The 288358-nt window shown below is 41.2% G+C and overlaps 3 protein-coding genes across 3 annotated transcripts; 1 reads left to right on the forward strand and 2 right to left on the reverse strand.

Annotated features, from left to right (window-relative positions):
* Positions 1-13396: 13396 nt before the first annotated feature.
* MRPL13 (mitochondrial ribosomal protein L13) lies at positions 13397-38316 on the reverse strand. The gene is made up of 8 exons (XM_064507834.1): positions 38235-38316; positions 37702-37825; positions 37260-37312; positions 33704-33797; positions 32028-32088; positions 23506-23592; positions 21457-21578; positions 13397-19037 (listed from the first exon to the last, which is right to left on the reverse strand). The coding sequence occupies exons 2-8, from the start codon at positions 37821-37823 to the stop codon at positions 18920-18922; spliced, it is 657 nt and encodes a 218-aa protein (XP_064363904.1). The 5' UTR covers positions 37824-37825; positions 38235-38316; the 3' UTR covers positions 13397-18919.
* On the forward strand, positions 38245-70578 carry MTBP (MDM2 binding protein). Its single transcript, XM_026110074.2, has 22 exons — positions 38245-38443; positions 39098-39178; positions 40766-40839; positions 40937-41082; positions 41567-41625; positions 42469-42613; positions 44180-44294; positions 44969-45097; positions 45970-46064; positions 46840-46912; positions 49669-49786; positions 51016-51189; positions 52380-52493; positions 53867-54031; positions 55361-55454; positions 56839-56994; positions 60084-60179; positions 63691-63957; positions 65235-65481; positions 66828-66941; positions 68481-68546; positions 70064-70578. Exons 1-22 carry the CDS (start codon positions 38260-38262, stop codon positions 70097-70099), a joined length of 2748 nt encoding a protein of 915 aa, XP_025965859.2. The 5' UTR covers positions 38245-38259; the 3' UTR covers positions 70100-70578.
* A 3176-nt stretch (positions 70579-73754) lies between these two features.
* SNTB1 (syntrophin beta 1) lies at positions 73755-194095 on the reverse strand. Its single transcript, XM_026110109.2, has 7 exons — positions 193478-194095; positions 132591-132807; positions 117458-117665; positions 88779-88918; positions 80691-80887; positions 78114-78304; positions 73755-76751 (listed from the first exon to the last, which is right to left on the reverse strand). The coding sequence occupies exons 1-7, from the start codon at positions 193995-193997 to the stop codon at positions 76659-76661; spliced, it is 1566 nt and encodes a 521-aa protein (XP_025965894.2). The 5' UTR covers positions 193998-194095; the 3' UTR covers positions 73755-76658.
* Positions 194096-288358: the final 94263 nt, after the last annotated feature.

Here is a 288358-nt window from a genome sequence, read left to right on the forward strand (position 1 = left end):
TGTGGGACTAGGAAGAGCAGCACAGAAAGAAAGGGAGGTAGGGAAGATAGTGTAGATGTACTCAAACTCTACCTAACAGGGAAGTCATTGGTATTATTTGCTCCACACTTCAAATGAACAGTAACAGCGTGAAATCACAGTGAAACGATATTCAAATCAGGCAGTAAGATAAATATGTACTTAAAGGATGTCTGTCCAGTGAATTAAACAAATGAAGGGATTGCTCAGAGGTAATAAAGTAGCGGTACTAGTTACAAATTTATAGATTAATTTATGTACTAAGGTACAAACTTTAATTGATTTTATTAATTGCTTTAAATTTGTATTCATAATGACATTTACTGGCAATTCCTAGTCAGAATGCTTCATCCATCCTTGCTCGCATGTTAACATCCTGCATATATCTTGGTAATAAAAAGTAACCGTTAGGTGGGCGCTATCACATTATAAAAATATTATTCAGAATTTGTGTATTTGCCAAAAAAAGTAAGACACAGAAGCATAAGGTCAACATTTTCTCCAAAATTCAGTCACTGTAACTCAGATTTTTCCACATAGCCTAATAAGTTGCTGATTGTGAAGCATTTAACACAGGATGAACAGCTGAAGCCACCCAGATCTTACCTATAAAATTTATACTGTGTCTTCATGAAAAAAGAGGGTCTATTTTAATCTTTTGCTTTAAAAAAATACCCTTCTTAGCTAACTACATTTGGTTACTGAGAATTAAGTCTGCAAACTCAGTGGAGACGAACCTTTCCTGGGATAAGCCCATGTGAATGCCAGAGAACTACCTGATGTTAAAAACAGGATATAAATAAGGCAATGTTTTTCTTCCTATACTATGCTTGTACAAAATAGATACAGAAAATGCTCAAGTTTTCCCCAGCAAACAATGTAAAATTTGGAAGATAACACATCAGTGTTTTCTACAACATAGACAATAAGAAGTGCTTTAATTTATTTACACAACAGTTCTGGCTGTAGGATTATCTGTGCATAAAAACAGTAACAGACTTCAAGGAAGTAATTTGCAAAAGTAAAATAAATTTTAAGACTTATTTTGCATCATTCAGCACTTAAGCTCAGTTTCATTGTTTTATTTTCATAAGGACAAAGTTGCTGCTCCGTTCTTTAATACAAGTAAGGAAGGCACGTTCTTCAGACTTGAATCAAAATCACATTTTAGTTTAAAAGGGGGTGGAGGGAAGGAAGAGCATCTCCATGTAAGCTGCATTTCCTGACTACTATGTCAAGGAATTCTTTAATGAATTCTGTATCATGTTGGGTTATCATCAGACCTATTCCTGAAAGAGGAAGAGCCAATTTTAAAAAAAAAATACACTGCATAGTTTCCAAAGTGTACTATCTTCAAAAGTTATACCTGGATGAAGTTCTTTTGTTTGTCTACATTTTAAGGCAGAGAGATTGTTCTGAATATCAACTCTCCTTCTTACAATTGTGTAACATCTCCGTACCAAGAATGAACTAGCATATATATTTAATACTTAATACCATTCAGCAGCCAGAAAGTAGAGAACAGCCAACCCTGATGTTGTCATCCAGTGCACTAGAGGTTTAAGACTAACAACAGTCTGGAAAACAGTAAGACCTTAAAAAAGAAAAAGCAGTTCTGTTTCTGTTCATTATTTGAATTCCTTAAGAAACTATGTAATGGAAGTATATCTTTCCCACCAACATGATCTGTTGTGTGGATGCAGTCAGGTTATGGAAGAAGGTTATGGAAGGCTGAAGATGAAGTCAAGCATGACCATGCCTGAGTACTGTATCTTGTAGAGTTCATAGCCATGGTATGTCTGCTTTGCTTGAATTTGTTAGTACAATTAGTCTATTTAGCCTGTTGTTTAGGAACACTCTGGAAAACACTTCAGCTAAAATTCCATACAGCGGTGCTTTTGAGAAATGTCCTTGCTCTCCTCTGGAAGAGCCAGATTGTTCTCAGTGTAGCAGACAACATCTCGCCTCTGAAAGTCATGCTTTCCTTGCGGCTTTGCGGTATTCCAGCAATATGTTTGCATGGGGACACCGAAACGTCAATCTTTCAGCATCTGAGAAACTCCAAACGCTGCAGAATGCTGCAATCTCCCTCCCCCTAACGGATCTGAAAGCATAAATCTGTTTTCCCTTTGGCTTCATTTTCAGTGTTGCAAACCCAGGGCATACTGAATCTAAAAGAAGGCGAAACCTTCAGAATGAAAACACACGGTCAGTGACCAAATATTTGCCTAGTTATAAGAAATGTGCTAAAGTATAGGCAAAGCATGTTATGCAGAAAAATGGTTTCTAGAGGAAGAAGTCATCCAAAGATTGCAAGATGAACTCCTACAGGACCTAAAAAATCCCCACCAGAAATCTCACCACCTTCTGATTCCTCCAAGGTCCATTTTTTGATAATATTTTCCTTATATCTAAGAGGACTACAGGACGCGTGAAAATGAATATGAACTGCCTTCTCTGAGAAGCAGCACTGGTTTTAACACAATCTGCCTCTGGAAGAAGTTTGCTATTCTCATCACTATAATAATTTAAGCAGGTGTATTCATTGAAAAAGATATGGAAACTGCAGGTCTGCACAGATGTGCGTTCAGCAAAAACTCAGCATTACTTTCACATGTTTTATCATGGTATATACTATCCAGATTCTAGAAAAGGCTTTCAGAACTGCACAAGATTTCTTCCACAGAAGTACAAAACAGCTCAAGTCACTTGTTTTTGATGTTCTCTAAAGAGAAAACGAGTACTTCATAAACAGTTCCCTTTCTTTGACCTGGAATTTGCACTTTCTCATTCATCAGACTGTCATTCAGCATCTGTTTTATCAGAATACTAAATCAGATAATTGACAGTCTGCTGTTCACGGGGCCTCTGTGACCATAATTATTCACTACTCTTACTGCATGAAATTCAAGTTTTGCAACTTTTAGAGTGAAATGCTTTCATTTCAATAAACAATGTAGCGTTTCCATGAGATGTAAACATTCATAAAAATTGTATCAATTCTGTAATAATAATAATAAAAGAATTTTAATTAATGAACGCCAGATCATACAATATACAGTAGAGGTGTATTAATAATGCAACACCCATTCTTAGCTGTTTCAGTTATGACAATTTTTACAGTCTTTCCCCATAAAGTTTGCTAATACCTGTCAAAAACATTCCATATAGAAGAGATGACTCAGAAACTTCCAAGTTAGAGGAATTCTTCTTCAAGAAGGGCAGACATTCCTGAGAATAATTTTTCTTCTTTTATTGTTACTTCCTTCGATAATCTTTAGGTCTAGAAAAAAAAAAGATAGTGCTTCTTTAGGAAAGTACACAGAATAGAATGCTTTTGCTTTAAGAATGCCGTAACAGCCATAGATACTGTTATTTCCTTATTCTGGTGCTTGACATTTTTGTGCTGCTGAATATTTTCTGGATAAAATCAAGTCTATTAACACGTCCTAAGAATTTACAAACATCATGACTAGTTGCTCAAGGTGTTTCTCATGGACCACTCCTACTTTCCTAAGCGAAACAAAAAGCCTCTTTAAATGAATGCAGTCTTACAATGACTTTAAACACTATTATTAATTCTTCTCCACTTCTTAAAAATAAATAATCTCTGTATAAAATAGCAGGTTTTAAGTTAACAGTATAGTCCACCACAGTGTTACTAGAATAATGAAACCTGATGACAGAAAAATAAAAAAAAAGAAAACAAGATACCCCTACTTTAATTTTTAAAGGTTCTGCAATCCCTTCTTCTTGGATCACAAATGTGGAAAATATTCGGACAACACACTGCGCTGTCTGTAATCCTCTGAAATTTTCTATAAAGTGTATGTCACACTTTCTGCCTACCATACATCCCCTGGCTGTAGAGACCACATTGTCCCTGAACCTACGAGGCATAAGATCAGAGCAGATGACACTTTATAAGAATGCTCAGTTCTGGGGCAAGCTGCAAACTTATGTCCCTAACAAATCCTGGAGAAAAGTTAGGCCTCTGCCCAGTCACTTAAAAAAAAAAAGAAAAAAAAAAACCCAAAACCAGAACAGTGCAGGCTGATGGTCTCCGAGGCCTGGAACGCACTGGGTGCACGTGGCATGTGCACAGCGTGAGCTAGCTGCTCTGCACAACACACTGCATGCCCAGCCATACTATTTGCCCTAATACAACCTATTATAAATACAGAAGCATTTTATTCTTGGCTCTTCTGATTGCTTGTCTCACATACAAATTAGAAAAGGTAATGCGAACTGTGTCTTTCGTTACAATTGAACCAGAGATGTAACCACAAGGATTTTGTAAACATGTAACAGTATAAGAAAATCAGGGCGTTGTATTTTCTGTGAAGCTGAATGAAAACCCAAGACTGGAATATAGCAAAAGCTGCAATCTGCAATAGTAAACCAAGTTAAAGTTATGATGTTGCTAAGTTTTATTATTAATTTTGTTAATCAAGGCAAATTAAAAGCAGATAGCAATAGAAGTAGGGAGTTCACTATGGAGACAGAGAGTTCAGATGACTGCGGAGAAGGCATGCAAAAATCTCTTAATACCTAATTAGATATTAACATGGTAGGTTGCGGATCTAGCATTTTTCAACTCATCATACTGCAAAGTCAAGTCATTCACGTCATTCTACAAGTCTGTAGATTCTTATGCCAAAACAACTCTGGAATTCAATTTGGGTTATTTTAAGTGTATCATCTAAAATTTTATGATTATGTGAAGTTTAAAGAGAAAAAAGGAACTTTAAAGACAAGCTAGCATTCAGATTGTAATGAATTACACAACTTCTCTGTTTTCCCTTGAAGTGGTACATTCTGTTTTAACTCTTGAACTTGTATCTTTTTGACATGAAACAAGAATTTTAAGTACCGCACATGGACAAGGAAGTGCTTAAACCAAATGACATTGTTTACATACTTGTAACAGACTCAAACATACTCCACATTTGCTGCCTCTTATGCACTAGAAAGACAAGTCATGTTTCCTAGAGTCCGTGCTTGAAGTCCTCAGAAATACTCCACATTTTGTTACTCAGATTTCATTCTTACGTACCAGAATATATATTTCAAAATATTACACTGTCAGTGGTGCATTAGGAGAGAGTGGAATTTCAAAAAATTCTCAGCAGTGACTTAGTAAAAGTTTTATTACTGCATCCATCCTAAACAGGTAGACCATGGTCAAGGATTCTGAATATTACATTTTATAAACACAGATGTCTTGCAGCTCATATGTATTACTCCTTTTTGTAAGCCAATTTATCTTCTTTCACATTGCTCAGCAAAGCATTCCACATTTTTCTTTAAATGGCACATTTAAAACTTCAGTCCAGGCTTAGACTGCTGCAGAGGTGATGGTCTCACAGTACTTTTCTCTGGGGTTGAAATCCAATTAATTTATTTTTATTTTTTGCTGCATCCAATCTGCATTTCAACCTTAGTGCTCATCTTAAAGTTAAATGCGTAAGACACTGGACTCTCAGTTTGCAGTCTTATGAAGTTAATGAAGCTTAAAAGCAGAATTTTCTATGCTGAAATGCTTGTGTGAACAAATATAAAAGTTTTTAAAGCCTTTTCTAATGTCACAGTAGGCTTTTATGCCTACTGGTACTCAGCTTTTGGAGGCCACAATCTCTGCTTTTAAAGATTCCTTAGCATTAGGAAAGCTAAGCCTTGAAAAATACTGCCTTTGGCAATAAATATTTTGTCAGAGGAAGAATATGGACCTACAAAAACCTTGTCCATTCCGAGAGAATTATGAACGACTTGTGAGCACCAGCGGAGAACTGCCCATTGATAAACCACATAAATCCATGCAGGAGTGGTGGTCTTAGCTGGCAGGGCTTTCGCACGTCCTCAGCAAAGCACTGAAATTATTATGCATTTGGAACAAATAAAATTATAGCTCCTGGCAGAGATGGTTTGGAAATTCACCCAAAGGCAAGGCTTCACATAGCTTCACCTCTGTTTTTGTCCTAAAGTAACATTCTTGAAAAAAATTCTGCTGTGTATTAACAGCAGACTTCAAGAAGCAGGGGATAGAGAGGGCAGAATGAGAGAACCAGCATCTCTGAAATCAGTGCTGAAAGGCAAAGTATAATGGGTTCACCAAAAATATGCAACATAAATCTGTACAGCAGATGTCTGCCACCAAAACATGTTTGTCCCACTAACATTTTATACTGCACATAAAAAGCATTTGAAGAGACAGTCCAGTAAGTAAGATCTAGGAAAAACAGCTAGCAAATTAAATTTGCTGTTTAATGTCCAGTTATGCCATTCTTCCCAGACCTCTCTCTTAACAAATACTTTGTAGGTGAGTAAAAGAAACTGGAGAGCTGGCCACAAGCAGCACGTTCTGATTACAGATTTTAAATCTCTCACTTTCGGACAGGATTTTTCCATACTTGCAGCTGATAAAAGAGGAATACAGTTGATGTGAAATTCTGACAGCCCATAGTTAATTCCCACAGAACCGTACCAAACAGGTAGACAAGCACATATGTGCAGTTCATTGCATCAGTTTTTGCTATGGAAAATGAAACACTCTTAGTGATCCCCACCGTACCTGCTAGCACTTTCTTCTTCCCAAAACTCTACAGAATTAAGGTAAACTGCCACTTCATGCAGATGCCAGCCCTACGTTCTTGAACACACAAGAAATCAGATGGACCAAGACGGTTTGCCTATTTACAGCATCACCTCCTTTGTTCTGTACCCCACTCTGAGGAAAAAAAGAACAAAACCAAACCAAACCATAGGACATCTGCTAATGGCTATCTCTAGTGGCACGATTAGCCCTCGTTCAGTCTATTCCATCATCTGATTTCTCTTACACATATATCTGAGCATAGCGCTTTGTAAACCGATACCCTGTAAAGTCTCTCTACCCAGATTACTCAGTTTATTTTTAAGAGAATTTGACCAATGATGGCTGCTACAGCTAATAGTTTCAGCAAGTGTTAATCCATTCTACAGAGAAACAGTGCAATTAAATATCAAGAGTCAATGTGCAGGAATAAGAACTTTTCTGAAAATGTATGTGTCAGTGTGTAACAAAATAAGGCAAATATTTACCTCCTTAAAGCATGAAAATGCACCTATAAATTGTTTTTTTTGCTTCCACCATAATTCTCCCATCAGAGAAGCTCCATCACTGACAGCAGTAATACTACTGCTGTGTATATTATATTATAAAACATACAGTTTGAAAAAAAGCATAATGCCATGTATTTTCTAACTCAGTCACTGGACTGTGGTCCTATAACACATCTTTAATATCTGTACAAAGCAGGATGAAACTTTGGGTAGTATTTACACAGGAAAACAAGTATATTCAGGGTATCAGAGAGAACAGAATTGATAGCAGATTAACAAGACTGAACCCTTACTATTATCTTCAAAGTGGAAAATGAGATGATGAAGAAAATCTTCACCCCCAAAACCTCTAAAATATTACATTGTTCTCTCAAACAGGTGTCAGGATTAGAAAACAGAAGTTCTTACCTTCATGATCTGCATATTTATTTCTTATTCAAGGTGTCTACAGATTCAGAATAAAATATTATTAGAAAACGTTGGCGAGTCTTCTGAGTACTCTGACACTTGGTGAAGCCAATTCTGCTGGGTCTACTAGTACAAGCTATTCCCAGCATGCTAGTTAGTGAGATCATATAGAAAGGGAATTGTGAACTATCTGTGGCCCGTGAAGACCCTATACACAGTCTGCAGAGTGACATACTCTGCAAAGCAGAGCAGAGAGGAATGAGATAACTGGTTTAGAAAATTAAGACAGGTTTGGTTCATATCTTAAAGATAAAGGGCCTGAACTTGCTGTAAGGCTTTGTAAATCCAGATATTCTTTCCATATCTGTTACTTGAATGTAATGGAAATCTTGGGCTAACTGTGGACTGTACATAAAGGATAAAAACGCCACCTACGAATAGACTGTTAAAGGCTAAATCTACAACACTAACAATAAAACATTCAAAATGTTGGCGGAATTAAGAAGCAAAGGAAATGAGTTATTTAAACTTTCATAAATAATGTGCTATACTTACAGGATTCTGAAGACATCCTGTATGTCAAGGTAACTTTTAGTGATTAAAAATGAGAGCAATTAGTGACATCTCACTGAAACACGAATCTGACTTATTCTCTCTCAAGATTAGAGCTATTCAGATGTACTAGCAAACTGATACTCAAAAGATGAGTTGGAGATGCTACTTCAGAAGTGCAGATGCTTCAGATACCATTCATTTTAAAACATACTGATTTTGGTCTGTTCTAACGCAATGAGGCAACTTACAAAATGTAAAATGCGTGAAAAAATGTGAAATTCGGATAGACATTGAAGAAAGAATTCACAATGGCAAATTAGCTTAAGGAGGTAAGTCTCTTCAAGCCATCTCTAAAGACAAAGACGACAGGCAGGGCTTCCCCAGAGTACCTTAGGTGAAGATCCATTTTATTTATTCCAAAGTGAGCTTGAACTTCTTTAAGACTGCAGTTTGGTGACCACATACTTTAGGAGAAGAAAAACTTAAGCAGCTTCCCTAACAACTCCCATCAACCCCAAAGCACACCAGTTTCTGCAGCTGCATAAAAAAAAAGGTTGTCTTTAATCTAGGTTGGTTTCCTGATTCTCTTTATTCCATTGTTACACAAATGAACTAGCGAAAGGCAGGAAAAGCGATGGAAGATGCTTAAAACCAGCCTTTTTGCCAGAAGAAATGCTCATCAAACTATGACCTCAGTCTCTGAATATCTCAGATCACAACTGCAAATTAACAATCCAAACACACTGATTACTTACGGCTATGATGAGAACCACCCTCAGCAATATTCAATATTCTTCTTCAATATAAGGTGAAATGTGGTCTTTACTGTAAAGTATTTTCTCCTGCCAAAGCAGACAGAAAAGACACAGACCTGTTCCAAATGTTAGATGTATTCAACTTTCAACTCCTAGAGAGAATATTTATTTTCATCAAGTCTGAACAGACTTGCAACACAGTTCCATCTTTATTAAATTCTTGTCAGCACATTCCAGCAAAAATGTTTCCCCTTGCCTAGCAGCGTTTTGTGGAGCAAAAACATCCTCCGGGGGAGAAGAAAAAACAAAAACAAAAGGGGGATGTTATTCTGTTTGTGAAGACCAGATCTAAATACTCACCAGTATGTGCTATAGTGGAACTGTCTAAATCTCAAAATAAATAAGCCAACTTCACAGTTTCATTTCTATTTGAGGGACAGTTTAAGACAGTCACTACAACAGACAGTTGAAAAGCAACATTTCTTACCTCAAATAAATAATAAAGCTCCAGTGTAATATATGACATTATTTGAAGATTGAAATGCTGTAAAGGACTGTGAAATAACTGCTTTATATACTCAGTGGATTTTTTTTTTAAAGAATTTTTTAGAAATATTTTCTCTTCATTTTAATAACTCAGAATACTTCTTCAAAACTATATATTTTAACTCACTTTACTGTTTCTTAGAACTTCTAAAGGCAGTGGAATTCCCTATAATGATATAATATATAATAGATTTTGCTCTTCCTTCTTCTCCCCAAAGAACAAGTTACATGCCTGCGAGTGTTTTCAGCCAAACTGCTGCTAAAATACCATTTGGAAACATGACAGTCTCTTCTTTCAAGAAAAAATTTCTTCTAAGAAAAATTATACAAGAACAAATTTAATTGAGTTGCTAAAGTCATTTGTGTGATGGCAAGAATGTATTCATGATTGCTAACTGTTTTTAAAGCTGCTTCTGCTAAGGAATAAGACTGTCAATACTGCAGAAGTAGCCTGTCAATACCTGCTCCTAACTCGGCAATGCACACCTGGTTTGAAAGCTTTGAAGATCTCAAACTGCGTTTTTCTCTACACCTGCAGGCAATTATCTCAACATTGGAGAAGGTGACCCAGAGAGACAAGAGTTCCCTGCACTCTCTGCAGCCTCACCACCGATAAGAAAGACTGTTCAGAAGGGATTTAGCCGTGCATCAGCTCTGTAAAAGGTCAGTGCCTTTAAGCTAACTAATTAATGCTGTACACAAATAAACTGACACAAAGATGAAAAAAATTCCAGATGTATTAAAAATCCTCTAAAAGTTAATAAACATCCTGTATTAAAGGTGCATCCATCTCTTTCCCATTCACAGTCTGTGCAATGTTCCACATCACTTGTAACTTGAAAAATTTAATGTCTGGTAGGATTCCCATTTTTATGGGTTATCTATCAAAAATAAACTAGCAATCTTATAACTCACAGTTATCAAAATGTTCTAAGATTAACTTATGCCAGAACATTTTAGGTCTCTAGTGGCTGCAATGAGAGATTTTTTCCATTGATTCTTGTTAGTTCTTTTTCTAATGTATCTCCTTCCTGTAGAAAAGTGGTGAGTTCCCTAAACAGCTGAGGGAGCTATCCTTCAGGATGGCTGCATGCAGTTTTACAGAAGCTCTGCAGGACTTTTCTATTCCTACAGATTTCAAGACTTTTAAATTACAGCAAGGCTAAAATCTCTCCAAACTTGTGTGTTCTTTTCAGATTTTCAACCAAAGAAATGTAGTTAAATTAGACTACTTCTAAATTATTTAAAAAATAATTAAGTGGTTAACCAGTGCTATCCACTGGCTCATAAACGTGTCTTTTAAGTGGGTTTATAAACAACGTGGTTTCTAACATAACATGACAGATGAAGACCAATTAGTGGAAAGATCCTGTGGACAGATCATGCCACTTAACATCCAGTCAGTCTTTGATCCAGTTACTGTGAGATAGTAAACACATTAACTCTGTATTAGTATAATGCTCTTCTCTGCATTTAAGAAAATCATAGTTACAGGAATGTGGCCTTATTGCTAACTGATGACAGCAGACTGCATACACAAGGGAACTCCACAGCCTGTCTTTCATGTCCACTTAATAATACAATACTGTATACGTGTTTTTAACCTTCTGCAGTATTAAAAGGTTCCAATTAATTTGTTTTTGTACAAAACTGCTACACAATATATGTGGAATTGAAGTTGTCGTCTATTTAGGCTTTTTTTTTTTTTAAGATTAACTTGTGAGTATAAACATAAAACTTTAATTATCTTAAGATTCATTTTTATAGACAATCTTACATGACAGACTTTGATACTGAATCAAAGTGTACTGAAAACTCCAAAACAAAAGGAATACATGTGTTATTTTTAGGTACACTTGGTAAGTTGAGCCAAAGTCAGTAGCTGTTAGTAAGTGCTAATGGGGATTTCTGAACACATTTCATTTGTTTGACTAACCACACTAGTAAATCAAAAACCAAGAATCAGACATGGCTATCATTCTCCATAAGACCGAATTAGGTGGTTACACTCAAATATAAACTTAATTTGGGGCTGAGGGGACATGAATTGTTTTTCTACTGAAGATATACCTACAGTCCCGGAGTAGTTCTAGGCCTCTGGCAAAATAATCAGTGAAAACAGCTAATGATATTTAAACTATCATTAAACTCCCAATAACCACCACCTTGGCCTGTTCTAAACTGTGAACTTTTTGCTCTGTTTGGATGCAAAAGAACCTCTTTCATAGTGGTATAGCTCTCATGCAGACAAGTACCTTGGCTAGAAAGCATTTCTGCAAGTAAGCTTACTTTGCTTGGAGAACTGGTATAAACCACAGTAACAGAAGTAACAAAAGATGGCTCTGCTATGCCAGCACACCTATCAGAATGAACCTTTTCTTGTATACACAAAGCTTAAGATAAATCTTTTGTGGTCCTCAACTACAGCTCAGGCTTTTCCTATGTAAAGATTTCACCTGTTTTAATAAAGTGTCCATAAATCAATTTATTTAAAACAGTGCAAATATGCATTTAAGTATTCTTAGTGAGGTTTAAGAATGGCTCATTACAATGTCACAAAATCTGGTTGCAATTCCAGCATGATTCCTAAATGACTTAAAAGTTAGTGCCAAGTCCAGATTTTGACCTGGATTATATGAATTTCATTTATAAGCTTATTTAGGTTAAATCAATACAATGTATATGTAAACAGGATCTTAGCAAGATGATGTTTTTGCAAGTAGATGGGTTTTCCTTTAGATGACATCTTAAAAATGAAACATAGTCTACTAAAACACATAGGGCCATATAAAGAATAGCACTGTTCACTTGGCTTTGTCCAAAGAATTACAATATTCATCAAATAAACAGAGAAGCTGGCAGAGGAACGGTGAAATGCCTTCCAGACAAATCACTGTAACCACCAAAACTAAAAAAAAAAGCAAATGTAACTAGACATTTATAGAAGGTTCATCAAAAAAACTAACTTTATTTTCATTGGAGCAAGTAGTTCAACAGTGTCACACACTAACACTCTTACATTGCTCGTCAGGTTCCCATTAAGGTAGTTAGTACTTTCTCGCATATGAGATCAACAGATTTTTTCAGGAGGGAGGAGAAAGTAGCTTTAGACCTTTCTTTCTGAGAGCCTCTTCAGCCAGCTGAAGTCACAGCACCCAGTTACCCATTTGTTAAATCTTTTGCCTTCAACAATACCTTTAGCTACAATGTAAGCTACCCCCGTTAAAGAGTATGAGAATCACTTCACTGGTGTGTTTTTATGCTAGAGAAGAGGCAATAATTCATTTTTAATAGGCTAAATGATTTAAACATAATTTGTCAGATTTTTAACACTATTAAGCCACTGACTCTTCTAGTTTAGTATCCAGTTGCTGTCTGTGGTTAAAGCCGAATGTTGCAGAGGAGAGCAGTTTTCTTCTTAAGTACTTAACTGTGCAGCTTTTTATCCATGGGAATTTAGATCCAGCTCTGGCAGCCTGGAATATGAGACTCAGTTAGTTTCAGTCTTCTGTTAAGCTAAATTCTGCACAAAATCATGGCATATTTTTATGTCCCTACTATATATATAAAAAAAAGATACCAATGACAGTTCCTAAATTGTAATAGGAGTTAATGATTTCCAGTTAGTTACTGGAATTCCTATTGAGAACCAAAAAAAGTCAGAGAAAATGAACTTCCAGAGAGATTCCTCAAAGAGTATGTTGGAACAGGACTGTGTTATATTGGCAGCATATCTTTTTCTCTGTCTCTCCAACTTCTGTTTTTAGGAAAAAGTAAGACTGTCTTTCAAAAAAAGTTTGTGTTGGCCATCTCTTCTCTGCATACTGACACATACCAACCCTGCTTTGTGAGAGGAGCAAAGAGCACAAGCTGGAGAGGCAGTATTTATTTCTATTACAGAAATAACCCAAGGTAAGAGCCAACACACTACTGTTTGAGGTGCTCTACGTACACAGTTCAAAAACCAAAAAAAACCCCAGACATACCCTGCAACTACACAGGAACTAAAGAAATGACTGGAGGAATATGTTTATTTCAGTGCAGAATTTTTAAACACTCATAAACAAACTTGAGATGGTCCTTAACAAGTAGCTCAAGACCCCACCATCTTTGGCTGAGATCTTCACAGCTTTCTTTGAGATTCTTCAGATAGCTGGAGTAATGGTTTCTGATTTTTCATTTATATCTCATACTTTCCTTGCAGAACAGAAAGCATTTTACGGGCTTCACATCAACTGCAAGTGTCCTTTTGTGTTGGCTTCCTGTAGCATTGTCTGAGGAAATCAGCAGATCAAGATCTCCATGAAGTAAAACTGCCCGTCACTGTTGCCCCCAACAGGGTACCGAAGTACCCCGTCGCTCAGCATATGGGGGACAGACAGTGCCACAGCTGAGACTTTGCTTGTCGTAACTGGGACTGTGCTCAGCTGAAACAAAATTCTGTCTTCAGACTAGGCTCTGCCACCCCCTGCCTCAAAGCAAGAGGTAGAGAAGGGGGCTAGAAAATCAGGGAAGTTGCTCAGAATAAATAAACATTAAAAAGGTGTTTGGTTTTCTTAAATCAAATTTCAGAGTTTACAATACATAAAGTTTTAAAAATACCAGGAGCGTTTAATGACTTTTTTTTCCCCAGGAAGACAAGTGGGAGACTGTCTGCCCTACAGAGAGGCCCATGGAGAGTTCCTGTTAGGCCTGGCAGTAGAACAGGCACTCCGTATACACACCAGCAACAAACTCGGGGCACTCCTAGAAATCAGACTCTTGCTTTATTTCCTTATGGGAAACTCTCAGGAAAGTAGCCATCTAACTGGAATACCACAGAGTTGTCTTTCTATATATTTGGTAACATTCTGATTTAAGTAATTTTAAACTACACCTTCAAAAACAATTTCCTGTCTTTAAAAGTTCACTATCTAAAAACAGTGAGAGAGACAACTTTCAGATAGTAGGTAATGGGAAAATTTAAGCTCATGTAAATCTGATGTATCCCTGCTTTTAGAAGACAGGTACACAAACAGAATTGTCCTTTTAAGTCATATCTGCCTGGAGAATTCAACGACGGTTTCTGTTTAAAGCTCTCTTTAAAAACATTCAGTCTGAAACCTTGAAAAAACTTAAAATAACAGATTCATTCACAGTAAGAAGCCACAAATCAAACTCAGTCAAAGGAGCAAGTTTTTGATTTTTCCTCCCCTCTTTGTCAAGCAGAGTAGTCAACAGGCTCAAAACTTAGCGGAGGATAGAGAATGTCACATAAGTCAGAATGACTTATTGAAACGACATGAAGAAAGAGTGAGTTTACAGTCTTTCTGTATCCTTCATTTACTGTAGGGACTACTCATCGCTTGGAAGCTACCTATGGGCCCTGCAGAAACTCACAGTCCAAAAGGCATGCAACAGTAAATATACAGCCCTTCGATACCCCAAATGCAGTTCACATGCAGGATACAGAGACAAGAAAAGGGTACTCATTTCAGTGCCATATGTTCTCACCCAGACCTTTAAGGCTCCAGTACAGGGTAATGAATAACAGCCACAGGAAAAAATAAATAGACCTAACACTATTGAGAACGTATGCTTTTGGGTTTTCAAACATGGTTTATTAAAATTTTCATCTGTTTGTTTACTTTCATCATATATAAAGAACCATAGTATAGTTTAGGTTGGAAGGGACCACATCTGCTCCAACTCCCCCAAACTCAAAGCAGGACTATCTCCAGCATTAGATCAGGTTGCTCAAGGACTTGTCTGGTCAAGTTCTGAATACCTCCGAGGCTGGAGGCATCAGGCCTCTATGACCTCTTTGGGCAACTGTCAACTAAAAAAGCCTAAAATGATTGGGAACTGGACAGAAAGTCAGTTTTGCATTTGGAGATACACATATGTTCCTGCAATATTTGGATTTCAAGACCTACTGGGGCTTGAGAATATTTGCTAAAAAACAGCTGATGTTTCCTTCACATTTAAAATGTTTTCAGACAAAAATCTGAGGTTAGATGGTTGAGGTTTTTGGTACATTACAAATTGTAAAGAATATTAGATTTATACAATCATATTTTAACTAGCTTCTTTTCAGTTTGTTGAACAAAGCTGCCTACAGTATTTTATCCCATTTTAGACTCATTTTTAAAAGAACCTTTTTCTCTATAAACATTAAAGTATATGTAAATGCTTAAATCTTTCTTGCTTCTATTGTCTCTCAAAGCAATAATACAAACACTACCTCTTCCATGGGCTCACACACACTAATAAAGTTCAGAGCACAGCAGAGTCTATTATAGCTGTGTATTCCTACTGCCTTTCTTTTAGTGCCTGTCTATTATCAGGCGTTCCAGCTGGCACTCTACTCTGAGAACAGTGACCACTACAATTCACTTTAAATCCCTTTTTATAGGCTTCTTCTGTGTTCTACTTATCAAATCAGAAAGTTATTTTACAAATTTGCTCAATTCCATATCTTTTATTTCACAACTAATCTGCTCTATTCCTGTCCCTGTAACATTGTGAATGTTGCAGAATCACTGAAATATATTAAATTCCCTCTGTCAGGAAAAAGGAAAAAGCATTACTTTTTTCTCATTACTTCAAATTGGAAACTCTGCCCAGCATCAAGAAGTGAGCTGAAGGTTAAATTAAAACTCATCTAGCTGACACTAGTATCTGACATCCAAAGTAGTCTGGAGGCAGGCTAAGACAAGAAGCTAAGATTGCAACACTGACTACGGTGATGAGCCCTGCGGCTAGCGGAGGGATGGCAGATAATCATTCTCATTCTTAATCTCTGTATGAGAACTTACCAATTCCTGAGAGCAGAAAAGAAAGTAGGACTATAATCCAATAGTTGTATAAAGCGAAGGTATGGCTGCAGCGTTAGGAATGTACTCTTGCTTTCAAAACAGGTCCCTGCTAGAGTAGGTGATTGAAAGGAAACTTCTGGCCCAGTCTCTCCACTCAGAGCCCTAAAGTTCTCTCAAATTTCCCTGTGTTTCTCCCTGTCCCACCTATAGCCCACTAACTCTAGCCATCATTTGTCTTCTAATGCTCTTTTGTTGCACAGCAAACTTACATTCACCCACAAGTCCAGCTATTCCCTGCTTCTTCTCACCAGAACATGCACCTGAGTTACCCACTCATCCCACAGAGGAAACACTACTGTCTTCTCAGTTCAAAGCACCCAAATCTGCTGCAGCTGCAGGGCTTCTAAGGCAGCAGCAGGTGTGGCAGTCAACCAGCCAGGTAAGCCTTTGTGTCTCTCTTGTGTAAAGCACTCCCCAACCTCTCTAACTGGCAGGGATTTAAAACAAACAGACAAACAAAAAAACCCCAACTGCACACAGATAGCACTTTTCAAACATCTATCAGGACAACCCTGCAGAGCAGAGAAATAGGAAAAAAGGGGTACATGTTTACTCGATTCTCTGGATTCCTTCTGAGTGAATGCCTCCAGCAAATGAGGAAGGCAATTCTGGCTTCAAGAGAGTCTTCTTATTTGCAGATTTTCCCAAGAATCAACATGCTCAAGTCATCTTCTCAATGCTAACATGAAGCTATTAGGAGATTTACATTGACAGCAATGACTAAATTAGATGGCATCAAGGTTTACTTATCCTCTACCATATAGGACTATCTGTCAACACAATTAAGGTGGCCCAGCACTAAGAAGATGAACTCCAGCAAGACTACAGCACCGCGGGAGGACAAAGGAAAGCGTTTCCAAATCTGGCAATGCAGCACCATTCCCTCTGACAGCAGTGACACTCTCAGTTAGCTAGTTCAAGTTAACTGCCAGATTCCTGTTCAATAGGAACAGTTCAGCTGTTTCATGTAACAATCTTCATGAGTGTTGGTACTTAAGACTGTTATGTGAGAGTATAATACAGCATGTGAAGTTTATCAACTTTACTCTAACGCACTGTACAATTCTGGTCATTTGTGCAGAGGTCAAATTAATCTCACAGGAACTGCAGGCAAAAGAATCTCAGCATTTTCCACTCCATCTAGCAGAGGGGATAATCTTGCCTTTTTAAAAAACAAAATAGCAATCTGTATATCTGGAAAAAGCCAAAACCAATCTGCTTGTTTCCACCCTAAAGAGAGGGTGAGAAAACAGATGGTTGCTACTAGTCTTGTTTAACGCATTACAGGACTTAGCTCCATTACAACTGTGGCTACACTAATGTGCCTCAGATTATATTTCACTTCTGCACAGACTTTATGTTAGAATCATCAAGGCTCAGGAGCCTAAGGACACCTGATTTTTGAAGTAGTGTTTAAAGTATTACCCGCATTCATGATAACACAGGAGGAGTGTGGCACAACACAAATAATTTCAGAAATCCTGTTCTTTTTATGCTGTTAATGTCCTTCCCCTGTTTTAGAACAAAGGCTAAGGCAACTCACATTAAGCAAGCACTATCACAACCGAGCATCTAGTTTGATACCTAAACAAACATGCTCTTTTTCTTTTTTGCACACTCCTTATAAGTGTCCTCCATACAACATTCACCAGATGTTTAAACTTTCTTTACCAAAAATACATTAAATTCTAAATACCAAAAGTGACCCAAAGAGGACAAGTCATCTGTATTGATCATCTAGAAGGCTCCAGACCAAAACTGTGGTCTGCTTGCTTAATACTTAACAACTATTTGTGTTTGACACTTAAAGGAAGCACAGTATTAAAAAATCAATACATTTCAAATTTTATCATCAAAGGGCTGCTGAAAACTTTCTAGACTGATGAGCAACTATTCATTTATTTAATAAACACATGTAAGATCTGCCATTCTAGGTCACATCAAAGTTCTGTCAGCGCAGTAACAGATTCACAGGGGGAAAAAAATACAAGAAATAGGATAAATTCACAGTACTATTTAGGACTTCCTGAGCCAGCAGTCACATTTAGAAAATCATATTTAATAGCCATTTATAGACCTACACTTCCTTTTTTGGAATCCACTTAAATGTTTATTCAGCACCTGTACGTTGACTGCCAGACAAGGAAAACATCCAAGGGATGTAGTCAACCCTCATGTTAACACATGCTTCACTAAGTTTAATTACTGAAAGCAGAGGAAAAATATTCCATAAATGAAAGGCTTCATACCCCATCTTTAATATTCAGCATCAATGCAATTCAGTATGAATACTGTGTGTGTGGATGTGCAAGCATAAATATGTATTATATATATCTACTCAGGTTTTTTACTTAACTCTGACATTTGTCTAGCCTAACTTTTGCCTTCTATTACAAGGATTTGCAAGCAAAAGCTGACTAACATTAAGAAATTTCACTAAAAATTGTGTTTCTGTTAAACATGTGACAGAAACAAAGGAATGTTGCTCAATTTTCCCCTGAAAGGAATACAAATCTTATAAATACATGTGAAACAGATACAGACATCTGTAATATTTATTATTGGGATTTCTTAATTGCATCTGTCTGGCTTAAGCAGTGAGAGCTGTTGGTATATAAAAGGAACTGTGTGTGCACCTTTGTTTTGAATTACAAGTAAATCCTGTAGAGGACCGGTTCTCTACATGCAGTTTTGTCTCGACACTGCTGCTGCTGCAAAGCCGCTGCTGCCAAGGTGTGTCGGGCAATGCTGTGCTGGTGCCCCCGGGAGCCGTCCGCGAGGTAACAACCTCGTGCATCTGCAGGAGGTAAAAAGGGCGCGAAAAGGGCAGAAGGTCGTCTCTAGGGCATGAACGGCACGTACTCGTTTGCCATCTGCGCATGAGCAGGAGACCCCCAGATGCCCCAGCCCGTTTCTGGAAGGTTCCGAGAGGGCGGACTGCGCATGACAGTTAATCTGCATGGAAAGTGAGGAAGCACCTCCCGGAGGTGGGGCAAGAACCTATAAAAACTGCAGACGGCGTGAATAGAGGGGGGGCTTGCTTGCGACGACTGAGGAACTGGAGCGGAGTCAGTGGAACCAGACGGGAGCTTCCTGCCGCTGCCCCCCCCCGCCACCGAGACTCCCAAGAGAAGAGGACCAACGGGACACCGCTGGATCCACGGGTGGTGATATCTATCTTTCTCTCTCTCTCTGTCTTCTCCTTTTCCTCTTTTTTCCCTAAACGTGTGATGCGGGACGTGTCTAGTTAGTTGATTCCTTAATAAATCTTAAAACTGGTTGGCTGGTGTCGTTTCACCTTAATTCAGTCCAAGGGCATCACAAGCTTGGTCGTTTGGCCCCAAGGGGAGGGAGGTCGTCCTGAACTGACTCCCTTCGGGCCGCGACAAATCCTTCTTAAGCATCCATTTATGTTATCCTATTACAGGTTTCCCTTTGGAAAAGTTCCATCTCTTGTCAACCGATCTCTGCAGCCCATGAGGGGTAAAGCACTATCTGTATGTGCTTTATATTACAGAAAATACACACTATATTTTAAAATGTTTCACTTAAAAAAAACAAAAAACCTTTAACATAAATTTTAGCCAAAAAAGCATCAGGCCTCTTTTTAAAGTATTTTAACAGTATTGGCCATGCACTAAGATGATTTGCTTTGCTTATTTGCTTATAGACCATTTCAGAATATTTTTCTAGTGTGAAATTCCCCTTCACTTCATTAATTAAAATTTTATTTTGTTCCTCCAGATAAACTTTACCTTCCTACTTAAAACACCAGTCCCCTTTTCTTTGTATTTAAAGTCTTCCTTTGTTTGAAAGAGTTACTGGTTTCTGAATTGTACAATGTTTTCTCTCTACTGTACATGGCTTGCTACTATCTAGTCTTTACTAAATCTAAACCTCATAATTGCTACAGATCCCTCTCCAATACTGTTCTAGAATCAGCCAGACATGAAAATCTACACTGAACCTATTAAATACTCATATTAAAATACAAAGGGTTCAATTCCGCAAAAGTTCTACTTTTAAGTCCTACTGATCTTAACAAGATCAAATGATCATTCACCTATCAAGGCACCTGAGAGACTGCATCTTAAGCAGACTCATGAGATAAGGTACTACCATTTCAGCAGCTGACCTCTGCCCACATACAGCCGATGTCTGGTTCAATGGGACTATTCAAAAGGATGAGATACTACTTGAGGCTCATACCAGGACAATTCTCTAGGATTACTGTACAAATAAATATGCAGGAACACTTCTTTTTTTTTTTTTTTTTTTAAAAAGGACAAAGAGAAGCAGGAATTCAATCACCTTTTAAAAACTACTGTAGCAATAGAAATACCAGAAACCTAATTGAAGATAGAATGCTTGTGAATTAGAAGACATTAATAGCTTTCTGGAACAGCAAATCATTTGTACTTACTTAGATAACTGAACATATTATTCAAGACCATCAAGTTGGTATCTGTATTAACCTATTTACAGCTTTGCTCACTTCCTTACTGGTTACATTTCTTCTGGAATTTGACTAGAATATTCAGGGAAAGGGGAATATTTTCACATTCATTTCTGTTGTCTACCATAATGAGATCCTAAACACGACTCTCAGATGAAGACAGGAAAATTACACTAGTACTAATCAGAAAATGACATGAATGCCCACTAACAGGTTGACTCAGTGTTTCATTTGGTGGCATAAGAAAAAAAAAACACAACAAAACAAAAGATTATGGAACTGATTTTGCATATTGAAAAGAAAGTACTTATCAAAATAAACATGTGGTGTGTTCCCTGCGAAAGAGCCATTCTCCAAGATCTGAATTGGCAGAACTCTTTCCCACTTTTTTAGAAAATCGAAAGATGACTCTTTTATATGAATCATTTCCTCACAAAACCATGTGGGGTTTCCTTTGGCTATAGCAGACAATTACATAATATAGAGCATATATTCATAGCTCAAAGAGAGTGACTGAGTAAGCATTTGCTTGACTACACTTTGACAAAGCAAAGTTGAAAATATTATTTTCAGGAGCTTTTCAGAAGCAAGAACAAAGTGGCAACCACCCCCTTCTAATATGCTCATTCTTTGCTTCCTCCTTCCAAAAAAACATAACTTGAAGAGATAAATCATTACTTTTTTTCTTACTCATATTGTTAGAGGCCAATACATCATGTATTCAGTCAAGTTTCCTTTTTTAAAGATCTAAGATACTCACGGAGTCCAAACCATTGGAAAGGCAGCAATTTCTTCTGGCGTATATTCATCTAACCTCTTAGGGACTGCGCGTGGCTGAGGAAGCTCCTCCACCAGATTTTTCTGTATATCTTCTGGGATAACCTAAGGTAGGTGAAGCACAGTTTTAGCTATCTGATTGTTAAAAAAATAAATCTTTTACACAGAACAAAAACACTAAAGAAAAAACATTAAATAAGTATTAATTTATATACACGCCACGTTTTTCACATAAAATCAGTCACATTCTGCACTAAATGATTCAACTTACTTAACACACTTGGCGCTAACAACTTCAGTACAACTAGTTTCACTGGCATTTGAAGACACATAATATAGTAGGTCCTCAAAATAAACACCTGTAAAATATTTTTAAAAACCTTTCTTCAATCCTTACCTACAATTTTATGTATCAAAATTTATGATTTATGATTCATGATTCTCAGAAGAACTGAGGAGCAGATGGGTACTAATGTAAAAAAGCTAACAGCCATAAAAATACAACCAAATTCAAGTTGATTATATATTTTGAAGCTTCCAGAAAAATGGAGAAAAAACTAAATTTTCACATTGAAGATCTCACATTTCATAACTCTTTTTAGGAGACAGTTAAAAGAATCCTGTTACACACTCCTTGAAGTTCAAGCCTGGACATACACACCAATGTGTTGCCAAGTAATTCAGGACAACAACGATGGTATTGATAAGGTGGAAGCAGAGAGGCTTAAGAGAAATGAGATCCAGACCATTTGTATCAGATGCTGCATCACAGTCATCACTACTTTGAAAACAGTGCTTCTAAAAATAAGAGTTAATAGATTATTAGTCACAAGAACTTATTGTACTGTGTAGCGGCTCACAAATGTAGTAAGAAGAAAATCAAGTAAGTTCTTTTGTAAAAGAAACAGGAAAAAAAGTGATAGGATTACAAAGCATTAAAACTGGAGAGAAAAGATTTTGACTGCCTTATGCAGCTAACAAAAACTGAACCCTACCTTTACCAATCAATCATTTATTTTTGTTATATAAAACGTATACAATTGAAATCTATTTTTTATTTTAATCTTTTTCAAAGATCAGAAGGAAACAAGTGTTTGCTTTGTGCTAAGAATCTCAGAATCAGCATTTATCTATTAAAGGACACTGACAAGAACAAAAATGCCATTTCACATTTCACATAGAAGAACCATATCTGCTTTTTGGTTTTTATTTTGAGAGGATGAGGAACAAGAATCAAAGTATAATCAATTTCTAAGGTTCTTCTCAAAAACAGTAATTAGCATGTTCATAATAAAGATGCAGTTCACTGCTTGAGCTAAAATACCTCATAAAATAGGGTGTAAAGCTCTTCAAGCTCCGTACAGGAAACAACAGTGCCTTATAAAGCACATGTATACAATCTTCTGTTCCCCTGCCCTAAGTACAAACACCTTTCTTTTGCCCCCATTCATTTGTTACAAAATGTCAATTCTAAGACTGTTTTGTGCTGCCTTCCCCCCAGAATGTCCCAAAAGTCTTAAAAATACCTTTGTTGGGGAAGATGGGGCTCAAATCCCCACCTGCATAAAGGCATTAGGCTTCAGAATTTGCTAAATTTTTTGTCTCTTGGAAAAGCATGCTTGGGGAAGCTGCAACAGTCAAAGTTTTCCATTACTTTCTGTGCTTTTAGAAACGAGACATAACCTGTGAAATCTTCATTCTGTGGCTTTTAGTAGACACGAATCTTCCATTACAACTATCACTGCAGAGTATGCAAAACAATCTGTCCACCAAATTTTATTGACACTATTGCACTTTTCACACTAAATGTTCAACCTAAATACAAAAGACTAATTCTCACAGATGTCACACTTTCGGGATTAATAAAAAATTATGAACGTATAATATGTATTTACATATATAAATAAAATGGAGCCTGATTTTTTTTTTAATTCATCTACCTTTTTATGACAAGAGATTTGCTACTGCTAACATCCCGCTCTTCACCTCCAAAGCAAACAGGAATGAAAACTGTGCAAAACCACTGACTTACATCATCTGGGAACAGGTGCAACCTCTGCATCAAAGTTCTTCTCTGAAGGTTTTTTGGAAGCATTCTATAAATAGTCAGTTTAACAATCTGAGGAAAGAGAAAATGGTAACAAAAAAATATATGAGAAAGGCCAGAAACAACAGGTAAAAGATAAGAAATGTTTCCCTTTGCCCATTCCACTAGACTCCAAATCTCTTCTTAGTCGACTTCTTCCATATTGAAGAACCTTGGTACCACATTTAGAAGATGCTCTAGACATACTGTTCTGAGTGAGGGAACACTTTCTCTCAACAAGATCAGTCATACAAAAAAATGTCAGCTTAGAAACTTATAAGTTATATTTAGCATTGTGGATGATTAAATATGATCATTAGACTTGCCAAAATATTGGTAAGTTTGTAGCAACTCCATGATGCTAGTACCATATTACATGTTTATAGATATGTTATTGAGAAAAAAAATTACACTGTAACAAAGTCACCAAGCATTCTCTGCATCTATTTTAACACTGTAACTTGTGTTTGATGTTTCTATGTAATTAATGTATCATATCTTAAGCAAAGCTGACATACCAAGACACTGCATCAAGAACACACTACATGTAATTATAATTTATTCCCTTGAATGATCCCACTTTTGAGCATCAGCAGTAACAAAGTCACCAAGCATTCTCTGCATCTATTTTAACACTGTAACTTGTGTTTGATGTTTCTATGTAATTAATGTATCATATCTTATGCAAAGCTGACATACCAAGACATTGCATCAAGAACACACTACATGTAATTATAATTTATTCCCTTGAATGATCCCACTTTTGAGCATCAGCAGTGAATAGAATCTGTACATCTACGATACATGATGCTTATAGAAAAGCAACACAGTTCAGCATGATTTGTTTTGGATCCTGGTATAGATATCTGCACTTTAAATAAGAAACGCAGTGCTATGGACTTCATCCATAAGGGGAACATTTTTTGATATAAAACAAGGTGCACAGACTGTAGGAGACAAAAAGGGTTTCTATGAAGGACAGCAAGTCTTTTAGGGGTAGATCTACATGTAATTTGTAAGTAGAAGCAAGACTGCTCTGCCCATGCTCCAAGCCAGCCAGACACAAGCCAGCTCCGAATCAGCAACTGCGTAACCGTGCTTAGTGCAATGTTAAGTTGAAGCCAGTGAGCCATGCTGAAATGCAGTACATTAAACACAAATGTACCACATCTGGATATTTTGGAAAGCATATTGAACAAAGTTGCTTTAATAAAGTTAAATAAAGTTGCATTTATAAAATTAAACCAATTAAACCAAAATTTTTAGAAACATTCTCTAACGTTCAGTTCCCAGCTGGAAACATGCACTCTTTAACATCTGAAAGACAGAATGGTTAAGTGTTTGAAATTCATGAGAAGCGCAGGTTCTTGAACCTGCGAACATTACTACTTGGACTCTCAAGCTAGCAAACATTTGGATAGTTTGGTCTCAAAAGTTTCCACTTTGCCATTCATAGGCTTGAGAGAGAACTTACTAAGACAACATTGTTGTCTGTTATCCTCATAAGTATTTGCTATATGCCATGAGATACTCTGAAGGCATTACAGAAGTCTCAAAATAATGAAGATTTTCAAATGTTACACAGCCAGTACTACAGATTTGTAGAAAAATATAATAAATCAAGATGATAGAAACAAGTGAGGCAGAGTAATCACTAGTGCTGACATCATCTCTTTAAAAAAAAATTAGTTTTTTTTTTAAAGGATAAAAATGAGCCACGCTTGCACAGCAAACTACATTTTATTTAGTTCCTTATATCATGTGCTTAGATAAAGGCAAAATCAGATTCAAATGAACCTTCACTGATTTACCTGACTGAATACTGATGATCAAGTGAGATACAGTAACAAAATAAGAATACACCTGGACATTAACAACAGCTCATGCGAACAGCCCTTTTCCCATTAGCTCATTTTCCTTTCTTACCTTATTTTCCTCTCTTCAGTATTTTTCTTTATAGACATTGAATATACAAAATAGATCTAAAACTGACTTCATAAAATATTGCCAACTATAAGGATTTATTTGTCTGAAAATTACTTCTAACTTTAGGTTGTGATAGAATCAGTGTTAAATCCGTAGATTAATAAGTTGTACGTACACTGGGTCAAACACCTGACCTACGAGCTATGGAAACACAGAGCTCATTTGTTAACGATTTTACTCCAATAGAAAAAGTGACTTTACTTCAGTGAACTTTGTTAAATATTCAAATTCTTCAAAGAACAGATGTTTGTGCCAGATTTTTCATTTTCCTCCGCAGCATTAAGCACAGACAGTTGTTGGAATGGGTCAATGAACTAGATGAACTGCCGGTCTATTTGGGTTGCAGCTCTTTCTGCCTGCTGAAGCTGATCTGATTTTTTTAGTCCCGTTACAAAGAGAACAATTCTTTTGCAAAAAGGTGCCTATTAAAAAGTCATACTAGAAAAGAATGAGTGATTTATAGGTACAAGTTAAACAATGAAGAAATACTTTCTACACTGCATATCTGACAACTTCAGGGGACCAGAGGCTAACATGAAAGCAGGATTTGGAGAATGAAACATAGGTAATTAGACATTCAATACCAGTACCTGTAATTAGGTATGCTTAGTTCAGTAAGCACAAGCAAAGGTTTGCTTCAGGCTCTCTGCCAACTTCCATGCCACTGAGAGGCTGATTTGGCCTCCCGCCCTCTCCTTCCGTACACAAGAGTTGCATTACTGCAAGGTCTGTGTGAGCAGAAAAATCACCTTCATGTGAAACAGACACTATTCTGCACTGCCAGACAGGGGGTTCGGGCATGCACGATCCCGGTGCCAGCAACTCACAGCAGGGGCAAGAGACAGGGAGCAAAGATCCAAACTGACTTCATAAATCCTTTACACTCACTGGTCAACACACCTAATCTGCAGCAGAACATCATTTCTTTGCTGGAATCAGTCAAAGGCTGATTTACCCCTCCTTCCCCGCAAGCTTATTCACTTTGGTCAAGAAGAAGAAGAAGAAGAAGAAGAAAATAAAGAAGATAAACTATCATTTGAGATTTTTAAAAAGCCAAATAGGTATGTTGCTAAGTAAGCTCGAACATGAATTTACAAGGCCCTGCTACTCTGTACTTTTAATACTGAGCAACTCAAGGTAGTTTACTCCAAAGCACATAACAGAAGGCCACGTGGGGAGCCAGGGCAGAGAAGATAGTGCTGGAAAATCTCAAGCTTCCTTCGTTGCAATGTTGCCCTCAAAGATCTTGCTGTGAGCCAAAGCAGCCCCAAATGCTGCTCCAGAAAGGACGGCGCTTACATCCAGCTCCTTGCCCCTAACTTTGCCTACAGTCAAAATCTCATGCTGTTTTATGACAAGTCAAAGCTGATAAAGGACAGGCTTAACTGATGTTGTACGGGCTGCTTTTGCTATTCTAGTAAGCTAGCCTAACATAAAAGGCAGCATCAACAAGCAGTATTTATAGGTTGTTAAGTTAGCTACAATAGTGCTCTCCTGTTACCTGAACCTGGTTGAGCATTACTTAAAATAAAGAAATCCTAAAGAGAAATACTGTATACAGTACTGTTCTTTTCACTAAAGTTATGTAAGGATACATAAACCTTCACCATTCTGCCTTTGACAGTTATGTGAGTCATACAGCAGAAATGAATGCATTTAATATTGCCATAGGAATAATTTGATCATAGGTGAATTAAACTTTCATTGCATGCCATTTTGCTTTTCACTACTGTTCAGCACTTAAAAACTTAAAAGTATAATGCATTCTTTGAATGAATATCAGTGCCTTGCAAATCCAGGCCCCAAATAAATGGAGTAAGACTTTTTTAAGCAAAATAATTTATCCACTAGGAAGCAACAGATCAAGCTAGCTCTAAGTCTTACTCAGAGCACTAAGAAATTTTAAGAAACCAGATTCCATAACAATATTCTCACCTCCATGCCATACTAACTTCTGTGCTCCTACTAATCTGGACTTTGAAGTTTTATTCTACTTAATTAAAAAACATTCCCTATCCCACAGTCATAAAAGAAAACTCTATGTGGTGTTTTATTAACAGACCTTTAGTACGTGCATATTATTCTACCAACTATCCCTTGCTTTCCCTGGTGGAAAGAAAAGAGGCTTTCAGATATCAACAGCAAGATTTAGCCATGTTTTCCGTCCAAGTTTTTCTTCAAAGGTCACTATTCGGCTGCTATAATGGCAAGTCAGTACATGCAAGTGGTTGCTAAAGAGCATTCAAAAGCAGAATCAGAATGTTTTAAGCTCCTTCGTATCAGTGCCAGCAGCTGAACAACACTGACACCCCCAGAGGCTTCCTCGAGGCCTATTTCCATTGATTTACCCTGCCTTGCTTAATAACCTTACTTAGCAGGTAGCATTCATTCTGAATAGTTATTGTCCATTATTTCTTTGTCAGAGGCAATACAGCCCCTGCGTACTGCAAAAGCCAGTCATCTTACTGAGTATTTGGTATCAGCCAAATCCGCATTTTTTTTTACTCTCTCAAACCTCCAACTGTTAAAAGTATATAGTCTTCCCACATCAAGCATTTAGAAGACTAATTTTGAAAATATTGGTATCACGCCTGTCAGCATTTATCCAGCTAAACAAGACTTCTGCAGATATGTTTAAAAAGAAAAAAGAAAAGAAAAAGAGAACCCCAAACTCCTGTGCATTCCAAACACCTGCATCTCAAATAAAAAGGTTTAACTGTTTCCTTTATTTTTGAAAGGCTCTCTCTTGGAAAAGAAAACACACCCAACTTTTCAAACAGATTTTTCTTAGCAGCCTACGATGAAAATTAATGCTGTTCCTAAAGGAGTAGTGGTAGCATACAGAGTATTAGAATTGTATAAACCTGAAAAACAGAGATACTGTTTCAAACTACAGCGACAAGCTGTTATCAAGCTGCACCTGAAGAACATATTAAATACCTTCCTCTGTGGGCCATCCAAGAATTTACACTAAATCTAAGTAGAGAAAGAAAAGGCTGGAGCATGAGAAAAGCTATTTTTTCTCCATTAAACACTTCTTGAAAAAGTCTGGCCAAGTCCAGTAGAAGAGAGCCATTCTCTGCTATTCTCCAGAGTAACAGAAAACCGAAAACATCAGAAATTTTAGACACATACATGCACATGCAGGAAATCAAAGGTTCTGAAGGTAAAAATGTGCTAACTTGTTTACTTTTAAAATCTTTTTGGCAGTGTGCTGTAGCTTCTACCTTTCCACGAACACAAAACTTTCCAAAGAGCTCTGAAAAAAGCAGCACAACGAATGTGGAACTACACATACTATATAAAATATCAACTGTGCAGCAACTATGTATGCAACTATGCATTTTGTATCCACTGTCCCACATGAACATGAAAGATAATTAAAAGAGGAAATAATAATAAAATTTTGTCTAGCTCACAGGAAACAAAATTATACACCTGAGATTAAATACCTGCAATATGTATACTTTCTTCTGAATTGAAAAGAATAATGAGAAAAGAAGTCAACCATTGCAAAAAGTTGCCCGGAGAGGTTGTCCTTAGAAGGTTTCAAGGCCAGACCGGGTAATGGCTTGAACAACTTGGTCTGACCCAGGAGCTGATCCTGCTTTGAGCAGGATGTTGGACTAGACACCTCCTGAGGCCCCCTCCAACCTGAATCATCCTATGATCCTACACAAAACAGTGCATGTGCTTTCAAAATTTAGCACATATCCTTATTGAACGCTAACTACTATCTGCAAGGAAAACAAAATTCCAAAGTTAGTAAAATAAATAGGTTGAAGTCCAACTACATAAAGTGAAATCATCAGATCATCATCCACCTCTATCTTGGTACCTTTTGAAGGAACTTGGAAAGATCAAGGATGATCATACAACTATATTGCAGTAAATAGGTCTAAATTCTGACAACTGTAGTTATGACTTTCAGCCCTGCATGCAAATGTATACCATATTACTTTGCATCAAATTACTCATTATAACCCACTGTTTTAATTAGCTGTGTGCCAGCTTTTCCTAAAACAAGTCTATGTGTATCCTAGAAACCACATTTAAACAAAATTGTAATGAAAAAATATTTATATTTGGATTTGTGTTTGAATTTAGACGGATGTAATTAAAGATAATGCTAAACAGCATTAGAGTAATACTGTATGTGCACATGGAGAATCTGTAAGTTTAAATCTATTCCTTACATAAACTGGAAGTTGTCATATCCGTTGCAAACTCCACACAAGTTTACAGCTGGTTTTATGTCAACATCCTTTTCTTTGCAAGTAGCCTCTTCCATTAATTTAATGACTTAATTTCTATAACATCACTACTTCCAAAAATAATGTTGACTCACCTAGTGAAGCACTATCAAGACAAACTAGCAGGAGATTACAGGAATTAGGGCAGAGGAAAAGTACTAGCCTCCAGAATGAAAACAATGCTTTACAGAAGTAAGATTTTGATTCCTGAAAAAGATACATTCTGTTTCCTACAACCTACCTAATTCCACTGGCTTCACAGAAATTGGATTTAATCTAGTTTTAAAAAGTCCATTTTAGATTTAGAAAAGGAAAATAAACTGGTATATAAAGCCTCTACAATAACTATGCATCATTTAGATCATATTTTGAGGATCCAAATGCTACTTAGACTAAGCACTGGCCTTCTTCACAGCAATCCTTCTTCTGTACCAACTTTAATAGTTAGTTCTGAAAATGAGCTTAATAAAAACACCATCATAATTTCCATCTTTATCACATCTCAGTGTATGTCACACTGGAACAGTTCAACTAGTAAACAAATGTTTCTAGCCATAATATCAATGGCAAGTCAAAAACTGTAACAGCTATATACACAGTCATGCCAAATCCACCACTATTATTTATAGTATGACACAAAATATGTATCAGATACCCTTACGAGAGGGACATCCAAACACTTTATCTTGAATAGAATGAAAGAGTTAATTGCTGAGGGCTCTTCAGAATTCTGTTTAAAAAAGTTTCTTGCTAAGTTAAACCAAGTCCTGAGCCACATCACCATTTGCTGAGTCTGTCCAACATGTTTTAACTATTGGCAATGCATTTAATCCTTCTCTGTTTCCAGAAAAATTCATCTACGAGTCTGGCAAGAAAAAAAGTATTTCAGAATGAATGCCAAAAGGTAATTTATAGAACATCCAATTCTCAGGGCCTACCAAACAAGTTGTGTTACACTGCCTCCCAGTGTATAGCTTCTAGCTGAAGAACAAATGAAAAAGGTTGAAGACTCCATTTTAGACATGGAACTACTGGTAATTCCAAAACAGAATTACAACTATGCTAGAGCCTGCTCTCAAAAGCACTTCAGTTGTTTTGAAAATTTCCACAAAGAAATATTGAACCATGAGACTTCATCTCACCACTTCATTTTTTAATAAAAAATAATTACTAAACTAAAACAAACAAAAAACCCAAGCAAATCATTTTGCAGAGTCTGCTTTTTTATTCTGTACTTGTACAATGTCTTGTAAAAAACAATTTTGGAATAAAGTGGGATTTCCATATCACAGATAAAACATCGTTGATAAAAAAACAAGAATTTTGCAGCAGATATAAATTCTCTAGGAAAAGAAGGAAACATTTTTAGTATTCCATATATAAGATGACCTAAGACAAAGCATCTGAAAGTCAAAAGCAAACATACATATCTTAACTTCAGTGGGCTTCATATCATATTCCAAAACACTGGCATGTACAGAACTCAATCCTCCAATGCTGAGGATTGAAAAGCCTAGCAGAAGTAAGGGAAAATAAGACCTTTGCAGAATTTTGTATTGGTGTAAGTCAACATTTCAAAAAAGGGGGAAAAAAAACTTCTTCTCTAGTGCCCTATTTTTTAATCAGTAATAAACACATCAACACGGCTAATACTGTCTAACACAGACAGTTACTAAAGACGCTTAAGTTCAATGTAATCACCATTTCAGTTTGCTCATAGACCCTGAATACACAGCGTCACAGAGAAGATTAAACAGAACATCTAAAAAACCCAAAAAACTTACAGTTGAAATTTACTGGTAGAAAGAGGCAGGTGTATTTCCTCACATTTTCAAGATCAGCTTTATTCCTGCTAGCTTTTAAGAAAGCAGTAGGGTCGCTAAGCGGAAGTACAGCTTAGCTAAGTCTAACTTGGGTTGGTTAATTTATAAGAAAGGTCAGACCTCTGAAATGAAAAGCAAGTCAATCAGACAACAAAAGTGAGTGAAGGAAATGAATCTGATTTGCCCATTTGGACAGCATGGAAGAATCAAGAAAGTGCACGTGCTACAATCTAACCTCAAAACATACTGCTTACAAATACACTGTCACAAGCCAAGACAGCTGTTGGTAGGATGTTTGTAAGTTAGCTTTAGACGTGCTGGTAATCGCATTCCTTTTGTTTAGGAGAACTAACCAAATGGAAACAAACCAAACTACAAATGAGGGGGAAGAAGGAGAAACACTTACAGCAGTTGGATCCTTCATATGGAGCTGAGTTGCTGTCACTTGTTTGAAACCACCAGGATATCTAGAAGAGCAAAACAAACATACAGAATTAAGACTATATGCTCAAGCATGATGTTAACACAAATATAACTGTATCTTAAAAAACAGCTTTATTATGTGTCTTATTATAAGCCTTCAAAAAAGAATGTTTTCATGAAGCCAACAACTACTTTATATTAGAAGCAGTCTATTCTGCCAAGTATCTAAGTTTGGAACCATTTATCACTATTTGTTGTTCTTTATTCATTCACTTGAGTACTGAAGGATTATTATTCACAGGCAGATGGATGTGTTGTTAAATACACCATGTCAGATGCAGAATACAATGGGAGTAAGATGTATAAAACTTCAAAATGTTCAAGATGATTAGCTCCCAATCAGACTGGGGCTGATGTACATGAGATAATCATTTTGAATACTACTTATTATTTTCTTAATATTTTAGCCACGCCTTACCATGATTTGGCATATCTACAGTAATAAAACATAACTTCATGTAAATAAAAGCGTAGTGGAAGGTGTCTATCTTTCTAAAGTCTTTGTGATTTGATGAAATTGTGCTAATTCACATTTAAATACATACTTTAGATGATACAGTGGTGCAAGAGATTACATAGATGTCAGGTAAAGCTGGCTTTAATTTCAATTTAATTACATTATTAGGAACCAACCTATGTGAATGCAAATAAGCCCATTAAAACATCTGTTAAAACATCTCCACATAGGGAGCTACACAGACTTACATACTTATCTTAGCTGCACAATTCCTTTCACTTATTCAAAACCAATCTATCTACTTACACTAGTGCTTTTCACAAAATACTTGTATGCAAGTTTCAAGTAGTCACAGGGGTAAGGGAGGAAGGAATAAAAATCTGTTAATTTCCACCAACTTTGAAGAAGAACTTTTCAGCAATTCTACAAAAGCTTCAGGACTGAAATATCAGTACTAGCAAAATTAGCTCTCTCAACACCGCTTATTCATTTCCCAACTGCATACATTTTAACTCTTAGAGATTAATTTAACTCTTAGAGATTAATTATCTAGTGTTATCACTGTATGAAATAGGAGCAACTGCTTTTATTTGAGTTAACTGATCACTGCAATATAGTCTGTAATTGATTATTCCAATTCCAGCTATAAGCAAGTTATGTCTGTCAGAATATTGTATTATACAATATTATTACAATATTATATACATCCAAATGTATTAAATTTATTTTTTACTAACTTACTAACTCTCATTTCATACTAACTTTAGGAGAAATTTAAATCTCTGAGATCCAACCCTATCAACACTAAGTACACGTTAGTTTTTCTTTTTCTTTTCTTTTTTTCTGTCCTCTGATTCAAGAATATGTCAGTTTTGACACTCACTCCATTAACTCCCTCCATTAACTCACTCCGTTGCTCTGACTTCTCACGAGTCTGATTATTTCCCTAACAATATACACTGCAAAGAAAGGTTTGCATCCTTTTTGAATATCTTAATACACACAAACACAAAACAAAACATGTAAGGAGCTATTCCTTTTGACTCAACATGCTACAAAAGACATTAACTATTAAGAAAACAGAAGATGAATTTTAGTGCTAACTCATTGGAATGTTCATTAAAAAGCGATTTAACACTTACCCAGTATGTGAAGAGTATACTTTCTGTTCCCATTTGTTACCAGAAAAGGCAATATGCCTTGTATTTATTATGACAACATGATCTCCACAGTCACCTACAAGATAGAAATTAGTGGAAAATATTAAGAGAACCAGAGGAGTAATTAACAAAAATAATAGCTGTAAAATGCGCAATACAGAAATAACAGCACATACATACATACTTCATAACGCTTAAGTGGAAAGATTGAGCCTTCTGAGTCACTCCATCCAAAATTATACTTAAATACCAACTTCATTATTATTTTTCTTAGGACTCTCAAGTTAGAAGGAAGGTGAAGCAGGTAAAAATATCATTAGACTAGATAATTAAACCATTGCAATTATTCCCATAAGATCTGTAAGTCTGGCTTACAGGCAAGTGTATTATTTTATTCAACACATTATGTTGCATATGCACCTATACTTCAAAAATTCAGTATAAAAAAAAGTAAAGGTCAATTCTACACATATTTAATGTTGTTGTTTAATTTTGGCTTTCTTATAAAACAATAACAATGTTTATCAGAAGACTGAATATTCTGGGTAAGTAAAATAATCCTACCAAATAATCACAGCCTAGGTCTAAATATAAATAGGAAACAAAGATTTCAAGTTAACTGTTAGGCAAAAACATTCTCACCAGAGTCAAGCAACAGTGAGTGTTACAGGAGATACAGATATGTTCAAGATTTTTCCTGTTTTATCAGCAACTTTCACATCAATAGTTTTTTAAATGCAGAATCTGCATTTTAACAGCAATACCTTGCCAGTAGTAGTTACTTCAACAGACCTCCTTTACTAAAAAAATACTTATACAAACTTTACTATCTCAAAAATATCTTTGGAAAAAAGATGTAGTTTTTCATTTTAAAAGTAATCATCTTGATCTTTTACATAAGCTACAGCCACTCATTCAATCAAATAAGTGGAAGAAGATTTGTCCAAAGTTCATTCCCACATGCAGTACCATATTAAAAACTATGCAAGTATTTGAAGAGGCTTTATCGATGAAAGCATTTTTGAATAACTGATAAACAAACCAGCTACACTAAAATGCACTTAAAACTAGGCATGCACTTTTTATAACTGCCTGTAATTCATCAGTGCAACTTTCACATACTGTTTAAGTTTTCTACCCTTTCACAATCTTGTGTTCCTTTACAGCCCTACTCCCGACTACAGTTACGCTGCAAGCACAGCAGCACAGCTTCAATTTGTCTTTTGTGACGCAGCCATTCATCACGGGCAGATCACTTCTAAAAAGAAGTTTGTGTATAAACGAATTTGATAGGGAGCTGAGATCTGATTAGACTTTGCGCATTTTTTGGTTTCTTCTTTAGTTCGGAAGATGACAGAACAGGTGAATCTAAAGTAACTCTTGCCAACAGTTCTCCACTCAAATAAATACTGAATTAACAATTCTGTACACTGACAGACCAGTTATGATCAATAAAGAGCCAACAGAAAGATTAACTGGGATACATGCACCCTATGTGAATAGTGAGTGCAACCTGTTCTCTTTAAAGTAGATCAAGTTTACGTATACCTCAGGTCTCCTTTGAAATTTCAAGTTAATATATTATTCTCCACTTGTTTTTAAAACAGTGTTGCTCCCACCACCTCAGGAATGGCTGTACTCAATAAGAAGAAAGTAAAAAAAACTTACTGTATGCAAAAACACAGTCAAATTGCATCCTATTTTTGAAAAACATTCAAAAAATCATGCAAGAAAACTCTTCTTTCAGAGTATTTTCACACCATAATATTGAATTATTCTTTTATAAAGTATACTTTCTCAAAAAATACACAAAAACAAGGCCAGTACATCTTATTATGCTACATATTATTTGTTACATATAGCACGTTTTGTACCTCCTCAGGTGAAACACTATGTAAGCCACTACAGTAATTCCATTCTATATCAAGAAAAATAATTTTGAAAGTGAAGGTTTATAAATTTTCAGTAATTCTTATCTCACAGTAAAAAACACATGATTCAGGTACATACATTTTAATCAAGGACTAAATTCTGATCGAAGGCAGGCACCACACTGTCAAATGCTGACAACCTACATGCCAAATTTTTCATTTTAAAGGAAGTCTTAGCTTATAATGCCTGGAAGAAAAGTTAACATTCCAAACTAGAGTGACACCTGCACTAGATCTGGCTTGTAGAACACTTCATCCAGCCTAGTCTTCTCCTTCAAGGATGCAGAGATCAGTCATTTAAGCAGCAAATACTGCCCAAACAACGTAACAGGTTCATCTGTGCTTACTGACAATGCAATATAAGGAACCAGGCTGTCCATATTTTGGCAAATCTGGCTCACCTAGCTACTATTTCTGATTCTGTATTGTCAAGCTGCTCAAAAACATAGGATGCAAGGGAAAGAGTCAAGGTGGAGAGAAGGAATCATGCAGAAGAAATCTGAAAGTCTAGGTCCAAACCCCACAAATGACAAGCTGCATCACCTTATTTAAGCCATACGGTTCAGCAGCATCTAAAAGCGTGATACTTCAGAGAACAATGGAAGACTACCCTTAAAACAGAAGGTAAATGTAATCAAATTTCTTTCCTTCCCTACCCATAGCTTAAGTTTAGTTCCCCATACTTTTCAAAACAATAAGTGAAATAATGGTTTTGTAGAATAATCATGTCCTTGTACCTAATTAAAAAAAAAAATCTGTGTTATTCCATCTAAGGAACTGTTCTTTCATAGATATTAAAATATTTCTTGCTAGTTTGAAATAACCTGTTGAATACATCAACCGCAAATTCACATATACTCTACTCTCTTACAGAGTACAAACTGTCTCTTAATAGTAGCAGTCTGTCAACATCAATACTGGATATTAATCTCTACTTTCATATTTCATAAGTACACTAAATAGGTATAATGCATTTGGTACTGATTTATGGAATGCTTTAGACCAAATAGAGTCATCCTTGAAATAACTTTCCAGGATTTTATAATTTAAAGAATATAAAAGCAAATGATGAAAGATCTTCTCCAGAGGACAATAAAAAACATTTCCTCCCACTGTCTGCTTTAATTTTTAAACAGCCTTAGTCTCCAGTGACATCTTGTGGATAAAAAACATTTTGCGGAAGTAGAATTTGTGTTTTTAAATAATCTTGAGAACACTACGTATAATACCTTTTATTTTGAAATTCAGAAAAAGACTAATTTTATGATGTACATTCTACATGTAGGAGCTGAAGTTTAATGCTTCACTTCTGTTTCAGTAACATCTCTTCAAAAGTTTGCATGAGCATTACAGCGAATATTATACCATCAATTTTAGTATTTTGAGTAAGGATCACTTTTTTACTACTTATCACAGTGTGGAAGACACTATGGTAGCACAAATAATACACAAGATCAAAGACAAAGTCTTTACTGTGGAATCTTCTAATTAGGAGATAACCAAAACAAACTTTTCATTTAAACAGAAAGATATCTTTCAACAACGATCACATCTACCATTTGGAAATCACATACAGGTCCCAGGCTTCTCAAGAATACAGGACTTACCTGCACCTTCTGCAGAATTAAGAGTCGCTCCAAGATTCTGTGGTGTTTTGCAGCTATACATTGAAAAGTGTTATTCAGGACCTTTAAACAAGACTCACACCATCGTTTTGTTATGTGTGCTGAAAGCTAAATCTTTATGTTTACAATAAATGAAAAGAAACACATTTCAAGCTTTTAAGAAAATGGGAGCACAACGGCACTGTAATACAATTATTAAGAGGAAATAAATAAGTAAATAAACAAAAATAAGCTTTATATGGGTTGGCCAAAACGGTAACATAAGGCTGTGGAGAGGAATAAAGGCCAAAGGCGAGAGGGAAAACGGAGACTTCTACAAAGGCTTGAAAAATGTAACCTTATAAATCAGGCTTGATTTTAAAACCGAAATCGAAAGAAGCAGAGGAAGGAAAGCAGGATTGCTTCTGCCTACGGCCATACTCACTGAGCGCGTGATAGATGGGCTTGTGCCTGCCTTCGAGCCTCACCGCGGTCACAGCCGCGATCTTCCCTGGCGGCTGCATCTTCGCGTCCAGGAGGTACCAGGCCCGGGCGAAGGTCGCCCATTGCTGAGGGGAACGAGACGCTGGCTTAACGAACGCGCTACCATAAATAAATGCCCGAGCAGATCAACGCGTCTTTGGCATTTCAAGATACAATAAATACTCGATCACACCCTCTCTGAATAAATTCGCAAGGGAAAAGGCTATTATGTATTGTGATTGATATATTTATTGCATCACACTAAGTTATAAGTGCTTATAACAGTGATAATAACAGTATGAAGCTAACAACTCTGGGCATTTGGGGGGGGGGGGCAGAAACGGAGCCCTCCTGCCGCCGGCCTGCATCATGCCCCCGCCCCCCTCCGCGAGGGGCACAGCCCGCCCTCGAGCCCCGCCGCGCACCGCGGGGGCACCGCGCCGCGCCGGGCCCGCTCCCGCTGGCTGCGCCCCGAGGCGGCAGGGCCGCGCTCACCTGGGCCGCCTTGGTGAAGCTGGCCATGGCGGCCCGCGCCGGTGGAGGAAGCGCCCCCGGCAGCGGGAAGCGGAAGCGCCGCGCCGTGAGGGGCGGTGCGAGGGCAGCGGCGCGGGCGGTTGGAGCGGCGACCGCCATGGACCGCTACGTGCTGCTGCTGCGCTGGGAGGAGCGCCGGGCCGGCGGCGCGGCGGCTGCGCCCGCAGCAGGTACCGCCGCGGGCGGGGGGTACACGGCGGCGGCCGCCACCGCCGCGCCATCGCCCCTCCGCGAGGCCGGGGGGGGCGTTGGGCCGCGCCGAAAACGGCCGCGAGCGAAGCGCCGCGCGGTGAGAAAGGGCTGCGCGTTAAGGCCGGGGACACCGCCGCCTCGGGGGGCGCGGGGCGTCGCGGCCCGAGTCACTGGGGCTTAATCCGGGGGGCTGGTGCCTTCGGCTCAGAGACACCGCGGCCTGTTTGACGAGGGCTTTTGTTTTTTAAGGTTACTGGTCTAGGACCCGCACTCAGATCATGCTGGCTCCGCTTTAGCTTTTTCTTGATTTCTACCGTATTAAAGCCATTTTCTGTCAGAGTAAGGGCCTCTAATGACTTAAACCCTCAAAAATTCAGTATTTCTGTGTCTTACTGCAACATTGACATTGGCTGTGTGGAACATTCCAGAGACGTGCGAGAGTTTAACTAGGTTCTTTGAAGCTTTGCCGCTTGGGCCTCCTGAGAAATCCGTAGTTGACATAGATGTTTACATCGATGTTTTGATTAAAACTGAACTTGTAATATTAAACTGCAGTTTACACTCCATATGCAAGAAACCAAGATTTTACTTTTGTAATGGAGTAGACTGAAGAAACGCTTTTTTTCTTTCAGGTGCGACTGCTGCGAACATTTATGATCTCCTGAAAGAAAACTGTAGCTCATCTGTAAATGCAGATGCAAGCACGTTCCCAGGTAAGTATAGCAGCGTGCAGTAGTGTGAGACAAACATCATTGAGGTCTTGTCCTAGGCAAATTTTTACATCTGGATGAAATAAGTCAAAAACTTGAAGTAACTGGCAGTTTCTGCAGTATGGCTAAACCTGCAGGCGGGGCTGCTGTCGCTACTTCTGTTTTTATAGAGAACTGACTTACCTTCAAGAACCGAATGGTTAGGAAATGGTTAAGTGTATTGGACACCAGAAATGAAAGTAAAGCTACTGAGAGGTTGGCTTTCTGACAAATTTCAATACACTTTTACACCAAGTAAGAGTAGAAAAGGGCTTGCTACCCATGTGGGAGTTGATATTTTCATGCCCAAGTTTTTTGTTGCTCCTGTGATTTCATCCCAGATTCATAATTATATTTTGTGTCTAAGCTTATTTCAGTGAAGACAACATTTGTCTATTGAGTAAGCATTCAAAAGCCTCATTAATGAACATTTATTAAATATTTTTATCTTCTTAGAAGAGATTTCCAAAGACCTGCTTTGGTGCATTTATTTGTTTTTTTTAATAATTGTAGTATTTTCTTAGTTTGAAAATTAACTCATTAGTTCCTCACTTGGTTTGGATGTCTAGTGTTGGGCTATTAATGGTCACCTCACTGTCACAGCTGTCATCTAATCGTGATCCCTGTGAGGAAACCAATGACTTCATTAAGGCGGGAATGTTGTGGTTTTTTCTACTTCTGTGCTTTTATTTCACAAAAATGTTGAGAAGGCATCAGACAGCATCTCAATTTGTGAACTGTGTTAACCATATTTCTGAAAGTTGTGGTTCAGTTCAGGTATCCTGCAGCTTCTGGAAGTGAAGAGCATTATTGCTCAAAGTGGAGTAAAGATCAAAAACTTTCTTACCTATTAACAAAGAGGTTCATTAATAGTTAGACACTTAGCTAGAACTTAATATACTTCGACCTTAATTATGATGTCAAAAGAAAGTAGATCTTACGTCATTGTGGCACATTAAAAACTTTGAAAAATATGTAAGATGCAAATGTGGTATTCTGGTGTTGATCGTTCAAGTTCAATCCGTTCAGATCAGGAATTCTGTGAAAGTTTAGCTGAATTCTAGGATTTTCAGTCCTAGCTGACGTTTGTATAGGTAATCTTTTTTTGTGCATGTTTTCATCCTCTGTTCCGAACCATTCAGTTTAGCTTGATATGAATGGAAATGGCAGTGGTCTTAAATGGGAAATCTACTGTGCGCTTGCTTCTTTTGTTGACTTTCTATAACCAATTTAGGCAATAGTAGGCATAACCATGTAACATAGCTAGGTATTTAATTTAAAAAGTGGTTGAGATTATCAAAAATAAACTGTGACAATACCATCTATGGTCATTCCTCCTTACGAGTTTCATTAATAAGGAAAAAATCTGGAGTTTTTCTGAAAATCCATATACAGTTTGACTGAGTTTCCTCAATTTCTTGTTGGCACAGTGCAGTAAGATCACCACTAAAATGATTCATTGGAATTCTTTCAACAGAGACAGTAATTATAATAGGAAGAATAGATTGCAGCGGATTTTTTATTTTAAGTAATTGTTTGCTCTCTTTTTAGCATGTTCTGTTGCTGGTATTCCAGGTGGAAAGAAATGGTATTTTGCAAGTCATGTTATATGTGGTTATTATCAGGTAAGCAAGATTTTTCAGAATTTAAGTTCCTCAGCTCTCTGTCTGTCTCTAATGCAAGTTAATACTGTGATAATCAAAACTCTTTTTGCTTGGTTAGTTCTGCAGTCCTGACTGGGAGGAAATAAATTTTGACACACAGGAAAATGAAGACTCACTCCAGACAAGTGTTGATGAATGTCTGGGAGCTATACAGAATTTTGAGGAAGACGACAACAACAGCAGAGAGTCACTGTCTACGGCGGAGTATGCATATTATTATTTTCACTGCAAGTACAGTGATTTGACATTTAACAATAAAAGCCCAAGGAAATCAGGAAAATTTAACAAGCACAAGTTATTACCAAAGCAATAGTTAACTGTGAACAGTCCCCTTCTACCACCAAAAAATAATTCTGATCTGTTTTATGTTGCTTTAATTTTCTTAGCTATAGGTGATTTTTATAGAATAACAAAAGCTTCCTAGCTGCTGACGGTTGTATATACAAAAAAGAAGCTTCCTGCTAAGAAAAAGCAGACTGTCTTGACTCTTATTTCTGGTTTTATTGCACTCTCTTCGGAGGTCATTTAGCTTAGTTCTGCCTCAGTAAAATAGGAGACAAGTGTATCTCGTTGCCTAGGTGTTATGTTTGTGCAGAATTTTAAAGATGTGAAGTATTTACATCAGGTAGTGTTTATTGCTTGTTTCTAAATTACTTTTTTTTTCAATCATGTTGCTCTTCATTTTCAGTATCTATGATGAAGCTGCAGAAAGTCTGCATCAGTTAGCTGATAAACTGCCTGCCCCAGGTAAGCTCTTTTAAAATGAAGGACTAATCTCTTTTAGAGTTTATATTTGTGTTGTTAGTTATTACTCAGACAACTCAGTTGGTAAAATCATAGTCAAATGGAAGAAAATTCAGAAGACATTAGTTTGCCCTTTGAATCCACTTGTACGCCACTCTTAAAAGTGGTTTATTAAGGAACTTAAGTATGATTGGCTTGGCTTTGTCTTGTGGAGTTTACTGTTCATGGTTTTGGAAGGTTATGTTCCCAAAGAGATTAACACAGTTAGCTGCTTAAATAATTTTTCAATCTGAAATGGCACCAAAGTAGTAAGAGACAGTAAGCAGTATGAAACTCAACATGCAACTATAGAAAGTGAGAGCCAAGAAGCTATGAAGGAGCGTAGATTTATTGGAATCACGTTGCATGAATTAAGAGATTCATATCAACTTGTACGTTAAGGAACACATAAGGTTGAGGTGGGATAGTAAAAGAGCTGGGCATGAGAGACATACGTAGTTCAGAGGTGTTAAAAGGAGGAAAATGACATAGTGTAGTTGCCCTGGACATAGAATAGAGGACTTTGATCTGTCAAACACTGTGTTCAGTGACAGAAAAAAAGGTGTAGAACTGCTGTAAGTGAGAGAATGGCAAAAAATGTAGCTCTATTTTGTGTTAATTTAAGAGGAACAGCTAGAATTGAGCTAAAATGCATTAAAAGTGTTTTGAGTATTTCCTGAATTACTTAAGGTTGATCTTTCAGCACATTTCAGTCACCTATAATCAGCACTTTCTGTGGAACATTTCTGTCTTTAAATGAATGAATTGTTTACTGAATAGTAGTAATTTGAGTCTATGTTTTCACAGGCAGAGCAATGGTTGATGTAATACTGCATGCTGTTGAACGAGATGTACCCAAGTTAAAAGACTGTTTACCTGTCATTGGTGCACTGAAACACCTGAGAGAGTGGCACGCTGCACAAATCACCATTGCAGCGAATGACTCTAAAGGGTATGCTGTTCGTTTAGGTGTACAGACAAACTCACATTTTATGTTAGTCTATGTTAGTGTTTTAAAATAAGACACTTTGGTGTCTTTAGTGCTTGACAGGTATTCTTTGCAAATATGTATATTTGTTCTCTCTTTCTTTGAGTGGAGGAATTACTCATGTCCGTTTATTGTAAGTACATGAGCTAAACAAAGGGGTAGGCAAAAAAAGCAAGCCCTCTGAAATATCTGTTTCTATGAGAGCAAAAGGTGAAATATTTTATCCTTACTTCACTTTCCATTAGTATAACTTCACTAGTGGCTTCAGTGTGCATACTGTGTTCTGAAGATCTGGTGTATTATACAACACAATAACTCATATTGGTTCTAGTTTTCCAATTTTTATAAAATTAATGTCTAACTCTACCTGTTTTACCTTTTTTTTTTCCTTTAGTATTACATTAAAAAAAAAGTGACTGACTTTTGCCCCTTCTTCAAAGATAGAGTATAAATGCTGTTACTTCCCATATGCTTTTGAAGAGGTTTAACCCTAGAAAAATTAATTAAACTTGAAATTAAGTCCAGTAACAGCTAATTTCTTAGAGAAAAATCCCTGCTGTCCTCTTCTGATTGATATATGTTGGCTTTGATATGTCTCATGCTGTCCTCTTCTGATTGATATATGTTGGCTTTGATATGTCTCAATGGAAGCCACAGTTCTTATTTTCTTTTTTCCTGTGGAGAAAATTATTTTTTAATGTAATAATTTTGTAGGTGTATTTAATAACTTGGCAAAGTCTCCTCTATTCCTCTCCACCGCCCAAAGTCAAGTCTGCTTCATGGAATATATGTTTAAGCTTAATCACAAGTTAACAAAACTGATTAAAATGAAAAAGTCTAATGCTTAGTCCTTGGATGGAATTGGCAATGTCGTGTAATACTTACTAAGGTTTACAGAGAAAATAAACTGACTGCAGTGACTTTTATCATTAAAAAAAGTACCTTTTTCACCTCAGTGCTTATTGATATCTTCCTGTGCAGCCAACTTTTGACTGAATAAATTCTGCTGCTGTTATTTGTGTAAAAATGAAGCCTTGTGGGCATTCACTTTCTTTGAAAGTTCTCTCACTTTCTCTTCGTGTTCTCTCAGAAAATGGATGGCCAGTAGTAGAATATGCAGATACGACTTGTTCTGTCTCTGTCTGTAATATTTGCACTGCAGTCATGTCTCTACTTACAAGGCTAACTTCAAACCAACTAGATGGCTTAGTACTAGCTGCCTAGCTTTGCTCCAGCTACTAGCATCCGATCTTACTGTGGTATGCCTGCAGCTTGCCAGTGCCTGTGTTATTTGGTGTCTGACAAAGTTCTTTGCTGTCATTTTCAGGGAGGATATGAACAACTTCCTTTACGAAGCCTGAACCAGCAATTCTATCATATTTTGTACTTTGTGAAATGTAAAGATATATGTGTCTGTCTAAACATACACAAGACTAGTCAGTGCTAAGTAGCAATAAGTATTTTCAGAGTGCACTGCGTGTTAATTTGTAATGTTAAACTCAGATTAATTCTTCCTTATTTTTATGACAGATGGCAAAAAATAGCAGACTATCTGTCGGCAGACTTTGCATCTTCAGATAATCTCAGGAATATTATTGATTTAAAAGAACTCTGGAGGGGAAAGATTCAGATATGGGAAAGAAAGGTAAAATAACTACTTTTACTTAACATACATAGACTTTTAAAGAGTTACTGTATTTGAAGCATTTTATGCTTTTAGCCAAATTTCTTTTTGACAGCCTCTTTCTGAAAGGTAATATTTTTTATATATCTGGTGAAATATTTCTGAGAAGCAGTGGGGGGAAGGGAGAACAACTAGTGTTTTAGCAGGATGAAAGAACAAATGAAATCAAGGTATCTGGATTTGAATTTCAGAAATTCAGGCACCTTCCTCTGAAATACTTGCCTTAACTTTTTGTTCAAAATCAGATTTCCCTATCTGCCACAGATCATTATAATGCAAGTTTTTAAGTCATTGTTACAAGCACATGTCTAATGTTTTTCACAGTGACAAAGCTTTCAGTCTTTCCAGAAACATGTTTATGCTTTCAGTATTTAAGTCTTGGATATAGTGCTTGGTTCCTAAACCTCATATTTTTACCTAATTTTACAGATCTGCTAAAATCAACTGTAATAGTAATTGTTAATAATACCTGTAACTGGCTGAAGAGAAATATTTTTTCTTATGTAAATTTTCACTCTTCATCCCCTAGTTACAGTAGTGAATTGAACATAGTAATGATAAATAATGTCAGAAGCATTCTTGTTAGCACCACATTTTATATCTGTTTCTTTTCACTATGTTACCTTTTTTTCCAGTTTGGATCAGAAGTCAGGTTTCCAGATTTCTGCATGAAGGGTATTTCAGCAAAGCCATTTAGCACTTCACATTTAAATTCTTGCTTTGCTGCCAAGAAAGAGCCAAGGAATACTGATGCTTTGGCAGAGGTAAGTCTTATTCTTGATGTCTCTTTGAGCTACTATAATACACCTGATTTGCCTTTCTGAGAAAATTAATGATTAGAGGAACCTTAACTGGAATAGAAAATCAACCATAAAAGTAATGCTTACATAACTGAGGAAGACTTTAGGAAGTCTTTACTATACATTGAGGAAGACTTCTTTTGTTCATGTGTAGACAAAACAGGTCCTTAAAATTTGATATTTAATAAATTTAATTAAAATTTATTTTATATATAAAATTTGTTCTTAAGAATGTTATATCAAAATGTCTTTAAACTTGAAGTCAAAAATTTGCACAATCTTTGCATTGGAAATATATAATTTATATATGAATTCTAAATTTACCTGAACTTTTCTAGTTAATTTTAGAAGAACATTATTCAAAAATTGCTAATGCTGTTTTATCTTTTCCACCGGAAGTAGATCTTTCGTGAAAACTACAGAATTGTAATTGTTGATGAAAACAAAAATCCATGTTATCAAAACTGACATCAGTTAAGAGTATATTATTTCCATTGTTAGAATAAGTATGTTTTGGATTGCATTTGGCTGGTCCGGGCAGGATTGTTCCCCTCTCCCCCCCTTTGAATTAGGATAAGGATTAGTCTGACGCAGCTTGTTTCATGCACATGGTTGGCATTCTGAGAAGTCAGTCTTATTAAATAGACTTGCATACCTTCCCTATATTTTTCCAAGACTATATTTAATATAGTACTGTGAAATCTTCCCCTCATGTTCCTTTATACCTCTTTCGGATATACTTGCAGGAGTAGTACTTCCAACAAAACACTTGAACAAGTTTTACTGAGATAACATCATATATAGTGTTACCACTTACCAGTTTGATCTTTTTGCAGGTTTTTCATTACTATGGTCCTGCGTTAGAATTTTTGCAGATGGTGGTGCTTTCTGATCTCCCCTCCTATTTCATATCAGATCTAGAATTTGAGCTGTATCCTTTCTTAAGTATCTAATGATAATGGTCCCCAGCAGAAAGCAAACAGTCAGGAGATAGCCAGGCAGATAACACTGAAGGAGTACCAAGAAGTCATTTAATTCCAGCTTGCTAAAATGAAGCCATACAATATTTGTTTACAGCTAGATTTTGTATGTTGACATTTAAATTACACTAACAGTAGCCAGCTATTTTTGTTTGTATTGCACATATACTTGATCTAATGTTGGATAGATTATTTGTGGGGAAAAAAATAGAGAAATAATTATACTGATGCTTTAAGTTTAAAAAATAATACAGACCTTACTCGTATTAGTGTATATAGTGTGAATCAGAGCAGAGAAACATTTTTCCACAAATAATGTTTTTACTACCTAGAAGCAAAATCTGCAACAGGGTATGTCAGAAAAATTTTGTCTTCAGAGTTGTGTGTACTGCAGAGGTCTGAAGGTGTATTCATATTGGTTTGAATCTATGTTTCTCTGGTACTAGTCTTGGTGTGACAATTGGTAGCTAGGCTGTATGAGCCTCCCAGTATTTTTATATCAGATTGTCTGTTGATTGTCTATATAAAAGGTGTCAGCAATATTGTATTTCATCATATAAAATTTCCAAAATAAGTGTACCACTTTGTCTGGAAAGGTAGGTTTAGTATGTTTTATGGTACTTGAGTGTTACACATTAGATACTTGCAGTCCTTATTTAAAACATGATTTATAAAACATACATACAATTCTTCCTGAAGATGAGGTTCCTTAACTGTTCTGTTCAGGAGCCTGGCAAGAAAGAATATCAAGAAGTCATCTATGTTGCTTCTTGACCAGCTTTCTTCTCTCTCTGGGAAGGTATGATACCTTTTTTATTTGAACTTATCAGAAAAATGAACACTTGTGTATTGCTCGTAAGAGATACAGGAATAATATTTTAATACCTAATCTCTGAGGAAGTTCCTTTAATATTTAGTTCTAAAGCAAATTCTGGTTTTAATGGTGCGTGGTCCTGACAATTGTTAGGTCCTAATAGTTTGTAAATCTGCTGAGCTTTTTCTTTACCTTAATGAAGTTTTGATCTCCTAAAATATCTTGTTACTTTGAATCCTATCCTGATAGATATTTTGGTAGTTTTCATAATTCAGGCGTTTCTTTAGCGAAAGGCAGGACTGTATTCAGGTTATAAAATTTATCTTGGTAGCCTGAAATGGAGAGCTTTTTTACTGTGCTTCCATTCTGATGTGGTATGTTCAAGTGGTTTAGTAGTCTTTTGCTTTGTGGTTTGATCCAGTGGCTAATTTATGTTAAACTTGATGTTAAACTTTTAAAAAGTTATTTAAGTTGAATTTGAATTTTTCTTGTTTTAAATTCCAGATGTTGGCTGTTCTTAGGCCTCCCCATTTCATGGGGAAAAAGAGCCTATGGGCATTTGGTATCTTTTCCATAAGTTTTTTCTTTCAATCTATCAATGTTATTGTCATAGCCTGATGTGAGACCTTTGGTTTGTTTCCATATTAAAAGATGAGGGATCATGAACCTTTCTACACTATCAGATGTTATTTAAAACCTGGGTAAAGCTTTGGTATCCCAGTCTGTCTTGTATATCGTTTTGATCTGTATCATCGTCACACAACGTTTGAAAGAAACTTTCCGTCGACTGGTTCCTTTTTACGCCCCTCCAGCTGTTAGCAGATTTGCATCACAGACACTCTGGCTTCTGTCAGTTGTAGCTAGACTATTTTTGACTGCAGAAACAAATGTCACTGTCTGAAAAAAAAAATGGAATTTTTAAAAAGTCATTCCTTTTTAACTGTCTCACTCTGTGTTTGTTTGTTTGTTTGTTTGTTTGTTTGTTTGTTTGTTTGTTTGTTTGTTTGTTTGTTTTAATCCCCAAAGCTGTTTAAGGGTCTGTGGTTCCTTAGGTAGATATCACATTTATAACATAATAACATTTAAAGGCAGATAATATAAATGAGGACAATTCATCTTAACGTGATTTTCTTTTTTGGTTGTACTGCTACTTTTTACCCTGCTATGACAAAACCTTGTTACTTGCTGTTCTCCTGACAGTGTCCTAGAAGGATGGTGGTGTCTTTTGCTAAATGTTATGCTAAATAGCCCCTTTCTATCCCCAAAATACAAAAGAGCTGGTGATTCACCTGTGAGGATGGCCTCTGTGCCCAGCCAAACTTTTCCATCTGCAATCTAAGCATCAGCTGGTAAATACAGCTGTTGCCTTTACAGTATGTGTCAGTGTCCAGTTAAAAGCACCTTGAACAGTTCTGTCTTTGTAGCCTGATGCCTTTTTAGTTTTTGTCAGTCTGCAATTGCAAATGATTGGTCAATTTCTTTTTGTAATTGACAATATTAGGTTTTTCCTTAGGATGAGCACTCCTAATCTTGTATTTTGGATAAAAGAGTACTTTGAAACACCTGCAAGCCTATCTTTCTTTTCTTGGATTGATAGCGTGATTATTTATAGCTTCAATATTAGTCTGAAAATGTTTTTTTCCCTGAGTGTTTAGGGCAATGCAGGCATGTTTATGAAAGTTTTCTGATGTTTATAAATAAATCTGTGCCAATCAAAACAGAGCCTGCAATGTGGAAACAATGATATAATTACAGTGAATAGCTAAGGTTCTTTTAGCGTAGAATTAGAACACCATTTTTCAGCCATATGTTTAAAACTGAGGTTCCAGTCTTCAGCTTGTTATTTTTTTCCTCCATCCCCCCCGCCCCCCCGCCAAACTCCATTCTCTGTTATGCCTAACCAAAAAAGAAGCCACACCAAAAATGTCTTCTGGAATAGTTTTATATTTGTCTAAAGCTCCCATAATTTTCATTTATTTGTCTAAAGCTCCCATAATTTTCATTTTAAAAGAGGATATTGAACATTGGTTATGTATCTTCTACAATGTAAGAAATCGTATTTCTACTTGTAGGAAAAAAAAAAGACAGAACAATTAAAACACATTTGCAGGTCACTTCTTAGAGTCTGCACATGTTGAATTGAATATGTTTTCAAAATAGAAATTTCTCCTAAAGATTTGTTTGGTCTATTGGAAACATTATACATTTGTAGTCTTTTCTAATAGCTGTAAAAACAGTGTGTTATAACCTGAGATTGAAATACATATGTATCTTTTTATTATTAATAATTATTGGTCTGAAATTTAAATATGAGCATAAACATAGTCCAGTATTGGATTTTTTGAGGAGGATAATATATGGGGGGGAAAAAATAGATGTTTTTCAAAAGAATGCAGCGTAGCTGCTTCCAGCTATTTTTTGAATTATCTTTTCATTCTGGGTGCTACTCTACAGAGGTATTTTTAGCCAGATTGTTACGAGATTTGTAACACAGACCTTTTTATGTGTGAAATTCAGCAATTAATTCTCTCTCTACTGGAGCAAAAACAAACACAGCTTTCACAGTGTCTGTGTCAACTGATGTTTCATCTCAATTGATATGAATGAAAAAAGTGTTGAGTAAAGATGTTTGTGTTTAATTGAAATACATTTGAAATAATGCCTAATCAGGAGCTCAAAAAATGAAATGTAGAGTAGGTTTCAGTAATATTGCATGTATTGTATTTGTTCTCATTATTTAGGTGGGAGCTTTATTTGCATTGCCATGTAATGTAAGCAATGTACTGATCCCATCCCCTGCCCAACTGAGTACAAAGAAATGGAAGGAATATATGGCTAGAAAACCTAAGATCATTACTGGTACGTAAGAAGACAATGACTGCAGGTGTATTTTATTCTGATTATATATTTTATGTAAATTCAGAGGATTTTTCTTTTTAATGAAATCAGGCAGTGATTGCAGTTTTCATTAGGACAGAAGGTTTTGGTGAATGCATTTCCAGCTATGCAGACATGTTTCAGAGAAAAATTGAAAATACTATAGTCAAATTATATGATAGTCATGGTTAAGATGTAGGGAAATGATGCAGCTCTTTTAAACAATCTCTATATGCTGTCCTTCAGCTGAAGATCTAGCCTCCACATAGCTTTCTAAATCAATTGTACAATCAGTGAACAAAGGTAGCTGCTTCTGCAGGTGGAAAACCAGTCTGCTTCACTTTGCTTTCCTTCTCTCTTAAGCATTTCCAAAGGTTCTTGCATTTGCATTTGATTTCTACCTCTTCCACAGCGGATACAAAACATCACGAAATGCTACATGCCTCCATTCCCCTGAGAACCATTGTACTTACCTTGTGATTGAAAATAGGCGGCTTCTTTTTCCTTATGGGCATATGGTAACAGCAGCCAAGTCCTCTTAGCTAGTGTACTAATAGTTAGAATTTTTATTCAGGATGTGAGAGAACAGAATCAGTGCAGACTGAAGGAGATTGGATTGGATGGAGTTTCATAGTCATCCAGTGTTTTAGGTCAGAATATACTGCCCTGAAAGTGGAGACACTGCACGAGTAGTAACTGTGAAGTTCATAGGGACAGGCAAACATCAGGCTAGGAGGAGCTTGGTGACAGCCCATTGCTTACCTAGGACAGGAAAAGACATAGGATTCTCCCTTATGTGATTTTTGTTGTTTATGCAGTGGTTTCTGAATATATAATTTATGTAGGTTCCAAGGAGCAGTACCTTCTCCTCTTGGTAGCCAAAGATAGTATTTGTAACACATAGATAGATGAGGATTACTGGCAAAGACTGGTGGTTTTGGAGGTCTGGGGAGAGGCAATAAATTGAGAGGAATTACAAAGAGCTGTGTAATTGAGGGCAAGAAGCTTAATGGTGTGGAGTGGGTGCTGAAAGTAGATAGATTCAAAATGATCTATGCATGTTTGGAGGTGGCAGATCAGACAGCTTATGATTATGGAGATGGTGACAGTACTAGCATTTCCACTGTACTGGAGAAGTACTCCTGATATATAACTTATTTTAAAGATGTTTTTCTGAAGGTGTTTCACAGTTGTCTCCTGATATTTGTAAGTTCCAGAAGTTGAACTGAAAGGAGAATCTTGCCGATATTATTTCTTGCTACAAGGCAATGGCTCTGGAGGATGTAAAGCAACCTTGATTCATTCAGCTAGTCAGATCAATGGAGTGGCTGCTCTCGCTGCAGTAAATGGGAGGCTAAAGACAAATGCAGGAGAAACAGAATCAAGTAAGACTTTATTTATTTAAAAGTAGCTGAAGGCAGGTAAATGCTACTAAAATTTATATATGCATTTTATTTATATTAATCTATGTTAAAAGGGAGAGAACGAGGAGGAACATTACATTTTGATGTATATCTTTGTATTGTTTCCACAATATTTTTTCAAGACTCTTGAATTTTTTAACATTGATAGAAATATTAATAAGAGCCAATACCTTTACACAATTTACTACTGTATCTTTTAAAACAAATTCTTAAATTTATAGTCAGTCATTTCTCAAAACTATCAGTAGGCAAGGCAAATGTTTTATTATACAGGGAAATCCAAGTAATAGTTATGCAAATCAAAAAATCAAATCTGTGAAGAGTTAAAATTAAAAATATATATATTATTGTTGCAAAGACTGACCAGCCAAAGCCTAAAATCTAATTGATTATCTGTTGACAAATCTATTTCATTGAAGATCTGAAGTAAAAACCTCAATGTAAGCAAACAAGTGGAATTTTATGACTGTGTTTTGAGTTACCTGGTAGATGCCCATATTACTATGGAGTGGTTAGGGTAAGAGCTAGCAGCTGATCATCTGCTCTGCTAGATAAGAGCATATATGTAGACAGTTACCATAGAGTAATTGTCCTGTTAAAAGTACATGTACTAGCTAACTCTACTAATTCATGTATTTCCTCTCAATAACACTGACAAAGAAAAAGAGCACAATGACCTGCATACTCTCATTTCTGTTTTATCAAAATAAATCCATGTGGGATATGACTGACTGCTTACTATTTTACCTGATTAAAATTCCATTAGTAGGTTGTCAGAAGACTGAAAGTCCTAGGTAGTACGTTGGGAGAGAATTTTTCTTTCCTGCTATCAAGCTGGTGATAATTTTACCTTCTTCGAATGTTAGTCATGTTAACTATTATCATATATTGGTTTTGTATGCAAATTCAAAACTAACAGCTAAACTGGTATATCATCTGTTCCAAGTTATCCCCTTGATGTCTTAATTTAATTGTAATTTATTCTTTAAGATTTGCCGTATGTTAAATTTTAGTTGTTTAATACAAAATTTGTATGTTTGCTGTTTTGGTGTCTTCTTGAAATCTGCTTTTTAAGAAATAAGATGAATGACCTGGTACCGCTGCAGACCTATGAGAAACTCTTGTTAACAGATTTTTCCTCATCTCTACAGGCTTTTGTATTGCAGACTTCATTGAGTCTCTTCCACATTTCTGTGGAGAGCAGATTGTACAGAGAGAAAAGAAACTGTCTCATATCCAAGTGCTTGCCTTGAAGGAATATCTCAGTAAGTAATGGAGAAAACACTAGGAGTTCTCAAACTGATATTAAAAGGAGTCTTCATTTCAAATTGAATGTGACGGGTCACCTTACAAAACACAGATGTCAAACTAGTCACAAACTAGTCAGTTTGTGAAGAAAGAAGTGGAGTTTTAAAAAAGAAACTTTTTGCAATACATCTGTGATGACATGTCAGATAATAACTTTTAAATACTGAGGAAAAGAGATACTGAGCTTTAGTTTAAGTTGATGAGTCTTTTTTCTGTTACAGTAGTGTACTGACGGCTTGAGCATAGTTTCAGAATAATTATTCTGTGGTAGTTAACTTTTTCTCTGCTTTGTGATTTTTTTTTTCTTTTTTTATGGTTTGTTTTTCAAACCCACTGCTGGATGCGCCTTCCAAAAATATAAGAAATCCATCCTTTTGTTCTTCCATGCAAAAATCTTAAACAGCAGAGGGCATGTATGCATCATAAATTTGTTGTTTCTGTAAATGGATGTATCATCTTAGAGAATGACCTTTCAGTCAGATTTATAGATTTTCATGACTTTGCAAAGAGTTTGGACAGTGGTCATGCTGGATTTTTCAGTCCAAGTCTATTGCTCAAATTAACTGAATTAAAGTGAAAATTACCTCTGAGAGACTGGCTGGATTATTGAAAATGGCATACTATAAAGCTAATTTAGGTGACTTATCATTAACAGAATACCATCTTAATGAGAACAAGTTTTGTGCTCATTGTCTTTTCCATTATTTTTTCCCTCATCACATTGCCTTAACTTAGTCATTCTCAGATTCCCACATGCTTTAACCCTGAACTTGGGGCTGACTTAGGGCTTATGTTTTACTTTCAGTTATGGTTGGGTCACCCAGTTTCATTAGGATAAAGACTGAATAGGAGCAGCTGGGGTTTGATAAATCATACCAGAATCATATGATATAAAATCATATCAGAATTGCCTGACCGTTGATGTTCTGACCACAAAGCCTGGAACACACAGTCGGGTATCCTGGAGCCACACTCTCGTAATGGCAGGAGAAATAGTTATGCTGGGTGAGAGTATCCTATAGCAGACTCTGTAGAGTGGAGCCTTTCATATTCAGGCTCAGCATGTCCAGATGTTTATCTTTGGGAGACTGAAACCTGGAAGTACCCAGAAGTACAGATTTAAAAAAAAGACTTTAAAGATGTGATTCGTATGTAATTTCAGCCATTCTTACTGCTATATGTTTTTACTTGCCTGTGAAATAACCACCAACATCTTGCTCAAGGATACCGTAGTAAGTGTCAGGTTAACTTGTTTTTCTTTAAGGAGCTTCCAGTTATTCTTAACAGATGCAATAGCTTTTCTTTCTTTTTTTCCTCTTTCCTTTTATAGAGAGAAAGAAATTGACCAAGCAGCCTCCAGTTATTTCTACTGATGAGCTCAAAAACTTGTTAGTACTTACAAGAGAAAGTTTTTTGGAACTGTGCAACACTAGTCTTTCTAAACCTGTTCTACAGAAAGTTGTCAATAAAACTAGGTCATACACAGTGACTTCTGGTAAGTATCTTTATTTAAAAAACTCACTAATTAAGATCTTTCTTGATGTATTTTCATACCTGTTGTCAATTCTTTACTTAAAGAATTGACCCAGACAAAAGAAGGGAAGATACTGGAAGAAAAATAAATAGCTTTCTAGGCTTTTTTGCAAGCTGAAATTGCCCTTGGCATTAACTATTGGCTTTCTTTTTTCCTGACAAAAGAATTGATACTCAGAACACTTAGGATCACAGCATAAGGCAGATTTACCTATGGTGTTATTGTTTTCTTCTGTGGGTTATCAACTTTCTATTATAGGTATATAAACACTTCAGGAAAGCATGCATCCTTTTTTTTTTCCCCTCCACTCCCCTGTATTTCAAGAGAAATGTTAGTATTCTTCTCATCTTTGTTGCTTTTATGTCCATTTGCTGTATGTCCAGTTTTCATGAGTTAACTCCTGTAAAGTTCGTGTGCATATATCTAGGATCATAGTTCCTTGTATTATGGCAACACAGCTGTTGGGTGGAATCTCCTGTATCCACCATTGGGAAAGCTGTGACACGTTGGTGGCCTCATCTGGTTGAACACCCAGTCTGTCTCCCAGCCAGAGAGACAGTCTTGCTCCAAATATTTAGGTCTGTAGAACACCCGGTAATGCCAGTACATCATATTGAGTGACAATTTTAATTCATAAAGTTATGCTACATGGGATAAGGTTTCAAAATCTCTTAACATTCAGCAGAACAAGGTGGTTTGTATTTGCATCATTCATCAAATTGCACTGCTAACGTGATGCACCTATTTTTAGTTTTTGTGTTGCTCCCCCCCCTGCCCCGTACAGGCATTAGTCTTCTTTTCCTCCATCCTCCCCCCGCCAGCATTCATTTCAATATGATGCATTGCAGCACAGTGGCTGATAGGGTTGCACTTAGCATTTTGGAAATGACTATCATGTCTCTCCTGGCACTTCTTACCACTACAGTGTGGTACCAGTGTATGTGAGCACAGTACAATAATGGTTGTTTATCTTTGCAATACCCTTTTCACCGTAGTTATTTTAGCATTCTTTTGCTAGTATCCACTCTCCCTTCCTTTGCTTTTGGAGTACTTGTAAACTATAGTTCATTACTTTAATTCTCTAGTGGTTTTCATCACTCTAGCAGTGCCAAATGTGCTTTTGTGGATGTCTACATGGTAGAACACACTTCTGTGGAGCTCTAAAAGTCTTGAGAGACAAAAATCTGTGGTTGGTAGTATAAATTGCTTTGCGTTTACAGACAGATTATCTTCTGCTGCTTGCGAGCAAACAATAATACTTTTGCTTTCACTGTGGGTATTTTCTTGCAGAATCTGATTTAATGGAGCCAAATCCATTGGAGTGGCCAGAAAGACATGTTCTTCAGAATTTGGAAAACTTTGAAAAAATTAAACAAAAAATGAGGTAATGGTTAAATACTGTAGGCTTTCTAAGTTATGGGCATTAAGCATTACTCTAGAGGAACTGTGTGTTTTGATAGACATTTTGTAAACTGTTTGTTTCAGAGGAAATGTTGCATAAGACTGATGCTAAGTTTCTGTTGGACTATCAATTTCTAAGGGTATTTTGGGGTAATTTCCTGGTATTTAGGTTAATACTGTTTTGAATTGCATTGACAAAACACAAGTGAAAGTTAGCTTTGGAACTGTCTTACTTTAGGCTATATTAAAGAAGAAATGGCACTTCTAGGCTTCAGCCATACTAGAAAAACATGTAAAAGCTTTTCTCTTCCAACACACCCAATGGCACAAATGATAAGGACAGTAAAGGAGTTTTGTCAGCATGTGCAATGTGGTTATGATCTCTTTGTAGTTCCTAAATAGTCAGGACTGATATAAAGTCTCATATAATTTTAAAGGAGATGGATCTATTGGAGTCACGTTTGAAATGTATATTTGGTTTTGTTTTTCCTTCAGTGCTGTTTCTGTGAAACCTGTAGGCTTTTGTGTCACTTAAGACAGCCTTTTGGTTTCAACATAACTCTCACTTTGTGTAAGATATTAGTGATCTGTTCTGGATCTTAACATATCTGATGACTGAGTTTTAAAGCCAAATGCCCAACTTCTCTCCCTCTTTCTCTCTCTCTCTATGATTTCCATCCCATGTCTGTCTTTCCAATACCACAGTTGCCATGGCCTAGATTGGAGTTCTGCTTCTCACAAATTCTCACATTAGATCTCTTCTTTTTCATGCCTTTTTTTCCAATAGTATTGACTTTTTCATAAAGAGGTAAAGTTTTTCCTTCTAACTTTTGAAAAGCTCCCAAAAGAACCTTTCTATTTCAAAGTCAGTTAATACATTTCATCCTATTCCGAACTGGTAACCTTCTGCTTATCCTGAATTGGAATCCAGCGTGGTGCTTAGTAGTAGAGGAGACAAAACTTTGCTGTGTTTGATTGAAGACACTAGAATATAGAGTGGAGAACTGCATACAGTGGCGGTTTTATGGTTCCTTTGCTGCATATTGCAAGATTTTATGGGAATTAATTTTTGATCTTAGAAGTCCATAAATGGAAAAATGATGAATAATGTAGTTCCCATGTTGTATTTCGTAACTGAGGTATAAAATGATAAAATTACTTTCTTCAGTGGGCTGGTAGAGAATTTACATCTAATATATTTAATCATCAGGTTTCATGTAAATGTTCTCAAGCAACAATCTTGTTCATTTTACTTTGGAAGTAAGATATGTTTAATTGCTGTGGACTAGCAGTGATTCTTTTTGTATGCAACAAAATTACTTCATTAAAAAAAAAATAATTTTCCTATTTTTTTTTCTTTTTTCCAGAGTTTCTATGTTTCCACATTCATCTGAGCAGTTACTGGGACATAAAGATGGCCAGAAGGAGTCACTGACATTGCTTGATGCTAAAGAGTTGCTGAAATACTTCACACCAGAAGGGTTACCAGTTGGTGATCTTCAGCCATTACAAATTCCCAAACGGTAAGATTTCAGCATATTGAAAACACTACAGGCTATACTCAGAACTGATGTACAAGATTGCAAATAATGACTGAATGAGAGTCTCAGAATCGCCTAATTGGATTGGAATTTGCAACTAGTAACACCCTTGCATCTCATGCCTGCCAGTGAAATCAACCCTTACAGTCTTTATCTTAGCCCAGTTGGTCTTGCTATTTAGCTCTTTCAGAGATTTGTCTTTAAAGACAGGATGATATTTTTGAGTACTCTTTGAGGAGAGTATGCATTTAAACAACCAAATAAATGCCTGATTTGCAAAAGTGTGGAATAGGCTTTTGCCATGACTGTGCTTTGAACTGCTGCCAGTATACGTGTCTGTTTACAGAGGATTGTTTCTAGTATAGTAGAATTTATTCTGGCAGAACTTCAGTTTTATTGGTGTGATGCATTTCAGTGCAAGGGAGGTTAGGTGAGAACCTAGTGCTTTGTGCTTTATCTGTGTTTGACTCATGTTGTACTGGCCCAGCATTTCTAGCAACATTCTTAACTGGTAAAGTGCCCCTTGAAGGAAACTTGCCTACTCTGACTACATTGCAAGAATCATCCTTAGAGTGTCTGCTGGTAAATGTTATTGTATTAACCACTGCATTTTCAGCAGCAAGATTGATGTAAGAAGTTAATGGGCTAGTTTTCAGGTTCTGAACTTTTTTGTTTGTTTTTTGAAGTCAGGCCCACTTGTACAGCAGAGTCAGGTGGCATGTGTAGAAGCAGAAACTGTAGTGTTTATGGAATGTGCTAGTAGGTAAGCTTGAAAGTCTTTGCAGTCATTAGCGTTATATTTGTTCTTGACCTTTTTAATGTTAAATAATGGAATTTATAAGGGAATTGGTAGATTAGGGCAGATGGTCCTTCTTTGAGCTTCATTATATGTAGTAAAGTAAGAGGACTTGTGAGAGCGAAAGGGTCTGTAGGATTTAGGTGATTTCTAAAAAATACTTGCAGAACTTTTGAAACTAACTTCAAGATGTTCTGCAGACAATCCAAGCAGGGTAGAAAATTTACAGTAAAGATTGAGCGTCTTCTATAGAGTTGTTAGTTAATTGGTGCCAATACCTTAGGATTATGGCTGTAATATTAAAATATTTTTATTCCAATTAGCTGTGTGAGAAAGAAGTCAGTAATTTGCTCACTACAAGCATTCTCTTAATCCCTGATTTTTTGGAAAGCTGCGGAGAAGCTGACTGTGTAGAGTATTTTGATTCTCTTGAATGGTTTGCTTTGAACTATAGCCCAGTGAAGCCTGAATTTGAAGAGGTTTTGTCCCAGTTTGCTTGGATTTTACCAATTATTATTAGAAAGAATGGTGGTGAAACCTTCGACTTGAAGAAGATTTGAAGTAACAAGAATCTCTCTTAATCCTATAAGAGATCTTGGATAGCTAAGGAAAGTATAAAGGTATTAAAATGATGAAGCACACCAGACGTTTTTGCTCAAAGGCTGAAAGGTCTGCCAGTGACTTACCTTGATAGTATGTATCTGGCTTGATCCAAGCAAGAATATTGAAATTGTTAATATAATAAATATAAGAAATTGATTGGCTAAGGACTCCATTTTATCTGATGCCCTAAACTACCAAGGCAGCATTCCTTAAACTTAATCTGGAGAATAATTACTTTTAACTGAGAAGGGTCCCAAACTGATGCTGGTTGCAAAGGTGAGAGTTGCTGGATTTTGCTGTTTTGTTCTGGACTTGCAGAACCTGATCCAGTTCTACACATTCTCAGACCAACGTCATTGAATTTGATAAGGGCTTGGCTCAGGCTTTGTGCCACTAGTTCTCAGGTTTGCAAAATGAAAGTGCCAACTTTCTCAACGGGAAGGATACCCCAAAACTTGGAGCTCCAGTTGATGAATATGCCTGCATTTATAGCCTTTCTAGACAGCTAGATTGGTATCTGGGAGATAGTGAACCATTTCCTTTCTGACGTACCCCATGGCTTCTTACTGTTACATCCAAGAGTACTCTGTACTCTTAGCTGCTCACCTTCCCTGGTAGGCTTTATCAGTAGATTCTCTAGGATGATCAGTAACTTTGCATATTATGTGTTCAAATGCAGTGACTATAGACCCAAGGATTTTTCCTGACTAACAGGAGGAAAAAAGAAGTTTGATATGAGACTGCTGAATTAAAGTAGTTTTCACTTGAGCTTAAATAGAGGTTTGATAAATTAGAGTTTTTTCTGTCAGTCTTTTTAACAAGCCATCTTGCTATATTCAGTACTGCATCTTTCCAGGAGGTTTTTCCCAAGTGATGCAGTGGTAATGGTGCAGAGGCAGCTATATGTGAAATGGCAAAACCTGGAACCATGTGCAAGTTCCAGATACAGCTGCATACTGCTGTATCTTTTGCCTTCATCTCCTCCTTGCTTTAGAGGTAATTAGGATGTGAGTATTCAGGGTACACTAGGCTCTGGCGGCTAATTCTGTCTGTCTTGTTATCACTTATTCTGTTGAAATACTTTCAAATATATGATTTAATTGCAAAGAGTTGCTAACTGGAGTTCAAATATCACAGGATGCAAGTGGTTAGTTTTGATACCTGTGAAAGGCAGTTGTTAGGCCAGGCAGCAACTTGAAGATGAAAGGAAAGACTTCACAGAAGAGTTGAGGTTGGAAGGGACCTCTGGCGATCATCTAGTCCAACTGCATTATTCAAGCAGGGTCAAATTTCACTGATAATAGGATTGGGAGATGGGAGGTCAATTCCTGGTTCCTCTCAGTTCACTCTACTACTCAGATGCCCAGCTGTGAAGTGGGTAATAGTTGCCTGGCTTTATTTAAATTATTTGGAATTTGACTGCTAACCTGGTTGAAACCTCTAAGAGCTTCTGGAATAATAATAGCTCAGTAGATAATAGTTAGGTTGAACTTAAATTCTTACTTAAGTGAAGATTTAATTTCCCATTGATACTGTACCCCAGGGGCTTTGTGAGCTGCAAGACATGCTGTTTTGGTATTCCTATGTCAAGACATTTGTTTTTGATTTATGGAAGTATAATTCACCCAGATTGCAACTATTTAAAAGCATGTTGGGTTTTTTTTTCTTTTAGCGAAAACGTTTTCCATCTGACACCAGAGCTTACTCCTCGGAAGCTCAGAGGTTTGCCTTTTGAAAAAGCAGCTGGATGCCATTATCATGGAGTTGAGTAAGTTCTATGCCTTCTTTTCCCAAAAGTATTTTCAGCTTCCAGTGAAGTTATAAGCAGAAACATTTAAAGCAATATGAATGTTATTAATGGAAAACGTTATGTACCCATTTCATTCATTGGAATAATTTTGCACATGCCTTCTCTCCCTTTCTTAACTTGATTTTCTTCATTGATTTAAATTGCCGCACTCCTGCCTTGATGGTAATAATCTCCCACCAACCTTTAGTAAGCTGTACTGCTATAGCTATACTCAGTGTCTCTGAATTTCATTTGGAATTGGGAGTGGCAAGGGGGAAATGACTCATTAGTACTTACCACTGGAGCAGTACATGAGTAAACTACATACGTTGTTTCTACTTCGATATTAAGTTGTAAGCACTTTCAGACTAACAGTCATGAGGTGTATGAAACCTGCTCTGGAGATACTTCTACGTATAGGGAACCTGAACCCAGCGCTGGTACACAGGTGTCAGCTTTAAGGATCTGCAGGAGAATCAATATTATTAGGACTGTGTTTGGTTCCAGACAGCCAGTGTTAGTTATCGAAGGTTCAGGTGGACATTCATTATATAATGTCTAAAAATCCTCTTTGAGGAGAAGGGGAAAAGGACGTACTCAAATACTTGTGTAGATATTTCAGCATAACTCTTCTGTGTGCACAGACTCTTCGTCTTAACATGGTACACTAGCCACTCAGAAAATTAGTGGATACCACATGTATGCAGTTTGGTCTTCGTGCAGTTTTCTGCCTCCTTCTAAAACTATGTTTTCAGATTACTAAGATGTGACCAGTGATACTACTGGCGTATTTCTGTGAGCTTCACAAATAATTTGGTTAAGCCTGTGTTAGAACTCTGTTAAATTCAGCCATGTTCTCTAAGCAAATGAAGCAGTTGTGCTGTCAATTCAGCTGTTTCCTTCCTTTCTCCAGTAGCAACTTCTGAGTCTGTTAGCCTTTTTAGATTAACCTTAACAAAGGGCGCCAACACGCAACTGGGTAGATAGAAGAAATGCAGTTTTGTTCTCCCAGTGGTAGGCAGAAAGCTCTTGGCCATCGTCTCTCGATATACGATAGCCTGCTCACTTGTTTGCAGGGGAGCTGGTGATAGACAGCATGCATGGGGGTTCAGATTAGGCACAGATGCTGCCTCTTATCATCCCCAAAAAAGGCAAGTAGATACCACAGGGAAGCCTGAGTATTGTGGAGGGGAGGGAAGCCCTGGCATGTTGATGTGACAAGGGAAATGTGCTGGGAATAAGCAGGGAGGGAGGCAGAAGAGTGAGATGGTGGGAACTGGAGATACAGTGAGAGGGAGGAACCCAGAGTTGTTGAACTGGAGGATATTATGGTGGGCGTATCATAGGGAGCATGTGGTCTTTGGGAGCAGCTGGTTTTTGTACCATGCAGTGGTGATTTGCTTCCATCTGGATAACTCCTGTATTTATATTTGGAATTAAAGTCTTGCCAACAAAACAGGAGTAAGTTATGATTAAATCAAACTTCTGGGGTAATGAACCTGTGCCAAACATTTGGACCTTGAGTTGCAAAGAGCAAGCAATTGCAGTTAAAGCAGAGTGAGTAACAGGATGGTTTCACTTCTAAAGATAAAAACATTTTCATCTTTGTAGGGAATATGATTACTTAGGGGACTGAGAATTTAAATAAGGAAAATTAAGTACCTTGAAATTTGTAAGTTAGGAGAATTTAGTCTTATCAGATAATGAATTTATTTCTAGTGGAAAGTCTTAATCAGCTGTAGAAATGGATTCTGCAGTCTGTTAAAAGTGAATTTCTCTCTGAATATGGAGATACTCTGAAGAAAGTGGAGAAAATAGATCTAGCAATTTAATGAAATACCGTGTTAGTAGACAGAAAGAATATGTCCAGAGTTCCCAAGAGTAGGTAACATTGGTAAGTTGTTTGGAGGGTGGGCTGAAAGAAGTCTCATACTGCATGTTCAGAATGCTTGCCGAAAAATGGATGGAGTAATACTGGATAATGCTTTTGACCTTTCCTGCAGTAGAGGTAATTTAAGTGACTGGGCAATGAAACACTGGGCTCTCACAAGGAATCTTGGAATTTATTTACACAACAAAAAAGTTAATGTGCATGTTGTATTGTTTTAATCTCACGATCATGCTTCACTGCGTTATCACTGTTCTTTTGATCTTCTTAACTCTGAATACAAAATTATTACATAAAAATGTGAATTTGCTTGCCTTTTTTTTTTAAAAAAAAGAAAAATTGTAATCATAGATTCATTTGCAGCTCCACCAGATTTAATGTAGTGTCCTTTTTTGACTTGGTCGATTTAAGCCACTTAATCCTTGTAATTGATAGGGAGCTAAAAAGTTACTGAAGCTTGTGCTTGTTCAGTGCATACTCTTGTATGTTTAGCATTTAAAAAAAATAGGACTTCCTCATATAGCGGTGCTTATCTTGGACGAGTTTGAAGTATGCATTTCCAAAGAGTGCAGTTAGTGAAGAATCTGTACTAAACAGTAATTAGAATGCTTACCATGCCCTATTTTCCTTGTACTTACATTTACTCAATGTAATCTCATGGCAACCTAGTTTTTGGCACAGCCTGGTTCTTCCTAAAATTATGTCAATATCATTGCATTTTGGGATTCCTGAAGTACTTGTACCTGTTACTTTTTTGACTAGGAAAATTACTTTCTTCCTTTCAGTAAATGCAGATGACTTAGCTTCCAGGTGTACATTACATAGATCCATATGGTGAAGTGAGAGTAGAAATAAACATACAGAGGATAGAGTAGATGCAGAGAAGTCTTTGTTAAGTCTCAGATTTCTTTCAAGTATGTTGGATGTCTCCTAGGAAAAATATGAGGCATATAGCATAATCACACTGTCATATTATGGAGCATTATTTTATATATAATATCTTGTATTTTCTGGGTCTCAAAAGTTTGATGGATGCTTGCAGAGTCTGAGATCTGAAGATAATGAATCCACAGTGCTTTGGGTTCTTTATATGTTTGGGTTCGGAATTGTTCTCCTAACTGTTTTATTAGACTGTCACACTGTTTAGCAATTAACTGAGAGTAACATTTGTAAAGTGTGGATGAAATGTGAAAAGCTTTCAACAAAATATAAAATAAAGGGCTTGGTAATGCAAGTGTAACATAGGGGTGATTATAAGGAGCAAAAAAATCCATTGTTAGCATCCTAGTCCATGTGTATTGTTCAAAGAAAACAGTCTGTTAATGTCCCTGAAAATTTTTATTTGTGACAGCACAGGGTAAAGACTTAAAAATATTTAGTATATAATTTATCTTATATGTTGGAGTTGCACTTGAATGTAGCCAAATCAGTCAGGTGTGGGTTAATTTATTGGGCAATATTTAAGGTATCTTTCAGAACAATACATCAGTTCAAACAAAAAAGTTTTGGAGATTACACCATAGTCAAAAATAAGCTGTTCCATTTTTCTGATTGCAATAAATCAGACTTCTCTCACAGACTTCTCACAAATTTCAATTGTAGGTACTGTCTAGATAACAGAAAAGCTTTAGAGAGAGATGTGGGATATGCTGAACTTCAAACTCGCCTTATTCGATATGAAACTCAGACTACTTGCACCAAGGAGTGCTGCCCTGTACCAGTTGTCCTGAGCCCTCTGCCATCTCCTGCAGTCCTGTCAGAGCCTGGAAGTGTCCCTGATGGAGAGTCTTTACAAAGCGAATTCAGAACAGAGGCATCAAGGCTAAAATGCAGATCAAAAGACTTGGATTGTTTTTATCCCAAGAAGAGGTAATGCACTGAATAAAATAAAACTTTAGTGTGAAATATTTCCGTAGTCTCTTGTGAAATGCATCTTTCCTTTTATCCTGAAATCTTCTTAGGCAAAGCTGTCTAGACAAATGTTCTAGTTGTTTAATTCTCTTCTGTAAGTTCATTTTTTTCTCTAGTGTGACCTCCCATTGATAGCATTAGATTAATCAAAGCCATGCCACACAGACACCTTTTATTTAAGAGATTTGGGGTTGTATTTTGCGAAAAGTGTTTCTTGCCTTTGACAGAATGACAGATAGCCTTATCTAGGACTGAAACTGTCAGAGCTGTTCCAAAACTAATACTAGAGGTTTAGAAAGCTGAGTACTGTACAAACAGAATAGTTGAATTCCTAATCCAAGGACTTCTGGTATAAAATGACCCAGCAAAATCCAGACTCCTTCAGTTGTCAGAGCTATTTATTTCTTTTCTGAAAAACTAATTTTTAAAACCTCCCTTTGTACCATATCCTCACTATCGGGATGCAAACTCTTTGCATCAGTAAAAAATAACTGCCATAAAATATACGAATATTACCTCTAAATGCACTTACTGTGGTAGTACTTTGTTTTCCCTTCTCTCCTGATGTTTGGTAGGTACCCTTTGCAATCTAATCACTGGTCTGCCACAGAAAACCTTTCTAGCAGGGATATTATTCTGGGAATATCCTTATCTTTTGGAACTTACTGAATAGTTAGAAGATGTGATTGTGTTTAGCACTTCATACAACTGATATTTCAGAATTACTAACACTCTTGCTGTTAAAGGATCAAATAATGCAAGGTTTCAGTAGCATTTCAACTTTCAAGTTCCCTTGGATAAAGATTAAAAAAAATTGTGGCGTTCCTGTAGGGCCGAAAGAAATTGAGTAGTTTCAGGAAGTTGTGTCTTAATCCCGAGCTAGGGAAAAGCCAAGCTTGCTGGCCTCCAATCTAGGGAAATCTCCATATGCAAAATTAGTCCTTCTTCCAAAGAGTTTCTCTTCTTAGTTGTCTAATTTATTCAATTTGTTTCTAGAGTATTTTAATCAGAGATACAATGGATTTAAGTGTCAGAGACCAAATCCAGCTGTGAAGTGTTCTCCCAATAGGAAGAAAGTTGCATTAATAGAATACTATCTGCCATTTTCAGATTCTATTTGTTTGCAAGAATGTAGAATACTTAATATGCTTAGCAGTTATGTAGCAGTCTCTATAGCAGAAGCAAAGAACTAATACAAAATCTATTTTTTTTTTCTTTTACTTTTTTTCCTCCAGGCTAACCAAATCTGAGAGCACAGACTCTCTCCTTTCTCAGGCAAGTGGTGGTAGTGGAAATCACTATCCAGTTGCAGCAACAAGGAAGCGCTCAGAAAGATCAGTTTCTTTAGCTTCAGTGCCATTGAAACAGTCCGGTCAACCCCACAAAGTAGCCACAAAGACTGGCTCAGCAAGTCAAATAAATGCGACAGAAGCTGAGACTTCAAAGCCAGCTAAGGAATCGAGATCTCAGAAACATACAAGGGTAAAGATTTATTTTGTTTGCTTCATACTCAGAAAGTGTCTGTTTAACTTCTTTTCCATGTGTGAATTGACTTTTTTTTTTTTTAAAAAACCAAAATGAGGACTGTATGTTCTCTATGCGTTATTAAATTTCATTCTGTTCGCTTCTGCGAGTGAGTCCTGAAGGCATCGAGGAGACTTTTCCAAAAGTAGGAATTGAAAAAGCATATAAGAAATAATTATATGGTGCCCAGGGAAGTTAGGCTGAGAGAGATAACAAATAGGAATAAAAAGGGCAGGAAGAAATATTAATGAGTAGGAGTTACAAAATGTAGAAAATTAATATAAAACCTAAAGACATCAAAGAAACATCTATGCCGGAAAGACAAAGACATCACAGAAGAGCAGGACTATTTTGCGAATGAAAAGATATTCCAGTAGTTGTATATGTCCATTAATAGAACATTTGAATACTTTGATGCAGTAATGTTTAATTAATAGCTGTTTTTATGTCTAGAAGGAGGATAATGTCTTTAATTTTGTTGCCAGTCACAGGTGTCATTATAATGTTTTGGAAAAACTTAAGTGTTGTATTGGATGGTCTGAAATGAAGTTTTTCAGGTTGTTGCCTGCCTGCTGTGAGGGCTTTTGACAATTTTGCTTTGTATCCCAAGGAAAAATTGCAAAATTTGAGAGCCTTGTAAGCAAGCAGCTGAAGGAGATATGTTTAGAATTTCCCAGAAAGTATAGAAGGGTCATTTTCCTGTAAATGATATTCATGTATATTTGCACATGTGAGAAGTCGGGATGGTCTAAATAAGCGTAAAGTGGTGAGAATCATTCACATCTACGGCAAAGTTCAAGCATCTCTGATATGAAGAATGTCAGAGTAAAGTGTTTCATCTAATTCTAGTGTCTGGATTTCTTTTTTTAATATGGATGTATCAAACAGGAAAATATCAATATGAAGGAAAGTAGCATATATGGTGTTTTGGGAAAGAGAAAGCCCAAGACATTGCAGAAATTTTTCTGTCTTCAAAGCTCCGCGTGAATAATCACTGGTCTTCTGCATTGCTGTGACTTCTAAGCATTTTCTTAATTTTTGAGATGAAGGAAGTAAAAATAGATTGTAAAATAACTCTGCCCAAATTTGTCCAGTGGATTAATGGCAGAGGCACAGAGACAAGATCGAACTTCAGGATTTTTTTTTCCCCTCAGTCCTCTCAATGTATTGTAACTCCCATCTTCTCCCATACCACTTATTGTAGGGTAAAGATAAAGAAAACAAATGTGGCTTTGTTTTTCTTAGACAGTTTTTCATGCCAGTAATTGAGATCAACTTTTGAGTGTATTTCTGTTGTTTCCAAGATGCTGAAGGAGGTGGTGGCCAAAACTCTCGAAAAACATGGAATTGCAGAGGATCACAAGTGCTTTGCATCATGCAGCCAGCGTCTGTTTGAGATATCCAAGTTCTACCTAAAGGTAACCAGAAGACATGCTCTTGCAGTTGTTTATATGCTTAATTAAGTGAATCCATTGGTCAGTATAACTGGAGATTGACTATAGGATGACTTGGTTATGCTAGTGTTTCCTAGTTACGTGTTAGTAACATGTTTAGAAATAGAATGCCTGGAAAAATTTTGGACTTGTAATCAAATGCAGAAGCTATTTTTAGAGGGTATTTGGTTTGGTTGGTTTTGATTTTAAACCTAATAAAGCTGTGGTCTTCTATGTGAGGTAACATGTTAAAGCAGTGGTCTGTTAGGTGAGGTCATGCCTATGCTGTATTGCTCTCTTAGCTGCTGTAGTTACCTGGCAGCACCGTGTGGAATTGTATCAGCCTCCTTTTTAGGAGATGAGGAACAATTCTTTGAGCAATACCTAAGAGACTTCGTAAGTCAGTATTTGAGCCCAGGTTACTTAGCCTGGGCCAAAATTGAATAAAAATGTTGTATGGGAGTTTAACAAGCTATTGCTCAGGAGGTGAGCTGCTGTTTCTGTTCATTTGCATGCATTTAGCCTACCACAATTTGTGAACTAACTCAGTTCAGCTTGAACTTCAGTAAAGGTGATTTAAGTTAAAGGAAGTTGCTCTGCAATTGAAGAGGACTGAAAGCTCACACAGACAATTACGGCAGCTTTCTGAGGAGCAGCAACTTCTAAAATAATTAGGACTCAACTGTTCAGTCATTCTGTGAGCACTTCTAAAATCTCCCTGAAATATGCCCTGGAGGAAAATCTCCTAATCCAAAAACAAAAAAACCTGTGTAGGGGCTGAGAGTGATTAGGGGAAGTCAGATGGCTTCCTGGATCCGTTGCAACTGGGAGAGCACAAGGAGGAGTGCTGCAGTGATCTTGTCTTGCAGCCTCAAATCTGCAAGAGCTCTTTGACTCCTTATCTGTGCAGCATGCTTCAGAAGTATGGTATGGTAGCTATCATTTTCCTTTGGAGACAAGTAGCAAACGAATGTCCTTAGTTTTCCTTTCTCTTTATGTAATGTTTTTACATGCTTAATTAGTTTATTAGAGTGGATTAGGCTGGGAAAATTGGACTCTGGAACAGAAAGCAATTCTAGGTTTTTCCTTTCTGCTTTTTTTTTTCTCTCTCCAAGTTCTTCTCTCTATTCTTTGCTTGAATTCTGTCTTGCAGTGTAAGGGCCCAGCGGATTTCCATGCTTACATAGCATTAAGATTTCAGTCAAGACCATAAGAATTTTGAAGGTTATTTGAAGAAAGTGAGGGGAGGGAAGCCTTTCTGGAAGTGTGCGAAAGGTTAGGAAAAGTGGCTCAATCCCACTGTTGAATACTAGGCTTGAACTGCTTTTAGGAAGGATGAAGCACAATTAGAGTGGATTTAGTTTATTTCTTTAAAACAAAATCAAAAATGAAATAAATCTAGTTCTGCGTTTCTATGAAAGATGATAAAAGGATATGTACCCCCAGGTAACTAGTGCTTTTATCATCCAACTAGAGTGAGTGTATGAGCATCCTAATCTCTGTGGTTTTGTGCTTTGTATTCAGGATCTGAAAACTTCTAGAGGACTTCTGGATGAAATGAAGAAAACGGCAAATAACAATGCTAAACAGGTAACACTGATTTGAAAGATGTTCCTATAACTAGCTGAAGCTAAAGGCATGTGCTGCTACTTGGTGTAAGATGGTTTGGTCCACAGCTTTAAGAGATGAACAGAAACATTCCTTTGGCTGTGGTCATGTTTCACTTCTGTGATCTCTCAAAAACTCTCTCTCAATCAATCATCCCATAGCAAAACTTCCATTTGCAAATGCTGATGTTTTAGAAAGCATTCTAGTTACAGCTGGCAATGTGACGTGACACAATGAGAGATGTAAATGAAGAAAATAAACTTTTCCACATCACTGAAAAAATGTATATGAGATTATTCTTTGAGAGAATCTGGACCATTTGGGAATTCTTCTTTCATGTTCAAGGAAATGACATTTCTGTTCAAAAGTCAGGAAGCAACAAAGGATTTATAAAAGGAAATGCATTTCTTCAAAGAAGCAGTGTAAAATCTAGTAATTTTAAGCTTGGGAATATCTGTAACCAAAAGCCAGAAGAGAGATCAAGTGAGCTTATTTCTGTACAGGCAGGACTTTGGTGAACGTTAGTGTAGAGGAAATACCAGGAGTAATAAGTACTCCTGTCCTCCAGAAATTAAGCAACTCTGCTTTAAATTCTGGAAAACACACTGAAGTAACTGCATGATGAGAAGAGGTTTTTTTGATTTTTACAGTATAGTCTTTGAAGTTATAAATTAAATGCAAGGATTTGAACTGGTCTATTTAAATAAAAATCCTTCAAACTCTTGAGGAAAAGTGCTAGATCCCTACTCATGTTGTTCTATCAGAGTAGTATTTATTGTGTTCGGCGCCATGTTCCCCTGTGGGCTGATTCCTACAGATCATAAGGATTCAAAAAGGATAGGTTTTGAGGTTTGGTGTTGAACTAGGGTGTTGGTGTGCCGTTTCTCCCCACCATCTTTGACTGTGAAGACCAGCTGGTAGCTTTATGTATGAACATTACTGCTGTTGGCAAAGGGATATTAAAACTGAGGATCTTCAGAGTTGGCCAACTCTCTCTGTATTAGAGAATACTTTGAAAAGTACCTGGTGAAAAATCTACTTGCCTTGCACTCATCAATGTTCTGAACAACCAGGCAGTTTGGGGAACAGCAGTAACAATGGTGGCAGATACAACACTGTGAAAACAATCCTATCCCTTACGACTTAAAGATTTTTTTTTTTTTTTGATTGAAACGCTAGCTTTCTAGCATTGTGTGTGTACCTTGCTGCTAGTACATGGAGAGTGGGGTGAAGTAGCTCAAATCAAGGGATCTAAAAATGCCTTTTTCTGAAGACAAGGCATTCTGTAGGATTAGATACAATTCTCTGGTAGCACTGCATCTGCTGTTCGTTCATTAACACACTTTCTCTTTCTTCTTTCGAATGGATTACCTTTTAATTCCTGGCAGAGTAAAGGCTACACAGATCAAGAAGGAATTGCTGAAGTACATTACATGGTCTTAATTTCCTTCCAGAACAGGAGCTAGGTGGATAATTCATTTTCTTGTTTATTTTTCTAGGTGATTGAGTGGGTTTTGGAGAAGACTGGCAATTAGAGATATTCAGCCAATGCTATTCACAGCTTCCTGGAAACTTCAGAAACTTCCCATTGTATGAAAAACACTATACTGGATGACAGACAAGCAGGCGCGTGCGCGCGCGCGCATACACACACACACACACACACACACACACACACACGCACACTCTTCAAGGGTTTTGGTTAGAGTAATTGTGTAGATTTAAATCTCAAGTGAAGTAGCATGTTTTGAGTCGTCATACTGAAAGCTTTTAATTTAAAACACAAATGAAAATAGTTTTTTATATACATATTTATTATGTTTAATTGTTGAATACAGCTTGATCTGATTTTTGATAAAACTTTGTACTTTTTTTAACAAGGATTTGTTACTGACATGAGTAAAAAAGATTGTATTTAATTGTAATGACAGGCTATTTTACCTTTTTGCACAAAAAGACCTCTATTCTATTTAGAATTACTTGCTGTTTTATAAATAAACTGAATAAAACTGTTTACAGTGTGGACCTTTTGTAGTGTAAATGACAGGAGTCCCTATTTGTTCTGCAGGTGAATACAAATAGAATTGAAGTCACAACTATCTTTCCATGTCATAATACATGAATAAAATAAGCATGTCTTTTGAAACCTGATGCAACCTCCTATTAAAGGAAGGATGATTATGTGAAGAGGAGTGATAAGCTGAATTTCTGGCATAATTTCATGTGTTCTCTTTGTAACACTCCTTAGAAACAGTTCTGCAGAGGGGGAATAATCAAAATGATAGTAGTAATGATAATTGTGAGAGCTGCGAAACAGCGGGCACATTGTGGTTAAATGTACTAGAGAGAAGTAAATTACTAAATTCAGGCTCAATTTGGCTAAGACTTGGGGGTGTACGTGTTTTGTACTGGTACAGTTATTTAAATTTGTATTATGTTGGAGAGGAGGGGTTCCTGCCAAAGCAAACACATTTTTACAGCTTTCAATGTAGATTCCTTATACCTCAGATAAACTAGCAGGATTAAAATTGATAGGGTCACAGTGTTACTGGCTTGCTATATACTCCTGGAAGGAAAATGAATTAAGCAATACTAATATAAGCAACACTTAAATCAATATGATAAAACTATACTTGAACTAAACCACGTGTAGATCAGACTTTCTTAATACTGTTGAATCTGCTTATCCTCTAAGGAGTCTTTATGACTTCGTTCTTTGCCAAATTCTACTATTGTGTAAAGACAAGCTCTAAGGAGTGTGGTGTTTGTGGGTCTTATTTCTTTTTTTTTAATCCAACAGGATCTTGCATTTAACTCATGTATTCATTTTTTCCAATGTATGTTGTTCTGCTTAAATCTAGATGACCTTTTTTATATGTGGGTGTGTGCTCGTTTTAACTGTGCTCCGAGCTATGTGGCTGCTTTACTGTGACAGTGAGCGCTAGCTAGTACAACGTTCATCTCAGCTGACTAGTCTGCAGTCAGCTCAGGACAAACACAACTTCTTGGAGCTGGATTACATTTAAATAATTATTTAGTAAGTGGATGCACAAAATTGCTCCCATGTATTTGTGTGCATGGCTTATATTTCTTTCTTAAAGTAAGCTACTGAAAGCTGCATTTCGTATTTAAGTGTGGGGATATATTTAAATCCGACCCATATTTACCTTACTGCAGAAGGTTTGGTTGCTTATTTTCGTGTTTATACAAGTCAGGATGCAAGTCATATTCACCAATATACATCTATAGTCCATCCCCAATCCATTTTATGGTCTTAGTATATGAGATTGGCGTGAGACAAAACTGATGTCATGGATATGTGGTAATATGATTACTTCATCTAGTGATATTCACAGTGCAATTACTGTAATACTCCCCTACAAGAAAATTTAACTTGGGTGCAGGCACTTTTCTGAATTCACAGACTCGCCAGTTCCTCCCTGGGAGTTGTTTTCCAGTGCCTATGATTATTTCCATAAGCACAGAAATTGTGATAAAGGAAACAAATTGAGAAGCTATCTCGTATGTGAAAAAGTCACTGATGGGTTTACAGAGGGTGTAATCTTTGTTACTTTAATATTTATGTTTTTTACTCATGCTTCTCACTAAACACTTACATTGAACATGCTGACAGTTGCTTGAAAATTTGCTAATTATCTGCTGTTAAATCATGAAGTCACCTTTGAATTCATGAGTATCCATTTTACACATGAATCCTAATTACTTTATAGAGTGGTTTTTGTTTCCTTCTGGCAAAAATAGCCACGGTAAGCAATTACAAAGTAGTCTATTTATGAGTAAGAAAAATAAGAAACTTAGAACTTAATGCTAGTAATAATCTGGAGCACGTGTGTGTTGAGGCCCCAATTCTGCTTCTAGTGAAATCAAAGGCAAAGTGCCAATTAACTTTTAAGCACTGGTAAGAGGACATTAAGTCTGCAGACTGAAATTAGATCAAACTCCACTTAAACCCAGCTGTGCCTAGTCATGTGAAAAGCTGGATGACATGTGCTTCCATATGCTGTGGAAGGAGGAATACTTACCTCTTCAAAAAAAGAAAATACTTGTTTGTTTGGCAAAGACAAACTTCTAATGATGTTCATGACAACAATTTACCTGGTAGCACCTGAAGAGTTGCATTCAAATTTATAAAGTACCTTTAGAGAAATGGTAGTTCCAGAGATGTTTTTAGGGAAGTGCATAGGTCTTGCCCTGCTCCTCCTATTAAAATAAATAGACTTTCCCTTCTTTGTGGGAACTAGGACAAAGGAACCAGCAGATACGGTGGTTTTTGTTTGTTGTTTTTAATACATACATACTGTAATTCTTAAAGTGTGGACTCTTACAAAACGTCACTATGTTTCCCTGAACACATCAGATCAGCTTTATTTTATGTTTTAACAAACAGCTCATATCACACTTTTCCAGCAACATGTATGTTCCAATATGTATCCAAATCTTCCTGAAGGTGAAGCTTCTATACAGACCTTCTGATCAGAATGCTCAGCTTACAGGCAGCGTCTTGTGAAGAGTGAAACTCTCAAATCACACCTTGGTAGGATTTCCATGGTCTGCTACACCTCAGGTAAGAGTGAACAAACAGCCTTACAATCCCACAGTTAACTTTTCTATTTGGGGCACTAAATTAAGAATTGAAGTGGGGGCGGGGGGAACAAATCTTTTCTCCATGAGCGTTTACGAGAACGAAGCAAGGTGTGCATTCGCCTTGCTCCTTGAATGCTGAGGCTTGAGCAGAAGTTTCTGTTCTCTTCTATGCATGCTGTCACCACGCCGTAAATACCTGCACCAGAGAAAGCCCTATAACGTCAGCAGGTAAGGCCGAACGACCTTACCCAGAACATCCTCTTAGCCTTTAGTAAAGACCAGCCTCAAAAAAAATGCTGTTTAAGTGTGCTTCGAGACTGCCATTGAAAGCACCACTATCGTATGAATACTGAGCTTACTTAATAAAAAGCACCAAGGCACCATTGAAAGTATATTAATACATTTTTACTGATTTTTTTTTTTTAAAGTCATCTGGTCAATATGATAAACCAGATAAACAGTGCTTTCAAGTAATTGAGTTAAGATAGAATGCTAAGGTTTCAAATGTATTTTCCCCAGCCCCAAAACAAAGTACAGCCTTCTAAACAGCTTGTTTGGGTACAAAGTAAGCTCACCTCACAAAAATCCAATAAATGACTTTATTAAATATATTCTTTTCCTCTAAAATATAAATATTCACTATACTCTTATAAATGTGGAGTAGGTCCATATTTCATGTGTCTATCCCATCTAAATATGAATCAGTCCAAAATCTGAAAATGAAGAAATAGCATCTGTAATTATCATATTTTTTCTATAAATATATAATATGAACTTTCTTTGCAAACTGTTTAGTTATTCACTTAAACTTCATATAGTACTGAGCACCTTAGATTACATACTGTGTAATTTAAATGTTTGTACTAATATAGGAATTTGTAGTATTTACAATGCACATACATATTAAGTATAACATTCCAGTGATTTTTAAGTGTTAAAGGAATAAGGAAATAGTGCAGTACAGTTTACAGATGTATTTAACCTACCCTACAGTGCGTAAGTTCTCACTTTTACTTCTGGAACGTCTATAGGAATCTGGGTCCAAATTTTTAAGTGATACTTTGGAACATCAATAAAACAGTTTGCACACAGTGTCCTGAAACACACTTTCTAAGAACTGCCCACACCACTTTACAGTGGGATCTTTGAGTCTGTACTCAAAGACCTGCTCCCGCGACGTATCAACTACACCACAGCTTCTTATCCCAGAAGCTTCCAAAGCGAAGGACAGCCAACTAATTGCTGCAGCAGGTTATGTGACTGGTAGTGATAGCTACATGTGAAATGTACATTTTGGAAATTATTGGTAAGGTATGTAACATACCTCCTAACTTGTGAATTTAGACAAGGAATTAAATTTTAACTGCAAGTACCGTGACAGTAAAAAACGGAAGTTCCCAGCTCCATAAATCATCTTTCTGACTCTTTTTTTGATTGCAGGGAGGTGTTGTAAGTGGGGCTGCTACTCCCAATGTCAATTTAGCTACTGTCCTAAAATGATTATTTTCAGTATTTGTGAATTCAGCCTATCATCTTAAACTTTTAAGTAGTTTTGATGATTTAGATACCTATGACACCAGAAATTAATTCCTACAATGTGAATAAACAGTTTGACTTACTATTAACTCTCAAGACTTAGCTTAAAAACAACATGGAACCCATACTGTGTTTTTAATTTTCTTTGCCAGCCAAGTGACATTAACTTGAAACTTACTGGCTTTCTCAAGTATGAAAGCGCTGCACTACTACAAGTGAACTTCTGTGAACTTCTGATTTATTACTTCCTATACAGTTCCTGTCCTTCCAAGTGTGAATTTAGGGCAAAACTTTAAAAGCAAACCAAAAAAACCCCACTACATGAAGCAGTTCTGCATACAACTTAAGAGCAATATCAATGCAGTCCATATTCTATTTCTCTTTCTTCCTACCCAACCATGTTAGGCCAATTGAGTATTTCCAGGTGCAGCTTACGTGTATCATCTTTGATGGTGAAGGCAGTTTCCAGCATTCCTGCCTTGCTGCCCCCTTTGTCCCCACTGTAACTGTGAACCAGGCTGACTTAGTGAGTCCCATGTATTGACTTAAACCAACAGAGTGTGGTGCAGAACAGGAAATAATAAGTTATGGGTACAGGGGTCAACATCTTAAACAAGTTTTGCCAGCAAGGAATGCATCTAGACTCACACCTGAATGCACTTAAGGTTAACTTAAACTAAAAAAATGAAGTCTTTCTTAATAAGTTCCTTAATGTAGCTGATTTAGCAGCAGGTAAAAGGTCTAAGCTCCAAGTCACTCTCGCAGGCGCAGTTTCGCATTAAGGCTTTTCTGGCAGTAAAGCTTTGTGTTCTTGCTCCTGTGCGTTTTCTCAGTGTTGTGGAGCTGCTTGAGTAATTTTTCTGTTCAAATTTAGAAAACTTTAAAAAAAGAAGTCTTCCTCATTCCCCAAATTTGTTCTTCAATCAAGATCATTTGATTGACAGCTAACTCTACAAGCAGAATCAGCAGAGCTGATGAAGTGGGGTGGGGGTCAGAGGCCAGGAAGCTCTTAGCCTGACTTTCTCTTGGAAAACACTGAAGTGGAAATGTGCTGTCAGAAGCTTACGTCACATTTCAAAATGATTCATCTGACTTTTAACTAAGCCTGGGATCCTGGGTAGCTGAAGCTCAAAGTTATTTGACCCCTTCTGGAACGGGACTATGAAAAATATGTCCTGTGTGCTCATCAGTGAAGGATGTGCCTACCCTACCCTGTTGTGCTCTGTTCTCACTGACAGACTGGCCCTAGCTACATTCCTACAGCTCTTGTTTGGGGTTCATCTCTAGGAACGTGCACAGGATGTCCTATCAGTTAATCTGAAAGTGCCCCTCAGCAGGGGACGCCCCCGCCTCCCCCAGAGCTCTTCACTGACCACCTCTGTATTGCTTTAGAGCATCCTATTCAAAGATGCGTATTTGCATGCTCTGCTGGGTATTCAAGCAACAGGTTCTGATCCCCGCCAAAAATTTTATTTAAATGGTGCACAGGTTAGAACAGAAAAAAAAATACATGAGTTTTTGGTGGTGGGACAATCTTGTTTATAGAACTTCTCAAGCAACCTTGATCTTGCATTACAACCAGGTGCCCACTCTTATCTGCTTAGCCCTTTACTTATTCTATATAAACAAATACACTGAAATAGGCACAATTTATGAATCTGAAACTTTTACACATATAGTAAGTACTATACTCTTCTGCTGTCCAGTATGGGATTTAAAAATCCTGTTATTTACAATGAAATCCATTGTTTTCCTTTTCACGTCATCTCTTTCATCATCTCTTTAGCTGATCAAAATGAAAGCTGGGCCTTGGAAGACTGCCAGACATTACCAAGGCCCAGCACTGAACTCCGGTCTCATGTACGCTGCTAGCTGTTACAGGTTTCTAATGTTGACTGTACTTCCGATTAGCATGGTTGCTCCACTTTTCTTAGAGGAAACAGTGTATCCCACTTATGCCACCAAACCAAGTCTTGTAATCTTAGCTGACAGGAAGGAATGAATGATGAACACAATTGGCTTTGGACAGGAATGAAGGTCCAGTTGCTGAAATTGCAAAAGAGATCAGGTTGAGAATGATTAAATTAGATTACAGCTCAAATAAGCAATCGTCTACTGAGTGTTTACTTGATTAACTGCTGTCTGGAATTTTCAATAGCCTTCTATTAATAACAACCCTTTATCACAACTGTCATATTGTCTCTTATTTGCATACAGCTGTAAATATTTAAGCAACTGAAAGTAAGTAATAAGCATGTTGAGAGCCCATGAGATCTTTGAGTCTCGGGGCTTGCATTCATCTGCGCGAGCAGCAGGACACTAGGAGTCAGACACTGATGCACTTTTCCAAGAAGTTCAACCCCCTACGTCTTTGCAAGCTCTGTTTGAGAACAAGAACGGTTGTGGGACTGCTGTGTCCACCACCCAGTTCTCATCCTTCTCCTTATGCATCTGCTTTTGGTCACTATTAAAGACAAGATATTGCACCTTTATCTGATTCAACATGGTTGTTCCTGGATTCATGGCTTCACACAGCTGCAAGGAGTGAGACTGAACTGAGATTTTTTTTTTCCCCTCCCCATGGCCACAGTTCAATCTCACCATGTGCTTGCTAACTCAGAAAGCCTTATCAGTGTGGGCAGTAGGTTCAAGAGTAGGATAACATCCAAACAAACCAGATTTGTCTTTCACCAATCATATATCAATTTTATCAAGAGCTAACAAATTCCACTCAGAAGCACACTAACAGTCTGCACAACAAGCAGTTTGCAAAGTATGTTACCAAGAGTGATGTGAAGAATTAAGCACCCAACGTGCTCAGGAACGGCTGAAAAATTTGGCGGAAACACCAGGTTTGCATGCATAATTTATGGTATCTAATCTGCTCATAGGAAAAGCACCTTCTTTTTAGGCATTGTGACAGCTAACTTAGAGATGTATGGAGACAGTTTGCATTACATCTGTAGTCCTCAATTTTTTTCAGCAATTAGATGATCAGAAGTGTTTAAAACACAGTTTGTTCCCTTAACAGATAAAGTGCATATGACTAGGTTGGAATTATTATGAATATCATCTCATTCATAAGTATTTTGTCCTTTTACTCACAAAAATTTAAAAGTGATGTGGATAAATATAACAATTCTAACATCTGGCCATGTAGGGATAAAATCTGCTCTTAAATATAAGAAATCTTTTATCCCTCCTTGCACGATTTTACCATTTCATCTCTACCTTTAGTTTGTCTCTTTTTAAAGTCAGCTCATTACCATGCACTGGAAAGCATGGCATCTAAATATTCGTAGTGGAATCTATACTGGCCAGCTGTTATTAGTACTTTTCCATCTTAAAACTTTAAGGCCCACCAAAGAGATGGCAATTTGCATCCCTCTTGCTAAAGGTAGTACTTACAATTTCTCCATCCTTTCCTCCAAAGTCTAAATAAAGCATCCTAATCCCATCATCTGAGGACATTTTTAGTTTTTCATAGGGATATTGTGCAATTGTCTTAGAGAAGGCACCATCTTGTGGTTCAGTTGTAAGAGAGAATCCATGTTCATAATGGATGGTCAAACGGCACTCCTGGCTTTTATATGTGCAAGCTGAATAAGAAAAGAAAATTTAGAATGTAACATTCTTAAAAGCAACAAATCACATTTGGCTGCAGTACCACATGTTAATGATGATATCTGGTTTTACTGTAATAGTGAAAGTGTCTTTCTGTGGTGTATACATCTAGGCGCTGATACAAAAACAATCTGATGACATTTAAGAAGACGCAACATGGCATTTCCTCCTTCCAAACTTTGACAAAGTCACAGCCACTCTTCTTGCTAAGTGTGGCATAGCCAAAATCAATAAACGTATCACACAATGCATTACAAAAATTAGAAGCTGTAAAGAGTATCCCTAAAGAATTTTGACAAAGATGAAGACCCTCTTGAGTCCTCATTAGTGTCACAGTAATTGAAAAAAAGCCCAGATAATTGTATATAATAGCTATTGCAGCAGAAAGTCTCCATCTCTCCCTTAGCTCAGAAACACAGCACCTGATCCAAATTAGGAAAAAGGAGAGTTTAGGTGCGCACATCACAAATTCTCTTTTCCCCTTTACATCTGAACTCCATTGATAACTAAGGTTTTTACCTAAAAGGTTCCCCGAAAGCCTTAGCATTCCTCTTATTCCTAGCAGCACCTGCACTCTGGCAGAGCTGAGCAGGCTGGTGACTATCACATACCCAAGCCCAGGATGCAGAAATTAAGCACTCTTTTTTTTTTTTTTTTAAATCTCCTCTCAGGGGCTCAAGCTGGGAGCCTGTCTCAGCGCATGCCTGACAGCACCCATCTGTCTGCCTTCTGCACAACACGCAGCAGCAGCAGCTGCCACTTTCACTTCAGCCATGGCGAGAGGAGTCAGTGGGGTTCAAATACTGATTTCCAGTTAGGGTTCCATATAAAATACCTTTATCCTTTTCATCAGAGTGATGTCAAGAACAACCCAACTGACTGGCCCAAGCACATAGCAACTGAATCACGGGCCCTCATTCACTCTTTGCGACCTCGTTAACCTGAGCTTAGTTTCTGGATGGTGGCACTGCTCACCAGAAGAAATGGCAAGGGCCCACAGCTACAAGGTCGCTTATATGCTTGGACACAGATGTAAGTATGACGCTGCCAAGAACGGCTCTTAGCACTACCTTCAGCACTGTGTTAAAAGAAAGGACTGATGCCCTCCTGCCACTTTTTGAAAGGAAAGGCTGGGACATCAGCATCGGAGGAGGGCGCTGGGCTCAAGGACAGAGACATGCTCTTGAGGTGGTGCCCCACTAATCATCAGGATTGGCTTCAGCTTCATTCGGAGGCACTTGCCAACAAGCCTGAGTGCCCAGGAAGGTGGAGGGCTGGGCAGCTAACGGCCAGGCATGCCGGCACTCAGGGAGGCCCATGAAGTCTTCACAGAGCTGACTCTGGCCTTGCTGTGGAGCAGGTTTGTTGTTTGGCTCTCAGTCATCTATTTTTAGGTTGAGTGGAGATACAGTTCAATTTTAACAGCCCTACCAACCAGACAACTCTTGCGGGAAGGACTCACAAATCCTATTGTGGTGATGGTCCCAGAAGAGGGCAGAGGGGAAGAGAGGACTGAGGAGCAGAAAGGGGGAATTCAGCCAGATGCTCAAACCCAGCAGTGCTGCCAGATGAGGCACTTAAGAGAAAGGTGCAACCTCAAAGCACTAGAGCCGTTCCAGTGTAACAGCTGGGTTAATAAATGGAGAATTACACCAAAGTATCTGCAGCTGATTACTTTTATTCCAGTCAATTTTGTAGGAAGCACTGAGAAGTGACACTGGCACTGGTGTTCAGTGACTCCTGGCTGTATCTCGTCAGGGAAATGACGAGGTGTCAAGATGAGGCTATGACATTGGTTTGTATTTTTTCACTCTTTTGAAGTGTGCAGATCTGGGTGAATGACTGAACAACTCACACCTGTGAATGTGCTGTCCTCTGCTTCCTCCCTTTGCAGGAAAAACTCCCACCAGTCTCTCAGGTCTCTTGGGTCTCACAAAAATGCTCTTTTCTGTAGGTTTCTGGAAAACAGCAGGCAGCTGCTCCCTTCTACACCTGACAAGCACTTCTCAGTGACACACAGTCCTACACAGCCATACAGGGCTGCTGACAAACATGTGTCTGAAACAGTGTGAGAGAAACAAGATGAAAAATCAGAATGACAGCAATGGTGGCCTAGTTTTATGGCACTGGCCAGAGACGCCACACAAGCCGGAGCTGGGTGGGAAAGCAAGGAAACAAAATTTTCAACATAGAGAACTTCAATTTGTACATTTTTGAAATGGCCCCTCTCTAGCAGAAATGGCTTGAACTTCCCAGTACTGTGGACTAATGACTAGTAACCTTGGTCTGTATAATAGAGCAGGCATAAGGACAAAATCCAACGAGCACATGTGAAGAAGGGACACTCCACGTGTTACTCACATGTTGTGATTTCTGTGATGAGCTCTGCAGAATTGTGACAGCCCTGTACAACGCTCCTCGTCCACAGTGAGAGGTCTCTGCTAGTCTCCGTCCGGAAAAGGTGGGTTTCAATCCCTTGCCTTGTACCAGTACGGGTTGCGAAAGACAAATCCACCCCAGACTGTGGTGAGCCTTTTCCTGGGCCAGAATGGACCAACCTGAAATTGGATTTGAAAATACATTAATGAATAAAAATACCGACAAAAGCTGGTAGTTTAAGCTGTTGGTAGTCTTACATATAGCAGTTGTGTGCAATGAAGATAATTTAGTGCTGGGCAAATGTGCTGGAGTTGTGGCAGAACAAGCAGCAGTGCGAGTGCCCACCACGCCGGCAGATCCTATGGTGGCGACAGGCACCGCAGAAACAAACCCTGGGTCAGAGAAGGCAGCTGAATCCCACCCTTCAGCGTCAAACTGCATTCGCCATAAAGCTCAAGCATCTGCAGGCAATCTCTACAATAAATGCTGTCAGATAAAGTAACAATTCCCATAAAGTAACAAGTTCTGTAAAATATGCAGATGCCAAGTACCGTCTTGTGTATACTTTGCCTAATGTAACCGTAAAATGCAAAATGCTGCAGCTATTTGTAATCCTGAAATTCTCTCACAGTTTGCTGCCATGAAATTTTTTTTTTGCCTGGCATGAACGATTGATTTCCTGTGACCAAGAGAGGTTTGCTCCTTTGAGCAGATGCTAATTGCAGGAAATGTTTTTTAGCGATAAAATCAACACCACATAATATTTCATTTCTCTTTAAGATAATCCATTCTTTTTTCCTCTGGAAATCTGGGACAGTGAATAGAGAAGCCACTCAGGGACATTAACTTGGTTCCACTGGAAGGAATAATGCAGACGAGCTTTTCACACTTTGGGATCTAGGTACTTCACCTCAGAGGGAGTCACAAAATGAAACTAGGCAACTTCTAGAAATCTTATTTCTGTTTTGTGTCTCCTGTTTGCCTTTCTGTAGGCAAACCATATACTTTACATGAGACTATAAAACAAATACGTAACATGGTAGTAGAAAACACTCTAAAGCATGAAACATTTGATTATACTAGTTATCTACTGAATACTAATTCACCCTCAAATTATTTTTTCCATTGGGAAGAATAGCTGCCTTCTGGCTGCCATCACAGAAGTTCGCCATCAGAGATGTTTTAATAGGAAGAAGAGAAAAAAGGGGGGGAAAAACCCAGAACTTTAGCTTTTCAGCTATTGAAACACTAACCATAGGGCATCTGAAATTTTGCAAAATTCCCTGGCAGTCCATGCTGGTACTTGGGAGATGTTTGGAGAAGTTCTTTGGTGCAAGGTTTGCGAAAGAAAGGGAGGACTAGACTGTTGGTGGGGGCATCGTGGTATCTCAAATGCTCCAAATAAGTTAACCATGGTAAAGAAAAAGCAATGTAGCCACTATAACACAGCACTTGTGTGGCTGTGCTTCTCCCAGGACTTGAAGTCCCCTCCCCAGAACTAGCTTAGGCCTCTCTGTACAGTAATATTAAAAATTCGACCTCATTATTTTATCATACAACTCTTTTATCATACAACTCCAGATCATGTTTTCAAAAGTCAGGCAGTTAAACTTGAACTAGACAAATATGCAGCAGAATATTTGATAGTATTTGTGTATCAACTATCAGCACTGATGTGTCTGGGTACAAGTCAAAGGATTCCCAAGCTTTAGTAAATTCACATTCCTCTGAGCTGTTTAATTTACAAAAAAGTTCTTTTCTCTTGATGGATGGATACAAATACTTTAAAAATCAAAAAAAAATAGCCTTATTGACTTCAAAGGCAGCTTCCTCATGCACAGGCCACCCGTCACTCTGAGCGCAAAGGAGCTCGTGTGACCGGTGCACCCTGCACAAAATAGCCATAAAGGCACGACAGAACTGAGCTGTTAATATTCAACCACTGTGGCGGTCCCTGGAGGTTACGCAGATATTTCCAGGTTTATGAAATATCTCTGCAAGAGCACAGGAGCCCCAGGTGCTTTCTCCCCGGAGCCCGCAAGAGCCACCAGAGGGCAGGAGAATGTCGTCAACGCAGAGGTCCGTTTGCGCAGCATTTAGGTACCAGGCAGTGGCTGTAAAACTCAACTCTTTGCATGCTCCAGAGAGCCATGAATACACTTCTGGTCTTCTCTAATTTCTCCCTCGTCTCTCCATGTTTTGGGGAGCTTTTTGGCATTACTCCTTATAAATGCTTAGCAGCGAGAAGCATGTGGCACAGCTCAAAGAGTTGGTGTTGAGTGAGACTCGCTGGGTGCTGCTTTTTATCCTCATACAATGAAAGGAGTTTCAAGTATTTGCTGCAACACCAAAAAAATCTAACGGCCTTTTCAAGACAGACAGTGAAACCAGTCCTGACATTCAAAACAAGTGCTCAGCTGCTCATTTTAGATTTATCTCAGGGGAGACTGTGATACAAGTTCATCAGCATTCAGGCAGCTCTGCCCAGGAGAAAGCCACTATAATCTGACCTTTCTTACACTGAAATCACTCCTTACCCCTAACTTAGCATTTGAAACCTGTTCTAAAGCAGCTGTACTCTTTGGAAACCTTTGCACACTCAGTTACTCCTTCCAGCTCTGCCCTGGAGGCAACCGCGCTCCCAGACCACAGAGGAACAGCATGGACCCTGCATGCCACATTATGGACCTGCACGGTACTCCTTGGAGGCATAAATACTCTGCCTCTCCAGCTGTTTGCACAGATGATGAATCGGTACCCAAACTCCATTCCTGACTTTCCACCCAGGGCCCTGGTCGCTACCTCGCAATACAACCCCAGGACAGCCGGACAGGTTTAAAGCAGTACCCTGAAGTTGGTCTGCTGCATATTCAGAAACTCATACAACAGCAATTGGTGAATATTTGTAACAACAGATGAGTCAGAATTACCTTGATACCTAGAACAGACAACCCAGTGCTTACAATTACCAAATGGTTGCATTTCATATTGGCATTAAAAATTAAACAGCTTTAATGCTCTTTGGAGAGAGCCCTCAACTTTGCACAAAAGCAACTTAGAGATACCTCATCTTCAATCAGACTGCAACATGTGGTGCTTTTCTTTATATCCAGCATGATAGATAATGCAAATTGTACTAGTATTCTTGAATTTTACTGCATTGCATAAACATTCAAGATGTAATTGTTTAAGCCCCATTCCCATGCTATAGGGAGAAGCTGTTTTTCTTACTTCAGGCAGAAGGAAAAACTGAAACAGAGATTATGACAAAAAGGTCCCTGGAGTCAGGGCTACGAGCCAGTTGCTGTGCCTCCCAGTGCAGAGATTTAAAGGAACAACTTAAATCTCCTGATCTCAGTTTTATTTGAGCTATTGCTTATATCCCACACAAAGGTGGGAAAGACTGGCTGGAAAATAATTTTAGGTCTTAATAGCATCCATAGGTTGAAGGCAAGCTGATGAAAAAAAGAGGGCACATCATTGAAATTCTGCTGTTAAAAAACACTGTAGGAAGATTGTAACCCTTCTACCACTTTCCAATTTTCTCTGCTCATTAAGTCTTGGGTAGATTAAGCATGACTCTGTACAGTATCTGACACAGAAGTTTTCCAGTTTCAGCAGCTTTTCAAATATGCATTAGCTAAGCAAAAATGTTTTCCCAAGGACTCATAAAAATCTGAAAGATGGGAGCAGCCAAGATTACAACATGTAGTCTGCAAGCTTTCCAGGTGAAAAGTTCTGAATTGCACTGATCAATGCACAAGGGGGATTAAAAAACATGTCACGAGACGGGTAATCACTGACCGAGTACCAGCACAGCAGTCAATACCAACAGCAAAGCATGTGTATTTTTTTGGTATAACTATTCAGTCTGGCACATCTTAAAATTAGTAGCCTGCAGGGTTTTAATCAAAACGTCCCAAAACAGTAAGTGTGATGGTTTAGGGAATCCATCGGTTTATATATTCTGTTCACCTTGGGGATTCATTATTTATCTGTATGTACCAGACTGCAAATTCCATTCCAAATGTCATGTTTGGTCTATCTGTTGTCTTTGCACCTGCATGTCAAATTCATGGTGATATTAATAAAAAATCACAGAAACGGAGCTGGAAAGGTTCGCAAGAGGTCATCTGGTGCCTCCCCCTTCCCAGAGCCAGGCTGATTGTATCAATGACACTCCTGACAGTGTCACTTTTCCTTTAAAGTCCCCCGGAGAAGAAGATCACACACTTTTGCCAGACAATCTCATCCAGTACCCCACCTGACTACTGAGTTTCCCCCAGTACCTGCCCTGAATGTCCCTTGCCACAAATGCATCCCATTATGTCCTATATTATCCAGAGTGGACCTGGAGGACAACATATGCCCCTGTCCTCCTTGTGTCTTTTCTTTTGCATACTTGAAAACTATTCCCTGGACTTCTCTAGATTAAACAATTAAAGTTTCTTAAATATCCCCCCACTGATAGTTTTCTAGTCTTATCATTTGTATTGCTTTCTTCCAGACCTTCTACAAGTAGTTGGCGTCTTTTTGGAAGTGCAATGCCTCACATGAACGTGGTGTATCAGCTGAGGTCTTACTAGTGCTGTGTAGGCAGGTTAGATTACTACATCTGTCCCACAGGCAATACTTACGTTACAATCCAAGATTATTGCTTTCATTTTCCCTTCGCAACAACATTAACACTGTTGATTTATGCTATTTCACCATAATGCCCAGATGCCTTCCGGCAGATCCACTTTGCCTGTCATTCTCCACCCAAAACCAATGTAGTGATTATTCCTGAGAGCCGAATTTTGCATTTGTCCTTACTGAACTGCATCCCATGTGTTTTTACAGGCCATTTTTCAAACCTGTAAAGACCCTTCAGCAGTCTGACATGAGCGTCGGGCAATTTCTCATTCCCTTCCAGCTTCAAGGCTGATGCTCCTCAACTCACACAGAAATCCCTTTCCACACGGAGATAACTATCACCTCAGGGCAAACCAGTCTGCTAATAAATCTGTAGTTAGGAGAAGTAACTAAGCAAGTGGCCACCTAAGAAGGAGATTACTTGGCAAGGTTAATCTGTGGTCACTGACAAAGGGGGGCTGGCAATGCCCACCAAAGGGCTGGTTTTGCACATTAGGATGTGTGGGCAGGAAGGGGAAGGGTACACGGGCTGGGGACCTGACTCAAGCTGCAGCTTTTAAGACGAATAAACAGGTTGAGAAAGACACAGGTGTTTCCCAGCAAGGTGCACGGGCCTGCCCACAGCGGAGCAGTAAAACAGGCGTGCGCGGTCTGTTCAGGAAAGGAGCTCCCACAGCTTGTGCAGGAACACCTTGAGCCATGTGCAACACTGCAAGCGTGTGGCAGGCGGGGAACCATGTATTTTCACAGTCTTCATTTTCTAAGGGTGAGGAACACCCTGCTCCTGGCAGAAGGATGATCCACCACAGTCTTATCAGAAACGCCACTCCTAATTACCCACTTACCTTCCTCCTTGCTGCCTGGATCAACCTAAAAGGCACTTAGGAAGGGAAGGTTCCCCAATGAAATAACTGGCAATTTCTTTTAGTGACAATACCGTATTGCCCAAACGACGCCCGCAGTTACTGTCATTTATCCCTCCTGACACGCTTTGTTTCCCAACATGCCTAAGTTGCATTTTCTAAAGGCGCTTACATCCCAGCACAAGAGGTACTGCACTCCAGCCGAGCTGAGCTCAGCCTGGAGATGTACTGCTTTGCCACAGCGAAGCCAGGTAGAGTGACTTTGTTGAACTGCCTTTTACTGCAAGCTAAAATTAGTTAAATTACCTCACACTCGAGACAGGCTGGAGGGTATTCAGACTGTTATCAGCAGTCACAGCGGTTCAGCAGACAGGAGGGTCTGTAGGTTAGGACATTGCAACCTCCCGGAGTGTCGGAGCTGTGGTTATCAGAGGTGGGATCCCCCGTCACTTAAAAGAGCAGGACTTTGGTCCCTGTACAATTAACACCCTGAAGCGGTGGGGAGCAGTTGCATCACCTTCTGCTGGGGGGGCTCCGCTCAAGGCAGCAAAGTTTATTTTGGGGACAGAAGGAATGTGGCCAGATAACTGACACTCTCCAAAACAGGGTGAAGAACTCATAAAGAAATAAAAAAAAGATTTTGGCTTTGAATCTCTCTTTCGGAGCACAACCAGTACTGCAGGCAAAGAAGTGCGCGGAGGGCCCAACAGGCTGCCCCGGGTCCCCCGGGCACAGCAAGGACAGAGGTGCTGAGTGCTTCCTGGCCCAGCCACCGATCTCAACGGGCTTGTGGTTATGATCACTCCCACCTGACGCAGCCTGGCCTGGCTGCCCCTCCTCGTTCAGCCATAAACGCTGTCTTCCGCGCAGCGCGCATCATGCAACACCACCTGCCAGCAGTAATTACACACCAGCTGCGGCGCCGTTCCCTTGGCAAGGATTTTCTTTTTCCCTCCGTGCATCATGCTCCGTTGGCTGCAGGAACACCAATATACGCGGATCCCTCCTACGATGGACGCAAGGACCGCTGACACGCAGTCCCTGTCTCCTGAACCCCTGCTTGGGCACAGGGAACTCCCAGCGTTACTTCTCTTCATGAGAGATCCCTGATCCCAGGGACAATTCTCCAGAAACTCGACCAAAGAGGAGCAAAGGACATAGAGAAATATTCCCTTATTTAAAAATTCGGAGTCAGCTTCCACCTGGCACTGATGCTATGCAGAGCTCACTCCCCACTGGGTCAAAAACACTGGCAAGCCCTCCTTTAGCGAGGATGTTGCAATAGGAACAGCAATAAAGTGCTGATGAGGACATTGGCCCAGTCCCCCAGAGGCGAGATTACCGTGCTGTGAGGCAACACCACGTGCTATTCATCACGGGGCAGGCATCGTGTCAAGGCCTACTGACGTGTGGTCAGCACATCCGGGCACAGACTCGCGCTGCAACACCTCACCCAAGTTTTCAGTAGGAATTCTTGCACTGGATTTGTCATCCCTCACTGCCACCACACATGGCGGGCTGAAAGCTTGCCAGCGTCCTGTAAGGCACAGGACAGTCTCCTTATTTTATGCTAATGCAGGGTAAGCCAGAACATGGCTTCCTGGGGAGTCTGAAAGCTCTAGCATGGGTAGGTAGATTGGGACAAAACAACTATTAGCACAATTTACCAAGTTTAATTTTAATTGAATGATTTACTAGCAAAGTCTCAGCTCATTTGGAGTGGAGAATAAAGAGAGTGAGAACAAAAATTAACTAATGAGAGTGCAGTAAGAGAGCCACTACTTTTGGCCACGTGTTACCAGGCCTTCCAAATGAGAAGCCATTGAAAATAGTATAATAGAGGCCTGTAGGAAGGCCAAAACAATGAAACAGCAGCTCTTTCTCAAGCCCTCTGACCGTGCTGGCAGAAAAATGTGATTAAGATGCATGTCAAGAACCAGTTTTCAGTGTATACAGACGACCATGCGAAAGCTCTCTCTGGATTGATATTGATGGATACCTTGTCTTCCAAGCTCACCATTTTAAACTAAAGCAGCCAGATACTAGCAGCTTAGAGTAGGAACAGAAGATGTGTTGAAATTAAGTGTCTCCATCTTATGTGCAAGCCTCCAGAAGCCCTGAAGCATCCTGAAGATGTACTGCACTTGTTGTAGTACTTTCATCCACCAGTACATTAAACTCGGGGCAATTATTTCATATTTTTCAGCCCGGAAAAGTAGCTCTGTTCTGAATGCATCTGCCAAGCTCTTAGGTCTTCACACAGAGATAGAAATCTCATGAGATCAAGCTCTCAGCTTTTTAAGCACTTCTGCTTCCGGACCTGGGCCGAACTACCACATTCATAATCTTTCTGGTGGTGATTTTGGCAATTAGTCTTGGCCAGAATTTGAAACTGGGGGACAGTGAGGAAGAACACTTAAGCTGAACACATCAGCCCATTTAAGAAGAATCTGGTTCTTAAACTATGACATTTCAAGTGCGATATACAGCTATGCACCAGCTATTTCTGATGTCAGCTGATTCAGCCATTCCCAGAGCTCTTGAAGTGGCTATGACAAAAAAGCAAAGGTACCTGGTTGCTAGCAGGGGGTAGGTGTGCAGAGGGTTGAACCAAGCTTCCTTCATTCGCGGCATGCTCTCATATATTAAAAGGTCTTTCTCAGTCAAGACAACTAGCACGGGCTTCCAGTGCTTCTCGTTGTCTCCTGGCACCTGAAAAAGAGTAAAGTTTCAGTGAAACAGCAAGAGACAAAGCTAGCATCCTGCAAAGCCTGTCAGCATGAACACATTTGATCCTGGGCAAGACCATGAACACACAAGGGCTTTACCCCTTTGGTTTTCTGACTTCTTCCCCCTTAATTTATAAGCAGAAGCAGCAGAAATGGAGCAAGGAAACCTGCTGCTCACATTAGCACTACCATTTCCAAGCCTCCTTGGGCCTTCGCTCACTACAGGCTGTTCCATAAATGCAGTAGTGGAAGAAAACAGAGATAGAGCTGGCTGTTATTTAGCTTTGGTACGTATGAAAGGACCTAGGAAAGAATCTCCGCCTTCAACATGTATTTATAATATATAGCATTCACGTGTAGCTCAGATTTACCTGAGTGCTGGACACTGCTGCTGCTGTTTCTAGCCTTGTGACTCAAAAAAGCTACATCAGCACTAAAGTGTCAGGTAGTAAAAAACTGTGTTTGAGAGTAGGTGGGTTTACTTTTTTCCTCAACAGCTGATGTTTTCATTGCTCCTCTTTCCTTCACACCATTCTTGCTTCCCAACAACTTCACAAATGCCAGTTTATAAAAAAATGCAAACTAAACACAGGATTGATCTGTAGCATTGACTCAGATCTCTCTTCAGAATTAACAGACTTTGCACTTACTTTTCAAACCCATCTGCAGATGTCTAAAACCTGGAACATAAAGCCCTTTACTAGCTGAAGAATTCAGATGCAGAATTACATTTTGCAATTTAGGCATGTTGTAGTCCACATGGCCACACAATTACATTTACAGGCATTAAGCATGGACCATGATTTTTATTACAGTACTCTGGCAGCATGGAAGAGCCTAAAAATAGATGGGAATATGAAGGGGTCTTTGTTTCAAGTAAGAATGAAGATCTTGGCTATCACAGACAAGTTCATCATTTTTCTTTTGGTCCACAGAAAGAAAAAGAAACCACATTATGCAATAACGTTCTCATGGCCATGATTTCAAATGGGTGTTAAATGGAATTAATTGGGTATTAAATGGAATTAAACAAATTCTGAGATTCATCAGATAATCTAGTTCTGTATATGACTCCTTAATTGAAGCCTTTGCCAGAACACGCTATCTACCTGTGTGTTACGGGCAACAGCAGCCTGTTTGCCACGGACGTGTTTGCCATCACTGGATGGAAAAAAATCCAGAAGGGATCAGTCAAAAGTATCCCTTCATTTAACGATATTTAGAGGAAAAAAATTAAGGGTCAAGCAAAGATCGGCCCAGGCTGGGAATGGCACAGCTGAGAACCATGATTCAGATCCTTAAGCATGATGTGCCTGAAGTGATGAATTCAGACTGAGAACCACATTTGAAACACTGGCATTTTATACCAAGACAGGGTCCAATATATTTTAAACTTTTAAGGAAATTCAAGCCTGCAGTAAAAAAGTTTCATGCCAGAACACCAGCACCCAAAGCAGGTCTTAAACTTAAGCACAGCAGTTTTGACTTGGACTATTTTTAAAAGATATTTTTCCTTCTGAGTTGAGCTTCTCCAACAATCCTGTTCCTGCTTACATCATTGTTTTCTCATTGGTGGCACACACCTATATGCTAATAAAAGAAAAATGCAACTTAAACTGAGAAAAGGTTCATCTGTTTAATGTTTTCAGGTGCATCAATATACACATTGTTCTCGTGGTGATAGTTTCTTGATATGCAACCTCTCATATTCACATAGAGCAGAACAGAGCAGCTGCTTAATTAACCCACCTATTAATAAAGTCCAGCAAGAATGCAAAATCCAAAGTTTTCACAGACCCCACATACCACACAAACATTCATCATCTGCGCAAAGCGTCCTTAACTGGTTAATACTACAGTTCTTAAGTACCATTAATACCACAGTTCTTAGCATGGGGATATAGAAGTAAATGGTACAGTAATCTCAATGTTTTTTTTTTTTGCGCACCTGCCTTTGTTCTTTAAATACAGGGCTTTTAAGTACACATTTTTTCAGATTTTTTTAGAAGAGAAAACAGAATACAAACACAAAGTCTATCATAGGATGAAAAAGCAGGATCTTTTGATCCACAGTCCAGCGGAATAACCAGGCACAGCGTGGGGCTGTTACCCTCCATTTTTCTGTTCTCTGACCACAAGCAAGCCAACGACAACGGGAAGCCGTTCACAGCTTTTCCGCAGGACTACACACGCTGCACAGTATTTTCAATCAGACACTCCGTTGTTAGATGGTTGGGTAGCCTGCTGCTGCTCCAAAAACTTCGGGGAACACTGTTCCCTGTAAGCCAACCACAAGGAAGGGAATAAAATCCATTTTGCTAGTTGTTCACACAGCTATTTGCTGGAGAGCAGTACACGCCACAGCCAGGATTCCTGGCCAGGAAAAGGGCAGAGTCCCGCACGTACAACCCGGCCACCTGAGCCCACGGCTTTCCTCGCCCCCAAACAGCGAGGGGACCGTGGAGAAGACGTGCCTCCGTCCTAACGTACTACTGTGGGCTTCTGCTTGGCTCTGCCTGAGGTGACCTGATGCAACCTCTCCTATTGGCAAGATGCATACTGGGGAGAGGTCTGGGGGAGAGGGGACAACAGCGTTTGCCTGCGTGCTGCCGGGACGCCTTACCTAGGAAAAAGGGCTCTGCGATACACACACTTTAAATCGCATTTTTTAAACCCTTGCCTGGGCGATAGCTGTCTCATCGGTGAGGAATGCTGGCATAAGCAATCCTGCTTCTATTTCAAACCTGAAGAAGGATTTGTGTGCCTGAACGCTTGCCTATTTTTTTCCAGCTGTAACAGCTGATCTAATAAAAGATACTGCCTTTCCGTAAAAAACCTTGAATTGCATTACTATTCACCGATTTCAGTGGGTTTGGGATCGCGCCGTAACAGTTGATGCAGTGCTGTTTCACAGCCAGTCGGTGCTTGGCTAAGGTGTCAAAGAGAACATATTGTCCCAAAAATGATAATAGCAAATTCTACAAAGCAAGAACAGGGTCTGCAAAGCCAGCGTTCGCCTATATGGCACATCTTGAACGAATTAGTACAGGAAATTAATCTGGATCAAGCAACAGTAGCATACCAAACACGATTAAAATACCAAATTACAACACAGCAGCAAAAAGCAAGCTGTCTATTGGCAGCTAAGTGAAGGATCTGTTCAAATTTTTAAGGATTAAAATCTGATGTATCATAAAGATAACATGAAATACCTCTCTAGGAGTATATGTAAATGTAATTTGGGGTACATTTTAGAGGCACTGCTTTAGATGTTAGCTAGGCCAGCTTCTCAGCTGGAATTTTGCAGAGTTCCAGCACTCGCGCTGCCATCTCTTCACTCCACTTCCTGAGTGGACGCATATAATGCAAAGTGCATTTATCTATGTTGCAGACAAATAAAATCACCATCTACCAGAGAAAGCTTTTCAAACTCAAGCCCTTTGCAAACTCAAAACATTGGATCAAATCTAGGTGAAGATAACTACAGAAAAGAAAACCCTTCAGCTCATCTCAGCTGAGTTCACTGCTTGTATTCACAGGTAAAATTCCACTTAAAGTCAATGAAGCTATAACTGTTGATAGCAGAGGTAAACTTATTCTTTTTTCTCCCTAGACACATTGTGCCATAAGATTAAAGTATTCCAGTACAAAGCTGCAAATGGAGAACATATTCTAACACACACAAAATTTCAGTAAAGCATCTGCTCTGCTGGTCACCACCCAAACCTTATTGATCCTCATGTACTTGTCATGAAGTGAAACCCTAGGTTTTTTCCATCTACACTTCTCACTTTTGCTTTTCCAAACTTAGAAAATAGTTCATGTGTTGTGGGGGCAAAACCTTCTTTGTATACAACCACCTTCTGGTTGGACCTGGGACCATGACAGAGGAGAGCTGCACTCATGCCTCACTTTGCCACCGACTTCCCACGCAAAGTCGCTTTAAATGCTCCACATCTCATTTCTGTAAGGACACCCTGGTCTCTACTGGGGTGGCAAGTGCTGCTGTAATGCAAACGTAACTATGGAGGCGGACAAAAAGTGTGGAGGAACGTCTGCTGCATTTCAGCAGCTACCTGTGGACTTAAGTCAGACTTGGGCTGACACAAGAGCAGCAGCGTGCCAAGGCGGAAAGGACACTTGTCACTTAGCACTAAGACACAGGAGACCCTGCCGCACTGAGATCACGGCTGAGCAGTCGCTGGTTTTGACCGCCTTGGTCGCGGTTGGGCAGCATCGCTCCTGGGCTTTGCTTTAAGGCCGGACCCGCAGTCTAAAGCATTGACTCCACAAATAATGGAGTAGCAAGCTGAAGGCTGCTTGTGTGACTGCTTCTGCTGGTTTGCAGGGACTACTCACACGCTTGAAGGCCCCTGCTTGCAGCTGACCCTTAAAGAGTAGCTCCTTTGGTACACAGCAACCACCACGGCGTCTCAAAGAGGAGCTACCTTGTTTTTCCTGTGGGCTATGGGAACCCCTGCCCCCCTTAATGGGTATCGCAGCTTCCAAATCTTTAATAGTTCTCACATACAATTAGTTGCCATAAACGCAATGGGCAATTCAGTGAAGGTATATCCTTTTACAAATGGTTTAGCCCTCTCCTCTTTCATCTACCAGGTCTCTCTTTTGTAAAGTTTTTCTTTGAATTTCAGTTATTCATCTACTTCAGGCTGTCAGGAATGGATGAAAGAATACTTGTAATCTACCAGGCTCACAGATAATTAAATTAGAGGCCTTGGTCTATTCTGGAAAGCTGTTTTATATTTTCATTAACTCGAAAGGGACATTTCAATTACATTCCCTGTTTAGTAAACAAATTGTATATTACCAGCAGACTCCACTGCAGCAAGTATCCAAAATGTGGCCTTTCAGAGATCTGCTGTTACGGTAGCAAGTTTATGCTTACAGTAAGTGCTTTAACTCCCTTCTCCCACAATCTCTCCCCTCTCCCCAGATCCAGAAGTAAGTTATAATATCCCCTCATACAGAGTGCAAGAGCAGCAATCAAGAAAGGATTTTCTGAAACTTTTTTCTTGCTCTTTCCCTCTCTCCCTTCACTTAAAATCTTTCTGCGCTGACAAGAAATGGTTGTGATACCCGCTGGGATATGTATTACGTATTTTCTGCCTTTATGTTGTCTTTTGATGAAGGACTATGTCCATTTTCAGAATCAATGATGTGATTCATTACAGAAACCTGCTTGTCAGGTCCCAAAAATAGTGGCTGTGACTGAAAAGTATGCATTGCCTGAGCTGAGCAGCAGCAATGCAGAAATACATCATGTAAATAAGAAACTGTGCATATTTCTGTGAGCTCATTTGATGGGAGGCAATTTTCAGTGCGAGTGGGTGTAAGCGACAGCCACAGGCAGGGGATAACACCACCTCCCACGCCACACAAAGAGGAGAGGTGTTTTGCTGCTAACCTTCATAGTTTTAAACAGGAAATAATATGCACATTGTTTAGAGAAAAAGCTAATGAAAATGTGTCCATTTTCGTTCTCTCTCCCCGACCTCAAAGGCAGCAGCTCAAAGGTGCCCTGTGCCGTTATCAGACTTGGATTGTAGTCAGCACACCCAAAAATCCCCCAAGGGGCACGACATTGCATCCCACAAGCAGCCCGCGGTGACCGAGCGATGCACAGGCGATGCATGCACCCAGCAGCGGGGCCATGGGAACCGACGGCGAGAACCGTGGGAGGCAGAGAGTCGCGGGACCTGCGCCGGGTGCCAAGCTAAGCCCTCCTGTCTCCAGCCCGAGCAGCTACCCTTCACCCCTGGGGTTGTCAAAAAAGGCCACAGGACAGACAGCTACAGTTACCGGCACTGGTGAACATGCAAAGGATACCCACTCCTGTGACAGGTCTGTTCGGGTCTAAACCCATTCTAAATATCCTTCAAAATGACAAGGCAGGAGCCAACTTTTGTCAGAAGTAACACGGTCAACCGGCACGACAGTATATTCAAGCTAACGTCCTGACTCTCTGGACCAATATGGTGTTCAAACAGCTCTGGCTCATATCCAAACAGCTCTAAATGTCAACAGAAGCGTCTCAGTCCTGTCAGTATTCACCAACACAGGAATGTCCTTAGACAATTTCTACAGCCAAGCAAGAGCACCCAGTGTGAGTTTTGTAGTAGAGGTTTGCTTCAGAGCTCAGTGACGACAACTGGAGTCTCTCTAATGACTCATTAGATTTTGGACTAGACCCTTGGAGAACAAGCCTAGGAGGCAGCACATCTCCCAAGGGTACAGAGAAGATGGACCAGACTCTTCTCAGAGATGCGCTGTTATAGGATGAGAGGCAACACCCACAGGCTGAAAGAAGGGAAATTCTGATTAGATATTGGGAGAATTTTTTTCACCTTGATGACAGTCAAACATTGGAATAAATAGACTGTGAAATTTCCACCCTTGGAGGTACTCAGAACTTGACTGGACAAGGCCCTGAGCAACCTGGTCTAACTGGCTCTTCCTAGAGCAGGGGGTTTTAACCAGATGATCTCCCTTTGAACCCATATTATTCCACAAGTCTATGAAACTCTGGAAAAGTGAGAGTAGAAATCCACATTTGGATCAGAAATTTGTGATTTAGGCTGCCTCCGAGTTACAGCTGGCTGTACAGTATCCCCCACACATGCAGCTTTTTGTGCATATGTATACATGTTGCATGAGCACTGCATCAACATGAATGTAGTAGTCACACAAATTGGTTATTGGAGTTCGAAGCATTGCAGGCTGTTTCATAGTCGCCCTGTACCTTAAACCATTTATAGCAGAGTAAAATACGTGCAAAACACTTAATCCTTCTGACTTGGTGGAGTTTAACATTCTGCCCTTCATTTGTAGTGGATTCCTTGCAAAAGACAAGGCATGTAAGGTAGTGGAAAAGCCAGTATCACATGAACTGTACTCAGTGTACAATATGCCTTAAATAACATATTTAACAACTGCATGAGACGTGTCCACAGAAACTGGTTACCTAGATACATAGAAATCCAACTTTGGGAGGACTCAAAAAGGAAAAATAATAATTCATGCATTTTAGAAACCTCTTTTGCAGTGAGATAGGAGACTCTAACTTTCTGATAATGCCAAGAATGTTCCCAGAGAGGAGACAACCAGGCAAGGAGCTGGTGAGCTGGTTAATGCACCACCATTTGTTCAGGATACAGATTGTTTTTCATGTTAGAGGAGGTGAAAGGAACTCTACTGCTTTTTAAAAAGTATTCTGATGCTTTCTGAGTAAAACACCTTTTCTTGTATAGCAGCTTCTTCACTCCATGAGTTTGAAGTCTGAAATTTATTGGTGGTAATTTATCAGTGGTAAGATAGAAAGGCATTGTAAACAGCAGAGGTCCAATCCTGAAAAGATGCACTGTTGAGCTAAATGATTTTTGTAGAAAAACCTGCATTACTTCTTCTCCTTTTCCTTTTAACTCCTCAGAAATTGGCAGGGAGGAGTGGGGAACAGAAGAGGACATTTCATCAACCCAGAGCTGAGGCAAGGAAGACTTGCCCAACCTGTAACACACAAAGACAGAAAAAAGGCAAGCCAGACACTTACTTGGAAAGGTCAAAACAGCTCCAGCTAGCACTGGAAACTGAAGGTTGATAAAGAGGTAGTGGAAAGGCCAGCTCTAGTTCAACTGACCTTCAAAGCCAGTTTGTTTGGGAACAAACCTGTGCTGGAAGAGGTCACTTTTTATGTATCACTTACAAAAGTAGAACAGGGGAAGGAGGAAAAAGGGAAGGAAAGACCATTAACCTTGGGCTTTTCTAATCAGTTACACTGAACAAGTGAATGCAAGATCTGAATAGTTGGAGTGTGCCCAAAGCTACTTCATTAGTGCAAAAACCTAAGCACAAGTGCAGGCCATTGCAACTACCTACCCACATAGCCTGCAAGCATCTGTGTTTCACCCAACAATCTCCCTCTTCAAACACGCTCACACCACATGTTTGGGATAAAAGTGAAGATGATATTAGTAGACACCTTTGCATCTGTTGTGCGCATTTTGAGTCGGTATTGCTTACACATGGGATGTCTGGGCTCTTCAGATTGCAAAGTGAGACTGGCCACAGCTTGCTTTCTGAAAACATCTCTTGAACACAAAACTATAAGGTTGGTGATAGCAGCTATCTGAAGTTTCATAAGTATTTACAAAAAAATCATAATTAAAATGAGGAATGGATGGTATGTCTAAGACACAGCTTGAGTCTGGGTAAGATGACCAGCTGTATCATCTTCAAAATAATCACTGGACCTCATGGTACAATAATGCTAGCACAGGGGAAAAAGCTCTTAAAAATGCAGCAGTCACCTTCCTCCAGTAAGCCAGCCTTGCCCCAGAAAACACTGAGAAGGGACCATAGCATGGCCCCGTATCTACCACTTCAGTCCATGGAGCCATTCTGCACAGCAGGCTCAGCTCCATGAGAAAGGGGATCATAGTTGTGAATAGCTTTCAATTAGAGGCAGGAAAAGAGGTGGAGAGATTTGGAGGTTCTACTGTATCTCCTATGTAACTGCTCAAGAATAGATACAGTCTTGGATTACTGTTATTCAATGGTGGGGAAAAGCAATTTTCCCCAAATTCCCACAATACCAATAACATCAACAATTATCTGTTACACTCTGCAGGTTGCTATATCCTAGAGTTTTGCTGTAGGCAGAGTTTTCTGTTCAAGACATAGTGAAACATTTTATGAGGGAGTTTATCCTCATTAGTGGGCTAAAATGGTAATTATACAGGAGCAGAATCAATGTAAAGAGAGCACGGTTTCAAATCACTGTCTCTAAAGAGTCTTTAATTTACAACTGAATCTGACTTCAACCAGTCAAGTAGGTACTATATTAGGATAAACTAATAATAATCCCCATTATCTCAGGACACATACATTTTATCTTCCAGTTCAATAAAAATGCATTGATTTCTAATTATCAACTCAAGAACACTTGTCAACAGAGCCAAATCAAATGTGAATGCTAGAGGTGGAGTTTTGATTTGAAAGCAGCTTGCAGTTTTTAATGATGCCTCAAACAGATGTAAAATGTCATCTGAAATGATTACACATTGTCTGGTGAAGGACAGGTAATCATCAATGTCTATATTAGAACTATAGTGACTGAAATCTGTCCAAGAAGATGGGTTGTGTCTTTCTCTGTCACACTGTCTTTTCCAGTATTCAGTCTCAGAAATGATGGCCCATCATGAGTTGTACCTTTTCAAGACTGACAGATTTGACTACTTTGCTCAAGGGTCATTATAAATCACAAATGCTGGAACAAAAAATAGCAGGACAGCCAGAGAGAATAAGATGTTTCTTTGTCATTGTTATTATGTTGTCTCAAGGACAGTCCAGAATACTGTGTCGTTTCAGTCTAATGTGCCATTGATCAGTATTCAATAATATTGATGGACTGCAATGCAATTAATGACATCAAGCAAGTGAGTGAATTCACTACATGCCTGGCACAAAAACGTATTATCTTCAAAAACTATTGACAAAATCTTTATGCTATACATCATCAACTGGGATTTCGGACATGCTGAATGTATCAGGAAAGAGTAGAATATTTGGGGGCCTTTTTGTTAAAACAAAACCTTAAACTAAAGTAAACTAAACTAAATCCTTAATAATTTGCCTTATTTTGAAAAAATAATGAGCAAACACAAGTTGCTATCAAATTGGCTGAAAATTCCACAGTGTGGAATCCAGACCTGCTTATTTAGATGCCTAAGTAAAGATCTAAGAACACAAAGTTCCTAGATTTGTCTTTTGGGGTTTCTTTGTTTATTTATTTGCCTGGTTTACATTTTCGAAGCTATTCACTTATTTGAGACCATGTCCTTTATTAAAATGGATGGAAACAGAAAGTTTGTATGTCTGCCAGCACAATGTCAGACCTCCACAAACTATTTAAGATACTCACAGAACATATCTGCTTTCTTGCTGGGAAAGAAAAACTTCAAACAATTAATTTACATTTGAATTTGTTAATTAAAAAGTTTCAGAGGCAGTTCAATTTTGGTGATTTTTTTTTTTTTTTTTGCCCAGAAAGCTAGCTGAGCTCCAAGAGACCTCTGCCCACCAAACAGGTTTCCAGTTTGCTACACCTTGGCAGCCAATATGGAGAGCTGGGAGACCTGGGTAGGTCTTCATGGTGAATCTCAGCATCAGTGGATCCCAGAAGCAAGAATGCCAGTAAAGTGAGGAAATGAACAGTTATTGCATGTAATATCCAGTTCACTATCTTTCCTTAAGCAGGATAAAGTTGAGTTTCAAAATTTCAAAGCACTCTATGAAATGCAATTCTTGTTTTCCACCTGCTTCTCCATGGGGTTGTATTGTACCCATCACAAGTAAAAATGGTTCTTCCTCCCTTGCGATCAATTTGCCAAAATCAACCCTTGCGATCAATTTGCCAAAATCAATTCCCAAAAGAACTTTGTGGCATTTCCACACTTTCAGAGCTCTGCTTGGTTTGGTATTGGTTAGTAAAACAGGGCTGAAAAAGGACTTCAAAGATCCACTCATTGAACCTCTGCTCAAGAAGGGATAAACTTTCTTTCCAAAATTTGTCTACCCCTTTTAAAAAATTTTCTGTGATGGAAATCCCACAAGATCCCAGGTAGTCTATCATAGTGCTTAACTAGTTTTACCATTGGGAAATTGTTTCTTGTGTTGGAGCATGTGCCACTGTGATCTTGGGGATGTTGCGAGGGCAGGTATTACATGTTTGGGAGACAAGCAAGAAACTTGTTTTTGTTTTTTAGCAGAATGTCTTCCTAAGATGGTTATTACTCTAACCCTCTCAGAAGTAATTTTAGGAGAGCGGTGGTCACAGAGGAAATAGGTAACTGGGAAGAATGTAGGAGAGGAACTCCAGAGCTAGATGGTAACTGTAGTCTGTCATTAGGTTCTGTAATTTACTGCTAATTAATAGCTGTCACCACTATGTATACACTACATGAATAAACGCACACACATCCCTACTGTTGCAAAAGTAAATGACAAGGGAGCTTTAATGAGTAACCAGTATTACCAACCCTCGTCAGCCAAAGCTCTTGTGAAGATGCTAAGTGGCCTGAAAATCAGAGTCTGAGGTTTACTTGGTATTTAAAATACATTTTGAATACCTATTGATCTATCAAACTTTTTTTTTTTTTACTGCTGAACTTCCATACTTGCAAGCTTTTCTCTGCAACCAGGAATCCCACAATGAAAAGGAGAGCTCAGCTTTTCATAAAATCTCTTGATTTCAGAAGATGTCAGGAGAAGAAATATCCCTAAGGTAAAAAGGCTCATAGTAAGCTATGAGGGTTGTACCTACGGTCACAATGTGAGCTGTTACCTCTCACTCAACTGGCATTTCCAGCAACATTTTGGGGAACTGCCCTAGGACACAGTCAGCCCAAAGCTTGCCACTGACAGAACTGACACCACAAGTTCCTGCAGCACCTACGGTCACGGCCGAAGGCAGCACATCCCCAGACCTGCGACTGCTTATATCACAGGATCGGACAAGATCGCAGCCCAGAGGGTTATGGCAACAACTTCTAATTAATCTATTATCCCTGACAAAAATGTAGCAAATATTGAAGGGCATGTGTTAATAGGAACTATGAATGTCCAGCACAGCCATATTAGCAAGCCAAACATAAAGAACCTTGTACTTGGCAGTTTTCTATGCTGAGTTTTAAATTAGCCACCAGACCAAATGGATTTAGTCCTGTGCCATGTTACTTCATCTAGGTTACTAGAAGATATGCAATTAGGGCCGTCAATCTACAGACCCAAATCCTACAAATATCAGCAAATTGTATGCTATAAGCTATGCAATTTTGAAAGCTAATGCTCTTTATCTGTTTTAAATCCTCAGTTTTTCATAGTTGTGCTATAACCATAGCATTTAATTACTCAGAGGACAATTCTTCTGAGAACTGAACACTTCTCCAAAAGAAGTATTATATAAAGTAAAGTCAATTTCCAGAACTAGTATAAACCGATTATGTCCTGGGGTTCAGATGAGGAACTAAAGTTTCAGATTTAAGAATCACCCCTGAAATATTGAATAAAACACAGAACTTCCTGGTAACAGCATTAGACTTTCATACCTCTTTACAAACTAGTCACATATCCAAAGCGAAATGCTTTTTGGCATGAGAGTCTCATAATCCAACTGCTTTCATCAGTGGAAGAATCCTCCCTGCTGTGGCTTAATAAATCACTCCAGCCAGCAAGTGCCAGCCATTTACAGTAAGAACTAGCTTAGAGTAACAACACTAAAAGCAAGTGTAGACCTAGTGTGACTTTTGCAGCTACTTCAAAGTGAAAACCCAGATAGGACAAGCATACATGAAAATGATCACAGTCACTACCCCTAATTGTACCCTCTGTGTTAGAAATGTATTTGCACTGAAATCACTAAGAAATTTTACAAATTATTTCTTCCAGTTTTATTCCTACTACCAAGATAAGTATTTGTCCTTTTTTGAGCTCTCTCGTTCGGTCTTTACTGGCCTAAACATCTCCTTGCATAGACTGCTATAAAAATCAGAAGCAACTCAGTTGAATATAGAAAACTAGAAACTACGTGCTTCACTGACATTGTTAATTGCTAATATTCATACAACTCTTTTCAGAAGTATGGTAAACACGATTGGACATCATACCAGTGTTTTCGTACCAAAATTCTTGGATTTTTAAATACTGTGTTGTCCATTGGCTTTTTCATTTCCTTAGCCATATGGAAGAGTCAGGCACCATTAACTATTTGTAAGAAAACAATATATTAATTAACACCATTCGGTGAGAATGAGCGGAAAATCAGGTTCTTCGCTTGCCAGCTTCCATTTCTATCTCATGTTTGTGTTCAGGACTAAACATAGCTACAGATACACTGCTTGACATAACTGACCAAGGGAAAAAAAGAACAACTGCTGTAGAGATTTTTCAGAAACAGCAGCCAACGAGGTTTTCTAAAGATAGGTAGGGGGGCTTCACCTTTTCATCTTGCAAAAATTCTTTACTGACAGATCTTTGATTAAACTGGGCAGAAATAGACTAAATCCCAATTAAGACATTCATATTTGTGGCAGGGCTTGAAAGAGAAAAGAAAGTGATGGGGGAGAGCAACTTAGAGCATTTTCTAGGCTTAACCTTAAAAATACAGGACCTGACTTCAATTATATTTATATCCACTCAATTCTACTGACGTCAATGGATTTACTCTTAAATTATGCCAGATGGAAATCAAGCTAGCTATTACCACATTTTCATGCATATAAGCAGCACTTCTTTAAAAGTACCATTTAGTTAAAAGTACGTCCTCGGACAACATGCATCCTCAGAAAACCCTGCTAAAATCAGAGGAAGGAAGGGACAATCAGCGATAGGGAATTTTAGGGGACAACTACACAGCGTTAGGAAGGGGAAGGTTGTTAGGAAAAGGGGAGATCCTAAAGAAGCTTCCTTTTGTGTTATGTGCACATAACCCTCACTGCTGCTGAATCCGAACGGTTCTGGGCTTTAGACAGATAACTTCTGGGACTAGCACATGACAACACAGTGGCTATCTGCCTCCCTAGTTTAAAGCAAAAAAAGTGTGTGATCTGTGTTACCTCTGAGACTGGTACTCTTACATTTCCTTTTTTAGCAGAGCAGCCTGCAATGCTCCTGCTGTCAAAACTTTAACATTCAACCCCCTTTACGGATCCGTTCAGGGTTACAGGTGCAGAGCAGTTATCGGTTAGAGGCTTGTTCCTCGTAACTGGTGTTCAGAATTGTTCATCGGCTTGGATGCGATCCTATAACCACTTCCCATTCCTTCTGCTTCTGCTTGCAAATATCTGAGCAGCTGTTTAAAGCTATTTGAATGGGGCAGAGACTGAACTTTTACTCAACGCTACTCCAGGCCAATGGAAACGGATGATGTACGTGGCCTTTGATGAGTGCAAGCAGCCCCTGTTTCCAATGTGAACTGAAAGAACACAGAGAAGCTAAAATTCCTTCCCCTGAGGTCTCCTCGCAGCTGTGAAGAATTAATCTTATAAGGTTATAAAAGGTTCAGAAAGGGCTGGCCTTATTCTTTCCAATAGGGGTGTTTTCAACACGTTCCAGTCCCCTCAACAATTTGGACACCTGTCTGCACTCAAAACCCCCTGCATGGCATCCGTGGGCTGCTTCTTCCCCCGTCGTCCTCCCACCGGCTCCTGTTACCCTCAGCTGCCCAAGCTTTCTCCCAACGCTGCCATCCCTGCTTCCTCCAATCTCTCCTCATCTTTCTACGCTCGTTCCATTTGGCTTATGTCCCACAGGAACAAATACCATAGCAGAAACGCAACACTTGTCGCCCGGCTCCATATGCGTTCCTTCTTTTACCTTGCCTACTCAGATGGTTAGCTTTTGGAGCACAGTCTGTTCATGCTGCAGTCCAGCCCAATGGCATTCCAGGTTTGGCTGCTTCCTCTGCCCTCTTCTACTAATGTGGTTAGTTAGGTTAATAACGTGTTACATTATTAACCACAAGCACCACCACAATCAGTGTTGCAACTGTTGGAACAACAAAGCAAGAGCCCAGTAATCAGGCGGTTCTTCCTCAATGACCAACTCTTCCAGTAAACACAAAAGCTGTGGACCTGCAGACAAAATGTCACATAAGAAGTTTCCCAAACTACCACATGCAGCTATACAATCCCTACCCATGCTACGCTTCCTTTGCGGTACGTCTGCTACCAACAGCCTCTTCCATCTCTTCCAATTGCTTTTGCCCTGTTAACGTCTGACTGCAGTTTTAGGTACACAAATTTACATCTCCATTCTGAAATTTTTCTTAATGTATTCTTTAACCCTATGATTCAGAGATCCAAGGGACGTAGCAATGATAAAGTGTTTTTAAGGGGAATGAACACATATGTGCATTTAAGCCTAAGGTACTAATGTATTTCCCTCCTGAAGGTCACCGCAGAAGGTCACTTGCATATGGGATGAGATGAGGCCAGACAGAAGAGCATACACTTATTTTCATAATAATATACAAGCTTTTCTCTCTATAAACAAATGGGTAAGTTTCGCTTGCATAGCTTTCTCCACAAAGTGAATTTTTTAAACTCTTTTCCATAAACATCACTGACATTTCTAGTATAAAGCCCATAAAAATGGCTATTTCCATACTATGCATCAGCAGTCTACTCTGGCCGGTATCTGCAACTATTTTCAGTACAAGATCAGTAAATGAACACTAGCCTAACAGCATCTGTTCAGCAGCATATACGTAACCCCCTTCCCTCTCCCACCCAAATAACACGATGTGTTCACACAGTTTCAGGAATCGTCAGTGTGGCTAACAGTCGTTAGTGTCTGGTGATTAAAAACCAGGTGTTTCCTTCCAGCAGGCTGCTGTTACCGTACGAGAACCTGAAACACAAGGCATCCAAGCGACAGCTGAGAAAACCTTCATCAAAGTCCATTTGGCTTCAACAGCAATGTCAGCACGTTAGGAGCAGGAGGGCTGACCCCCCCGACCGACATGCGCATGGTCCTCCCTGTGTATACATGAAGAAACAGGCCTGGCCACTTTGGCTGCAGAGCCTATTTTTGTGCACCGATTTTATTAAACAGGCACATCACGCAACCTGATATATACCCTTGCAAAGCCGGGGGGGGGGGGAGGGGGGGAAATATGCACTTAAAAAAATGTCACTGACTGTCTCTCCAGGTCTCCAGGAAGGTTCGCGAGAGCCCTGGCACTGGAGGTGGTAGGAACGGGTGTGTTTTGCTGAAGCTGATGGAGTTAAACCACCGTATTCATGCTTGCTGACAAGATGGCTTACTGCTCCAAACAGCGTGCAATCTAAGTGCTATCGCTTTTCACTAGCTTTTTCTGATTCTTCTCATCCCCATCTCTGACAGGTTTAATTTCTGATGCTTGTCATATCTATGACTCTACTGCCACCAGACTTTTCTGAAAAAATAATAAGCTGCCCATCAGTCTAAACTGGGTTACCAAAAGAAAAATACTTTACGCTGCCATTAGTGCAGTAATAGCCATGACGCCAGGTGACATTTCAGCACAACCTGCTCTAAAATGGACTGCATAGCTTTCCATGGATCCTATTTTGTGGTTATTCCTAAAGATTGTTTACCACATCTCCGCTTAAATTGCATTACGTCTGTGTGCTGTGCAAAAAAGTCTGATGTCATTGCAACAGGTTCTGCAGTGAGGTCAGGTCTGTGAAAGCAGTACCTAATTTTTTTACAGCTATGCTATGTCTGACGGGATACGTTCCCAATGCCTCACATCTGAGTGTGAGACCACTTCACTTCCCTTATGACCAACTTCTCCATGACATGGTAAAGATGAACTGGCTGCCTACTGATGGTGAGCTCTACCAGGAACAACGCAAGTATAGGGCAACTGCTCATACATCTAGAGAGCTCCATGCTTCCAGAAGATCCTATTTTGGATTCTCCTACCCACCATCTCCTACCTCTCATTCTCAGGTTGCCCTGATACAGAAGCTTGTGCTCCACAGAGAGCTGGCTAGTCATATCATGCTGTTTTTTCTAACTTGCACCCAAAGTCTAATGCGAATATCAAAGACTGCATCTCTATGTACTTTGAGTTTTTCCATTGGATTTGATTTGATTTTCTATTTCAGGCAGTAACATTCTTTCAGCATTATTGATCAGTTTTCATAGCATAAAGAGGAGGACATAAAACTGTGTGTGACCTGTGGAGATCACATTTATTCTGCTTCTGCTTCTCTCTCTCCTGCAGCTGGCTGTTTAGGGCTTATATTAAACCTGAACGTTTTGCTTTCTTGTATTATCATTGTGCAATTCTTCCCTCCTTTCCTAATCCTTAAAGTGAGGAAAACGGCAGGGAGAAGGATCTTGCGCCTGTTGGGGTTTTTGTCCATCACTCCATGAAGATGGTTAGCAAGTTACTGCCTAACAGGAGCTGCATGGGAAATGCTTTGGACTGTTACTAGGTAGAGGTTAAATCCTGGAGCTTGAACCCTGCAAGCTTGGCATCACACAAGTCACAGCTGGGCTGTGTGCAGATCCAAACTAGCACAGCCCTGTCCTGCTCCAGTGCAGACAAGTCCCAAACAAGGCACAGAGGACTGAACCTTCTATTAGAGGACCCATATCTTCAAACTTCATCTCTAATTGTAGGCAATGTGTCAGGTTTAAGGCAATTCCTCTGATTTTTATGGTCTCTCCCTAGATATACACTTGCAAAATGAGATTAAAATTTGGCCCTTTGATTGAAGTGTTACTTTCAGAAGCGAACAGAAACATCAGCTTTTGAAATTCGTGATGCTGACTGTTTGTGCTAACTCAGCAGTTGGTCTTAGAAACTTTCACCCGTGAGGACAGAGAATCGTCCTTGCTGAGGTATTTCTAAATAAGGTATCGTGCAGCTACCGATCAAAAAAATACAGCATCGCTCCGGAATAGTGAGAAATGCCGTGGTAATGATTGCACAGTGTTCTGCGCGACAAGGTTAAACCTAATGTTACTCAATGGCTGTTCCCCAAAGTAGATTCCCTTTTGGTACTAAAATCATTATCTTACTGTGTAAACATTCAGGCTTTCCTCTCTATTTCACAGTCCATAAAGCACCTTTATGATGCTGAGATTTTTTTTTCAAACAGACAGAAGATGGTTTGTTTTTCCTGCTTTGATTAAATCCTACATCCCACAAGCAGTGAACCTGTGCTACTGCTCAACAGTTTTTAATTGTCTGCTTCTATTAAGATGCCAGCACTGTATGTCTTTTCTGAAGCCCCAGTGTGATTTTGCTACGTGCCTGGCATTAGCACTGTCAGGTCTGAGGTTAATGTGTACACCGTACAACTCATTAGCTGTGCATTACTATCAGAGCCAAAAATCAACATGATTGATCCAACAATATGTTTGGGCTTGGGACTAAGACTCAAATGAGGTCTTACCAAACGCAAAGGTCAGCAACTTGGCACAAAATTTGCTGTGCGCAGAGAAAGCTTTTCTTTCAAACTATTCATCAGGGAACGTACGAATGACAACTAATTTGGGCCTCATTAAAAACAAGAGGAGGAAACCCCTTGGAGAGGGCAAGGAGGCTCCCTCACTATCAATTTGTTTTCTCAGTCCTTTGCTAAAGCTTTAATTTATGTTACAGTAAAGACAATGCAGAGCTTAAAGGTAGCTATGGGCTTTGGGGTTTAGAAGGGGGGTTAGACTAATTATCTGGATGTGCACTATCCATTACTGTAGTGTCCAGTTAAGCAGAGAGGATAACTCTGCAGACAGAAATAAATCTTCAGATTTGAAGGATCTGGGGGAAGGAAATGAAAGAATATTTGTTTATTATCAGTATTATTTCTTTTAGTTTAAACTCCAGTGTCAAAACATTTTCTGTCTTAAAATAACTAAAACAAAACAGACCCTAGCAAAAGAGTGGGAGAGAAGAGGAACGCTACAAGCGACGGTTTCAACTAATGGATTTGCTTTAAGTACAGTTCTTAGGAGGATTTCATTCATAACTCAAGCTTCTTGCCACAGTCAGGCCCTGAAAACAGTACTTCAAAATACACCATTTTGCCTACGGCATCATCATGTTCTTTTCTTCAGCAACCAAAAGTGTTGAAAATGCTATTGATACAACAATTAGGCTGTAAAAGAAATACTTTCCTGCAGTCTCTCAAGTTGCTGTGTTGCAATATAATTGTCTAATAGCACATTTTTGTTAGGGCTGTCATGGTATCATGGGTATAATTTTATTTTTACAGGATATGATAATAAGGTAAAAGGCTGGTGTTAATAGCCTTAGAAGCCTATTACATAAACAGAGGTTGAGGATTAAAATTGGACTGAATTTGTAGAGTCTGCATTGAGTAAACGTCTTGTCACAGTGAGAACTATAGTGCATATAACTTTTCCCCCACCACTACACATTTCTAAACCTTCCTATTCTTCTAAAGGTCAATCCCTCTTTCCAACTGAGCACTTAGATTCCTTTCAAGGTATTTTTAGAAAATCTGTGCTTATTTTTTTTTCTGTTAATGCTTGTTTGGCAAAACAGGATACAAAGCATATTGCTCCTGCTTTTGCCAACAGTGATATTCAGCTGTTCTGCAATATTCCTCAAACATTAACTAGCTAATCTGTCCTAAAATCACTTGCGAGTAGGGACAACATACCTCTGGCTGGGAGCGGAGTGGCAGAGCAGGATGCGGCAACACTATACAATAACACAAGTGAAAAAGCAAATGTTTTCCTCAGAATTAGGGCATTTTTGCTAGGAATGGCTCCACTTTTGCCAGGAGTTTTCTCAGCTGGAAATGGCGAAGGGTTTTGCTGGGGGGAAGGGTTGCAGGGGAGAGGGAATATTTCTTTTTTTACGGCCTATTCTGCTGCTTGCTAATCTGTTTGTTCACGCCATTAATCAAAAAGCTGAAATGGGGGCATTGTTTCATTAGAAATAAAACCTGACAACTGGAGGGGTAGGAATTCATGTCGGGCAGAGCCTGAAGGTCCAGGTGCCCCTAATGCACCTGTCCCTTCTTCTTGAAGGTAAACACACCAAACACATTTCTGATTTTTAACCTAGGCATTATCAGAAGACAACAACAGCAAATGAGAACAAGGTCATTTGGAACAGGGAAAACTCAGCTGGATGGGAACTTAACAGCTGACAACAAATCTTGCCCCTGCACTGTGTCCCGGCAGGAGGAGCAAGGAGGGCTTTCCTTCACCTCGCAGCTTGGCTCCCAGCCCATCATGGTGCCCGCTCGGTCCCCAGGAAAGCCATCACCCCTCCGGCACTTGCAGGATGCAGCAGCAGGGCTTTCGTGGCGGGTCCTTCCCGCCAGGTCCTCCTTCCAGGCAGACCCCTGCCTCAGTGTGAAACTACCCCGATACACCTGGAAACCACTTGAAACCAGGGCTATTCCAACCTCTGCCAAAGCCAGGAGATCAGGTCAGGTCTTTGGTACGTCTCTGGGTCTAAATCCACCTCTGGGAAAGAGCAATAGGAACGGAAAAATGCTAAGTCTGTCAAAGCGTTTACTCTCCAACTGCATGCCTCAGAGTTTTAATGCAAAATCTGTTTTTTCCAGGAGGGACATTCCTTTCCTTTCAGACTCCATAAATGCAGCCAATAAGCAGAAAAAATCAAACAAATAAGCAAACAGAAATAGTACAAAGGTAGCCCAGGCCATCCACATCCGATGGGATGAACCACCATGTGGAAAGGCCCAGCACGAAAAAGCACCAGGAAGGCAAATACTGCCTTTCTCAGTCCCCATCTTGTCCTAGTGACACATAACAGCAGTAAATCAGCCCTGGGGACGTAAGATTAATTCTGTTTGCCTCGTACAACTGAGGGTCCATGGGGAGCTGCTGGTCCACAGTGCTGTTCAGCTCAGCGTGGCCAAGAGGGACGATGCTCAGGACTTTCCCATTGCACAGGCAGTCTGCGTTTGCCCTGTTCTCCATTTCAGCAGAGTTAGTTTTGCCCCTAGACATCAGGTCTCTTTGGTCAGCTCAGTGTCAGCTTGCTCTGGTTCACCGCCTGATCACGCACGCCTGCCAAAGGCAGGGGGCAGAAACACAACGGGGCAGGAGGAGACCAGCTCTGGCGGCCCTCAAAGTGCTTAAAATTAGTGTGGACCGGCACTCTCCGGTCACCACTGACAGCAGGGCCACGTGCTGCCTCGGACAGGTCTTTGCTTCTTTATGCAGCATGTCTTTTGCTAAGGGAAGGCTCCTGTTACACTTAAATCACATCTGGAAACCAAGGAGCATCATCCTCTCCAACCCCTCCATTCTCTTTCTAGCAATATTTACTTTCAGAGGTTGAGAGAAAACAGGAGGCCTTTCACCCGCTTCTGAAGGAAGAGGAACAAAGCCTTCCTTCGCATCATGCCTACATGTCTCTGGCTCTTTTCCAACTGAATGTGAATGCAAATATATTTCGAAGTTGGGGAGCTGCCCTGGCATGTGCACGAGGGCAGGTGAGGCCTTCTGGGCACATCCTTCTTCAGCTGCCGAGGCAACAAGCAACACCAAAAACGCACCAGGGCAGTCCCTCGTCCAGCAAAACCTAGCCCAGCAGCTCAGGTCTGGTTACGTAGAAGATAGGGCCAGGCACGCAGGCGGGGGCGGCCGGCGGGAGGACGCGGGGGCACAGCCCAACCCTCCTACTACGTGTGGCCGTCGGGATGACGGCCCCGGAGCAGCTCACGGAAACGGCTGCTGGACCCCGGGGAGGCAGAGACAAGCCCTCATTTCCTTTTGGCTTCTCCTGAGCTCTGCGCCCTCGTTTCCTCCCTCGGAGCCGGCCCGTGTGTGCTAGCTAGGACCAGAGCTGCTGAATAAAACTGCACAGCAGCACGCAATGAAAAAGAAACTTTCTGCTCATTCCAGGGCTTCAAGTGAGCGGTGACAGCAATGTGCTGTATTTCATGAAAAATCTAAAGACAAGTGTGTTTAAGGCAGTTAAATTAAAACTTAGGGAGAAGGAGAACAGGCAGGCTGAAGTTACCTCTGCTGCAATTTGGCCAGAGTATTGGGACTAACGCAATCCTTGCGGAAAGGACTACGGGATGTGTAGGGCCCGATTTTATGTTTCAGTTCAAATCCTGTGAGAATAATTTTACACATTAAGGCTAATGCAGGCACCATAGCACTCGTTTAGCTATTTAGCAATGCGCCATAATTATCTGCTTAGAGTAGCCTCTTTTTTTCTTTTTTTTAACTAAACTGTATTGTAAAAGACTAACTTTCAAGCTCAGGTCTTTCAGTCTCATTCCTTCCATTTGCCCTCATATTCCTACAATTTTTCATGATTTATCACCCCGATCTTTACACTTATTTTTCTTTCCAATCCCCTATACTGGGCACTTCCGCTTGAGTTAAATTTATCATTTGCTTGGCTGTCACTGGCATGGGAAGAAGTAACGTGTACTATGGGAAAATCCTAACAGTATAATGAATGAAATGGTTATTTTTAGTTAGAGTTTTCTTTATATATCCATCCATTGGATGCACCTGAAGCAACACAAGAACTGAAGTTTCTGACACATTCGATCAGCGTTGATAAAACCGTCCTACGGAGCAGCCTTACTGAATCTGGGAGAGGAAATTACTCTTCATGCTATTTCAGGTTTACGTCTTTCCTAAGAACAGGCCGATCGTTATCCCAGATAATGAAGACTGTTAATGTAATTAGGCACTCTGTTGTGGTGTTTTACAAAGCAAACAAATAAGTTCTGGAATTAATTAGTTGCAAGGTCTAGCAGCATAGGGCAAAGCAGGACTCATCGTTTTACTTAAGTGTTTCAAAGTAAATAATTAGCCAGGATTTAAATGTACAATTTCTAATTTAGGACACACAGAAGATTTTCCCAGTTGAGGTATATGAAGTCTTCAAAAGGTCAGATTAATTTTAAGATTTTTGTCATCTATATATTATCAGTGTGATGAGTCAGATCCTTTTCTAACCTCTCAGAACAGGAGACCTGGACCAAATTACTTTACTTTTCTTCCTGGGCCTTCTAGTTAGGTAGCGCTTCCACTCACTGCCTTGAGGGCACATTACAAGACCCTTCTCCCTGTTCATATTTCAAACAGATAGATGTATCTAAGAAAACCCACAGAAATACACAGATGATTATTAAAATAGAGACTGAAAGAAGAAAAAGAAAGCTGTAGAGACTGGAAATTGCAGTGAAGACCATGCTAGGCAAATCTAATCTCCTTGCAAAGAAATTAGGTACTTGAATAATAGTCTTCATAGCAAATGCTAATGCACCTAGCAGGCCATTTATCTGGTTAAACTATACACTTATTTGCAGTAGGGGTTAAGACATTGTGCAGCCTAGAGTTCACTTAAGTTTCAGACATGCACAGGTAGTTTCCAGGGTCAGAACAAAGATGTCAGAATTAGTGCAACTGAATATGCCACCAGTTCCGTTTGTGCAGTCTGATGAGTCAGCTAACCCCATCAAGGAGTTATATGCTGCCTAAATAGGTAGTTCCTATCCCTACACCTTTGCGACATGCTCCTTATGCTTCTCTTGCACTGGAATTTGCGTTTGTCAAAAACCTACAGTGAGCTGGTGCATGGATATAAACCTGCAGAAAACTAACACCACCTCCCCAAAAAGGACTGTGCTTTCTGCCAGTGTCACTCCGTGCCCCGGCTCCTTACGGGGTGAGACGAGCACTAACCACTGCTGCAGCGGGAGAGCGGCAAGCAGCCCCAGCCCAGAGCCGTGCAGGCTGCCACCAAACGGGTTTGTAAAGTGCCATCTTGCCACTGCTCTGCTTCTGCACTGTGTCACAGGGACGCAGTTAAAGCCAAACTTCAGAACCGATGATGTTAAATAAAAACCAAATGTTTTAAGTACTTGATGGGTTGGCGTTTTCTACAAAGATGTTTTCAGCCCGCTGTTACAGGTCTGTTCTAGGAATTCAGCAATTATAAAAAATTTTAAAACTGAAGTGTCTCTTCTCTTCTTTGAAAACCTGTACGTAGTATCTGTTATCAGAGTAACAATGCAGCTCTGTTGCTGTCTACTTGTTTTGCAAACCATTGAACTTACTTGCCAAGGAAATGGTAAAAAAACAAAAAAAAGTCTTCATTTTATATTGGAAAAAAAAAGACTCAGCTAAACTTTCATGTCATTAGACTAAATCTTGTTTGGACAGCTTGCATGTCTCACAATCTTACTGTTATTGCTCACTCTTCAGAATTAGAGTGAGAGCAGGAAGATAAATATAATACTGCAAAATAAAGCTCAATATAGAAGAAGATCGCTCTGCTATGACATGTCCCACACCTCAGTTCTAATACAATGATATGGTTATCTAAGGGTAGAAGAGACCGAACAGCCTATAATATATTAATACACTTTTCATTTCAGAGATAGTGTCATGAGCTGAAAGAGAACTCCGATTCACCATGCCAGTTCCGTTATTTCCCCGCCAGTATCAGGTATTTTCTCCACTCTGATCTACACATGAGATTTTTGAGAGCAATAATACCTTTGCCCCGAGCATACAGAGCTATGTGAACACAGGCAAAATACAGGAGTTAAGATCTAGTGAGAAAAGCCAAGAGAAGAATTTTTCTGCAGTTTCAAGTATTAACATTATAAAAGACAACTTGCAGCAACTCCTATTTTTAAGTTTCTCAAAGGAGCCCTGAGACCATTTCTAACAAACCCATTGTCTGTTAAGACATTGACATTCAGAAGGGACAATGTTCTCTGGCTGCAGAAGCACTTCTGCATTTAGCCAAGTCTACATTTAAAGTTTCACTGGCACAGTGAGCACAGTTAGAGACACAGAGCTATGGGGTTTTTTTATTTTTGTTTTTTAACGACCTAGCTACAGCATTGATGCCTCACTACAGATTCAGCTACCCCTGGAACAAGTAATGCTTTTGCTTGGATGGCCAGTCACTCTGCTGAGCTGGAAGAAAACTACCTCCACAAAAAGACTTTTGCCAGAACTCCTTTTTGTGTTTGCATGAAGGAAGCCAAAATACAGATAAGACTTTTTGCAATAACACCTTGTTCAGTTGGAATGGACACACAAAGTGATAAAAATAAACTACCATTTTCTAAGCATTTTAGCCATCTAGTGCAAGAGCAAAATTTTCTCCTTGTGAAAAAACTCAGCGGTATGTGGGTAAGTGTGATGAGAAAATCAGAAATGCCTATTTCAGTTCCCCTGTAATCCACTGCCTGGGCAGAGCTATACAAGAGGGGAGAAAAGGGAGGCAGGAAACCCATTTCTGAAAGCATAGGAAGGATACCTAGAGAGAAGAGGGACAGTTAACATCTAACACGGAAGTTCCTCAGCTAGGATTACATTATTAACTTTTTTTGTATTAGGTCACCAGAAGTGTCTTTATGAAAAGCATTAAAAAAAAATAAAGTTCTGGAAAGATTAAAACCCACATGGAGCTGTTCCCTCCTGCTTCACACACTTGTTAATCCCACGGTCTTGCTGAAGTGAAAAGAGAAACATAAGAAAGGAATGGTTACGGGGAGCATGCACACATCCTTACAAACTGGCACTCGACATTTCTGCTGGTAACAGAAAAGCGTTAGGACGCTGGTGACTAACACAACTCCCTACTCCTTGGCCGGCTTCAGAAACCCTCCCCACGAGGGTCAAGGTTGGGACAAGGTTAGCGTCTTAATAAAACAGGGAGTTTGGCACCTCTAACGATTGCTTCTGGCTGTTTTCCTCCTTACCTACAATAATGTCCCTGTGAGTTTTCTGCTTTCTTAAAAGCCAAGCCGAGCTCGTGGCTGCGGGTGCTGGACCCGCGGAAGGCCGACCCCTTCGGGCATACCACGGGCAAAGCGAGGGGCCTCCCGAGGTGGACCTGCCCAACGCAGGAGGCTGCACGCTCAACACCGCTGTTTAAGGGCTGTCTTCGTAGAGAAGAAGTACCCCGTACATGGAAGAATTCTGCCAGCACACAATTACACAGTACCTTAGATAACCTACTATTTATTTTAGCGTTACCCACCTGAGAGAGACTCAGCTAATGAATCTATTTTTGTAGAAATGTAAAGGTTGAAGTTGAGAGCTAAGTTGGGAGCAGAGACGTATAAAAAAATGTCAAACCAGGAAATACTTTAATGAAAGCAGGGAGTAATCACAGCAAATTACAGTGAAATTTCTATGGGATTACATTTTGCATTCCCAAGCAACCAAAAGGATTCATCACAGTTAATGTCATTCCATTTTGCTGAGAATTCACTCGAAGGATAAGCTATATAAGTAACACAATGCAATGCAATAAAAGCTGTTTTAAAAGTTACAATCTAAGATGCTTTTCAAAATGAGGTTCAGATTTCTTCCCACTGCAGTCCATGGAAAAATGACAAGATATGCCACAAAAAATCACAGAGAAAATAATAATAATATTAAGAGGAGTACAAGCCACATGTTTTATTCTGTCACTATTAATAACAAGGTCCATTCCCCCATGGATTTGCTTTCTAAGCTCTGGAAATTAGAAATCAACCAGCAGTGGATGTGGCAAGAAAGTTCCCTCCAGGAGAAGAAAACTGGTATTCCTGGTGTGCTTCCAAAAATCACCATAGAATTTAATTTCTCCCCACTGGCTAATGCAGGTTTTGCAGGAGGGGTTACGTTAAGGGGAGCATCTGGGAAACACGCTGTGGCTAGCACCTTGCCTGGCTGCCACCAACATGTCCTCTCAACAGTGTATGGTTGCACCTCCCTCTCTTACCCCACAGGTTAGTTTTCTTGCATCTAGGATTTACAGCCCACTTTCAAGCGACAAAATAAAACAATTTAATATAGGTTTTTACCATATGTAGTGACTTTCTTTGCTTTAACCAGATCTCCAAAATAAGAAGAAGCTGGGAACTTTTGACCTCACTCCACTACTATTGCAGAGCTCTGGATGGTTAGTTCAGCAAGGAAAACATGTTGACTTTTCAGTTACAATCTCACTGCGAATCTCTCAAGGCTAATTCTTGATGACAGCCTTTCTAAATACCCTGCAACGTGCACAGAACCACAGCTTGGCCCTATTAAAGGCAACACAAGTTCTACTACTAAATTCAATAGGATCGTGAGTTGGTCCAGAATGAACAGCATGAAGATCTCAGGCCATAAGGCAAAAGGAAGGGGGGGAAGAAGCGTGAGAACTGGAGATTACATAGCAACTGCCTTGGAGAGGGCAGGTTAAGGGTACATCCCTCTCCAGATGAAGAAACACTACTTTCAACATTATGAAAATAGCAAACTATCGTAGTTTTAAAACAACACGGTATATTTCTATAAAAACTTTCACTCAAAAGAATCATTTCAGCAATAACTAGAGAAAACATTTGCCCATCAAAGAAAAAAGGCTATTCTGTGCCAGCAGCACCGTACCACACACTAGCTTTCCCATATTTTTGAACAGTATTCACTTACATTTCTTATTTAACTGTCCTGTTGGTGACTGTGCTGCTAAGGAACTGGACTCAATTTCACACTTCTCTGTTTTCACCCCACTACAAAGTACTGTTAAGCACACACTTCCCAATAAAACAAAGGAAATTCATTAAAAAAGCATGCCATGTATCCTCTTAAAATGATGCTAATTTATGAAGCATAAGGTAGATATATGTTCTGCTACAGAGTATTAACCCTTTCAGAGGAGAGACTTTTCAAACAGAAAATGCCAGTTATATTCAGTTTTTCAAAAGTTTACGGAAATGCATACAAAAGGGAAAGCAAGACTAAGGACCCCCTTGCTGTCCAGTTTAACACTGATAAAATGTGCTTAGGCTTTGGAGTTTTAACCAATAGCTGAGATCATTGCCTCCAGTTTTACATTCCCTACAGGACTAAGTCACAGGTTTCTGCTGTTTTTCCCACTCTTTAAGCTTGGATGGAGGAACAGGAACATTTATAAAATATATTTGAAAAGTTTTGCAACCTTCACCTCACTAAAGGAGTGTGGACCTGTCCCACATTTTACCAAAAAGCAATGGTGTGTCCTTTCAAAGAATGCTAGATGGAAATACGGGAGCTGTGCCTGTGGCTCCCATTATTTCCATCTAAAAAATCCCAGACAGAGCTAAAAGGTACAATATGCCTTGAAGGGCAACCATAGTCTGCCTTATGCTCCTTTGCTGGATGCATAGGTTGAGAGGATAGTGTACACACAGTGGGCGTTTATCCTGGACTTGTAGGCACCCAGCTCAAGAGGTAGAGGTGCTCTGAATGGCCACCCAGGCAATATTTGGGTGGGTGGTATTTCTAGGCACAATACCAGTGCTGTTACAGGGGTCAATCCATGCATATCAGTTAGCACAGACCTGAAAACAAATTCTGAAAGTACTGATTCAAACCAAATTATCTCATATTGACACTGTGTGTTCTTGGGTCCACTTTCCACAGGCTACTGGTTCGTAAACTATTTTCCACTGGCCACGGTGGCGTCAAAGTATTTTGAAACTCAGACTGTGCAAGATTGGGGGGAAAAGCTGCAAACACGTGCTCAGCTGCGGAATCTGCCTTCTAGGAGGATGCCCTCGAATGCAGCGTTGCATTTGAGCAGCGTGCTCCCCTGACGCAGCGGGGAGGACAGCCTCACAAACCAGCCCGTGCCCAGCTCTTGCGGGTGGACGCAGCAGAGTGGTGGACTGCAGACCAAGCAACCGGTTACCTGTGAGGAGCAGGAGGCTGGAGTCAGTTTTTGCGACTCACAGAAATGTACACTCTTGAGGAATCACGAGACTTTTGATCTCCCAGGAAAGCCTTTGCTAACTGGCGTACAGAAGCAAAGACTCAGGGGATCTTCCAGGTATAAAAAAAAAATAGCACAAGTAATACTTGGCACATTAAGAGAGAGGTCATCATGAAAGCTAAATCAAAAACCAGAATCTCAATAAGCCTCTATACTTTCAGTCAAGGCTGAATTCAGGAACAGAGAGACAGAGACAGAGTTCAGATATGCAAACAAGAACGTTTTAGTTACCTTTTCTGCAAGCCAGCCTAGATGCCTAATCTCTCGACTTCCAGCAATCCCTGTTTTACCCAGCTGGTCTCTGACCTCTGCAATCACCCTGGGGATGAGATCATTGACACTGGAGTGGATGGCATTGAACCAGGCCTGGGCTGTAGCCGAATCCTTACTCCTTAGAACCACGGTGTGCTTGGCATCAGGTGAATGAACTTCAATGAGTCTAGAAAAATGGGGGGGGGAAAAACATTATGTTCATTCTAGAAACTCAAATACTGTTAGGTGGCTAAATTTATTACCTTGCTTACCATTAGAGTTAAAAAGCAGGATACTAGCATGAAGACCTACCACTAAAAACTTACCTTTACAGTGGCTGAATATAGTGGGATCCACCTGGTTATGCCTGTACTGATGCTACCGTAAAGTACTGATCCTTAAAAAGGGGATTTGCCCGTGCTGATCCAACCCCACATCTAGCATGTCAACAGGAACTCCAAATAGAAAGGCAAAAGTAATTAATCTATTACTTTAAAAGATACACCGCTGTTTTTCCCTGGGGCTATCTCTTCCCGGTCAGCAGTGCCTCAGGCTTTGAACTCTGACACAACAGCCACCAAGGAACGGTGACTGTGGACAAGCTGGGGATAAACAGCTACCCTCTTTAGCTGTACGTCAAGGCACCGCCAGAGTTTCTCAGTGTGTTTATTTTATATATACAGAGCTAAATGAAAAAGCCCTAATCCTAAATAGAGAAGTTTTCTTGGGATTCCACTGTGTTCAATGACACCACTAAATATGAACCAGAAACCCAACTTAATTGGCCTTCTCCACGAGTTACAAATATCCTGAATGCTCCATTTAGATCCTGTTAACAGTGGCAGCAAGAATGTGCTAACCACAACCATATGACTGCTACTGGCAGGCATCTTTTACGGTTTTCTTAATTCGTGCGGAGATAGATGTTTTTCTCAAAAAAACACGCTTACTAGACCATCCTGTGGGCTTTCGCCCCACAACTGTGGTTTCAAAAGCACAGATGAACACAGTTTTCAGGAAAAATAATTCTGTACGTAGTGGTTATGGGAATTGCGCCAACACCTTTGCTAACAACAACAAAAAACCCTTTTAGAGACAGCTGCAGCTATTTCAGCTCTGTTCTTAGCGAACTATTAGTTAGCAGGGCTCTGTGTGCTCTCCCATAGCTTCGTGGGCCACTTTCATTTGAACACTTGCTAAATAGCCCAGTAAGTAATAGTCTGGTTTATCTTTACACAGTGACTGCAAAACCAAGCCCTGGTCATTGCCTATCACTCAGCTCCACATCACAGTAGTGCTTTTTCATTACACATGTACTGTGACTTCCCCTCAATGCTACCCACACAAATTCAACGTGAGATTTGAGACCAACCATGTACTTGTGCATTACTGCATGATCCCTGGGACACACAATGACTCCTTTCTGTATCAGAGAAGTAATTAGTACAGTGGAATTTGTTCGTGTTGAGGTTCAACACAATACTGCAATATGAATATTTGTTATATAATCACAAAATCCTGCAAGTTGCAGCTTAATTAACAATTAACAGGTTGTAATCAATTGATTAAAACAAGCAGAATCCAGAAGAGAATCCAGCTCTATCTGCGCAGTTCCCTAGGGCTAGCAGAATTAGGACCGCTGGTCTTTTGTTAGTCTGCTTTGGGAAGGGGCCGTCTACATGTAGACACTGCTCTAAAAATAGAAAAGGTCAGGATTTTCCAAACTAAGAGACTGAACAGTCCAGGGTCCTAAATCACTGTTTAGAGAGTTGTAAAAGTGGGTTGATTTTTCAGAAAGTGCTGAGCTAACAAAATAACTCATGTTTCCTCAGTAACACTACTGGAACTCAACACTTTTGGAAAATAAAGGCCTGTATTTAGCTATTCCAGTAGGTACTGAGTTTTCAGCTCCAGGTATGAAAGAAACAAGTCTTGGTCACACTATGCAGATCTGGTGATGTTTAAATAATACAAAATATGCACTTTCCTCACCATATTCTTACTTTTTTTAACCACAAGAAAATGTTCTCTCCGGAGCAGTTACGATTTAGCTATTTGTGACCGAAGAGCTCCCACACCCTCTTTCTTCCTTTGATCAGAAACTCTTGGTCTCTCAATGCCACATGAACTTGATCATGTACCCAGAAAACCAATGGAAACAAACTGGACTTGGATTTTAAAAGTACATTGTGGTTATTAGTCAAATGTCACTTACTACTTAAATAACACTTTTTGTCCTGAGATCTCAAAGCGTTTTACAAAGGGGGTTCAGTCACAGCATTGCCATTTCACCACTGGAAAAGCACCCAGAGAGGTGATGAGATTTGTGCATAATCCAGATGAGGCTGGGAACAAGCCAGGAATACCACTCACTACTTTCTACACTCTGCCACCCACTTTAATACTTCTTTTAAAGAGAAAAATTATCTGGATGGCAGGCAGGATTGTGTCACTTTTCAAAAAGATTAATGCACAGTATGGATTTGGTGAAACAACGGTCCATACAGAGCTTGTGATTTCTGTAAGAGAACTCCCACCTCCAAAGCCACTGTGTATCATCCTGTAAACAAAGTGCTGAACAAGGATTATAAAGACACAGAAAAAAAGTGCTTCTTTTTCAGTTGCAAAGGAACAGCAGCGAGCTCGTGTCATTTCTTTCTAGGTTAGAATTGCAGCTAGTTTTGGTTTAAAAATAAACTATCTGAGGCTGAAAGTCCTTCCAAATGGCAACTTGCTTCCCTACGAGCTGGAATTAGCACTGGAGTAACACTTAAGTTCTATTTAAAGCAAGTGGATAAACATACAAAAAAGTATTTTGGTAGTTGGGCCCTCATCAGTATGTATTTCCCCTGGTGGTGGCTATTTCAGCATGCCTACAGTAGTTCTGGTCCCTAAAATAATGAGCCTTTAGACAGTTTAGACAGTGACTTTTTCTTTTTTTTTAGCTGACTCAAAACTATGGAGTGCTGTTTCAGTTTGACATCATGTAGCATATTCCAACATATATGCACTCTACTGTGATATCAGTGTATATATTCTACTATATGTATGCACACAGAGTGCCTCGTTTGCAAAAATATTCTTCAAATACCATCTCTCAGCACCTGCTAATGGAGTTATCCGGGGGACTGCTTGTCAGTCGTCAACGTCTGACGGTGATACGCTACCCACTGCAAAAAGACTACTTCACTCCCTTTGCTGAATGACAGGAAGATTGGGCAATATATGCTACATTTTTCAAAAGGGAATTCAAAACAAGAATAAATGCTGCATTGGCAGCACTGAAACCGAGCCCTGCTAGCCATACTGCTGGTCCAGCCTAAGGAATACGTCTGCAAGTCTCAGGCCTGCGCAAGCTGCTAGGCAGCTTACTCTCTTTTTTCATACAGTAGGAACCCAAGCCTAAATCCTTAACCACCTAAGCTTTGCTATCGACCTCTATGAGATCTGGGCACTAAACTGTCTTTCGGAACCCAGCTTTACAGATCTCTGCTAAAGATCTAGGACTGCCATCTTTGCAGTCATTTGAGACAGAGATCCTGATGGAAACTTCCCCTGGAAACTTGGGAACTTCCTGGATACCCATGGGCTCTTACTGCAATCAGATGCTGAAAGCGCTATGTCCCTATAAACTCTTCCATTTTCTGCCTTTCAGGGTATGCTGCTTTGATTCACCAGTCCTTTTGGATACTGCTTTTAGTTTAACAGCTGACTGATGGCATTTCCATATTTTCTGAAAAGCAAAAAAATACCAGTGACCTTAGTAAACTCCAGCACTAAAGTACTTCAGTGTTTCCAGCCGTTCAGCCATTGTAGCTTTGATTTGTTCCTTGGCTAAACTGACCACCGCTTACTGTATTATGTTTATCTGCAGTTCAGTGATAAAGTTCCCTTAATTCCCCACTGAATTGAAATATTTAGGGCAATGCCACAGCTGTGTTTATTCTCACACTCCACCACAGTTATGTAAATACTGCATATGCAACTGTTTCTGATAAAGCCTGTACCAACCCGAAGGAATTATATGTTAGCTCTAGATGGCTGCCAAGATGCGCGGCATCTCTCCAGCTTGGCAACGCATACGAATGATATCACATTTTCTCAGAGATCATTTGGCAAACCTTATAATAAAAGAGTAATTTTCTCTCTCCTTCGCAAAGAGTTCCACGGAGCCAGGGAATATTTCCCAGCATCCCGTTTTCCACTTGCAGAATACAGGGTTGACACAAAACCCGAATCTGCCGAAGGCCATAACTTTGCAAGTAAGAGACCAAAACTCGCTCCCTCACTGGATCCAAGCTCTTTATTTCACAGCAGATCATAAGCAGTTGAAAGCAAATGTTTGATAGACCATATTCATTCCACATTTGATAAGGCCTCCTTGTGTAGGAGGGTTCATTATCTAAGAAATACCTTTTATCAAATCTCTTGAAAGCACTTCTCTCACCAGTTTTGGCTTAGGACCAAATTAGGCACTGATTTACACTTTGTGCCTTTTCCTGGGTCAGATTATGTATTCAGACTGATTAAAGTGTGAAGTAATTGAAGTTAATGATAAGCTGGAGCCAGTGTTATTCAAGACCATCCCACTACGTTGATTTTGCACCAGTGCAGCCAGGAACACAAATCGTAATGCTGACTTTGCAAACTTAAAAGGGGCTCAAGGGCCAAACTTCTCAGACCATTTCCTCCTTCAGCTGTCTTCAGAAATGCACATGAAACAGTGGGAAGTAAGTTTGTCCACTTCTGAGGGTAAAAATACGGGAAGCTTTCCAGTATAAGCTCGGCCCTAGGGATTTGGAGGAATACATTCAGCGGTGATATTTAAGTAGTTCTAGTTGTTCATAAAATAATAATAATAAAAATGCTAAGGTTCTTGTTCAATTCTACACGCAGCATCAGGGGATAAGCCAGGAATAAAGTATGTTAAAATTAACAAATGGAAAATTCAGGTTTAGGTTCCAAAGAAATTTTTCCATGGAGAGACTATTAGGCTGTGCTGGTTTCCCAGCAGACACTGAGGAAGTATCTTCACTTGATGCACCTCAAAGCAGGTGAAAACAATTTTACAAAGCAAGTGCTATTTGGTTATCAAGTGGAAGTTTTCTATGGGAGAGTCTCTCGGTCCCCATGCTGTCACAAGGGTACCAGCTGTACTGACAATCACTTGCTGACTTTCAACTTACAGCAGTTACAATGATGTAGTTACTTGTTCCTTGGGAGCTGTAGACTTGTGTCCAAACAGAGGGTGCATATATCACTAACGAGCTGTCACAGATGATTTCATCTCTATTTTCTGCCAGCTGGGTTTTAATAAAAGGGATATCAGTGGAGCTGCACAGCATACAAGTAAGGAAAGGATCTGGTTCTGCACTGCAATTGTTCACATTAATGGGTGCTCACACCAACCAATCTGCAAAACACATCCCGAGCCACGTTTCTCTACCCAGAATGATATATTTAATATTTTTTTAATGTCTACGGACATTAAGAAGCAGAACTTGTTCCCCACATTGCCCAAAAAGCCTCTTATCTTCTTTCTCATTCTTTTCTTTCATGTTCTGATTGTAATAGTGCTGAATTTTGATAATGCGGAAATACACAGCCCAGCCTTCTTCACTGTGGCTAACTGGATTCAGCACCAAAACAATGGCAAAAGTGCTGTTTCAAGGAGCAGTGAGGTCAGTTACTTGGAAAAAAAACAGGAATGATTTCAGAGACACAGTGGGAACTTGATTTAACCCTAGAAATATGCTGCTGAAAATTTCTTTAAGACTAGCAGCTGTTGTGATTGGTGTGGTAAAAACACTGGCCACAGCTCCCTGAAGCAACTCTCTGTCGGCAAAAGGGATGTATTAGTGCTAGGGGAAAAAAAATGTTTCAGCCACAAAAGCTGCACATTTAGGAAAGCCACAGCCAACTTCAAAGCACGATGCTTCTGCAATTCGTGCCAAATCTGTGCTAAGTAAAGAGCAAGTGACTGTACATAGCACATAGTGGTAATGACCGCTTCAGACTGGGAAAGTCCAGGGAAGAGGGTAGACAACCTCATGCTGCTGCATATAAATAAACTTTCATGGACTTAGAGAAGAGTTAATGTCTTCTGAGAAAGAACAGCGTCACATTTGCTGGTACGCAGCAGCATAATAGGACCCAGGAAAAAGAAGGACACAAGATCCATGAGGATGGAAATGAGTAAGGAAAGGAGACAAAAGATTCAAGCTGCTGATAGATCAGCTCTGGCTTACTGATGAACTGCCATGGGAGAAGGTCTCGCGGTAGGGGACGAACAGCAGGTCCATCTCAACTGAGCAGCATGTGTCTAAACATTTCATTGCTTTACACGCCTTTCTGTTTTATGTGACCAAGAAATCCACGGGATCATTGATTAGTAGCCAAGTGAAGCAAAATGGAAGCCGGACTGTTCAACAAACCACAAATTCCTTATAGATAAGTTATTGGCCTCTGAGTCCTGGGGAGAGAGCAATACCTTGGATTCAGCATCCCAGAAGCTGAGTCCGAGATGCTGCTGACCTCTCCTGTAACTGTGGGCATATGTCACCTCACTGCACTTTAACTATTGGCAGTACTGAGTTAGTGACATTCATCTTCTCATTTAACAGACTCAGAGATCAATGGAAAAGCTCCATGTAAGTGATGAGAGAAAGTAACAACTTCAGTGTAACTCTCTATCATTCCTACTGTAGGAAAAAAGGACTTTCCATCAGCAGAGATGTGTGTGAAAGCAAGAGGGCTGTTAAGTGACAATAGGGCATTAAAAATAGCTATGCTTACACATACGATGCTTACATTGCTTACAACGCTTACACTAAAACACAGTCTTGCTACCTGCTGGCATTTAGCTGGGGCACCTAATTTAGGCAGTCCATCACTATGGGCTCCCAGTGTGGTCAGAAGGAATATACATGGCCTCTGCATGCCAGGCAGCCCCCTGCCACTAAACTGACCACAGGGGATGTCTCCTCCTTCTCACTGACTACAGGAGGAGTCCAGAATAAGTAGCTAAGCTAGGTGAGGTGAATCCAGGCTTCAGGACCTCCTATCCACAGTTACTGTCTCTTGTTCATATGGATGTTCATGGATGTGACAGGTCATGTATTATGATATAGCATTTATGCAGTGCCACAAGACTGTAATGATTTGCTGAGAGACTAAAATTCCCGGACTCTAGTTTGTAGGTGTCATTTACAGAAGGACTGCTGGGAGGGCAGCAAGACAGGAGAATCGTGGGCAACGGGAAGCCCTGCATTTCAACTTTCTGTATTCAGCGTATCTCACAGGTGTTACAATAGCTCTCCAACGTTGTTTAGGGGTAGCCTGGATGTCAGCACTTACCTATACACACCATATGTACAGACAAACATAAAACAAACTCTCTGTCCCTCCCTGCAGTAGTCTCACTGCTCACTCTTTTCTTTTGGTCTGTGATGTATTTCTTGGAGCATCTTTCTTTCCTCATCTCAGTGGTGTTTCAATTTTCTCTGTTTTATAAAAACATTCACTCAATAAAGTGGGTTGCAGTATTCACTCTCTTGGTTCACCACTTTGCCTTGCTGGCTTTCTTAGTCAGTTCTCCTTCCTTCCCCCATGCATATCTCAAGACAGTTTCTCCTCATTATTATCCCTCTCCACATCCATTCCCAGTCACTTTATTCTTATTTCCATTTCTCATCGCAGTCCCCTATGGTGAAGTGGCTTGGAAACATCAAAATCCTTTAACTTTTTCAAATCTCCCCTTATTGACTTTGTGGCTGAAAAAAAACCAAAAATGCAACACAATCCCCCCAAGCACACATTTCTTTTCTCAACTAGCTTGTTATCCAAAGATTTTCACAGAAAAGAAAGACCTTGGTAAAAAGTCTGTTAATCAAAAATCCAGCTGAAAGTGAAGCCAGGCTCAGTTACTGCCATCTCTGTACCACACACATCCTAACTTGCCACCCACTCATCATGACACGTTTTATCCGTGTTTCACCACCATCTGCACAGATTGAACATCACTCATGACATGCTCTGGCTATCCAGTTCTCCACTGATGTCTCAAATATGCAAAGGGACAACTTCAATATTTTCCTCTCCACTCCTAATTCTTTGACACATACCCCCGCAATTCACTTCTCACGCAGTAGCCCAGAGACTACTACAGATCATAGGACATTAGAATGCTATTTGCAAAGTGATTTAACAAAATACAATTGAACACACTTTACAGGAAATCAACCCAAAACTGGAGTAAATAAGAGCAGATGAACATTCAAAGTTCAGCCAAATCTGGGGTTTTTTTGTTTGTTTGCTTGGTTTTTGCATTTATGAATACCCTTAGGGTTGCCTCTGCAAAAAAATGATCTCTGGGTCTTTCTCAAAAAGCTTAGTTGGTGAGGGACTAAAAAGAAACCAAAATGCACATCTCTATGGAAGGGACACTACTACAGAAGGGCCTGATCTCAGTGGCCTTTCAAGAAGGCTGAGAAGAAACTGAGGCTAAGATATCAGTTCACCAGAGCAAAAAACTATGACCAATTTGGCTGGTGCAGAGTTTCACAAATGATGGGAAATATCTGTTCCTAATAATGAAAAACAAAATAAAAGATTTAGCCTTTCTGTCTAGAGGCTTCAGAGTTCGAGCTCCTACAGAGTGGGAAAACCACCCCTTTGCAAGACAGATGATTACAATCTGCAAAATGCACTGGTAATTGCAGACCTGTCCGAAGAGCAGATGATGCAATACAGGACTGTCAGACAACCCAGCCTAAACCAATTATTAACTCTTACTGGTTAATAATTAGCCCCAAAATTCTGTTAAAAGAGAAGAAATACAATCTGATGTGCCTCTCATGTGACATCCCTGGCTACCAAGGAGGGACCCACCAGCCATGCTGCTCTTCAAGAGGACAGATTCATATGTCTCCTAGGCCTTCCAAAAAGGAGATCCTGCCAGACAGCCTAGCTGTTTGGTGTCACCAAACAGTGCTCCAAATGGCTGTGTGTTTGGTGGCTCTGGAGTGGCCACAGAGTGACACAGGGCTAGAGCTCAAGGTCCCACACTTATGACACATACAGGAATTGAATGGGATGCTGTAAGTGCCTTTTTAGCTAGATCACCTAGCTTCTCTCAGCTCGAAAAGAGAGAAAGGTGGGTGGACTTCTACTGTCTCCTACTTTTTCCCTCCCAGTAAATAGGTTTTTCAGGCCAGATTGGGGGTTACAGGATTACAAACACACAAGAACACAATAAGAAACACCCAACTTTATATGAAAGGAGGGTTTGGATCCATAAAAGTAAAATAGTTGGAAGGTAAGGTTAAAAATCCAGGTTCGCCTTGATATTAAATTCACTACCCTTTGTGGGCAAGGATGTAAAGGGCTTCACAGTGGTAGATTATCCTTATATTACAAACTACGCATCCTGCAATAGTCTAGCACAATAGTGTGATTTAAGGATGAGGAGACAGTCGACTAGAATTTCATCCTGATTATTGTCATTTTTGTTCCTCTCTGGATTTCAATTGGACCCTTTTAAGTTGCTTTACTTTAATGTTGGATTGTTGATTTCTCCCGTCGTTTAACATTAATCTAAACAGATAATAAACACAGCCCACCAGGAAAAAAACAGTAACAAAAAATCTTGATATACATCAGGATCTTGACTCTAGCAGACTCAATGACTTCTTCAAAGGACTTATTGATATTCAGATAGCAAAACATGTCTGTACCAATAATGATAATTAAGTGCTATAGCCCTTTCATCCAAGGATCTCAAGATGTGACTCACAACAACACTGTGAAGCAGGAAAATATGCTTTCTCCACTTCACAGAGTTTGTCTAGAGCCAGAGAGCAGCTCAGTGCCAACACGAGGAGCTAGACCCAAATCCCTTGGGGTTTTTGGACTTTTTGTACTGGCACTGTCATTGTAATGTATTCATCCTTTATTGTATCTCTACCATTGCTCTCTCCCCCAGGCATTTATACTTCCCGTCTCTTTCTTTTCTTCACCCGCATCATATGGTAATAGCAACGGAAAAAGAACCAAACATAGAACAAAGTTTTCTAAAACAGCGACCAATTCTGTTAAATACGTACTATCCATTAGGAAGGGGAATTTTCTCCCTCCTCAGCAAGCACAGCAGAGCCACTGCTATCCACCCAAGGCTGAAGCAGCTCCAGGCAAGCTGCAACGGTGCCAGCGCTGTAACACAAATGCGCCATCACCTCTTTAATCCCGGATGTGGGGCTTGGTCTGGGCACAGCACCTCACTCCGTCTGTGCTTTTATTAGCAACCAGCAAACTATGTGTTGTTGGCTGTCCCTCGCTGAGTACAACATTAACAGACTGTTTACCTCTCAATTAAGGGAGGAGAGACACAAAGCAAAGTAAGACAAATGGGAACAAGAACAGCCATAACTCGCACGCTGTAACATGGTCATTCCTCACGGCACCACCTTGCCCTCCATGAGTCCAGCACAAGGTATGTGCGCCAGTGCATCAACTCCCTTATAAGCAGGAAAAAAGCCTGAGCTGCAAAGATGCACACCTAAATCACACTGCTCTTGGAGGAGAATCCAGCCTTTGTTTTGCATAGCAATGGCTGCACTTGTGTGGCAACATCAAAGCATGATCATGGTTACAAAGCAGGAAACAGGCAGGGTGGAGCCCACCCAAATGTTAACCAACAAGATGTCCAGACAGTCCTGCACTGTCTAATACTTGTCTCCCTGCTTCCTCCCTGCCCCACTTGGTCACCCGTAAACTGTATGTGCATGATCCTGAAGAGCCACAGAAGCTAAAAACCCTCCATCTTTTAATTCCTTCCTGTAATCCTTCTGAAGAAAAACAGTTGTGCTTTAGAGCAAAAGTGAAACTGAGAATCCTGGAAAAGTGGTGGGTCCCAAACTACATGCACTCATCTTTCATACAGCTCTGTTGAAAAGGCATGGAATTTCTATTCGTCTTCAAGATATCATATATATAAACAATGATGTAGCCTCACGGCTAAAAAGGCATTAGAAAAACATTCAGCAAGTCCATTTTTGGACTGTTCTGTTCTATGCCAGTGCCACAGTTCCCTGCCTTCCCACTCCGGGATGCCTGTGTTTTTATCTCACCTTCCCACCCTTCTGACTTCTTGTCTTTGGAACCTGCATGCATGACTCAAGCTTTTTGGTGCAGACTGGTTCTTACTATGTCTTATTAAAGCTGGTTGAAACTAAGTTTTAATTTTAAAGGAAGTTTCAACACTTGTTTTCATTCCTTTTTGTGACAAAAGTAAATACATCCGAATTCACCAGAATTTGTTTTACATTTAAGATTTTGAAATTTCAATTCGGAATCACACAGGGATTTTTTTTTTCATATTTATACAACTCCCCCATTCATATCATGCCAATTATAATGCAACACACAAGTTCTCACTGACTCTAAATGTTATTGCGCACAACTGGCATTTATTAAATAATGTAAAAAAAGTTTTCAGAAAGAATGTGTGCAAAAGGAATCAATTGGGTCAAGTGACATTTTTGCAGTAAGTCGTGCAAATACTTCTTTCATTGAATCAGTGCTTCACAATGTAAAAATATGTTTTAATCAAAGCAATCAACCAGCTACAGTCTGTAGCTGCCTTCAAAGTAACCAGGTCGCAACCTGCCTCACATCGCCCTGTAATCCTAGAAGGTGAATGGGTTTAACTGAATGACCCACAAGCAGGATTTTAGGGTGAATTCCAAAGAAGAAGGAAAAAACCTTCCGTCAGTGCAGCACAGCCTCGCTTCCTACAGGGAATGTCACACCTCCTACACTGAGCACAGAAGTACTTTTATATCAGGTCCCAAAACTTGAAAAGCACAAACAGAACAAATTTCACCTTAGGGACCCTTTTCTTTTCCTGTTCATTAATATCATCAGCAGAAATTGATGAAAAGCTTGTTGTGCTGCAGTAACATTTACTATTTATTTGCATTAATAACTGTGAGCCTTCCCCCATGTCACTTCACTGAGAGGGGAAACCTCCCATGTGAGGCTGACATTAACCTTTAATGCCGCCACGAGGAAGGACACTTGTCAATGAAAATGAAGGCAAACAACACATGTAAGTGGTAATTATTTTAAGCTAGTTTATTCCAGCCTAAAATATAACAATGGCTCCTGTGTCCAGACGAGCCTGACACAGACATATGCTACTAAAACGCTCTGCAACTTTTCTCCTGTTGCCATGTTTGTACTATTAAAAAATATTTTCCTACACCCTCAGACTTGGTATTGGTTTGTGTCATGCAGAATTTTCTCTTTGGTATCTTAAAGCTTTTTAAATTTATACTTGTGCCACTGTTCCCTGTGAAACAATCCTCTATCTCCTTAAGAGTGAACACAGAGGCATGTGAGATGGAGGAGACATCTGAGAAGCGCTGGCTCTAAAAGCACCCACCTTCACTCCCTCTCTGAAATAACATGCTCTCCAGACTACTTGAAGATAGACACAGACTTACGATTATCTTAACACGGTCCAGTCTTTAAGCAGAAGCAGAAATCCAATGCAAGGCTACCAGCTCTAGACCAGGGGTGTGACTTGCTCCGTGCCTGTTATACCCACATTTCACCCCAGTTTTCTAAGAACTGGAGATGATTCAGTGTCAAAAAGCAGGCATTTCCTTCAGGGTCCTAAAGGACCATAGTTATTTTCTCATGCTCAAAGTCAAACCAGTGCCACCTAATGCTGCTGTGACATGATCTCAGCCTGTAACCTGCACTGGAAAAACTCTTGTGCTGTGAAACCCATGCTTGCTATGTCTGTGCTTGGTCTTAGCCATGTTTGAAAATTCATCCAGATACCGATAAGAAGCCCTTTTATGGCTTGCATAAGCTTTGGCAGTCTGCCAGTGGTGCTCTTCTAAAACACTCCAGCAAAGCAACTCCATCAGTTATAAGATCTATGTGTGTCAGGTCAGTGGGTTATAAAACAGAAGTGTCATGAGCATGTAAGGACATGGCTCTGCTGTGAACAAGGATCCAATTATTTCTGTGGACTCAGATGACTATCCTGGGATACATTTCGGTGGGGGAGGATCACTGCATTGTAATACCATTCCCAATGGGAAGTACTAATCCCAGTATTCAGAACCATTGAACAACAATAAATCAGTAAAGACACGAATCCACAGGATGCTACTATTAAACTGCAGCTAGCATGATGGTGAAGTACTGCATGCTTGGATGGAAAAATCCACCTTAGACTTGTATACTACATTGTGTTGGACTACAGTAAAAATCACAAGTCACTCTTTCCACAGGAAATGACAGCAACACAAAATGAAAACAATGATAATAAGCAATATGACCCTCCCACGCACTACTTCCTAGTAGCTCCTAAGAACGTACACATTTGTAGAATACATCAAAAAGCTAGCTCCATCGCAAAAGTGCCAAGTGCAGTAAGAGTCTGTCCCTCTAAATCAGTCTTACCTTTTAAACACATTTCAGGACTAGGAAAGGGATAGAAAATGAGAACTATAATACATCCAGAAAAGAAGGGAAAAATTCTAGAAGACTAAAGCCAACAGGTGTAAAATATTGTTACATTCTGGTGACTGAAACCAGGCAGCTTGCATGCTGGGTTTTTTTAGAAACACTCCATGGCAGAGAGAACCGCAAACTGTAAGGCTAGCAGTACAGCTGTCAAACGCCAACATTTTAGATTACACATACATGTGCAGAAAAAATGGCCCATATCAATTAACATCTTGAATTAAATTTGCAATGACACTTAAAAAAAGAAACTGCTAGTACTAATTACTGCTTTACAATTGCACTTTCGTAGTGGTCAGCTATCACTGCCTACAGCAGTGACTAATCGATGAGCTGAAGAATGGAAGGAAAGTAAAGCAATACTAAACAAAAAAGAAAAAATTGGTGGCAGTGCAGGGAAAAAAAAACTTTAAGAAGAAGGTAAGACAAATACAGGAAGATGATTACACAGCTACTGATACGGTTTCTGAACTGCAGTACAAGAGGATACAGGGGAATCCATCCTCCAGAATCCCCTTCTGTTCCCCCCGCTTCTCATTATTCCTCTCTGCAAATGAAACTGTAACTCCTAGTCATGCCTATATGTAAGTGTTGAGAATCAAAGCCATTCCAAAGAGCTGCTTGATAAGCCAGTGCACTGGAGAAGAACAGAGAGGCCGTTATTTGGATGGAAGAATCACTGTGTACTTCTAACCTGACTGGTCCCTTTTTCGTCAGCAGCTGTTAGAGCAGGGATCAGTGAGTGTGCTGGTGTGCTGCAGCTGTTCCACGTATGTTATAAATAAGAGCTAGTAAGCTCATCCTATATTTAGCATTAGGAAAAAAAGACAGGAAGTCACAGAAATTCCCCATTCACATCTTTTAAGCGGAACTTCTCTCACATTCTTGACTTTAATACACAGAACTGAATGGACAAAACAGACCATTCTTAAAATAATAATAATAAAAAAAAGAAATTGAAATTTAATGGGATTAGATTAAGTCAGCCTGGAAGATGTAATCAATTATGTGTACAGGTTTTTTTTACTTCAAAACTAGCCATTTGATCAGGGTGAAAACAAACCCTATGAATCTATTTCTAATAAAAAAGCCAGATTACTGCACTAAAGAATTTTTCTAGCACTACCCAAAACTGACAAGTCTGTATTCCCCCAGCTACCTCCACGGAGTGCTGCGAAATGACTGTAAAACACCTTGAGATCTCAGGTGGACGTTGTGTGAGAAGAGCCTGATCATTAGCTCAGAGGGATGGAGCCAAACCCCACATCCACGCAGGTCACCAGGGGCAGAGTCTGGGCCTTGGCTCGCACTGGACAGGGCGGCCTGGCTCGGAAACCCATGCGCTTGCCACCCACGCTGACAGCTGGGTAGCGGCACACCAGCTCCAATCAGGAATTCACACGTCCCCGCCAGGGAGCTGGGTGCTAAACCCAGCAACCATGTGTCCTCACTAGTCCCTTGCGGGACTGCTCCTCAATTGATCAGCTGCTCGTCAGTCCCAGCGCTGAAAAGACCAACAGCCATCCAGCGCAAAGGCAAAACCCCAAATCCAGGCAAAAAAGCCCCTGCTCACCTGTTCTCGGGGTCTGACAGCATCATGTTGCGTGTCACGTAGCACATCTTGAGCGGGATTGTTTTTTTGTCTCTGTGGATGGAGAGAGAGAGCTGCGACAGTGGGTCAGAAGATGCACAGCCCAACCGAGGAGATTCGGGGGGAGGCGTCTCCCATCCAATTTCTGAAACAGGGGAACCTTTCTTCACGTAGGGTGTTGCTTCTCTCATATATTTCACTATGGGAAAAAAAAAAGCAACAAATAAGCAGATATTCAACAGTTACATCCAGTGTGAGCTGTTTGAATTGGTACCAACCATTAGCGCACTTTATTATTTTTATTTGTCTAGCATCACAACATGGGAGGCTGTGCAACTACCTAAGACTTAAATCTAGAAAGACTCCAGCCTATCTCAATACGGTGCAACGAGCAAAATGGGAGAAAAGAGCAGAACAGGAGAAGTAAGAACCTACGAGCTACATGGGTGCAAGGCCAGGAGAGGCATCTGACCTCTACTCAACAGGCTGTAAAACCTTATCCAGTAATTCCTATATACAAGTTGAGAGTTGGATGAGGAATAGGAAGCCTTTTTAGGAGGATATTCAACCAAGTGACAGTGAATCTATTGAAATCATGTCTCACTTTATTTGCACTTATCTCCTGCCACTAATTTTTACAGGTATTTCTGCTTGCTGGAAGCCGTTCTTCTGGCTGATCTGCTTGTCCACACGATGTGGAATAAATAAAGATCAAGTCGCCTATTAACCTTCTTTTGAGTAAATAAAACTGAGTTCAAGTCATTCATGACACTAGAGGTATCAGGTCAGATCTGTTCTGAGCCCCTCACAACACTTTTTTCTGTACGGACAGGGAAAGCGAATACAGCATTCCCAGATGATCTTACCTGTACTGCATATCGAAAGCAATGTCGTTCTTCTGCTCCTGCATCATACTCCCCTCTTTAGCAGGCAAATACCGCAGTGGTTTTTTTTGGTTTTTGAACTCTTTGAGGAGCTCATGGCCAGTTTTGCTGTAAGCCCTTCTCAGCATTGCTGCACTCCTGGATCGCACACACCTTTTCCTAACGGTGACCTAGACAGTCCTTGCTGCTTGGTACCCCATTTTCAGAATATATTCGAATCAGTCCACTTGATCCAGCAATTGGCTCCAGTTTGCATGCTCCACCTCAGCCTTTCCCTACACTTAGCCTTGCACTAATTTTCATGTGCTACCCAAATTTTGCCAGCCACAGTTTCATCCTCCTCCAGGAAGCTAACTAAGAGCTCAGTCAAGAAAAGATCTCACAATTAGGTGTACCGGTTAAAAGTATATATCTAATTTACACAGACGTATGCAATTTGACAGTGGCAGGCCTCGCTGGCCCACGAACTAGCTGTCATCAGCTGATGGTACTGACTCGAGCAGCCATGAGACGAACTGAAAGGGCAGTAGCGCCGTGAACTTATTTGGGGAAGTTATTAAAGCACTGTGAGAGACAATTTCAAGCAAATTACGCAGATCAGCATGTCAGTCCTGCTGAAGAGTCTGGGAGTAATTTAATAACAAAAAGATGGATAAATTACGAAAAGGCAGAGTGGTGAAGAAGGTTAAATTAGGGAAAGTAGACAGATTTTTTTGAAAAAAAAAAAGCAATGGAAGTATTCAGGGGAATAAAGATCAAGAACAGTGTTTCCGTCAAAAGATAAGGTTGGTGATTTCAGCACTATTTTCAACGTACTGCACGTCAGCTTTACTAAGAGAGATACCTGTGCAAAACTACAGATCCCAGGCTCTGTCAGCATCTACTCCCATCTTTCTTCTAAAACATCTTGCTTTTGCTCTCCCCCCTCCTTTTTTTTAGTGTGCTACCTTCAGGTACAAAGTTATAAAGACTTCTGTGTTTACCTATCTTCCAGAATATTCTTCTCTGAGAAGGATCGTTGGTGATTATCAGAAACACTGTCCTACTCAGCAGTTCTGCTTTGACTTCTTGCTCCCACACTGTTCTAGGTAATTAAAACTCATTTCTTTACCGTGCAGAGAACTGCTGTCAGGAGATCCTAATGGGCTTCCAGAGACTAGGAAGACAAAAGGCTTTAAGACTGATTTCATGGTCTTTTTGCAGATATCTACCTGGATTCTGTTATCCTAAAATCTTAGGCACCTAAGTCACAAAACCAGTGCTCATCTCTGGACACTCACTCTATAAATTAACTGATTTTCAGAGGTAATGAATTTTAGGGCTTTTGAGTGAATGAGGCTACTGTCAGTGTCATATGGATTTGGTTTTTAACAGCAGGCATCTCAGTTTAGTTGCACTTCCACAGTGTTTGGGGGAAACAGAGACTGAACGGATACAGATGTGGTGACTCTTCCACTGCTTCCACTGAACTAACATGATTTTGCCATTAACTTGAACGGGAGGATGGCCAAGGCTGTAGAAATCTGGCTCGACAATGATCAGAAATTTTTTTCTTTTAAAATTAGAGATTATTAATTAACCAGTTGAAAAAATAATCCAACAGGCTTTTGAACTCTGCTACAGCGACATGCCAGCAAATGTGATGCTAACTCAAGGTCCAGTCCTGTGGCTACTTCATATGTGCAGTTCTCATCCTCCTCCAGCTGCAGCTATATGTGCGAGACCTGAGCATCTTTTAATTAAGAAAAAGAGAGAGCGGAGAGGGGAGGAAGGAAGCTGAAGTAAAAAATTTGGCTCTAAACCTAAGCACTGAGTGGGAACACATAATGTGAATTTAATTCCCAAGGCACGAGGATAGAAGAAGAGCGCCGTCCCTTCTAAGTGCCTAGAAGCCAAGTTTCCAGGCAATGCACCGGCAAATTCCTGACAGGCACTGGAAAGAGGACGCATTATCAGGAGAAGAGACAGAAACATAACCCTTTTCCCACAAACTGAGTCCCAAACTCAGCAAAGGCCAAGAAAATCACCTTGAGGAAAAAAGTCCTATGAAAACTCTTGCCAACACCTGAACTCCCAGACATCTATTTTCTACTAACTTCCCATGGGGAACGGATACTCAGAGACCCAGACTTATAAAGATCCACCAATGCATGGGTAAAATACACTGCTGAACGCCATCTTTGCTATAAAAATCTACAGGAGAGTTAAAAAATAAAGTGAGTTTGTTTTCTATCTGAAAGAAACTGGATTTCAGTAGATCTCTACTAAATACTGCCTACTTTCCACTAAATACCAGCATAGCTGTCTAGATTCATCACTGAATTCTGTTCGGTTTTACAAAACAAATTTTAAGGCTCTGGCATAGTCAAATGTGTTTCATTTTTTAATAGCCCCCCAATGAATACATGTAAGTGTACAAATGTAATGTGTAGATGGAACAGGTGGCAGAACTTGACCCAACTATGTAATTCTTTCTGTATTATTTAAATTTCACAGCCACTCTTTTCCATTTGGCCCAGTCAATGGTTGCAATTATATGACCATAATTAAAGCCCAGTTTCTGCATTTAGCTGAAATAAGGTGCACGCTGTGCAGATGATCCACAAGTTTTATCAGCAATGATTTCCTCTTTACCTCTAGATGCTGGATGCAAATACTGCCGAACAGTGTGCTTTACCCCAATGTACCAGGAACCTAATTACACGTGGCAATTTATGGTGATCCCTCTCATGTTTACAATCTGCAATCTGTCCATAAACCATTTCTTAACTCTTCTAGTTAAAAAAAGAAGCTGATGCCACCAGAGATTATAGGCATATTTCTATTCTACACGGCACTATCCAAGAATCTTGAATGCAGCAATGTTAACCGAAGTTATACAATTCACTTCCACCATCAAGTTATAATACTAGAAAAAATATAACACACACTATTGGACATTAAAGTAGCAATATTGATAATACTCTGTTTTCAGACCATTACACTCAGTACGTAGAGTTACCTCTTGGATACAGTAATACAAATCCAGGCAGTGACAGAAAAAGAAAGTAGCTAGAGAGCACTGTTTTTATATACTTTTTAATTGCCAGTGAACCTACCTAATGGATTAAAACCCAAAACTATTTAATAAAAAGAAATAAGGTATGCCATTGTAAAATAACTCTGAATTATGTAAAAATACTCTTTCCTATTCTTTAGGCATGTACACATATGCCTACAGAATATAATATTTTTATATACAGGTATATGTGTACATATACATATATAGTATATAAAATTATTAAATTCTCTAAAACCACCAGGAAGTATTCCAAGAACACAGAATTCAACTTGCAGGGACTGAGAAAAATTTCAAATGGTTTCATTATTATAACTCAATTTACTGATAGACGGTAATTTCAGTTAAGAGTTGCCTAAACGCACCCATTTGATGCTATAGCTCAGCTCCAGAGATCCTTATATTCAGCACTAATTAATGATCCATGCCCTTTTGGCCCACCACAAATTAGAAACTGTGGTCGAGCAATTAAAATTCCAGTCTCTGGAGCTCCCTTCCCCACAAAGGCCAGCAAAACGGAAGTGGCAGTCAAATGAATTAATCCACTGATACACAGTGAAATACTTCACATTTATTTTTTGATCTGCAAGACAGGCAGCGCAGGCTCCAAAAAAGCACTTCATTCATACGCAGCTCTGCCAAGTCCCAACTCTCCACAATTAATCCTTTGTTACTGTTCACAGATGACTTTGGGTTTTTTTTTTTTTTTTTTTTTTTTAAAGAAGAAAAAGAAGCAGGCTTTTAATGAGAGAAATACTATAGACCAACGTGGTGCGGTTCTCGGCCAGACACAGTTGTGAAGAGTCTGGGACTCTTCTGACACATTCAAACTGTTTCCTAGGAGGGGAAAAAAGACTGCTGAAGCCAAGCCAGTACTCTCAAGTACAGCTCTTTCATTGCTACAGGGATGAGGACAGGAAATGCAGGTTTGCAATATGAAAGTGAAAGGAACAAGATGCCCTAATCTGCTCAAAGATCATCAAGCACTTTGACTTTGCAGGGGAAAAGCAGCGTCCTCTCTCCTAAGCAAGCAAGCAAAGAGGATTTCCAAAGGCGACTACAAGAGAAAACATCACCTAGAAGCCTGTTAGGACTATATTCCAAGGATGTACTAACATTAATGCTACCTACACCCAAAGCAGCAGAGAAGAGGAACTAGGCAAGCCCTCCACCATATTTAGGACTTATTAACCCTGCGTTTAGGGATCAGTCTTCGGAGTCACTCAAGTCCATGGAACCGAATGTGACCAGATCACGCGTCTTTATGGGCTTATTCAGTAAGTGGGGACCGTTTGAGCCTTCTGTGCTGAAGCGAGTGCACCCCAAAGTCTGCAAGTTTGCTGCAGGCAGCAGGGCATATAAAAGATTTTCTTACAAATGTTTCCATACTAGTGCTGCTCTTGATTAGTTGAAATACTGTTCAGCTGCCTAACGTGTCAGAAGCATGGGAGGCCCATGCTCCACGTAGACATCTTCCAGCAGGAAAAGGAGGAGACAAATGAGAAGAAGCATCTCTGAAGCTGAGGGTAACACTGCTACAAGTCCAAGTTAACAAGTCAGAGCCATTTAACAGCCGATGAAGTGATACTGTACCAAAAAAAAAAAAAAAAATTGGACGGCAGCAAACCCTAGCATTAATCACTGTATGTGGGTATGTGGGCTTCCAGAGGGAAGATAAGCCAAGCAAGTCACCCAGTTGACACAGTTGTGTCATTTTGCTCAATGAAACGTTAAAATACAGAACTTTCAATGTAGCAGTTTCAGCAAGGCACAAAACCAAAATGCCCCAGAGCTAGTTATATCTGAAAGGAAAAGCTGTGCCAAAAACGTACAAACTGTGCCCACACTATGCCAATGTCAACACAGGGTGTTTTACACTCTTGTCAATGAACTGTGACTCAGAGCTGGAGAAAGCTCTGCTGCACTGTGATTGCTTCAGTATCATGATTGCATCAGAGTATCACGACACCAGCATTCGCCTCGTGGGGTTCACGTGAGAGATCAAACTTTCACTAAATTCGTGCAACTGCTCTCACAACGGTGAAGACACACATAAAATGAGATGAGAATCCATCCAACTACTGGTGCCACCATCAAAACTAAGACCGAGGAGAGCAAACACCTAAGGAAAAGTGTTTATGAATCAGATCATCTGCGAAGTTACGTTGTATGAACCTTTTAGCAGCTTGAATGTGGGCATAAACAGAAAAACAGAGACAACAATACTGTTTGTGAGTGTTTCTATGCAATTTTCTCTAGAAGCATGTTACTATGTTCAAACAAGTAACATCTAGTAACATCATCTGCTCTCCCCCAGCGCTGAAAGGGATTTGACATTGTAAACCTCTTGATCTGCCAAGAGCATGAGATCCCCACCACAGGGACATGATACAAATTAGTTAAAATAACACCTTGTGAGAATACAAATTGCACCTGTGCTTTGCTCATTTCTAACACTGTAGTGAGACAAAGATGAATCTACTATTTTCTGCTGTTTTAAAACAAATTCAGCTGAAATCAGCATATATTGCTTGCTCCCTTAAAGAGACAGGCTTGAATCTCAACTGTGATGGGCTGTTTTTAAAATCTTTTAAAAATATTTTCAATGTATATATTTATTACACCTTTTATTTAGAAGACATAAATTAATGCTTTTTAAGAGAAACTTCAGAAAGATCCTGGAGACCAACACACCTTTAGGTAAAGTCCATCTGGACGGAAGGCAATTGGTGCCAAGAAGACTGCTAGGAAGCAACCAGGCTTCAGGTTCAAGCCTTCAGCGGGCTACAAGCAGGCAGGGTGAAAAAGATCATCAATGGCTTCGTACAAATTATGAAGAATCTTTCACCACGTTCCCCGGGACAGCTGTTAAGCAGTAGTGGTAAGCATCATCACACTGCTACACTCAAAAAATGAAGACAGTTCCTATTCAAAGCACCTTGCAATCAGCAACTTTGCATGAGCAAGAGAACCTCTTTGCCAGTGAGGGGAGGACTCTTGCAGTCGTGACAGCAGACCAAGGGTCCAGACCCCAACAAATTACTTACTGCACAAGCTAGCTGAGGTTGTTTGTTATAAATAGAAAGCCCAAGTGCCATCCTTATTTCCTCCGAAAAGTAGCAGCATTAAAAGATAAACGGAATGTGCACTTCCTCTCTCTTTGTATCGGCACAGAGAAAAAACAAGCAAACAGTTTGGTCAGGGTGATGCCAAGACGCCCGGGAAGGGGGAAAGCGGGTGGCTCTCAGGAGCCAGGCAGGGCACACACTCTGAAACCTCCTGCTTTGAGTAACCGGAGGAGGGAACAGTGACCAGTCACATCACGTCACCCACAGCAGGTCCTGAGGAGGCCCATAACTTGCTGCCGAAGCAGCCCGAGAAATGGAGGAGCTGCAGGAGCAGCCCCAGTGGCAAGCCTTCACCGGAGCCAAGGGCAGCCCCTTCGGAGGCCGCCTTCTCATCCAGTACACCAGGGACCTCTCTCCTTCTCTGATTTCCCAGCACTTGTGGAGCTGCAGACTACCTTCCCCAGCCGCCCCTTGCCTCCGCTTTAACACTGAAAGTAGAGTCTTCAAGGAGCTATTCTCCCTGTTTTCTTTCCTGAGGCTTTGCCTATGTGGGTTGATTCAGCCACCGAGTCCCTAAGCCTGATGTTCTCCTTTAGTAAACAATTCTTTGGCTCTTTCTGAGTTTCCCAGAGTGCAGATATTTCTAGGGAATGAAATATTAAATGTTTTCTTTTTTTATGCAGCACATTAATTTTGTCAACCGCAAAACCTAGGAAAAATACATCCATTTTCATTCCTCACCAAGCCACAGTTATTTATATAATCCATATACAGCAAGTGTGAGCAAAACATACAACCTACTCCCCCACAGTCTTTATCAGATGGCCTGAAAACTTCACTTAAAATTGCCATCATCCCCCCCGCATCTCTCTGCTTTGACTCGAAGTTTGTCACTGCTAATGCTTCCCCTGAGCTTGTGTGAGTTACGTTACCCAGCTCCAAGCACAAAGTCCGTCTCTGAGGCTAACAGCACACATGCTGAAGGAAAATAAGGTGTCATAAATAAGGCTCAATGCCAGGAGTAGGGGGGGAGAGATTTCATAATGTTTGTATTCAAAATAGCCCAATGGAAACTAAACAAATCCAAAATTCTGTCGTACAGAATCACGACGAGTCCCAAAGCTGGATTCAGACTTGATTCAGAGCTCTAAATACCAACCTCTTTCTACCACTTGAGCTGATAGAGTGATCTAAAGCAGTCACCGGTTGCCAGTTATCTGGTATAGAAATTTCAGACTGGCAAAATCATAATAAACGGAAGCCAAACCCTTCACAGTTAAGGTTGCTCAATATTTTCCATTATAGCTTTCACTGCTCATACCACCTACACTGAATGTGTTACAATTTCACTCCTGATCCTTCAAGAGACTATATTTATGTTAAAATTTAAAGTTTCTTTTCTAACACATTGGATCCATTCAGTTCTGTTTTATGATACGTCACTAACAATAAATGTATGAATTCTTGTGGCCAGGGTCCACAGGTTACTCATCTGTCTTCTCAGAACATTATGTTATTTCTCCCAAATAAATACATGGCTATCTATTTTTTCATAATCTGAAAAAGTAATTCTCCCTTGTAAATATTCCATAAACCCCACAGGTTTGATGTTTGGTTAAAAAGGAGATGCTTACAGCTTGCTACAGAAGGAGACACTGAGCTCGCACACAAAGAAAAGACTGCTTTGTCTGCAGCTACCTTGCACAAGCGTGCCATATCTGATCAACTACAGATTTAAAAAGACAACTGTCAAAACCTGCAGGCAGTAGCTAAATAACTTACTCAGTCTTTATGTAAAATGTGGCATTGCTCATTTACCACATGGATTGTGACGTTATGAACTCTGCAATTAGAACTAGGCAAATCTTTCATAATGGAAGCAGAAGACATCTGAAACAGGCAATTTGGGAGCTGAACATGGGGAAAAAGCAGGTCACATTTTGAGAAGAATCATTGTGGGTCCTGTGAGTCACTCACTGATAATCAGACTGAAGCTTCTGCCTGTCTCCAAGGCAGAATATTTCATAAGTATATAAAAAAAAAGTTTTTAGTCTCATGATGTCGCATGATATTAGGACTGGATTGCCAAACTCCTTGCATTTCTACTCAAAGTACACCACAAAATTTGGCTGCATGTAAAGCAGGGAAATGGAACAAAACACAGTATTTTTTCAACAGACTATTGCAGTGCTCTGATTCCCAAGGACTGTCTCATATCCAAAATTCTCTTAAATATTTGAAAATCTTTTATCGAAATCTCAAGAGTAAATCAATCCTGAATTTCTCATGCACTGTTCATACTTGCTGTTTCCCCTCTCTTGTAGTATTTATAGATCCCTCTCCAGTCACCCACAGGCTCAGATGAAATTCAAGGTGCCTGGCATCACCAGTATGCTATAATTTTTCTATTTACATGAGTAATCTCAAGTGTCAGAACAAATATTTCAACCGCTAGTGATTATGTGAAAAATACATAAGGGCATTACGGTTTTAGAGCAGGCTGTTATTTCAGCAGTCACACAAATCATTAAGTAGTACAGGATAGACTGAGAATGGCACTCACTGAGGGAAATTATTATGCTGTATATGATTACACCTGTTTTACAGATGGCTAAACCGACACAGACAAGCTAAAGTGCCTTCCTCAAAGTCATGCAGTAAGTCAGTGACAGCGTTCTCAACACTAAACTTCATTTCCACTCCTTCGTGACTTTTCATTTTTAAACAAGCCAAAGGGATCCCAGTGCAAGTGAAAACTGGATTCACAATGCCGAGAGCCTTTTCTGCATGCGAGGATCTTGAAGAGCTTCAAAGATGCCCAGGATTTATTTTGTAGAATAGGGCTACAATCACTTCCAAAATCTCAAAGTTCTTTTTCTTCACTGGGACAGCACCAAGGGCTTTCACAGCGAATGAACTCAGGGCACTAATTCACCTATGAACTCTCCGTAACTCCAGTGGCTGGCATATCTATAGAAAGGCATCCTTACTTTTGGGAATCCTTTATTTTGCAGCCATTCCAACAGGAGGGACCAATGGCCATATCCAGAACACTCAAGTGCCAGTGGTTATAAATACATATGTACATATGCATATAAATACATACATATATATACGGACACTGCTGAAGTTCAGCAACTTGGACTGTGAATTCCTATCAGTGCCCATATGCCTGCCTGCCTCTCTCTCCCTCTCTCATTTAAACTGGGAATAGCAAAGTTTGGTAAATTTGGAGAAGCATCCAGTGAGCATACAGGAATCACTTCTACGCAACAAATGCTACCACCACAGGGCTGCTGTGCCACCGCAGTTCAGCAGTGCCCTGACAACGGCAAATGCACAGCGGCTCCTCTAGACATAAGGATATCTGTACAGTAACTTTGAGATTTCCATGTAACTAAGAAAAAAAAATCACAAAACCGAAGAGGTCCCTAAATCCATCATTTGGAACTGGGATGAGTCTTTCAGAGCAGAGCTGGGGATAACATAGTAACTACATTTGTATTTATTTTAGTGTGGCCCAGTGGAGCTCAGGACCCTCTTTGCCCGGTGACGAAGTCTAAGTCTCATTTGAACGTGCTTCTGCCCCAGCTGAAGACATCTGCAAGATGACCCAGGAGGTGAGTGGCAGACCGGAGTGGGACTTGGCTCCACACCCTATCTCCTTCTTGGTCTAGAGACCAGGACAAAACCACCCGAAAGCAACCTGCAGCCAGACGGGCTGCTAGCTGAGGCACTGGGAGGAAGGCAAGACCTCACGTCACATCACCCCTTGCGCTTCTGCTGCCAAGAGGCAGAGCAGGAGGCAGGACTGCATGCCCAGAGAGGGGGATGAAAAGATTGGGAAAAGCATGAGACAATGACACATAAGCCACGTGCTTATGCCTCAGTGCTTGGGCTTTCCTTTGAATAGACTTCTGTCCTCCCAGGGATTACAGTTTTCTCGAGAAAGAAAACACCAGAGCCCTAATAAACTACAACAGTTAAAGAATAAACACACTAACCATTAGCGCTGGCTGTTCAGAAAGCACTCCACATTTTGAACACAGGAAATCCTCAGAATAGCAGCAACCAAAGAGATCACACTGAAATCCAGCGGTGGACCCCAGGACCGTGGCACCACATACTGCTCGCTGCCAACCACCCCCGTGGCTCGCAGTCTGCTATCGAGGCGGTAACTCTTCAGTTCTCATCCCTGTGGAGCTGCAGTTATTGTATCTTAAAACCTGTCGCTGGTCCCTGATGGAACACAGTCCACCTGCAACTCCAGAGCACGGTTCAGTTTGGGGGGGAAAGGCAAGACTCGTTTTTATGGCAGGTTTATTATTTTTAAATAGCATCACTTAAAACTACTCTGAAGAATGGCATGCTAGAAGGGGTCTCAGAAACAAGGAAAACGGTGAAAAGCCTCATGAAAAATACTACAGATCACCATAGAGAAAGTGGAAGTCTTTCCAGGAAAGGGCTCTGTGGGGTGGTTTGGGCTGAAAAATGTTCTCACTCAAATTCTTTTTTTTTCCTCTACAAGCAAACTATTACCTTGAATTGGCACTGCTATTTGAAGTGTCCTTTTATTAGGAAAGAAGCAGAGATAGAGTTTAAAAACTGCACGGAGTGTCCCCTGGCATCCATTTTGTTAGGTGGAAAACTCATACAGTTATGACTCCATTAGGTTTCTTACAGTGGACTGGGCATTTAATCAATGAGAGCAAAGAGCAACTAAATAGGGTTAGGCTTCAAATTCCTTTCAGTGAGATTTTAAATCCCCATTAGCTTTGAGCCATAAGCCCCTGTGAGTTTAGTGTGCAGCTTAAAAGATAACTCTGTGAGGGGTCATGGCTCTTTACTGTAGTACAGAAAGCTTATTTCACAGATGGCCCTGCAATAATAATGTAAATATAATCCTGTTTCAGTGGACGCTTTATCCTTCCAGAAAACAGGCTATATTTTCTGTCCCAGAAAAATCGCATTAATCTTCAATTTAAGGGCAAAGTAATTCCCTGCTTCTTTCAGGCTGTATTACACAGAATTACGGAGACTTGCCTGGCACCGTTCGGATGCTCGTGCCAGGACGTTCACCCCACCTCTCCGCAGGACAAGACAGACACACAGGTTGCTTACAGCAGCTGCTGAGCAGCAAGTGCAGTTGACTTGGCATATCATAGCACATTTCCTCACTGCCCCAAATGCCAATTCACAGTGTTCCAGGTTAGGTCAAAGCCAGGTTAAAATAGTACAACCTATTGTTTTTCGTAGGCTGCTAACTGCCTGCCAAGTCCTTCTTGGTCAACTTCAGCCCAGAAGGCTAGAAAAGAAACTAGCAAGTCTCAGCAGAGCTGCAGAGGGTTGCAATGAAATGCAAACCTATTTCAAATCATCCTGGACAAAACTGCCTGTTAAAGTGGTGAGAAGGATATTAATTTGTTTGTATTGCAAACTGATTTGCCATCAATGCTACTGTAGCACCTACCACGCTCAGCCAAGAAGCAGGGCATGGCAACCCCAGATGCTGCGCAAACACACGACGACAAGGCGGTCCCCTCCCCAGCAGCTTCAAAATCAAGCGCGAGTGAAGAGACAATAGGGACATGACAAGGAAATAACCAGGCAGAAAAGCCAAAGTTCAAAATCGTGTTTGTATCTCCCAGTGTTGTTACAGTTGTATTGTATTCCCCTGTAACAGAGACAGCTGTAGCAGGTGGTGTTTGTAAAAAAAACACTGGAAAACCATGAGGAAGAAAAGGAAACACGAGCAGGGCTATCCAGTTGCTAGGATGTGTTGGTAATTAACTAGTGGGAAGAATTTTTTGTTACCACCTCCATTTTCCACAGAGGGAGTCCATCAAGACTCAAACTATTTTGGCACCCTCGCAGGGATAAGGGGCTTTCGCACTGGAGTCTTTGCTTTAATTCTATTGATCCGTACAGTGGTGTGTCTGCAGCAAGGCCGTCCCAGGCGAAGGGGAGCGCCCAGCCACATGGGAATGCCCACCGGCGTCTGCATGCGCAGGCAGGCTGGACTCGAGGCACACAATATGCAGACAGTCCACCACACACACGCGGATAAACTGCAGAAGGTCTGTACGTCCCTGGGCTGACTTTCACATTGGCTTGGCCTCACGCGTTCAGGCCAGTTCCCAAAGAAGGAAGAGCCCGAAGGAAAAACCTTCCGATATATCTGTCCTGTAAGTCCCGAGAATAAGCCTGTTAGAGAAGTAAACAAGCTGGCAAGGCATAGGAAGACGGAAAGCGCAGGATGGTGCATGCACGCACTCACCCTTAGCATAACTGGTTTTCTCTACACTCCAGTGTGGGAGTACCTTTCAAAAGAGGAGCTGAAAGGATCACTTTCCCATCCAGACCCTATATGCTTTTACAGAGGCTTGGGGAGATGCAACAGGGATAACTATCTGCTCGAGGCTTGTTTGTTTTATTTCGTTCAAGGGCAGGTCTCTCTTTCTACTTGCAGAGAGCACGATCAGATGATATCAGTTATTTAATTTCTTCTACAGCAGCACAGATGGGCACAGCAAGAAGAAAAAAAAAAAAAAAAACCAAGAACAGAATTTCTGCCTCAAAGAGCTTATGATCCAAGGATCACTTATGGTGTCTGCCAAAGTCAGGGGGTTTATCTTCAGTGGGAATTAGATCAGGCCCAATGGCTAAAGCTGAAGATGTCAAAAGGCTATGAACAGGGAAAGAATGAGAAGTGAGCATTAACACTGGCAGGTACCTGCAGGAATAGCTGTTGAATCCCAGCCCACCGAGAAATAGCCCTAACGCTTTGGAACCAAGGGGAAAAAGTCGGTCTTCACTCGTACAGCACCAGGCCTCGGTGAAGATTACCATAAACAACAGCATGGTTTAAAGGTCTGTGTCCCCAGACTCACGGTTGACTCTTCTCTCATCTCGCCCTCCAAAGGCCATCAGAGTATTATCAATGCATCTCTGAAGAGGTCACTCACATAAATAAGCTGACCTTTGGGCTTCTTGCCATAGTAAGCTTCTGCTCCAGTTTTTAAAGGACAACTTTGAAACTCTAGATTTCAGCAAATGTCAGAAACTGAAAAACAATTCAATATTTATACCGTGCTCTGGAGGCCCTCATCTCCAACCTTGTAAAGGCCATTTCTGTGTTTGTTCCCCCTTGCAGAGGCAGTAAGAGGCTAAAATAAAGCTAGTGGCAGACTGAGAGGCTAAAGTAAAATTTTTGAGGAACTCTGAGACCAGTCTGCCTGGCTGGCTCTTGCATTTAAGAAAGGAAGATTTGGTGACGGGAGAGGATTTTAAGCTACCTGGTGCCAGAAGTATGCTTGTGGTATTTACACCTCATTTGTCCCACAGGAACTGGCAGAAACTTTTTTGCTGGGTGGGTAAATAATGAGCCATTAGTTATCAGAAGCTAGGTGCCGAGAATATAGGAGTGCTGTGTGTGCTCTTTGTTTAACCGAGGATTATTTTGTTACTGTTTTATGAAATGCACTATAGATTAGAGAGTGTACAAGCCTAATAACTGGGAAAGAGGAGAGACCAATGAAGTCCAGAAGTAGGTGCCAGTCCATACAGTGGTTTTAGGCCATCTCAATTTCCCTGAGACTTTTCTTCACATGATTTATATTGCACTGGCTGCCTCAGCCCACCAAAGGGCCAGGAAAGACTCCTGGGCACAACACTCCTCCTTCTCAAACATTTTTTTTGCCTGATCCTGCCTATTCTCTTAAAATGAACCTTCTCGGGTTTCACATTATCGCTTCCTTCAGAGACAGGACTGGAAGACTCATGGGATTCTTCCAGGTTCACGTGTGCTGTCCCCACACCTCCATTTCATTTATGTCCACTAGGCCCAGCCTACACTGTAGCTTAAAGGTCCTCCCCTTTGGGAACAGTGACATTAACAACCAATGATCAGAAAGCCTTCTTCAGGGAAAGTGTTTAAGATCTAATTTGATAACAGACCAACTATATATACACAAGCCAATATACTAATATATAGACCTATGCATACACATTCAGACACACACACTTCTCCCCAGCATTTACCAGGATTGTCCCAGGTTGTTATGCTGCAAGGCATTTTTGCCTCCTCCCTTCTTCCCCGAAGCTAATAATGTGATCCCAGTGACCCTACTTCACTAATCTCTGGGACCAAATTGGGGTTTTGTTACTCTATCACGAACTGCACAGCAGCACACTCCCTTCACGCTAGCATCTGCCCAAACCCCTTCCTTGCCTCCTCGCCATGCAGGCGCCCTGCACAGCCCTCTCTCACCCTCCCGCAGCCAGCGCCATGCCACTGCCTCTCCACTGCGGTAGCTCACCTTCCTGCGCGAGCAACCGCCCCTTCTGCTCTCTCCTTCCATGGCCTCTAAACCCTGCCCCAAAGTTGGGGAAGGAGAGAGAAGAGGAGGAACGGAGACAACCACCATTGCTGTGGCAGGCTGCCTTCGCCCGTGCCCCCTGCGCGCTGTGCACAAGCACACCCTCATGCGGCAGCGGTCACCACCACACCCCAGCGCCTCCTGCACCTCTCCTGCCCCAGCAGCACCCTGGGCTGGGGCAGGCGCTGGAGAAGCAGCCTCCAGGCTGAGCTCCGTGGCTTGCAGGGCTGCTCCCCGTCCCCTGTGAGGAAGAGGGAAGCATCCCGTGAGCTACGAGTCGAGCCACAGTGAATGACACTAATGCACTCGTGCTGGAAATTCTACTAATCTACTATAGCTCATAGAAATTTTGCCCCGCTGACAAAAGCTGCATACCGTATTCAGAGTATTCACTACACGTCAGTATTTTTGGATTGTTCACAACAGCTCAACACCGACCACAGTGAGATGAAGTTGTCACCGTGGGTTGGTGCCACTCAGCGAACCCTTGACGCACAGCGAACGCTCTGATACGGCGACAATGAGGTGTCAGCGCCCGACTGGGACACAGCCAACAACCGGACCTCCGTCATGCCAGGAGGAAGTGGAAAACAAAATATACTCGACAATATGTGCTGAAACTAGATTTTGAGAAAAGGATTTAATTGAAGGACATCCTAAGGACAATATGGACAGGACTGAAGGACAGCACCAAAAAAAGAAAGAAAAGGATAAAAAAAAAGAAAATTAAGAAATTCAGAACTGTTATTAGGGCTATCATTGAGAAGTTACCTAACAGGGTGAGCAAGCTCATTACAGTCCAGCTGCCTGCTTGCTATTCTCTACTTTCTTCTAGTCTACAGTACACTTCCAGAGTGTTAGCTGCAATGGTAAATTTTAGCTATATTTAATACCAGCAGTAATTAAATGGTTATAAAAATGTGAAGCTGGAATGCTGACAAGCTCTGTGAGTGGCATTATCAGCCCTAACGGTCGGAGAGTCAATCTGCTGCACTTCTCTAACGGTTTAAATAATGTTTGCCAGAATCCTCCAGTCAACACTTTCTCCCCCTTTTCTTTTTGCATCACGCGGCAGTAATCTTACAGCTGCCTGCTGTGCTCAAAAGATGAAAAGCTCAAGAGGTTCTTCAGGAGAAAAAAAAAAAAACAACAAAAATACCTCAAGTAATTAAACAATGTTTCACCTTCCAGCAAGACTAACCAAAAGGGCAACAAATAGCTCCTCTCTCTCATACACCCCCAAGCTTCCCCCACCACAACAGCAACTTTAATGATTTATTACTTCATTCTTGTGATTGGAAATGATCATTTTTTAAATACATACCATGACCGTGGGGCTGATGCCACTAAGCTCAAGAACAAGGAGGTAGATTTACACAGAAATTTGTGACTAGGGTTTTCTAGGTAGATGAGATACTCTTGAACAACATTACCAGGGTGAAAATGGGCTGTGCTACCATCTTGGTGCTTCCCCCACCTCTAACTAAAAGCTGGTGCCATTTCCAGCAAAACAGGAGTTCACCTAAATCTCCTAAAATGTTTCTATAGTGCCAGGTACTCCTCTTCCATGAGAGGAAATCTCAGGAAGCTGGTCTCCGAGTTGAGCTCAAAGAGACCTGAGCAACCCCGTGCCATCCCTGTCCCTTCCCTCGCTGTTCCTGTGCTGGTCCCCATCCTTGGTAGACGCGAGGAAGCCGGGGCCCATGTCTGCCCACGCTTGTTATACCAGCGCGTCTGCCCAAAGCAACCGCTGAACCCAACTCTTAGTGTTTACAGAAACAAGGCCTTAAAACTGCAAGTTTTGCGAGGAGGAAAATGTGTCTTTTACTGTTCTGCAAAGCAGATGATCCAAATAATAAAAAACAATCCCTTTACTTTTATCTCAATTACTTCTCCCCTGCCTGGTTCATTACTTCACTCACCGTGGCCTACGTGGCAGGCAGCGTTACAGCACGTGACGAGGAACGCATGGGCGGACAATGTTGTTTTGCTGTTTCTGGTGCAAAGGAAATCTCAGAGAGTCTTTGCTTGCTCCAGTTCCTTTAAAGCTAAGCCCTGCGAGCGCTCCCTCCGTGGGAGTGAGGATCCCGTGAGCTACAGTGGAATAGATGTGGGTTTCTATCCCGCCCTCACAACCTGTTTAAAAACAAACCGCAGCTGTAAAGGCAACTCTCTGAACTGAAACACTTCAGTTTTTACTGTGAGCGCATTAAACGCACGCTCCTCTGACATAGGATATCGCATTCAGAAGTATCATTGTTTTTCTTTGAACTTAACAGCTACCGCTTAAACAGGAGGAAACAGTGCTGTGTACACACGCACACCCAGTTTCCTGGGTACACTCAGGTCTGCCTACTCACTGCTCTGGATAGTGAAAAAACCCAGACTATTCACACAAAAACAAGATGCTCATTAATGCCCTGTATTGTAGTCATTCATCTTATTACAGTTAATGAAGGAAATACAGATACAAAGGTGATCTTTTCCTATTTATTCCCTTATATTATATTGCTTCCTATTATACCTTCCTTCAGTAGCCTTAATTAAACATTTCACTTAAATGATGTTTTCCTACTGTCCTCTGCATAAGACACCCTGACTATAATACTTTCTTAGGGCACTCTCTGTGCCTTTACCCTCTTTCTATGGCAAAACCTACAGTACTCTTCCCACTGGTAAAACCAAGGAGGGGAAAAGCAGAGCACCCAATTACTATAGGTAGGTCAAGGTTAATCCCACAAAACTAAGTCTGGGCAACTGCTTGCTCATTTCCTTTCACTATTATTCTCACCTTTCATCCCTATTTATTCCCACTGACTGTTACACACACTTCCCACCTCCCTGCTTTAAATCCTAATCTCTTTAGGGCAGGCGCTATCACTATGCCCTCTTACTTGCTTCTGCATTGCCTAGGGAACACTGCAGGGATACGATCTTGATGTTTGCTGGGGTGGAAAGAAAAAATTCAGTCTTGCTTTTGGATTATGTCAAACTGAGGCCCGACCCACGCAAGCGCTGCAGCACGCAACAGTCCAAGTGACGCCTGCCGAAAGCGGCAGAGGCAGAAGGAAGGAAAACACACGTCAGGTCTTGGACAATATATTCTGCTTCCTTGGACAACAGTGATCAGGAGCCCTGATTCAACTACACTGCACTCAACAACAAACTTAACAGAGCCTCTGAACACACTTCTCATGCCTTACTTTTACTCCAGCAAAATTGCAGTATAGTCAGCTTCTTGCCAGGCAATGGAAATGTGGTATGATTTGGCCTCTGACACAGGTAATATTAAGACCATCACTGTTATTCCTGACCAGTTTCCTTCAAGTCCTTTCCTGAGTGCTTCTCTGCATGTATCCCAGGTAGCTGAGTAAAACAAAAATATCTCTCTCTCTCTATATATATAGATATATAGATATGAGAAAAGCTGAAGCTTGAATCAACATTAAAATTCAATGTCCACATCATAAAGCCAATTTGTATCTGGCCTATCGCAAAATTTAGACTATCAATGTTAGATTACCGGTCTTCCTGTAATAAATATTTGAGGATAAATTTTGCCCCGGTGAATGGGCCCAATTCCCACCCCGGGCAATGAAACCTGCTAAAGTGGAACACGATCTGGCCTAACTCTTACGAAACTAAATTTGGAGGGAGGAGTGGTGGAGGTGAAGGCAAGGAGGAAGAGAGTTTTGTGGGTTTTCTATGCTCTCAGGTTTAACCCAACAAGGAAAAACCAAATGTCAGAACTCATCAAAATATTGTGACAAAAAACTATTTCTCTTAGAAAAGCTCAACAGGCACAAAGAGGCTCCACATATTTTGCAATAGAAAAGGCTCAGGTGGTTCCTTCTCAGCGTTAGAGAAGAATTCCATTATAAAATTCTGCCAGCATGTTCCTCCTGCATTGTATATTTCTACTCATCATCAAAATAAATAAATCAATATATCCATAGTATTTAAAGACCTTGGAGGTAGTTTGTAAACCTGGAATCTCAACCGCATAAAGCATGTTCTTCAGCTTTAGTCTGAGAATAACCAGACCAAAAAACTGGAAAGTCTACATAAAAATAATTCATCCTTGTAAATGCATACCATTTTAGGAATAAGTTATTTCAAACTGTAGCTTCTTATTAAAGATGTGAAAGGACAGAATCCCAATCCCCAACACTTCAGTGTGTGCCTCCAACTCACACTGCTGTTAAGCAAACATTAAATTAAGAGAGCTACAAAACTATGGCACGTTATGAGATTGTGTGGGCAAGATTTTCATTCCTATCTATGAAAGACGAGGCCTTTATCTCCATCTGAAAAGGTTATTTTCCACTTATGAGGTTAGAAATGAAGCACATTCTATAATGGGTAGACTGATATATGCAACATTTTATTGTGAATATTTAGGAATTTCCAGATTTAGGAAATGCCTGGAATGTTTTCCTTTACACACAATTCAGCAGGCTAAGTATTTTCTTCCCCCGTACCTATTGAACTTCTCTATTAGCTACACAAAGCGAAGCAGAAAACTGCTACCATATTATGTGAAGTGTTTTAATTCTTCTTGCTCTTCATGGGTGTGAACTACTACAAACAGCTCAAAGAAGTATATGTCGTATTCAGTACTTGGTCAAGGATACTTAATACAATACTTAAATGAGTTTCAATTCTATCCTCACAATTCAGACAGAACTTTAGGAATGGGTTGGGATGAATGCTTAAATTGCATTTGCATTCTCCATGAAAACACTAGGACAAAACAAAACTGTTACATAATTTTAAAGTAAATAAGTTTAAAACAGAAAACTGTAACAGTCTTGTAACTTGTTTATACTAAAAATAAAGACTTACAAACCTATACGGTCACCTAAGTTATGATTTACAGTGAAGGAAGAAGTTACGGAACACAGCGCAAAGTCAAGTTACAGAACAGTGCAAAGGCTTATTTTAAACTCAGCATCAGTGTCTTTCATCCCTTGCTCCCTTTAACAGAGCTCCTACTTCACTAATTATGTCGTGGTAAAATCTGTAGGACAGTGGGAATCACTGCAGAAAAATCCAATCTAATCCACTTCAGCTAGCTAGTAAGAACAAATTGGAATACCAGGATGCTAACCAAGTGTTTGCTTCTCCTCAGTTATACATTTGCCACCTATAGGACAGTTTGGTGTTTCATCTGTGACACTGTCACCAAGAGGGATATTGGAATTGGAGAACATCTAACAAACACTGATGCTCCTGAAACACCAAACTATCTGAGGCAACTCAGGCCTTGCTCTAAAGTTGCCACTGAAATTGAGTTGTGTCTTGGTTATTCATCACTCCCTGCAAAATTATGCCCTGGGGGTCTTGGGGGTACAATCCAAAATCCAGAGATTTATTGCAAAAAAGAGAATGCCATCAATGTAAAGCTTCAACTTAAAAAAGTCTAACCGAGACAAGGCACTGCTGGGGAAGACTTCCAAGCCTGAGGAGATAGAGAGAGGACAAGCTATGGAGCAACAGATATTTCTTATATTATCTTGGGAGAATATTTGCTAGTGGAAAGATTGAGTAAATCCTCTAAACCCATCTGCTTTTGCATTAAATCTTGACTTTGGGATCATAAGCAGAAACTAAGGTTAGTGATATGCTAAAACAGTGATAACTGAGAAGCTGCTAGTCTTCACATCCTGGTAAAGCGTGCCCTGATAGCACAAGCACACTGCTCTCTCAATAGCCAGGTAGAAGCTACACACGTGATGTTGAACTCATAAGGCCCTCTTCTCTCCTGTTTAGTTCCTGGACAACAGTGTCCATAAACAGTAGGTCCACTCCCATGGCAGAGGTCAGACACGAGGCAGTCACAGTGTCCCACACTCCTTGTTGAAGAGAGCAAGCACTGCAGCCCCCACAGCAAGAAAAAAATTTTGATCAAAAATGACAAAGACTGTCAAATATATTCTTGAACATGGCTGGGAGGAGAAGCTTTATCAGTGACAAGCTAAAGCAAATAACCTGAGGCAAAGCCTCCTTAGACACCAGAAAATCTACAGAAGGGAGACAGTATGAAGTATTTCCTCACCTATGCAGATTCTTTGTTATATAAGAAAATATACAGAAGCTCAGTGAAACTTTTCCTGTGTTAGGACATTATGAATGTCACTCTCAACTCTGGATTCTCTGCTGTTTACAAGGCATGAGTTCACACTGCAGTCTTATTATAATATTTCTGGCTGATTAATTAGATTAAAAAGTCAATCAACCAAAAAACAAGATTCACTGGAAACCAGGCTCCATTAATTCTGAGGCTGTCAGACTTCATCTTTCTTACAGATAACCAGGAAGCCAAATCACAAGAATAGCAAACATTGGAAGACTGGATTCCTCATAGAATTAGTAGAGAGAACCCAAGCCCCAAAAGTACAGCTTGAGTAGGAACCTGTACCGTGGCGATAGAACGTGACTACCTTGTAGAACACGCGGCTGCTTGCAGAAAAGGTACCTACAAACAGTCATCCCTATTTAGAAAAGCTTCAGATTGGTCCAGATGGAGCCCTTGATGGAGGCTTAGTAGATAACTACGAACTGAAGAGCCATAAAACTTCTGCTGCCTAGAAGTGCTTTTCAGTTCAGAGTGCATGGCAATAGCAGGGCAACAGAAGCATCTAGTGCTGCAGTTGGCCATAACACACTAAAGGATTCGCTTCAACATCATCGTCAGTCCCCAAGCTTAACCAAGCATAGTGACATTGGTTTTCAAGACCTAATAGACAAGAAAGTCTTGCTGTAGAACACAAACCAGGGCCTGGCTGAGTTCCCAAGACTTTAAGAGATGATTTGTCTCTGCTGCTACGGCACAGTTAGCATTTGGTAGACACATGCTGCTATTCCCTCAGTGACCACGCTGGCAAAATCGAATGACTGAAAATGAGAAGTCTTGGGGGGAAAAAAAAGAAAGCTTTTAATGTGATACAACACAACTTATAAAATCTAAAATGAAGAGAACAGCCAACAACATGGCATAAAGGGAGGGATTCACTCAGCTTAAACGACTAGCTTAAAAACTGGCAATTGCTATAGTTCACAGAGATAAACAGACACCTCAAGGGGGCAATTCACCCAGTGCTTATTGTAAAGTGGGAAGAAATCAGATTTTGGAGCTGCCAAGTTCTCTCTTTTCCTCTGTCAACAATAGGTAAGCGTCAGTATCCAGTCTCAGCTTGCTGTCAAGCAGTTAGCTAAAGTTCAAAGGGATGAACAGCACCCAGCAGGACCAAGAGACTCCACCTGAGCAACCTGTATTTGATTTTGCATCAAATCTAGCATTTTAAATCCAAGGTCGTATCAGCCAATTGTAATTTGTAAAGGCTGAAGTGGTGCTGCAAAGACTTAGGAGACAGGAAAATAAGAGTAAATTAAATGCTCTGGAGTTTCCATAAGGTTTTTTGATTACATTACCATACCCAAATCACATGCATATACATTATTTTTTTGACTGCAAACCATAATCAGAGATGGCAAGGTGGTTCACTCTTTCCCAAGTCCCAGTTAACTGATATTATAAAAAACCAGCCATCCCTCCCTTTCCCATCCCTCCTCAAAGCTATTCCAAATCAAAAGTATGCATTACCCCATTTCCATCATACAGCTTGTGTAGGCAGAAATATGATAGAGGCACCTAAGAACTCTTCTGAGCAAGTTTATTTTGATGGCATTTTGCACAGACGATGAGGGATGGATGAACAAAGAAAAGAAGGACTTACTTCTCTCAGCAGTTGTGAAACTGAATAACCTTTCAATACAACTGTGTGAGGCAAAACTAACTAGAAAGACAAATTTAAAAGATTATGACGATCAAAGAATAAACTACGCATTCTCCTGTTTCAAACAAAGTTACACAATGCTGTGCCCCTACTACCAAACGGTAGACAACACCATTCAACAGGCATCTAGAGGGTCCAGGAAAAACCATGTCAAACACATCCCCTACAGCAATGACTTGTTTTTCTTGGACATCTCTTGTGGAAGCCTGAGGGTTTTCAAGCATCCTGCCTGTTGTCTTCACAAGTCAAATATCTTACGTACAGTACCAACAATATGCAGTTTACATGTGATTACCTAACAGCTGAACAGGCAAAACACAACTGCCAGGCAGCCTCACTGGTCCATGGGTAGATGTCATGTTTTAGGTAGTTTGACTGCCTTCATTCCACTGCTTCACTAAGTGACGTTTCCTAATAAAATTATCAAAAATTAAAACTAAAGGCTGAGTTGTCAAAACACAGAAACCAAAGAACTCATGTGTTTGTACTAAACAGTGAAGATTCTCTTCAAGGAAGAATTAAATCCATAACCTATAATAATTAGTTAAAGTCTCATATGTGTTTTAATTGGCATTTTCTTCTACTTACAAGAATAAAGAGATTTTATTTATACAGCTAAAACCTGAACTCTACTCCAAATCCTCCTCCATCACTGAATCAGCCACCACCCTTCTACATTTTTAATGGGAAAATGACAATAACTAGCCTTAATTGGACAGGAGAAACTAAATGGCCTTATTCCCTATTCAGAAATAATTCAGGTATTATAAATAAACTTTCTCCACTGCAAGACTATTCTCAAAAATTATTTCATAATTTAGTCTGAATTAATATTCAGGCATAATGACTGTATCCACAAAGCAGAGTCAACTCACTTTTCCTCTAAAGAACTGAAGTGTCCACATGGGAAATTCTTTCTGAATAGCTACATTAAACCTCTGACACCTATGGACAAGGCTTTCCATCACATTAATTCCCTGTGCTCACACTGCCGTATGTTTTCCAGTCTGACACGCACAATTTCAAGGCACAAGATAAAAGTTAAAGTTATGTGTTGAGGTCTTCCAGAGTTTGTTCTGTTTGGGCAGGCCAAATTTATTTGAATTGTTAACCAATAAATATTTTCGGGTTCCTCATGTCTAAAAAGTATATAGAGAGGCAGGGCAGGTGTCTTGTCAGACAATGTCAGCACTAAGATGGCCACAGTGTTGAGAAAGTAAAAAAAGATGAAGTTATGGGAAGAATATCCAGAAGGCTTACCTTAAAGGAGGTGAGGCATAAATCAAACCACAAAAAGTCCACCCTCATGCCCCAAAACATAAGGAGATCTAAGCTGACTAGAGCATGAAAGAACATATTTTAGTTTGAGTAGGATATTCTTGAGGTAATGCTTTTATTATTATTATTATTATTTTTTTTTTAATTCTTGGCAAGAAAAACAGGACACTGACCCCTCTGCCACAGTTTCAATCAATGATGGGTGGTAAAAAAAAATGGACAGAAAAGTAAAGCTCCAAGGAATTTAATTAGTAGCTGCAGGGTAGAGACTCAAAGGCCAAAAGTTGTTCCAACAATGAAGCAAATCCATTCTGTGTTCAGACCGCCCTTCTATTGAGACAGTCTCTTGGTTACAATAGAAACAAGATCACAGTTAATCTCCAACAGAGAGAACTACAAGGCTTGGCTAAATCAAAGCGGATACCCCTTCCTCGTGCTCTATCAAAAAAAAAAAAAAAAAAGCCCTGCTGACAACAGCAGAACTTAGGAAGTGTTAAGTTATGAGGACACAGTAGGACTGCTGAGGTTGAACCAAATTCCTTCACCATCTCTGTTTTGGTTAGCCTTTTTCCTCACTGATACACTGCGATTTCATAGACAGACATTTATTTTAGCAGCAAGTATTAGGAGTGAGTTAGTTATGGACAGCCTGTGCTTTGCTCCTGGGTTCCTTTCCACCTTGTTCTAATTCCTGCAGCTGGCTAGAGCTATACAGCAAATGGATGTGGTCCTTAGATCTGTCATTGATTACTGATTTGTCATTTGACTACTGATCAGTCAGTGGACAACTGAATTTTGCCCAGTCCTCAACTTAAGAGATTTAAGAGAGAAGCAAAGTCCAAATTCAATTCGAGAGTTAACAGGGAAAACTTTGTCCTACTGGAAGAAAGTAGACACTACTCTGGCAAAAGGTATAGGTAACTCCAATATGATCTGCTCTTGGCTCCTTCCCTAAAATATTTCAGGTTAAGTAATTCATCCTGAATCACTACAAAGGCAATACATGAGACTGGTGTACACAGAGACAAAATCATGAATCCCAGAGAAAGTCACGAAATACTCATATATGTTCCTAATCTGAAGAACCTTGCAGTAAGCAGAGCTAAAATGAGAACTCAGTAGAGTCTTTATTAACAAAGAAGTCTTCAGGGAAACACTGCTGTTTTATACAGAAATTCTTGTGTGTGCATTTGTAATTTACTTCTTTACAAGATTAAAGACTTGGAATATCCTCTTGATACAGGCTTTGCTAGCATGTACAATGAGCAAACTTCTGCCAGGCATGGGTTTGCTTACAAACATCAGAGACATTAAGAAAGGTCCGGATGTAAAGAATCTAATTACGAAAACACTTCCACTACAGAGAAAAGAATGAATAATGATGGCAAATACATGCATATTTAGGAAGATCATTATTCTCTTTCCCCTGCTTTGCACTACTTGCACTAATATTCTTTCATTATGAGAAAGTTACCAAAAAAAAAAAAAGTTTGCCTTCCACTAGTTTTTGCCATCACTACCTTCTCCACGTTTCACCTTTTCTTTGAAGCCATTGTCTCTGACTTGTAGGAAAATGCTAAATTTTTCTATAAAAGAAATGATAAATGAGTCAAAAGAATCTACATTTACCTTCCTTATTCTGGACTCATTAAGGCTACTTTCAGAATATTTTAATAAATCATTGAACAAAATCATACAATAATGCAGGTTGCACAGGACCTTTGAGGTCATCTGGTCCAAAACCCTGCTCAAAGCAGGGCCAACTTCAGAGTTACAGCAGGTTGCTCAGGGCCTTGTCTAGACAAACACTGAATACCACCATGGATAGAGATTATACAAACTCTCCAGGCAACTTGTTCCAGTGTTTGACCCCTACGTTGTGAAGATTTCTTGCCTTGCATCTAAATCAGAATTTTCCTCATTTCAGCTTGCAAAATAAAAAAATAACAACTATGACAGTTTGAGGCTTTCGTAACTGCAGTGTTTGCGAATTCCAAACCCTCAACACAGAGAAGGGAAGCTAGAACTGGGGGCGGGGGGGGGGGGGGGGGGTTAACCTAACTGAGGCACTCAGCTGAACTCTCCTAGCCTGTGAAGATTTAAAATGTCACAGTCCCCACCAACCACAGCCATCTGCAGAACAGTCCACCAAACAGGTGGCGTGAGTATCTAGCTACTTCAGTGCAAAGTTTGGTAACTTAGGTTAAGTCCATCTCCGCTGGCTACTAAGGTAAGCAGAGGAGGCACACACACATGGTCTTTTGTACTATTCCCAGATTCAGCTATGTCAGCTGAAGGTGCAGGAAGCTTTGGACCACTGCTCCACCCGCCATTTCCATCCGGTGTCAGTCGGCCTCCCCTGTCAGGGCTGTTAGTGCTGGTTTGTTAGTATGTGTATCAAATTCTTCCACTCCTAATCCACTCTTTAGGAAATTTTTAAGTTTTACATACTGTGGATTTTGAAGATTAAAGCCTCAAAACACGTTGCCTGGATACCATTGCTTAGATAAGATTCCTGGAGAGAAGATTATGCAAGGAATTATTAGACATAATGAAATAACTCAGGAAATACTTCTGCATTGTTTGTTCCGTTAAACTTGTCCCTGATGTTTCTTTTTTCATATGTAGAACTATTTCTTGAAGGAAAAGCCAAATTTAACAGGAAAGCAAATGAACTCTGGTCAACAGCACCACAGACAAAAAAATGTTTGAGTTGGTCTGAACATTTTCAAAAAGTTTTGTTGAAATATGCAGGCTCCAAGCCAAATGTTTCCTGGAGATATACCAGAAGGTATCAGAAGGTCTACAGCTTGCTGGTAATTTCCGATGTAATACTGACTCAAGTAAAATATGTCAGTGTATTTTTATCTCAATACAACCTCTCCTGACAATTCTACTTCCTCAGAAAATTTAAAAGATTTTGTCTTCACTGCAGTAAAGACAAAAATAAGCATCAAAACCATAAAAGCTATTTCCCAAAGCTGGAAGAACATCACATGAATAAACTGTATATACCTGTTTGTATAAATCAGCTGTAGAAAGTTTGTTCCTTTCCTCATTCCCATCAAGAAGGTTTAATACAAGTCTTGTATCACACATTTAGGTTGTAAATGAAAAATAAAATGGTAGGATTTGGGGTGGTGGTGATGGGGGATTCAGTTGTCTCTGCTACAGATCACAGTCAGACCAGTCATTTCTAGAATAAACTTGAAACAGGTTGGTCAGCTGAGTCACACAATTTTTTTACTGAAGTAAAAATGACAACTACATTTATGTACAAAACAAACAAACAAACCCAGAAATGCTTGCGACATAGTACTTATCCCCGTGTAGTACTTATACTCAGTGGTGGCCACAGTCTCCTTTCCATGGCACCATGTGGACATTTCCTTCTCCACAGGAAAGTCATTTCCTGGTTCGTGCAAGTTCTGCCACTTGTTTTGTCAGAAGACTTGACACCACCAGCCCTGCATTGACAAAGGTACCAAATTGGGCCCCCAAATGTATCACTGCCTAAACATACATTTCTTATTCCAGTGCCTGTAATCAAACATGACTTAAAACGGTGACACGTAAAAGAGGTCACCCTTAAGATGAAAATGAAGTATAGAAGGACGGGCAGAATAAACAGATTTACTGAGCCATATCAAGATCTTCCTTGAAACTTTTGCAGCCAAGAAATGTATTGTTTTAAAGAAAACTTCTCCAGTTTTTGATATAACGCAAAAGTGAACAGCAAGACACAATATTTAGGGTGAAAAACAAGACAGCATGTTGGCTTTTGGTGATCTAAATCTTGACACCTCTCAGATCTTTCTTCATCATATCAAACTTCACTATAAAATCAACTTAAAAGGCTTAACTCATCTCAAGGCAGAAGGCCATGATGGATTACAAGAAGGCTAAGTGAATAATTCGAAGTCACAAGATAAGACAGTAAGTGAACAGGAACCATGTATCTGGGACTTGCTGCTCTAATCCTTATGAAAAATTCACCCTACATTACTAGGTTACTGGGTACGAAAAGGTTATGGTAGATCTAGAGCAACAGGCAAAGTTATATGGGGATATGACAAAAGTGCTAAATTTTATCAGCATTAAATTGCCAGAACATGCAGTGAACTTATTCAACTAAGGCTCTTCTCTCTACATCCCATCTATCATAAGCAGAAAAGCAGGAAAAAGGGAGAAATGAGCATGCCCAAGTAATACAGACAAAACATGGCCTCCAAGCAAGACCCAACTTCTGGATTTCTTTGTCCCTAAATCACCTTAAGGACGTCATTTCGTCATCTGCTATGGCCTAGAAATTTGCTGGCCACAGCTGTGATTTTAAAAATCTATGGCCACTATAATGTCCATAATGCAACCTGTCATAATTGGACCATTTTGAACAGATAACCCCATGTTCCCCTACTGCTATTAGCTCACAGAAAAACCCTTAAGCGTATATATGCAACAGTGATAGAAGTTGCCAAAATCCAGTGCAGCTTAATCTGCAGCAAAGGCATGAGTAGAATCACCTGCTACTTGAGAAAGGAAGGCCATGCTTAAGAAATGAATAAAACATAAATACACAGCAGGTAATCAAATGACTAAAACAGTTTTGAAGGGCTTTTTTATTATTATTATTATTATTGGCAGGTGGTACTAACGTAGTCTATCCTAAACTTGAGTCTCTCAGTTGGAAACACAACATGCAGCTGTTGTGCCGCAAGGCTGAATTAAACTACTTTTTAAATTCTACACCAGGTAAAAAACCTGCTACTAAACTTCATGGGCTAAAGGAAAAAAAATACTTACATTGTTCTTTGTATTTCTAGTTCTGTCTGATTAAAAACATGCCAAAAAAGCCTACATTCTGTCAATCCATTCCAGATCTAAGTCTGATCATGTGTTCATGTCCAGTTTCCCTACCACCTGTAATATGACTATTTCTTCTTTTTTTATATATATAAATCCACAGTCAGTGCAGCAAAAAAGACTTTGGCCACTTGACCTCTGGAAAGAGTAGAACACAATGTCACCAGAGATTCCACCTTTTTGTATACAAAAGGTACTGACAGGAAAAGCCAGCAAGCCTATCATTTTTTTCTAAACACATGAAAGCCTCCAAGTGCTAGAGGGTGTACTTTCAAAACCCTTATGTAACCTGTTACACTTCAACAACAGGAATTTTCTGTGCTCTGAATAATGCAGCAAGAAGTCTAAGGGCAGGGAGCTGGCTGCAGCCAGCGAACACAGGGGGATGGAAGAGGAGACACACATCTGTCCTGCCTCTTGCATTCAAAAACACAGGAAAAAAGATAGAAGTCTGAACCGAGCAGGAAACAGGGCATCAGAATCAAATCCCTCATGTGGTACTATCAAAAAAAAAAAAAAAAAAAAAAAAAAAAAAAAAAAAAGGAAAGAAAAAGAAGAAAAAAGCTCTCTCTTTGCTACTCTCCCTTTGACGCTACCCCCCGAGCTGCCTCTAAGCCAGTCCATTGTATTTGACCATAACTTTACTTAAACTCTCCTTAGCCTAAAACTTGCTTTTCAGTACTGTCCCACAGCCCTCCTGTGCTCACCAGGATGATATTTTTGCATTAACAGTCACATCTTTAATAAACATCTGCTTTTCCCTACTAATTTAATTAACACTCTAGCAAGTCCTTGCTATGGTGTAGTGTGTATAGAGAGGCCACTCCTGAGAGTGGATTCAGTGCTTGTTTCTCTCCGGCAGTACAAAATAGGTAAAATCCCTAAGACAGAGGGAGAAAAACTAAACACACACCCAAACACCCTGAGACCAATCAAAAAAAGCATCACGGATGAGCAGCTCCTGCAATGTAGGTATTTATCCACTGAGAACTACAAGGAAACCAAATGAGCTATTAATTTTTTGAAAGTCACTGAACAACCATCAGATAACAAGATTCTGTCACAAATGACATGGACCGAATTTCAATCGCCAGTGGAAGGCTTTATTTTACATGCCGAATTTTCTGGCCAAACCAGCAAATGTTCTCAAGGCTGCTGGTGAGCTGAGACTAATAGGGTTCATAATATTTCACGTTAGGGAAAGTGAGATCTGCAGTGCCTTAACAATCTTAGGACTAAGAGCAGGGAGGAATAATATTAAGACTATATCAGAATAACATACCATTGCTTGGGACAAAGAAGTTTTCATTTTCGAGGACTGTCAAATTAGCACTGTTTGCAAGCATAGATACTCAAGCACCTTTTAACTTGAGTCCCCTACTTCACCAGATTCTGCATTCACCATCAAAAGTCTCCTGGAAATGAGGTAGAGGGCAATATACTATCCCAGTAACACCCAAATTTCTTTTTTGACCAACCCTCCCAAAACAGTCATGGTCAGCACAGCAGTAGGATTCCAGAAAAAATAGAAATAAATAAAAAAGGCAGCTGTGAGTAAAAACAAGGTAGATGGATTAATATGGGGAGAATTCAAAGTGGAATAAAGCTGAGAGGTTTTACCTTATTTAGTGCCCAGGAATGTATCTGAAGAGTGTATTTATCTGCTGCAACTGCAGAAAGTCCTGGGAGCAGGGATGTGAGTGCTTATTTCCAAGAGTTTCTCTCATTAGCATTTTTACAAGGAAAAGGGCTGTTTTCAGGAGACACAATTTTCAAACTATTACTTTGTAATTACTAAAAAGGAGAGAAGGGGGAGAGAAAAAACAAGAGAGCAGCAGGAAAAGGCGAAGGGGTGATTCTGCCTCCTAGTTTGCAGGCATGACGCCACCTGTGGCCCTCCCTGCTCCCATAAAACCTGCAGCTGGAGTGCTGGCTGCTACGTGGATTCCTGCAGTCTGTTACTTCAAGGGCAAAACCATAAAATGAGGATTAAAAAAAGTTATAGCACTAAGTGTTAGCATATATTGCTCTACTCATGCATACACTGTGTTCCTTCTTCTTCTACCTTGCTGATGCTATTTATTTAGACTGTGAACGCTTCGAAGCAGGGACACCTCCGTATGGTCTTTTAAGGCACGTAGCAAAATACAGACACGACAGGCCACTCTGCCAAACAGGCTCAGAAGTTAGGCAGCAGATAAGCTGGTGAGTCTTTTCACAGGGCCAACTCATTAATTAAGGGATGTTATTTAACAACAAAACCAAACGTGTCCAAACCAGTGAGAGTTTGCAAACAGCTAAGTAGCACAGTTGTTTAAAAATTTAAAGATTATTACTTCCAATTGGCTAAGAAGACTGGAAAAGGTTGGCATAAGTGCTGGCACAGTGGGACTCCCTGTGAAACCACCTATGTATTTTCTTCTCTCTTCCTCCTCCCGTACATGCAGAAACTCCAGTCCCTCTCCTCATAAACCCCAGAGCAACTGTGTCACCCGCATCCTGCTAGGGCTGCCAGCGAATTAGCAATACCTGCAAGCACCTTTAAAATATAGCCCTCCTTGTTCCTGGCCTGAAGGCACCAGCATCCTCCCAGTCACTTCCTAACATCTCCTTAGCAGCTCCTGCACGGACAGAGCTCCATGCTGAGACCAGCTCTGTCCCCACACCAAGCAATGCAACAGTTGATCGTATTGTATCATCAGTGGCCAGCACAGCATAGGAAAGCTGTTTTATGTCTTCATCGGGTCTTAACACCGATGTCCAAAATTGGTGCTTTTCAGGGACAATTCTTTGGCAGCTTTATTGAAAGGGGCACTAAAGGCAAATAGCAAAGAAGCAACTTAGCTTTTTATCCCGTTTGCTATTTTGTACAAGTGCATGCTGGAACATGGCAGGCTGGCTCCCGTGCTGCCACACTGGCATGCCATATTGCTATGTGTCATTTCTGGTTGCAAAAAGATACAGAGATAGAGGATAAAGAGCCTAATTTCTCATTTTTATATATTATTATTAAAAAAAAGAGACTGAGGCTGAAGATTCAAATCCCAGTGCAAGAACTGGACAGCCACAGCAGCAGTACGCGACAAGGGCGCACATACCACAGAGCCAGCACTACTGGGAATGAGGTGTTAAATTTGCTTTTCCTTGTTCTTAATAAAATTAAAAAAATATATATTTTCATTTTTAGACTCAGTCATTCTTAAATTCGTGATTTGTGTCACTCTTTGCTCGGCTGGAAATGAAGTTAAAAATGGAGGAAGCAGGGTATTTTATACAGCGGAGCCGCCCTACACATGACCTGCACCTGAGTAACGTATGACTTTTTAGTCAGCAACCACCACTGCTTCAGCAGTCTGAGTTCCCTTAAAACTTTACTGGAAAGCACACTCTGCAAATACTTGTTCCTATTTTAACTCTGTATTAGAAAAAGAAAAAAGTTGATTCAAAATAATAATAAACTCTTACTTCGATCACATGAAGAGCTCGTTCCCACTACTAGCCCCTCCCAGCTCTCCCCGCCGCCAAGCTCCCTCCCTCCTGGCCCCTTCCCAGTGCAACAGGCCATCCTGCTCCCCCCTTCCCCCGTCCTTCACATTAGATCAAGCGATTAGTTCAAAAGTTTAAGTGAGAGGAGGCTTAAAGCAGACACCACCATTGAAGTGAACAGACTTTTGGGCTGTACTGGAAATGGGCTGGAAAGCTGAGGCAAAGAGCAGCCCCTCAGGCCTGTGAGGGGCTGACAAGATGGCGCCCGCCCCTCAGGGCGGGAGCAACGCAGCCACCACCACCCTGTTGCGTCACGGGCCGGGGCCACGGGAGAGCCTCACCCGCAAAACGACAAATAACTCTTCGCCTTGTTTCGATGCATTATTTTCCCACTGCCGTTGCTGCTGGATCTGCCCTGCTCCGCACGACTGCGCTGGGCGCCATGAGGAGGCCGGGGGCGACGGGGCCAAGTCACTGATGCAGCAGGGGCGACGGGAGGCCACCGCGCCGCACCGGCCCTCGGCGCTGGAGGCATCGAAGGACTTCGCCGCACCTTGTCGCAGATCACTGTAGCTCTAGCCTTGTCCCCCATGAAATTCGGACACAGAGAGTGAAATTATGCTGTGCGATTCAGTGAATTCAGAAGTTGTTTTTTCGCGGTGTAATTGAGATTCACCGGCGTAATGCAGCTGAAGGACAAACACACCGGCACATTGATGGGAAATCTGTCTGCATCAGGACTTAAGGATGTGGTAACAGACAGAGAGGGGCTGAACTTGGGAATCACTGAGAAAATTAAATCAGAGACTCACTACTAGAAACCTCTCTGTGAGCCTTACACCATCACCACCCAAGTTATTCCATGGTCAGAGTGAAAAATTGTATCATCTCTTACGAGCCTGTCCAAAGGGAGTCTGCAGCAGTTCTTCACAGGACGCTCACATCCCCCCAGGCTCTAATCGTCTCTTAATGCCCCCAGCTGTTTTCTCTCTGCCCCGCTCTCTGGTATTTTAGCTCTTCAAGGAGACAGCATTCGCCTTCCAGTCCTCCAACTGACAGAGCAAGCTGGACAAAAAGTCTTTTAAGGTTATTTTAAACCAGTCTGGACTGCCATCCAAGACAGTCCCATAAGGGATTACTGATGAGATTAACATTGGTTCTTACAACTGAGTAAAGAAATCTCAGTGTGGTAGTGGAAAGGGCTCCAAGAACATCGGCTCAGTGCTCAGGGACAGTAAAAGACAGAACGACATTGACAGTAAGCTCACATCTCCAATACTGCATTCACTTCTGGTCACCCCATCTCAAAAAGGATTTAGAAAAACAAGAAAAGGCACTGAGAAGAATAAAAAGGATGACTGTAATTATATACCAGCTTCCAAACATACCAGGAGACTAAATACACTAGGATGTGTTGAAAAAAATGTGCTTGATGATAGATACGACAGAGAAAACAATGATTATTCATCACTTCTCCTACCAAAGAACTAATGAGCACACAGTGAGATTATCAGCTAGCGAGCTTAAAAAAGAAGTATTTTTTACACATAGTACATTTGTTTGCCACAAGATATCACAGACATCATTCTGAATATTCTTGAGTTTAAAAAAAACCTTCCTACAAACTCAGGGAGATTTGGTGAGCCACTGGCTATGAAATGGGATGGCCAGGATACAACTGCTGACTCTGGAAGCCCCCAGCTGCTGACTGCCAGGAAACAGAAGTATATAAGGATGCAAGGACCATCGCATCCTCGTGCATATTTTTATAGTTTTCCCAGCAATTATCAGCTTACTGGCCAGTGTCAGAGATAGGCTCCTGGGTTAGCTGACATCCACCCATACTCATATGGACCTTTTATGTTTTGTTCACACACAGGGACATATCTGTAACTTTGTTTAGATATATCACTTACACAAACCACTGAAAGCTACCCATCCTTTGGGTGCCAGGCCATGGGAACCTTTAGGAGAAGGACAATTTCCCTACAGCTTTAGAAAGAAGAGGCTTTACTACATGTCACCAAAACAAGTCTTTCAGAGAGCGCCCAGCTGAGCGGAGCTGTGCTCGTGGCCCCATCCCTACTCCACCACCCAGGCTGTGGGTCAAGCCCTCCATGCCTTCCTCTAAGGACTCATGCAAACTGCTGTTGTCACTAGAAACACATGATGCAGACAGCAGGCTAAGCTGTAGGAGGAGGGTTCTCTTCCTGGGAGGACCTATGCTTTGCTAGTGGCTTGACCCAGCTAATGTTTTCTAGAGTCACACGAGGCAAGGTCTGTCCTGAAGCCCGACCTCCTCCTTCCAGCTCCATGCAGTCAAGTCCTTCTTTTTCCTAGCCACAACAGGAAGAAAAAGAGTTAACGAATGAAGGGCATGGTGAGTGGAGCAACTCAGGAAGTGAAGGCTGGAAAAAGAGAGCAGACTTGCTTTAATAACTTGGGGAAACAGGATGTTGCAAGGAGGCCAAATGCCCACGCTGTTCCCATACCCCAAAGCAATGCTATCCAGACTCTCGCTCCCCCCTGAGGTTTGTCTTTATTTTTAACAAGTGCAAAAATCCCTGAGGCAACACTGTACTGACAGATATAAATGACTCAGCTGCAGATAGACTAGCTCAGTAAGCCCCAAGACTAATTTTCTCTCCAGTTCTTCCCTTCCTCAGAGGTAATCTCATACCTTTGCAATAACAAGACCAAGACAAAATACATCTCTGGTCTGCCTGCAGGGCTAGGTCAAGAAAATACTTTGCATCTCCCAGCAGCATCAAAAACTACCTAGAGGAAGAAAATTCTGCTTTAAGTCCACCCGAAACTCTAAGTACGCACTTGTTACTTTAAGTAAGTTCTGAAAAAGAACTGACCAAATCAGTCTTGCAACTAGTAGTCTCTTAACCACCATAAAGATGATTGAAATATCATAATCGTTAGACTACATAAAGAGAGGCTACTTCCCCAAAAGAGCCTTTTCTTGAGTAAATACAGGAATTTTGCAAAAGCACAACTATTCAAAAGTTATTTGAATTTAACTGAGGCACAAATAAAGAACATCATGGACTTTTGATTAGAAGTTTGAAGGACTAAACCTATCAAGGAATTAGGGTATCCTGTTCCTAACAACACATTAGATTTCAAAAAAAAAAAAAAAAAAAAAAAAAAAAAAGGTTTCAATATCAGATTAAGATTCAAGAAAACACATATTCTTTTTTGTTTTTAAATGCCCTACAGTCCTAGTGCATTCAAAGTAATTTTCCTATTTGGTCATCTGCTAAAAATGCAACATAATATCATTCTTAGAGTAAATGAAGAATCTAAGTTCTTTTCATATTTAAAGTCCCCACTCAACTGAAACATACTATTTGTTCCCTTGCAATTTAAGAGCGAGTCATTTCACTACTAAAAATCCAGTGGATTCAAGGCTTAGCTACAGCAGCTTCTACAAATTTCATTTTTCTCCAATATTTTCCACCAAAGAACCCCAATCTGCTTTACTGCCATTAAATTTAACATCTTTGTAAGTTACTTGCTGATTTTGAAAGGGGTCAAATTTCTGTTGCTTAGCTTCAAAGATGCTATACTCTGCAAAGAAACACACGAACAGCTCTGTGCATAACTTTGGCTTTCAATTAATACTGTGCTTGTAATATACTGCTTCGAGGGAGGTGTTCTCCCAATTTTGTGAGCAACTGAGATACGAGAAAAAAGAAAACGAAGAGTAGAAAATAATACTGCTCAAAATATGAGGACAGCTTTCTTAGCTAGGCTGTAACCGACCCAATACTGAAACAAGGACAGATTGCACTTAAACTGCACTTTTTATAGGTTTCTACAGTCACAGATGACTACATATTTAGTGTAAGGCAAACGTAGAACAGAAATGGCATGAAAACTCATGAATCAAAGTGTAAGGCCAAAATAGTAGGCATTTTGAGCAGTTCAACTTCTGAGCAAGCTCCTTAGTAAACAGATCCATTGCATTTGCGCAAGCAACTTGCCCAAATTTCAGAGGCTTCTTGATTCATTAATCACGTCTGAGTGTTCGAGAGATTATGTGGGTTTGCTGTGATGAGGAAGCTATGCTAGGAGTCACGTAGGAGAGGGAACCAGAAAAAAAAACAGAACAATGGTGACCCAGAAGACATGAAAGTACAGAGAAAAGAAAAACAGAGAATCAGTGGGCTCCTTTTGCATATGGATGAAGGCTCACTTCACAGAGTATTTCACAAATGCAGGCAGACCGACTGAACAAAATGGTATGCTAGTCTGATTGCACACCCCTTCCACCAAACTCTCCAGGCATCAAATTCATGCATTTTGCACAGAACATGCTCTGGCTTCTTTTTTTTTTTTTTCCTTCGGTGTTTCCTGTTCACCCTCTCTACTGCTTTTGTGAAGCCAAAACCTCTGATCAAGTACTAGATTAAGAGAACACACATTAGAAAACCATTCTTTATTCCTACAATTGAACAAAGCTGACATTTCACATACATTCATAATACCGATCAGCCAAAAGGTTTTAGAGGGCAGATATGCTCCCCCCAGGCTATCCATATCCTTAATGGGTTCTTTACTAAATCTGTAAGCCAAGACAGGATGGATTGCAGATATTTAAACAGCAAAATTAATTAACAAAATGTAACTACTTCCTTTGAAGCTTTAGTAGATGGAAACAATTTCCATTCATCTATTTTTATGTGTGAATTGGAAACACTTGTGAAACTCGGCATTCTTCTGTCATGGAAATTAAGAAACGGTATTTTCAAACACAAATCATCAGAAATCCTGACTACAAGTAAAGGCCACTAGCTTCACCAATGTGTTTTGGCAGGGCCCCTGGATTAGATGGCAGATGACTCGTCATCTCTAACTGCTATTGTTTTTGGAAAGGTTTTTTACATTCTCAGAGATATTTCTCTGCATAAAGAGCATGTTTACCACATCTCCAACTGCACTTTCATTTAGGGAGGAGATTTCTAGATTTATCAGCAGTAGTAAACTTTAATATCAGTGAAGGTTTCATCCAATATTGGACACCTTTATTAGTATATCTGCTAAGATTGCTCACTACAAAATTGAAAGATAAAGTTTCCAAATTGCTATGGCTTAAGAAATCATACTTTCTGAGGCCTTTGCTGTTCCTTCAGGAATATTATTGGCTTAAAGAGGGTTTACATTTTTGCCAAAATCACTTAGGACAGAATAATGTCTTAATTCATTTGCAGATTCACCTAGTTTAATTTCAAAATAAATTTAAAAAATATTTCACATTTCACACACACATTTTGCATCTCTTGCTGCCTTCATTGTTGCAAGAAATGTGCCAAATTCTCCTATCTCCTCCCTCTTGTGCAAACTGACAGGCTCGAAACTTTCGAACTTCTGACAGCTTTATACTTTCCAAGGAGTTCAGAAACGTGTAGCTGAGACCTGTGTTTGGCCCCACCATTGAAACCTGGTAAGGAGTTACGTAGCTTAGGCATGAAGTTCACAAGCCAAGAAAGGCTTTGCAAAGGAGTTGCTCCTGCTCCACGGAAGTGCATAGATTCTAGTCTGCCAGACTCATTTCTCGGGGAGGGTGTCATTTCCGTGAAGGTAAGAAACAGATCTGTATCAAAAAGTGTTCCCCATGCACCGAGACCAGCACTTAAAGCAAACCCTAAAGAAAGCAAAAAGTAAAAATGGAAATAAAAAGATGTCTGTAAATTTGGATGTTAAAATATTATGGATCAGGCCTATAAGTCTGATTATAAACACAAAAGCCCACACAGGGAACATGAAATGCTGCATTTTTCCACCTTGCCACTGTTCAGTCTGCCTGCCAGAGAATTAAGGTGGTAAAAAGTGCTGTCCAAAGAGAAGTGCCAGTTATTCAGTAGCTACCTGCCTTGTCTTTCATCTCATGACAATGCCAGTAATATTCCAAGATCTTGGTTGGCGTGGGAAGTTTTTCCTTTAGATAATAAAAATAAAGGAAGATGTTTCTTTATTCAGCAAGAAACAGAGACCCAATACTCTGCAGTGTGCTTTAAAAGACAAGAGAAAGGGTAGTCCCAACCATCCCTCCCAGAAAATCCCACATCCAAAGGAAACGGGAGGACTCCTCAGTGACGAGATGCTCTCGGTTCCTCCCCTGTGAAGTTTGAGTGAGCACAAATGGCTGTTTGGTAGCTCTGGAGAAACTAGGCTGCAGGGCCAGTAGAAAGAGCATGGAAAAGCAAGAACTACAGAAATACATGTATAGGAGAAGCATGACAGATTTGATGCTTACTACAAAAGAAAACAAAAAGAAAAAAAAATCCCAACCCTCCCCACGTTGTCATAGGGGCATCAGGTACAACCGCACAGCCGGGTGCTCTGCTGGTGCCACTCTTTCCATCCCGGTGGCATCTATCTCGCAGCATCTCTGAACAAAAGGGATATTTGTAGCTCGCACTGGCCACTTTGTAATACTGCAGCCCATGGCTAGGGGCAGGATGAGAAGGCATGGAGGGAGAAGAGAGAAAGAAGGTAATTTTACTTTATCGCGTGTTAAGATAAACGGTGACACAGTGCCACCATTCATCTGCTCTACATGCAAAGCTCTCCAATAGGTTTTCTGACTATCCTCACTGTCTACTCTTTCATGGGCACGCAGCCTAACACTGTTTAGGGCATTTTAAAAGGTAACCCAATGCCCAGAAACTCATGTAGCCGTGGCGATCTACATGCTTGCTTCTTTCATCATTGGCGGTGTTTTAATAGAAAACCTCAGAGAAAGGCCAAGTTCCTTGCCGAGGCCTGTTTCTGCAAAGGGCTCATGCAGGTCAGTGCTCTCCCCACTCCCCGTCCTGCCAGGACGCAGCCTCTCAAGCTCTTGAATGTCTACTCAGTTACTTTATCGATGCTAGAGCATTACCAAAATAAAGAAGCTTTTGTGCATATTTCTCATAAACTGTAATAAAGTAGCATAGAAGGGGACGTATGAGGTGTCACAGCCCATCTGTCTGCGCCATGATTTATCATACATCCATCATTTTGGAGAGGTGCCATCAAGGCTATTCTCATAAAAATGACAGTGAGGAGTTTCCACAACCTCCCTATTCTAGTGCTTTTTAGTCACTTCTGTTAATTTAAATAATCAAAAACTAAGTTAGTAACTGTTTCTGACAGTTATTATTTTCTTTTTCTCATATTTCCCCAAGATTTAAAAGTAATAAGTAAACTGACATTATGCTCAAATATATCAATCAAGGGGAAAGAAGAGAAAAAAACCCAGACTGGAACAATGTATTAGTAAGCAGAGAATGATCTTACCCCAATGAAGGCAATGACTTATTACAAACTACGCTTTCAAACTACAGGCCGAAACCAGTTAGCACGATGTTGTCATTTCTCTAGCAATATAAGCAGCTAACGAAGTTCCCCATGCAGCCTCTCAGTCCTACTCATGAATCACCGTTTGCCGCCTCCTCAGTTGCGCTGATGACACTACATTGGGGAAGAAATTATAAAGGGGATCATATGAACTCGTCCAAGTTTTAGTAGTCCACTTACATCCCATTCAATAACTTGCAAAAGGACAGTGCCACAAACTGCTGCAGCAGAGCAAGGGGGGCAGTAGTGGGCAAGGGGACGAGAAGAGCAGCTCAGGTAGGGAACCTTTTTCATCCTGTTGGTAAAACACATGAAAACACACTCCTCATTTTCAGCTGGACAAACCAACTCACTGCCTCACTGCAAAAGCACCAGTACTCATGTAAGGGGCAGTTGAGGACTGTATGGCCAGGTGCAGACAGCAGTGCAGTAGCCCCAGTTTAGAGTATCTCAAACTCAATTTTTTGCTGGTTTAATTCCCTGAACCAGCCCACTAGAAACTCAGATAAATGCCTGAGCTAGGCAAAGGAGAGATGGAAATGCACAGCTAGGGATGGAAGGAGGTCAGCACCACAGCAGCAACAATCTAAAAAAGTTTAATTGTAACGGGATTACAACCCCCTGCTCCTGATGTGCATTAGCTCACCCCAGATCAATACATTAAAGTCTTGAGGTCACGCAAAATTGAGTTTCCGCACTGCAACATTGAATGTCCTGGAAGAGCTAGGGCAAGGACCTGGAAAGCAGCCTCATGCACTAAGTAGTCAGGACTCAAGTTCTTAATGGGAAAACACCAAGTCATCCTGTGGGCATGAGGCAGTCAATGCTAACCTAAGGTTCACTACCCCTTTGCACAACTGCAGGAGGGAGTCAAGCTCCCAAGTTCATTCCAGAGCTTTCAGCGCACTGCTTCTCTGTCTGCTTTTTCTTGTATCTTTGAAGTACTTTGCAATCTTGTAATTTAGCTAATGAAGATAGATCCTTACAACTCTGGGGATGGTTTCTGAATTTTTTGTTTTAAAAAGAGTATTTTTTCCAAGAAAGAGAGTTTTCAAGCATTCAAATGCCTGCTAGTCTGAGCAGCATTGCAAAATTAACTAGGATGTTGAAAGAGCATGCAACAGAACAAAGTATTGGCAGAAGTGAAAAGAACCAACCAATTTAGGATGGAGTAGCCAAGAAACTGAAGGAAGGAGGCATAAACAACAGAAGTGAGAAGCAATAGGTTAGAAAAAAAATCAGTTACTAAAAGGACAGGGATTGAAAAAAGAGAGGAGTAGTATATTTTTTAAAAAACTTACATTAAAAAATTTTGAGAATTTGGAAAGGTTGCAGAGCTCAGAAAGCTAGGCAAAAAGCTATAGCTCTGCAAAATGGGTGGGAAAGTCAATGGAATTAAATGGCCTCATGGCAGAGCAAATATGGAGTGGTCAGGTTTAGCACAAAACAAGTCATCTAGATCTGGCATCAATGAAAGCACTAGAAAAATCACTAGGAGTCTCACACTTAATGTCTGATCAGCTGCACAGTGTGGACCAAATTTAGCATGCGCAAGAACTTGAAGGTTTTATGACATGTCTCTGCATGGCTAGTGAGAGCATGAACTACGAGATTATCTACACAAGAACTCATTCAGGAATAAGATGTATTTATTCTCCAAATAAGATGTATGCGAGTAAAGCTGCCCCACTTCAGATTCCCTTTCTGTCTTAATCCAAATCACCATTTAAGCATACACAAGTCTGGAGTCTTAGTTCGGTCTGTGCTTTGCTCCTGGGCACCACAGGCCTGTGCTGTCCTTCTTCTTACCAGTTGGAGGTAGTGAGGGATGTCTAATTTTCTGACTCTTTCTCCTGCACTTCAGCTACAAGATCATCCTTCCTGTTATCAAATCTATCCAACCTTTGTTCAGGACAGGTACTTACAGCCTCTGAAAAATTCCCCACTCCCACACACAATCCAGGAGACAGCCTGTATGAAAGATTTGTATCAATCCTTTATGCAGCAACGCATGGTTACGTAAAAGCTGGGACACACAAGTACTGAGACAGAATACAAAGTAGGCAAGAAACACTTTTTAACTTGTAAGTGACAGAATTAACACTGGAAATTCAAGACACTCATGTAAAAGTCTAGCACTTCTCAGAAAAGGGTTTTTTTCAATAGCACGATTTACAATACTGCAAGAAATCCTGGCCCTGCTCCATCCCTGAGTGTTTGAAGTTGATTTCTTTGGGGCCAGATTTCATCCACTGCATGCTGACAACAAGACAAGCCCCGGCATGATGGCTAGAGTTTCACAAGGGCTTTATACCAATCTTAAAGGCAAGCTGTCCCCAAAAACAGGCCTTACATGACTCAAGCTTCCCTGACCTTGCAGGCAGCCAGCCTGGGGGCCTGACGTACCTGCAAAGAAACGCATCAGATCCCCAATTCGTGGTGTAGCCCCAAGAGAGCTATTGCCACAGCCTGGGGCGGGGAGGCAGGAATGTGGCATCGAGACGGAAGGAGGGCAGGAAAGTCCCGCTGAACTCAGGCTGCGGTTTCACAATATGCTGGCTTCAGCGACAAAGCCATCTCCCCGATTCCTCATCCAGCCCCTCAGCACTTTGCTGCCTTGTGCTTTAATCCACATTTTGCCAGCAGAACCGTTTTCGTGCCTGCTCTGCAAACTCAGTCACGGTAAAAAGCATACGTTAGGAACAACCTCTTTTTTGGAGCGTTACTTTAGTCCAGGTCATTAAAAAAAAAAAAATCTGCTGCTGGCATGGTACCGCACATGGTTAAATCAGCAGAACCATGGAGAGGTACACTGCAGCACACGGGTGGGCTGAGGGACGAAGGCATCGACCTTCTTAGGCAAGTTTTGCTGACATGGCCAGCATATAATGCAGTTACACACTAATATTCTCAAACAGCCTATGTGCTTTAATTCCAGCTAAGATATGTAGCACTTCCTGCTCTTGGCACTGTATCCTGCTCTGAACAAATTCTATGTTTCCCTCAAAATCCCAGGTCTGGAGAACCAGAGAACTGAGTAAGAAGTGTGAAATAAAGAACTGCCCTCGGGCAGCAAAGGAAAAGCTTGAAAAACATTGCAAGTGTGGGATCTACCTCTGGTAAATTTAATCACCTAAAAGTCAGCTTTCACTGGGGAAACAGACCTAGTCTCCCTATTATCAGCAAGGAGGGAGACAGTGGCATCTCTCTAGAGGACTATTTAGCTCGTTTTTCTCTCTGTTGACCATAATGAAAGCAGGGATTCTTAGCCTAGCCTAAATGCCTAACACAAGAGGGATCCTCTCTTAAGGTCTGAAAATGCTTGGGAAAGGGGAAACAAAAGTAAAATCACAAGTATCTTTCTCAGCCTATTGCATTCTAACTCTCAGAAATAGAAACTAAGATTTTGAGGGTGGCAGGGGTCACTGCACGTGCAGCAAAAAAGCAGTATAAAGCAAGCAAAAGGAAGCATTCAAAAATACAAGCAACTTCATCTTGTATAATGGAACTAGGAAAAGGGGGGAATGACTTCTCCTTTCAACCAGAAGTCCAAACCAGTTAGATGATGCTCCTTTAAGAACAAGGACTGTACTCAACACTTCATCCCTCAAAACAAAGTTAAATGCATTTTTAGAACTTGATGGAAGCCTAGATTAAAATTTCATTTCACATGGCGTCTAACTTTGCATCTTCGTTAAGACACATTCCCTGTTAGCGTATCTCACAATTACTCAAGAACTTCAAAAGTATAGAAATGGCTCTTTTCTGCACTGAGTGCTAAAATAATGACGTCCCCTCCATAGCTGCTTAAAAAAAATTAAGCCCCAATTATAATTAGCATAGGGCTTGATGGCAAATTTAAGGCTACCTAGAAATCTGGGCTGCAGTCTGGCTGCAGGTTCCACAAGTGGGAACCCCTGCAGTTTCCAGCAAGATCTGAAACTACCAAAGAGACACATTTCTCTGGCAGTTCTGGTATGAGGAAGTTATCAGCAGGTCATTTTCCTTCCTGTCCCATGTGACATTATATATGACCATGGGTCATGATAGCATCGCAGTGACAATCCCATTTCACACGGTGAATGTGCTGCATTCCTGAGCTCCGAAGGGAAGAGCATTCCCACGACTCTGAATGTCAAGGTACCATGAGTGTACTTCCTCTCTGCTATTGCTTCTGCAACGTGTAAATCCAAAAACTTGGCCAAGAAGTACTGTAAAGCTAACCATGCCTGAAAGATTTGAGTCTCCCTTGGTTTTCTCTGCTCAAGTCCAGCTCACAGCACAACTACATCCAAGTAGAAACGGATCAATCTCCACAAAGTGAATAAGAGGAAAATGAAAAGAATAGACTTTGGATCCTGCACAAAGTTTCTTAAGCTTTCAATTTCTAATCGGTGTTCCTAGACATTAATAATTCTGTCTCTCCTGGCAGCCAATCACTGGCCCTACCTCTCATATATGATTACCATCACTGTTGCTGCAAATAAAAGGACACAGAACATTTGGAGGTGGCAGGCACATTTAGCGTAGGCTCTAGCTTCACAACTGTCCACACCACAAGCCAGGCTTCTTTTCATTAATTGGGGTGAAAGGGGCTGTAGCACACTCAGAAAACACTAAAATCAGACAACACTACCCACATAGTGGGCAGGGTGTGAAAAACCTTGGCCCTGGTAATGGAAACGCTCCACGCTCTGCTACAGATAATTTAAGCTCAATTAACCTCACCACCTTACAATATGCCGAGCTGAGCTGTGAGGACATACAGCGCCAGGAAGGAGTCCAGCAATCCTACCTGCTGCAAAGACATTGAACAATGCTCTTAACAGCAACAATTTTTCAGTGTCTTCCTCCTCCTCCTTGTGTCATGGGTAATTGAGATACAGCAGAATTCAGACGTGACCAAAGCATGAGCCATACCAACAATACTGCCAAAATCACAAAACAGGCAGATAACTCAATTCTTGGTTGTTGAAGGCAAGAGGTACTGCAAACTAAACTATGCTAAGCACAAACTGTGGACAGTTCTTGGGCTGTTGGGAAGCAGCTTAAGTTGAACAGAGTTTATTTAGCACTAGCAAAAACACCAAGCACTTGAATATTGTAAAGCATCATACAAACAGAAAGGGCAGAATTGGACTCTTCAAATCAATTCCAGGTCTAGTACTAATTTTCATGAGGGCACAACTAGCATCTCCACTTGAAGTGACAAATAATACAGACAGTATTATCATTTTTTGCCATTGCTAACTTGCTCCTATAAGAGGTATGGCTATCAAATACTTGAAAACTAAATTTCCGAAAAAAAGAAACAATAGCAGCTTTGCAAAGTAACACAGTGCCTCTGTCTAACTCAGTGCTCCCAAACAACCTGGACAGAAATGCAAGAGCTCCATTTCAAAGGAGCAATTCTGAGCCTCTACACGGAGAAGAAAATCATTGCAAGGGAAGTTCCTTGTGCAACCTTGTGACACAGCTGAAATATTTTATGGCCTATGTTAAACTTTGGCTAATAAAGATTTGAACTGTTTAACTGTCTGGTAGACAGCTCACTCAGCAGCATTTTAACATGGACACAGAAGAGGCACTTGTATCTCGCTCGATGACAGACAAGTCACAAACAGGCTGTTGCTCTGGGTCAGACCCCATTTTGCTCACTCCCTCTGGAAGAAGAGCGACATTTGTGCTCAGGACACACAGCCCAAACTGTCTCAGAGTTGGACACCATCCTTCTCAAGGCTCTGATCACTGATTTTAAGAGTTTCTTAGAGTTTAAGGGGGAAGGGTAAAAATGCAGCTAATGTCACATGCCCCCAAAGATTGTTAAGATCAAACATAATTACTTTTAAATGTTGCACTTTAAGAATACTTACATCAAGTACTCGTGGAAATCTCAAATGCATAAATTAGAGTTTAATTTGTATATCCAACATTACCATTCTTTAAAAAGAAGTTAGCCATGCCCACATTATTTCCAGTGGAAAAAACTGTCTTCTGCAAAATGGTACTTTTCTCTTTGGCAATTGCTACCGTTTGCGTGTTTGTTTTGGTGCGGCATTGGTTGAGAGGTAGGAACGATAATGAAACATTCACACTTTTTGTTCTCACTTTGAACTGTGACAGGTTCAATAGCAAGCAGTTTTATACATAGCTTAATCAGCACTCATTTCCCCACAGTATAGGAGAAACAACCACACGGGTCCTTGTCTTGTGGAGCCTTACCCAAATGAGTAATTCATAATTAGCTTCAATGAAATCTATTAAGATACTTAATGTCTACAAAGGTCATCTGAATGTGGGTAGTTGTAGGATCAGGGCACAGAGAGAGAAATAAACTTCAGCCACAGTACAAATGCTATGGAGAATACCATATTTTGACTGCCCTTGTTCCTTGTCCACCCCTTTTCAGCCCAGAAAGTGAAATATTTTTATACAGTGTTCTCACACACTATTTATTTAAAGGCTTTGAAGAGACAGCGTGACCTACTTTTACTTTGCAAGTGCTCTCAAGGAGTACCTGTGAGCAAGAGCGGCTGAGCCCAGAGCAGCTGGGTAGAGGCAGGTGCAAGGCCAATGGGCAGGAGGAGCTCAGGAGCCTGCCGGCCTCGCCGAGCCCCTCATCCCCAGCCCTCCCGTGGTCCCACAGCCACCTCGCCGGCTCAGCAGCGCCACGTGGGAACACCGCCAAACGTCCACCCCTGTGAAAGGGCCTCTCTTCTTGAGCCCTGTGGCCTCGCTTTGCTGCTGTGACTCACGCAAATATTCAGAGGGACTATTCAGAGGGCTGCATCATTGGGCCGGGCGTCAGACGTGACTCCCCCGAACAGTCCGAGCCCTGGGGGCCGTATGACTGCAGCACTGTGCCTTTTGCATCAGACACCCCTCATTTTTTCTCCTACCTTTTATAAAAAAGGTAACATTCAGAAAACATGGAGTTATCATCGCAGGTCTGCCTCTCACTTGACTTTTCTAAATCAGCTATTGTGCTTTAACCGGGTACTCATCACTAATACTATAAGAGCCTTCTTTGAAGCACTATTCCGAAGCTATGATTACAGGTTTCAAATTAGGGGTTAGTTTCCATTCCCTATATTTTCTAATGGTGCCTATATTTAAAAGAAAAAGAAAAAAAAAAAAAAAACCAAGGTAATTGGATTGCATTCCAAGCCTGAAGACTCAGGGCTCCTCAGCTGACCAGAAATCTCCAAACACAGCAGACTAGAAATACACCAGGGTCGTGGTTTCTGAACTGTCTGTCAAGATACCAATTCTGTCACCTCTCAATCACTTTTAAACTTTGGTTGCAGCTTTGCACATCTTGAAAGATAAAGAAATACATGAGGTTTGGCTTTTAGCCAAAGGCCATGGGCAGCTGGTGGAGCCTGCCTGGACACATCATTCATCCCCAGCCAGACTCTGTCACTGCACTGATCCACAGAGCATCCAGCCAGGATAAAGGCAGCAGGCTAACACTTTGATTATGCAGTTACTTGTTCAGCTACAACTGCAAATTTTCTTGCATAATCAGTCTGATAAACAGCAAACTTCTTCTGATACTGCCTTGCATCCTAATGTTGGAAACTAGAAAGGAGGTGAGCACTATCCAGAATGATCTGGGAAGAGAAGAGTATATGTTGTGGGGTGGGAAAAGACATGGAGGTTTTGGGGTTGGTGCACTCTGTAAATCCAGAAGATCTCCAGTTACTGTCCCAGTCTTGCATTACACATTGCAACACCATTAAGACAGGGCTGAGCAGGAACCTGGATTTTTTCCTGGAGAACTATCCACATATTGAAAATACTAAAGAGGGGGAGGATGGGCACTTACGATTTCTCCTGCTCAACAGGAAACAGACGAAATTTCTGCTGGGTGCAGATTTAAACCAACCTTCACATGAAACCACATTTTTGTTGTGTCAAGAAACAATGACTGTTTTCTGCTCCCAATTAGACATTATTTTTAAAGCGCCTCTGCTGTTCCAGAGTTCAGAGCCTAGCTCAGAAAAGGAAAGAAAATCTGAAACAACCTTTGGAAAGGTGTTGATACAGTATCTCCTGTCATCCTGGAATTCAAGAAAAACCTTAGATTTTGCAAACAAAGGGGCTTTGAAAAAGCAACATTCGGACATGTATCTAAATTAAGACTGACTTTTCAGAGATTTTCCCATCATTAACACACCTGGCTTCCAGGATCTGAACCCAAATCAGAACATTTTGCTTTTTAAGGACCCAAAGCTCAGCCTCAGATGTGGCTGAGATGAATTATTCAACTTTTATGATTTGCACTGAACAGCAGATTAAGAAATAATGGCTGTTTAATCAATGATAACTGTACAAGTGACTGAACTCAGAGACTGACCTGCTGCCATGACTCTTTTACAATGCTCTCGTTCATTAAGTTTTGGGGACTGGGAAGGAAGAAAGGGCAGGCTGAAGGCACTCTGGGGAGGTGGAATATGGCGTGAGGTTTACTAAGCAAAGTAAAGCAGCATGTTAACACATGCTCAACTAAATATTTGTAAGTAGGTCTTTTTAGCCATGTAGGAAGCTGGCAAAGTGAGTCAATGTCCAGGAAGGATGGAAGATCTGTCCATATTATTTTACTGGAGAAATAGTGCAATAGGTACCAGAGACAGGGTAAAGCTGCATCTTTTTTCCTGATCAACAATTTGTATCAGCGTTGTCTGTTAAAAGCCCAGGCTGATATCCAAATCCCACTGAAATCAATGGGAAAATTCATGTCAACTTGAGCAGGAGGTGGCTTTCTTTCACCTATGATCACCTCCACATTCACTCGCCTTCTCAGCACCCCCTAGCAGGTAGCAGCTCTTTCCCGCCATCCAAGCTCACCGCCTTAGCTCAGCTGCAGAGAGCCGGATGCGGATTTGGGGTCCAGCTGGAGAACATGGTCCCCAAGAAAAACCAGCTTTGTGGACACAGATTCCTGTAAAGCACTCCAGCTGCCCAGGCAAACATATCAACCTGGAGATCACTTCAACTCAGGTATAATTAAGACTCCATCTATTTCTATTTTTTTAGAACAATTAATCTACACAGCACTGACAACAAGCAAATTCTGTCCTGGGTATGAGCAAATACCCATATGATGCTTTGGAGATACTTAAGAAGTGCTACCTGCATGCAAGGTTCATAGCGCTTGCTGTATGTGCGCACCCATTGATACCTCGTAATACTGCTGATAGACAAATAGCCATGCTGCCTTTGGGCAGTGAACAGAAGAAGAGCAAAGAGAAGATAAAGAAAAACAAAAAACACACAGAAAATCTCTTATTGCCCCTTAGAAATGATCTGTGATCCTTTATGGTTCCATGACGGCTTCTTGATTCATTCCCATATATAGAGCTCTACATGCAAGTCTAACAGAGCAGAAGTTAGAAAGATGGCATGTCTGCAGGCAAAGCCTAATTTAATTTACAGCTGCACTAAGCAGATATTATTAAAGTTGCACCTAGAAGAGCTATTTTAGGCAAGCCTTAGGGGCTAAGAAGATTTCTTTCTCTTTTCCCTCCGTCTTCAAGGTTTTACTGTGAGTTTCGCAGAAATAAAGAAGCATACTTCTATGAGTAACTGAAAAGATCAAACACAAACACCTTACAGGAACTCCTGTAATGTATTACTTGTGAATTCTCCACTTAGAAGTGTATCTGTCTTGGCTCATACCAAATACACATCCTTCTCCACTTTACACAATGCATGCGTTGATACAAAAGGAACAGAACAAAGTGATTAAGAAGAACAGCATGTCTAAAGTTTCTAAAGAGCAGCATAAATACATTTTTTATACAAATGAACCACATTTTAACAAGACTGGAGAAAACTACTGTACTGAGCAGGTCAAAACTTTTTGGCCAAAAGAATTTCCTCTTCTTAAACGTGACATGATTGCAAAGATTTTCCATGAGAAGAATACACCTTGGATAATTCTCTGCTTTCTACTTCAAAAAATCTAGTGCTTTCTACTTCAAAAAATCTAGTGAGAAATTAAAAAAAATATATAATTTCAAATCAACCTTTTGAAACCAAATCACTTTCTTATTAAAACTTGAAATGTCATTTCAAATTAAAACATCATAAAGATTCCACAGAAACCAGTGTATTTTCAAGTCAACCCTTCCTTTCCTTCCTCAAAAACCAAAAGATATTTGTCTATCAATAGCTTTTCTTAAAAGGGAAAACCTTGAAAATCTTCTAAGGTGTGAAAACTATTTATGCACACAGGCAGAAAGCTCTGGCAGTACCTGAATGAAAACTCCAGACATTTAATACTAACATTTCTTAAGGTATGTTCAGCAGAAAAAGTTCTATATATATAAAATAAAATCAACACAGAATGGTCCTCGCATAGCAGTTCTTTCACAGGCACACCTCAGAACTGATTTAAGTTTATTTTTATTGGGTTAAATTTAAAATATGTACCTAGACTCAGTATTTATTTCTTCAAGGCTTTGCAGACAAAGTGCTGCTGTTTTGATAGTCTATCCCACATTTATTAAAATAGATATAACACAGTGAAAGGAAAACATAAAACTGACAGAGGACCATTTTTAGTTTCAGGAATATTTTACAAGCCATTTTCTGGAACTTCATATGTCTTTCCTTAATGGAGCCTTTCAAGGCTGATTTTAATGTGTTAAGTGGAAATTCCACTGGTTCGTCATTGCAATGTTTTCATTAAGACCTGCCCTCATACATCATACAGGTATGGTTTATTTATACAGACAGCCATTCATCGAATGGACTGGGAACGTCTTAAAACTAGTTGCTTTCACTTGCATTCTTCCGGAATTAAAACGCTGTTTTCTTTCAACGCCTGTGTGGCTGGACACTTCTACAGGGTTCCACCAACATAAGGAAGACAGAAGTTGCTAGCAGTTTCCTTTACTTTTTTTAAGGCAGGAATACAGATCTCCTCCCCAAAGCTAGGCAAGAGGCTGTGTCTATAAATGCCTCAGCATCAGACAGCAAATCAACTGCTACAGCTGCAAAGAAGAGGACAGCAAAAGCCAACCAAGCAAGAGAGGCTTCAAGGGGATTAGCTGTAGCATCTGTAGCACCTCAAGATTCATCCGCAGGTTTAAATGTTGCTTGTATCTCTCCCCAACAGCATGCTCAGGACTTCCTCAGCTGTTTGAGGAATTTGAGCTATGTCAATGCTTTGACAGGCCATTTACCTGAGCAGTATCTAAATTCTGCTGCTGGAGCTAGACAGGTTTAATTTAGGCAAAGCACAGTAGTAACACCTGGAGCTCTAGACCAAGAGCCTGTGGTTACCTCCCAATTCACTCCAGCTTTAAGCTGGTTCCCTTTTTCTTGCCCAATGCATATCTTCTTGACTGTACTCGACAGAGCTCTAAACCAGCTGTGTTCTCCTGCTCTTCACCCTGGAAGAGGCTTTCCAATGGCACAATATGTAAAGCCCCCCCCGTGCAACGCTGAGCCAGGAAAGCCCACCACGCTGCCTTCACAGCGGTGAGTGACTTGTCCCTCAATATGCATTGAATCAGCCCTTCCGGACCAGGTAAAGTCCCAGCAGCCTAAAGTCGGTGCAACCACGTTGCCTCAACAGAGCAATGACATTTGAAGGTCCAGCCCAAAATGAGGAACATCTGCTGACTGGGCTGTTCATTACAGAAATATGAATATAAATGCCTTTTAAAGTGTGTGTCTCTGTGAGCAGGTACATATTGATACGATAGGTAATCCTACAAGAACCCTTCCGGTTCTCTGGAGACACCTCTCCATCCCAACTGTGCATTGCTGATGGAAGTCATGTACCAGCTGAGTCAGCCACTGCACAGGACAGTGCAAATGAGGCAGAAGCAGCAGACAGTTACCAACAATAATGTGTTCTTTGGAAAGCAACAGTAATTTGGAAGGGGTTTTTTTCCATTCAGAGCATCCCCAACAAGCTGTAAAGACATTGGCAAGGGGAGGGGGCTGGTAAAACAAATGCAAAGAAGTTAAGCAGCAAGTACTGAAGGCAAATCCCGCTCATCTCACTCCTGGAAAATACTCGTGGAAGTCCAACAATTCAATCCCTCCTTTGGCTTCAAGTCAGGGAGGGAAGGCTCCCACTGGCTCTCGCCCTGCAAGAGTGAGACCAACAGGAACCTGCCTACTATGAGAGAAATCACTTCTACTACTACCTCCCTGCCAGCCCCAGGAAAGACTCAGTCCCTGCTTCCAGGTTGTTTTGCAATGACTAATCCTGAACTCTGGGATCTAACAGATAAACTCTTGCTATTTGAGTTACAATTATTACTATTAGCTTAAAAGATGCCTCATAAGCCACATGCTGGTAACATCAAACCTCTCCAGCACCTTCACCTTCCCAAAACACCAAAAAAAGCACAGTTGTCTCTTGCTCCCCTTGCAAAATCAGAGCCAATGATTGTTAAAACACAAGTGTAAGCATAATAAATCATCTTGGAAATAGCTATTATTGAAATAATTGTCTTTAGACAACAGTTGATGCATGTTATTTCCATGGCATAACTTTCAATAGTCTCTCACAACTATTTGATTATGTTAAAAGCCAAAATTATTATTATGCCATCAGAATACGCCTATGGCAAATGAAATGTAAAGCTTAACTAATGGCCATATTTCCCTGAAAGGGCACATAAGGCTGATAAATAGTCACATGAGGTCGTATTATCTGTTGGAGCAAGCCAGCCACACTGTGCCTCCTTTGCCAGAAGAGAATTTATATCCCGACTGTATTCCCTTAAAAAAAAAAAAAAAAAGTGTTTTATATTTATTTTTATGTTAAGACATGTCTCTAACTTTCAGATGCTGGGAAAAAGGAGCCCATTTCTCAGATACTTTATGCAGTAACAGGAACTTATACTAATTCATGCTATTAAACTGAACAGAACCTGTTCACACACACACACAAATTACTCACCTGTGGGCTTACCAGAACAGACTCACTCCTTACGTTCATGTCTAAAAATTTCAGCTGAAACATCCCTGAACAGTGAAGAAATAAACCTAACCAAAGCCTTATTTTGGATGACTTTTAATGCTATGCCAACAAGCATGACTTCCAAAAGCTCAGCAAAAAGCTGCATAATATTTGAAGAAGGAGTGTGCTGTATGTTAATCATTTCTAATCAGAGACAGTTTCTCCACATCTACTGTTCTGGCTCATTTCCTTACAACTAAGAACTCCATTTTACTCAATTGCTAGAATACAGATGTGCTACTTTGGCAGTGACCTGCTGTACTGTGCCCTTAGTATATACACAGCGAAAGCCATAACCACTTCAATAGTTCAGATTCTAGACAGAAAGAACCAAAGCCAAACCATAATAAAAGTGTACAGTGGCAGCAGTCAGAAATTCAAGCCTGCCAAAGAGCTATTCAGGAATTATGACCCTTGATTTAATTCACATGAAGGAATGAGTCTAACCCAACAGCAATCCATACCTCGCAGTGAAGCCATCTGATAGCCAGGTTGCAGTCGATGCATACTTACTGCGAGAACGGGCAGCTCGGGCTCACGGCATCACTGCACAGCGCAGAACACCTCCCTGAAGGATACGTGTCCTCGCTCGCTCACACAGACACTCAGAGAAGACAGGGGAGTTAAAGCCATGCTTCCTATTTTCACCTTTATCAGACTATATACAAAATACTTTCACAGAGAAGATGACAGTCTTTGTAAGCAAGTTTGATAACTTCTGTTCTGGAGAGAAGTATGTTTTGATAGCTGAGCAGAAGGTGATTGACTCTATCCTGTCTTTCCCAACTGCTCGTTTAAATAGAGTCAGCTAAATAACTTTCACGTCCTACTTCATTATTCAGTGCTCGAAGAGTCTGCAAAGTGTTGAATGCTGTAGTTTCAACAAACCCCCTTCCTTCCAAAAGTGCAAGGCACAGAACGCAGTGAATATACTGGCCATCTGTTAAAGCATGGAGACCAAGCCACACAGAGGGGATTTCTTAGTTCTGCTGCAAAACAGTAGCCCTTAGCAGTTGTCTACTTAAGACCATGAAGGAGGCTTACAACCCACCTTCCAACATATAGCATGAGCAACAAGTAGCAGTCAGCACGTTTGCACTTCTACATACCTTGTGTTTTCTCACAGACTTCTCCAGCCCAAATCAGCCAAGCATCACCTCAAACGTTTTCCAACTCACTCACTGCAGTGAGGAACCTCAAGGCATATACTGAATGCTGCCAGTCCCGTGATGCTCCCCATCTCCACAGCGATCCTTGTGCCTCTGCTAAAACAGACTATTTATTCCCACTATTCTGTCTTATTCTTAGCTGTTTTTCAATTCAACACAACACTTCACGTGTCTTTCCATGATGACTCTAAGTATAAATGTGCTGGCAAAGACCCTCAGCATAGAAGCAGCACAGACAGCACTATTTTTCTCTGCTCGGCGTAGTTAACAGTTTGGAGAGGCGACAAAACCGAACCAATGAAGCTCATGTCCACTGGCCCAGCTACTTCACGCCAGCTAACTGGCACTGAGGTCCATAGTGACCTCGCTGCTGCTGCAGTAAGATCACGGAGAGAGGAGGGATGCCAGACATGAATCTTGCTCACCTCAACCCACCAAATTAGGGCCAGCAAAAATTTGATGCAGGCTACGCTCGAACCCTTTAGCAGCTTCTAATCCAACACATAGCTAAAAGACTTTTTCAATGTTCTAGTAAATCACAGCTACCATCACTTCTTCACCAACTATTTTTCTGAGCCGCTTGAAGAAATAATACAGGTTTGAAAAGCCAGTGTCTCCTGTGCACTACTGGGACAGCTTTGTTCCCATCATATTTTGTTCATTTATGTATGCTATTGCTCCCTTGAACTACTGCTTCTTCCAATTTCCTTTCTACTGAAGTAGCTGCACCAATTCTAACAAGTAGCCATGGCAACCTAATCTTGGAGAATAAAGTACAAAATAATCCTATGATCAGAAATCTATATTAGAAAAATGAAGTGGAAATAACACGTTCTTAAACACTAGAAGTAAGTGACTACTGGAACAGATTACAAATAGTTACGGTAAATTTGCCAATATCTATGAACTCTAAATGCACACAAATGAATTCTGTACTTAAGGTCAAATTTAGAGATAGGTTACTACTAGGAGAAAGCCCATACCATGCGTTTTCAAGACAGTGATATTAAGAAAGTGAAAAAATCCTTCCAAATCTATATCTGACATGATCTGTCTATTGTGATCAGCACTTGTCATCATGCTAAAGAGCAATCTGTGCGAAGTTTCACATGAAAGTAGCTTCGATTGGGCTGTTCCACATCCAAACTGTGGTTTGAAGAATGGAGACTCTGTTACCTCTCTGAGGATGGATGCACAGTGAGCATTTCCGATCCAACTCCAGCAGGCAGCAAGGGCAGGAACGGGCCACTGCTGTTTGTGATCACCCATGTGAAACCTAGATTCCTGGGGATGTGGAACTGGCCTGCAGTGAAAAGATACCTGCCATGGGAAAATTAAGATACAAATACTGTTTTGTTAACTATAGCAAAGGCTTTAGCCTTTTAATTTCATTCTCTCCGATGGTTTTAAAAATTCATTAAACACTTGCACCAAATTTTCAGTTTAAATTTTCCAAGTGGAATTACTGCTGGAATTTTAGAAGATATTTTATTCTGGTTATACTTAACATGTATGCAGACAATATATTTGCAATTGATACCTAGGTCCCTAGACATATTTAATCTTCGAAGCACCATCAAGGAATTGGTGCTAACTCTGAAGGAAGAACGAGATCCAAGGTGGGGGGTGAGAGAGAAACCCTGCACTTGATCCAAAAAAATCCAGGAATATTTTGGCTTACTCTTTACAGTAACTGAGAGAGAGGACTTGTACCAGATTTACTGCAAAGAGGATGTACTGATTCTTATCTGTGAAAGGTGATACAGACTGTCTGGACTGTGAAATTAGTCTGTAATCTAATCTAATCAATGAATGATACATCAAGTGCTCCCACCCAAGCTTCCCCATCAGCTTCAGACAGCTGAAACAGAACTGAGATTCTCACAGACTTCTTCGAAACAGTCTTTACCTTTCGACTTCACTTGCAAACAGATGTGCGCAAAGGGCAGGTACACCATCTATAAAGTATGACACAGCCCCTAAATACAAAGCATTTCCCTAACTGCGTATTTGCTGGCACGAAAAAAAAGTAGTGTGTTTTCTCCATACATTTACTGGAAGTGTAAGGAATAACTACGCACACAATCTGCAGTCGCTGAGATTTACAGCCCTGATAGTAGCAAGCAGTTAGGTCACGAAGGCATGCACGTGCCCCGTGCCTCATGCCTCCTCACACTTGCAAGAGACGCACATTCTTGGATAAATAACGTATTTTGTTAACCCCCCCAGGAATTTCCCATTGCCAGTGCGTTACTGAAAGAAACATGAAAACATAGATAAGAGAGACAAATACAGCCAACAAGTAGCCCCTGCCTATTTTGCACTATTTCAACACGCTGATAATTCACACAGGTGGAATTCCTTTGCGTCACCCAAGGAAAATTTTAAAAGGGTAGGAAGGGGAGACTCCTTGCAATCCTTACAGAAATACTGCTTGGAAAATTATACATACTACTACAGTACGGCAGGCACCATGCTTATGCCGACATTGCTTTAAAGGGGTAACGTTCAACTTGTGGCCTGCAGCCTCCTGACTGTGGCTTACTCCCCAGAGGCCTGCAGAAGATGACTACAGCCTCGTCTGTAGGCTCAAATTTGGTACGGAGGGGGCTGCTCCTCCGTGGAAAATTCCCAGAGTCTACAAACCCAGAGAGGCTGCGAGAGCCGCTTCTCTACAGAGCTCTACCTGCCACCTCGCCCTCGTGTCAGCTTAACCAAGAATCACTCAGAACAAGCAACGAAAAACTCTATCACCACTAAGACGACTCTCCTCCTCCTGCTGCTTACCTCCACCATCATGACCAGAGGCTTCCCGCACTCATGTCACAAGTTAGCAAGTCTAAAAAGAGTTCCCACAGCCAGCTAAACAGACTAATGTTTTTTCTTTTCCACATCTAAATACAGCATCAGACAGAGGGGTCCTCTCTGACATTAGCAGAGACTACTTCAACTTTTCATGTTTCCACAGAGGACACCAGTAAAGCACAACTTGCTGGGCCCAACAGAGCATGCAAGAGCACACCAAGGGACTGCTCTCAGCCGGATGAGACAGAAACAAACATCTTTTGTGTCTCAAGGGCCGCCTGAATGCAGTGTGCTTCAAACCGCACACGAGGGGCTGCCTGATCTTCCAAAGTGCTTATTTAAGAGGACCCAATCTAACAGAAGCCTAGGGAAATTATATGTACAAGCCATAGCTGTCATGATAATCTCAGCTGCCTTCCAAGCCTGCCATCAATATGCACTGTGTAAAGAGGCTGCCTTGTCTCTCATGGAGAGAAATCCTCTGCGCTTCTGGATGCTGGTGAGAAGCTAAATCCACAGAGCATACCGAAAACCTGAAAACACATCCGAGGCCGACAATCCCGACATCACTGTTAACACTGCCGCTGCTCACCGGCTCCTTTGCTCTCCGCACACCCGTGTCCCAGCTGTGGTGGAGCACCAGGAAATGAAACCCCAAAGGTGGGAGAGGTCCATCCCTCTCTTCCTCATGACAGTTTTTAATATGGCTCAGATCCTTCCTCATCATCTCCTCCTTCTCCGCTTGAACCCTCTGCCTCACAACTGTTGCCTTAATTTCTCTCGTCTGTAGGCTCAAATTCGCTATCAGGGAGCTGCTCCTCCGTGGAAAATTCCCAGAGTCTACAAACCCAGAGAGGCTGCGAGAGCCACTTCTCTGAGGAGCTCGACCTGCCACCTTGCCTGCCGCACACTTGTTGCCTTAATTTCCTTCCATTTATCAAATCCTACGTGCTTGCAAGGCACCTGTCACCTCGGCCAACCGCACAGATCAGTGAGAAGGAACTCTTTTATGTGACTTTAGCTTAACAGCTGGATTATACAAGTGAGGGCTGTGACAGACTAATGTCCTCCAGGAATGGGAAATGAGAGGACAGAGCAGCCCAGGGTGGCTATTAGACTCGTTAGAGCAGGACCTCTCACATTAAGCTTTCCGGCTGTGCCACTCCATAACCGCACAGCCATTGCAGCTACGCCACCCCTAACCCTTCGGCAAATAACTTCCTTTTCTACCAGCTCAGAGGTGGCGATCAATACAGCAAAAGGGGCAAACCAAGCATCATGCCATCCCCTCCTGTCTTTGCAGACCTTCCCCTTCCCGGCACTTGCCTCCAGTGTCAGCCCTGTCTCCCACATGCACTACAGAGGGAGGGCGAGAGATTTTCTGCTCCCTTCCTCCCCAAACAGGAATGCAGGAGAGACTACCCTTTAGTGCTGAGTCTGTAAATGCCTCGTTTCACTGAGCAAGCAATTTTAGGAAGGCCACTATGTAGCAGAAGGGCTCCTGCACTGTGATGCTGGGTGTGTTGAGCCACACTGCCCACATCTTCAGTGCTGATAACCTCTGTCCTGCACAACCTTAAGACCCTTCCCGGGAACACACAACACGTTGGGTAACACCAGGGTCTGCAGTCTGCCTGTCCCACCCATTTAAGGACACCCCTAGTGCTTAGCACCTTTTCAGTTGCATCAAACCAAATTAATCTTTTCTGGTCGGGAAGTCACAGGCAAGTCTCAGAATCTCCCTGAAAATGTAAATGTCACATTTTGACATCGGAAATACCTACTGGTGCTGCCCTGCTAATTGGAGAAAGTTTCTACAAACGAACTGTTCAGGGGGTTTCCCCTGTCCCAACACAGCTGGCTCTTTTTAATGCATAACTCTCTAAGAAGTCAGGAAATAGCAAAATTCCTATTGTCTGGAAGGAAAGGAAAATCAGTCTAATCACGAGGCCTGGCACAAGGCTCTCCCTCCTATACTTTAAAGGAAAAAAAACTTTTAGATTTTCCTTCCTCTAGTAATAAAAAAGATCATTTTAGACCGTTACTGAAGAAAGAGCTTCAAAGTGGGAAATTGAATCTCAGAGAATTGTTTTAAACGGCCTGTTTACACAAGGCATTCATGCAGAGAGGTTCCCTGCTGAACGGAATAGCAGCTCCTGGGGCAACACCGTGGACAATCCTGATTTTGGTTACACTACTACAATAGCAGGAGAAAGCCAGGAAAAATACAGATTACAGTGTCAGAATATTTTAACTTTACAGAAGGATGACTACTGAAATTGCTCTGGATTTACAAAGCAACAATTCCAACTATTGTATTGCAGAAACAACCGCTGAAGCACATCAGCCCACGCCTCCGCAGAGCAAAGAAATCCGAGCAAACAGCTGCATGGGGAAAAGCAGCGGAGAGGAGGGTGCTAAGAGCCCATGCCGAAACCACTTGATCTTCACTCCTACAGGGAACAAAACCGAGCCTTTTCAAAGACTCGTACAGCAGCAGTGTGTTCAGGTGCTCTTACTGCATGCACTTCACAGAAGGAGAGCTTTGCAAGCAGTATGTACATTACCGACTGGATCACGGCAAAGGTCAGCTCCTGCCCGGTCTGCACCCTAGGACGCCCTTTTGTTGTGCAAAGAAACCAGTGAGAGAATTCACATGGAAAAGCCCAATTCAGACCTTGGAGAGAAGTTTCCATTAAGACCTCGCAGGTATCTCCACAAGCGGCTTTGCTGCAGAAGACACGCAGCCGGGCTATAGGAGCTGCCCAGGACCCCCGAGCGCGGGGAGGCAATGGCCCACAGCACGTCAAGTCCCCCGGGGCAGCACCTCCTCTGCGGTTTTCTCAGTAACGTGGACGACACCAAACAGTTTCTCAGCAGACACTACTGCAGACCCGGGCAAAACTGCCTCTCCTGCCCTCACTTTACTACACAGAACCTGTTCTTGAGCTTTTTGCCTAACTTCAGGCTGGAGTTGGTTGCTCACAGCTAACCCTCAAGCGTGTCTCGGCTACCCGCAGCAACGCTTCCCTCTGCCCCTCGGGGCAAGAGCAGAAGGTCCTCCGTGCCCCAGAGACGCCAACGCGCGGGACCCAAGGGGCTGCGGGGCTGAGCAGGCAGCAGCGCCCGGGGCGGGGGGCGGGGGGGGCGGCGGCGGGCACGGGGCAGGGCACGGCACCCTGCTTCTGGGCAAAGAGGGAACCGCTCCATCAAACACGCCGAGGGCGTTTGGGAAGCTGTTCATCCTCCCAGTCTAGCAACTAAACTGCTCCTTGCGAAAAGACGGCGATTAAAAGCCCGTGAACGCCTCTGCCCTCAACTCGGTGTCCTGGGGAGCCTCGGGCTGCTCCTGACCGCCCCGTGCCCAGCGCGCCTGCTTGGGGGACACCGCCCTCCGCGCCCCTTCGCGGGCACCGGCGTGTGCTCCGCCATCGCCCCCTGCAGCGACTCCTCCCCAAACTCGCCCCGCCGCCCTCTCCCGCCGGCCCGCACGGACGGGGCGCACCGCCCGCCGGCTTGAGCTACAGCCCGGCTGCCCGGGCGGCGGGGAGCTGCCCTAAACGAGGGGCGAAACGCTGAACCCGCCTCGTCGGGGACCCCCGCGCAGCTCGAGGGCGGAGGGGGGGATGAACCCCCGCCGCGGGAACGACACCCGGCCGAGAAGCAGCTCTGCACCCCCCGCTCGGCGCCGCCACCCCGAAGCCTGCCCCGGGCCCGGCGGGCGGCGGGGCTGCCCCTACCTTCCAGCAGCACCTCCTTGCCGGCCCGCTTGAGCGCCTGCACCGCCTCGTCGTGGGTGGCGTCGCGCAGGTCGGTGCCGTTGACGGCCAGGATGGCGTCGCCCACGTAGAGGGCCTGGGTCTGGTCGGCCGCCAGCCCCTTGAAGATCTTGCTGATGAGGATGGGCATCTTGTTCTCCTTGCCCCCCTTGATGCTGATGCCCAGCCCGCCCAGCTCCTGCTTCAGCACCTTCACGCACCGCTTCTTGTTGGAGACGGCCTCGGGCACCTGCTCGGGGGGGTCGGTGAAGGCGGTGCGCACGGAGCCGCCGCCGCCCTCGGCCCCGCGGCTCGCCGCCGCCGCCCCATCGCCGCCCAGGCCGTTGTGCGCCGCGCCGTCGGGGCGCTCCTCGCCGCTCAGCACCAGCGCCTCGCCGCCCAAGTTGGCCAGCACTTTGTGCCAGCGCTCCCGCACCAAAACTTCCAGCCAGCCGCTGCGCTGCGCCCGCCCGCCGCCCGCCGCCGCCGCCGCTACCGCCATCTTTGGAGCATGCTGGAAACGGCGACCGCGGCGGCCCGGCGCGCACCGGACTTCACCCGCGGGGCGGCGGCGGCCGCGCTGCCTCCCGCCTCCCTCCTGCCTGCGGCGGCGGGGCGGAGCCGGGCGGGGCGGGGCGGGGCGGGGCGGGGCGGAGCGGCCGCCCCCTCGGGCCGCGCCGGGCCGGGCGCACCTGGCACCTCCCGCCGCCGCCGCGCGTCCGAGCGCCCCGCTGCTGCTGCCCGCCGGGCCGGGGGCGAGGGGGCCCCGACGGGCGCGCGGCCTCCGCCTGCCCGCTCGCGGGAGCGCGGCCCGCCCTGCTCCTCGCTCTTGGCGCTCCCGCGGCGGAGCCCGGGCTGACCCCCGCAGCAGGGGCGGCGAGAGGCAGGGTGGCCCCCGGCAGCTCAGCTGCTGGGCGAGGGGGCTGGAGCCGTGAGGGGCAGCGGATCAGTGGGAGAGCTGCGGGTGAGGTGCTGTTGGCAGAGGTTTAGCTCAGATGCGAGTTTGTTTTCCCCGTGTGAAGAAGCGAAAGAGATGCCTCTTTTTAAAATAAGTGCATCGAAGCGAATAGGTGCCACAAATAGCCTCTAAATTTTAGGTGCATCAAAGTAGGGTGCAAGTTGTTGCAACATCCTACAAGGATGAAGGCAGTGAAGGGCAAAGTCAATGGGAGCTGCAGCTCCACCTCGCTGTTCACCTACCCCAGCCACCCCAAAGTGTCGCTCCCGCGCACACTGAGCAGTGTGGGATGAAGGCAGTGGGTGACTGTCAAGGATGCTCTTATTCTTCTTCTTCTGCTTCTTCTTCTTCACCCTTCCATGACTGGGTTTTAAGGCCTAGGCAGGCTGCGTTTCCCACTTCACACTCCTGCGCTCCCTGTCTTCCCAATATTAACTCACCCTAACGTGCTCCTGGGAGCACATGGGCCCCAGAACGCAGCACCTTGCTCCTCTCTGGCTCAGTGTCATTCGTTTCTGCCGCTGCGGTTCTGCTTCTGGCTACGCTTCGAAGTGCCTCAGGGTCCCGGGGGCTGAGCAAGGGATCTGCATGCTGGCTGTGCCCCTGGCGATCTTGCCTCACTTTGGGAGGGTCTATCGGACCACACAAAGTGCGTTCCCCTTCCCTGCAAAAGCCGGTGGAAGGTGGCCCCGTCCCCCATTAACAGCCTTAGCCGGTGGGAGCCGAGGGGCCTCCTCCCCCGGCAGGAATGCAAACCGGCCTCGGAGGAGAGTGCTAACCCGCCACTGCCGCGGGTTATTCAAGGATAACGGGTGGGTGGAGAAGAGCAGACCGAAGACAGGTCTCTTAATTTCTCATGTTAATTAATGCAAGGTGGAAAAGCTATAATTAAGTATTCAGGGCTGTGAATCCAGAGCATCCCATTAAACCTGAATAAGATATCTAAGCCCTCAGAAAGCAATAGACTATTACGCACCCCGTTCTCCGGCATTTCCTACCAGCTAGTTTAGGTAGCCCCTGTGCAGCACCCTGGGTGGTTTTTTTAATCCCGTTCCAAGGTGCCAGGCTTAGAGAATTAATGTGCTTATTCGGTTCCAGCAGCTTCGGTTAGCTGAGCGCAAGGATGGGGAGAAAGGGAAAATGCAAAAATTAGGTGTTGCAGTGCTGACTATCATAGCACTCAAATTCCTCTGCAGCTCCGAGAGACCAGGCCAAGTTACAAAATCAGGCATTTCTGTTTCCCAAGGGATTAGTTCTTACCCATTATTTCGTATTTTTTCTTAATGTATTACTAAGGAATCAATGCTGCTGCTAATGGAAATGTGTCTCTATGTGTTTTTTAAAGTCATTCCAGAAAATCTACAAGAAAAAATGTTCAGATGGTTTCTGTACGGTTATAAAAAAGTAATGCAGAGTGGAAAGGAAATGTTTAATGCTTTGCACTTTTCTGTTAGTGTACAGTGCAGCTGGCCCATGTTTGCTGAGCATCTCTGGTTTTCCTGTGGGGTTCCCACGGAACAGTGTTGTAGAGACATGTCACTGAGATCTGTGCTTGTTCCAGCTCTTTTCCTTCCCCAGTCCTGCAGAGGTAAATAATGAAGTTTCCCAGGGCCAACACCCGAGGTGTCGGTGCCTGATATGAAAGAGTCTTTACAGCAATCTTTGTTGCCTCCTCTTCCCCCCTCACCCCCACCTTGGAGCTGTAAGGAAATAGAGATGACATTGTAATTTTAAAGGTAAAAGTAAAAAGAAGATGGTGCAAGGAATGCTGTGGTACAGTTGCAAGGCAGACAGTCTCCCCACTTGCCTCCCAGCCTGTAGACAGGCTACAGTCCTTGATACCTGATGGTTTTGCTTCTCTGTCCTGAGGGGTGCTGGCTCCTGTTTGTGAGTACCCCAAAGCTGTGGCCGCTGAGCTGAGGGGAAGGAGGAAAAGGCTTGTGGAGACTTCTGCCCTTGTATCCCTGCCAACATTGTCATCCTCGGCCCTGTCTCAGGTCCGTTAATCACACCTAGAAGAATTGCTTCTGAAATACAGGTTAATGCAGCAGGAGCAGGAACAGAAGATAAAAGCAGGTATTTAATCAGGTGTGCAGCTATTGAGTTGTCAGCTTTGCAACAGAGCAAACTGCTATTGCAAAGGCCAGTGCTGGTCCCCAGTGGTTTTCAGGGCATGACGGTGCAAACTCTTAGTCTCAGCCACAACTTCTCCTGCTGGTGATGTATGTGACATAAACCATAAATAACCCTCCTGCAATTGCGGTGTTCAGGGTGGTTGTGACAATGTGCGAGGGAGCCCGAGTGTGCAGGGGGAAGAGCAGGGGGCTCAGTACCTTCCCTGCTCCAGCCTCTACTCTCTACAAAGCCTTCCACTGCAGGCACAGCTTAGAAAACGTTGCTGCAGATAACCTGGCCTTTTGAAAGGGTCTGCTGTAACAAGTGTACCCTTTCAAGCAAGTCAAACAGTCATCTTTTACCATTTGTATTTTAGCAGCACGTGAAAGCCTGAACTAGATAAGGGCCCCTTTCACTTGTGCTACATAAACAAATTGTTAAGCCAGATAATGCTAATGACTGTTGTTGAATAAGTCTTTGATCTGCGTACAGCTGTGGGTTCAGTCAAAGTCGGTGGGCTAGGTGGAAGACGTAATTCAGCAAAGTGGAAGGAGGGAGGCAGTTGGAAAACACAGAAGCTACCTCCAGTGACAAACAGCACCGAAGTAAATCCAGGTCATGAGTGAAGTGATGGTGTCTGAGGAACTCTGTGTTTGAAGAAGCAAGGGGAAGGGGTTAGTGGTTTGCACATACACGCGAGAACAAAAAATACAGGAAAAGCAATGCAGAAATGCTTGTGAGCGTGACACTGAGGAAGTTCTTCAAAAACAGCTTTGGCTGGAGGGACATATTGGAGACGGAAAGTCAGGACACACTCTGCTCTTCTTGTTTTCTCCTGTTTTCAGGCAAAGAGGTTAATGTGCACATCTTCTCTAAATAAACCGACCTTCTGACATCAAGAACATTGCAAGGCCACATGTAGGACTTCTGGAAGACAATTCAAACCCATGTAGAGCTGTTGTTCCTCCTTTTTATGTTGTCAGTGTAGCAACAATTATTCAAAAAAAGCTCATGTGAGCTTCCTTTTAATTGGAAACGGGAGGAATGATGGAGGTTAGACAAAATCAGGCCTGGATAATGATGTTCCCATCTTGTTACCCTGACATCAACCAGTTCGGCAGACGGATCTAGACAGGAAGGAAGGACAGATTTGGAAGCCCAGTGCTGGAAGCCTGACAAGTAATGAGAGAGCTGGAATGGAGTCCAGTTCCTCCAGTGATCCCAAACATTACAGGAGCCAAGTTTAAGTAAGTCCTTCTGAGGAACGTGCCAAAACTAGCCCTCCTCACTCCCCCAGGAAAACCCCTCCTCTGCGTCCTGGGATGCAGCGGGGCAGGCTCCAGCCATGATGCAGATGTCCCCATTGCACCGGGGGGTGGACCTCTCACTTGACCTGGGTCACCTCTTGCCAAAGGCATTGCTAGTGGGTCCTTGCACCCTCTGAACCCCTCTGAGCAATCCACCCCTTCCTCAGCACTGAGGGAGCCTGTTGGCTTTTAAGTCAGCATGCGGCAGTCATTACTCATTGACTCTGCTGGGGTTACGAAGATGTCACGAATGCCTGAAGACCTTCATAATCTCGAGGTTGCATTATGGCTTATTTTCAAAACTATGAAGACATTGTTATTCTTTGCCTGGTTTGAAGCTCTCCAGGTTTTTATGCACATCATGGCATTTAAAAATAAAATGAATGCACAGTTGCCTGCCAGCAAGCACTTTCTGGATTCAGTTTTTCAAAGCAGGAACCTACTTGTGCGTACATGAAAGAAGTATGCATGTGAAATTTGTATGTGCGCCTACCTGAGTCACATGTCAGCTAGGCAAACTGAGAAAATGTTCCGACAGTTAGCAAGGTATGGGCCAGGCTCTAAATGAGCATGTTTCTGTTCTGCGCATCCAGCCCTGGCACAAGTGAACACAAAAGCAGGTGCTGGAGAGCAGTCAGGTTTCTTGTGCACACAGATCTGGGGCTCACTCTTGTCCCATTAAAAATGAACGATATTTTCACGTTAAAAGAGGCAGGAAAAAGCCCAGAGCCCTAGAAAATTTTCCCTTGGCTTCAAGCAATTTTGTGCAAGAAGTGAAAACAATCAGTTCTAAAAATAAAGGTTCATAACTGCAGTGCTGACACTATAGCACAGTGGTGTTTTCCTTTCTGGGTGTTCTGCACTTGTTCTGCAGGTCTCCTCCAGTGCATTAGTTTCTTAACTTTTTAATTCTCAGTTACTTTGATCCTCTCACTTTGCAGTTTCTTGAATTAGTTTCTACTTCCTGCATACCAGTCTCCTCCCACCCCCCAAACCTAAGCTCAAGATGTTTTAAATGCCAAGAGCAGAGGTTTATTTTGCAGCTAGCTCTTGAACAAATAATAAAGAATGAGGAGAAAAGGTGACAGAATGCCACATTTCATCCAACACGTTTCAGCTCCGTTTGGCTGTTGGTCAGAAACAGGTTAAGCTGGTTGGGTGTCAGTAATCCCAAAGCGTTTTGCCATCTTGTTCTTTCCTGTTCTTCACCTACACTCTTTATGCTGCGGAGGTGCGATGTGTCATGTGCTGTAGCCACATGGGCTCTCACCCCACTGCCCAAAGGCTTTGTCTTGATGTCCCAGACCTGTCCAATGCCATGCGGTACTGTGAGACTCCCACAGTGGCTTTTGCTGTCCTCATGCTAGGCCAACTGTGAAGCATGCCGAGGCAGCTTGGTCTCCAGGCCTTTCATCTGCTCTGGGATCTTCTGCTGCCCTGCTGCAGGAGAGTCTGTGGTGCTGTAGAGTTGCCAAAAAATGTTTGTTTCCTTTATGCAAAGGAGCCCTTCTAGAAAAGCTAGTTTGCCCCTGATTGTAGCCTTGGGCACCAGCCTTCCCTTTGCACAGGTGAACTAAGGTTATTTTCCTTCCCATGCCTCCCCCAGGGCCACAAATCAACCTGGTAGAGCGGTGGGACATAACAATGGCCTGCTAGGGCAGAAGAGAAACAGAGAGAGGAGTCTGTAATTCCAAAACAGGCAAATCTACAAGATTAGTCCTGCAAGGATGATGCTGGATCAGGATATGGCTTCAGCACAAGTTTGTCCCTAGTGAGCAGCAGCATCTGTTGTGGGAGAAGGAAATAGCATGGTCCGGCTGTTCACCAGTGGTGAAGGGCTCAGCTCCCTGGGCATCCAGGAGAAATTCCCCAGGTAAGGAGCGATTCTCCGGGCGAGCCTCCCTTTCCCACCTGCCCACCTGGGAGTGGCACCGTGATGCTCCAGCCTCCAGGTGGGATGGATGTCTGGATCCTCTGTGCTTCAGCCTCACTCCCTCTCTTTCATTGCAAGATGCAGCAAAGAGGTAAGGCAACGCTTCTGGGCTCAGGGCTGGAGCAAACAACATGAGCCTTGAACCAGCAGTTGAGATCGCCTCGCCACCACACAGCAGAACTACGTTGGAGGGGAAGTGGTGGATTTCCCCAGAAATGACTTGTATTACATAGACCACACATGGACACGCAGAAAGCCTTCTCCACCAAGGAATGGGAGTGTATAATGTTAATGTCATTAGGAATTAGGGGTATTAGGAATAATACTGTTTACCTTCAGCTCCTCTATAATATATATATATATATACTTTTTCCAGATATATGTGGCACTGCTACATTCTTTTTGTTTTACCTTTGAGTTCTACAAAGGTTTGCTTCTTCCTCTTTGCTTCAGATTATGCCTGTTAGTTCCCTTCTGGCAGCACTGTAAATCAGGCATAAGTCCAGGGAGGGCAGTGGAAGATTGATGTCAGAGAAAAGAGAATCAGCCTGAGTATATTTTTGTTTCCTGGATGTTTCTTGTGTGCTCCAGAAATAAGAAACAAAGCCACAGTGCCTATAGTTAATTAAAAAGGGGAACTATCACATCCAGGGGGAATTATGACAGTGTGCTTATTTCCCCAGATCAAATTATGAGACTCACAAGTCTAGGAGGGAAACATTGAAAATGTGCTCTTATTTTAGAGTAATCTTTCTGAGTTAGCTTTGCAAGGGCAGGAATTATCTAAGAGAAAAGTAGAGCCAGATCCAAACAAGTCAGCGAAGGTGTGCGAGTCAGTGTAAAAGCAGAGCCTGCACACAAAATAGGTCCATTCATCACTCAGACTCTAAAATGGACCCTTCTGTTCTCAGTTAAATCAGAGATTTTTATCAGGAGTAAAAACATCATGTTTACAAATCATACCCTAATTTACTTTAGGTGACATTTTTGAAAAGCTGTGAAGGTATTTGATGCTGAAATCTAGGTGCAATTGGTTACGTGACATTACAGCATCCTTTGATAACCCCACCAGTTGCACATTAGGTCCTATGAGAGATATTTTAGCACTTTCCCCATCTGGCTGGAAGATTCCTCAAGTAAAGGGGTCTAATTCCCTAAGAAAGACAGCTGTTGCTGTTGCTGGATGGTTTTTTTCCATCAGTGTTTTCTCATGTATGAGCCCTGGAAAGCCATTGGCTGACTGAGTGGCCACGGACAAATCCTCTTTTTGTGCCTTAGTTTCCTATTAGTGGACACAATAATACTGCCTTTCTTTACAAAGTATTTTGACTTCCTTTAATGGAAATGTGAATATGAGCTATGAAATACGGAAAATGAGCTAGACAATGGCATTTCAGGGGGGATTTTGAAGATGGGAAAGTCAGCGGATGCAGGAACCTCCCAGTGTAGCCCCTTCCTTGCCTCCCTGCACTGCCAACCCACATCCCCATTAGCCTTTCCACAGTGTGCACAATTTGGGGTGTGTGATAAAGGAACACACTATCTTTGTGTTCTGTTTCTATCTCATCCTATGTAGGCCCACACCACTGCCACTGTCATGGCATCTGCCTTTTCTTATATCCAAAGCTCCTATTAGTAGGGGCTTTTTGTTCTGTGTATATGACTAATGTCCTTGTATATGACTAATACACATAACATATTTACAGGATACCTATGCTTATATTTGTGTATATATATTTTTCCTGCAGTATTACAAATCATATTTAGCATGTAATGTTTAATAAATTAGAATAATTTTCTGGCAGGGTGGAACTGGCTAAGTCCTTTTTAAAATTAGAGTCATGGTAAAGGTGATTTTTTGCCTCTTTGTAAAGGAAGTTTGGCCTTTCAGGTAGGTAATATTAGTTGTATTGCACTGAAACACTGTTAATGGAAGATATTATTTATCACATGTTGTTTTTATTGGAAGCATTGAGTATTTGTATGGTATAAATCAAAATTAGGCTGTTACAGTTGGAGTAGCATTAGAAACTGCAGAATGTTTTAAAAAGTGGTGGGATAGTCACCACAGTTATTTAGTAAAGTACACTTTCTCTCGGAATCTGATTCTACCACATGTAATGAGACAAAACACATGGGGAGAAAGGGATGACTGAAGCAGAATATGCTCCTTCATGCTAATGCAAATACAGAACAACTTTCTTACCAGACTTGAACTGAGACAAGCAAGCATGAGTCTCCGAAATCCAGCATCAAGAACACACAGGAAGGTGGCTCTGGACGGCTTCCCAGTTGCCTACAGCAGTGTTTCTCATTTTTTTCTGGGTGGCAATCCATTATTAAAACATAAACAATAAAAGCACGATTGCTGTGCATTTCTTATAAGAGTAAAAATGCGTTCGTGATAGCAGTGATAAGCCTGTATAATTGGAGTGTATGTTTGGCCAGAGAATACTAAGTTCTTGAAGATAGTGGTGGTTTGAACCTATGGGAATGAACTTTTCTTTTTTTTTTGATCCAGACTCTTTAATGTTGTTTTAAGGCTGGATTAGGGAACTGCAAACAACAGAGCTGGGAACCAGGAGGCAGAAGAGCTTCAGCCTTGGTGGGGTACCAGCACTTGTGCTGCTGCAGAGCCGGTGCAGTGGAGGGGAGCCCAGGAGCGAGGTATACCCACCTGGAGAAGGCCTGGGGCAGGATGCACATTGCTGGCTGCCAAACGGAGATCCATTTGTTAGACAGCAGTCAAAAATCTGACCCCCTGAGAGTCCTTCATAGCTTTCTCCTACCCTAGAGCTCCCTGAGAACCAGCATTTTTTGGTGGCAAGACTTTTCTTTTTATCATTTTGTTCATACCATACTACCATCAAATTTCTTCCACTGCCAGGAAGCTCTCTAGGCCCACTGCTAGCAGCAGCAGCGAAACCAGCACAAACATTTATAGTTCTCAACAGCTGTAATTGGTTACCAGGCTTTGTAGCTATGAGATAGCCACAGTGACAGGCCCTGGGTTCCTGCTCCAGGACTGCTAGGCTTTTGTGTGTCCTGCAGCAGACAGGCTAGAAGCTCTGCGAGCTCATGCTCTGCTAGCATTCGCAGGGCTCCTGGGGTCCCAGGTGCAGTGCCAGACATGGAGGTCTAGTTGGAGATAACTATAGCACTCTAAGGCTTCAAGTTTTGCACGTCTTCACAAGTGTGCAACATCTGTTGCACTCATGGGCATGGCTATATGTTTATTAAAAACAATCAAATTTATTGGAGTCTTGACAGGATAATGCTCAAGTAAGAAATCAGATCTCTCAAATAGGATGTCTGGTCACAATGCAGATGGGAATGGGAGTCTCGGCTGTGAGGGTCCTTGCAGCAATGTCTTCAGATGGATCGATGAGACTCCCTGAATCGCTGTTCTGCTCAGTTCCTGTAATCAGCGGGGTCATAGTCCTACACGAACCACTGCAGCTCATGCATGATCCATTGCTACAGGTTATCTTCAACTATGAGCAGCTTAAGATAGTTAGATGTTTTGTTCATAGTTTGAGACAGTTAACTTGTTCATAGCTTAACGATGTACAGAAGACTGTCCTACATGACCATTCTGCATCTGCAGGAATGGTTTCCACTGATTATTTACAAGTATCTTAGCTATGCACAGTTTGGTCAATGCTGCAGCAGAAACTACTTGGGAGAGTCTCTAGGATGGCCCGAGTCTCCATCCTACATGTGAACTCATTGACGCATGCAAATGGTGCCTCTCAAATGGTCTAGGCACAGCAGGAGTTGTCCAGGGGAATCTCCTGGGCTGTCCAAAATTCCCACCTGGAGAGGTCCTGCAACAATTAGTCCAAGGCTTTGCCGTGAGGATGTCTGGGAGTTCAATTGTCTGGTCTCAGATGAGTCCCTTGTCTCACCTATGTGGAGACTAGCTGGGGAGCTCTGGGACCACCCAGGGAATTAATGACTAATTGTGCTGGGTGTGCACCCAGGCACAGCCCTGACACCCAGTGACACCAGTTACCACTATAGCACAAGCTGGAATTTCTTTCTTATAACTTGTATCACTTATAACTTAAATTCCATAGCTCTTGCCACAGAACACTTCTGGCTCCATTATAGGTAGTCTAGTAGTTCTGGCATGGTGGACTATTTCAAAGGCACAAAAAAGGCTCTGAGATAAGTGCCAAAGACCCTAGAAGCAAGACACCACCTCTATGATGTCTTTTAAATCAGTTTTAGTGGCAAACTCAAGATAAAATTTTCTGTTTACATCATTTTGCTACAGGAGTTCCTTGGGGATTGTTTTCAAGGCAACCTATTCAGTATGTTCAAAGCAGGAGGTACGGATGAAAGCGAGAGTGTAAGTGCATCCATTAATCTTACTTTCCTTCAATATGATGGGCCTTGCCATGTTGTGCTTGGCAGGCCCACCTCCATGTGCCTTATCTGCCCTTGCAGCAATAGCAGGCAGCCAAGATGCACAAGGCTGTTCCTAGGAGGACTCAAATATTGTCTACCACAAAGACAGTAGATATTTGTAGGTGGTCAGAGTCCAGGCTTCAAGCCTGTCTCAAGGCTGCAAGTCTAATCCATATGCTGATCCTTGTATCACTTTCAGATCGTGTTTGAAACCCTGGTGAATTGTCATTGATTTTTTGGCTTAGTGCATTGACATTTTTGGACAAAAAAAGGTCAGCTTTTGTTGAAACTCACTGATTGAGAAATACTGGCTTCCAGGATTCATGCTTCTTTTCTAATTTTGGAATTCTTCTCAAGGGCTTTGCTGAATCGAAAAATAAATTCAAAGTTCATATTCATTTGCTTGAAAAGCTACTCTGGCTTCCTAGGAAGCGTCTGGAGGGAATGCCACTGCCCAGCAGATGAGGTTAGCAGAAGGGAATATAGGACCAAAAAGAAATCAAGTTCCCTTTCCGTGCTTTCCTAGCCCGTACCACTCATCTTTTTCCCCCACACTTCTTTGGAGACGGCAGGTTTCCCTGTGTTTCCTGTGAGATAGGGACTAGATGAGCGGGTGATAAAGTGAGTGGAAAATTAGCTGGGTAGTGATCAGTGGCCTGGAATAATTGGCAGTCGGTTACTAGTGGCGTACCTCAGGGATCGATACCGGGGCCAATACTGCTTAATGCCTTTATTAGCAGCCTGGGTGATGGGATAGAGTGCACTCTCAGTGAGGTTGTGGGTAAGCGGTCGATAGACTGGAGGGCAGGGCTGCTGCTCAGAGGGACTTGGACAGGAGCCTTATGAAGCTTAACAAACACCAGTGCAGCTAGCAGGGGGGAGGTCATTCCTCCCCTTGGTTCAGCACTTGTGGGACCCCGTCTGGAGTGCTGTGCCTCGGGTCAGCTCTGCAGTACCACACAGACATTGACAGACTGAACCGGGTCCCACAGAGGGTCCCTGAAATTGGTCGGTGGATGGAGCACGCAGTGTGGGGGGAGAAGCTGAGAGAGCTGGGCTTGTGCAACCTGGAGAAGACTTAGTGGGGATCTTACTGTTGTTTGCAGCTGCCCAATGGGAGGCTGCAGAGAAGATGGAGCCAGGCTCTTCTCAGAGGTGTGCAGGGACAGGATGAGAAGAAACAACCACAATTTGAAACATTGGAAATTCTGACTTAATGTAAGGAGAAAAAAAAATTACTGCAAGAGTGGTCAAATATTAAGGAGCCCAGACGGGCTGTGGCTGTCCATCCTTAGCGATATTCCAAACTCAGCTGTTCATGGCCCTGAGCAACCCGCTCTGACATTAACCCTGCCTGGAGCAAGAGGCTGGACTAGAGACCTCCAGGGGTCCCTTCCTACATGGTTCTGTGACTCCACGTGAGCCAAAGGGAAGATAGGGCCAGAAAGGAGACAAATCTCCTTTCTTTGCTTTTCTAGCCCACCTCAGTCAGGTTTTTCTTTACAGAGAGCAGGTCAACAGAGCACACTGCACTGTGCATATCAGTTGTGCCTTCTCCATTTTTAGCAAATGTTGGGGAATGGATAGGTGATAGATACAACAATATTGATTGTCCATCAACACTGTTTAGCAGTCTGGATCTAGTCCACCTCCCACCGAAGTCCAGTGTAGGATTCCCATCTGTATAATGGGATTGATACAAGTCTTGTAAAAAAAAAGGATTTAAAAAAGCTGTAGCGTTAGAAGCGGGAGTCATAGTAGCTCAGTACAGAATTATCTTCTTGCTCTCCCCGCTGCCCTCTATCACATACACACACTCGTTTTCATACACCTGGAGCCTCCTTTGTGGTGTCTACAATTCTATACTGTAAATCCTGCAGCGCTCAAATTAATTAAAACGGAGGTGCATGTTTGCTGTCAATAAGAGAATGATACTCTGTTTGTTATAGATAAAACTGCTTTATATCAGTACAGGTGCCATAGGAAAGCAGGAAGGTTGAGGCTATAAAAGAAATGAAGTGATCAAAGAATATTGGTTTCAGCAACTTATGTTGTTTCATGATACTTGTAATTCAGGACACAGTGTAGCTAGTCAAATGTGATTAACTTCTTCTGGGATCTGACATCTTATTCTCTTTTGCAGCAAGAGCTGGAGTACACAACGTTCATGGGAGAAACCTGATCAATGGAAACGTGCCGTCACCTGAAAGAGTATATTCTTTTGATTATCCTCTGTAACTAAACAAGTGTCTTTTGTTCCTTGAGTAGAGCAGCAATATAAATGGCTTTGCACAGAATAATATAAAGAGGAAATAGGCCTTATATAACATTCGCAGCAGGAAAACGGCAATCTGGGGAGGGGTTTTGTTTATACCAAAATCCCCTTTAGAAGCTCAGCGGGGAGGAAGGGAAGAACAGCAAACGCAAACAAGCAGACATTTGTTAGGTGATACCAGACCTACGTGAACACGAGAGGTTGTGCTTTCACTCAAACAGCACAGTAAAATAAACAGAGTGTGACAGTGAGAGATGAATGGGAAATTAATTCCATTAGCATTTACAATATTCCAATGGCAATATTTTCTGAACAATGGCCCCTATTGAGGCTTCAAGTGCTTGCGCATTGTGCCTGCTGCTTGCTGAACAGACATGGCACTGTTCGAGCAGCTGTATTCTCTAATTGGAAAAGAGAAGTTTCCAAAAATGATGAAAGGCCATCTCATCAGTGCTGAAACTCTGTTTGGAACCTAACTCGTTTTGTGACTGATTTTTTTTTTTTCATTTTAGGATCTCTGGGCAGATTTGTTCTCTCAAGTGGTGGAGTAACTGGAGGCCAAACCGCAATAGCTTCAAGGCTAATACTTCTTCAGTATTTTATCACAGGCTAGTGCTTACCGGAATAACAAAATAGACAGTGGTTTTGTCTATATTAGAAGGAGTTTGCTGTTATAAGCAGACCATTTAGATATACATCTCTTTTGCCACTGTAAACTGTGTCTCAGCTAAGAGGATTTGCTGGTATGTCTACATGGTTTAAGTCTACTCGCAGACTTTTTCTGGTGCAGGCAAGGTCCCTGTTTACTTTGTTATTCTGAGAAAGCATTTAATCCGTGATAAAATACATGGGAATTAAGAAAAAAAATCAATTTTCCAGTGAAATAACTTACTATTCTTATGAACTTTCTATACCTAGGTATGCTGTTAAGGGGTATGACTTTCTCCTACTCTCGAACAACATAGCTATGCCAGCAAAAACTTTAACTGTAAACCAGACAGTTTGTCCTGATCTCTGAGCCAAGTTTAGGACCATCTGTTAGGCTTAAAGGCCAATTTTCACACCATTTGGCTACAAAAGCAATTTTACATAAATGCTGCAAATCCTGCAGGTTTTGCATGCTCACTGTCACACACAACACTGCCCGATTCCCTCAGCATGCTCTGCTGGGAACTGCCTGCCTCCCGGCCGTGGGGACAGCAAGCGCTTGTGAGGGCACCCAGGTGCCAGCTCCTAGGTGTTATCGAACTAGCTGGAGCTGGAGGAAGTCTAGCTCATTCCTACTTTTCTGCTGTCTGTCTCTTAAAAAATTCCCTGCTCTGTTGAGATGGTCCATATCCTCCCCAAAATAGCCCCTTGTCTCTTGAGCTTCTCTTCTCAAGCAGCATCCACCTGCATAGCTCTGAGACAGCCTCTGCTTTGGGAATGATCTGTTGCCCTAATGGGGAGTGGGATAGGACTCTGGGAGCGGTAGGAAGTATGTCATGTTGCCACTGATGAAAACCTGAAAATTAAGAGGAATAGTTCTCGCTTTCCACCTGCATTGTGCCTTTAACATCATTGTTAATAATCAGCAATATATTTTATACTGCTTTAGAATTTCAGCACAATGAAAAGCAGATTTTCGCAACAACCACGGGGATTAGTTATGGAGATATTATTGTCTCTGAACTAGATGGAAAGAAATGATCTTGTAGCGAAAGGACAGATCCACAAACTACAAAGATATTGCTTTGATCCAGAGAAGGCTGAGATTGCGGACTAGTAATTTAATTTCCGTGCTTCAATTTCTTTATCTTCTTGAAACAGGAATGCTGATATTCATCTGCCATACAGGGGCGTTCTGCTGAGGTTGAGCAGGGGAATGATAGTGAAAGACTTTTACATGGGAAGCACAAACACAAAATAAAATTAAAATTTAAGACACAGAGAAAAATAGCAGGTGCAGAAAGGCTGAAGTCCGTGTGGTGAACCATCTGCAGAGGTAGGATCAGAAAGGAAAAAGTTGCCAGCTGTCACTCGTATAGCAAACAGCTTCTGGCTGAAACCATGGAGTTTGAACAGCCACTGGAGAATAAAAGTAGAGATTTTCCCTGGTTTTGTAACTTCCGTAGCATGGCAATTACTATAGCTCCTGCACTGTCTAGCAATGCAGCACTCAGCCACATGGCTCGTGACATTTTGCAGTTGTGGATGCCACAGTTAGTGAACTGCCTTTTCGTGAAGTGAAAGGAATATCGCTGCTTGACCTTTCAGTGGTGACATCTGTCCCAGACTGCTGCACATGCTAGTCAAAGACAGTCACATGTTTTTCCCCCTCCCTTTTCCATACTTTTACAGTCTAGAATATCCTGCAGCCTCTGAAAAGGCTCTAAAAAGGCTTAAAAAGTTGAGTTAAATTGTTTGGAGGGGTTGTCTGCTGTGTTACTAAGCGAGAACCAGGAAAGGCCCTGGCTTTCCCGAGGAGCTGAAGAGAGGGGAAGGATAGGCTGCAATGCAGAGCCAGAGGAGGTTATTAGTGTCCTTGCACAGGCAGATGTCCCAGAGGATTACTAAGGAATTGGGCCGGAGTCATCTATTAGGCCTCCAAAAACTCCCCTTACAACTCTAGCTCTGAGGCTGTTTTGCAGCTGGGGCTTTGGCTTCAGTGTTAAGTCTGGTCAAGGCCAACCATATCCGCTGATCCAGGAGGCAGCTGCCTGTATTTCTGCTGCTTGCAATAGATATTGTTCTGATGAAACTTCCCTTTTTTCTTCTTCTTTTTTTTTTCTGCTCCCATTTCAGATTGGTGGTCACTCTTTGGTTCAGCCACACTCTCTTTTCTCTCTTTTAAAATAAATAAAGCTCTTGCGCGTACGTGTCTGCTACAACAAATTTTGGAGGTTGAAGCATATTGGCTCAGCTGTGGTTTTGCACAGAATTTTGTACTGCAGTTTATGCTGCAACAGCTTTAAACTGCTCCAGTGTATGGTGTTGGGCAGGTGCTCATTTTTTGCTCAGAAATACATGTCAGTATTGAGATAATTCATGCATATAAAGGACAGGTATTTAAGTGCAACCCTGATGTCATACCAGAGTTTTCTGTACAGGAGTAGCAATTTAATCACTGGCATTTTGGTGGTTTCTAAGTATGCTTTTGGAACCAGATCTTTGACAGAGGATAATCAGCAAACTCCAGGTGGCTGCTATTGCTTGGGTTATATACTTTTCATGAGAGACTGTACCCTGCGTTAGCAGATAAAAGTTGTTTAATTGCCAACCTTAATTCATCTTGGTGGCAAAATCAAACCTGTTTCAAATGAAAATAATAGTTTGCAGAGGTTAAGTTTTCCAGTCAGGACAGGAATCAGTGTGATGTGTCTCAGGTGACTGAGGGCACCGTTTGAATACTGGAAGTAAGTGGTCAGTCTGCAGGCAACTCACAGACTCAAATGTGCTCAGACAAATTTGCTTAGACAAGCTATTTAAACAGCCTTTGGTAGACAACAGACAAACACTGCTGTCTATCTATCTGCAGAAAAAAAATGGGCCTAAATTTCCCTGCTAAATTTTTCACAGTGAGATGTTCACCAGAAGGTATTCTTCCTTCATTTCCAGGTTATTAGCTTTATCAGAAATGTACACTCTATGTAGTCACTTCAAATATACATCAGACCAGAGATCAGTCAAATGATCTTTTAATTCTTCTAAATGACATGAAGGTATCTAATAATATCTTCATAATATCTTTCATCTAAGAAAACTCAGTTTTTTTTCTGTGAGACATGGGAAAGAAAATCTTTTTTTTCCCAAAGTCCAATAGACAGCTGATACTAATTTTTCAAAGGTTTGCTCTGAACTTGTCTGAACAGCTTTCTCAGACTGAAGAGCAGAAAAACAGTAATAGGAATGAAGTGACATTAATAATGTAACATCAATTCTTTTCTTCTTTCTCCTTTGCCTAGATATGCAAAGTCTGATAGTTGCTGAAATATATTCAGTCCTGAAGAACAAAAGGGGAGCTGGAAGAAAACAAGGACAGCAGGTGGGTGGATAGGGTTATTGACAGTGGCTGTGAGTTTTCTGAACTATTTCACACCTCAGAGTTTCACCTCCAAAGAAAAGACAAATTATTCACTGCATCACAGGTATTTCAATAGATCACTTCATTGATGAAAGGATATGCAATTAAACTCACACTAAAGCACTCACTAGCCATAACACCAATAACTCCTTAATTATGGGGATGGAACGTGGCAATCAGCTATGCGAGTTAATCGTTGAAAACTGCTTGATATTAATTCCTCACTGTGTGGGAGTCAAAGCTCTTGGGGTGAAAAACCTTCATTCAGTCTTTACTCAGGCAAAACTCTGAGTGAGGGCGAGGTGGACTTTGCCAGGCTGGGTCAAGCGAAAGTGCGTGGAAGTTTTCCCTGAGCTAAGAAATAAAGGCATCTTGTCTTGGGTCAGATCTTCCACTTCCCCTCAATGCTGTACTAACTCCAAGCAGTGGCTGCTTCAAGGAGTTTTTGCAATGTGACAGTTGATACTGTCTGAACCACCACTGATGGATAAAGCCCGCAGGGTGTTGCAATTTTCCGCAGGGGATATATCCCTTCTCCCCAAGCCTGCTCCCATTTATGGTGTGCAGGATGGGCACCAGCAGTAGGCCCTCCTACGCGATACAGGAGATGCCAGAGCAGAGGTACAAACCCCGCTGTGTGCTGCACACCTTGAGCCCCTGTTGCTGATGTGTCACATTTCCACGGTCTGTCTGTGCCGTGCCGGCAGTGTCCCAGCAGAAGTCCCTGTGCCACCTTCACGTGCGCTCACGGTGCCGGGACGTGTTACGCTGAGATGGGAATGGCATGCTCTGGGACCTACATGTCCTGCTGTTCTGGCTTTCCCAGTGCTCCTTTGGAGATCCTTGCACTGTTTTTCCCTGCCTGATGAAAATCTCCTTTGTATAGGAATCCCCAACTTCGGAAAAGGGTTTTGACTTTCAGCTGATGCAGACCATTCTGCAAGCCAGGGAAGTCGTCTGCTTCCAGTGAAAATGTTCATGGTGCTTAACCGCTCTTGGGTCTTACGAACTGAACAGCCATTTGCTGCCTGACTGCTTGATTATTAACTCTGCATGAATTTAGTATAAATTCAATGTTTTGCTTCTGAAATGGCTAACATAGCATCAGTTACTACTGAGGAAGCTTCCCTTTGCCACATGGTTACATGCACTTTCTTTTGTATCCAAGGCACTTCTACTCTTACAGTCCTGCCAGCTGTGTCAAAATGTGAACTGCTTTTGTGCCATGGGCAAATATTCATGAAGAACAGAGCTGGCAATTGAAATAATTTGTTCAGTTTACCTAAGGTAGTTTTAGAGTCTCAAATTGCCAAGAATAAAAAAGACTCATGCAATCAAAGAAAAACAAAGAGAAGGGTAAAACTAGTAGATTAGAACAACAATAATTATCCTAGAGTATAAAAAAAAAACACTATAAAAATCCTTTGAGCTTGGATTTTTTCATTAGCATTACTCATCGATGCTTTGTTCATTGCTGGCATTATTTTAATTTGTATTCTTTACTGAAAGCAACTCTTGTGCAGTTTGGTTTCTTTGTTGTTGGCATCTTAGCAGAACAGAACATTTTCAGTAACAAGCTTTGGGACAAATGATATCCTGATGATATCCCAATGTATAGACACCAGCCTTATAAGAAGGAGGTAACAGCTTTCTCTGAAAAAGGATGGAAGCCCAAATAAGCAAGACCCTGAAATAAGAAGCAAAGTGTTGTACTTTACACAGCTCAGCCTTGTAAGGTGATGACTGAACTGGCTCTGGGCCAACAAATGAGTCGGGCACGCTGGTCCACAAACACTGGAGCAGCTCTGTTGATGTTGGCTGGATTGTTTGTTCCTCGTCTGAAGGCTGAGCAGATGTTGGGCTTATTTTGTGGTGGAATGGGCAAAGCCAGAGAACTGGACCTGTTGGCTGAGTCATTACATTATCTGTAGTTTTTACATTTTCACACTTTATTTTCACGCCTCCTTTCCCACAGAATTAGCCCCGTGATTGTCCCAAGCAGCCTGTTGGACTGGATCTGAAACATGCTGTAACTAGTAGGACTGAACCCTTTTTCATCCTCTGATACTACGTGGGCTTGTTACTTTGCATGTTTAACTTCTAATTGCAGTGCTCAAGAAGTCAGAATAATTCAACCCGAATTCCTGCAGGCATCAAATCTCAGTGTGGGGTATTAAAAGGGATGCCTGACTTGACACTGGCTTGAGGCTGAAGTGGCTTCATGAATACACAAATGGACACTCAGCTTCAGCCTTATGCTTCCTTCATCTGGTCTAGGTGCTAAACTTTGGCCATATGCAGGGACTGTGGAGTTGTGGATCCCAAGAAGCTGTTCCTCATTTCCTCCAAGGGAAGTTATTACTTCTATCATGAACTTTTTACAGAGCTGGTAGCCAAAAATGGGGCTCCCAAAGGTGAGGGCAGGAAAACAAGAAAGAAAACAAAGGAAGAAGAGGCTGAGGCTGACCTGGAGCTGGGCAGAGCTGAGGACCTAGACGAGGACTGGAGCAGCAATGTGGAGCTGACCCACCAAGAGGTCTGGAGCAGAGGACAGGAACTCAAGCAGAGCTAGAGATGAAAGCTAGTCTGGCTGAAAGAGAGGGACAAATCCTGCAGGCAATCCTGTGAGCAGCCTGGCTCCTCACCGTGGCTGAATATGGTGCCTCCTCGGCAGCCTTGGTGGCAACACGACTGCTGCCTGGCTGAGGGGTGGAGGGGCAGGGGAGACAGCTGTGTGGCTGCTTACACTGTTCAACCACCCTGAAGGGGCTACCAAAATTCATGGGGACCTTTCCATAACTTCAGCAGGGCTTGAATCAGACATACTATTTTCTAAGGCAGGAAAGCTGTGGAAATTCCCTGCATGAAGGCATACAGCAGTGTCGCTGCTGGATCGGGAGAGCATGGCTATTCATTCCTGTCTCACTAATACAGGACAGGGCCATAATTGCCTAGTTTAAAGCAAACAGAACAGACGCTGTTATTATCACATCGGTGGATTGTTCTGTTATTAGTGTTTGTGTTGCAGGAGTGCCTGGAGGCCCAAGCTATGGTGAAACACCTATTTGCTATGCACAGAACATACTTTTAGGGAGACAGTCCCCGCCTGGAACAGCTTCCAGTCTGCGTACATGCAGCGCGAGGCAGAGGAAAGAGACTGATCATGCTGCATCGAAGCAAAGAGAAAAGACGTGATTCACGCAGAGTTGTAACTGGGAAAGTCCTTGACAGAGCTGTAAATTGGTAGAAGGACAGACTCATTATTCAAGCAAGGTGGAGATATAGCAGATCTGACCAGCCGATGTTTTGGTTCTATGTCTGGAAAGAAAAAATGGCATATGCACAGAACAACCTACATTACATGTGATGATAGAAGTGTCAATTCCACTTGTTCAAAAAGCAGTCTGATCATAGAAACCTTAAGCATTTTTGTACATGTCTTTGTCAATGATCCCTTTAATTACTTGCTGTAAGTCATCTGGAATGAAGATATTGCTATATTCACTTACAGAAGAAAGGTTTTGTAATGTTTTCTTGCTGTGTAATATACATGGATTTAGGGCTACGTGGATTAAATTTGGCGATTTCAGGCATGCAGAGTTATTAATCCACACTTTGTCTATAAAAACAAAAAGAGCAAGTAAGGCGGACTCATGCCCTGGGGACTGCCGGGGAATTCCACACATGCCTGTCTTTTGTAACTCTTGCCTAAGGAGGAAACATTAACATTGGTATTGCAATAGTTACAGTCAGACCAAAAGGACTCACTTGCAGTAAAGCATAAGTGGTTTCATCAAGTACTTCTCTGTGTTTTCACATCATCCTTTTTTTTTTTGACATTTCCGTTCTTCCAGTTTCCTTATGTTTTAAAGTATGTGTTTGTCACATTTAATTCTATTTCCCTGTAAAAGCTTCATCCACAGAGAGTTCTTCTGGAGGATAGCCCAGAGATTTTTCTGTTTCTTCTTATGCCTTTATTTTCCTTGCATCTGCTATTACATCATTTATATGGGTTATATCCATATAATGTTAGTCTTTTTGTCAGACTTATAATGCCACAGTCAGGCCATCAAAATAGCTAAGTTCTCAGATTTTTATTCAGGCAGAATTTGCACTGCATTGTCTGTGACTGCTTCAATAAGTTGAATGTTGTAATATTGCTAGTAGATATGACAAAATAATATAGCTGTAAGAATAGGGCATCAGTAAAAAAATCATTTTAGTGGCCAGTAAAGTGAATCACATTGTGTGTCTTTCACAAGGTCAATGGTGAACTGGGAGAAACCAAGGAATCTTCAGTTTTGTCTTCAATTTTAAATCCTTGACCATGCATTCTATTCTGCTGTTATAACATTTATTGCTAAATTTCATTTAATACAGAATTTATTAAATTCTGCAATTCTCTTCCTATATCTTCATGGTAGATACTGAAATTGCTGTATCGAATACTTAGTTGGTGTAAGTTTCCTGCTCATGTTTAGTTGCCTTTTAAAGATCAATGGACTCTACCCACCAGTAATTTTTTTTATCTCTTTGTCTCTCCTCTATCCATCATGCGTGGCTTGTGTAGATGCAAGTCCCACCTGGAACTGTGAGCTTGGGATTTGGTATGGTTGTGTGGCAAAACGCAGGACTCAAGAAGATCACCCTAGATTCGTAGAGCCCTGTAACTCTAATTGTTGTTGCCCATCTCAAGATCCTACCATTGAGTAAGAGTTGCTTGAGGGTGAGATATTGGGACGCATAAAGGCAGTAATTCATCTACCTGTCCTGTGGGCTCTATTTCTTAATTGTGGATTGTTTCTGAAAACTGTTATTCTTTTTTCTGCCCTTCCCCTGCCTTCCTCCCCCTCTCTCTCCTCCCTGCTGTCTCTCTCTCTCAGTGGGAATTGTTTAACTTAATTCAGCAGGTTGACAACAGATGAAGGATACTCATACCCCTACCCCCAAAAAGTAATTAAACAGAATAAAGGCAATTACAGATTTATTTTTTCTTGCTGAATCTCTGTCTATACCTTGGCTTTTGTTTGTGATTAATCTGTTAAACATTTTGATTTCTTTCTCCACTCCCCCCTTCCCGATTTAACTGGAGTTGTTAGTAGCAAAGTAAAGAACTTGTCAGAGGATGAGTTACGTGAGCATTGCTGCCAGACTGCTGACACTAACATTCAAAAGTCACACTTCACAAAACAAATGAGGTGTCAAATTGGGGAATTATCTGAAAATCAAGCTGTGGATAAGCTTTATTGGTGACGTGAGTGTTATATGACATCCTTCTTCGGGGAGCCCTCTGGCCACTGGCTGCTGGGTGTTGTGGGGACACCACTCCACTGGTGGCTGCCTTCTTCCAAAAGAGAGTGGTGACCACGAAGGCCTTTTCCGTGCCTGAGGTATTGGAGAACAGCACCTAGTGGGGCGTTTTAGGAGAAATGCCTGGTGGATGGGGAACTTGGGAGTGAAGGAGTCCCTGGACAGGCAGCATCTCCCGGCAAGGCACCAGTAGGGGCTCCAGGATCAGCCTGCCAGGTCCCAGTGCTGAATTTCCACACAGGTCTCATTTCTTCCGCCGCTGTCCTTTATTGAACTTGGTCCTGGCAGGTATCTGGGAAGATGGATCATTTGCACACAGTAATGAGAACTGTTGCAAATTACAGGAGCTTAAAAAAGGTTTATGAACTCTGTTGGGCAAGTGCATTACACAAATACTATTTGGACTGATGAAGAAATAAACATAGCTACTCTGAGCTGATTGTTTCACTACCCAAGTAGGTGTTAATGACAACATTAACAGAGCCTGGCTGGGCCACAGATTTGATAGAATAGCAAATCTTTTAATGTTTAAGGTCAAATTCAGCACAGATTTGGACACCAGGTAATCCCAGTGAAGTCTGTAAAATGTTAATGGTGTGAAAAAGCTGGATTCAATCCTTAGTATATCTCTGTGTTGTTTGCTTTCAAGGTATATATGCTGTCAAACACCTCTGGAAGGCACTCCTCATGTCATCTCAGGGAGATCGCCTGAGGAGACCTCTAAATTACAGATTTGCCCACTGGTAACCATTTTTCCTTAAATGTATGTCCCAAAGTAATCCAGTCTGCCTGTGATGCTGTGACACAGCTTTGGTGGCTCCCTGAACAAAGCAAAGGAAGGGAATAGAAAGGAGAAAGGGGTATAACATGAAAAGGCAGATGTGGGTGTGTTGGTACCCCTTTTTCTCTTTTTTTTTTTTGAAGAGGAATCGTGAGATGATTGATAAGATTCGAAAGGAAAAAAAGACTGTTGCCTACAGCATCATTGCTCTTGGGACATATGCATGTGACTCCTTGCAGCTAGGCATCACTTCCCCCTCTGAGCAGGGGCAAAGTTGCAGAAGGGGACTAAATGCTGCAAAAAGCATCTTTATCTGCACTGCAATTAGTTGTGTAATTTATGGCTGATTGCAAAAGAACACTATCCACTGCTCTCTGCATGCACATTTGTTAATGGGGATCATCGGGCAGGGTTATTTCCCATTATGTGTCATCTTTGCCATCGCTCTGACTTGTATTTCTTCTGCTCGGTCTGCATCCACTATACAACACTGTGCTGCACAAACAGCAAGGGCAGTAGTTTCTTTTGGTACAAGAGGAATCTACTCCAGCCAGCAGCTAGCTTGAATTATCAGTCTGAAGATTTTGAAATGGAGCACAGTCAAGTCTTCAAAATCCAAAGGCCTGATTTCTCATCCAGTTAGTCCATTTTGATACCCTTTCAGATGGTCATTTCAGAGGGATGCCTTCAAATGGTCATTTGAGTGAGGACAAGATCATCAGTTCCATTTTATACCAGTATACGAAGTCATGCATCAGCATGTGAATGAGTTATAGAAGCATATGATTGAATCCATGCCATTCCTACCTGTACTGGAAACTGAGGCCTTGGTGCTTAAAATTATGACCTATTTAAATATTTCCCTGGGTCAGGGCCTAAGCTCTTTGGGTATATTTTCTGTACAGTAGTAGGCAAAATGGGGGCCCAGAAGCAGTAAGCAGGACAGACCCCAGCAGGCTCTGAGGTTCAAAATGCTGCTCCACATGAGCATACACAAAACCCTGGATTTTGTGCTTATGATTCCTGCCACCGTAGAAGTTACAGCAGAAATCGCCTGGGAGCGTATACAGATGCTTCCATAAGGATCTGCTAGACTAAATTGTAGTACCCAAGATAAAAATGTGCATAGGTCAGCTTTAACTGGAAGAGCTGGCCTCACTGGAGAGCTTGCTACCGTTCTGCTCACTGCAGAACAAAGTCCGGAGGCTGAGCCTCTGTGGCAAGTTGCTTCATTTGGCCATGGTAGTCCCCGAAAGGCACATCCCTCATGTTTTCCCAGCAATTATACTGTCTTATTTCTTACAGGAAAGGAAAGAGTTAAAATCTTCCCCTGCCTATAGCAGAAGTCAAAAAGAGAAGTAATTTCTGTGTTTGTGTCAGTTTTCGTGGAAAAGAACAAGAATCAGTAACAGGTTCTCTTTTAGCGTCAAGGGACACGTTGCCCTTTCTCATACTTTCAGTTGAGGAATCTCAAAGTACTTTGTAACCAGGAGCAGAACATGCCGCCATCAGGTGCTTATTTTTTTTGCATCCAATATATAGCCAAGCAAACTGAGGAGGAGCTGAGGTAATTGGCTCACTGTTCAAATCAGAGGGTGCAAGTGGACTGGCATCCAAGTCTCCTGATCCCATCCTCATCCTCTAACACTAAATTATGCTATGGCTTTCATTGTGAAAAATGAATGTATTTTCCATTTGTGGCACTTCATGAAATAGAGAATAAACAGATTTATATTAGTAAAGGTTCACTGAGGTGAAAAATGAGAGGAAGTTTACAAATGCAGACTGATATTAACTACTATTCAAAAAAAATTCCATAAACAGTCTTTCTCATTTTGAAGATCTTATATCTTTGGGCACCTTACTATGGTGTTCATGAAAACAAGTTTTTTTAGTTAGCAGGCAGAGGCTTCTGGAAAAAAAATCTTCTATTCCTAAAGTTTAGGAGGAAGCATCTCCTGCAATCTGCCTGCTGGGTGTAACGGTTGCCTGCTGTCCCGCTGACATGAGATTAGTGCTGACAGCACAGAAGCAACAGCGCACAGGTACCTGCTCCAGCTGCTCTTCCTTCATCATTCAAACCCCCAAGCCATATGTACAGTATCATTTTCTTTTGAGTGGTCCTAAAACAGAGAGAACAACGGACCTCATTGGTCAGTACACTCAAAGTTAAATTTGCAATGATTAACACAAATCTTAGGCATAGACCTGTGTGTTTCAGATAGCTCGAGCCTGCTCTGCTTCCTGTTGAAGTCAGTCACAGAGTTGCTCTCAATGGCAGTGGATGTCGCTGGGCTAGGTAGATTTATGGCTAGGACCTTCTTAAGATGCTTAGGGAAGGCCAGCTTTGGAGGGCTTGAATACACTGGGCAAGTCTCTGATCACTGTGAATCAACGGGCTGGCATTGCAGTGGTTATTGAGAAGGAGCTCTGGATCCTGATTTTGTTTCCTTTGATGATAGCATCCAGCCCTCTGCCTTTTCTGGCTGCCTCAGCAAATGCCTATGATATAACCAACAAATGGGGCTTTACTGTGAAAGGGTGCTGCTTGCCGGTGCCTGAGATCACCGAGTTTCCAATGGCCAATTGCTCCTAGCGCTATAGTTTTCCGGCGGATCGTTTGTCCGTGGAAGGTTTAATTTATTGGAATTAATTTCATACAGCTGCTGGAATACATCAAAGCGCTGCGCGAGGGAGCCCAGCGAAGCCAGCCCCCACGGTGTCGGCAGGGAGGCGGGCGGGCAGGCTGCCAGCTGGCTCCCTGACCAACCGTATTAAGTCCTTTTGCCCAAGAAATCTGAGCATTTTGTCTCGGCCGTAGACTCCGTTCCTCAAGGATACTCTCTTTAAGCAGCAGATGCCCAGGTGACCACGGACACTGGGATAATTAATGCCACTAAAGATATAGTAAAATTACAGTCCTAATTTAAAGCTCACCGGTGTAGCTGTGAAAAGAAAGCTGCCATCTGATCGTGGATAACAGGTGGAAGCTGTGGCTGTGCAGCTGGTTAAAGACTTCACGCACACTCGCCTGAGCCAAACCATTTGGGGGTCAGTTCCCTTATGAACCTTATACAGTCATTTTCTCCAGGGCAAGGCAGGTACAAAACATTGCCAGATGGGAAAAAGACAGTCTCCATCCATACTGCAGAAATGTTGGCAGCTCCACGAGATAAGAAGCAGTGGAGAATTGCACTTCCCTTTGTACCTTTACTCTGTTCTCTCAGTATTTGACTATGTGTTTACAGTCTTGTCTTTTCTGGTCTTACCATGCATTGAAGTTGCACCAATTCAGCTCAGATCAGTGCAGATGTCTGTAATCACTGCAGGCGAAGCCGAGTGTATACACTGAACCGTCAGTCAAACTGTGCTTTAGCTCAGGATGGGGCAAGTCTTTTCCCAAATGCTCAAATGGTGAGGTTAGATGAACACCTGGAAACAGATGGGCATCCTGCCTCTGAGCTTGGCACGTGAGCGGCAGAAGGACACTGCAAAGCCATGGTAGGACGAAGCACAATGTCTTTGCTGACGCTTCTGTTAGAAGGCTTTGCCAGGACCCATCCGCTTCGAGGATGGCAAATGGCAGCTCCTAAGCACCATATTGTGGGAGGACAAGCTTGGCCATATCACAATGAAATTGAATTATAGCAGGATTTTTATAGGTAAAGAGCATCCTGCAGAGCCATTTGTGCTGATTGGTCTTTAAGGGAACAATATTATGAACTGAAAATCCCTAAACGTTTTTGGGGGAGGGGAGGCATTGTCACTCATATACTTGTGTAGAAACCAGCACGTGGAACCCTGACATAATGGGGAGATCTAGACATTACTGTACTATAAATGACAAGTAATAGAAATACAATCTCCTACTAAGACTGATAGTAGTGCGGTAGAAGGAAAATGGCTAGTACACTGATATAACACTTCATGACACACAGACATTGTAAGTCAACAAATAGGCGGTCAGCTGTAAAACAGAGGCATCAGGAATCAAAGTGCTCATTCTGGGATGTTTTCACAACAGAGCCTGACTATGCTTCAGCCAGCAGGAGGAAGAGGCCCAGGGCATCCTTAGCCTGGGACAGCATTTCTTTGTTCATACTTCTCCCCTTTCCTTGTTGAGATGCAGGTCCTTCTCTGTGTGTTTTAGCGCATATGGATCAGCATCAAGATAAGGAAGAAGTTAAGAGTGCCAGTGTTTAGTTTTCCCTCCAAATTGGCATTAAGGGCATAGGAGCATAGGAAGGGGAGGGAACTGTGGATTTCTGGGGCCAGTTCACTCCAGTTGCAAGCAATCGTTTCAGGTAATCCCCTCGTTCGTGGATCAAGCTCTGTCTTGGGGCTTTCATCTCTGCCATTCCTTTTTGGGGTTGTTTCGTACATTCAATTCCTTAATAAACAGATTCCTCCATCTAATTTCCTGCCTAAATTTATTCATGGACAGTTCATAACCATTTGCTCTTCTGCCAACATATTCTTTTAATTAAATAGCCCTTTCCCTCCTCTGGTGGCTAACCTCCTGATATTTATTCAGAGCAATCATATAACTCTCAGTCTCCATTTGGCCAAGCTTTTCTAGTTCCCCTGGTACTGTTAACTTTCATTTACTGAATGTGTGGAATAGATCAAGGTCTCACAGGGGAAAATGTTCTAGCCCAGCTCTCTGCCAGCCATGCTGTCAGCAAACCTGATGAGCTGGGACATGGGAAGGAGGATACAGCTCACATACATACCAATCTATGGAGATTGCATGGGTACTCTACAACATGCCCCAACCTTGGGATCTGGGTTTGGAGACTGAAAGCCATATTTATCCAATGTCCATGATTGGAAAGAAACTTCCACCCACTGGAAGAATGGGGATGTGTGTAAAGCTTTCCCAAAGAGGGTAGATTTCCTAATAGATGTTCCCTTCCTGGAAATATTGTTTACCTCATATCTGCAAGTTTGTATTTGTCACTGCAGAGCCTGTCTGAAGGAAGATATTCTTGTGACACGTCCTGCCTTCCTGAGTCTGTATTCAATATGCCAAGACTTATTAAATGGGTATTTCTTGCATGATGGCTTTTCCTGGATTGTGTGGTTGGCTGTTATGCATAGATAAGGTAATCGCCACTGCCGTTGCAAGGAAAACAAAACTGCTGCAAAGCAGGAAGATTGGAAATCTGCTTTCCATTCTTGCCCAATTTTGTTAGTATAGCATCTGATTCACTTTCTGCTGGCTGCCTTTGAGAGACATCTCAGTACTGTAACCTTTCTCTCCAAATCCCCCAGAGTTACTGGACCGCCAATCTGATTGGCCCAAATGCTGGAGCCAAACTAAACTCAGGCAAAAATGAGGCAAGCATAATACCCATCTGAGCAGCTTTTGAACAAGTAAATCCATTTACCTTTCCTTTTGCATTATCCTTTCTCTTTCTGTAACCTATTATTTTTCAGCAATGAAACTAGTTGTTTGCTTGGGGAGATCAGTGCTTCTTTGTAGAGGAAGATCAGCTGAACCTGAAAAGGTGGTGCTACAGCCTGGATTTTTGCACTAGAGAGTATGCTGAATGTATCCCACAGTCCTGAAACATAGGCACAAAATTTGCTGGTGTCACTGGCCTTCAGGTTGCCCTATTGCACAGACTAGAAAGGCACGAGCATTGCAGAACAGTGAAACAACAAGAAGGTGCCTCCATTCTGGAGTTTCCTCTGTCACTGAGGCTCCAGCTTCAAACAAATCAGCATATTTTGCTCGCGTGGTTTGTCTCTGTCACCATGTTTATTCTCCACTGAGTCACACTGACCATTCAGTTTTCTTCCCAAAGGCTTTCCTATACAAAGTCTTTCTGTGCCGCTTCCAGAGGGCATGACTTTTTCTGGCTAGGGTTAGCTGTTGCCTTCCTACATCAAAAGCATTGTACAGAGTCACCTAAGAAAACAAATGCTAAAGACCGTGTGACCCCCATGAGTTTCCTTTTGTAGTTGGCTCTGTCTTTAAACAGCTGCTTTACCGCCTCACGTTAACACTAATATCCAGAGCTCTGGTCATGGAAGAGGAGGCACATGGTTGGCATATGGTGTTTACACTCTTCTTTCCGGGGTGCAACCACTGAACACCATGTAGGATGTGGTCTGGGATGCTCCCTGAGGAAACGAGGCATCAGAGAATGAGCACAAGGCTTCATGTAGTCAAAATAAAAGCAACATCCTCATGTGAGCAGGTATTCTCACAAAAGGAGAAAGAGGCCAGATTTGCTAGGAGTCCTGAGAGCAGTCATGGAGGGCTGAGGGGGACTCGTGAGGAGTCCTGAGGGGGTGGGAAAAGGGCTGCCTGGGGAGCAAGGAAGGAAGGGGGGAGAGCTTCTACCAGCGGGCCCCTAAAACATCCACAGATCCTCAATACCTACCAGAGCTATCCTTCTCCACAGCCTCCCTTCCCCCGGGCCTGGCAGACCCTTCACAGTCTTGGACCCAGCTCTGCTGTCACTAACAAAACAAATTTTGGGGCTTTCTCGAGGATAAAGACAAAATATCTTTACTCCTATAGCTGGCAAAAATCAACTATTACTACATTGCTGAAAGGCTTTGAGACTGCTCTGATTGTTGCAGTGTAGCCAGGAGCAGGATTTAACCTGGGATCTTCTTTGAGAAAGAATGAGGCCCGTGGGAGAGAGGGTGAATGACATATCTTTCAAATAAACATAGCATGGCTTTTCTGTTCTTTCGTTTTTGTGAGCCAAATCAGCTAAATATCAACATCTGCATGAACAAATCATCTCAAGAGCAGCAGAACTAGTCAGGACTTATTTTCTAAGGATTTGTATTTTGAAGTTGAACTTTTGTGGGAACTATCTACTTTCTGAAAGAGGCTGCGGTCACAGTATAGTCCTTCTCTCAGTGAGGGTATTAGCGAGGTCTCTCCCCTCTCCCTGATTACTTAGTATTTCTACAGAAGTTGCCAGAAGCTTAATAATGTTGAGACCTTTACCCCTCTATCCAGTTTGGCTGCTGTGAGCCAACAGATTCAAAAATTATTTGGGAGGAGCTGACTGTTCAACAAATACAAAACAATGACATAATCCTGCTGGAAACTGGGCCAAAAAACCACTGGGGAATGATCAGGAGTTTAGCCAACTGACTAATAACATTTGTGATCATGGTTGTTTCTAGGTGGAAAAACACAGGTGTGATCTTTTGAATGCAAATTGTCCCAATAAGGGAGAAAATTCTTTAAAACTCTGTGCCTAAGTGTAAAAAACGTGTTTGCTGTAGATCACTCTTCCTGACTCTGCCACTGAACAGATCTCTTTAGCTCCCTGTGTCAATTTTCCTTTCTCACCATGTTTCTGCTTTTTCTGTTCAGATCAGAAGCTCTTCAGGGCAGGAGCCATTTGTGCTTGTACAATGCCTCAGATAATGAGAACTCCTTCTTGGTTCAAGCTGTGAAGCATTCATATAACCTCAGTAATATATACTAACAAATAATAAAAGTATGAGTAGAGAAAGCATCAAGAGAGCTGAAACTTGTTTAGCTAGATAAATGGGGTTTGACTGCATTTCTAAGCACATTTTGAAAGTGAACTAAAATTTTCATTACTTGCCAAGATCTATGTCACGCACATCACTAACACCTAAAGCACTGTGGAGCTCTTTTCCAAAGCCTGCTTACCTATCTCAGCGACTCTAACGAAGATATCATCTGCTACAATAGATAGCCTTAGGTCTGACCGCTGATCATGACAGATAAGCAAAGGAGAAAGTGATCTGAAGTAAGTTCATTTCAAATTATATTTATTCCTGATGGGGTTTGCTAGTCTCTGCATGCATTGTAGGATCAGAGAAGGTAGCACAACTTCTTCTTCTTTGTAAAGATGATTTCTCCAGTTTTACTTTACATTTCTTTGTCTACTTTAGCTTAATAACCCTGGGTTACAAATGGTCCCACCACTTCTTTGGGGAAAATATTTTTCAGTGCAATCATCTCCCTGTCTTTTTTTTTTTGCATGCGTTTGCACTATTCTGTCTAAATTTCCCTTTTTTTCTGAAAGAACCTCTCAGAAATGTGTTCTGTAAACACCTCCATTAATGGAACCAGTGCAGTCTGGCAATGCAAGAGGGATAAGGGTTGTGTGTGTTGGGGGGTCATGGTGGGGGGAATACATGGCATGGCCGAGTTCTTTGGACTGAGGTTTGTGAGAGCTATAGGAAGGGCAGGAACTGCCTCTGCTGCGCTCTGAACTTCATGTCCCCAATCAGAGCAATAACACTTTGAATTGCACTTCTTATCCAGGCCACTCCATAAACTGTCCCCTTACGTGGGTGGTGTGAGGTGGTCTTTGGCAAAGGAGGAGTTAGGTTGTAAGTGCTGCAAACACGGATTAAAAGAAGTATTTGGAAAAAAAACTATCTCGTCAAAGGATGGGCCCATGCTTCAAGGCCATGTGGAAGCTGGGTTAGCAGCTATCTCAAACTGGAAAGCAATCCTGAGCTTTTGATAATTATGACAGAAACTGGCCAGCTTCACAATGCCATTTTAGCTGCCTGCAGATTGTCTGTGCCCAGTTCTGTCTGATATATTGTGTTTTCTCATGGCTACTTAAAGTAACTCTGTGTAGACTGTTTAATAAGTGAACCTTTAAATTATCATATATTGAAGTAAAATGCTTTTATTTTTCCTTGGTGACTTTAAACATTTTAATGCAACCATAAAATCCCCTATTTTTAAATTGCTGCAACTTTACGAAGCCTTTTCAAATGCAAAGATCCAATTTTATTATTTGAGTGGGTTTTCTTCTTTCATTTAACACTGTGCTGTGGTATTTTAAAACATTTCCTAAGCTGGAGCACAAATGCTAATTCTTTACAGTGCTCCTTCAATGTACCTTGTAAATGCACATCTTGCCAAGCCAAGCAACAGCTTCATGGCGATGCTCGGTGTCATCAAACCCTTGCTGACAGAGGCTGCCTGTAGCCAGTGCACATATGCTGGTCCCTCGTTTACTCCATCCTGGCATCTCATGCTGACCCCCTGAGGAGCCTGGCTTCATGCTCATCTTGTCAGGCTGCAGCATTTTGATCAGGAAATGCTGAGGGCATGGCAGGGCTAACCAGGGAGCCTGAGCAGCAGGACTCATGATGATGTGTTGGTTCGTTGTCATTTAATCTTCCTCTTATGAGAGCTACTCTCGCTGTCCCTAGCGTACTGCTTTACCCATGTGACCTTGTGACACTTCATAAAAACTGGAGATAATAAACATGTAATTTGCTTCTGGATATCCAAACACAGATTAGGTCTTCTCCATAGTTTGACTTGTGTCCTCATGATAGACTATGCTGTTTAACACCTGTGCCTTTACAGTGGGATAGTAAATTTTACTTTCTAAACACATAGTTCATTCTGTATGAATACAACAACAGATACGTGCCAGCTTATTTTATGAGGATCGTGCCCGAAGATATATACACACAGTTTATTACAGAATTTTAAATCTCTCCAGTTGATGTCAGAACATCAGCATCCATCTGTGTGAAGCCTCTGGATAAGGAGAAAGAGGGAAATTTATCTAATACCTTACCAGTGATTCTGAGCACTGAGCAGATCCATCCCTTGGCATGTCACAGCCACCATCATTGCAGAAATAGAGAAATGATGTGCAGACTTGATCTTCAGTTTTCACAGCAAACACTACGCTTTCTGTCTCCAGGTTTGCCTGGGCCTCTGAATTCTGTTTGTTCATCAGTAGAGTGGGCAACATAACACTCACTTGTATTCCTCGGCCACGACAGGAGACTGGACAAATATTTGCAAAAGTGCTTTTGAAATCTGTTGTTCAAGTGTCCTTGCTATGGACTGAATCCTTCAGTGACTCGTTGAAGGCAGACTGTGGATCAAATGTGGTTGCACAAGGACACAGAGGTGCTGTTTGCCCATATGGGCCTCCTTGAGCATCCAGCTCCTTGCAAGAACAGAGTTACTTTGTCTTCTATTTCAAAGCTGCTATTATGTCTGTTGATTTCACACCTTTATATATAGCTTTAAAATGTTCATTACACAGGCTTGCCTTCAGAAGTGAATTTCTCTTGGTACAACATATTCCCGTAAGTTGTCTGATAATCAGGACAAGAACCTAATTGGCACATTTCTGCTTGAGGTGGGGTGTTCTAATTAAGAAAATTTGGCATTGAAAGCAGGAACTTTTTCGACAGAGAAGAGTTGCTAAGACTAACTCTGCAAGTCTGAGGAGAAAAAAAAGACAGCATTGTTAAGTTACATAACTTTTGAAGATGAAAAGGAGAGTCTTTTGTTTGCCTAGTTGTTGCTCTAGTCTTAAAGTCAATAGAGCTGAAGCACAGTAATGAAAAAGATTGTGCTGAAAATACCTTGTCTCATTCAATTCTCTTACCTTGTCTTTCCAGCTTACACTGAATAAAAATGTTCTTCACTTCTGGACAGATTATCAAATTTAAAGTGTATTAGCAGGCACCAGCTGTGTGCTGTAATTATTTGGCTGAATATTCTGATGTTAGAAGAGAAAATCTGAGTTAATGGCTCAGATGCTTTCCTGCCTGGTTCCCTAATATCCACCACCTTGCACCTGGTGCATCTGCCCGGAACAGGCATAAAACAGCAGGAGGGCAGAAGGGGACTGCTGGGGACATACAGCACAGAGGGACAGATGACTATGCATGTTGCAAGGCAGTAAAGAGCTTCATAGCAAAATATTAATTACTCTCAGTTAATGGCCCCAAGTAAGAAAGGAACAATTCAGTTGTGTTTCTTTCCAGATGGCTGTAACATTGTTGTAGTAGTCAGGCAGGGCTGAATTCAGTTGTCTGAAGAGACGTATCTTCTGAGATGGCCAAGGATATCCAGGGCATTTCCACTGGACAGCAGATGTGACCCCTTCTGCAGTGGCAGCTGGAGGCCAGGGGTGATACCCTACAGGGCATTACGTCTGCTTAGGGCAACCCACAGTGCTGCTGTTTTGGGTTGTCATTACACACTGCAGCAGTGCTTGGGGAGCCGGTGCAGAGAGGAAAACACGAGTGTTGTCCTCAGAGTTTCCCATTCAAGTACATGACCAGCCACCTTCTCAGTTGGGCCCACAGCTCCCTGGCACTGGGAGAAACAGATTTATGTGTCTTGGGCAAACTTCTCTGGGGAAGTGCTGCCAGTGCAGCTCCAGCCTGGCTGCTAACCACAAGCCTGGAGGCAGAGGGCAAGGCAGAAAACTCTGCTGGCATCAGCGCAGTGTTGTGGGTTGGTTAGTTAACTTCTTTGCCCTCTGCTAGTTAAATAAAGAATGGCAAAATATGTGGCCTTTAATGAGGAATTCTTAACAGTAGAGGCTGACTCAGTGCAGTAGGAGTAGATAAAGCAGTGGGTGCTGATTCCTTACATATATGCTTTGCGTGGTTCTGGGGTCTTAGTTGGACTAGGCTCAGTTTGGTCATCTGACCCGAGCATCCCGCTGTGCACAGGGTTTGAAGCTGTCTGCAAAACCACTCACTGGTTCAGACCTTCCACCTCCGTGAGAGGCTGGGGCACTTTTGGTGTGCACGTGGTTTCATTTCTTCTGAAAGGAATCTAGTTCGTATGCACCCAAAACTGCTGTGAACTGAGCCAACATACAGTAAATAGGGTGACTGGAGAATTTGCTTTGAAAATGTATCACTGCACTGAACCAAAATACTAATGCAGATTCAGGAGAGAGAGAAAGAGAGAGAAAGGTCAGGGTAAAGTGAGAAACATAGGGCACGTGGAAGAAATTCCTTGTCCATCTCCGGTAACTTGAACACCCTCCAGATTTTAACAGAAATTATGACATAACTTAGATCATCTCTTTATCTCCCTGTAAACATAGACACAGGTATTAATTGATGAAGAGTACTGTATGGACAATTCCGGACTGTTCCAGGATAGAGGTGAACTACATGATTGACAGATGCCAAGTGGGATCCCAGTAGCTCTGCAAATGTTAATGGGCAAACTCAGCCCAGCAGAATCATGTGATTCTTTTAAAAGAGTATATTCTTGGTTCTGTTTAGTTGCCGACCTGTCCCCAGCCTTCGGTGGCACATGCTTTTCATCTTCAAGCTTTTCTCTCTAGCCAAAAGGGCTGGAAACTTACTTTAGATGTGAAAGCTGAACCTTTTGGGAAGATCTCTATTCTCCCAACAGGACCTTCAGGCAGGAAACTATAGGATTGGATGAGACTGGAGATAGATAGAATTGCAAAAGTTGGCAGTATTCACATGTACATATTACAGGGATGCCAGAGTAGTGTTCTTCAGTGCTGAAAAGCCAAAAGGTTTTGACCTAGCAGCTCATGACCTTCAGCAGTAAGCCTCTAAGAGTAGGCGACTTGGTTAGGGTACAACATGTACACACACAGTGCTATATATAAATAATAATTTCCTTTTTTGTGCTGGCCTGCCTTCGCCTCACTTCTATTGGTGAGTGGGACTTCCAGTAGTAATGATTAGAGAGGCAATAGTTCCTCTGGTGCTCTAAAAGGTAGGAAAATATTCAAAACCATATAGAGTGTTACTTGGATCAAGTTATGGCATGTGAAACCTTGTGCAAGTGCTAATGGAAGTCAGTTATTCCTGGCAAAAATAGTTCTATAGTTATTAAAGTAAATAGCTGGCAAAATCTGATGCAAATCTGATATGAAACTTATTTGCTCTGCTATAACATTGGAAAAGGGTCAGTACATATATTGGAAATACTGGTATGATTTACCATCATACATCCATGCTGATGACATTTGTAAATACCCACTAGTTAATTGAAAGAACAGAGTACTTGCAGATCACCTGGAGCTTTCTGTCACAAAAAAGAGGAAATCTGGAAATTCCAAGTTGAAATTACATGTAAAGAAAGCAGAAGGAGATTTTATAAATGGTCCATTGACTTCCAATAGAGTAGAATCCAACAGAAAATACGCAGTCTGAGCTGCTTGTTCCACGTGCTCTGTGAGGTTACTAATGATTGTGCAAAATGAATGTAAAATACCATTGTCAAGCAAATATAGAATTCCTCTTACTAGCATTTACATCAAATACATGTGGGAATACATTTCTAAATAGGTTATGAGACTGGTTAATCAGAACTTTATTTGCACTGAGATTAGGATCAGACCCTTTGGTCCGTATTCATATTCATTAATTCACAGGGAGTTTGAAAATTTGCCCAAAACTTTACAAGTTAGGTACATAACCACCCTCACTTTGTCTGGAAAACACACAGCTCGTATTCTCTCTCAGTTAGAAAGTGTCTTTACTGGCAGTATTAACTACATGCCACAATACTACTGTAAAGTAAACTATTGCCAACTTAATTTTAAAATGTCAATTAGTTATTAGGAAAGAAAGTGATTCCTGGACTGGGGGCTTATTCTATTAAGACTATCTCATGCACATGGAATTAAAGCAAATTTTTTCTACACAGTTATTATGAGCCACAGTCATAATGAAAATCAGGATGGGTTCATAGCAAAATGTCTTACAAAGCAGGACACAGAATTAAAGGCTTTCTGGTTTTCTTCAGTCTAGCAATGTAATCAGCTGGGAGAGAAAATGCTACCTAACATCTAGTAGAAGGTGCTGAATGGTAGGATGCCTATATTTATTCCTGGCTCTGGCACTGACTCTTGTGCTCTTGGGTGAGTAATGCTTCACTTCACCTCTGTATGATAATGATAAAAATAAATTTTATCTATTTCCAAAAGATGTAATGATTTCACAAGACTTAATTCTGCTTTTAAAACATGCTTTGAAACACTCTGATAAAATATTGCAATGCTGTGTTTCCAAAAAAGCACTACGAGAGTCATAGTTCAAAAACTCTTCCTGTATTTTAATCTACAAAGTGATACAGCCCTTGTGAAAAAACAACATTTCAGCTACAAATCACTGGTCTGCATCTAAGAAACTTTTAAATACAACTTACTATAGAATAGAATGTAAATTTTATGGCATTTTGAAATTATCTTTGAAATATTAGAGGAAAGAAGGTGACACCATTTTTTTTTAAGTATCTAATGTAATCTGCTTAGATTACAGACCAGTACTGATCTGATTCCTATATCCACAAAGATACTGAAGTTATAACACGAATGACTAGAATTAGTAGATGCACATAAATGTCATATACTCGGGAAGAGCCCAATAGGACTTTCATAAAGAAAAATTACAGCTCATATATTTACTAGATTTCTTTGAAGAACTCACCAAGTATGAGGCTGGTACTATTGAACTGTTTTTCCAGAAAAACATTGATCAGGTCTTTTGCCCAAGACTGTTAGAGAAGCTAAAACACTTTGGGGTGAGATGGAAGATCCTGTTATGCATTAATACTTGGTTAAACGTAGTAGTAGTGGTATTGTGAGGTACCGTGGGCATTACTGGACACATTTACAATGCAGAGGATTTCTAGGGAGATGTGCTGAGACTGCTGCCATTCACAATTACATGATCCACGATAAAGGGAGGGAGTGAAGGTGCAAGCTGGCAAAGCTTACAGAAAATATGAAGTACTTCAGGACAGTCAAATAAAAGCTGACCTCAAAGGTGAGATCAGCTACTTTTTGAAGTTATAAAATACTTCTGATTTCATGATACAGAGTGTTTGGGTAGTAAAATAGCAGATAAAATTTAATGTCAGTAAGTGCAAAGCAATACATGTAAGTTGGGGGAAAAAGGGAAAGGAACAACTCTAGATAAAATGCAGAATGATGAGCTTTGGTTTACCAGTCTTGGAATTACAGTATCCAAAGATGTTGCCTTACAGCAGTGCTTAAACAGACAAATTAAGTTTAGAAATGATTATCAAAAGAACAGAGAGCAAGTAAGAATATATGCCACTGTGTAACTCTTTGCTGTAAAGACACATTGCTAGCTTATTGTCTACTTGTTATTCACAAGCACCCTGAGGGTTTTTTCTGCAAAGCTGCTTCCCAGCCAGTTGACCCTCAGCTTGTACTGGTGCATGGGATTATTCCTTTCCCAGGTGAAAGACTACATTTCCTGTTCTTGAACTTCATGAATTTCCTGTTGGCCCATTCATCCAGCCTGTGAAGGTCCCCCTGAACGGCAGCATAAGCATTGGGTAGTATCAGCCACTTCTCCCAGTTTTGTATCATCTGCAAGCTTGCTGAGGGTGCTCTCAGTCCCATCATCTAGGTCATTAATGAAGATGTTAAACAGTATTGGCCCCACGATCAACTCCTAGGGTATACCATAGTGACTGGCCTCCAGCTGGACTTCATGCTGCTGATCACAACCCTCTGAGCCTGGCAGTTCATGTAGTTTTGAATTCACCTCACTGCTCACTCTCCAGTCCAGACTTCATCAGTTTGTCTATGGGGGTGTTCTAGGAGACAGTGTTGAAAGCCTTGCTATAGTCAAGATAAACAATATCCACTGCTCTCTCTCATTCACCAAGCCAGCCATCTCATTGTAGAAGGTTGTCCGGTTGGTCATACATGATTTTCCCTGTTGTAATCCATTCTGACTACTCCCAGTCACCTTCTTGTCCTTCATTTATGTGGAAATACCATCCAGGCACCACCTTCCCAGGGACTAAGGTGAGGCCGACCGGCCTGTAGGTCCCTGGATCCTCCTTCTTGCCCTTCTTGAAGATAGGAGTGACATTCCTTTTCTTCCCATGCTCAGGAATCTCCCCTGATAACCATGCAGTGACATTGGCTAGCTCCCTCAGCACTCATGGGTGCATCCCATCAGGTCTCATAGACTTCTGTGTGTCCATTTTTTTATGTGTTCCCTAACCTGATCCTCTTCCCCCAAAGATGAGTTTTCCTTTCTTCAAACATTTCCACTGGACAGAGGGACCTGGGATTGCAGAAGGCAAGTCTTACCACTGAAGACTGAGGTGAAGATGCCACTGAGGACCTCAGCCCTTTCCATGTCCTTTGTTACCAGGTCCTCTGCCCACTTCGGCAGTGGGTCCACATTTTCCCTAGGCTTCTTTTTGTTGTTTATATACCTATATTCTTGCTGCCCTTCATGTCCCTCGACAGGTTCAACTCTGGGTGGGCTTTGGCTTTCCAGACCCCCCTGCACACTCAGACAGTGTCTCTGAATTCCTCCTGGGCCACCTAATCCTGCTTCCACTTCTTGTATTCTTCCTTTTTATGTTTGAATTCTGTCAGGAGCAACTTGTTCACCCATGCAGGCTTCCTGCCACCTTTGCTTGACTTCTTGCACATGAGGATGGACCGATCATTCTCAAGTTCGGAGGAGGTGATCCTTGAAACTCATCCAGCTCTCTAGGGCCATATCCCATGAGATTCTTCCAAGCAGGTCCTGAACAGGCCATAGTCTGCTGTCTTGAAGTCCGGGGTTGTGATCCTGTTTTTTTCCCCTGCTCCCTCCTCACAGGTCTGTGAACTCCACTGTCTCATGGTCACTGCAGCCAAGGTTGCCCCCAACCTTCACATCCTCAACCACTTTTTATTTGTTTGTAAGTGTCAGGGCCAGCTGAGCTGTCAGGTCCCCCTTGTCAGCTCCTTGATCACCTGTATCAGGAAGTGACTTATCACTCCAGAAACCTCCTGGATTGCTTGTGTCCTACTGCATTGTCTCTTGAGCAAATATCCAGGTAGTTAAAGTTCCCATGAGGATGAGAGGGCTGTGAATGTTAGGCTTCTTCCAGTTGTCTGAAGAAAGCTTCATCTACTACTTATCTCTGGTCAGGCAGTCTGTAGCAGACACCCACCACAATGTCACCCACGTTGGTCTGCCTGCTAATCCTGACCCATAAGGTCTCAGCTGGTTCCTCGCACATCCCAGGCAGAGCTCTGTGCATTCCTGTTGCTCCCTCACATTAATGGTAACTCCTTCTCGCCATCCCAGTCTGTCCTTACTGAAAAGCCTGTATCCATCCTTTGCTGGCCTCTAGTAATGTGAGCTATCCCAGCATGTCTCTGTGATCCTGATGAAATTGTAGCCATGCAGCTGCACTCAGCCCTATATTTCCTCCTGTTTGGTTCTCAATGCTGCGTGCATTAGTGCACAGGCACCGCAGAGAGGCATCCAGTCAGGCTGTCTTTCCAGGAGAGGTATGAGATCTTCCCCCATCATGCCGTCACATAGGCACTCCCTGATCTGTGTGCATACGCATAGGGTGGGCTCCCTCCAGTTCTGTTTTGGTGATTCCAAGGTCTCTCTTGTCCTAATCACCCTGTGCTCTCAGCTTGTGAACCCATTCCACCACTTCCTCAACTGATGGTGGGTTGTCATCTCCCTCCCACACTGTCCCTAGTTTAAGTTCATCTCTCTGAATATGTCTTCCATACTGCAAGAAACTGAATAAATTACTACCATTCTGCTTGGAAAAGATTACTAGGAAAAAGGGAGGAATATGATAGATTTTTATAATTATGGATGGTGCAAAGGTGAACAGAAAAAGAAGCTTCACTGTTCACTGTTTCTTGCAGTACAAGAACTGGAAGGCAACTTGCAGCTTAAAAGAAACAAAAGGAGTACATTTTTCACACAATGCAGAGTCAAATTATGAGCTCTTTTGTTACATGAGATTCCCTGCTGCCATTCAAGAAACTGAGTAGAAAACATCCAGATGCAGAGATAAAATGGTCTTAAATTAAAAAAAAAATATATGGCTATAGTAGTGTTATGGCACTTCTTTTTAGAGGCTGTTTGTTCATACTGCCATTCTGGAGAGAAATGGGGAGGCACTACCTCAAATCTCTGTGTTGCACAATAGTTTCCATATGATGTATATGACTCTGGAAAGGGAAGGACTCATAAATCTTTAGCAAATTGTATCCTGCACAGGATTCACAGGATGCTTGAGAGAAGCATGGAATGAGACTAGCTTATAAACCTGACCTTAATAACCAACAGTGAATCTTAAAGACAGAAAGTGTCTAGGGGTAATAAAATAGGCAGAACTGCTTGCAGACTTATTCTAAGTACCAATCGATTCCACCTCTTCTGATAGCTCTCTGAATCAGTCAGCATGGACCAGAAAAATCTCTCTTTATAACACATTTATTCCAGGAGGCTTCTGAACCTTGGTCAATGAAGTGGAAGCTGAATAGAAAATTGAAAAAATACCAGGAGAGAAATCAAAATTAAAATCAGGTCCTCGAAAGTGACCCATTACATTTTCTGTTCAGTACTAGTAAGTGCCATATACTTTGTACTGTGCCCTTTCTTCAAAAAGGTAATAAAGGAGTGCTGGAAGTAGCTGTGGAGGGCAGTCTGCCTATGTGGGAGTGATACCTCCCACATACAGAATCACAGAATCACAGACTGGTTGAGGTTGGAAGGGACCTCTGGACATGTAGTCCAACCCCCCTGCTCAAGCAGGGTCACCTACAGCACATTGCACAGGATCATGTCCAGACAGCTTTTGAATATCTCCAAGGAGGGAGACTCCACAACCTCTCTGGGTAACCTGTTCCAGAGCTCTGTCACCCTCACAGTGAAGAAGTTTTCCCTCACGTTCAGACAGCACTGCCTGTGTTTCAGTTTGTGCCTGTTGCCTCTCGTCCTATCATTGGGCACCACCAAAAAGAGTCTGGCCCCATCCTCTTTACACCCTTCCTTAAGATACCGATACACACTGATAAGATCCCCCCTCAGTCTTCTCTTCTCCAGGCTGAACAGGCCCAGTTCTCTCAGCCTTTCCTCGTAGGAAAGATGCTCCAGTCCCTTCATCATCTTAGCAGCCCTGCACTGGATTCACTCCAGTAGTTCCATGTCTCTCTTGTACTGGGGAGCCCAGCACTGGCACAGCCTTCCAGGTGTGGCCTCACCAGGGCTGAGTAGAGGAGGAGGATCACCTCCCTTGACCTGCTGGCAATGCCCTTCCTAATGCACCCCAGGATACCATTGGCCTTCTTGGCCACAAGGGCACATTGCTGGTTCATGGTCAACCTGCAGTCCAGCAGGACCCCCAGGTCCTTCTCCACAGAGCTGCTTTCCAGCAGGTCAGCCCCCAGCCTGTACTGGTGAATGGGGTTATTCCACCCTGGGTGCAGGACTCTGCACTTTCCTTTATTGAACTCCATGAGGCTCCCCTCTGCCCATCTCTCCAGCCTGTCCAGGTCCCTCTGAATGGCAGCACAGTCTAGGAGTGGCTCAATGTTTAGCAGAACCAACCACTTCAACATTTTCACTGAAGAAGCTGCTATTTCTGTTATTCTTTTAATGCATGTTTCCCCTGTTCTGTACCAAAAAAAGTGTCTTGGGCAGCAAATAACCATGTACAGCCACTAGGCAGAAATGTGTCTCACTGGGAGTAACCTTCTGGTCTAATGACTGAGAGAATTTGGTACAGATGTCTAATTCTGGAGCTTTCATACAATGTAGTTCTACTTGGTCATTATGAATCCACAGGCCACCTTGCTCCTCACTAGCTTTATATTGCCTGAAGCATTACTTCTGTTACGCAAGGCAAAAAGGATTTTGTGCAGATATTTAGGAAACTTGCTGACTGACTGTGATATTAGAATGAACACCAAGCAGCTACTGCAAAGCGAAACTTTACTTGAATGTTATTGAGAAAGCAGACAGCATTCATAAATGAACTGGGTCGTGTCTAATGAAGTCCTTTCCCCCTTGATAGAATATCACCTTTCATTTGAACATCAATAATGTGTCCCACTCTGTCAGTCTCTCATGGTGGATTCATCACTAACTTCAGATGTAATTTGGGATGAAATCACATCCTAAACTCAGCTGATGATGTTGACTACATCTCTGTCATCTATAAAGGGAGTTTTTGTTGGCTGGCTCAGATATGGTGCTAGTATGCTTGGCACCAACGTTTAAATATATGATTTCCGTCCTGCCACCTGTAGTGTGGACATCTTCTCATCTGTGTTAACTGCTGAAAAATTAGGTTTTGGGTCTCTTCTCTTGTCTCCCTTTACAATCAGTGAGGAAAAAGGCGCTTTGAAAATAGATTGCTACTTTTTCACAATTCACAATTCACAGTTTCACAATTCTTTTTTCAATTTGCCTTCAACAAGCATTTCTGGATACAGCTGGTGTGAAAGGAGCTATACAGAAGCAGGAACCTGAGCCTGAAACAAACGGTGTATTAAAATGACATCACAGCGGGCTGTTGTTACCCTGCTCTTCTCCAGATTGGGTCTCCACACTAGTATTGCAATAATAGATGAACAAAGCAAAAATGCAGGTTCTCTAGAATTTACAAATCTATTTGAAATGCAGTAAAGCAGTAGAAGAGGGTTGGCAAATGCACTGACAGTCTGGCAACAACATTACTTCTGCAAGCTTTGAACAAGCTATTAATTAGGAGTCATCTTCAATAAGGCACAAATAAGCCCCCAATTGTTTTGAGTTAACTAGATGTTTGCAATTGCAACTGGAAGCAAACCCAAGTAAAAATGTTTGGAATTAATCAATATATGAAACACGTGATGAAAAAACTCTAGCTGACCACACTGGTTGTGCAGCTTTGTACAAACATTTATTTTTCCCAGGAATAATGTGTATACAATGTACCTGGCTGTTCCGCTTGCTTGATTATTTTACCCTTTAGGCCTATATTGTTCCTCTGTTCTGCAAACATTATAGGAATCTGTTCTGATCTGCAGTTTTAAGAGAGCCATTGCAAGTCTCCTTTTATCTTTTACATAACTATTATGATAACAAGAGGAATTTTACATAAAGATCAAGGCTGTGCTATCCCATTGGTTTTCTGACAGGGTGTTACTGAGGCTCAAGAGGGCATAGAGAGTTAGTGGTGTTCTTGCAGCTGGCATTTTATGTCAGGTGATTGCATATGACTCCAATTGTGGTAACCATGCTTAAAAATATTTTTCATGGTTTATTGAAGTGAAAGAGGAAAAAAAAAAAGAAAGTTGTTAAAGATTTTGAAATGTAAAACATGAAATAAGGCTCTGGAATTGAGTTTTCCTCCAGTGCTAAATAAGTCATTATGGGGGAACTTCCTCGTTGGTATTAAAAATAATGCAAACAGTTCATTGGGGAGGAAAAAAAAAGTTAATTTGGGTGGTTTAGAATTCTGTTTCTGAAGTTTGATTCTGTTTCCTTTTAGATAAAACAAGGCAAGTAAAGACTAATGATAAAAAAGAACAGAGGCGAAATATGCCTTTATGTGTCTTGCTCTGAACTTGCACCCTCACTGTGGGAAAGCATCTACCCAGCTCTTGGTTTGAAAAAGTACTCAGAGAAATGGAAAGCTTTTACAAGCATTACACCGTTTGTTTGTTTATTGCTTTTATTTGGCCTCGCTAGGCTCAGCAACAGGAATCTCGGTCCATGTTTCTATATTGAGCAGACATGGGATGGAAACGTTGGAGGGAGCTGATGCCATCGGGGTACTTTTCGCTGCAAGCTCAGGAGTCCTCATAGTGTTCCCCAGTGATGGCCCAAGGAGTTCCAGGAGATAGTGAGGGAGGAGGGACCAGCCAGGGTTACAGTTTCTTCCTTCCAGTCATCTTTCTTTTAGTGACCACTGAGGAACACGTCAGCACAGCCAGCCATGGAAACACGTCGGTGAGTCTAGCTCTAATCATCTGTCTCATATCTTGAAAATCTCTGCTTGTTATCTTGCCAGCAGGGAGAGTTACTTAAAAACTCCTTGTTGTAATCAATCCTGTTTATACCACGTGTTTTATGGTTACTTTCACTTGCAATGTTACATAACAAACTGAGAGAGGTTCCTGCCACATGGGAAAATTTAGAAAATGGGTCTTGTGTAATAGCACCTATCGATTCTCATGAGTGGTCCCAGAAAACTATTTTTTTCTCTTTAATGAAGGCGTATTTCTCCCATGGCTCAAATCCTACTCCTTTGGCTCAGAAGAAGTCACAAAGACTGCTTATGTGTTCATGCCAGGCAGGATTGTTTTCTAATTGAGTATGTGACAATATATACCCCATCATGGCCTGTGACAGGCAACATGAAATTAAAGTTATTCGTAAGTCCAGTGTCAAATATCACAGATTCCTTATTTTGGAGAGTGAAGTTGTAGAGCCCTCTTGTGGGAAAAAAATAGCAATACTGGTTGTTGTGAAACATATACTTGAGAGAAAACGTTCAGTGAGCTTCTGCTGTTGTCTGTCAAAGCGCTGCACCGTGATCTGCACCGTGCAACAGCCCCTCATACTGGCCATCAGTGCTCAAATCTGATTCCTATTGGCAAGCAAGGAAAAAACGATGGGATGTATTTCTAGGGTCAGCATAAAATCCAGTCCTGTCTGTGGCTACATACCTCACCTTCTTCCCTCTGTTCTTGTCCCAGATCTTCCAGCTCTCTGCACTGTTGAGCTAGTCCCAGGAGTGATGGGGAATGATGAATGAAGATCCATGAACCAATGATGAAAGACGATTCATGGGTGGAAGAGGTAGGTCTACACTGCAGTCATGGTCCCTGACCTGCCATGTCACCTTCTATCCTCCAAATGATGACTTCAGTTCCTTGAGCCCAAGCCCAACCTCAATCCCCCTAAAGGAGGAGTGCAGCTTCATGGCCTCACCTCCTCGTGACCTGCCCTCACTTCCACAACTTCTTGCCTCCTGGCCCAGAAAGACCCTGGGCTGGGTTCCCAGAGGCTTTGGACCACGTATGCCTCTCTGTTCAAGGAACTAGATCTTGGCTCAGTGTGTTATCCATGTGTTTAGAGGATTAGAGGAGCTGAGAGCTGGCTCCCAGCTGCAGGCAATGACAGGATGCCGGAGCCATGCCTGTAGGCAGGCATAGTTAGGGCAGGCACCTGGTTTATGTCAGATTTGAGGACAGGAGGAGCCAGGTGTTAGCTCCCAAGTATGCCTAAAAAGTCAGTGAGATAAGCTGCTTCTGATTTTGCTCTGGGCCGGCAATGGCAGGAGTTAGACTTTGGACCTTTTGTACTGAACCACACTGAAGTAGTTCGGGGACCCACGACTTGCAGGGCATGGTGGCAGTTTAGAAATCTTTGCCCCAAGCCTTGCATAGCTCCCCAGCATAAAATTTGCCATGCTTTGCATCCCAAGGGTATTTGGGTATCTAATGCTGTTTGTCCTAATTACGTCCAGAAGCTTTGGACCTTTTCCTATAGACTAACACCCATTCCTGACGTCAAACCTGAGTGAGTTGGTCTTCTGGTGGCAAGCATTGCCTAGGACAAGTATGCTCAGGCCCAGGTCTGCAGTCCTTGCAACAAGTGGGTCATTCTGGGAGCGCTGTTTGATGCTAAGAATGAGTCTGCCTAACAGCGATTTGCTGCTGAAAGGGGCAGCTGTGTTTCTCCTGCCCACATTTGACCATGCAGGTCTACCTTGTCCTTAGCCCATGGTGCAAGCTCCCTGTCGCCAGCCGAGTGCCCGTGTCAGTGCAACAGAGCTGGGGGAGCGTATTTCAGTGACAGCCAGTGGTTATGTTGAATGAGCCATAATGTGAAACTGCAGCCCTAAGGCCAGACTGCGGGAATCTCAGGATCAGGCCGTGCTGTTCACTGAGAGGAGAGCGTGCCTGTTTGCTATTTGGCATTCTGTCTGACAGCTGTACAAAAAACACAGCAAAAAAACAACAGCAACCAACCCCTCTGAAGCTCAAGTTAAGAGAAAGCTCATTTTCATAATTCCTTCACTTTCATTATTCTATTGATGGATGTTTGTGAATTTTCACCGCCTGTTCTGATCTCATTCTACATCTCTCTCTGCTGTGACTGCTTCCTGTCTTCGCACACGCCATCTACTTAGCTGCAAACAATGCCCAAAATTGCTACCCAAAAGCACTTTCTATTTAAAAAACACAATTACAGCTTTCTACAACAATTTTCCAAATGTGAAGTTTCCCAGATATGACTACATAAACCAAGTAAACCAAGGGAGGGAATTCTTGGAAGTATTTACATTACTGAAAACTCCAAAAGTCCAAAATATCACAAATTAAATAGTGTGAGTATACTCAAAAAGCATACCAAAGGCTTAAAATCCTATTTTAGAATAAGTAATACACTATGAATCTGTTTTGTCTTTTTAAGACTGTTTTACAGAGTCCTATTTTCATTTTATTCTGAAATCAGAATGAAAAGTTTATCAGTATTGATATTCATTTTTCATAAAAGGATGAACAAATTCAGAACTGAGCATGGGTCAGCATTGCTGCTAAATCTTGTATCAATTTGTTAAAAAATATTATTACTAGGTTCTAAAATCTGCTTGATCCTGACATGAATGTTTTGCTGCTTTTTCTAGTTAAAAAAAAATCCCTACTTGCCACTGTTCCTGGAGGATCTAGAAGGTAAAACGATGCCTCTTTTAAGAACTGACCAAAATCAACAAGCTACTGATGTGTTGAGGAGAAATGCTTCAAGTAAGGAGGTTATTTACCTTTTCTCATTTCATATTTTTGTATGGATGTGCAAGGCTTTTAGAACTAAAACCTATATTTTGGCAGAATATCTTATTCTTATCTTACTTTCAGAAAAAGTGAGCATGAGGTTTTATAGTTTGGATTAAGTAATCCTGTGTGGGAGCATGCAGAGAGATTTGAGGGGGATGATGCTGTATTTTAGGATCAAAGCTATTGATTAGCTGTTGAAACTATTGAATCTAAATCATTGGACTATTTTGTATGTCACATATGAAGCCTGCACCTCGCAATCTGGAATAACAGCCCAAGAGATAGAGCAAACCCTCTATTCACCTCTAGCAACAAAGAAATACACATCCCAAGATCCGTATCCTTGCTACACACCTAGCAATATTGCATCAAAAGCTGTTGCGTATCTGGTTGCAACTCTTGTTCATACAAAATTACAAACTAAATAAAAATAATGAATGAGTATTAATTTTCTTACATGACCTCCTAAACATGAGAGCTCAGATTCTTGGAAAAACACCATGACGCAGGAGACTAATGTTATTCAAAGTAGCGGAAAATCTTAGGAAGGAGCCTATTGTTCAGCCTTAGGGGCAATCATTAAAATTACTCCAAAATCCCAAATCCATGTAGCTTTGATAGAGTTTTAAATTTATTTTGTGCAGTGAGTACGGCAAGGGAAGAAGAGACTCACTTCCTCTCCCTGCAGCACCAGGCAAGCTTTGAAAATTAAATTCAGTTTGATTTCCATAGCGTGCTTTGATTAAAATGCTACATGAAGTCTAATGACTCAGACTAGTCCACAGTGCTAATGTACCATTTTGCTTTTTTTTTTTTTTTTTTTTTTTTTTTTTTTTTTTTTTGCAATGGCTCTTTGCTGGATCTGCCTTATATCTAACCAGTAGTGGCATGGCACTGAGAGTCCTGTTGGTTTTATTCTGTCATATGCCCTGCTGGCAAAGTCTCTCGTTTTCAGGACTGCACAGAGCTGTTCCCTGCGTGTGCCCCTTCCAGCCATCCGGAGTGTTTAGAATTGCATTCCACATCCGTGGCTGCAATGGAGAGACACATTATGGAGCTGTTACACAAGTATATATTTAGGCCTAGTTCAGCAAAGGTCTAAAAATGTGTCTAAATCAAAGTATGACAAGGCAGTACCATCCAGAGATACCTTAGCTGTCTTGGAATAACTTAGTGCTTTACTGGAAGCAATACGGTTTCACTGGTGCAATGTTCTCCTTGGGGACATTTCAGCCCTGTTGGGGCCATGTGTGTCAGCCTTGGTACAGCTTTTTTAGAAATTTGCCACATTCTCTAAGTGCTCCCACCAACTTGTTCAGAGCTGGTGTCGGTACCTCTGTATGGCATTATGGGGTTGACGTCTGTGAGTGTATTCCCCTTCTTATGCCCCACAGCTATATGCTGAATAAGCGGGCTGAGTTGGGGTATTGCTGTCTGACTTTCACTGGTGCACTTAGAACATAGACCAATTTTACTGGGAAATGTGATGCTGAAAACAGGGCCAATAGGGCACAGTCCTGCACCATTCAAGTCAGTTCAGGTTTCGCTATTGATTTCCATTAGGAACGAATCAGGGATCCTAGCAGCTGTCACTGCAATATTAGTGTAAGACAGTGGTAGGTAGCTGCAGGCGATGTTATTTGGAAGAACAAATTAGAACAGACAGGGGTTAGATCAATATCTGAAGGATGATTATCTTGGTCAGCACAGTATTTTTCCGTAGCCTAATCCAATCTAAACAATCTCTAAATATATCACAGACTGTGAAATTTCAATCCCTGTCCTGTCAGCCTGTACCTGTGAAGATGGATGACATGTCCCATGAAATCAAAGGGCCTGATCCTGCTACCGCTGAAGTAACTAATAAATCTCCTATTAGCTTCAGAGAAGCCCTGAAGGAGTCGCTCTGTCAAATTGCTCAATTAAACAGAAGTAGCAGATCCTTTCCAGGTGCAATGTGTTCACAGCAGTTGCATATGCCCAAAGGAAAGGAAAATCTCATCAAGCTTTTGGAAAAGAGAAGCAAGCCAAAGGAAAATGGAGATGATGTTCAAAAAGAGAGGCTGCTCATTTAGGCAGCCCCTGCCTGGGACAGACAGGGGATCAATGAAAGCCCCTTGTTGCAACCGTTTAGAGCAGGGCCCAGGTGCTCCCAGATGTGCACAGCTGTCCTGCTGTGCTCCACTTCAACCCTTGGCTATGGCCAGGCCTGGGCTATGCAGAGGAATGAGCCACTGGCCGGCAAAACCTTCATGGGGGATGACCCTCAGAGTTACAGAAATGAGAAAGCTGGAGAAAACTTGACTTTCACTCAGAGAACAAATCTGCCTACTCCCGGGCCTGGGACTCAGCTGTGCTTCCTGCCGACAAAAAGTGGCTGTCAAGAGGCTCGCGGTGACTGACAGCTCTGAGAGCCAGGCGGCCCACGGAGCGGCTCAGCAGCCTGGTTAGCGTGCAAGCCATGGAGAGTCTCAGGACTGTGTCGCAGGGGGTGCCTGCGCAGGGATCTGCCCTGACAACCTTATAACCCAATTAAAAAATGGATGAAGTGTGTATTTATAGGCACCTTACAGACCTAAGGCCAGATATGATTAATGGCTGTTGCAGTGATGAACTTCTGGATGTACTTCATACAGCAGCATGCATTAAGCAGAACTCTGGAAAGAACTACTAGCCTGTGTCGGCTTTCCCTCCCCATCCTGCTCTTTTTTTTACCTTCTAAGGACAAAATTGGCCACTCAGAATACTGTTTGTCTTCACCCAGGTGGAACCCCCACCCTGCCCCTTGCAATGGCACTAGCAGCTTCCTTCACCACGACAGTAAGAATATTAATTAAGAAAGTGGAAATTCACTCAGGAGATCTGCCGAGCACATTACAAGCTGCAATAGTAACATAGACTCCAACCATCTTTGCTTTGTCCTAGATGTAAATCAAATACATATACATATATCTTTCTTGTTTATTGCAAGAGAGAGTTATTTAGTGAATAAATATTTTACTAAATAAATACAAACAGAAAAAAAACCCCAAACTGATACAAAAATCAGATTGAAATTTCAGGTTAAGATACAGCCATCTTTAAAAATGAGGCTTTAAACTCCTTTTTTGTTACTGCAATTCATTCTGACTGCTATTAAAACATTGGTGTCTTAATTACATCAATAATTTAGATCTTGACTCTAACTGCTAAGCATTATTTAAAACTTAAAAGAGCTACAAACAGCTTTGGATATTTGTATGGCTGCAACAGATATTTTCCTTAACAACATTTTTAATATATTCTTTTTTCTTTCTCACTTCTGAAAATACTATGTTTCCAAAAAGTAACATTGAGTCATCAGTAGGCACTGGACCTTAATAGTATTGCAAACAATCAAACAACATTGGTCTATTTGGGGGTATAGTCAAGTTATAAAGTTAGGGAATTTGAAAACAATAATTTCAGCAGTGACTCCTCAGTATCTGAAAGATTTATTTCTGTATTCAAAACCTCTTGTAGGTCAATGCTATCTATCCTGCATTGCAACCAAAAGCGCAAGATTATGTCTTTGTGGAGAGCCAAAATCGGCATGGAGAGAGTAAAAGCATGAAAAGTCTTTTGAAATAAGTCCAGAGTGCCTGCCCAGCTTGGGGTGATGTTTAACGGTATGGAAGAGGAAAGATGAGGTTTCTCAGAGGTGTATAAAGAGTAGGCAGAAGAATTGGTGTGTTCAGCAAAATTGATTTTTGAATGCAATCTACATTTAAGTATGTTTGTATTTCTTCATATTTATGGTATAATGAGAATGGTCTGAATGCAAAACTAGAGAGTCATCCTTCTGACGCTATTTAAAGTCATCCTTCCTGAGCTATTGCTGTTGTGTTTCAATTTCCGATTCTGATGGAGCCATAGGCACGCAGTGGGGTTAGACGCTGTGGGTACAGAGCGCTGGATGCTCTGATCTTGTTGCCATTTTTTCCTTCCCTTCTGCACTATTCTCCTAAGGACTGACCTAGCTGACCTTAGAAGTACTGTAATTTGCATCATCCCTTAGTTAGCCTAGATCATTGCTTTTTGCCCACCTAGAGTAGAGGTTGCTTTTCAGGATTCTTAATCCTGCCTTGTGCAGCCATACTCACTTTAAACATTAACTTTGCAGTGGGAGTTAGCCTTAGAAGCTAAGGCAGTACATGCAGATAATCCTACCCATGTCTGGGAGACTGCCAAGATTTTTCTGAGAGGTGGCAAAATATATCCTAAAGTTCTGCCAAGGAAATGATGTTCACAAGGGGTCTATTCTAATAGGTATAAAAAATTAATCTGTTCAGAGATGGGGAAAGTTAAAAAAGGGACATAAAGACCTTTTGCTCTGGAGAAATTCATTCAATTCTTGTTTGGTCCCTTGGTGAGAATAATCCTCTCTTGGGGTACAACAAGAAAGGAACACAAGTTTTGGTAAAACTGTATTTGTTGCTCATATGAGATTAAGAACTCATATAGTAATTGTGTTTTGGTATTGGAGTGGAGACTCTGACGACAGAAACTTCACTGATGCTTTGAAGGAGACTGAGTGCATTGGAAAACTCTCCCATATTGGATTTCTTTTCAGTTCCCACACTAGACTGCATTATATTCCTCTAGATCATAACCACCCCTTGCTGGCAATGTGGTTGCAATTGTAGCAGAAGATAAGAAGGTCTCTTTTCAGTTGATTGTCTTCACTGCAAAAACAAAGATTAATACGATGGTAAGGGGCATTGGCTTCTCCTTCCTACTGATTTTCTTCCTGCTACTTTCATTATTTTTTTTCCTTTGTGCAGTCAACTTGGATCCGGGAGCATGCAAAGCAATTGCACCTTTTCCAAGACAGCTCAGGGCTGGAGCCCACTCACCTGCTTTTGCGCAGTGTGGAAGAGAAGCCAGTAAGTGCTGAGAGACCTAAGATAGCTCTGAATGCTGCTGGCTTGGGTGTCTCACATCTGCACTTTTGAAAGGGGAGATGGCCAAACGGCTTTGAAAGGAGCCAGGCTGGCTACCAGGACCAGTTCTAACCTTGAAGTAATCATTTTGTCTGGACTTAGATGGTTTTGTGCAGGTTCATCTAAGTCACTGTGCTTTCCTGATACCCAGCCCAACATCGTCTTGCATAATATAAAGCTGACTCTTTGTACCTGACAGAGGTGAAGATCTTGGGAGTAATTTGCAATTGAATTTTCTACTGAACAATGTGTTTGTACTAATTTCAAAATAAGATGCTTTGAAAAATGCTCTTCAGGAGTTTTTAGGCATAGCGATAACAATTCATTTTCTGTAGCTATACCATTTATAAGTGAAGCACACCAAAGAAATTGGTTAGCTCATTAATTAAAAAAGGAAAAATTGCCTTTGAAGAGAAATATAGTGCAATAGCTGCATAATTCCATTGCAAATTAAAACAACACACAGTAATGCTCAGGTCCTGTGCTAGTGAATTTAATAGAAACTTTGTCATTGATGCACCACAAATAGGATGAAACCTGCTGGGGAGACTCTGAAATCCTAAGATAAGGCTAATGTAACAAAAAAATCTTTTAGTTCCTGTTAGGATTTAGCATTAGATGAGATATTTTCCAATCATAATGAATGTCGGATGTTCAGACAGATGTAGCTGCAGGGTGACCTAACTCTTTTATGTGACCAGGACACAGTAATCCCTATGCTAGGTTCAGCTTGCTCCTCAGGAGAAGCAGATTTGTTCAGAGATTACACGGTAGGGGCAAAATATAAAGAGCTGTTTGAGGTTAGTAGTAGAGAGGATTCATGATGGCTGCAAGACTTGTTCTACATAAGAACAGTTTGCTCCTAGTTGGGAGGCTGAGGCAGTGCAGATGGGAGGAAGTAAGTTGCTAGATCAACTAATAGTTGTGTGACCTGCCCTGAGCGAGATCAGCGTCCTGGTTTATAAGTATCTGTTTTTATCTGGAAAAATGAAAAAGTTTTAAGAACAGGAATTTTGATCTGTGCTGTTGTTTAAGAATAGACTTGACGCACTGGCTGATGAGTTGACTGTTTAGTTTCAGTTTACTTTAATTTTACTTTGGCTTCACAAGAGATTACATCAAAAGGTCCATATCTACCACATGTTGGATTATGCTACATGCACACTGTTATTTTACAATGACAATTAGGTGATGTCATGTCTACTTTGTTCTTTGGGCATTCTTCCCCACATCTGGTATTTCAGGAAGAACTTAACATTCGGTAAACTAGCTACAGATTAATCTAACATCTAATCCTTCTTGTACAAATTAAGGCTCTGATCCTGTGAAGACTTATTCATATGCTTACTTTCATGTACTACGTGTTGTCCCATTGAACTTGAATAGTGAACAAAGTTATGCTTATGTATAAGTGCTAGAAGGATTCATGCCTAAATAATGAAACTGAACACTGACAGTATATAATTATCCATCATCTTTAGCTATAAACACAGTAGAGTTCACCTCCAAAATAAATGTAGGAAACGGAATGAAATGGAGGAGAAGTCTGTGAGAGTATTTTTATTTTGCCTCATTCAGTGCAGTTTTGTACTGTTAGTAATAACTGAATTGGTAATCTAAATTGCTGGCTGCCTGTGCGATACATGAACTCTGGCACATAACTTGGTTTCTATATCCATTTAGACACTTAATTTTGCCAGTGGATGTTAAGAGTGAAAGAGGGTTGGAAAGAAAGGTCTCTAAAATAATTCCAGTGCAGTCTGGAGAGCCCAATTTATGCCAACAACCATTCATTACTTTGGGAATATTAATAGACATGGTTCTCACCATACACAAAGTCTTTTGCCTCAAAACAAGTCCAGTATTGCCAGTCTTGATATATTTTGTCATTTGCATGACTTTAATTCTCAGGTTTTAAATCAATTCAGGTTTTATTCAGAGTTGGCCAAAATATAGAATTTCCAGTTGGCAGACAATAATAATTGTTCTTCAAAAATATCTAATGAACTGGAACTTTGAAAACAGAAATTGCTCACAGAGGCCCAGTGGTGTGAGAGAAAATGGCTTTCCTGTTACTCTTACTTCTGTCAGGAGAGGAGCGTCCGTTCAACGCACGAGCTCTGGAGGTCTCCAGGACGACTGTTCTACCACATGCCCTGCTGTGGGCTGGGCACGGCACTCCCAGGCTCCCAGGCCATCACCCTGTGATTTCAGGGCTGGTGTGTAGGGTTGTGAAGTTCCTCAGATGGAAGAATTCACGTTCTTTCAGGAAATGGACCTGAACAGCTTATGCAGTTCCTTCCAGCTTCTGCATCCTGGCCCTGGGGTCGTGGATGCGGAGGTTTGGAGACCCTCAGCAGGAGCCAGACTCCCTTGGCATTCAGGCAGTCGGCTTTGTAGCAGTGCCGCCTGGGTGCCTCATCTGAGGGGCACTGTGCAAGGTGAGCCGTGCGCGCTAGGACCTCCAGCCCGCTGCACTGGAGCCTGACAGCTTCCAGGGTCCCTGGGGCAACTGGCGCCCAGCTCTTGGTTCTGGAGGACTAAGCCAGGAAGACCTAGGAGACCTGGGTCTCTCCAGACATTCAGCTCCTTGCAGGAGCATTGAATCCTTAGTGTTGCACTCCAAAGCCAGGCAAGTTTTTGTAGAAGAGCTGCTCTTGAGCTACCAAGAGCTCAAGACACTTGAGATGTTTCAGCTGAAGGATTTAAATTCAAAACCCAGCATATTTTTCAGTGAATTTCTTCACAACCTTTCTGACCTGCTCTAGCTAGCACATATGACCCAGGGCTATTCTGGACATCAGAAAATGTATTCTGAGAAACATAATTTGATACTATTTTAAAGCTCTATTAAATGCTTATGGATGAAGTATTTTTTAAACTAGGAAGTGGAAACAGGGAATCAAATGCCGCTCCCTACTTAGGAAGAACATTAGCAAAGAATACACTTCTAAACAATACGCAACTTGATGGTTAATAAAAATGACTTCAAGAGAGCTTTTCTAGGATGTACATGATGCAGTAAATAGCTGATGAAATTTTTAGAGATTAAAGTTATTTAGAGATATTTAGTATTTCTATTACTCACAAATTAACTGAGACCAAAGAAATCAGGGAGCTAGAACACTTTAAAAATGCAGGAGGTACTAAAGATGTAAAGTCATACTACAGTTTCTGTCTGCTTAAAATCTGTGTTACAAGAGGAGAGCTCCCGCCCTTTACAAATGTGCAGCTCTTTGTTACCTCCTCCTTAATTTCTCATTCCTCAAGAAGTCCTCTGAGAGCAAGACTGATCCCAATTACTAAGGATATTCTGCCAGAAGTCTCCTTCAGGCTGTTTGCTAGCCCAGTGCTCTGCAAACTACAATGGTCACTGGGATGCCAGCAGACAACCACTGTGATGCCACAGCAACCATTTCTAGATGTACAGGTTGCAGTTAACCAAACTGTGCTGAGTCTGGGTGAAGGAGCAAGAAAGGCATCTCCATGTGATGAGAATGAAAAGAAAAGGGGGGGGGGGGCTGGCTCATGTAGCTCAAATAGCACAGTTTGCAAAAGAAAACTACTGTATTTAATTAATAGGGAGCACAGATTTTCCCTTGCGTCCCCATCCCATTCTGTTCATTGCTCCTGTGCCCTTTCTGGTGTCCCATGCAGGTGCAGAACCACCCTCAGTTCCCATTACCTTGGCAGCTCGTTTGGCAGCATACTGATGAGAGAAGAAATTACGTGAATCTTAGGGTGGATGGATAGATACAGGGAGATGACATACAGTGACTTCATTGAATTTTCTCTTCTGCAAAAGAGATGGAATAGGATGGGTAAGGGAGGTTTTCATTTTAAGATTTCCACTCTGCCTCTCAGGAAAACATTTCATGTGAAGAAAATACAGCTTTCCTGGAAGAACAGGGAAGGGTGCAGTTTGCTTTTCTGGATTCCTGGGCTTCATGGTTCCAATTTTTGAATTTTTACTTTCATTTCTATACCAAATTGTAAAAATGAACATAATTTCCTTATTTTGTGAGTCCTAAACTGAGACGTCAGAAATAGTAGCATGAACCTTTTTCTGTACCAGGAGGGGAAAAAAATTCAAGTATGAACAGATTTGTCTCTTTACCTTTTGTGTGAAAATGCCAGTATGCCCTAATACAGCTCAAATGTTAAAGAATGATACTCTTTCTGTTATATCTTAGCATTCTATATTGCTTGGTTATATTTTATGTAACATTTGGAAAATTGCTCAATGTAATTTATTTTTTTCTTCCCTTAAAGATTCTGAAGAGAGTTTCTTATTCTTTTAACCTTAATGAAACTTTTGTACTTGGAAAATATTTTGTGGCTGCACGTTCCTTCATGCTTGCACTTCAAAGTGAAATGTTTGTTTAATATTTTTCCCAAAGTCCATGCCTCAAGATTTCGTAGATATTACAATTCTGAAATTTAAATGATTTATAAAATTGAAATGATATATAAATTGAAACTTAAAGTGTATTACTATTCTACTTTTATTTAGAAACATTTCTTATTTTACTGAAGGATACTATTTTACTGAAGGATACAATTGCAGATTTCTTTTCTCTTGTTGACTGGAACTTTCCAGCTATGTCTTCAAAATATTGAACTATTAGTATAATCCACATGGGGCATTGCATGAAGCAGCAACCCTGCAGCTAGGATAGTAGGCAGTCACGTAATTAAAGATTGTGCCATGATACATCAGCGCAGGGAGGCCAATTTAATACCACAAGGGCAGTCTGAAGGCTGGCAGTTTCTTGGTTTAGGAACTGTCTTTGCAAATTTTAAATGAATTAATATTATTTGATAATTGCATGCCTTCTTTGTGCTATAGGGAATAGTCAGAGGATACATTTCTAGAATAAATAAAGTATTGCTCCTTTAGAAAAGAAAAAAAAAGCTCAAACTTTACTTCATCATTTCCCCTAAATTATTTCTTCAGCTCAGTATTTGCCTTTCATATCTACTGGTAAGGAAAGTAGGATTTGACAGACTGGGCAATTTTATTTGGCAGAGGAAAAAGTTTTTTGTTTTCATTTGCTCATCTGGGAAAGAGCACTCTCAGGTGTCTCTGAGTCCCTGAAACAGCTACTCCAAATATTGTTAAAATGGAGTCTATTATATGAAATGCACCTATTAAGTGAAGCAAAGGCAAAAAAAGGGGTTTGCTATATTTAGCATAAGATGAAACTGCCTAAAAACTACTGTTCTTCTTGAATACAACAAGTATGTATATTAGATAAATATCCTCCTTCTTTGCTTTTGCAACACTCCCGCTGTGACCTGTGTGTGACCTCTTGCTTGCTGAGAGCTTGTAATGGGTGAAGACTTGGAGGGTGAAGAAGTGGGGGACTTTCAGCACAGCAGAGATTTTTAGCAGCAAGGCTACCTAAACAGGTCCTGAAGCTTACTGGGGATTTCACAATGCTGGAAAAAAACAAGGAAATCATAATCTGCTTGTGCTGTCTTTGTCTGGGTTTCTGAGTGCAACTTGGTTTTGAATTTTTGAATCAAGGCAAAACTACCAGAATAGAACCTATCAATCAACTCCACTTTTCCTCTTGGGAAATCTGATAAGAAGCAGCAAGATGGTCTAATACATTTTTCAAGCTGAAGTCTATGTGGGTTTGGGCTCACACCATGCTAATTAGTCCCCCCAGCCCCTGGGACTACAGGTGCTGCCTGAGAGGCCAGCTCAGCACATGGATGAGGGCGATGTGTGGTCCTCTCCATTCCCTCATAAATTATGTGAGCCTAATTTATCTAAGCAATCTCTGATTAATTAAGTAATCTCTGATTTATTCTTTTCTTAATCTGCCATTAGATGCGTCACAGTGGTTGACTGTGGGTTAGCCATCTGGCAGCAGCCAGCTGTTCCAGTGAAGCTAGAAAGGTACTATATGTTTCTTAACATCATCTGTTCTTGGCTTTCCCTTTCTCCTGAGGGTGGCAAGACTGCTTCCATGGTCTTCCTCTGACTATCAAGAGCATTTATAAAGTACTTTCTTGTTACTTTTCACTTTACTTGCTAAGCACATCTCATTTTGTGTGTTGATTTTCCTGACATCATCTATGGTTCTGCTTTTCTTTAATTCTCATCCTTGGCTTTAAGCTAGCTTTTGCTGAGTGATTCCTCTTTGAGCCTCAGGTTACTGAAGATCTCTGATATTACTGGGTGGATCTTTTGTTTCCTGTGCTTTCTCTCTTTTCTTTGCCTCAGGATAGCTTAATCCTTTTTTTTTTTTTTTTTTTTTTTTTTTTTTTTTTTAACTGCCAGTTTTTCTGATCCCTTCCCTTTATGCGTATTTCCACAAGATGGCAACTGCCAGCTCCCTGAATTTATTCTGCTTGGCTTTCTTGAAGGCTTTCATTCTGCATATCTACTTATTTCCTATGAAAAGAGAACCTCTAACCCTTTCTAGTCACTTTAATCTCCTGCTGCCACTTCCATGATTTCAAACACCTTTTCCCTATTGGTGAAAAGCAGATCCAGAAAAGCCTGTTTTCCCAATGTTTTTTCCAAAATTTCCCCACAGTGCCTGCTGGGAAGTCTGGGTGAGATTCATCTAACTCACCAGAGAGATGCGTGAATAAATGAATGGAAGCGTGTGCCTGAGATTGCCATCTGACTTTCTTTATGGACAGTAGTAAATACCAATTTGCCACTAGTAGCAAGTAGTAGTACTAAAGGGTGATTTTTCAAGAGTGTCATCACCTCCTCCTAAATGGATACCTGGGTGAATGAACCATGTCCTCAGCGTGCCCATTTCTCTCCACTGAGTACGAGGAGACCCTCAGGCTGCTAGTTCAGATATAAACATCTACATATCAAATCTCTAAGTATGGGTGACCTGACCCCACCTTCTGCCATCTGCTGCAGTCCCATAGCAAGAGATGCCTGGGGAAAGTGTCCCATTACCCCAGCCTTGCGCTTCACATGCTTCTGCTAGCTGCAGAGAGAGGAAAAGCTTCATCCATCCAGTGCCAGGTTTGGTGGATTATAATATGCTTTAACCTGAACAATGCTCTTTTTCTGACCCCTTTACCGCTGCCAGATACTTTTTAGAGATCTGCTGTTCCCTGCATGTTAGGTCAGTGGTTGCAGTCCATTTCTCATGGGTAGGATGTTGGTCACAGAGGTCTCTCTAATGTTTTCATGGTCATATTGTAGTATAGGATGACAGGAGAAACACAGCCTGACAGTTACCTACAGATGCTGCCTTCTCAGCATTGCTGCCCACCAGCCAGAAAAGGTTGAGACCTCCCCAGATTAGCTATAATGTACTAATTTTATTTCTTTGTTTGCATTTAACTCATTTCAATGGCTGGTTAAGGTACTGAATTGTCTTGTGTTCAACAGGTTCTCTGAGCTGACACAAGCTGTGTGCAGGGGAAGTGAGAGCCAAAAGCCCTTACAACATCGATCCCAAGACTGTTGTCAGTGTTGGAACGTGTCCCGGGTGAATGTGATTTTTCCTTCGCACAAAGAATCACGTCTTGGGAACACAGCGAAATGCTGTCAGACTGTAACACAATTGACTTTTCTAGTGAAAATGTAATTAAATGCTATTTAAATCTCTTAAAAGAAAGCAAAGAAACAACAAAAGGTTCAATTTTAAGACCATGCACTTTTCTTTCACTACCTATCTCAAGGGAAGTGAATCCATCAGAAGTATGGTTCCAGATGCCAAAAGCAATAGAAATGCAGACTTTCAGGTCTAGCCAAATTGTGGTTAAAGTTAGCTCTCTGTGGATCACATTCACTCATTAATTTTAATGCTGGATATTTTCCAAACTGTGTGGTTGCTTTGCAACAAGGGGCAAGACCCCAGTGATTAGATGCCTTACATTTCACTATTTTTCGTAATATACCCACTTGAATGAAAACTGGGATTTCAGAACTCTGTTGCTTTCTGAACTGAAAGCAAAGCAATAATTTAAGCCTGCTGAAAATGGACACAAGCATTCTAAATACAGCAAAGCAGTTTAGGCCTTATGAATCAATATGGCTCAATGGTTTGGTTCATGTATATGTGATGTGGTCTTCTAGGATTTTTATTTTAATGCCTAGAAAAGTACTGTGGTCAAATGCTTTCAACATAATTAAATTCATTGCAAATCATTTCATATCAATATGGAGTGTCAGGAAAAGATGATTCCTTTGGAGAACATAGGAAAGAAAGCACTTAAGAGACTTGCACTCTTTGTATAAAACATTGTATAGCACCCCTGTTCTTCAGAAGCATCTGTACCCTTAAAAAAAAAAATCACTAAACAAGCCGGCAGAGGAGTGTGCTGCCAAAGCAAAAATAACCTTTTATAAAAGACCATCCATGAAATTAAGCTCATTTCTTAAAAGGCCCTACTGAAAAGCATAAGGAATACTTGTGGTTACTTTGAAAATAGATGTATTTTTTTAAATACAGATCCAGTTGAAGCATTTTTTTAAACTTCAAAGGAATACAATGAATAGAAGTATAGTTCTCTCTGCTGAGAAGCCTAACAGTTTATGACAAACTTCTTGTAGGATATGCTTTGTTAGGAAAGACCCAAATTATATGGAGCTTATGTTTAAAAGCCTGAGATACATTATGTTTAAAAGCCTGAGATAAATTGCTGAGACTCTTTTCTACAACATTCCTTGACTTCTGCTTACAGTCTTTGTATTATGTGAGAAAATGGCCTTTCAGGTAATCTAAAGATACTAGGTCACATTCAAATATTACAAGATTAAGCCAAAACTTCTTTAAAAAGTTTAGAGTTTTGCTCAGGAAAACTGCATCTGGGAAAACTGCATTAGGATCGCTGCAGTCTGGAGGGTATCACTATAACTAACATTCTTCTGATATCCTTTTCTCCACATCTGCTGATGGCCACAGTGGGAGAGAGGACACTAGGTGAAATAGGTCTTTGCTCTGACCCATGGGCATTTCTGCACAAGGGACGCCCTGGCCCTGCTGAGGTCAGTGTCAAAATCCCCACACTAAATTTGTGGTGCAAATCCCACAGACTCCACTGGAGGGACACCCACCGGCTTAGACTGGCTTGGCTTGGCCTCTCCTGACCACCGGAGTGCCGGGGCTCTCCCACGTGCCCTGTCTTCAGGCCAGGGCCTGGCTGGCAGCTCCAGAGCGGGTAGACGTTGCAGAGAGACCACAGCTCTGCCGCTAGCTTCCCTGGGGATTAGCCCACAAACTTCTCCTGTGTGCCCTTCCGTTGCTGTAAGAATGACGCTAAATCGAATGGGGTGAGTTAAGTTTGGACTCTCAGTCTCAGCTTTGAATAGCCAGACTTCATCTCAGCCTAAGGAAGACCTTTTATATTCCTTTCCTGTCTCTCCTGTGGTTTTATCTCCTTTGCTTTCCCCCTCGCTCCAACCCCAAAGCTAGAGTCATTACTGTCATTACTCTTCGAATAATATGCGAAGTGTCCTCCAAAGTGCTGTGTAAATACTTTTGCCTGTATGTCAAATGTTCAGTCATTCCTTTGGGACTGTTACAGTCTGTGAAATAACAGATAGATATTTTTAAATCTTTTATTCACTTGATAATCTAGGAAGCATTTGTTATGAGAATTCACTGTGCAGTTGTTTTACTGTCAATATAGACTGAAAAAAATGCATTCAAATTCTATTGAATCAAATCATTTTGAGCATTAAAATGGGCAATGGGCTTTAAGTTCCAGAGGGAAGGGCTGTAGACACAAATTGGATCCTGTAAATGTACTGATGTTTGTTGAGGCTATAGAATCATACAAAATTCAATGCAAGCCTCATCTACAGGTGCTTTGACTAATTTTTAATTTCCATTTGTCCAGGCAGGTGAACCACAGGGCTTTTATGAAAAAGAAAAATCTTAAAAATCTGATTAGACAGAGATTTTCTGAAGAAACCAAGACCTTAGGCTAAACCATTCAGGAAAGGTTTGCTCGCTATTTCTGGTGCTGCAGTTGTTGAGTCCCCCTCTTGTGTCCCACCTCTCAGGGTGTGACACCCAGCTCTATGGCACCTCTGAAAGGGCAGCTAAAGCCAGAAACACTTAGGATCACTGGCCTTTTCTGAAACGCTTTGCTGGAAGTTGTCATCCCAAATAGTAGGTTGTGACAGTCCTTAATGCTCGGGTAAGCAGCACTTGCACTGATTTCCACTAGTGTGCAGAAGGGGCTACGAAAAATATACGAGGGGCCAAAAGAATGCAGGGGGATGTACTGTCCCAGGTGAAAAAAACCACTGATTTAAACTTCAGTCCTCTAAACCCTTAGGCATGTGCTTAACTTTGAACATACAAGTAATTCTACTGATGTCAATATACAAAACAGGAGTTTAGAAACAATAAAAATGAAACCAATGTGTTTTTTGTAAGTTTTTATGTCTCTGTTACTGAGCAGATTATACAACCCGATTGACACTGGATCATTTTTTGCAGCATTTATCCTTATTTTTCTAGCTTGAACAGTAAGACTACAGGGTGGGAAGCTGAACATCTCTATACTACAGACTTGAGCTGAATGATTTATGAGCAATGTGTGGGGTAAGAATTTAGAGAAATATAAATTATACCTGTTCATCATGTTGACTTCTTTTAATATTTCCCACATGTTGCTATGACAACATTCATGGAATATATATTTTAATTTCTGTTGCACAGAGGAAGTCTGTCAGGTCTGCACATTTCACTTGATTTTATGGCTGAGTGCTGTGTCTAATGTAGGTTGTAAATCTTCTTGGAAAAATATATAAGAGGGTTTTCATCACAGTGGCTCTCCTGGCAATTCTGAAGTTTTTAATAAGCATAATTTAAATTTTAAAAGAACTTTTACTCCCCTTGTGATGTGGAGACTTCTAAAGTGGGGGTAGTGAATGCTGCACCCAGGAGCAGAAGCTTCATGGTAACAATTGCTGAATGTGTTACACTGTTAAACATGTTGTTAAGACCCTTAAATCAATAAACCTTGGAAAAATATCTTGTGGCCAATATTTAATTTCCTGTTTTCCTTGTAGTGGGTGCAGGACAGCTTTTAAACTTCCAGCTTTTTTTTTTCTGCTTGTGGAAAAAGCAGTTTGAAAAGTTCTTTATAGTTCTCTGAACACCTTTTCCCTGGGATCTGAAGGGTATTCATGACAGCAAGATTTTTCTTTAAAAATAAAAATAAATATAAATATTAAATGGAACTTTCTGAATTGAGTTAGACAATCTCAGCTCCTGCACCATGAACTGTTGTACTACATGGCAATCAGTGTGTGTGTGCATCTGAAACTGATGCCCTGAAAAGTGACAGTGAGTTGTGCTGGTAAGCTGTTGAATGGAACTGTTTAGCTGGCCAAGAACCATTAATCACCAGGAACATTCTCCCTGTGATGCTTCAGTGTGTAGTCAAATGAGCATCCACTTATTTGTTTGCTTTTTCGATGTAATTTTTTAAATCAGAGACCATTAACCTCAGGGATCCCCCCCAAAAGTAAAATCTCCTACAAATCACAAATTTAGAATTAAAACAATAATTGCTTATAAAGAGTGAAGAGTTTTAGCCATTTCCTGCCATTTCTCACAAAATTAACTTTTTGCTTTGCAATGCTGCTATAGGAAAATACCACCTCTCACAGAAAGTCAGTAGGGCATTCCTTCCCACAGAGAGCCCTATGGGGTGAAGGCTTCCTTTTCACTTCTTTTCCTGTTCTAATATATCTACATTCATAAAGAAATGGAGATAGCCCATGTCCCATCAGGCTTTTTCTTTCAGGCTATTTTTTGATATCATGCTCATCACATTCTTGTAGTTGCTGTAGCTATAGCACTTGGATATCACGTAAATTAGTGGAATACAGTTTAGTACAAATGACTGTCTCTATTGGTATTTGCATATGCTATTGACTATATTGGTATGATGGTATACTTATCTTTCTAAGTATTTAGTCTCTGCTCATTGCCTGCAGCTCCCACTGCTTCCGATTCTCTATGTGTATGATCACAGCTTGGTTCTGCTCTCCTGTAACTTTATTACTTCTTGTAAAGCTGTGACATTATTTAAAAAGCAGGGCTCCAGGGGAATTTACACCCTGGAAACACCTGACAAATCTACTTAGCAGAAAGTTTTTTGAGACCCTAAAAATAGTCCTTAGACGACCTTCCACCAGTGGGAAGTAACATGGCTTGAAGATTAGCAGATGCTTCATCACTGTGCCAGAAACAGCTCTGAGGGCCACCTGGATATATACGAGTGACCTCCCACCCGCCACCCACCACTGCTTTGAGAACCCAATAACAAATTCAGAGTCTAGCCAAGTTATCATCCAGTTTTGATGAAGCGTTTGTAAAAGACGGCGTCTTTATCATGATTCCTAAAGGTGCAGGCGTGCTGCTCAGCTTTCAGCGCGGGCTCCTGTGGGCTGCCTGGGATCTCCTTGTGCCAGGTTAACTTGGACTAGTAGGAAAGCCCCTTTTTGGAGCCCACCAGAACAAGAGCAGGGAACTGTGGCCCCCTTTCCTCATGAGGCCAGTTGCTGAGAAGTGCTTTCTTTGTCCTCTGCAGGAATAACATGGTAGTATGAACAGTTCTGTCGTTTTCTTTTCAGTTTATGCCTGACCTATTTTGATCTGTGCAGATGTTTCAAATTCAGCCTTCACTTTGACTTCATTTGGGAAGTCATACAAACTTCTTTTTGTAGAAGAAACTTGCTTCATTTGCTCGCTCCAGACAAACTGGCAGACCAGGAGGGAAAAAAGCTATACCCAGAGCTTTTTTTCAGGGTAGAATTTCTTCACTATAATATAGACGCTGAATTCCCTTGAGATTTTTGGTCTTTAAAGATAATATCATATTACTGACCATACCCAGCTCACATAAAGGGCCAGAATATGTACAACCCTTTCATCTGGCAGGCCTAGACACAAATTGCAAGTGTATGCCAAAGCACAAAGGGCAGATTTATGTGCAGAAACATAAGTCTATTCTGCTAATCCAGTCTGTACAGAACTTTTACAGACATCAGCTGGAAAGCAATCAGGATTTTGACAGGGTCAAGTTTCCCCACTGTAGAGGACCGGTTCTCTACATGCAGTTTTGTCTCGACACTGCTGCTGCTGCAAAGCCGCTGCTGCCAAGGTGTGTCGGGCAATGCTGTGCTGGTGCCCCCGGGAGCCGTCCACGAGGTAACAACCTCGTGCATCTGCAGGAGGTAAAAAGGGCGCGAAAAGGGCAGAAGGTCGTCTCTAGGGCATGAACGGCACGTACTCATTTGCCATCTGCGCATGAGCAGGAGACCCCCAGATGCCCCAGCCCGTTTCTGGAAGGTTCCGAGAGGGCGGACTGCGCATGACAGTTAATCTGCATGGAAAGTGAGGAAGCACCTCCCGGAGGTGGGGCAAGAACCTATAAAAACTGCAGACTGCGTGAATAGAGGGGGGGCTTGCTTGCGACGACTGAGGAACTGGAGCGGAGTCAGTGGAACCAGACGGGAGCTTCCTGCCGCTGCCCCCCCCGTCGCCGAGACTCCCAAGAGAAGAGGACCAACAGGACGCCGCTGGATCCACGGGTGGTGATATCTATCTTTCTCTCTCTCTCTCTCTCTCTGTCTTCCCCTTTTCCTCTCTTTTTCCTAAATGTGTGATGCGGGACGTGTCTAGTTAGTTGATTCCATTTTGCCTTAATAAATCTTAAAACTGGTTGGCTGGTGTCGTTTCACCTTAATTCAGTCCAAGGGCATCACGAACTTGGTCGTTTGGCCCCAAGGGGAGGGAGGTCGTCCTGAACGACTCCCTTCGGGCCGCGACACCCACCTGCATCGAAGGGGAAACACTGCTGGGAAGTCAGTGTATGTTCTGCTGAGACACTGCAAAAAACAGTAATGTTTTTACCTGTCTTAAATGCTGCAGGATGATAAAGAAGTGAAAGGAATAAGTATGGATATGTATTTTCTCTGAATAATGTGTTGAAGATCAGAAAGGACTGCAATACAACATACATTCTTGTTTGTCCCAAGGGATCGTGTTAACATACGACAATACTGCTAAGCATTTCTCAGATGGCCTTAGTGCACATCATACAGCTTAGATTTGAGTGAGAAAGAGGAATAGGGAGAAGTGAACTTCAGTCAGTTTGTTGCATTGTCTGCTGTGGAAAGAGACTTTCCACATCATGTAAGGGATTTAGGTACATCAATCCACTTACAGTCTGCTATTAAGAATCCCATTCCCCATTTATGACGGGGGTGCAAGGGGATAATTTACTTTTTAGAATTTCAAAAAGTTTATGTTCCTTTACAGCAATGTGGCAGAAAAATAAAGCCACAGTTTTAGCAAAGATAATTGCTTTGATGAGGAGCCAGGTATCAGTGTAGGCCTTTGGCAGCTGTCTTAAATAGCGTGTTTTGCTGTCATATTTGGCACTGTAGCCACACCAAGCTGAATGTATGTTGATCTTTCCTGCTTGTGCAACCTCAGCAGTCCTAGCTAGATGTCTCCAGTATTTGGATAGGAAATGCTAGCTGGAAATGCTAGGTTTCTAAGGCACAAAACAAGGAGTCTTGTCCAGCCCATGCTTTAGCTCATAGAAACTGAATAAGCTGCCATATCCTTCTGGTCATGACATCGGATCTAGGCTGAAAGGAAAGGCAGCAAGAAGGATCTGATTCTGGGATCAAGAGCAAATGGATTAGGCGTTGTCTGCACATAAAATAAAAGATGATCCCTACTCGAAGAATTCATTTTTTTTTACACAGAGTGCAAATAACAATGAGAGGTGATAGGTAGATACCACAGAGAGTCTGAGGGAGAACTACCCAATAATGAACTGACTGCAGTGAAATAAACTGTCACAACCCCAGAGTTGCTGGCTTATTATCTGAGAAATAGCACAAAGGTCCGAAGACCGGGTCTGTGACAAAGAAATAGCATCTTATCCAAGTGTTATGTAAGACGAGGAATTTGTTTACCATTTTTTAAAATCACTTTTTGACTAAGAACATTAAAATAGCGGATCAGTACTTGATGTGCCTCTCAAGGATGCATTTGACTGAAGGGGTTTTAGGACTGGTCCTATGACAATTCAGCTCCAGAAGAATGAGACAAATTGAGTTGTGGTGGGATGGAGTCCCCAGAGCCTTCAACACATTTCTATCACATGACTTTTCCCAGCTGGTAACCCCGGAGCTCACTGTGGATTCTGGCTGAACTCAAAGTAGAAAAGAAGCGAAGGATGGGAAGCAGGTGGAAAAGGACTCCAACATAGTGAAAACTCTGCATTCAGGTTTGAAGTTAGGGCAATAGTATGGGGAGGACAAAAAAGGCCGCACACATCTTTATAGTCTTGATATGTTTGAGAAGCATATTTCAGAGGCCAAGACTTGACTCTTAGGTTGAAGAAAGTTTAGAATTAAGATCCACCTAGAACAAAGGTGCTGTAAAAGAGCTTGTCCGGCTCCTTGAGTCATATCTGCCCTGCTTTCAGAGCTGAATTGCCCAGGCATTAACACAATGCCTGGGAAAGTCAGCTGTCTAAAGATGTCTTAGTAGGCAGCACAAACAGTAGGAGATATCTAAACAGGCCAACTAAAAAGAGAGAGGTTGTCTATCTGTCCCCTGGTTTCCAAACTAGGCATCTGTATGAGACAGTCATTTTTAGGTCCAATGCATTTCCTACCCTTTGAGGTCTACATCATTGCTTTGGATATAGATGAATGACTCTTTCCTGTAAAATGCTAGGTGGTGCCTGACACTGATATGCTGGGTGAGTAGTTAGAGCACAGACCCCAGAGAAGGAAGCCCTGTCTTCTCTTATCAACCTTAATAAGTTTAAATACACAGTTACCAACTAAGATAAAAATGTACATCTTATATATTCACAGTCTTGCTGCAGCTAGACCACGATGCTGCCAACAGTGTGAGAATCATGTGGCTGAAGAGATACCGTGTGTTCAGTCCTGCTCTTCAGACTGTTCTGTGCACTTTGCATTATAAACAAAATAGCAACTACTAGGTAAAATATCTAAAGCAAGTTATATGTGGAAATTTAAATTCAAGCATAGCTCAGTGTCTTTACTGCTGGGCTTACAGATTTGTGTTTTGAAGATTCACCTGCCAATAAAATGGAAAGTGCTCCATCTTTATCATCTTCTTTATCATTTGGTAAATAGGGTTGTTCTAGACGTATCTGTCATGGTCAGAAATCCTAATATCCTGTGGACGTCCTTTATTACATAAGGGACAATGGGAGTTAGTGTTTCGTCATGTAGACATTAATATTAGTGCCTCCTTTTAACAAATCTGATAAAATACACTGAGATTTGACTCCTAATGAGACATAATTTAATGCTTTTGAATTATTGCATATGCAAGTCTTCCTTTTTGAGAAACTCTAAATGGCATGGTGGAGGTTTTGAAATGTTTCTACTAGATTTGTTTAAGGTTGCTCAGGTGATAATTATATTAAATGTCTGTTGTGTGTGATTCTGCTGACACTGCTAATGAGAAGGCATGAATCAATAGTTTGTGAGATGATTTTAGAGCAGTTTGGTTCATTCCTGTGCTGTAATTCCTAAACTATAGTGAGACACCCTGATGGTAGATACTTCAGAAACCGCTGTGAATGATTTATTTCATATAGATGGAACTTGGAGAAAATGAGAAATTAATTCTTGTCCTGTGCACAATAGAATTTTGGTGACACTGTGTATTAAAATTATTCAGACAACTGAAAAGCTGTATTACTACAAATAATAATTTATTTCCAAAGTTATCCTTTTGTGTATCCAAAATAGCACAGCAGAAATGTAACTGTAGATATAAACTAAACCAGTTATGACATGTATTATTGTCTAGGCAAGTGACTTGGGCAGCTGTGATATAGAGAATCGATAGGCCCTGCCTCAGGCAGAGCAGAAGTGTTGACACACCTGGATAGTTACGTATTATCAAGGAGTCAAACCTGCAATTTCATGCTTTGGTAGAAATTGGCATTTCTCGTCTCAAAAATATTTGATTCTTCAAAAGACTAGGACCCATGCTAGAGCTAGATTACATCTGAGATTTAGTATCTGCTCCTTTATACTCAAAATCCTCAGTAAAGACAGCCTACTGGGGATTTCAGGATATTTGTTGACTTCTGTATCAGCAAAATCAGACATAAGAAAGTAAGTAATAAGATCTTTATTATCAAGCACCAACATTTTTGAAACCTGATATGACAAAATAGCCCCATCTCTCTCCCTGGTGGCTATCAGTGGGGAAGAAGTGATTGTATTTTGTCATACAGTCAAGACTTCATTATCAAAAGAGAGTTTATCCTGTCTTTGGTTTAATTGGCTGCAGATGAAAAGACACATACATTGGATTTGTGTAGGACTTATGTACTCAGGTGCAGTGCCATGAAATGCAGGTGATCTGTCCCATAATACTTTATCTACCTTTGCATGGCACAAAGCCAGAGCAAGGGAATATGTTCAGGTGACTTCCAGGTGGTCCTGCACAGTCACCTTGGGTCCAGCTTGATTTATTTGCTTTAACTAAGCATGAATATCACATTCAGCTCAACTAAAAATCCAGTCAGAAGTCTGGAGCACTGGGGAACCCAGTACAGAGATGTATGCGACTCTGCAACACAGTTCCCAGGGCATCTTGTGGTATCTACAGGACTCTGGGTTATTCCAAGACTTGGGTATCCCAGATCCCTTTATACATAGTATTAACATAGTTAATGTATATATAACCACAGTTAAGTATATATGGAAACATGTCAAATGCATAAAGAATTATCTTATTTCCTATTCCTGGCAATGCACTGAGTTTTTGTCTGGCATTGTTTCGGAGTATCAAATTTAAGGTTGTGAGCATTTCTCTTTCTCCTTCTGGTAGTTGTATTTGTTATCCTGTATTTCGTCACATGGTTTTATGTATATTTTGTCAAGGGAATCCAGAGATCCTTGATCCAAGGTGCTGTTAAGTTATAAGAAATAACTAAGTTTTTTCAATGTCAGAAATAAGCATTTGATACATTATGCCTGAAATTCCAGAATGGTTGTAGCACAAGTATGAACTCATATAAGTACTGTTAAACGAACGTGATTTTACAGCTTTCAAATAATCATTTGACACTATGAAGTTGGAGAGGCACTAGAGAGATCCACTGACTGATAAATTCCTTTAGAAGTATGAGGCCACTGAAACACAGATGTTTACAGTGTGCACACTGCTGGTCACTCTTGAGAAGTCCATTGACAGCATTTGAGAGTAGAAGACTATTGTTTCAGCTCCTCTGAGTTTGTCTTGCAATGAATGAGAGTAGCTAACATCTACTAGGAAACCTGTTAAATTCCTGAGTCCTGCTTGCCTAGAGCAAGATCACTGTCGTATTCCTTTGGAGTTTCCGTTGTGCTTAATCCTTTCTATCCACCGCTCAGCAAAGAAGAGCCATTAGGAGCAAAGTGCAGTCGCAGAGCCTGGAAAGCAGATTACACTGTGACGAGTGGATCCACAGTGATGTGTGACTTGGCCAGTGACAGGAAGACTTCAATGATGAAACTGTAGCTGCAAGGTTGAATATGCCCTTTCTCAATTCAGCATGGCATAAGCTTAGGAGGGATTTCTCTGATCCTGGGTGGAAAGTGCTCAGTATTAAGAAATATTTCCCTAGAAAGTATTTTCCCTGTTAAATGAGTTGATTTATGACAAGCTTTAAAGTGAATTTGAAAGTGACGTCCTATTTTTATGAGGTGTGATAGGCTGTTTTTTTTCATGAAATAAAATTTTCTGGCTAAATATACATATCACATTTGGACCATTTCATTTACACTCTCTAACTCTTATATTTTCAGCTTGTGTCTTCATTTCCAAGATATATGCATCTGGCTGGGCATGGGAACATCATTCTGGCAAAACAACAGACTACTATTTTCTGACTTCAAAGTATTTCTGACACTGGAAAGGGCAGGGAAAAGTGAAATCTGACAGGGAGATCTTAGAAAATTTCCTGTCATGCAAAGGAAATATCCCAGTTTCACCAGCCATGGAACAGCAGAGACATGTAATAACATGCTGGAGAGTTGCTGGATGGGTTAGTTTAGGATGGGAAGTGAAGAAGGAGCCTTCTGCAGGGCCACAGCAGATTGTAGGACTTCCTGTGGGCAGACGGATTGGCCGTGCAGAGTCTGTGTGCCATCTTAGCATAAATAAAGCATGTTGAACAGCATGCAGCAGGCCTATACCAAGGGCCACAGGCAACACAAAGGCAGTTTCTTCTCCATCTGAATTCTGAACCTGAAGATGCAAGCTGGCTTCCCTGGGTGCATCCCGGTCCTAAGAATCACTTTGGTTAGAGCAAATATCCTTGAAAAATTATAACATGGACCACTTCAGAAAGGCGCGGTCAGTGTGATCAGTAAGATCTTTTATGCTACTTACCTTTGCAATGCTGTGTTCTCTATAGTGTTTTCAATTATATATAGTGAGTCAGGGCTTGCCTGTGGGGAGAATGGAGCTGGCTTCAGACATCTGAGTTGTACCAAGCAAGAGGTGCTCAGCCTTGGTTACTCCTGCCAGGGGGAGGGTAAGTGTCTAATAGCTATTGCTGCTCCTGCTGTTGGGTGCATGACAGAAACGATTGTACTGCCTCTGGAGGGGGCCACCCCTGAAAAAATAGCCACATCCCATACACCCCACCTCTCACCCTGTGGTAGTAGTAGCAAGCCTGCCTTTCTAGGGCTACTGTTGTCGTTGTCTAGCCAAGCCTAGAGCTTAACAGCACTAGATGTGTCTACAGTGGGTGCTGATGAGAAGGACAGAAGGCATTCATCCTCTGGATTTAAAGGTAAATAGTAGTCTACCTCTGAGAGGATGCTGTCAGTATGCCTTTAGACAAAGAGGCATATGTGGTAACTGGATTAAAATACCTGTGCATCAATAATGCCTGTTTAGTGGAGTTCCCAATGCTCTAAGTCATGCCCTCTGTATTGAAAAGTATTTCCTTCAGCATGCAGCCCTCAAGGAAAAAATGTAGTCACAATCACATGCTGAGATTAATACATCACCATGCAAAAACTACTGTGAGAACATTACTATCCATAGGTGGTCAGACTGTGGCTTCCAGACAAAAGAACTTCCAACTCATCCAGGTGAGATCTGACACGAGTCAGTACAAACTCTGAGGAAAGAGTTCTGCTTGCTGCTGTCTCCATCTTTTGCAATACCAAATATCATTGCTGACCACTGAAAACAACAGGACCTCAAGTATTAAGGATTTTCCAGACTTGACTCTCCAGTTGCTGTAGACAAACCCTTCAGAACCTGACTTATCATTGTGTGTTCCCAGAGAGGTCCAGAGAGAGGGTTTGAACATTCAAAACCAGGAGTTTTGAAAAATGTTGCAATCCAGTATAATTCTTTTCATCAAACTTATGCAGATATGCCATCCCATGGACTACATAACGTTTGAAAATATATTGTCACTTATAAAATCTTGAAAAATGAGGTTGTTCCATTTACAGGCCTGTTAAGAACTACAAGCCAATATGGCCAATGCGTTAATTCACTCTGAGGCTTTTCTGCCATAATCCATCATTATCAGGCCCATAAGTGGAAAGCCAGAATGACATTTAATAGTATATAGAGACATAAAATCTGGAAACTGTTGCAACCTCTTACAAGCCAAATAGAATAAAACATTAATCAAAAAGGTCATAAAGTGCAAATGATAAATGGTTATGCAAGAAAGCAAACCACATGTGTCAGTACTACTTCCTCCATTCTTCTATTCCTCAAGCAAAAAAACTCCATCGTTACCAATAGTGTAACCACCGTCAGGAACATTATAACTGAACAGATCTGAAAGGACTGAGGTTGTTAAGGCATAAAGATGTTTAAAACCCTGTGTATTTGAGTCAGAAGATTTCACAGACTACATCGCAGCTTGAGATCTAAATACATACTTATAATAAACAATTTTGATTTTGCAGGCTTTTTTGGTCCTCATAATCCCATGGCTAACCTTGGAAAAGTTGTAAAATGAAAGCAAGAAGTTGAGGATGTTGGAATTATGGAGAGGGGCAGAAGTCAAAATTTAAATCTTTTTCATTCTCTTTCCTGGATGACAATGTCTGGACTGGAAACTATTTTGTAGTGAGTTGAACTGTTCTAGCTTGGCAATGGCTAATAAACCATGAAGAGTCACACCCACAGAATGGATGAGGCTGGTAGGAACCTCTGTAGACCGTCTAATCCAACCACCCTGCTCAAAGCAGGGCCAAGTACAGCAAGTTGCTCAGGGCCACATCCAATTGGGTTTTGAATATCTCCAGAGATGGAGACTCCACAGCCTCTCTGGGCAACCTGTTCCAGTGTTCAACCACTCTCACAGTAAAAAAGGTTTTTTCTTTTATTTAAATGGAATTTCCTGTATTTCAGTTTGTGCCCACTGTGTCTTGTCCTGTCACTGGGCAACAGTGAGTCTGGCTCCATCCTCTTTACACCCTCCCTTCAGGTACTTATATACATTGATAAGATCCCCCCTCAGTCTTTTCTTCTCCAGGCTGAGGAGTCTCAGCCCTCTCAGCCTTTCCTCATATGAGAGATGCTCCAGGCCTTAAATCAACCTTGTAGCCCTTTGCTGGACTCACTCCAGAATGTCCATGTCTCTCTTGTACTGGATACATCACTGGATCCATCACTCCGGAGGTATCTCACCAGTGATGAGTAGAGGGGAAGGATCACCTCCCTCGATCTGCTGGTAATGCTCTGCCTAATGCAGCCCAGGAAGCTGTCGGCCTTCTGTGCTGCAAAGGGACATTGCTGGCTCGTGTTCAGCTTGTCCAACAGAACCCCCAGAGCCTTTTCTGTAAAGCCATTTGCCAACGGTTATTCCTTCCCACGTGCAAGACTTTGCACTTCCCTTTCTTGAACTTCATGAGGTTCACCTCTGATCATTTCTCCAGCCTGTCAGGGTCCCCCTGAACAACAGCACAGCCCTTGTGTAACAACCAGTCCTCCCCTTGGTTATCATCTGCAAGCTCACTGCGGGAGCACTCAGTCCCATCATCCAGGTCATTAATGGAGATGTTAAACAGTATTGGCCCCACTATCGACTCCTAGGGTACACCACTAGTTACTGGCCTCCAAGTGGACTTTGTGTGGCTGATCACAATGCTCTGAGCCTGGCAGTTCAGCCAGTTTTGAATCCACCTCCCTGCTCACTCTTCAGTCCGTACTTCATCAGTCCGTACTTCATCAGTCCGTCTGTGACGATGTTATGGGAGACAGTGTTGAAAGCCTTGCTATAGTCAACAATATCCACTGCTCTCCCTCATCCATCAAGCCAGTCATCTCATCATAGAAGGTTGTCAGGGACGATTTTCCTTTCCTAAATCCGGATTGACTACTCCCAATCATCTTCTTGTCCCTCATATATCTGGAAATGGTATCCATTGTTAAAGAATATTGAACTGAAACTGTCTAGAGTTGACCACTTAGTACAACTTATATAAAACCTGCTTAGCATGAGTAGCTAAATTTGCTGAAGCCTTAGGCTGCATTCAGATAACATGAGGAACTTTCACCTAGTTCAGTAAGAAAGGGCCCCAGAGCCCGTTCAAGCTGGAAAGATAAGGAAGATTACAAGGAAGGTATATCCATCAGCAGAAGCTGCTGCAGCAAAGATAAGCAAAGCAGCCTGCCTAGAGACAACAACAGGACCCAAAGAAGAACAGGAAGACCCCTGAGCCAAATATTGCAATTGTTTTGAACCTTTGCATGGGGGGTGGAGAACTTAGCTTGTAAGGGTATAATTGCCCAGGGATTTCTTTGTTTGTGGTCCCTCTTCAGAGGCACCCAGCTTGAGCCATAATAACTGCACAGGCATCATTAAAATTTATTTAATTCGCTTTGAATTTTTGAAAAAATTCGCTTGAACTTCTCAGTGGGAACCTAGGCTTGGACCTTGTTAGGCTGGTGAACCTAATTTTCCATAACATCCATGACCAGTTGCTCTGTCAGCTTCCCAGGGACCAAGGTGACAGGCCTGTAGTTCCCTGGATCCTCCTTCTTGCCCTTCTTGAAGATAGGAGTGACATTCCTTTTCTTCCCATGCTCAGGAATCTCCCCTGATAACCATGAGTGGCCCTGCAGTAACATTGGCTAGCTCCCTCAGTACTCATGGGTGCATCCCATCAGGTCCAATGGACTTGTGTCTGTCCAGTTTGTTTAAATGTTCCCTAACCTGATCCTCCTCTACCAATGGTAAGTCTGCCTTGCTCTGCACTTTCCTACGAGTCTCAGGGACCTGGGATTGCTGAAGGCAAGTCTTACCACTGAAGACTGAGGTGAAGATGCCACTGAGGACCTCAGCCCTTTCCATGTCCTTTGTTACCAGGTCCTCTGCCCACTTTGGCAGTGGGTCCACATTTTCCCTAGGCTTCTTTTTGTTGTTTATATACCTATATTCTTGCTGCCCTTCATGTCCCTCGACAGGTTCAACTCTGGGTGGGCTTTGGCTTTCCAGACCCCCCTGCACACTCAGACAGTGTCTCTGAATTCCTCCTGGGCCACCTAATCCTGCTTCCACTTCTTGTATTCTTCCTTTTTATGTTTGAATTCTGTCAGGAGCAACTTGTTCACCCATGCAGGCTTCCTGCCACCTTTGCTTGACTTCTTGCACATGAGGATGGACCCATCATTCTCAAGTTCGGAGGAGGTGATCCTTGAAACTCACCCAGCTCTCTAGGGCCATATCCCATGAGATTCTTCCAAGCAGGTCCTGAACAGGCCATAGTCTGCTGTCTTGAAGTCCGGGGTTGTGATCCTGTTTTTTCCCCCTGCTCCCTCCTCACAGGTCTCTGAACTCCACTGTCTCATAGTTGCTTCAGCCAGGATTGCCCTGACCTTCACATCCTCAACCACTTCTTTGTTTGCAAGTGTCAGGTCCAGCAGAGTACTTCTCCTTGTCAGCTCCTTGATCACCTGTATCAGGAAGTGACTTATCACTCCAGAAACCTCCTGGATTGCTTGTGTCCTACTGCATTGTCTCTTGAGCAAATACCCAGGTAGTTAAAATGCCCATGAGGACAAGGGGCTGTAAATGTTAGGCTTCTTCCAGTTGTCTGAAGAAGGCTTCATCTACTATTTCTTCCTGGTCAATGTAGAAAAGACAATGTAGAAATGTGTGCCTAAGGCAAGTTGTGACCTGTGCAGTGGGAAGAAGTTTGGCTCTCTCCAGAAGTCCAGAGTTGGGTTCAGCCATGTGTGTCAAGCAGTGGAGAGAGGGCAGAGAGAGTAAACAGTGGAGGTGTGGGGCTGAAGTGCAAAGCAGACAGTCTGAATCCAGTGATATGGTTGGGGGAGGACTGGGAGTATTGGACTTTCACTGGGAATGGAGAGCTTTCAGGCAATGTTGGGAAGAGGGTCATGGAGAGGGGGATCTTGAGTGAAGAGGACTTAGCAGGAGGGAAACTGAGTGCATTATTTGTGGATGCAGAGACTTGTGCTTGAGCATGGTGTTCTCTCTTCTACTTGAAGAAATGGCAAAGTTTAATTTTAATCAGTTTCTTCGAATGAGTTTTTGTTTGGAGAAGCTTAGAACAGGAGATGCGGTATTCTCAAGGACTACAAAGGTAAAGGGCTTAGTGGAAAGGTATCTGGGATCAGTGAGGAGGCGGATATCATGGAGGCATGGATTAGGAAAGACTAGGCAAGAGCAATTGGCAACTGGGAGCTTTACAATAGGAGGAAGTGGAGCACTGCAGAGAGATGGTTCTTGGCTTTGGAAAGGGTTGGAGGTGCACTACAATTAGCTCTAGGAGAGGAAGGTTTGGGGATCGTGATGCTGGGTAGTGACCTCTATCTTTTTGTAGGACAAGTGTATTGCTTGGGCCCACACAGAAGTGTCCCTTATGGTCTGTTTGATGAAACTATAGTATGTGCTCTAATGATAAAGGAATAGCCCATGAAGAGCAAGAGCATTTGGCAAACCAGATATCAACCTGTGCATGGGAGAAAAAGGATCAGGTCTGGAGAACATGGTAGAATCCAAGCCCCATGACGTGGCTTTCTCCTGAACTCACTATCAACTGCCAAATCACTTAGCCAGGAGTTATACTGGCCTTGCCCTTCCTCATGCTACCTCATATTCTTCCAGAATATGATGTTGAGCTCCTGAAAACTGGGAAAGGGAGAGACAGAGTACAGTTGCCCTGCTTTTTGACCTTAGCTCTGCCCTCCCTTGGAGCTGGAATAGTCTCTTAGGGTTTTCCCATAGCAAAATACACCTAAACCCACTAGATATTCTGTGTGTCAGATAGCTAAACCTTTGCTCTAGGCATGAAAATGCTCTCAATTGAGTTGAAAGAGACTAAACAGGAAAGCTGCAATAAATTGCACAGGGAGTAAGGGGGCCAAAAGAATTTACTGTGATTCCTGAGAGAGTTGCCACAGTCAACCGCTTGCCCAGGAGAAGGCTTCCTTCTTGCGTAATGTGCCAGGTGAAGGGGGCTGCAGGGGGAACTAGCCCTTTTGTGGCAGCAGCAACAAAGAGAGGAAGAAGGGCTGGAACTGGCAGGTGTGACAGCCCTGTTTCTGCTGCTGCTGTTAGTAGCAGTAGGACAGCTACAGGTACAGCTAGAGCTGTGGCTTGGGAATGGCAGTCTCAAGCCTTCTCTTCCCCTTCCAAGTCCTCTTCTTTCCAGGAGGATTCTGAGTGAGGTTGATGGGGGAAGGAGAGTGAAGGCATGCTGGAGAATGGATCTCTTCGTGCTTGCTCATTGCTGCTGCTGTGTCCCCAGGAATGTCCCTCCTGAGTTTGGCTCCCTTCCCCCGAATCTGAGTGCTGCTTTAAAAGTTCCTGCCTAGTGACTGCACATTCTTTTATACACTTTCTCTCCCTGTTGCAATTTACTACCCTCTCAGCTGTGCTGGTACAGATGTTCCTGTGGCTGTGAACACAACAGTCCTTGCTAAAATTTCCTCTCAGTTCAAAACCAAGAAATGGGCAAGGTGAAGTCCCCATTAGGATGGGCAGTGTTAAGTCCTCATTACCATTTCAGTAATGACAGAAAGGTAATTGCATCAGTGGGCACAAGAGCTTCTTAAAAGGGCTGTGCATCTCATCTATGTTCTCCAGCTTGACCTGACCCCTCTGAAGCCTGCTCTTGCATATGGGGCTGGAATATACAGGCATTTCAGCAGTCTGGGACACAACCAGGCCACAGGGGCTGACCTGAGTCCCTTCCTTTGACATATATATACTGAAAGCTCCTCTCTAGGACCAAAATTTACAAGGCATGCTGAAACAAGCAGAGTAGGAATCACACTGTCAGGGCATGGATATCATTTTCAGAGGCTGTAACGCACTGCCTTGAAGCCAGTTTGCTCACAAGCTGTCTTGGTTCTGTCATGTCAGCTTGTCTCAAGAGGTACTGGAATGTCAGCTTCTGCAACAAATAATATTTGGAACCTCTTAAATATTTCTTCTGCCGAGTGGTAGTGAATGCCAAGATCAAAGCTTAGTAGGCAATTAGACTGGAGAGATTTGAGCCCTAAGTAGGAAACTGATATCCAGGGTGTTGAGAGGGTGGAAAACTTGTTGCAAACTGCAAGTTGGAAACTTGTTGCAAAAATGGTGCCATATCAAGACTGTCAAGTCTAATTGGAGCTTTGATAGGGTACAGAAAATTTCAAAGCAATCTGAATATCCACATGGGTTTTAAAGCACTCAGAAAAATAAGCTGTTACTCAGTAAATTAGTCCCACTATAGTATCTTGAATTCACTGCAGACAGTTTCATATATTAAACATCTAGGATCCAGATGCACTCAGGTCTGGTGAGTGGTATGAATAGCCCTGCATGAAGCTTATTATGCTTTTTAACTAATCATTGGCTTTAGGGAATGCTTTTTGAGATGAAGGAAGTATATTACTTGACAATATAATTAAACATTAAAATCAGCTTAAACCACAAGAAAAGAAGCAAAACCTTTTTGTTTATAGCTGCTTCTGTCTCTATATTTTGTGTGCTTGTGTCTCTGAAGTAACAGTCAAAGCCTAGGTTCATCACACCCTGATCTAGGTACTTAACTGAAGTAGTTTAATGAGGAGAGAGGATTCCCAGGCTACCTCCCTATTGAAGGAAGAGTAGTGTCGATGGAGGATGACTGACCACACTGGTGCACTCAGGGAGACAAGTTGGTACTTTAGGTAGGCTGAACGATCTCCCTCGCTCCCTGGACTATAGCGATAGTCTTGAGTTATCACGGTCAGCAGCAACTCAATCCATTATTAAACTGAGGTGGGAGGATTTTGGTCCTTGATATTTCCAGCAGACCAATGGTGATACCCCATTTTTGTCCGTCTGTCTTTGGCTGCTCTGTTTTTCCCAGCTAACTCTCTGGAAATGCTGCAGTGATTGCCACACGGAACTGTATGAGCTTCTCATCATTGCTACCCAGACCCAATGTTTGTACTGCCTTTGTACTCTGCAGTCCTGATGGCCACGAGACAAGGTAGTTCAGGCAGGGCAGTGACCTAGGATTTCCATTCAGTGATCCACCCATGATCCTTGGGACAGTCAGTCTCTGAAGAAGTCATCTGTTGATTGTGCAATGTGGAGTCTACTGGTTCTATTTCATTTATTTTGGTCTAAGAGGAGTTGTCTGACAAGCCTGGAAGGTTTATTTTATTTTTTGTCTTAACGTAACACTAGGAAACAAAATATCTAGTGAAAACTGGATAAAACATAATGACCCCATCTGTGTATCAAACATGTGATCCAGCTTCTGTATCACTCAGAATTTATCTAGGACATTCTTTGCAGAGAACAAAAACATGCCATGGAGATGAAATACATTGGTTGTTATTTTCCTGAAAGAACAATAGTCCAGGACTTCACCCTAAGGCAATTTGTTACTGTTTAGAGAACCACCTAGACAGCACTTCAAGAACCACCTTTGGAATTTCTACTAATAGAAATCATAGCAGCTCTTTACTGCTACTCATTTTCTGCACCAAATGAAACTGGTAAGGTACTGAAAAGGTGAGGAGCAATACTTGGCTTTATAATACAGCATACTAAATGTTCCTCTTTTACTAATAGCAGTAAGATATGGTGGGTAGTCTGGGAAGTTGCAGAGCCATAAGGGGATTTCAAAATTTAAGTGGTGAAATTAAGTTATAAAGAAAAACTTAGTGCTAATAAGGTAGTCTAAAAGAGAGGTCAAGAAAGAAGTACAGTTTAATTCCCTGTCTTATTATTGTGCACTCAGGCTGTGCTCCTAAACCTAATTTTCCTCCTCTTTTTAGATACCATTTTACCCTCAATATTAATGACATAGTTTTTCTAAACTATTTTGAAATAATAAAATATTGAACCAGGAAAACCCCTCTCAGCTAGACATGCATACAACTAGATTGCAGATTATTGTAACTTTCTTCATGTGTTATTAACTGTACAGAAGACTGAAGAGCAGGTTTACAGTTTGTCCAGGAGATGTCTCTCTCTTCCTAAAATATGCCAAGGCCGTTTGCATTTCAAGGGCTAGATGGCGTTACAGATGTTGGCTGCCTCAGCCTGCCGTTATGACCTCTCAACAAAGCAATACGCAGCCTGTCCGCTGCGTACGCTGTACTCTGTTGTGGTGCTTGGCTTTCGTTTCCAGTGCAAATGCCTCATTTTTAGGTTGATGTTTTTAAAAACCACGGGAGCTGAACAAACATTTGTGCTGCAGCCTTATTTTTTCCCTTGAACTTCAAACATTTGTAGTAGGCTAACTTGCTTCATTTCTACACCCAAGTAATTTATTGTACAATTTGGCTGCTGCAACAGAAGAAAACACAATGATATCAGTGTATTTTAGGGACAGATACAGCTCACGAGAGCCTGAATACATGCTATTATTCTGTTAACAATATAAAGAAAATGTTATTAATATAGTAAGAATGGCAAGTAATTCAATATTCCCATTGAAATGCATCACAAAGAAATTTAATCCGCAGGCATGTATTTTGAAATATTTTCAGTTCTACTGCACAGAAAATACATAATAGCAGATAGTCAAATTACAGTTTTGCTAACAATGCAGCGACAGTATTTATGCTTTGAGACTGCTTTATATTTAGCAATGCACAGGACAGTCAAATCATTTTGGATCCTGGGTCCTTTGGATCTAGTGTTTTTGTTCTCATCATTCCAGTGATTTTGGCTGTACTTTATGGTATCAGCTCAGGTGAACCAAACTTTTTTTGTGATGAGCTAGGCACAGAAAACTGTTTTTCTCTGGAGAGAGCCAGCTAATTGGCTGGTTAGCCCAATGCTTTTCTGAATAAGTACTGACTGACTGTCTTGTACTGGGAAGTACAGGAATTATGGCATCCCTAAGAGTAATTTTGGGTCACTGCTCTCGTTGGAGAAATAAGGGAACATGATATGAAATGTTAGTCTTGTGCATAGATCCTGGGGCTTCTAGATGCTTTAGAGGAAAAAGCCCCTGGATCTGCATGAGCATTTACTGACTTCTGCCATTCCAGAATGAGGGGACTGCTCCAGGCAGTGGGTCCCAGGTGAATTTGTGAGCTTAGGGAGTAGGCTGCCAAGCCCATTTTGTGAAGATAAGTGAGAAAGAAGGAGAGGAGGACTACCTTAGAGGAGGAGTACTGCTTCTGGAAAGAAGTGGACTGCTGAACATATACATTCTCCCCGCCCCCCCCAACTCTCCCAAGAGGAGACAGGGGCCGATAAGAAGCCCCCAGCAGGAAGAGGGGGCAAAAAGCATGGCTGAGCCTTTGTCCTCAAAATCAGCCTGCTCACGCTACTGTGTAGATTTAATTCAGAATGACTTGTAGGTTTGATTTGAAGTCACTGGGGATGGGAGCTGTTGTTCTGCACATGGCAAGCCAGGCTCTCTCTTGTCAATAATATTTATGACACCAAGCCGAGAGGCAGTACTTGGGGGAAAGAAAAGGGAAGTTTTGCATAAGCTTTATCCTCTCAAGGCATCAGGGCTAAATGCTGTTCAATGTGATTTGAGCCGATCTTCACAACATGATTCCCCTCAAGGAACAGTTTTCAGGGTATCTGCAAAATCAGAGAAAGAGATACAATTTCCCACAATTCTAAGAACCTCTTTTTAGTTCTAACAGCTAAAAACTACTCATTTGTCTTTAGAACCAAGCCAAACAGCAAAGGTATTACATGGTAGCTAAGGAGACCAGTTGGCTATCGCATGTCTTGGACACCCTAAATGAGGGCAGGGTGTCCTGTATGCTGTGGGAATGTTCTTGTTACTCAGCTGACTGACATGGAAGCTGTTATTGTTTTTGTTTTTGTATTCTGTTTTGCAGCTGCATTCTGCCCAGGCTCAAACACGGATGCTTCTGCTGACTCAGTTCTAGCCATATTCCCCATTAACACATTTGAGCCACCTGACTCTTAAACAGCCTGGAAGTCATTTCCAGCCTAGCATGTTTCATTTTGAAATTTATGCATACAATGGAGCCAGATGGAGCGGTAGACAGTCCTGGAGAATACAAAATGTCAAAGTGGAACTTTTTTTAAAGAAAAAGGAGAGTGAAAACTAGGAAGGGAGGGGAGGAGGTGAACTTTGTGATGTCCTAGAGCAGCAAATTTTTTCTCTGAAATACCAGAGTGATGTGAACAGCTGGAAGGACTGGATTAAAGGGTTGAATTATGGGTGGAGATTTGGGGGTCAAGGGAAAATTTCTCCAAGCTTCTCCACCTGTCACCAGCCAGCCTGAACCCACCTGCCTTTTCTGTTGGAAACGTGCAGTCCTGCTTCTGCAAGCAAAGAACTCAAAGTGTGACTGAGTGGGTGCTCTGCTAGCAGTGGGTGTTATGAACTGATCTGTTCTCCCACAGAGACTGCTTCTGTACCCTTGAACACTTCACTTAAGCCTTTTCTAAAATGTTCTTCTGCTCTTCTTATGCCACACTCAAGCCACAATCCTGGAGGTCCCTCCAGTACTACATTAAGCAACTACATGGATTTGACAGCCAGGAGGGACCATAATGATTACGTTTTCTGCTTGCTAGGGTGGCAGGGTCCAGGAACATTCTCTGATGGAACTGTCATTTGAAATGTAACCCGCCCTTACAAAAATCTGGTTTTAAAAATTTCCATATGTGGAGAATTCGCCACCAACCTTAGTATGTTGTTCCAGGTCCTGCTTCTGCAAGCAAAGAACTCAAAGTGTGACTGAGTGGGTGCTCTGCTAGCAGTGGGTGTCATGAACTGATCTGTTCTCCCACAGAGACTGCTTCTGTACCCTTGAACACTTCACTTAAGCCTTTTCTAAAATGTTCTTCTGCTCTTCTTATGCCACACTCAAGCCACAATCCTGGAGGTCCCTCCAGTACTACATTAAGCAACTACATGGATTTGACAGCCAGGAGGGACCATAATGATTACGTTTTCTGCTTGCTAGGGTGGCAGGGTCCAGGAACATTCTCTGATGGAACTGTCATTTGAAATGTAACCCGCCCTTACAAAAATCTGGTTTTAAAAATTTCCATATGTGGAGAATTCGCCACCAACCTTAGTATGTTGTTCCAGGTATTAATTATCCTGTTAAAATATGCCCATTGTACTTGATAACTTGGCTGTAAATTGCTTCCAGCTTGTCCCAAGCTGACATTTGCACTTTTGCTTCTGACCTAAAGGCGGCAGTAGACCCAGAAGGTTTTTCCTACCTCTGTGAGGACGTGATCACTTTCTTCGAGCCTCCCTCAGGAGGAAAGCTTCTTGGAGACAGGGATGAATGAGCATCCTTTTGTATGGTGCGTCATCTGTGTGACGTGGCCCGGTGCAATGTCACACATAAATACTCCAGCTAGTTCCAAATTACCTACTAGCTTATTTTTCAGGGCAGTGTTGTTCTACTAACACAGCGCTGCCTCCCCCTAACCCACCTGCACATAACGTTTGCTATAGATACGCTGAGCTTACAGCCCTCTGCCTTGATAGCTGGGCTGCCAAGGTAAGACGGGATGGGGGCAGAGTGTGAGGGAGGCAAAACAGGGCAATACTCAGGTGCAGATGAAGTGCATACAGTGGAAGGCTGACTATGAGTGTGCCAGAAAGAGCAATCATAGTAACGTCTGGAGAGCACCAGGAACTGAGGAGCAAATGGGATCTGTTCTAGGACGTGGCACACTGCATACACTGACAGCGTTTAGATAACCTCCAAAATGGGCATCATTTCAGCCCTGCAGAACCTGTCTGCCTGAATGGTAGTTTTTTTCTCCTATCTGTTTTTATCTTACGTGACTGGAGTTTAACTAGTTGTAAATATATGTGTTTACTTAAGCCTGACTTCTAAAAGAACAATTTATCTGCATTAAACTTCCTCAAGTGCTTAGCCAATAGGTGTGATTTGGCTACATATATTTGCAGACACTCTCAATGTTTATTTTACAAAGTTATATGTTTGCAGATCCCATTTTACTGTCTAATAGCATTGGATATTATCCATCCCTCTCGTCATTTCATTTTTTTCCCTGAGAAACTCACTGTAGGATTTCCAAATTCCTAATCTCATCCTGATGTATTCATTGCAAGGTTCCTGCTTGGGAAACAATGGAATAGTGAGTAAAATTTCAGTACATGTCCTAAATGTTTGTATTAGTGACTCCTGTAGTTTTCTCTCACATTCATACTAGCAAAGATTACAAGCCTTTGCATACTTCTTGCGCTGTGTAAAGACTTAGACACATGATCAAGTTACCATGATCTAAACAAGTTACTACAGGTCAGCCGAGATATTGTAATTATCCATGTATATAGCCCAAACTACTATGAAGTTCTGAGACTTAGGTCATTCTCTTTCCTTAAATGCAGGCTTTAATCAAATTAGTTTGTATCTGCCAAGCCTAAACATGTACATTTAGCTGGTGTCCATTGTGCCTAGAGACTGTGTCCATGGTGCCTAGAGCCTTCTAAATCGTGGTAAATAGGCAACATTTACGGTGAAGTGTCCTGTTTCCTATTTGCTCTGACCTGGCCGGAGTGGGGAAAAACTTTCAGGTGAACGGGCAGCCGCTTAAGACCTGCTTGACCCACCTGCACCCCCAGAACATCTTCCCCTCGGGCAAACTCAGTCATTTTCAGAGAAGGTACAAACTCTACTCGAAGCCGTACAAATTGGGAACTTTCTGAGAGATTCAGGAGTCTTTTTTATAGCAGGCTTAAAGCCAACAGATAGGGAGGAGGAAACTTTCCTAGGGACACAGAGGGGATGGTGTGGCTCTTATTCAAGTGAGGAGAGTACTGAAAATTGAGAGTGCAGAGCAAGGATGAGGAAAGGCCCCATCATGAAGAAACACAGTGGGCAAGGGAGATTGGCTTTCACATCTTTTATTTAATGCCCTACCTAGAACTTCTGAGTTTTTGCAATTTAAAGAGATGCTTTGTGCTAATAAAACATCATACTAGAGACAGGGAATGTTTGAGTCTCCAGCTTATACCCTTTTCTCCAGCAGTATACATTATGGTGTGGGTGACCCTCTCTGCTGCCTAACTTCAACAGCACATATGTGCAACCAATATTGCAAACAGAAAATACATGTATTTGGAGCAAGGCCTTGACCTGTATTTGGATAGAAGGTGAGAGCTGGTGGAGTGGCTGCTGAGCTCCTGAAAGTTTATAGTTTGGCTCCTGAGAGCTGCTCATTTTGCAATTCCCACATGGAGAAGGAAGAGTGATAGCCCCAAACCACACTTTAATGGTATACTCAGGCAACGGTATACTCAGGCATGTCTGACTGAGAGCAATTTCCTGGCCAATGCCTCTGAGCCCTTAGCTGCAACACATAGTGATGGAGCATGAAGGTGTGGGAAGCAGCTTTAAAGGGGAGCCATATGCCCTTGGACTGGAGAAATAAATAAGATGAGGAACATGTCGTCAGTGACATCTGGCCACCAGGGCCTGAGTGACACTTTGAATTGTACGGTAGGCCGGGTTTTTGTGTGTTGAGCTCATTGGTGTGCTGTCATCCTCTGTTGCAAGAGTCAGAGTGATGGTGACAACACTCTGGCCTGGAGTTGACCTTTGGTGACCAGCAGGTGCTGTGTTCCCGTGTGCAGAGTGAAAGAGGTGCTCCTTGCCCTTGTTACTACCTGTATATCCATAATAAATCCTGACTCTGGTAAATAGTCAAATGATTTCAGGATGGATACCAGTGATGGGGTGAAGGCAGAGCTTATATCTGCTCCCTTACCCACTGTACACTCCTGTTTACCTTGCTGGTTTATTACTAGCAGATGTGTAATTTTCACCATATTTACTGATGTTTTTCCCACCAAGTCCTTTCTTATTCCAGTATACTGGTTTGATGTCACAGTAAACTACCTGAAATCAACAGTTAAACCAGTATAAAACTGTTGCAAAGTCATGGAGAGTCACGTCTTGTGTTGCATGTGTAGAATTTCCCTTTTCCTTGTTTCTCTGGTGATATAAAACTGCTATTTCTTCAGAGCAATAGCTAGTTCCTATGATCAGCTGTAAACAATTACTAAGCTGCCTGCCCTGATGATTAATAGCTTAGTTATAAAAGGGAGAACTTTCTTTCAGGCTTTTTGCTAAGCTCAGAGGAAGACCCTGAATTAATGGTGATGATGCTGTTTTATCACCTGCTTGAAGTAATTCTAAGAACTTGTCAAACTTTCCAAGGAATTTGCTTAGCAATGTGAAATTAATAAAATCAATATTCTCCTCCCCTTTTTCCCCTCTGTATGTGCGAATAGGGCAATGTGAAGAAGTCATTTTTGGGGAGAAGGTTCTTACCTTCAGGATGAAATTTCTGATCCAAACCAGAGATAGCAGCAACATGGGAACAATAAAATAGACCATGTCCTAGTGGAGACAGTGCACATGGGGTAAATAGAAGAATTTGAACTGGGTTCTTGCTTTGAATCTGCTGCTAATCTCCTAAAAGCAGTGTGAATTCCTCTGTAACCTGTTTTTACTTTTTCATGAAACACTGCAAAGGATTCTGTTTTTATCACATTGCAGAATGTGTTAATTTTTAATTAAATTTTCAACCAGTTCTTCAAGATAGGAAAACTACTTCCTTCAGAGATATAATAAGAAAAATCAGGTGACTATTTTCTTAGATTTTATTTTGACTTTGTGCTCGATATCTTTTAAGGGTTAAAGAGTTCAACGGTGAACAGATTGTGGTATGTTAATAGTTATTCTAAAGTTTCTTATTAAGCTACATGTATTAATCATCCTGAAGTTTTTGTTTGTTTGTGATAGCTGTTTTTTGTGATCATCTGTTATTAATTATAGTATTGTTGGTCAACTGCCTGTCCCAATGATTAGTTGTATTGTTATAAAAGTATGTACACTCCCTTAGTATGTGGGTGGTGGTGGCAGTTCTGCTGATAGTGTTTCTGTCTTTTTCATGGGACAGAGCTTTACATTTTGTCTGGTTATTTCATTTCTACCAGATCCCAGCTCTTTTTTGCTTTGCTTTTTGGACTGTTTGCTGCGCTATGCTAACTGATACAGGAAAGTATCTTCCAAGGGTACTGTGATAAACACGGATTTTTCACCTCCTGCAGTAGATGCACAGTGCTCTAGAAGATAAGTTACACATGCTATCTAGAAATAACAAAAATCTTATGTAGCATGTCAACAGTTTTCAGTTATATTTTTCTCTGACTACCCTCTAGAATGTAAAACAAAACAATGAGAAATGAGTTTTAAATTAGACAATGGCTTCCAAGAGAAAAATCGAGCCAGTAATTTTGAGGCAGATGGTAAATAAAGATTGCATGAATCACATTTCAGAAGAAAGTCAGCCATCGATGTGGTATTTATAAGATCTTGCCATGTTTACGCACCATGTTTTCATATCTTTCTGCTTTAAAGCTTAGCATTAGGGAAAAGTGCTATTTTTTTAATGACGCTGGTGCTTGAAAGGTTGGTAATTGTTTATACTGAACAGTGAAACACATAACCTGAACCACGGAGCTATGGATGAGAGCTGCCTTCACAGTAGGCATACAGCTATTAACTATGAATCTACTGATGCAATTAACAAGTGTGATGGCAAAAAGGTATTTCTGGGAAATCTTTACGTTCTGTGTACTGAGGTCTAGGGAGAGCTTTGGAGAAGCACAGCTTCTAGAAAGGGAGCCTTTAATACTGCTGAGAAGGGGAGGGTGGTAAACCTAGTCCTCCCATGCAATGACAACTTCACAAAAGGGTTCATGCTCCCCCGCTCCTTTACACACTGATTCCAGAGGGAAACTAGCTCTTACTGCATTAGTGCAGCTAACGTACCCTTTTGGGCAGCCATGTCCTATACAATATAGTCAGTGAATTGGATCTGTACCTAGCCTGAAAAACAATCCATATTGATCCTAATGATTATAACAAACAGCTTTAGTATCTTCCAGCTAAAGTTGTCAGAGAAATTCAGGAGTACTCACTAATTTTTAAACTCAAAGCGTTATCCTTTGTCTAATAGAAGAATATAGTGGTGTAAAACATCACTGCCCAGTACAGTTAATTGGACTTTAGCAAAGAAATTCTGTATTGGACTTTTCATTGGATTGTTACAGTGGAGCTGGATGAAACTTGCTTGGTAGTACTGTACCTCTTCATTGAGGATGAATGCAGAAAGTAGATAAACACCTTCATGGAATCTTAGTAGAAGCAATGAATGTCTTTATCCAAACCACAGACCAGCTACAGGACTAGAGCTCGAAGTTCAGCTGTGTAAAACGTTGGGCTCTCTAGGGTTGCCTTAATGAATTTAGGGGCAGTGAGATCAGGTGTATCAAGTGTATTTTGATCAGTTTTTGTAGGAAAAATATTGTAGAAAGAACAAGAGTAGAAATTACGAAGGAGGACACAGACAGCAACAGAAAGCCAAGGAGTGTCCGAAAAGGACATCTAGCATGAATCAGAGAGGAAAATGGGAAGAAAGCACTTTTGGGAAAATACGTGGATGAAAGAAACTTGGACTTGTGATCAGAGGAACTGTCTGCAACCGGTCATTCCCATGATAATTGGGGAAACAGTGGCACGCTTTAAAAAGGAAAAGGATTGCCTTAGAGAAAGACCTACATATATTGGAAAGCTCTCCTCCCCCACAGAAGTGTGAACATTGTCTAAAATTAAAATCCCCTTGTTATTTTAACTGGAAACTCATTGTAGTCCTGTTTATTAGGCAGCTATCTCACCAAAACATCACCTCTAGGTGGGTCCTGAGGTAGCTTGTGGAATATGGGAGAGAGCTTAATCACAATGTCATTTGTGGCTGTCTGGGTACACTGTGGAAAGAAGAGGCAAGAAAGAAAGGGAGAAATCTGGCCATGTTGCATAGATGTCTTGTAGATCCTGACTGTGCAAAGCAGATGGCCAGGGAAAGCAGTCCTTCCTGTGGAAGACTGGAGCTGCCAGGAAGACAATGGGCATGTCCAGAATGACCGTAATTTGTTGCACAGACATTCACAGAGACAGTGTTCATTAACCTAATTTATTGGGATCTTTGTGTAGGGTAATGCTCACCAGAGGAATCAAATTTCTTGAACAGGGTGATCAGTTAATGGTCAGATGGTGATGGGAGTCTCTGCTGCGAGGGTCCTTACAATGATGTCTTCAGCTGGATCTGATGAAACTCCCTGAGCTGCTGTTCTGTTCAGTTCCTATAATCCAGTTAGGCTGTGGTCCAACATGACCACTCCATTACAGGTATGATCCATCACTATAGATGATCTTAAACTACATTAAAAAACTTCTGTCGTCAATATGTACAGAAGACTGTCCTACATGACCATTTCTGCATCTGCAGGAATGGTTTCCGCTGATTATTTACAAGTATCTTACCTATGCAGAGTTTGGTCAATGCTGCAGCAGAAACTACTTGGGAGAGTCTCTGGGATGGCCTGATTCTCCATCCTACATGTGAACTCATTGATGCATACAAATGGTGCCTCTCAAATGGTCTAGGCACAGCAGGAGTTGTCCAGGGGAATCTCCTGGGCTGTCCAAAATTCCCACCTGGAGAGGTCCTGCAACAATTACTCCAAGGCTTTGCTGTGAGGGTGGCTGGGAGTTCAATTGTCTGGTCTCAGATGAGTCCCTTGTCTCACCTATGTGGAGACTAGCTGGGGGGCTCAGGGACCACCCAGGGAATTAATGACTAAGTGTGCTGGGTGTGCACCCAGGCACAGCCCTGACACGCAGCGACACCTCAGTTACTACTCTAGGAAAAACTTGAATTTCATACTTATATCTCACTTCTAACTTAAACTCCATAGCTCTTTCCACAGGGTGCAAAATCAAAAATAATAAATAATAATTTACAGGGCCAATGATCTAGTCCTGCAGATGTAAGAGACTGGCTGTGTGTATGGTGTGCCTTCAAAATGGGGAATGATGCTATTTCCTTTTGACCGATTGCCATTTCTGGCCATTTGAAAAACATTTCCTGTGTTGAAAGTGCATGGTATAATATTGTTCTTATTCACTGAAGTACACTGAAAATTCACTGAAGTACACCAAAAATAAGAAACACTTACCAAGTAAAGTGCTTTGCATGGAAGTTCCTGATTCTTGCTTGCAATAAGGTTCTTCTGTGTCATTCTGGAAATAGATTGAGTACTTGCAGCAAGTGCTCACTTCACTGAAGGTCCCCTTAGGTCAGGGTGAAGAGCTGTGAGTTTAAGGGAGAATCAGTCACGAGAAGAAACCCAAGCTTGCTCAGTGTTATCAGAGGTCTTGTTTTTACTTGCTTAAAGACTAGGACGTGTTCCCATTCTGGTCAGGAGAAGACAGCTCCTCAGTGTCCTCACTTATGTGCACTGTGTTGAAAGCAGGAAAAGTAAATGGAACAGCTGGCACGTTCAGTTCATGCCTTCTAAATCACTTCACTGTGGTGATAATGGCTCTATCAATATCCTCTTTCACTTGTCTGCTACATAGTCTCTTTTGTTTGAGTATTCACAGGTCCCTTTATGTCAGAAGACTTCTCCAGCTGAAAGCAGCACTGTCCATGTATTTCAAGTGAAAGAGGGACATTTCTATTTTTATTTTAAGATTATGTTTCCGCTCTTGACATGGAATATGTATGGGAATGGAAATGCTAGGGGGGATGTTTGCATCTCTGAAGTTTTTCAAGATAGAAGAAGGAATTGTTATCACATGCCAAAGATTTGTGCCTTACCCTTAGTTCAGGTCATGCAGAACATGGATAGTGTTTTGGGTACAGTGCTTTTTCTTTTAGCTTTGGCCCACTTGTATGCATCCAGCCTGTGGCTGCAAAAAACGTTTTCCTAAACTATTCCTTGGAGCTCTCTTTCTATCCTTTCATTTGCTGCCACTTCTCTGACACATCAAATTTCTTGTCTTTGTTCTGGATATTTTTCTTGCCCTAATCTCTCCCACCTATCTGTAATACAGCACTGAGAAGGTGACTCCTGCTTCTGATCAGCCCAGTTTGACTCATATTGTTGAACTGTCACTTTGTAGTTGTTGGTCTATCTGTCTCCATCTAATTCTGTGCCTCATATTTAGTTCATTAAAAGTTCTCTGGAGAGCAGCTCTTTGTTGTTTTTCGTGTTTGCAGTGCTGCTAACGTAGTTAAGCCCTGAGCAATCCCACTGGGGAACCTAGGCTCTTTAAAAATATAAATCATGACAAATTAATAAAACCAGTGTCACGGTGAGGGATGGGGAAGTAAGGGGAACCAAATTAATATTCTGTGACTATCTCTATAAGTAATATGGCATAATAGGAGCTGATCAGCAGAGAAATGCTCCTGAGGATCTGTACAAGCTCTGTATATTATGCTGGAGATTATTTCCAACTACCTCTAGCATGGTCCTGTAGACTGGACGTCCAGCTGGAGCACATCTTCTAGTTCAGTTTCATTTTAGGGGAAGACGGTCTGTCCCCTCTGCGACTGCTCTGTGATATGAATCAAAATGAGGATTATTGGAATATTCACTTCAGAAGTGTCCTCCTGAGCCAAAGTAAAGTGCTAATGTAGGCACACCCTCATCGTCTGCAGCTCTTTGGTACAATTTGTTTTTATGACATCAAATTAGTGAAATACATAAATATTACCCCAAGGTAATAAACTTTTTCTGATTGAGATCTGGCTTATAAATTTATGTTCATCAGCCTAGAGGGATTTGTTAGAAGAGACAAATGAATTGCCGCTATATACATGTTTGCATTGATGGGAGTAGTTTTATGGAGCCCAGTGGACATAGCATTACGCAAAACCTTCTAGAATAACACTGGAGCCAGAGGCTCAGTTTAAACCTGCAGTAGAAGACACTAAAGTGTATCAACCAAGAGCGCTTTGAATATAAAAGCTGTCAAGGATTTGCCTGTTCTTTGCTTCCTGATCACAACATATTTCACAGCAACTTGATGCTGCAGTGTTTTATTCTCCTGTTATAATTTCACCATAGTTCTGACCTATCTGAATTCTGCCACGCATATAGCCTGTGGTGAAAAGTGATGAAACTGGAGAGAAGAGGAAAAAACGTGATATTTGTGTAGGTATCACCAAGAATTTTTATATGTTTCTTGTATTATCATTTGACTTATGGTGACATATGGATTGACACTTTGTCACACTGCCGTTTAATTTTGACTATCACATCAATAACTACTGCTGCCCAAGAATTCTCCAAAATGCTGGGTGTGTGCCAGTTTGACATTTATTCTCTGTTGTGATTTCCAAATGCATAATAAGTTAAGTACAAGTTATCTTCAGCTGGCTTAAACCGATAAAGCCTTGCATATTTTGTAAATAAAAATAATAATCTATATGGTGATATATGATTTATTGTCTAATGTTAAGTTTATCATTATCTGTGTGGTAGGAGGGCTAGAAACTGATGGAGGACTAACATGGAAACGTATGTGCATGTTTGTAAGATGACTTTAATTCTTTATGTCTAAAAACACAACCAAATTCTTTAGTGTGATGGAAATTGTGATTCAATTAATCAAAAGATCATATTGATATGTTTATTACTGATACCTATTTTAACTGCTGTGAGGTGACTGGAAGTCTAGAAAGTCACCAGAGAAAATGAAATTATATAATACATGAAGTAAATTCTAGCCTCGTTGATATCAGTGAGATTCCTGTTACAGACTTCAGCAGGTACAGATTGCCCTTGCCAAGAGGTCTTTGAAAAGTTTTGCTTCTAAGATACTATTTCCTTAAAAAATGTATCATGGAAGATTACAAATTATAAATAAATATTATTATAAGTATCAATAATAAGAGATAATAAAAAGTACTACAAAAGTTAACATTTGCTTGGTACTACCAGATTAGTAATTTGATATAACACAACGGAAGGATGCAGGTAAGTTACATAGGCATCACTTTCCATTGCCTGTAGGACTGCACACAGATTTAGTGTGGCACCTGTAGAGTTTTAAACCCAGTTTAACTGTATTACAATCAGAACTTTTAAAATTCTCTGTTTTTCAGTATATTGTTCTCATTCCTTTTAGTTTTTCCATGAATAGTTTTATTTCTTTATTCTACTAAGGTTTTATAAAATCTGCAGAGTAGCTTAAATCTTAAATACCTGCTTTGTACTTTTCTTCTACTAGTTAAAACACTGATCTTTATTTCTTCTTACAGATACAAATTGCACAAAAGGGCGTGTGGATACACATGCGCCTGTGTGTGTGCATGTGTGTGTAATGCACGCGTGTGTGTAATAGGTTGCTTCCTCTTTTCAAAGCATTGTCCAAACACAAGCTAATTGATTTGACATGCTAAAAGAGAAACTGAGTGCATCCAAGTCATTTTGGTATGAAAGACATTTCCAGTCATCTCCATTCAATAATTGCAACCACAACTTCAAAGATGATACAGACACAGATTGAAATGTCGGATCTTGTTCTGTCTGGATTTGATTTCTTTCCCCTTTTGCTCTAAAATAATCATCCTCCCTTTCCAGCTGGGATCAATGGTGGCTGGGACTGGCATGTACAATGAAGCTATACAAGTCCAGAGTCATTGAATTTTACTCCAGTGATATAACTGCAGTTCCCTCTTCCTCTCCCTTGACAGGACTGGCCCTAATATTATGCATATTCAGTGAGTTATATCCAAAATGCAGGTCTGAATAAACTCTCTGAGGCGGGGTGGGGGAAGGGAATCATGATCCTTATCTTCTAATAGGCCCCATTCTGAGATCATCCTTCTCTTATCTCTTTCCAAATTCTATTCTTCCATATGGGAGTACAACAAATTGTTGTTGGCTAGTGAATACCCCCACGAGTCTTACAGAAAATAAATCACACCACACATCTTGAGATTCCTAAGCATATTCTACCAGTGAAAGATAATATCAAGTCTGTACAGAAAAAATTTTAATACATAGGTAGTCCAAATGTTTTGC

This window comes from Dromaius novaehollandiae, chromosome 2 (genome assembly GCF_036370855.1).
Source record: "Dromaius novaehollandiae isolate bDroNov1 chromosome 2, bDroNov1.hap1, whole genome shotgun sequence".
Lineage (NCBI taxonomy): Eukaryota > Metazoa > Chordata > Aves > Casuariiformes > Dromaiidae > Dromaius > Dromaius novaehollandiae.

Bases quoted from the DNA above. Each gene is read 5' to 3' on its own strand.
- MRPL13 (XM_064507834.1), bottom strand. From the start codon at position 37,823: ATGGGCGACCTTCGCCCGGGCCTGGTACCTCCTGGACGCGAAGATGCA. The intron at 33,798-37,259 runs GTAAGTCCTGTA...TCTATCTTGTAG, and splicing joins TAATTCTGCAGAAGGTGCAG to GTGACTGTGGAGATCATGTT. The intron at 23,593-32,027 runs GTAAGTGTTTCT...CTCTTTCCTCAG, and splicing joins ATATGAAGGATCCAACTGCT to ATTGTTAAACTGACTATTTA.
- MTBP (XM_026110074.2), top strand. From the start codon at position 38,260: ATGGCGGCCCGCGCCGGTGGAGGAAGCGCCCCCGGCAGCGGGAAGCGG. The intron at 41,626-42,468 runs GTAAGCTCTTTT...ATGTTTTCACAG, and splicing joins TGATAAACTGCCTGCCCCAG to GCAGAGCAATGGTTGATGTA. The intron at 49,787-51,015 runs GTACGTAAGAAG...GATATTTGTAAG, and splicing joins AAAACCTAAGATCATTACTG to TTCCAGAAGTTGAACTGAAA.
- SNTB1 (XM_026110109.2), bottom strand. From the start codon at position 193,997: ATGGCGGTAGCGGCGGCGGCGGCGGGCGGCGGGCGGGCGCAGCGCAGC. The intron at 78,305-80,690 runs GTGAGTAACACG...TTTCTTATTCAG, and splicing joins CATCACAGAAATCACAACAT to CTTGCACATATAAAAGCCAG. The intron at 76,752-78,113 runs GTAAGTACTACC...TTGCAATTTCAG, and splicing joins GAGGAAAGGATGGAGAAATT to CAACTGGACCTTCATTCCTG.